The 272,887-nt window shown below is 51.5% G+C and overlaps 18 protein-coding genes and 2 non-coding genes across 51 annotated transcripts; 7 read left to right on the top strand and 13 right to left on the bottom strand.

The window, feature by feature from the left end:
• Positions 1–11,143: 11,143 nt before the first annotated feature.
• On the bottom strand, positions 11,144–12,175 carry LOC131498877 (ferritin light chain-like). Its single transcript, XM_058706344.1, has one exon. The coding sequence runs from the start codon at positions 12,052–12,054 to the stop codon at positions 11,308–11,310; it is 747 nt and encodes a 248-aa protein (XP_058562327.1). The 5' UTR covers positions 12,055–12,175; the 3' UTR covers positions 11,144–11,307.
• A 149-nt stretch (positions 12,176–12,324) lies between these two features.
• LOC131498878 (EP300-interacting inhibitor of differentiation 2-like) lies at positions 12,325–13,574 on the top strand. Its single transcript, XM_058706345.1, has one exon. It carries the CDS (start codon positions 12,448–12,450, stop codon positions 13,009–13,011), a length of 564 nt encoding a protein of 187 aa, XP_058562328.1. The 5' UTR covers positions 12,325–12,447; the 3' UTR covers positions 13,012–13,574.
• A 10,301-nt stretch (positions 13,575–23,875) lies between these two features.
• On the bottom strand, positions 23,876–31,257 carry SELENOV (selenoprotein V). 3 transcript variants are annotated; one of them, XM_058706343.1, is made up of 8 exons: positions 31,038–31,257; positions 30,237–30,929; positions 28,312–28,336; positions 28,129–28,182; positions 27,938–28,012; positions 27,729–27,823; positions 27,345–27,392; positions 23,876–23,999 (listed from the first exon to the last, which is right to left on the bottom strand). In XM_058706343.1, the coding sequence occupies exons 1-6, from the start codon at positions 31,217–31,219 to the stop codon at positions 27,746–27,748; spliced, it is 1,107 nt and encodes a 368-aa protein (XP_058562326.1). In that variant the 5' UTR covers positions 31,220–31,257; the 3' UTR covers positions 23,876–23,999; positions 27,345–27,392; positions 27,729–27,745. The 3 variants fall into 3 exon arrangements, with proteins under 3 accessions (XP_058562326.1, XP_058562324.1, XP_058562325.1); XM_058706341.1 differs by having other exon boundaries at positions 30,237–31,257; XM_058706342.1 differs by having other exon boundaries at positions 27,724–27,823; positions 30,237–31,257.
• On the bottom strand, positions 31,228–49,546 carry DLL3 (delta like canonical Notch ligand 3). 3 transcript variants are annotated; one of them, XR_009255622.1, is made up of 10 exons: positions 45,186–49,546; positions 44,775–45,056; positions 43,865–43,919; positions 42,498–42,740; positions 41,225–41,439; positions 40,083–40,305; positions 38,064–38,655; positions 37,738–37,822; positions 31,840–31,929; positions 31,228–31,320 (listed from the first exon to the last, which is right to left on the bottom strand). XR_009255622.1 is itself a non-coding variant. In XM_058706339.1 (9 exons), exons 1-9 carry the CDS (start codon positions 45,252–45,254, stop codon positions 31,891–31,893), a joined length of 1,803 nt encoding a protein of 600 aa, XP_058562322.1. In that variant the 5' UTR covers positions 45,255–49,546; the 3' UTR covers positions 31,837–31,890. The 3 variants fall into 3 exon arrangements, 2 of the variants coding, with proteins under 2 accessions (XP_058562322.1, XP_058562323.1); XM_058706339.1 differs by lacking the exon at positions 31,228–31,320 and having other exon boundaries at positions 31,837–31,929; XM_058706340.1 differs by lacking the exons at positions 31,228–31,320; positions 31,840–31,929 and adding an exon at positions 37,176–37,393.
• Positions 49,547–50,487: 941 nt separating this feature from the next.
• TIMM50 (translocase of inner mitochondrial membrane 50) lies at positions 50,488–58,057 on the bottom strand. 3 transcript variants are annotated; one of them, XM_058707067.1, is made up of 11 exons: positions 57,877–58,057; positions 56,865–57,021; positions 56,294–56,325; positions 56,058–56,079; positions 53,430–53,488; positions 53,219–53,338; positions 52,724–52,828; positions 52,526–52,624; positions 52,015–52,171; positions 51,597–51,703; positions 50,488–50,698 (listed from the first exon to the last, which is right to left on the bottom strand). In XM_058707067.1, the coding sequence occupies exons 1-11, from the start codon at positions 57,997–57,999 to the stop codon at positions 50,597–50,599; spliced, it is 1,083 nt and encodes a 360-aa protein (XP_058563050.1). In that variant the 5' UTR covers positions 58,000–58,057; the 3' UTR covers positions 50,488–50,596. The 3 variants fall into 3 exon arrangements, with proteins under 3 accessions (XP_058563050.1, XP_058563053.1, XP_058563051.1); XM_058707070.1 differs by having other exon boundaries at positions 57,892–58,051; XM_058707068.1 differs by lacking the exon at positions 57,877–58,057 and adding an exon at positions 57,612–57,631.
• A 1,438-nt stretch (positions 58,058–59,495) lies between these two features.
• Positions 59,496–85,510, bottom strand: SUPT5H (SPT5 homolog, DSIF elongation factor subunit). 3 transcript variants are annotated; one of them, XM_058706228.1, is made up of 30 exons: positions 85,395–85,510; positions 85,053–85,130; positions 80,460–80,625; positions 76,667–76,732; positions 76,112–76,123; positions 75,551–75,620; positions 75,354–75,422; positions 75,190–75,255; positions 74,913–74,943; positions 74,495–74,563; positions 71,114–71,365; positions 69,893–69,982; positions 69,707–69,777; positions 68,092–68,197; positions 67,783–67,876; positions 67,555–67,691; positions 66,989–67,144; positions 66,746–66,892; positions 65,769–65,915; positions 65,562–65,687; positions 64,638–64,722; positions 64,178–64,297; positions 63,993–64,095; positions 63,783–63,910; positions 63,559–63,664; positions 62,465–62,623; positions 62,179–62,347; positions 61,863–62,066; positions 60,001–60,096; positions 59,496–59,927 (listed from the first exon to the last, which is right to left on the bottom strand). In XM_058706228.1, exons 2-30 carry the CDS (start codon positions 85,125–85,127, stop codon positions 59,784–59,786), a joined length of 3,264 nt encoding a protein of 1,087 aa, XP_058562211.1. In that variant the 5' UTR covers positions 85,128–85,130; positions 85,395–85,510; the 3' UTR covers positions 59,496–59,783. The 3 variants fall into 3 exon arrangements, with proteins under 3 accessions (XP_058562211.1, XP_058562210.1, XP_058562212.1); XM_058706227.1 differs by having other exon boundaries at positions 85,388–85,502; XM_058706229.1 differs by lacking the exon at positions 76,112–76,123 and having other exon boundaries at positions 85,388–85,502.
• Positions 85,511–86,553: 1,043 nt separating this feature from the next.
• Positions 86,554–91,770, bottom strand: LOC131499239 (uncharacterized). Of its 2 annotated transcripts, XM_058707079.1 has the most exons (5): positions 90,423–91,770; positions 89,325–89,483; positions 89,157–89,201; positions 88,101–88,232; positions 86,554–87,705 (listed from the first exon to the last, which is right to left on the bottom strand). In XM_058707079.1, exons 1-5 carry the CDS (start codon positions 90,564–90,566, stop codon positions 87,586–87,588), a joined length of 600 nt encoding a protein of 199 aa, XP_058563062.1. In that variant the 5' UTR covers positions 90,567–91,770; the 3' UTR covers positions 86,554–87,585. The 2 variants fall into 2 exon arrangements, with proteins under 2 accessions (XP_058563062.1, XP_058563061.1); XM_058707078.1 differs by having other exon boundaries at positions 86,554–88,232; positions 90,423–91,767.
• A 129-nt stretch (positions 91,771–91,899) lies between these two features.
• RPS16 (ribosomal protein S16) lies at positions 91,900–94,821 on the top strand. The gene is made up of 5 exons (XM_058707080.1): positions 91,900–92,049; positions 92,186–92,287; positions 94,232–94,328; positions 94,435–94,482; positions 94,612–94,821. The coding sequence occupies exons 1-5, from the start codon at positions 92,002–92,004 to the stop codon at positions 94,755–94,757; spliced, it is 441 nt and encodes a 146-aa protein (XP_058563063.1). The 5' UTR covers positions 91,900–92,001; the 3' UTR covers positions 94,758–94,821.
• Positions 94,822–98,660: 3,839 nt separating this feature from the next.
• Positions 98,661–109,289, bottom strand: PLEKHG2 (pleckstrin homology and RhoGEF domain containing G2). Of its 6 annotated transcripts, none has more exons than XM_058706539.1 (19): positions 108,403–109,286; positions 107,665–107,752; positions 106,532–106,800; positions 106,350–106,450; positions 105,497–105,563; positions 105,346–105,392; positions 104,955–105,105; positions 104,518–104,655; positions 104,150–104,350; positions 103,597–103,689; positions 103,423–103,509; positions 102,557–102,590; positions 102,363–102,464; positions 102,196–102,243; positions 102,078–102,116; positions 101,897–101,913; positions 101,613–101,789; positions 100,582–101,506; positions 98,661–100,502 (listed from the first exon to the last, which is right to left on the bottom strand). In XM_058706539.1, exons 2-19 carry the CDS (start codon positions 107,729–107,731, stop codon positions 98,878–98,880), a joined length of 4,188 nt encoding a protein of 1,395 aa, XP_058562522.1. In that variant the 5' UTR covers positions 107,732–107,752; positions 108,403–109,286; the 3' UTR covers positions 98,661–98,877. The 6 variants fall into 6 exon arrangements, with proteins under 6 accessions (XP_058562522.1, XP_058562523.1, XP_058562517.1 ...); XM_058706540.1 differs by lacking the exon at positions 108,403–109,286 and adding an exon at positions 108,235–108,249; XM_058706534.1 differs by having other exon boundaries at positions 103,423–103,689; positions 107,623–107,752; positions 108,403–109,289.
• Positions 109,290–109,570: 281 nt separating this feature from the next.
• On the top strand, positions 109,571–109,663 carry TRNAI-UAU (transfer RNA isoleucine (anticodon UAU)). Its single transcript is given in 2 exon segments — positions 109,571–109,608; positions 109,628–109,663. It is a non-coding gene; the product is annotated as a tRNA-Ile (tRNA).
• A 2,946-nt stretch (positions 109,664–112,609) lies between these two features.
• Positions 112,610–115,256, bottom strand: ZFP36 (ZFP36 ring finger protein). Its single transcript, XM_058707746.1, has 2 exons — positions 115,114–115,256; positions 112,610–114,283 (listed from the first exon to the last, which is right to left on the bottom strand). Exons 1-2 carry the CDS (start codon positions 115,135–115,137, stop codon positions 113,330–113,332), a joined length of 978 nt encoding a protein of 325 aa, XP_058563729.1. The 5' UTR covers positions 115,138–115,256; the 3' UTR covers positions 112,610–113,329.
• Positions 115,257–120,842: 5,586 nt separating this feature from the next.
• On the bottom strand, positions 120,843–124,151 carry MED29 (mediator complex subunit 29). Its single transcript, XM_058707766.1, has 4 exons — positions 123,742–124,151; positions 123,154–123,212; positions 122,805–122,889; positions 120,843–121,158 (listed from the first exon to the last, which is right to left on the bottom strand). The coding sequence occupies exons 1-4, from the start codon at positions 123,955–123,957 to the stop codon at positions 120,916–120,918; spliced, it is 603 nt and encodes a 200-aa protein (XP_058563749.1). The 5' UTR covers positions 123,958–124,151; the 3' UTR covers positions 120,843–120,915.
• Positions 124,152–124,279: 128 nt separating this feature from the next.
• Positions 124,280–129,066, top strand: PAF1 (PAF1 homolog, Paf1/RNA polymerase II complex component). Its single transcript, XM_058707765.1, has 14 exons — positions 124,280–124,561; positions 125,158–125,187; positions 125,285–125,377; positions 125,712–125,833; positions 125,922–125,988; positions 126,081–126,182; positions 126,264–126,369; positions 126,470–126,538; positions 126,623–126,726; positions 126,811–126,927; positions 127,018–127,146; positions 128,113–128,218; positions 128,327–128,417; positions 128,504–129,066. Exons 1-14 carry the CDS (start codon positions 124,515–124,517, stop codon positions 128,905–128,907), a joined length of 1,587 nt encoding a protein of 528 aa, XP_058563748.1. The 5' UTR covers positions 124,280–124,514; the 3' UTR covers positions 128,908–129,066.
• A 152-nt stretch (positions 129,067–129,218) lies between these two features.
• SAMD4B (sterile alpha motif domain containing 4B) lies at positions 129,219–167,239 on the bottom strand. The gene is made up of 13 exons (XM_058707763.1): positions 167,095–167,239; positions 152,545–152,947; positions 142,829–143,299; positions 138,275–138,514; positions 137,603–137,712; positions 137,377–137,463; positions 136,329–136,671; positions 135,590–135,675; positions 134,983–135,101; positions 134,222–134,420; positions 133,907–134,030; positions 131,634–131,717; positions 129,219–131,424 (listed from the first exon to the last, which is right to left on the bottom strand). The coding sequence occupies exons 2-13, from the start codon at positions 152,738–152,740 to the stop codon at positions 131,396–131,398; spliced, it is 2,088 nt and encodes a 695-aa protein (XP_058563746.1). The 5' UTR covers positions 152,741–152,947; positions 167,095–167,239; the 3' UTR covers positions 129,219–131,395.
• Positions 167,240–167,733: 494 nt separating this feature from the next.
• On the top strand, positions 167,734–176,784 carry GMFG (glia maturation factor gamma). 4 transcript variants are annotated; one of them, XM_058707770.1, is made up of 7 exons: positions 167,734–167,998; positions 172,622–172,718; positions 172,842–172,891; positions 173,740–173,789; positions 175,706–175,788; positions 176,293–176,366; positions 176,549–176,784. In XM_058707770.1, coding segments are annotated over exons 2-7 (330 nt in total). In that variant the 5' UTR covers positions 167,734–167,998; positions 172,622–172,717; the 3' UTR covers positions 176,621–176,784. The 4 variants fall into 4 exon arrangements, with proteins under 4 accessions (XP_058563753.1, XP_058563751.1, XP_058563750.1 ...); XM_058707768.1 differs by lacking the exon at positions 167,734–167,998 and adding an exon at positions 168,071–168,179; XM_058707767.1 differs by lacking the exon at positions 167,734–167,998 and adding an exon at positions 172,078–172,195.
• LRFN1 (leucine rich repeat and fibronectin type III domain containing 1) lies at positions 168,078–193,759 on the top strand. 15 transcript variants are annotated; one of them, XM_058707752.1, is made up of 6 exons: positions 176,975–177,846; positions 179,831–180,021; positions 184,490–184,607; positions 186,957–187,011; positions 187,431–188,873; positions 192,033–193,759. In XM_058707752.1, the coding sequence occupies exons 5-6, from the start codon at positions 187,468–187,470 to the stop codon at positions 192,937–192,939; spliced, it is 2,313 nt and encodes a 770-aa protein (XP_058563735.1). In that variant the 5' UTR covers positions 176,975–177,846; positions 179,831–180,021; positions 184,490–184,607; positions 186,957–187,011; positions 187,431–187,467; the 3' UTR covers positions 192,940–193,759. The 15 variants fall into 15 exon arrangements, with proteins under 15 accessions (XP_058563736.1, XP_058563741.1, XP_058563735.1 ...); XM_058707760.1 differs by lacking the exons at positions 176,975–177,846; positions 179,831–180,021 and adding exons at positions 181,715–181,966; positions 185,182–185,308; XM_058707753.1 differs by lacking the exons at positions 176,975–177,846; positions 179,831–180,021 and adding an exon at positions 168,078–168,179.
• Positions 193,760–201,150: 7,391 nt separating this feature from the next.
• On the bottom strand, positions 201,151–202,941 carry LOC131499400 (interferon lambda-1-like). Its single transcript, XM_058707374.1, has 5 exons — positions 202,695–202,941; positions 202,426–202,497; positions 201,713–201,856; positions 201,524–201,607; positions 201,151–201,429 (listed from the first exon to the last, which is right to left on the bottom strand). The coding sequence occupies exons 1-5, from the start codon at positions 202,863–202,865 to the stop codon at positions 201,331–201,333; spliced, it is 570 nt and encodes a 189-aa protein (XP_058563357.1). The 5' UTR covers positions 202,866–202,941; the 3' UTR covers positions 201,151–201,330.
• Positions 202,942–230,572: 27,631 nt separating this feature from the next.
• Positions 230,573–231,822, bottom strand: LOC131500195 (interferon lambda-4-like). Its single transcript, XM_058709011.1, has 4 exons — positions 231,592–231,822; positions 231,091–231,265; positions 230,766–230,864; positions 230,573–230,700 (listed from the first exon to the last, which is right to left on the bottom strand). Exons 1-4 carry the CDS (start codon positions 231,820–231,822, stop codon positions 230,573–230,575), a joined length of 633 nt encoding a protein of 210 aa, XP_058564994.1.
• A 7,689-nt stretch (positions 231,823–239,511) lies between these two features.
• On the top strand, positions 239,512–241,109 carry LOC131499157 (interferon lambda-4-like). Its single transcript, XM_058706970.1, has 5 exons — positions 239,512–239,791; positions 240,181–240,252; positions 240,328–240,471; positions 240,698–240,796; positions 240,893–241,109. Exons 1-5 carry the CDS (start codon positions 239,624–239,626, stop codon positions 240,989–240,991), a joined length of 582 nt encoding a protein of 193 aa, XP_058562953.1. The 5' UTR covers positions 239,512–239,623; the 3' UTR covers positions 240,992–241,109.
• A 17,940-nt stretch (positions 241,110–259,049) lies between these two features.
• TRNAG-UCC (transfer RNA glycine (anticodon UCC)) lies at positions 259,050–259,134 on the bottom strand. Its single transcript has one exon. It is a non-coding gene; the product is annotated as a tRNA-Gly (tRNA).
• Between the last annotated feature and the right edge of the window lie 13,753 nt (positions 259,135–272,887).

A 272,887-nucleotide genomic window follows, 5' to 3' on the forward strand; every position in this document is an offset into this window, starting at 1 on the left:
TGCTTTGCTATATGCTATAAAGCATATATATGATATATGCTATATGCTATAAAGCATATATCAACAAATTTCAAAGTAACAAAATGATTTAGAGTCTAAATTTTTATTTTTTTAATGTTTATTTATTTATTTATTTATTTATTTATTTATGAGAGAGAGAGAGAAAGAGAGAGAACACAAGTGGTGCAGGGGCAAAGAGAGAGGGAGACACAGGATCTGAAGCAGGCTCCAGGCTCTGTGCTGTCAGCAGAAAGCCCGACGCGGGGCTCAAACTCACCATCTCAAGAACTAGGAGATCGTGATCTGAGCCAAAGTCGGACGCTTAACCAACTGAGCCACCCAGGCCCCCCTAGAGTCTAAAGTTTTAGAGCATACTCTCTCCCCCCAAATGTATAAATAATGCATGAGTTAGGGAAGAAACATACATTGAAATTAGAAAATAGTTTTAATCAAACTACAAAAATTCTACATATCAAAACTTGTGGGGTGCCAAAAAAGGATTCGTGTGTAGGATATTTTTTTATAACTCCTACAAATCAATAATAAATTCAGACAACCCCATAAAAATTGAGAAAAGACTGAAGCAAACATTTCACAAAAAAAGTATATCAAAAAACACTGTTCAATCTTAGTAATCCTTGAAATAGAAGTTAAAATGCAACGACATAATATTACACCCCACAACTAGAAAAAAATTAAACTCAGGAAACAAATTGTTGGCACCTGAAGGAATGAAACACTCTAGAAGGGGCGTAGGTGGATACAACTACTTTAGAAAACTTTGACATTAGCTAGTAAAGTTGAAGGTATGTATTCCTTTTGACCCCCAAATTCCATCCTTAGATAGATGTCCCTAGGGAATTTTTTAACATGTTCATACAAATATCATTCATAATGGCCCAAAACTAGAAATAACCCAAATATCAAAAAGAAGGGTCACTCCCCATTGCCTCCCACTTACTGACCTTCCCAAGCAAACTACACCCTGAATTTATCAGGATATTTTTATTTAGAGTGTTCCCACCTATGTCTGCAAAACAATGATAAAGAAAATTATAAAACTCATGTAATAGAAGACCTGAATAAGTGGACACACATAGCACATTAGGGGAGGAGAAGAATCCGTTTTAAAGATGCCAGTTCTCCCGCTAAATTCATCCAAGAATATGCATTTCTAAGCAAAATCCCAAAAGGATTTTTATGGAAATTCTCAAACTGACTCAAAAATTCACACACAGTATGAAAGGCCAGGAACAGTTAAGACCATCTGGAAAAAGAACGAGGGAAAAGGACTCAGCCTTCTCAGATGTCAACAAAGCATATGTGTATAAGTGCCTGATATAATTATAGTAAGATCATTTGCATTGGGGTAGATAAGCAAATACATTAATACAAGAGAACACAGGGTCCGAACAGACCAAGCAGAGGGGTGAAATTACAAATGGGCCTGGAAGACAGATCCCCTAGAAGCAGCCTGGGCTGGAACTTTGGAGCGGGGGGGGGGGGGGGGGGGGGCGGGGGGGGGGGCGGGGAGCATTACAACAGGAGGATAGGCAGAGAAGTCTGCTAGAGATTTAGAGTTAAGAGGGAGGGCAAGGGAAGGAGGAGATAGATAAAAGAAAGGAGGGAGGCTGGGAGAAGAAGAGAGGATGAACAGAGGGGCAGAGAGGGAGAGGAGGAGGTGGAGGAGGTTGGAGGAGGGGATACTAGGGGAGGAGAGGAAGGATCAGGGAAAGAGGGTGGAAGGGAAGGAGGGAAGGGAAAGAGAAAAGCAGGAGGAGAACGGGAAGAGGGGGAGAGCATGTCACACAACAGTAGCCATGGAGGGACACTTTTAGGTTTCCAGCATGGAAAGTTACAGAGCTTTCTAAACCAAGCTAGGGACTGAGATCCGATCGTGTAGGTATGTCTTACAAAGAATTAACTCGGCTAGGTTTTTTTTTTTTTTTTTTTTTAATTTTTTTTTCAACATTTTTTATTTATTTTTGGGACAGAGAGAGACATAGCATGAACGGGGGAGGGGCAGAGAGAGAGGGAGACACAGAATCGGAAACAGGCTCCAGGCTCTGAGCCATCAGCCCAGAGCCTGACACGGGGCTCGAACTCACGGACAGCGAGATCGTGACCTGGCTGAAGTCGGACGCTTAACCGACTGCGCCACCCAGGCGCCCCTTAACTTGGCTAGGTTTTAAAATACGAAGCGACTTTTGTCCTTCCTTGGGGGCTGGGGACAACTAGAGCCTGGCCGGAATGTCGCCCACGTGCGGATTCGTCTCCCAGGCATGGTCTCCAGGAGGTCGCAAGGCTTAAACACGCGCGCGCGCGCAGGCGCACAGGCACGCGCTAACGTGTTCCCACGCACCATGGCCCTGTGGCGTTTTTCTGGTCTTCCTGGGAGCTGCCCAGCGGACCCAGCGGCCTGAGGTGCCCCAGCTGCCCGCGGACAACAGTGTCCCGCGGACAAATGCAGCAAAGGATGATTGCGACGTCCTGCAGGCAGAGGTCCCGGTCTTGCTCTGCTGCCCTCTCGGGAGACCCCCAGGCAAGCGCAGCTTCTGTTTGGGGAAAAGACGCCCAACACCCGCGGCAACCAGTTAAGAGGGTTTGACCAACCCCGCTGAGTGTTCCTGGGTGTGTGCAGAGAAAGGAAGCAGCCCAGGATGCCAGCTGGCGAACGCGTTTTCCCAGCATCTATCTGGATTATTTTACATTTATCGAAGGTCTCTTTGCATCTGTGGCTTAGTTTCTGGCTGCAGAACTCGGCTGTGATAGGCTCAAAGATAGGGAATAGTCACATGCGAGGCCCTTTACATCATCAGGGAAGGAAGCTACCTTCCGGGAACCTTGCCATTTTCTTTTAGATTCAAGACCATCTCTCTCTCTTTTTTTAAATGTTTGTTTATTTTTGAGAGAAAGACAGAGCGTGAGTGGGGGAGGGGCAGAGAGAGAGGGAGACAGAATCCGAAGCAGGCTCCAGGCTCCAAGCTGTCAGCACAGAGCCCCACGCGGGGCTTGACCCCACAGACTGCAGATCATGACCCCAGCCGAAGTGGGTCGCCCAACCCAATGAGCCACCCAGGTGCCCCCAGCTTTTGCCAGGGGCTCCTGGCCGGCTCAGTCAGTTGAGCACCCAACTCTTGATCTTGGGGTCATGAGTTCAAGCCCCATGTTGGAGATAGAACTTATTTGAAAAAGAAAAAGAAAAAGATAGTTGCTTGCCAGTCCTACAACTAGAACGTTTTTCTTGGGCGGGTGGGGGTGGGGGGGATATTTTCGATTAAGGGAGAACAATTTTTACACAACTGAAGAAGAGTAGCATCAGAAACGACAGAAAACAGTGGAATGCTCGTGGGTCTTTTGAAGCCTGTTTTCAGAAAAATCCTGAGTGATGCAGATTCTTTGCATTGCAGAAAGTATCTTTCCTGTTTGCCTCCCTGCAAAGCAGCTTGGCTTTGTGAGACTAAAACTTGACTCAACAACTTGCCATGTGATATTAACCAAGATGAGGAAAGAAGTGACTACAAGCCCCAACTTTCTAAACTTTTATCTGGAAAATGAGGACTGGAAGACTTTTGAGAAACCTCCGAAATTTCAGAATTTGTAATCTCTTCGTGTCATAGTCAACAAAGATAATTGCTTCGTGGAAGATTAATTTGATGTTTTCAAGGTATTTAAGACGACAGGTAAAATAAAAATACAACAAAGCATGTATCACATATATTATGTGTTAGTGTTTTCAGGAACATGAAATATGGGAAGGACGTGTTTTTATTTAACTTTTTTTTTTTTAAGATTTTATTTTTGGCGGGTGCCTGGGTGGCTCAGTGGGTTGAGTGTCTGACTTCAGTTCAGGTCATGATGTCACTGTTCGTGAGTTCGAGCCCCGCATCGGGCTCTGTGCTGACGGCTCAGAGCCTGGAGCCTGCTTCGGATTCTGTGTCTCCCTCTCTCTCTGCCCTTCCCCCACTCATGCTCTGTCTCTCTCTCTCTGTCTCTCTCAAAAATCAATAAACATTAAAAAAAAATTTAAGAAAAAAATTCTTGTCCTCCCTTCATACAAAGAATTTAGATGTTCCATTAATTTTTTAATGCTCTGAAACAGCTTAAAATGCATTGGGGAGGCAAGTTATATTATGGGTCCCAAGAGAGGAATAGACTTGCCATCCACTGACCTCAGGCTTGGCCAGTTTGACTTAATTTGACCAGTGAAGTGTGAGCACTAATAATGAATGTCACTTCTTTTTTTTTTAAATTTTTTTTTTCAACGTTTTTTATTTATTTTTGGGACAGAGAGAGACAGAGCATGAACGGGGGAGGGGCAGAGAGAGAGGGAAACACAGAATCGGAAACAGGCTCCAGGCTCCGAGCCATTAGCCCAGAGCCTGACGCGGGGCTCGAACTCACGGACCGCGAGATCGTGACCTGGCTGAAGTCGGACGCTTAACCGACTGTGCCACCCAGGCGCCCCGTGAATGTCACTTCTGAACAGAAGTTTGGGGGCACCCGGGTGGCTCAGTCGGTTGAGGGACCGACTTCGGCTCAGGTCATGACCTCGAGGTTCGTGGGTTTGAGCCCCGCGTCGAGCTCTGTGCTGACAGCTCAGAGCCACAGCGGGCCCAGGGCAACTGGGCCCTAAACTTCGTAAACCGGCCTAAACAATTGAGCTTGTGGTGATGTACATTACCAGCAAAAGCTGATGGACAGAGAGAGACAAAGTCCTTTTGGGAGGACTTAGTAGGATTTCCCTTTGGAACCATTTGGAATGGTTCTTTTGGAAGGTGAGCTCTTTGCTTCAGGAAAAATATTTACACGCTGATTGAGAACATCGCACTGTCTGAATTGTTTATGTGGAACTTACTCGTTCCATGCCTGTCTCACAGCCTTAGGGTAGCAGCAGGCTTTGCTAACCTAGCTGAATCATCAGGTAATGTGTAGATCTTTCTTTTTTTTTTTTTTTTTTTTAACATTTTTTTATTTATTTTGGGACAGAGAGAGACAGAGCATGAACGGGGGAGGGGCAGAGAGAGAGGGAGACACAGAATCGGAAACAGGCTCCAGGCTCCGAGCCATCAGCCCAGAGCCTGACGCGGGGCTCGAACTCACGGACCGCGAGATCGTGACCTGGCTGAAGTCGGACGCTTAACCGACTGCGCCACCCAGGCGCCCCAATCTTTCTTTTTTTTTAATGTTTATTTATTTTTGAGACAGAGAGAGACAGAGTGCAAGTGGGGGACGGGCAGAGAGAGAGGGAGACACAGAATCGGAAACAGGCTCCAGGCTCCGAGCTGTCAGTACAGAGCCCAACGCGGGGCTCGAACCCACCCACTGTGAGATCATGACCCGAGCCGAAGTCGGACGCTCAACCGACTGAGCCACCCAGGCGCCCCTTAATTTTTTTTTTTTTTTAATGTGTAATGTGTAGATCTTAACGTTACATGCATTTTAAAAATGTATTTATTTTGAGAGTGAGAGAGAGAGAACGAGTTGCGGAGGGGCAGAGAGAGAGGGAGAGAGAGAATCCTAAGCAAGCTCCAAGCTGTCAGCGCAGAGCCCGACTCGGGGCTCAAACTCATGAACCTTTAGATCATGACCTGAGCTGAAATCAAGGGTTGGACGCTCAACCGGCCGAACCACCCGGGTGCCCCTGCATTAAAAGCATTTGAACAGTCGCTCCCGTAAATTCAATTTGCACATCACAGTTTCCTGCTCCGACAGTGCAGGTGGACATCTAAAGGTTCGTGGCGTTTCCTTGAATTTCCTCAGATTTCAGAAACCTGCCAGGAATCTTCCTTCACCAGGGCTGCCGAGGGACCCCAGGGGCCACGTGTACTGGAGAGGCGTATCTGCCCCCTAGTGAGGGGGCCAAGCTGGAGAAGGAGGTCCTGGCTGCCCAACAACAAGGATGGTGAGAATTTGATGCCCCCGGCTCGTCCACAGCTTAGTCACTCCCTGGGTCACGTGAATTGCTTGCTCAGGAGGGACTAGAAGTGAATGTGAAGTCGTCCCGGGTCTGTCTGACTGCTCTCTGCACTGCCCTCCGTAGCATGCCGTCCTCCGGTGGCGTCAGCCCTCGAGAGGACAAAGCAGTCAAGTCAGGGGCACAGAGTAGAGCAGAGGGGTCAAGGGCACGGCCTCTAGAGTCCGATTGCGTGGGCTCACACCCTGATGCTGACATTGGCAAAAGCATGAGCCTGGCCATATTTCTGGCCCCTCGGGTGCCTCACAGGTGTATCCTAAACCCTCTCTCCATTTTTTTTTTTTTTTCTCTCCTCTGCTTTATCACCGATGCAGGATTAGATGGGTGCTGGCAGGGCGTGGGGGTGGCAGGTACAGGCCTTTGAGATCCGCGAGAGAAGGAACGAAAGAACCCGGGGCTCCTAGACTCACACACGGGTTCAGGGAATTCATGCCAACGGGAAGGTTCTCAGCTCCCCTGGTGGTGATGGTGACCGTCCACTCACATCTGAGCTCCGGGCTCAGCGGATTTTGGAGAGATGCCCAGCCCTGCCCCGCACAGAGGCCCGTGCAGGAGAAGCACTTCCGTGGAGAAGGCAGCCGACAGCCAGCTCCAGACGCGACCGACAAGAACACACTAGGGAAAGGGAAGAGTAGACAGAAAAGAGAGAAAAGGATGTTCTTTCATCCCCTTGGCTAATAAAAAAATTAGCTAAAAGGTTCTCATTTCCTCCCACATCTCCGGCAAGAAAAACAACACAGGCCTCCACCTCTCCTGGAATGGGTGGGTCTCAGGGCATTGACTACCTCGAAAAGGGGAAACATCCCCAGGGGAAAACGCTGTTGTTGTTCTTGCTGTTGTCTTTAAATGGTCTTATTCTTTTTCTTAATGGTTATTTATCTGTTGGGGGGAGGGGGGAGCAGAGAAAGAGGGAGAGAGAGAATCCCCAGCAGGCTCCACACTGTGAGTGCATAGGCAGAGGCGGGACTCAATCTCCTGAGCTGTGGGATCCCGACCTGAGCCAAAATCAAGAGTCAGACGCTTAACCGACTGAGTCACCCAGGCGCCCCCAACCCAGTTTTGAAACAAGAGAATGTCCTGATTTTTAAAAAGACGGTAGCCCCCCAACTTATCTGCGAGGAAATAAGTTCCAAGACCCGCTCCCCCCCCCCCCCCCCGCCCACCGTGAATGCCTGAAACAGTGAATACCAAACCCAACACTTACGCTGTATTTTTTTCTATGTATGCATACCTCCGAGAAAAATCTGTAAATTAGGCACAGAGACAACAGCATATAATAAAAAAGGACAGGGGTGCCTGGGTGGCTCAGTTAAGCATCCGACTTCGGCTCGGGTCACGATCTCGTGGTCTGTGAGTTCGAGCCCTGCGTCGGGCTCTGTGTTGACAGCTCAGAGCCTGGAGCCTGCTTCGGATTCTGTGTCTCCCTCTCTCTCTCCTCCCCTCCCCACCTCGCGCGCTGTCTCCTTCTGTCTCAAAAATCAACATTTAAAAAAATTACAGTAAGAAAAAAACTTGTTTTAATATTTGAAAACTAATTAATTAAAAACGAATTACCCTCCTGCAATTTTAATGCGACATAAAATTTCACAGCCCGGTATCGTGCCCTTCAGTATTTTCTACATGATTTGTAATCGCTGCAAACAAGCACCTGTCATTTAGATGAACTATGACCAATTTATCCAAGCCCCTGTGTGAGGCATTTTTGTTGAACGGCCCCCAAAAGGGGATGATACAGACCCAGGCCATGCCCAGGAGAAGCTGGAGATTAAGACGACCTTCATGTTTCTGGCTAACAGGACAAGCGTCCTGTATAGACAGCTGTCTTAGGCCATCCAGCTGCATTCCAGAAAGCTGTAGCTTCGGGTCATTTGGAGCCGTGCGGGTATTCTTAGACTAAGGATGAAGAAAATGAAGCGTTTGTGTCACAACCTGGCACTGGAAGGAGGCTCCCAAGAAAGTCTTCGGTTACAGAGGGGAAAGGCTCCGAAAACAGAGCAAGTGTCTGGGGCAGTCGCATGAAAACCCCCCACCAGATACGCCCTTGAAAAAGTGTCTCCTCATGGGGTGCCTGCGGGGCTCAGTCGGTTAGGCATCTGACTCTTGGTTTGGGCTCAGGTCGTGACCTCATGGTTTGTGAAATCGAGCCCTGTATCGGGCTCTGTGCCGACAGCACGGAGCCTGCTTGGGATTTGCTGTCTCCCTCCCTCTTTGCCCCTCCCCTGCCCCTGTTCCCTCTCTCTCAACATAAATAAACATTTTTACATTTGTTTCTGTAGGGGCGCCTGGGTGGCTCAGTCAGTTAAGCACCTGACTTCTGGTTTCGGCTCAGGTCATGACCTCACCGTTTGTGAGTTCGAGCCCCACATTGGGCTCCACACCACTGACAGTACAAAGCTCTCTCTCTGCCCCTTCCCTGCTCGTGCGTGTCCTCTCTCTCTCTCTCTCTCTCTCTCTCTGTATAAATAAACTTAGAAATCTGTTTTTAATTTTTAAATCTCCTTTAAAAAACATTCTCTTTATTTTTGTCCTGTAAAAAAACAAAAAAACAAAAAACAAAACTGTGAATCCCCTAATATGAGCTCCTTTAATTGTTTAGTCTGTGGCATGATTGACACTGTCCTCAAATGATCCGGAAATAGTGGCAGCAAGTCAGAGACAAAGATGCTTCAGCCACTGGAAGTACAGTCTTGGGAGCACGAGCCAACCCGGAATCTACCTCAAAGTTTTGCTTTTATCTCCCCACGTGAGCACTTCTATTCAAGACACTGTAATTTTGTTTATAGCCATTCCTGTGCCCAGATAATAGGAAGGATTTTCAACTTCTGCTGTAAGGTCATTTGGGGCCTCAGAGGGCAGGATTATACGTGCCTCCATAGGATTATAGCAAAATTACTACAATTTCTAGTTCCTCCCCTAATAATATATGTTGTTACCTACGTCTGGGAACTCTTTTGTTAAGTATTTGTGATTTTCTGGGCAGCCTGAGAGTGGGAGCACGGACCTGTGGGTCTCCAGCCCAGCCTGGGAGCTGCCTTGAAGGAGCCCCACGTGGGGTGTCTGTCTGGCTAGGTCACTGGAGCACACAACTCTTGATCTCGAGGTTGTGGGTTCAAGCCCCACACTGGCTGTAGAGATGAGCCACACCTAGAGTGATGGCAGAGATTCTGGTGAAGAGCTGTGTTTGAAGCAGCAAGGAGGCCGAATGTTGTGTTTTATAAATGCGATGCTCAGACCAGGAAAATTAAATGAGAACATATAGCTACTCCTTTAAAAAAAAATTTTTTTTAAGTTTCATTTGTTTAAGAAATCTCTACACCCAACGTGGGGCTCAAACTCATGACCCAGAGATCAAGAGTCACATACTCTCCTGACTGAGCCAGTCAAGCGCCCCCAGAATAGCTACTCCTGATAAGGCCGAGAGCAGTGAGTCATTAACGTTACTTGCTGATGCCCAGGAATCACAGCCATCATGATGGGAGTCACCACCAGCAAAATCAAAGAGAGAATTTCCTGGGGCGCCTGAGTGGCCCAGTAGGTTAAGTGTCCGACTTTGGCTCAGGTCATGATCTCAAGGTTCATGAGTTCAAGTCCTGCACTGGGCTCTGTGCTGACAGCTCAGAGCCTGGAGCCTGCTTCAGATTCTGTGTCTCCCTCTCTCCTCTGACCCTGTTACCCTCTGTCTCTCTCTCTCAAAAATAAACATTAAAAAAATAAATTGAGGGGCGCCTGGGTGGCTCAGTCGGTTAAGCAGCCGACTTTGGCCCAGGTCACGATCTCGCAGTCCGTGAGTTCGAGCCCCGCGTCGGGCTCTGTGCTGACAGCTTGGAGCCTGGAGCCTGTTTCAGATTTTGTGTCTCCCTCTCTCTCTGTCCCTCCCCTGTTCATGCTCTGTCTCTCTCTGTCTCAAAAATAAATAAACGTTAAAAAAAAAATTAAAAAAAAATAAATAAATTGAAAAAAAGAATTTCCCTCTCTGAAGTCTTTCCATTAATTAGAATAAAGAGAATGTAATTGGAGAACCAATATTTAAGATGTTGTAATATTATGAGACACATAACAAAAATAGCAATGACTATGTACCTATCAAGAAAATGACCTACTGGGGTGCCTCACTGGCTCTGTCCTCGGAGCATGTGTCTCTTGATCTCCACTTGGTGAGTTCGAGCCCCACATTGGGCTTAGAGTTTACTTAAAATTTTAAAAAATGTTTAAAGAAAATTAGCTATTTATAACCACAATGGAAAACATGGGTGAATCTCATAAAAATAGTGCGTGAAAGAAACCAGACACAAGGGTATACAATTTCAAAAAGTAAGCGAAACTGGCAGGTCTGGGTGGCTCAGTCAGTTAATTCACGGGATTTCTGCTCAGGTCGTGAGTTCTAATTCCTCATCGGGGCTCTGCACTGAGGGGGCGAGCCTGGTTGGGATTCTCTATCTCAAAAATAAACTTAAAAAATTTTTTTAATGAGCAAAACTAAAACACAGGAATGCACCCCCAGGAATAGAACAAAAAGCAAAGCAAGTAAACAATGACCATAAATACCAGGCTAGTAGTTACCTCCCGGTAGAGAGGAGATTCTTGTGAAGGGGGAAGGGTTCGGGAATATGGGGAGTCAATTTCCAGCGGTGGTTACATGGCTGTTCACTTTCTGATAAATCATTCCGCTGTATACTTTTGTATACTTTTCTGCATATAGGTTATGTCACACAAATAAGATTTAGAAGAACATAACCGTCCAAGAGTAGCTAAAGAAGTTTTAAAGATAACAAGGGGGTATTATTATAAAGCTTTAATTGTTAAGAGGATTGTTATGGGTGGGGGGCACCTGGGTGGCTCAGTCCCTTAAGTCTCCGACTTCACAGTTCCTGGGCCCCATGTCCAGCTCTGTGCTGACAGCTCAGAGCCTGGAGCCTGCTTGGGATTTTGTGTCTCCCTGTCTCTCTGCCCCTCCCCCACTCGTGTGTGTGTGTGTGTGTGTGTGTGTGTGTGTGTGCGCGCGCGCGCGCGCTCTCCAAAAATAAACATTAAAAATGTAAAAAAAAAAAAGGATTGCTATGGATAAATGGAAAATAATAAAGTACATCCTCCCCACCCACCCACCCCCAAAACAAACAAACAAAAAACCAAGAATCTAGAATATCTTGGTGTATAATACAGGCAGCGTTTCTGTTTTTCATTGCAAAAAGCTTTATTGTTTCCATTGGGTCGACAGTTTGGGAGAGGGCTCCGTCGTGGTTAAAAAGCTGCTCAGACAAGCCCAGGCAGAAGCCCTGGCACTAAGGGGATGCCAGAGGGGCCCCTCCAAGGTTGCTGGGCTCCAGAGGCTGCTAGTCGAGCTTGAAGGTGAGCCTTTCGAAGAGATACTCGCCCAGCGCGGCCTGAGGGCCGGCCAGCCTGCGGAGGTTAGTCAGGTGGCTGCCCATCTGCTTGATGAGTTTCACCTCCTCGCCCAGGAAGTGGTTCTCCAGGAAGTCACAGAGATAAGCGTCGGCACGGGCAGAACCCAGGGCATGCAGATCCAAAATTGCCTCGTTCAGGTTCTTCTCCAGGACTAGAGCCGTTTCCATGGCGTCCAGGGCTTTACCCCACTCGTCGTGCGACGGCTTCTGCACGTCCTGGAAGAACGCGCTGCCGCTCCGCTGGTTTTGAAACTTCAAGAGCCGCTGGGCACCCTCGCGCTTCTTCAGGGCTAACTCGCGGAAGAAGTGGCCCAAGCCCTGCAGAGCCACATCGCTGCTGTCGAAATAGAAGCCCAGAGAGAGGTAGGTGTTGGAGGCCCGCAGATGCATGTTGACCAGGCAGTTGACGGAGGCCTCCACCTCGGGGGAATAATTCTGACGCGCCTGAGAGCTCATCATTGGTCGGCAACAAGGCGCTAAACTCAAAAAACGGTGTTGGTTGGCCCCAGGGGCAGAGGGTGGCTGAGAAGGTGGTTCCAGGGGTTGAGACTGTAAAGGCGGCTGGAGGGTGGTCTGAGGCTGGAATAAGGGGTGCTCCTGGGTCTGGTCAGTCCAAGCTCTGTTGAAGCACGAGGCAGATCCAGCGGACCGCCGGGCGCACTGCAGATGTGGCATTATAATCACCGGAGAACAAGAAGCGTAGAGAGGAGCATGCTGGGTGGAACCTGGGGAAAGCCAACAAGAAGCAACCTTGTAAGACTCTCCTGGGGTAAACGTTAAACTGACTCAAACGGAAAATAGGGACGCGCCCTTCGATGTTCCGTTGCCCTCTCGGGGCCGTTTCGGCTGTGATGACGCTTCTGGCCGCGAGGTGGCGCCTGGCGGGGCACGGGCGCCGGGAATGACGCGTGCGCAGCGCTCCTAGGTGTATCCGTAGGATAAACGCACGCGCCGCGTTCACCGGTGCGCACAGCGCTCGCGCACACGCACTTACGCGCCCGCCCGTAGTCGCGACGTCCCGTTTTTCCAATTTTTCTGGGAGCGGCCGAGCTGACCCCGGGGTCCGAGATGTCCGAGCTGCCCCCCGACAGCGGTGTCCGGCAGACGGACGCGGCGAATGGCCACCGCGACGCCCCGCGGGCGGAGGTAGGCGGCGGGAGGCGGGAGCCGGCCCCGGCGGGGCCTGCGGAGCCCGGGGAAGGTCCGGTGGCGGCGCCCGGGGAGGCCCGCGACGCACAGGTAGCCCGAGTGTTGGCGGAGCCAGCGGAGGAAGAGGGTGCGCAGGCCAGACCCCGATCCCGGCCCGGGAACGGCCCGGGGCTGGCTGCGTTGCCGTACCTCCGCCTCCGTCACCCACTTAGCGTTTTAGGAATCAATTACCAGCAGTTCCTGCGCCACTACCTAGAACACTACCCGATCGCTCCGGGCAGAATTCAGGAGCTGGGAGAACGCCGCAGGAGGTTTGTGGAGGCCTGCAGAGCCCGGGAAGCAGCGTTTGATGCCGAGTACCAGCGGAATCCCCAGAGGATGGATTTTGACATTTTGACATTTACGGTAGCCCTCACTGCGTCCGAGGTCATCAATCCTCTGATAGAGGAACTTGGTTGTGACAAGTACATAAGTAGAGAATAGTCTGGTGGCGAAACTACTGCAGAGGGGAGCCTCTGTTTTCAAGTCTCACGCCAGTCCTGTCCCTCGATTTTAGAAGGTCAAAGTGTATGAGATAAAGCGAGGCATAGTTGCGGGGGGAAGGGTGTTTATCGCGACAAAGCCTCAGAAAAGAAATTCAAAGCCTTGTGACTCCTGTAACTGTTGAGTTTGGGGTTGATACAGAGCCTTCTCCCTGTGTTGTGGAAATGACTTTCAAAATTGCTTCACTGAAAAGTGAAGGATAGTTTTCAGGACATTGAGACCCGATGAAGTACTGTGGCCAGTATCGGAGTCCGTGATGACGAAAGAAACTCTCAAATCGTGATGGGGAGGAATAAGGAGCCACGGCGGAGTTATCCCGTGGAGAGACTGGAAGCCTATGGCGAGAACTTGACATTGTCCGAATATGTGCTCTGTTCACGTCAGGTTCAACAGAAGGTTTTAGCACAAGATCGACTTTGTGTTTTGTGAAGCATTTCAAACGGCAAGCAGTGTAACTTGTTGTATATATTACCTGATAAACCTTGTATTCGAGAATATCTGAAGATTCTGGAATTTTTTTTCTTTCATTTTTAATGTGTTTAAGCTTTTTTTTTTTTTTTTGTAAACCTATTCAGAAAACCCCCAAAATGTGAAATATACACCGAAAGTTCTTCCATCCCTGTCCTCTCCATCCAGTCCCCGCCACAACCCACATCTGCAAGGTGCCTCTCCTGTCGTTGCCTTGTGTACACACAAGCAAATGCAAATTTGGGGTTTTTTTTTTCATTTCTTCACAAAAGTGGGCATACTTACTGATGTACACGTTGCTTATTCAGTAAGAACGTACCTTGAAGATCCTTCCAAACCACTGCATTGCCTCGTTCTTTGTTCTTTTTCAGAGCTGCGTTCTGTTTCATTCTGTGGTTGATCATGTTGTAATTTACTTACCCAGGAACATATCGATGGGCATTCACGTTCTCCATCTTTGTCTTTAGATTTTTTTATGTCAGAAATTCATCATTTATTTTAGAAGATAATTCTTAGTAAAATCTAATTTTTGATCCGACAAATTTTCCTTTTTTTTTTTTTAACCTTTTATCGCTTCACCCATTTTCTGTTGGGGAAAAAAAAAAAATGGCTGTGAAAGGTAACCTTGTATGCATATCACAGGGCCTGTGCGCAAAAGCTTTGATGGAAATGCCCTGGTTGTGTTTTGCCATCTGTGCAATGGGGCATAGCGTAACCTTTGATGGTGTAATACGGCATTTTTCCTTGGGGCATCTTCTAATCAGCAGCTTCTTAGATTCTTTGTTATGTGTAACATCCATAGTGTGAATTTCCAGAAGTGAGAATTCTGGGCCAAGGTACTCATTGGAAATTGTATATTCCCTTTTCTGTGAACCCTGTGTTCGTATCTTTTATCCATTTCCTTCCTGAAGAATTGTTGTTCTTTGTTGATTCCAGTAGCTGGCGATGTAATATGTGAGATAGGATAATAGCTTGTAATGTGAGTTATGGATGTCTTTCCCTAGTTAGTCATTTGTGTCTGGTTTTCCTGAAAGCCTTTGGGCAGGCAGGTTTTTGCTTTTGTTTTTGTTTGCTGTTTTAAACCAGTAAGGTATCGAATCTCAAGATTTTCTTGGGGGCTGTGTGTGCATGTGTGTCATTTCTTTGTGCATATTTGAGTCTCTGAACACTTGGAATTTATCCTGATGTACAGTAAGAATTCAAAATTTATTTTTCAGGGGCTACTGGTTGCCCCAGCACCAGTTACCAACTAGTCCTTCTTTTCCCTGCTCACTTTGTTTAAAGATGCCTCTTCGTCATATACTAAGCTGTGTTTTCGATTTTCTGACTACGTAGTTTTAAATCTGGTAGTTTTTGATGTTTGTTTTTGAGAGAGCGTGCGAGCAGAGGAGGGGCAGAAAGAGGGAGACCCAAAATCTGAAACAGGCTCCAGGCTCTGACCTGTCAGCACAGAGCCCCATGCGAGGCTCGAGCTCACAAACTGTGAAATCACGACCTGAGCCAAAGTTAGAAGTCAGATGCTTAACCGACGGAGCCCCCCAGGCACTTCTCAAGCAAAGCTTTTTTTTTTTTTTTTTAGAATCACATGACAGTTAATTTATCATTAAGATACTGAGTCTTCCTATCCCAATGGTCTATTTTCCCTTTAAAAAAAATTTTTTTTAAGTAATCTCTACACCCAACATGGGGCTCAAACTCACAACCCTGAGATCAAGAGTCACGTGCTCTGCAGACTGAGCCAGCCAGGCACCCCTATTTTCCCATTTTTTAAAAGACTTCCCCCCCCCCCCAAAAAAAAAAATGCAGCACCCAGGTGGCTCAGTTGAGCAACTGACTCTTGATTTAGGCTCAGGTGGTGATCCCAGGGTCCTGGGATGAAGCCTCATGAGCCTGCTTGAGATATATTCTCTCTCTCTCTCTCTCTCTCTCTCTCTCTCTCTCTCTCTCTCAATTAAAAGAACAAACAAACTTCCTTTGTGTCCTTCAGAAGAGTGATAGGAGCACCTGGGTGGTTCAGTCGGTTCAGCGTCCCAACTTCAGCTCAGGTTATAATCTCCCGGTTCGTGAGTTCAAGCCCACATCAGGCTGGTGGCTGTCAGCACGGAGCCTGCTTCAGATCTGTCCCTTTCTCTCTCTCTGCTTCCCTGCTGGTTCTCTCTCTCTCTCTCTCTCTCTCTCAAAACAAATAAGTAAACTTTAAAAACATAACCCTAGGATCACTGAAGATTCCGCAAAGGCCTTTGACAAAATTCAGTAATCATTCTTGATCAAACACCCACCGAGCAACAGACACATATGTGAAGAACTTCCACAAAATCAGGAACAAGGCAAGGGTGCTTGACTATCATTCACATTGTTTTACAGGAGACAGAAGGCACCGGCTCAGGAATTAATAAGGAGAAAGAAATTCAAGGTAGAAAAGTTGTAAAGAGGCATTACTTTCACTGTTTGGTATGACCTGTTCTTCAACCTAAGAACCACAGGAAAAACTATAAACAAGAGAATTCAGTGTGTTAACAGGCTATCAAATAAATATGGACACATTACATTTTTTTTGAAATCAATTATCCTCTTTCTATTTGAGAGAGAGAGAGAGTGCTAGCAGGGGAGAGGGGCAGCGGGAGAAAGAGAATCCCAAGCAGGCTCCACGCTCGGCGCTGAGCCCGATCCCGCAACCCTGGGATCACCACCTGAGCCGATGTCAAGAGTTGGGCGCTCTGGGGCGCCTGGGTGGCGCAGTCGGTTAAGCGTCCGACTTCAGCCAGGTCACGATCTCGCGGTCCGTGAGTTCGAGCCCCGCGTCAGGCTCTGGGCTGATGGCTCGGAGCCTGGAGCCTGTTTCCGATTCTGTGTCTCCCTCTCTCTCTGCCCCTCCCCCGTTCATGCTCTGTCTCTCTCTGTCCCAAAAATAGATAAAAAACGTTGAAAAAAAAAAAAAAGAGTTGGGCGCTCAACCGACTGAGCTACCCGGGTGCCTGGAAATGCATTATTTTCAAACACACAGGCAAACTTTTAGAAAAAATGTAACAGAAAGAATCCTCATTTATGTAGAAAAAACAGGAAAGATAAAGTAGCTAGGAATAAATAGATCTGCCAGAGATCTACTTTGGGAACATTCATTTAGGGGCAAACAATATTCTTTTGGTTTAAATATTTATTTTTTTGAGGGCGAGCACGCGCGAGCCAGCGTGAAGAGGGGAGGGGCCGAAGAGGGGGGTGGAGGTTTTGAAGTGGGCTCTGTGCTGACGCGAGACCAGGACCTGAGCGGAAGTTGGACCTTAACCCACTGAGCCACCCGGACGCCCTCCTACGGTTATTTTTATAATCCCCACCATGATGAAGTAGTTACTGGTAATGCACGATCTTCGTGTGCCTCGAGTGATCCTTATTTACAAATGAGGTATAAGCCTTTTGATGTGCTTCTGGATGTCTGTCTTTTTTGTTTTTTCTTTCAGTGGGCTTCCCACCCAGCACAGAGCCCACCTGAGCTGAGGAGTGGCCGGGTGGCTCCATCAGGGTCCCAACTCCTGATTTCAGATCAGGTCATGATCCCAGGGTTGTGGGATCGAGCCCCACATCGGGCTCTGAGCTGAGCAAGGAATCTGCTTGGGATTTTCTCTCTCTCTTCCCGCCTCCACCCCCTCCTCAGCCTCTCACCCTCTTCAAAACAAATAAACAAACTTAAAAAAAAAAAAAAAAAGCCTGAGCTGAGACCGAGAGTCTGACACTTAACTGACTGAACCACTCAGGCGCTGCCCCACCCCCGGCTTTTATTTAAGGTTGTTCGTATAAGTGTTCCCTAAGTGTCATTTTCTTGTGCACTATTTGTTAGTTTTAGAGTTTAAATTTTTTTTCTTTATGTTTATTTTTGAGAGAGAGAGACAGAGCGTGAGCAGGGGAGGGGCAGAGAGAGGGAGACAGAATCCGAAGCAGCCTCCAGGCTCTGAGCTGTCAGAGCCCAACTCGGGACTTGAACTCACGAACTGGGAGATCATGACCTGAGCCAAAGTCGGACGCTTAACCGACTGAGCCACCCAGGCGGCCCTGTTACTTTTAAATTTTAATGTTATTATAACATCATTTAAATAATTTGGAAGTTTTTCCTTTCCTAAGTTCTGGAACACCTTAAAATCCACTGGAATTGTCCTGGTAAGGTTTGATAGCATTTCCTTTGGGACTGTCCAGGCTGGCGATTGGGGACAGTGAGGGTGAGAGTCCTGATGTCCCTTTCCTTACTTTACCCGGTGGTAAGAGCGGTAGATTTTGAGGTACTTAGAATTACAAAATTGTCCACACTGAGTCAGAATGTAGCATTTTTCCTGACTTTATTTTAATGTAAGTTTTTTTTTTTTTTAACGTTTATTTATTTTTGAGACAGAGAGAGACAGAGCATGAACAGGGGAGGGGCAGAGAGAGAGGGAGACACAGAATCTGAAACAGGCTCCAGGCTCTGAGCTGTCAGCACAGAGCCCGACGCGGGGCTCGAACTCACGGACTGTGAGATCGTGACCTGAGCCGAAGTCGGACGCTTAACCGACTGAGCCACCCAGGCGCCCTTTTTTTCTTTTTTTTAATGTTCATTTATTTATTTTGAGACAGGGCACGTGCCAGGGGAGGGGCAGAGAGAATCCCAAGCAGGCTCCACACCATCAGCACAGAGCCCAACAAGGGGCTCGATCCCACGAATGGTGAGATCATGACCTGAGCCGAAACCAAGAGTCGAATGCTTAACCGACTAAGCCACCCAGGGGCCCCTTTCCTGACCTTGATTAAATGCCTTGATTAAATACACTCAGTGGTAGCAGAGGGGAGTTGCTGAACTTGGAGAGTGTTGTGCAATAAATAGAAGCATGTGACCTGTGAAACTGCAAAATAGTCTTCGAGAAGCATGGTTTTCACTTTTTCTGATGTGGTGGGATCGCAAGGTCGGAACCGTTGCTCTGGGTTCAGGAAGTCAGCCTGGAGTTTTCTGCTTATCAGGTTACCCACAGAGGCTGCTTATTCTCCCGAGTTCTTCCAGGGTCTGGCCTGAGACAGAAATTGCAGGTTTCTGCCCCGCAGGGAAGCTGGACTGGGGTTTAGAGAAAAACGAGGTTTGTTGCCCAAACAGTAAGCATTGTGATAACGCAGGTTTCCACAGTTCTAAGCTGCTTCGTCAAACGTTGTGTCCCTTAGTTTGCCCAGAAAAGGACACTGAGGCTTAGAAGGTCAAATTGTTTTCCCAGATCCATCTGACTCCAAATCGCACCAAGGGGCAGTGACCTAACCGGGCGTTAGCCTCTCAGGAGGGCAGGGAGTGGGACCAGGGGCAGGAGGGTGAACATGAAGAGCATCACTCGTGGTGCCAGGTGTCTTGGGGTCAAATTCCGATTTTGACCTCCATCTGTGAGGCCCCAGGCTTATTACTCAATGTCCGGTTTCCCGTAAGTTTATGCCACCCTGTTCCTTCTACATCTTTCTGACTGATGGAATCTTATAATAGAGGTGAAATATATAAGCTTTTGGAATTTCTGAGGAGGGGAACACAAGAATCTAGAGTCCTAGACCAACGCACATCCTTAGAATATGTAAATATTGTCATGGAAACCAAATTAAGATTTTTTAAATGAAAATCTGAATACATGGGGTGCCTGTCTGGGTCAGTCAGAACAGCATGGGACTCTTGATCTCAGGGTCATGAGTTCAAGCCCCATGTTGGGTGTAGAGATCACTAAAAAGAAATAAACCTAAAGAGGCGCCTGGGTGGCTCAGTCGGTTGAGCAACTGACTTCGGCTCAGGTCATGATCTCGCGGTCTGTGAGTTCAAGCCCCGTGTCGGGCTCTGTGCTGACAGCTCGGAGCCTGGAACCTGCTTCAGATTCTGTGTCCCCCTCTCTCTCTGCCCCTCCCCAGCACTCTCACACACTCTCACTCTCTCTCTCTCTCTCTCTCTCTCTCTCTCAAAGGTAAATAAACATTAAAAAAATTTGAATTAAAAAAAAAAAAAGCTTAGAACTTTCAGCCCCACCCCCAACCTCTGGGGAAGAGGGACGGGCTGGAGGGTGAGTTAATCACCCATGGCAGGCGATTTGATCAGTCATGTCTACATAATGAAACCTCCATAAAACCCCTAAACAACAGTTTGGGGAGAGTCCAAGTTGGTGAGCACATTGAGTTACTGGGAGCGGTGCACCCAGCGAGAGCGGGGACGTGGCGCCCCCCTTCCCGCAGGCTGGGCCCTATGTCTCTCTCCCATGTGGCTGTTCTTGTGTCTTTAATAATAAACCAGTAATGGTAAAGTGCTTTCCTGGGTTCTGAGAGTCATTCTAATGAATTTGCAAACTCGAAGAGGGGGCTGCGAGAACCCCTGAGTTGATAGCTCCTTGGTCAGAAGTGCGGCGACAACCGGGATTTTGAGTGGCATCTGAGGTGGAGGCAGGTCTCGTGGGGCTGAGCCCTTACTTGTGGGAGCTGACGCTAACTCCAGGGCCAAGTGTCAACACTGAATTGTAGGACAGCCAACCCAGTGTCCAGGGAGTTGGTTACTGGTGTAGATAAAACCCTCACATTTGTTGTCAGGCTCATTCAGGATTATCTTCAGTTTGATTCATTCAAAGCCCGTGCAAAATCCTTTTTTGTCATTTAATGTGACGTAGCCATGGGAGTGCTACCCCATCATATTCACATGTCCCACCCACACTCAAGGGAAGGGGGATCATATGAACGTGTGGGTCATTGGGGGTCACCTTAGGATTCTACCTAGCATAAAAAGTAAATAATTTTAAGTAGTTACTACCTTATTATGATTTATCATATTATGACATAGTTAAAAAAAACAAAACCATAGTTAAAGCCTCTGGCTCACTCACTGCTCTCACCCACTCACTCATCACATCCTCCCAATCCTGGGGTATTTGTTATGATTTGGGTTTGACGGCACATGACGGAGACCCAAGATAACAGCATCTTAAACAGGGAAGCTTGCTTTTCCCTCCTGTCCATTTCTGGCAGTTCTACCGAAGGACCCCAGGCCCCTTCCCTATCGTTGCCCCATCCTCCCTACTCAACCCCCATGGAATCATTCTGTCTCGTACCAAGATGGCACACCATCAAATCCCACTTCCAGACACCAGGATGGACGGCACAACCCCCCAAACTGCAGGCGTCACTTTTGCTCACGTCCTATCGGCCATATCTAGCGGCCAAGGAGCCTGGGAAATGTAGTCTTCAGCTGGGGACTGTCATGAAGTAGTGCCTCTGCCCCAGCGGCCAAGCCTGTGTCTTCATTTTGCAGATGGAGACACCAAGCTCAGAGTGCCGACGTCACCAGAAGGCGATGGATAAATCAAGGGCGGAAAGAGGCGAGGAGAACCTCCTTGTATCGTAGCCCAAGACCAGGGCTTTTACCAGCTCCCAAGAGCTGATATCTCATCACTGATGCGGTAAGAGGCATTTAATGAAGGTGGGGAGATGCATACATTTGACGGACAAGTGCTGGGGGGGATCTGGCGTCCGGGTGTGAGATTGTGGACGGCGTGAGAAAATACCGAAGCACCAATCCTGAACCCTGCCTTCCTCCCGTGCCCCTGCCGGGGCCACACGGTGTGGTGGGGAAACTCGGGCTCTGCAGACAGACCGCGCCTGGATTCTCTGGTTCAAAGTAGAAATAGCCTCGGCGACGTAATGAGATGTTGGGTCCTTGCACGGCTTCCATTCCAGCGAGCAGATGTGCCCTAAGAGGTTTAACGTTCACGCAGCTCCTGGGCTATGAAAGCCCTCTCCCGAGACTCTCACATCTAACTTGTTTACTCTTTTCAGCAGCCCCGAGTGAAGTGCTATTACGTTCCGCATGTTACAGAGGGAGCAACTGAGGCACAGAGCGGTAGAGTCACTTGCCAGAGCTGGGAAGTGGCAAAACCGGGAGTGGAATCCCGGCAGGGATTTGGCTCCAGGCTCTGCGCTCTCAGTCGGTAGGTTCTAGGGTCTCCCCCGTTATCTGCACCTGCTCCTCGTCGTCAGGAACAGAAAGAGAGTCCAGGCTCTTGGCAAATGTGCAGAGCTTGGCTTTGGAAGCCCGGGCAGCGTGTCTGATCTCGCTCTCCAACGATCACGTAGCACCCACTGTGCCACCTGCACGATACCCATCACCTCTTCTTCCGCTGAGCCCAACACGAGCCCTCGTCCTCCCCACCTCGACCCCCGACATCCCCTCCCCGGAAGACAGATGCACCCAGGCTGCAGGGGAGTTTGAAGCGTTTGTGAATGGACAGCTGGTCCGTTTGAAGAAGGTGCTGGGACCCTGGGGGTGGGGTGGGGAGACCGACAGACAGACTGTGCCCAGAAAGGTGACGGCTTTGTGGGTGAGGCCAGGCTGCAGAAAACTGTGAGCATCATCGGCGAGGAGAGCAGGTACATGTTGGCAGGGGGCCGGCGAGCTGGAGGCGAGGTGAAGGGGGTGGGGGGCGGGGGCAGGGCGCGGGCTTGGCATCACAGCGGAAGACAGGGTAGAGGGTGCCAGGAAAATCTTGCCTCCCTAGCAAAAAGAGAGTGACCCAGCAGGCAGGTCCTTCCTCACGGAACCCTCTTCCGCCTGCAATAAGGACTCCAGGGGTGGAGGTGCAACAATGAAACGGCGTGTGTTAACCATGGCAGGAAAGCAATACGGAAAAACTCGGGTCGCTGACGGCATCGTCGGACCGCCAGCCGACTCCAGCCCCGTCCCACCGGCACACGAGAAAAACGGTGTATTTGTTGGATGGTGGAAGCCACCGGTGGCCCGGTTCGCCGTCACTTGCAGAGAGGAGCACCCCTGACAGAAACCCACTTATTCTGTGCCCCGCCCTGGGGATTCCACATTTAAGTAGTGTTACCGCGCCCATTTGACAGAGGAGGAAATTGAGGCTCCGAGAGGGGGTGTCCCTTACTGGAGGTCACGGCCACTACATGGCAAAGGTCTGACTCCCACACCTTGCGGTGACCTCCCGGCTCGTGCCCAGGGACCCCACGGCACCAGGTGCAGTGTAGGCGGCCCATCAAGGTCCGATGAATCCCCACATGGCCCTCCCCCAGGTTACTGACACCCGCCTCCCGACACTGCGAGTCTAAATTTTGTTTTTAATGTTTCTTTTTGAGAGAGGGAGAGAGACAGCGAGTGAGCAGGGGAGGGGCAGAGAGAGAGAGACACACAATTCGAAGCAGGCTCCAGGCGCCGAGCTGTCAGCAAGGAGCCCGTCGTGAGGCTGGAACCCACAAACCGTGAGATCATGACCCGAGCTGAGGTCGGACGCTCAACCGACTGAGCCACCCAGGCGCCCCCCAACACTGGGATTCTAGGACCTGTGAGTTTAGAAAGTGGGCTCCAGGGTGTAATGAAATTTGGGTTGTCAAGGGTTGGAGACTTGCCACAGTCCATATTTCCGTCCCACCCCCTAAAACTGCCAATAAAACGAGAAACTGTCAAAACGTATCCTGGGGCACCCGGGTGGCTCAGTTGGTTGAGCAACCAACTCTTGATTTCGGCTCAGGTCATGATCTCACTGTTATGAGATCAGGCCCTGCATTGGGTTCCATGCTGAGCCTGCTTGGGATTCTCTCTCTCTCTCACTCGCTCGCTCTGCCCCCCTCCCTCACACTCTCTCTAAAAATTAAATTTTTAAATTGAAAAAAAAAAAAAAGTATCCCAAACCAGGGCATAGGAAATGAAGATGCCACAAAAGAAAGAAAGAAAGTGGGGCACCTGAGTGGCTCAGTCTGTGAAGCGTCCAACGTCAGCTCAGGTCATGACCTTGCAGTTTGTGGGTTCGAGCCCTGCCTGGGGTTCTGTGCCGACAGCTCAGAGTCTGGAGCCTGCTTCGGATTCTGTGTCTCCCTCTCTCTCTCTGCCCCTCCCCCACTCCTGCTCTGTCTCTCTCAGTCTCTCAAAAATAAACCAACATTAAAAAGAAAGTGACTCAACAGCACCAGGAATTGAGGCTAGCCAACCAGGAGCAAACCTGGGGAGCAACAGGAAAACAGGACTAGGCTCCTCTTCAAGAGTGTTCTTCTTCTTTTTTTAATGTTTATTTTTGAGAGAGGGAGCGAGACAGTGGGTGAGCAGGGGAGGGACAGAGAGAGAGGGAGACACAGAATTCGAAGCAGGCTCCAGGCTCCGAGCTGTCAGCCCAGAGCCCCATGCGGGGCTCGAACCCACGGACCGCGAGATCAGGACCTGAGCCGAAGCTGGACACTTGAACTGACTGAGCCACCCTGGTGCCCAGGATTAGCCTTCTCTTCAAACCTGCCCTTCCTTCCCCTCCCCACCGCCTCCCCTCTCACCTCAGGAGACAGTGTGGCAACATTAGACGAGGTCAGGCCAGAACAGAGAGGCAGATTGTATTTATTTCCGTTTTCACCCCTCCCCGACTCGCCCCAGCCCCAGCTACCATCAGAAAAGGACCTGACTTGGCAACATTTCAGCCCTTCTCGGCATCCTGCTGAGGCTCCTGAAATGGAGAGGAGAGAGAAAATACTTTAAAACATCAAGAACGATGACAACAACACTATAAAAATAATAGCATCTATACAGTGTTTACGAGGTGTCAGGCACCATCCCAACGCTCCCCACTCTAGTCTCCTTGCCATTTCTCAAACACGCCAGACACATTCCTACCCCAGGGCCTTTGCACTTGCTGCTCCCTCTGCCGGCTATATTTTCCATAGATAACCCCAGATATCCGCACGACTCAACCCCTTCCTTCTTTCAACTGTTTACTTAGCATCTTCCCAATAAGGTCTTCTCCGACCACTCAAGTTAGGATTGCAAAAAACTCCCAGCACTACCCACCCCCACTCCTTTCCTGCTTTATTTTCTTCTCAGCACTTATTTCCACCTTCTACTTGCCTATGTGTCTTGTTCTTGTCCGTCCCCACCACTAGAATGTCAGCGTCACCAGGGCAGGAGTTCGCATCTGTTTTGTTCATGGCCGTATCATCCCCAGGACCCAGAGCAGTATCCAACACAGAGTAAGTACTCAGCAAATATTTGTTGGATAAAGTGAAATCCAAGGAGGTAACGGCTATCATGGTTTCTGCTTGACAGAAGAGAAGACCAAGGCAGAGAGAGGTGAAGGCATTTGCCTGAAGTCACACAGCCAGTAAAATAGGGATTTGAAGCCAGACAATACTGATGTAACTATTGTCTATCCTTCCGTTTTTTAATACAGTTGACTGTCGTTCTTGTCCACCCAAAGCTCTCTCCCCATCATCCCTCCCCATGGGCTTAGGGAGAACAACTCCATTCCGAGTTGGAATGGCCACATGACTCAAGACTGGCCAATGAGAGCTCTGTGTTCCCTTGGGCCTCAGTGATTGGTTCAGGGATGAACATGTGACCTAATCCAGGCCAATAGGAATTTATGCCACCAAGATAGGGAGCCTCTCTGAGAATAAAGTTAGCCCAGGGAAAAAGCAGAACACAGAGTAAGGGAGGGTCAGATTCTCAATGACAACATTTTGCTGCCTGGATCAAGCCATTCCTGAAGCTAATTAGCCCCTAGACTTTTATTCTCATGAGCCAACTTTTTTGTTGTTGTTAAGCCAATTTGAACTGGGTTCTCTGCTGCAATAAGAACATTCATGACTTATTCCAATAACAACTGCTGTTCACTTGCTGAAGAAGGGTTTTGACAAGCTCTTAATTCACATCTAACATCACCAGCTTCAGCCTTGTGTGGCTGGCTGGTGGATCCAGGATTTGAACCGAAGTTCCTGTGACCCTGGAAGCTGCATGCATAACTACTCTGGTATTCTGCGTATTGGCAGGTGTGAGAAACAGACGTCTCCTCTGCCTCCCCTGCCCCATTCCCCAGCATGGCTGCTTGAAAACAGACCTACTAAGTGCCTGGCACATAGCAGGCATTCCAAAAATACTGTCTGTAATTTTTTAAAAACAACTAATATAACGTGGACATTGTCTGGATCCTAATTCCAAACCTACCTCTAAAAAGATATTTTTGAGACACTTGAGTAGATCTTAGATGCCATTAAGACATTTTAAAATGTTTGTCGGGGGTGGGGGCGCCTGATGGCTCAGGTGATGCAGCATGCAACTCTTGGTCTCAGGATTGTGAATTCAAGCCCCACATTGGGTGTGAGCCTACTTAAAAAAAAAAAAATCAATAAAATAAAATTTTTGTTGGGGGTGAAAATGCTCTTGTACTTCTTTTAAAAACTTAATTTGTTGGGGCACCTGGGTGGCTCAGTCAGTTAAGCATCCAACTCTTGATTTCAGCTCAGGTCATGATCCCACTGTTTGTGAGTGGGCCCCATGTCAGGCTCTAGGCTGGCAGTGTGGAGCCTGCTTGGGATTCTCTCTCTCCCCCTCTCTCTCTGCCCCTCCCATGCTGTCTCTCTCAAAATAAACTTTAAAAATAAAATAAGAGATGCCTGTGTGGCTCAGGTCATGATCTCACAGTTTGTGAGTTTGAGCCCTGCATCGGGCTCTGTGCTGACACTCGGAGCCTAGAGCCTGTTTCAGATTCTGTGTCTCCCTCTCTCTGCCCCTCCCCCGCTTACACTTTCTCCCTCTTTCTCTCAAAACTAAACATTAAAATTTTTTTTTAAATAAAATAAAAACTTATTTATTAGAGATGCATACTGAAGTATTTACAGGTGCAATAACGTGAGGTCTGGAATGTACCTTCAAACGCTAACATGCCAAAAAAAAAAAAAAAGTGGAAAGGAAAATAGATGGACTAGGAGAAAGTCGGTAATATTAGTTGACCTGGTTGACGAGCACATGGGGCTCACTGTACGGGGCTCGCAACTAGTGTGCGTGTCTAAAGTTTTCCACCAAACGAGCGTGAAAAAAATCATAGCTTCCATTTATGTAAACGTCTAGAAAGTGCAAACTAATCTAGGAGGACAGAAAGCAGACCGGGGTGGCCGGGGACAGGGCAGAGGGCAGGAGAAATTGCTGAAGGCGCCCTCTCAGTGGTCTTAAAAATCCAGTATCTGGGGCACCTGGCGGGCTCAATCAGAAGAGCACGTGACTCTTGAGCTCGGGGTTGTAAGTTCGAGCCCCACGCTGGGTGTGGGGATGACATAAATACATTAACGAAATGAAAATGCAAACTAAGGGGCGCCTGGGGGGCTCAGTCTGTTAAACGGCCGATTCTTGGTTTCGGCTCAGGTTGTGATCTCGAGGTTCTCATGGGATCGGTCCCCGAGTCACGCTCTGTGCTCCAAGCACGGTCCTCCCTGATCTTAAGGAGGACTCACTGAGCTAGGCAGGACTGGGAGTAGGATGTTTCTGACTCCAAGCACAGAGCCTGCTTGGGATTCTCTTTCTCTCTCCTCTCTCGGCCCTTCTCTCTCTCTCTCTCTCTCTCTCTCTCTCTCTCTCTCAAATTAAGTAAATATTTAAAAAATTAAAAATCCAGGGGCTCCTGGGCAGCTCAGTTAGTTGAGTGGCTGACTCTTGACTTCAGCTCAGGTCATGATCCCGTGGGACTGAGCACCCAGGCGGGCTCCGTGCTGAGCACGGAGTCTGCTTGAGATTCATTCTCTCTCTCTCTCTCTGCCCCTCTTCCCCACTCACCCTCTCTCTTCTCTCTAAAAAAATAAATAAAAAGAAAAGAAATAAAAAATAAGAATCCAGTATCGGTGGCCAATAAATGGTTGTGCATATGCTTTAATACCTTAAGACAACGTTAGCAATGGAACTTTCTGCAGTAACGGGTTCTGTGTCCTACATCTGCACTGCTCAACATGTGGCTATAGAGCTCTTGAAATGTGGCCAGTGTAGCTAACAAGTGAATTTTTATTGTATTTAATTTTAATGAACTTACCGTAAGTTGAAAAGCCGTAGGCTGTTATTGGGTGGCACAGCTTTACAACTGAAAGTGAAAGGAAGGGAGGGAGGGAGGGAGGAAGAAATTTAAAGCTCTTTTGAAAAAAATTTCATTGACATACACTGAGCCCTTCTTTGAGCCATGTACATTTACTGCCTTAGATGAGGCATCTCCTGGAATCATCTCAACAACCCCATTTTACAGATGAGAAAACTGAGGTTCAGAAAAGGGTGTGGGTGACCTGTCCCGATCTTAGCAGGGAGGACTGGCTGAGCTAGGTTGTGAGTAGGTTGTTTCTGACTCCTAGACAGCGCCCTTCGTGCTGCCCACCCTCAGCCCCGCCTCCGCCCCGCCCACCTCGCCTCCCTCACCTCACCTCACCTTCGGCCGGTTGCCTGCTACCTTTTCCTAATTTCCTCATCGATAACGCTCACAATCTTCTGCAGCCTGGCCTCATCCACAAAGCCATCGCCTTTCTGGGCACAGAGGGGAAAGAGCAGGGACATGTATGTCTCCCACGCCCCTCCACCGCGGCCCCCCCAACCCAGCACCGCCCTCCCTCCCGGTCCCGGACACACAATCACAATCACCTTCTTTGAATGGACCAGTTTTCCATCCACAAACACTTCAAACTCCCCTGTAGCCTGGGCAGATCTTTCCTCCTCCTGGGGAGGGAATGTTGGGGGTGGAGGGGAAGGTGAGAGCTCCTCTCCAAGCCCCTGGGGTCTCGGGACCCTAACTACCCACCCCCCTCACTCCCCCAGGCCACCGGCACACTCACAAAGCGTAGACAATTTGGAAATTGTAGCTCCAGACTCTTTCTCAGTAGAATGTACTGCAGGGAGGAGATGGGATCATGGGTTCACAGGATCAGAGGGTCATGGGGTCAGGGGAGGGGAAACAGGACCTCCTTCCAGACTTCCTGTCCAGCACTCCCCCCACCTCCAAAGTCAAAACTACTCACCCGAAGGCTGTAGCTTCAGAGGCCGCTGGACGCCGAGGGAAAGAGAAGGGACACAAGAGAGAGATGGAGAGAAGATACTGAATCAGTATCTCCCCAGGCCCAGAGGGAGCCTGTGAACACCGGACTCCGATTCCATCCCATACTGCTAGCTCACCCAAGGCAAAAAAAACCACAACAGTCCTCTGTATGGTCCACAAGCCCCCACGGTATCTGCCCTGTTGCCTCCATTCACTCCCTGGCCCACTGCTCCAGCAAAGGAGGGAGGGAGGAAGTTCTTTTGAAAAAAATTTCATTGACATACACTGAGCCCTTCTTTGAGCCATGTACATTTATTACCTTAGATGAGGCATCTCATGGAATCATCCCAACAACCCCATTTTACAGATGAGAAAACTGAGGTTGAGAAAAGGGTGTGGATGACCTGTCCCGACCTTAACAGGGAGGACTGACTGAGCTAGGACTGGGACTACCCTCAGCCCCGCCTCCACCCCTCCTACCTCGGAACTCCTCCTCCAACACTGCATGCCTCACCACAGGGCCTTTGCACTGGCTGTTCCCTCTGCAGAATGCTCTTATCTACATGGTTCCCTCTCTCCCCTCCTTCAGGTCTTTACTCATATATCACCTTCTCAAGGAGCCCTTTCTGACTACCCCATAAAATTGTGAACCCCCCCCCCCATTCCTTCTGCCGTTGGCACTGATCACCTTTTTTTTCTTTAGTTTACTTATTTGAGAGAGAGAGAGAGAGAGAGAACACAAGCGGGGGAGGGTCAGAGAGAAGGAGAGACAGAATCCCAAGCAGGCTCTGCACCATTAGTGCAGAGCCCAATGTGGGGCTGGAACCCACAAATGGCAAGATCATGACCCGAGCCAAGATCAAGAGTCGGAAGCCTAACCGACTGCACCACCCAGGTGCTCCAGCACTGATCACCTTCTACGATGCAAGATAATGTACTGTGTGCCATATTTATTGTTCATTCCAGCCCCCTCCACACCAGAACGTGAGTGCCACAGGGACAGAGATCTCTGTCTTATGCACTCCTGTGTCCCTGGTGCCAAGGACAGGGCCTGGCACAAGGTAGGTACTTAATAAATAGTGGTTGAATGAATGAATTAATGAATCCATGGAGTCAAAGAAAGCTAGAAAAGAGGAGAAGGGCAGAGAAAGAGGGGAAGATGAGGAAGTGGGGAGAAGGGGAGAGAGGCATTTACATCGGGAAAGGAAAAGAGACAGTGAGTTGGGGAGAGAGACAGAGCAGGAGAGACCACCTGGGCAGAAAAAATGGGGGGTGGGGGGATTGAGACTGGGAGAGATAAGAGGGAGAGAATGTTCTAAAGCAGGAGAGAGACATGGGGATTGGGGGAGGTCCCTGCTGTTACTGTTGTCGTGGACCCAGAAGACCCAGCTCTGGGACCACCCAAGAGAACGGAAGCCAGCCTCCTTCCGCCTCTGCCCTTGCGGTTCCTCCTCCCCTTGCCACCTCGATTGCCCTCCCAACACCCAGCTCTTCACGTGGAGGCCCCCTTCTCAACACCGCCTGAGAAAGGCCATCCCTGACCACCCAGTCTGGCATTCCCCCACCCCTCCCGGGCCTGGCTTTGGGTCTGCATGGCCCAGCCTGGCCTGGCGAGAAAAGCAGGTGGCGCTGTTCAGCACTCCATCCATCCTCAGAGCAGGCCTGGCCCTCGGGGGGCAGCACACTCCAAAATGAGTAAATGAGACTGAATGAATGAAGCTCAGAGCAGAGATCTGAAGCCAACAGTTCCCCAGCCCCAGAGAAAATGATAGGTGGAGCCAAGTTTCCAACTGGGAGTGGGGACTCCCTCCCCTCACCCTATCCTCAAATCCCGGAAGCCCCAGCGCCCACCCCCTCTGGGCTTTCCCCAAGGGGAGGAAGGCAGGTGTGGGCGGGGACGCCCCTCACCAGTAGATCACTCGAATCAGGATCTTGCTGTCCTCCGGTAAGTTCTCCAAGGTGGAGGTGAAAGCGGTGGCGAAGGAGTCGGTCTCCAGGATGGGCGCCGGAATAGAATCGGGAGTGGAATCCATCAACTTGGTGGCTGATGAGTCTGCCCTCGAGGTTGACCCAAGGGTGGGCCCCAGGAAATCAGCGGCCGTTGGAGTGAGCGCAGGAAGGGACTCTTGGGTGATGGAGCCGAATCCATTGGCGACTGATGGGAAGTGCTTCACACTGGGTGTCGGTGAAAGATCCCTGTCCGGCCACACAGGGGGCTCCGGAGCAGATTCTGAGGGTGGATCCAAAGGTGGGGCTGAGTTCCCTAAGGATTCCGACGCAGGGGCAACGGCCGTGATCGGGACCCCGACTGGGAATGAGGCTGGGGCTGGGATCCGGGCCAGAGTCGGGGTCCTGATCGGAGTGGGCGTCCGGACCCGGGTCGGGATCTGTACTGGAGTCAGGGTCTGGACCCGGGTCGGAGTCCCGACAGCAGTCGGGGTCTGGACAGGAGTCTCAGTCCAGACTGGGGTTGGGGTTTGGACCGGAGTCGGGGTCTGAACGAGAGTGGGGGTCCAGGCTGAGGCCGGGGTCTGGACAGGAGTCGGGGTCTGAGCGGGACTCTGGGCCCGGGCCGGGGCCGAGATCTGGACGGGATTCGGGGCCCGGCCCGGGGTCGAGGTCTGGGGGGGATCTGGGGTCCGGGCCGGGATCTGGACGGGACGCGGGGCCCGGACAAGGGTCTGGGCGGGATTCGGGGCCCGGGCCGAGATCTGGACGGGATTCGGGGCCCGGACCGGGGTCTGGGTGGGATTCCGGGTGCGGGCTGGGGTCGAGGCCCGGGCAGGAGTTGGGATGCGGACCGGGATCGAGGACCTGACCGGGGTCGAAGCCCGGACCAAGGCCAAGACCCGGGCCGGGGAGGGGTTTGGGGCCCGCGCCTGGTTGTTCATGGGCAGCAGGGGGCCGGGGGTGGGGTGGGGGGGCGGCGGGGTTGGGATCCCGCCCGGTCCTCCTTCCTTGGGGCGGGGAGAGCTTCACGCACACCAGGGTTCTAAAATGGGAGAAACCACAAGGGGGCACTGTTACATGGTGTTCCACGCTGTACACAGGTTCCACTGCGCTGGGCCTCCAGCGCCCTGATCAGCAAACCCCTGTTCCAGTGATCAGGTTCCCTGTCCAGTGGGGGAAACAGCCATCACCAACCAACAACAGCCCAGTGTGGCCGGGGCTGGAGTAGGGGAGGCACAGGCAGAGGGGTCAGAGACAAGGCGAGAGAGGCACAGGAGCCTGCAGAATCCCAAAAGGTGCTAGAACCAGCCTGGGGCAGAGGGGGCTCCCTGAAAAAATAACTGGGTGGTCAGGAGAAAACTAAAAATAACAACTAGCAAAAATAACAAGAGTTGCAGTTACACAGTGCTAAGTGCTACACATATAAATAACCACAGCTAGTAAGTGGCACAGCCAGGATTCAAATGGAAACTGTCAGGCTCCAGAATGCTGGTACTTAACCACTCTGCAAATGGCGCCATCGCACTGTGAGATCCTGGGGGGGGGTGGGGGGGGGACTTACTTGCCTCCTTCACTGCTGAGTCCCCTGCTCCCAGAATAAGAGCTGGCATGTTCATGGGAGGTCCACAGTAGGTGTTTCATAAATATTTACCTTTTTAAAAACAAGTTTTAACACTCACATGAAATTGGAAAAACAGTGTATAGAATCCTGTAGGGGTCTCTGGGTGGCTCAGTCGGTTAAGCATCTGACTCTTCGTTTCGGCTCAGGTCACAATCTCGCGGTTCGTGAGAGCCTGCATTGGGCTCTCGAGTGGAACCTACTTTGGACTCTCTCTCTGCCCCTGCCCTGCTCTCTCTCGCTCTCTCAAAAAATAAGTAAGCTATAAAAAAAAAAAAAATTTAAGAATCCTGTATTAACTTCCATCCAGCTTTCCCCAATAATAGCATCACATGTAACTACAGTCCCTTGTCAAAACCAGGACTCTGACATTGGTCCAATACTATTAGGTCAGGTACAGACCTTATGTTGAATCATGGAAGAGTTTTAAAAGGAGAGTCATGGGGCACCTGGGTGGCTCAGTCGGTTGTGCGTCCAACTCTTGATTTTGGCTCCGTTCATAACACCAGGGTCCTGGGATAAAGCCCCATGCTCAGCGGAGCCCCTTGGAATTCTCTCTCCCTCTCCCCCTGCCCTTTTCCCCTGCTCACGCTCTCTCTCCCTCTCTCAAAATTAAAAAAATTTTAAATAGGAAAGTCTTGAGAGACATCGAATTTTTTGTGATTCTATCTAAGCAAGTTTCTACCCCTCTCTGGGCTTCAGTTTGCCTCCCTGTGAAAAGGGCTTTCCTCTTATCACATAATATTGAGAACTAACACTGAGCACCTATTATCTGACAGCCTCTGATACAAAATGCTTTGTACATATTTAAAACGTGTCTCCAAGTCGCCATTCATTTTTCATTTCTTTCCCTCTCTAGTTCAAGACTCTTGAGGCTTGTGAATTCTTTCTTCTGACAATTCAAATCTACTATTGAGCTCTTCTGGAGGATTTTTCATTTTAGATATCCTCCTTTTCGGCCCCAGAATTTCCATTTCTTTTTTATTTTTAACATTTATTTATTTTTGAGACAGAGAGAGAGCATGAACAGGGGAGGGTCAGAGAAAGAGGGAGACACAGAATCTGAAACAGGCTCCAGGCTCTGTGCTAACGGCTCAGAGCTCAGCTCTGTTAGCACAGAGCCCGACACGGGGCTCAAACCCACAGACCGCGAGATCATGACCTGAGCCGAAGTCGGACACTTAAGCAACTGAGCCACCCAGGCGCCCCTCCATTTCTTTTTAAAATAACTTCTCTCTCTGTTGATAGTCTCTATTTGGTGCCACATGGTTTATTGCTTTTAGTGTTTTGTTTTGTTTTTTAAGCTTTATTTATTTTTGAGAGAGAGAGAGTGCAAGCAGGGAAGGGGCAGAGAGATGGGGACAGAACATCCCAAGCGGGCTCTGTGCTGACAGCAGGGAGCCCGATGCAAGGCTGGAACTCAGAAGTCTTGAGATCATGACCTGAGCCAAAGTCGGATGGATGCTCAACTGACTGAACCACCCAGGCGCCCCTGCTTTTACTTCTTTAATCACAGTTGCCTTTTGCTCTCCAAACATATTTTTAATGGCTGCTTTGAAGGCTTTGTTCATTCCAACATGTGGTCACTCTCCCCAGGGTGGGCAGTTTCTCTTGCCTCCCTCCCCCTCCAGTATGCCGTTCTTACTTCCACACCTATCTCCTCGTATTTTTTTGTTGGGAACCGGACATTTCAGATAGCACATTATGGCAACTCTGGGCACTGGCCCCGACTCCCTGGGGTTTGTTTCCCTGGTTAGTGACTGTCTAGGTGATTTAAGTCTATTCTCCTTTCTCCAGCAAGTGTAGAGCAGGGGGGAGGGTGGATGGGGACACAAACTCAGATATGCCCAGCCATCTGGGGCTGGTGGGTTTGGGCAGGTTCTCTGGGTCTTTCTGACTGTGCCAGGCAGGTAAGCTCCACCAACTGTCAGCTGTTTGCTCTACAGTCCTCATTGTTTTCAACACCACAGGGGCATCAACTTTTTCAGAGACAGATCCAATCAAATTAGGGATCCTTTGAATGGTTAGTTCCCGGAGTCAGTTTGAGATTAGTTCTGACCCTAGGAAGGCTCCTCCCAGCTGTCTCTTTCCTTGGCTCTCCAGCAAACTAGCCAGAACCTACCCATCTCCTTCCATCGCTTTCCAGCACAACTTCCACTGTTTTTGAGGCACCTTTAGGCTTGAACTCCACACTGTTGTGAACAGTCTGTTCCTTTGAGAAAAGACTTGGGAGCTCTCTGTTCTGCAGCCTGCCTTCCCAACAGACAAAATCTCTGAGCCACAGCTCTGATACTGGGGAGGGGGACAATGGTAGGCTTGGCTCAGAGTAACCCCACTTTAGGAGCGGAGTCCTCAGCGGGGTGAGGCGGCAGCCCCAGGTCTCTTAGCTTGCCCTCTGGATGTGAACCCCCTGCCCCAGGAGCCAGGGAGGGACAGTCAGGGCTCCGGCATTCTTGGCCACAACACATCGAACACAGAGTCCCCCAAGTACGGGCTGGGCTGGAGAAGGGAGCCCCCACCTCTCGATGGTGCTCCCCCAGAACTCAGCCTCAGCAACAAGTAGCTGGTGGCAGGACGAGAGAGACTGATGCTCTGCCCCTCCCCTGAGGACAGCCTCCAGCTTGGAGCTGGGGGCTGGGAGGGAGCCCAGGCAGGAATGGAGGAGGGGGGTGTTACTCGAGCAGGGGGGAGGGGGTGGGGGGGGGAGGGTATTGGTTTACTTGTTACTGATTCTCCCTGTTCTCACCAAACGTTTAGTAGATTTTCTCGAATGAACGGTTATTAATTTGCTATGTGCCTTCAGGATCATTCCCAGAGGCTTTAAACAGTTGATCTGTCATTTTGTTTTTATAATTTGCACCCGTTTGCCGGCAAGCCGGTCTGCCGAGCTCCTCCTGAGGTGAATGCCAGGTGAACTCCATACAGTCCATTTTTAAAACACAAATGGTAGCACCCTATACATTCCTTTGCACCTTGTCCCTTCCCCCCCAGTCTTGCACAAAATGCATAGATGGTAATTTCATATTAGCACATCGATATCTGCCTCGTCCTGTTAACAATTGTGTAATATCCTGTTTATAAATGGCCCCTAATTAATGTAACCAGTCCCCTCTCATCAGACACTTAGGGTGTTCACAGCCTTTCCCTATTATAAACAACCACTGCAGGGGCGCCTGGGTGGTTCAGTCGGTTAAGCATCCAACTTCGGCCCAGGTCATGATCTCACAGTTTATGGGTTTGATCCCCACATCAGGCTGTGAGCTGTCAGCACAGAGCCTGGAGCCTGCTTCAGATTCTGTGTCTCCCTCTCTCTGTGCCCCTTCCCCGCTTGTGCTCTCTCTCTCTAAAATAAATAAAAACACTACAAACAACCACCGCAATACAGACACCTTTGTGCACAAGTGAAAGTTTACGTGTAATTTGTATCCTAGACATGAAACCACCAAATTGAAGGGAATGTGAATTTTTCATTTCATTCTTTTAATGTCACATATTTATTTTAAGGGAGAAAGAGAGAGGAAACAAGCAGGGGAGGGGCAGGGGTAGAGGGAGAGAAAGAATCCCAAGCAGGCTCCACACTGTCCGCACAGAGCCTGACACCGGGCTCGAACTCATGAACCGAACCATGAGAGCACAACCTGAGCCGAAATCCTGAGTTGGAAGCTTCAGTGACTGAGCCACACAGGCGCCCGTGTATTTTTCATTTTAGAAATTATATTAAATTACCCTTCAGATGTTTTGTGTGATGCCTCATAAACATCAGGGTGTTGAGGCAGCCGACACAGCTGCATTTTTGGTGTTTAGAAACAAAGCAGCAAACCACGTCCACACAAACCCTATAGCTCTTCAGCACCGAGGCGTCAGGAAGGACAGCTGCATCCCAAACCCCGCACTCGCCGGCTCTGTCTCCGCAGTAGTTACTTCCCTCTTTGAGCCTCAACTTTCTCTTCTATAAAATGGATCCCTTCTCCTCTCACTGACTGGTTCTGTTGTGTTAAAAAAGAAAGCGCGGGGGGGGGGGGGGGAGGGGGCGCTGGGTGGCTCAGTCGGTTAAGTGTCCGACTTCGGCTCAGGCCATGATCTCATGGTTTGTGAGTTTGAGTCCTGCGTGGGGCTCTGTGCTGACAGCTCAGAGCCTGGAACCTGCTTTGGATTCTGTGCGTCCCCCCTCTCTCTCTCTGCCCTCCCCTGCTTGCACTCTCTTTCTCAAAAATGTAAAAAATTAAAATTAAAAAAAGAAAAAGAAAAGAAAGCACAGGCTGGAGGGGGCAGGTGCTGGCTGGCTCAGTAGATGGAGTGTATGACTTATGATCTCAGGGCTGTGAGTTAGAGCCCCACGTTGGGTGTAGAGATTACTTAAAAATAAAATCTTAAAAAAAAAAAAAGTACAGGCTCAAAATGACATCACTTGGGCCAAGTCACCAAACTGGGGCTTAATACCCAACCAATTTGCAGTTTCAACTCCGCCGAAAAAAATGTAAGTCTTAACAGGTCAGTCAGTAATTTTCTGGTCAGCACCCATAAGGTGATCAGTCACATGGACCCCCTCCATCCCCCAAAGCAAGCTGAGGTTAAGTCCCCAATAAGACCCCCTGCCTTTCCCCTAGAGGAAGGTGACAGTGCCTGGAACAATCCTTTCTTTGATAACTTCCTTGCCCCCCTCTCCTTCCTATAAAAACCTTCCATTTTGTGCAACTCCTCGGAGCGTCCCTCTACTCACCAGACAGGAGGCTGCCCAACTCACGAATCCCTTCATAAAGCCAATTAGCTCTTCAAACTTACTCAGCTGTTTTGCTGCCTGATACAATACTCTCAGGTCTAGTAACAAACCCCGATTTGAGGCAGAGGGAGGGACACTGGTCTAGCCACATTTTCCACCTGATTTGGACAGCCTGACTCACTTCACTTCCCACCGCACGCTAGACAAATAACCAAGACTGACGAATCACAATAAAACATACTGGGGGGGGGGGGGGGCAAGGCCACGTGACACGCCAGAGCCAATGAAAGCCCCGTTTGCAAATGAAGTCGTTCCCAGACACAACTGGAGGAAGGGGGTGGGGGGGGGGGACTCCCGGTCCTGAATCCAGCTCTGCTGAAACTACACCCACTACAAGATTCATTTTTATGAACTAATACATTCTCCTCCTTATTTAAGCCACTTTGAGTTGTTTCTGATCTCTCCAGCAGAGTCTTAACTGGTATGCTTCCCAGGAGACACGATCTCTCCCCTCAGTCCCAACACGAAGTACAAAGCGCTTAGCCCAGTGAGTCAAAGCTGATCAAAGTAAGAGCCTTTATAGAGGTCTCTGGAGAGATGGAGAGAGGAGAAAATAGGATATAAATAACCATTATGTACAACTCCCAACAGTAAAATTCTCCCAGCCACCCCCTCCAGCTCCAAAGTGTCTAAGGCAGAACATTGGGCACCACCAAGTAAATACAAAAATATCCGGGTTCTGTCTCCAGGCGCTGATGGAGAAGGGGCAGGTCAGGCCTAGAAATGAAATGAGTAGGTGGCATTAGAAAGGGCTGGCCCTCTGCCTCCTCTCCCTCTCCCCAGGGAGGGGAAAACAGTGAAGCTCTGGCTGAGGCTCCCACTGCGACCTCACGAAGGCCACAGGTCTGCCAAAGAGAAGATGGCAAATAGCTCCAAACGACAGCAAAAGGGCTGCAAACTAGAATTAAATTAAGCCGTAACTGAGGGGTGGCTTAAGGACCTTCCAGAGAGTCTACCCTCCTCAGCTTACAGATAGGGTAAAGGAGGGCTACGGGAAATGCAGGGGCTGCCTCCGCCCAGCGTGCCCAAAGTGCGCGGAGCGGGGAGAGGTGGGTAGCTACCTCCCGGGCATAGATGGAAGGCGCAGATATGACGTAAATCGCACGAGAGTCTCCATCTTCGGGGTGACTCCAGTCCGCGGGCTGGCTGCGGGAGGAAAAGAATAAGATCTCGACCCTTCAAATTCTCAGTTCTTGCTTCCCCCACCCACCGTGGAGAGAACCCAAGGCCGACTAAGGGGGCTAAGGAACCTCCCAATCAAAGAGGCCTCGGGCAGGTAAGAGGAAGGAACCAATCAAGAAGGTGTATCGAGGAATCAAGCCAATTGCACTATGGAGGCTGAGGTAAGCAGCCAGGAGAGACAAGGCGAACGTCTGCGGTCCCTCACCTCGGGCCATCCTCGGAACCCTCCTGAGTTCTCCGGTTGTTGAGTGCGTCTGGTAGCGCATGCACCGATGGCTCCGGGGTCCCCGCCAGCAAGCGAGACCCAGTATCCCGGACGGGACCACGGCGTCGCACGTGGACCAGCAAGAGCGCAGTGCCGGCCAAGCCCGCGGCCACCAGCAGTCCCAAAGCCGGGGGCAAAAGGAAGCGCTGGGGATCCCCCTGCCTCAGGCCTGGTAGGGCCGCGGGTAACGCGCCTGTGCCGTCGTCCACGCCGACGGGGTGAACCGGAAACTCGCAGCGCGCGCCCATGTAGCCGGGCGCGCAGGCGCAGACGAGGCCGGAGAAGTGGGCGTAGCAGCGGCCGCCGTGGGCGCAGGGGCGCGCGGCACACGGGTCGGCGCGCTCGCGGCAGTCACGGCCGCCGAAGCCCAGTGCGCAGGAGCAGCGTCGCGCGCCACCACCCTCCAGGCACGTGCCGCCGTTGGCGCAGGCGCGGCCGGTGCAGTCGTCCAGGTCGTGCTCGCAGCGCGGCCCCGCGAAGCCGGCGCGGCAGCGGCAGCGCAGGGCGTGGCCCAGGTCCAGGCAGAGCCCGCCTGTAGGGAAGGGGCGTCAGCAGCAAGGCCCGGACGTCTGCTCCTCGGCTCTGTAACCCCTGCCCGCCCTTTCCTCTGGGTCCCCACTCCCTCCATCTAACTCTAGGGCCAGCCTCTGGGAAAGCAAGCCCGCTTTTCTCCCGGTGAAGTCTTGGATTAAGTCGGCCTCGCCTCTTCGGCGCCCTGTGTCCCTGTATCTTTCTCTCGGCTTCAACAATACTCAAATGGCAGTTGCAGAACATGTTTTAGCCAGCTGGCCTTTGCCGGTGCATTCTGCCTGGGATGCCCCTTCCCTTTTCACTTCCTCCTTTCCTCCCATTCTTTTCACCTCTTCTCTTCCTGAGCTCACCCTTCAGGTCTCTGCTGTCTCCTCCAGGAAGCCTTCCCTGACTCCATCCCAGCCCTGCGCTCCCCCATCACAACCCTGACAACTCTGGGCTCCGAGGACAAGTGTGCCCTCCCCCACTGGACTGGTACCCCCATGAGGGCGGGGCCCAGAGCTGTTCTGGTCACTGCCACGTCCCTAGTACCACTCAGCCCAGAGTGAACACTCAGGGTTTTGGAGAGTTTTTACACTAATGATCTTCTAACACCTATATCAGATCAGGTCTCTCCACTGCTCAGAAGACTCCTGTGGCTCCATCTCCCTCGGGGAAAACCAAAACTCCTCATCATAGCCCATGAAGTCCCACTGGGTCTGTCACCTCCCTGACCTCATCTCTCACCACTCTCCCTGCTCCTTCTGCACCAGCTTCCCTGGGACCCTTAACCAGCCAGGTACATTCCGACCTCAGGGCCTCTGCACTTGCTGTTCCCTCTACCTGGAACATACTCTTCCCCCAGATCCCCGCATGGCTCCCTCCACTACCTTCAGCAAGCTTTTCCCTAACCACTTTGGCTCAAGTGTCAACCTTCCAGCTCATACACACCCCCCTCTGACTTTATTTTTCTTCTTAGTTTTTATCACCATCTAACGTCCCATATAATTTATTTATTTTGTTTATCAGCTCTATGAGGGTAGGGATTTTTGTCTATCTCATTCCCTGCTGTTTCCCTAGTGCCTAGAACAGGACCTGGAACACTGTAGATACTCATTTTTTTTTTTTTTAAGTACTCTCTACACCCAAAATGGGGCTTGAACTTACAACCCCGAGATCGAAAGTTACATGCTCCACCGACTGAGCCAGCCAGGTGCCCCCTACTCCAATATTTTTGAGACAGGAATACCACCTTGTGCATTTTACAGAACAAACAGGCTGGGCAGAGGGGGAGGGTCACTTCCCCAGGCCACAGGCTAGAGAGAGCAGAGCTAGGATTCCCACCCAGGACTGTCTGAGCCAAGCCCTGCTTTTGCCCACTGACCATGCAGGGGACCCCCCCAGATCCCCCCCACACACCATCCCTCACCATCTGTCCTCCCACCTCACCGTTCCGGCACGGTTTCAGGCTGCACCGGTCCACTCTCTTCTCACAGTTGGAGCCTTGGAAACCGGGTGGACAGTGGCAGACGTAGGCAGAGTCAGGGTCTGCGCCTCCCACACACAAGCCGCCATTGAAGCAAGGTCCATCCGCACACGTCACCCCGCTCACCTCACACCGCAATCCGTAGAACCCGCGGGGACAGGCGCATTCGAAGGATCCTGATGTCTCCTGGGTAGCAGCAAGAGGGCTTCAGAACGGGGTCTCCTGGGAGCAAAATCCCATCCCCCCTCCCACCTCGAACATGGGGGGCTGCTCATTGTCCCGTCCTGCCTCACCCATGGGAAGTCCCCCATGAAACAATCCCTCGCTGCACTCCATGTTTCTGGATCCGCCCATCCAAGCCCACAGAGGGTAGGCTCTGGAGGCCCGGAGAGCCCCCATTCCCACTTCTACACCTTCACCTACAAATGCTGCCAGCCTGGTCTGCCCTCCCGATTTTGTCCGCAGAGCCAAATCCTACTTCCAGGTCCTAGCCCTAAGACCACCTCCCCCATGAAGCCTTCTCTGATCTCCCCTTCTCAGGCCCTCCCCCTACCTTGAACCCTGACTGTTCTCACCGTCCGTTGGTGGCACTGTTCAGGTGGTCCACGCTGGGCTCCACTTTATCCCAGTACACCCCAGCTTCATGCCCACTGCCACATGTTTGCTTTCCCCAGGCCACTCAGCTGGTCTACCCACTCCACTGCCCCTCAGCCAAATTGGACTTCAGAAGCCCCCAGCCCTGGGCCCATCTCTAGGAAGCCTTCTCTAATGCTCCCTCATCCTAAATTCCCAACTCACCTGGCCCCACTGCTGCCCACTTTGAGCCCTCAGGTTGTTCTCTATTCTGGGGGTGGGGGGAAAGTTGGTAGCCCCATAGGACTCATCATCCACGTGCCTGCACCTTTAGGTGCCACCCACTGGGCCTGTTCTTCCCAATCCTATTCCCATCACCTAATTCCACCTCGTGGCCCCAGATGCAGGTTGGACAGCCCCAGGAAGCCCTCCCCTGACAGCTACCCCCAGCCCTTCCTGGGGTGTGATCTCAAACAGCCCCAGATGGGGGTAAAGTACGGATCAGGATGACGTAGGAGGGGCTGATACTGACACTGCAGCTGCCCCCGTTGGCACATGGGTTCCCATCACAGGGCCCAGGCCTGGGTACAAGGCATCCAGTGGCAGCAGAGGATGGGCCTCTGGGAGTGAGGCAGCTGCTGGAGACCGGGATGGTGCAGAGGGGCCCAGTCCAGCCCTCCAGGCATCGACATTCATTGGGCTGCTCACAGAAGCCGTGGTCTGGACTGCAGCCGGCCCGACATGCCGCTACGGGGGAAGAAGAGGCAGAGGGAAGAGTAACATTGATGAGAGCAGGGTCAGGAAGATAGGAATCGGACAAGTGTCTGGGCGCTCTGTGTGCACCACCTCGTTTCATCCTTGTGACAGACAACCCTCTGGGCTATATGGTATTGTAACTTCCCCCTCGGTTCCCAAACAGGGAAACTGAGGCCCAGAAAGGAAGACAGGAAGTACCAGACAGAGAATGTGAACCCAGGCCACTGAGCTCCAGAGTCTGTGTTCTCAGAAGGAGAATGGAGTGGGGGCTCCAGGGTCTGAGCCTGGAGAGAGGAGAGTGAGAGAAGGGGCTTGGGGCTTGGGGAAGGGCCCCTGGCCTTTCAGGGAGAATTGGGAAGGTCTTGAATTTGGGCAGGTCTGGGAGAATCTGGATAAGCCTGGGAGTCCTACGGGCTTCCGTGGGGCTCAGACGTTTGGGGAGGGGGTCTGAGGGTACCCATAATGGAAGTCAGGGATCCAAGCTTTAGAAAGCAATGGTATCTGGCCCGCAATTGCAAGGAGAGAGGATAAAGAATCCTTTAATGAGGGTGTTGTGGGAAACTGCGAGGAGTTTCCAAAGCTCCTGGGTGGGGGTAAGAAGGGCCCCAAGCGTTAGAAGAGTTTAGAGGGTCCTAGCATCCGGAAAGGGGTGTGGCATGGGTTAGAGGTGGAACCGGGCGTGGGTACCGGCATGGGAAATGGGTGTGGGTTCCTATTAGGGAAGACAAAAGCGTTAGGAAGAGAGAAGCGGGTGGAGTGCCCAGGCGGGGCTAGAGAGAAGTCTAGGGTCCTCAGTTTCCCCGAAGGTGGTAGCTGGATCGTGGGGAGGGGGCTGAACCGCGAGTGGGGCTGGAGCGGGCTGTGGGGTACTTGGCCAGCGGTCAGCAGCATTCCCTAGTTTCCTGGAGAGGGATGTCTGCGGTCCCCGGGCTGAGCCCTTGGGTCCCCAGTTCCCTGAAGACGGTAACGAGGTTGTGCAAGGGGCCTGGGGGCCGCGAGTGCAGCTAAGGAAGGGCCGGGGATGGGGTGGGGTGGAACGCAGGACTCACGTGCTGCCTCGCACTCGTCCTCGACCTGCGCGCAGGGGCGCAATTCTGGGCCGCACCGCGAGGGGGCGCTGTGCGAGCGGCAGAGGCGCGCGCATGCGGCCCCGACGGCGGGCGGCTCGCAGCGCGCGCGGTAGGAGAAACGTAGTTCCCAGGCGCCTGCGCGCTGCACATCCCGCGCCCACGGGCCCCCGGCCGCTAGGCGGCGCCGGCCGGCCACGCGCGCCAGAAGGCTCCAAGCGGGCCCTGCGGGAAGAAGGGAGCGACGCTGGGGTGGGGGGCCGGGCCGGAGCCGACCCGACTCAGTCTCGCAGTACAGATGGAGCTTGCACTCTCCCGGCTTGTACTCTCCCTGCCCCTCTTAGCGAGGCCCAAACACCGCCTTGAGAGCCCTGAGAATGGCGGTTCAACCCTTAGCAAGGCTGTAAACTCCTATAATGTGCCCTGGGACCTTTGATGTCGCGATCCCGTTAGTACCCTATGACCATCATGATGAGAACAGTTCTCCCACAGAAGCCGAAATAACCCTATATTTTGCACCAGAATCTGTGTATATTAAGGCAGTAATGAGACCTCTTAACACCCTGTGACATCTGCTATCTCTATATGGCCAAGGGGCAACGGCAGGTCTTTTGAAGTCGTAACACCCCCAAATTGTGTCTCAGGATCTTCCTAGAACAAAATGGTGACAGAGATCCCAATTACTAGACCATAAATGACCCTCATTGCCTGAAGCCTTGGGATACCGAGACAGTGGCATTTTCTCCCCAGCAAAACTGTCACCCCCCCCCCAACATTGTGCCACAGCTTTCTATATCTACACGGTGACAGCACACCCCCACTGTGGGCCTTACATGGTACCCAAATCCCCCTCAAATTAGGGATAAAATACCATATCCCTCCCTGAAACCTTTGCTCAATATTCTCTCTGGTGAAACTGTGACATCCCATTAGAGCTCCGGGGACCTCTATAGGGACACCATGACAGAACAGGAAGTAACCCATATTGAACCCCGGGGTTATCATATTCAGATGGCGATAGAGCAGAACCGTGAGATGCTATATCCTGCTCCGGTGGCTTCGATTCTAAGATAGTACGAGAGCTTCCCTCTGGCATACTTCACCTGGGATCCGGCCAGAGACTCCTACATCCAGAACCAGGACATTTCTACACTGACATGCCACGAGCCCCGGGGCTATTAACACCCAGCACCACACTCTGGGAGCTGTGGGGACCTCCTGGGTCCGGCGATCCCGTGAACGCTCCACTCTACAGATAGCCCCGTGTCACTATCTTGGAACTTACATCGGGCCCAATTCCCTGGAGCCCCCACACTCTACACTTCAGTCTGATGACTAAAGACACTCACCGCCAATCTGTTCTAACTCTTCTCTCCAGGTTTCGATGATGAGAGAGAAGGTGCCCTGGTTGGGTGGAGGAAGGAGGAAAGGATGGAAGACAGTGGTCAGGGTGGGGGGGAGGTACTTGATGAAGGCCAGATTTTAGGGGTGATGGTCATTCCAGGGACCAAGCAGACAAGGGACAGTTCTGAGAGGGACTGGCCCAGGGAAGGAATGACAGTTTGGGCTTCCTTTATTGAGCCCTTACTGCAGATAAAAACTATACTGGAGATACCTGGTTGAATCCCTCAAAAGGGACCCCTGTGAGGTATCATGATGATCCCATTTTATAGATGAGGAAACTGAGGCTGGAAAAGGGAAAGTCACCTTGCCCAAAAGGCCAAGGGGTCTAGAATACACAGGTCTGTTCACCTCTCCACTTTTGGGGCTGTGGGATGGGAGATAGGATTTTGAAGGTAAAATTCATGCATATGGGCCCCAACCGGAATATCTGAGAAGGGATAAAGTGAGAGGAGATTGGGGTCCCAAAGACAGGGTATGGGAAGGTCCCAAGTGCAGGGAGATTTGGAGATAAAGGTAAGGAGTCAAGTGTTTAGGGATCCCCAAGGAAGAGAGGTAGTATTCTGTGACTTGAAGATTTACAGAGGTAAGTTTGGGGTTCTGGGAATTTGGGGTCTCAAGCATGCAGGGCGGGGGTCAGAACATTTGGGATCTCCATAGGGGAAGTTGGAGTCAGAAGTTTCTGGTACCTTGTGAGTAGGATTTACGGGTCTAAGAATGTGGGATTCCAGATGATAGTTACTGGTCTGGAAATCTGGGGTCCCTAGGTGGCAAGGTTGGGGTCTTGGAAGTTGGCGGGCAGAAGGCCTCCAAGCACGGGGCGGGGGGGGGGGGGGGTGCCCTGGGGCGGGTTCTCACCGGCCAGGCTTCCCTGAAGGGCACGCGCATGAAGCCGTCGGGCAGCGGCAGGTCAGGTGCCGGAGCTCCAGGCTGCTGGGTATAGACCGGTCCGCGCGCACTCAGCGCCGCGCCTAGGGCGCAAGGAGATTCGCCGGCCTCTTCTGAGACCCCTGGCTTCAGGCAGACCCTAAAGAAGAGGCGGCACGGGCCCTGGGCGCTGCAGGGGGACCGCGGGGCCCCCGGGCCTGGTCCTGGCCCAAAAGAGTGGATCTGCAGCTCGAAGACGCCTGCCGGCCCTGCCTGGGGCCGGAAAGGAGTACCGGGTGAGGGGGCGTGGGGCCCCAGGCGTCCCGTCTGTCCCGCGCCCCCGCCGCACGACTCCTGCGTCCCACCCCTTCCCATCCCACCTCTTTCTATTCCTGCTCTGACCTGGGGAAGGAAAAGCAGCGCCAGGATCACCGTCCGGGACAGGAGCTGGGCCATCTGCGGGCTGACCATGGCCTTTCGGGGGTGCCGGGAGCCGCAGCTGCTGGCTCCCGAGCCTTATATCTGAGGGGACAGCTCCGCCCCTTCAGGCAGCAGCCCGGCTCCAGGAGACCCTAGGGGAGGAGATCGCAGGGGAAGGGGAGCTTGCTGGAGCAACCGTGAGACTGTAATATGGGCAGAAGCAATGTAGTGAGCGTGTGATCTTGTGTGTGGTTGTGGGCACGACTTTGTGTGTGGCTGAAGACGAGGTGGGGTTAGGTGCAGCCAGTGTGTAAAGTTATATACGATTTTAAATTCTGTGCGTGTGTGGTGTGATCAAGAGTTACCGGATGGAGGCTGCACGTGACTGTGTGCCTAAAATTGTATATGGTGAAGACAGGTTGTGAGGTTGTAATTCTAAGATTCTGTGGTGTGTGTGTGTGTGTGTGTGTGTGTGTACGCGTGTGCACCAGCGTGGGAAAACAGGGGTGTACCTGATTATCCTGTGTGACTTCTTGAGATTGGCTGTTGTGGATGTGCGTATCATTGCGTAAATGTGAGATCCTGAACACTGTGTGTAGCCATATGAACCTTTAAATCTCTGCTCTGTGCGGGCACCTCTGGGTGGCCGCGTGGGGGGGAGGGTCTGCGTAAGCCGTGAATAACCGAGCGTCCCTGTGTGAAAGAGGTTAGGTGTGGGAAGTCCGTGGCTGTAGCCCTGCGTGGACGCGACGAAGATCCAGGGTTCTTTGTGGACCCCCACGTGCGTGTACACGCGCGGTGTGTGCTCCCCTCCCGAAGACAAAGCCACCCTTCCAACCCCCGCTTCGCGGACGCACCAGACGCCGGGGTGAGGCGCCCCCGCCTGAGAGGGGGCTCCAGCTGTATGTAAATGCCGCCATCTGCCGGACGGCCGCGCCCCTCCCCCTTTGGGCCGCAGCTGGGCCGCCCGTTTGGCCTCCGGAAGGTGTGAGGAGCAAATGGGCAGGAAATTCCGTCTTCACAAATCAGGGGCCCGCTCCCTCACAGTGGGGGGGAGGGGGCACCCCCGGGCCCTCCAGAAGCCCCTTAGTATTCCCGGACCACGGCAAGGGAAGCCCAGTTAGGAGCAGATGCTCCGGCTTCTCTGGCCGTAATCGTTCTGTGCCAGGTGCCGAGTGAAGTGCTTAGATGACGTGAACTCCCCGCAAATAAAACGTTTTAATAGTTGGAGGCTAATAATTATGGGGGGGGGGGGGCGGGCAGAATACAGGTTCCATTTACAAATTTTTCTTTTGGAGAAGACAGAATGATCAACAAAGCATAGTCCAGCAGAACGGGGCACACACAAGCGCGCAGCAATTTTTAATGAAGGAGAGTTCAACGGAGTAGTTTGTTCTTAGGGGCGCCTGGCTGGCTCAGTCGGTGGAGCGATTGGCTCCTGAGCTCAGGGTGGTGAGCTCGAGCCCCACGTTGGGTGGAGATAGAGATTAAAAATAAAATCTGAATTTTTTTTTTTTTTTTTTCCCTGAGGCCTGGGGTCTCGGAAGGATTGTGAGCAAGGGGAGCCGTGGTCACTGTGCACACTACCCAGATTCCTTTGTACAGGTCTTCCCTCTAGTTGTGTCTTTTCCACTCCCTCCTCTATTTCATTGTCCTCACCAGATTTCCCCTCCTGCAGGCCTTCCCCCACATCCACCAAGGTGGCCAGGCACCTCCTCTGAGCCCCAGAGCCCCCTGATTACTCTCTCCCAGCTGTGACCACTCTGGCTCGGGGGGCCTAAGCACAAATCTGACCCGTTTCCCTCTCCTGCAGGCTCTGACATGGCTCTCCTGTGCCTTCAAAATACAGAGACTCTAAGGTTGACACGTGAGGCCCTCCTTCCACATACCCTCCCCCTACTCAGACTGGCTCTGTAGCCCTAAACACAGAGGCAGACCTCATGGGACTGATTACCAGGAGGCAAATTAGACCCTTTACTGGGGCAGGTGGAGGAGTGAGCTTCCCATCAAAGGAGACATTCAAATGGAATTTGGACAGTCCTTAAAAACTGCTGTGGGAAAAGTCAGATTCCTATCCTGGATAATAACTTGGGAAGTAACAGATTCCAGGTCTGAGATATCTCATTTTGAAGATCATAAAAAAAACCAGACTTTATTGAAGGCTTGTGCCAGACAGGATAGTGTTTCAGGTGAATTCTGTCATGTCTGTGTGTAAAGTATACTTTAAGAGATTTCCATGAGTCTCTTTGGCTATTCAGAACTTTTCCTTATTTGCCAACCTTAGGGCCCACAGGTCATGCTGAGGTGACATCCAAGCAAAGACATAAGGTGGGGGGGGGGGGATAAGTAGGGGGAAGAGAGGGAAGTGATAAGGATCCTGGGGAAATATTCCTGGCAGAGGATACAGCAAGTGCAAAGGTCCTGAGGTGACTGCACCTGACACACCCAGATGTCCCCATGGCTTTTCTCATTTCATTATGGTCTGTCAAATATACCTTCCCAGGAGGCCTTCCTTGACTGTTCCATTCAATCCCAAACAGCACCTCAGGGGCACCTGGGTTGCTAGATTGGTTAAGTACCCAACTTCAGCTCAGGTCATCATCTCACAGTTCATAAGTTCGAGCCCTGCATCAGACTCTGCGCTGACAGCTTGGAGCCTTGAGCATGCTTTGGATTCTGTCTCCCTCTCTCTCTCTGCCCCTCCCCCATTTGTGCTCATTCTCTCAAAAATAAGCATTAAAAAACAAAAATAGAGGCACCTGGGTGGTTCAGTGGGTTAAGCATCTGACTTTGGCTCAGGTCCTGATCTCACGGTTTGTGGGTTTGAGCGCCACCCTGGGCTCTGCGCTGACAGTGTGGAGCCTGCTTGGGATTCTCTCTCTCCTCTGCTCATGCACTCGCACACGCTCTCTCAAAAACAGATAAACATTAAAAAATAAATAAATAAAACAGCACCTCAAGTCTCCAAACCGCTCTGTCTCCTTAGTATACCCACTCCCCTTATTTTTCTTTATGCATTTATTGAGAAATATCTGACCATTATCTCCTCCGTAAGAACATGTCTGAGAACATGAGAGCTCTAGGTCTAATTTGCTCACTGATGCACCCTAGTGTCTAGAACAAGGCTGGGCAGTCAGCACTTAGGAAACACTTGCTGAGTAAGTGAATGAATGAGGGAAGTACTACTATTAACCTCCTATGAATGAGTAAACCAAGACCCCTGAGACTTTGCTGGGGTTACAGATACTACACCTTGGGGCTGGGGGGGGGGGGGGTCATGCAAATTTTAATACTTCTTCGTAGACATCTGTGAGCCTTTAAAAAAAACCTATAGTTCAGGGGTTCAATCTGGCCCACACAGTTACATTTAAATTACTGTAACACCAGCAGACGTCTTTTGAAAAGATTGAACTGGTACTAGCACTAAATGCTGGCTGGAGGAAAGGCTGGGACAGCCGGGGCTGGGCGCCACCAAATCGGCCCAGGACACTTTCATCTGTGAAGAGTCAGTATGGGCACCTGGTAAGAAGCACCACAGGAATACAGATGCAGCCTGAGCACGGCCTGTCCTGTTTACGCCTCCCAGCTGCTCTAAGACAGCTCCTACCATCACCCCCATCCGAGAGATGAGAAAGTGGAGGCACAAAGATGCCTTGCCCAAGGGACACAGCTACCATCTGGGTGCCTCCGGGGAGCGTCTCGCTCAGCCCTCAAGCCCCGCCGACAACGAGGTAGGTACCGTGATCTTTACAGATGGAGAAACGGAGGCATGCGAGGTGAAGTAACTTGCCTGAGACCACACAAGGCAGGAAGTGGTAAAGCTGGGATGTGAACTTGGGACAGACAGTCTGGGACTTACACCGTGGAATGATACACAACTGCACTGTCTGCTGCAGGAGCCAGGAGCCACATGTGGCTGCTTGAATTCAAATTAAAATGAAACAAGGAGAAACTCCATTCCTCAGTTACTGTCATCACAATTCAGGGTATCCATAGCTCCATATGGCCACTGGCTGCTGTGCTGGCCAGTGCAGATCCGGAACACAGAATAAACATCACAGAAAGCCCCACTGCAGAGAAGCACTACATAGTCTGCCTGTCCTAGTTAGGGGCCCACATTTAAGAACTGGGAGATTTGGGGGCGCCTGGGTGGTTCAGTCCATTAAGCATTGGACTCCCGATTTCGGCTCAGGTCATGATCTCACGGTTCATGAGTTTGAGCCCCATGTGGGGCTCCACACAGACAGTGTGGGAGCCTGCTTGGGCTTCTCTCTCTCCCCCTCTCTCTCTCTACCCCTCCCCTGCTCGTGTGCGCTCACACTGTGTGCTCGCTCTCTCAAACAAACATTTTATTTATTTATTTATTTTTTTTTTTAATTTTTTTTTTTTTTCAACGTTTTTTATTTATTTTGGGACAGAGAGAGACAGAGCATGAACAGGGGAGGTGCAGAGAGAGGGAGACACAGAATCGGAAACAGGCTCCAGGCTCCGAGCCATCAGCCCAGAGCCTGACGCGGGGCTCAAACTCACGGACCGCGAGATCGTGACCTGGCTGAAGTCGGACGCTTAACCGACTGCGCCACCCAGGCGCCCCTCAAACAAACATTTTAAAAAGAAAAAAATCCCAATTTCTGGCTAATTCTTTTTTTTTTTTTTTTTTTTTTGGAGAGAGAGTGCAAGTGTGCAAGCAGAAGAGAGGCAGAGGGAGAGAATCTTAAGCAGGTTTCAAGCCCAACATAGGGCTTGATTTCATCACCCTAAGATCATGACTTGAGCTGACGTCATGACAAGAGTCAGATCCTTAACTGACTGAACCACCCAGGCACCCAACTTCTGGCTTCTATTGAGAAAGCAGTTCAAGCAACTCCAGGCCCACCTTCCCCGAGGGCCACAGCTGGCAGAGGGAACACCAGCTGCCCTCCTGAGACAGGAGGGTCTCCGGGCTCCCAGAGCCCCACTGAGCCCACACTCGGCACATACACACAGCAGCCTGGCATCGACCTGTCTCTAAAAGCCCCAGTGCCACCCTCTCTTCCCTTTTCCACAGATGAGGAATCTGAGGTCAAAGAGGCAGATGCTCTTTTTGTGGGTCACACAGCACATAGGAAGACATGGCCAGAGGGACCCAAGTTTTCAGATTCCCAGGCCAGGATTCAAAACCAGTCCTGATCCACCAGAGAACCTACTCCGTGCTCTGCAGCCGATCAGCCCCCATGGGACGATGACCCAAGAGTCCCGGACCTCACCCTGATGCCCCCATCTGAAGACTCTCCGGACACAGGACTGTGGCATCTGGGATGGACTTTATTGGATGTGGCTGCCCGAGCCATGGTCTGGGAGCACTGGGGCCTAGGGCCCAGGACCTAGGCAGTGAGTCTGCAGAGGCTCAGAAGTCAGGGCTGTTTGGAACGAGGCCATAAGCGGTTGGTCAGAGAGCCAAAGAAAAGGTTCTGCTTGCTGGACTTGGAGAGCTCGGCCAGGCGCTGCTGTTCCTCCTGGGGTGAGGGACAGAGAGCAAGGTCAGCCTGGGGCCGGCAGTCTCGTCCCAGGCTCTGCCAGCCGAGAGGCCACCTTCCTTAAATCTCTACCCAGCCCAAACCCCTTCCCCAACCCCCTAGAACACCCAGCCTAGACTCAAATCGCAGGGATTGTCATGATCCCCTTCCCCAGGTCCCAGGAAGCCCCTCCCTTGAACCCTGCGAACCTATCCCAGATCCTATTTATCCTAACCTGGATGCTGCCGAGACCCTAGGCCCTTCACCAGACTGCACCGTCCTGCTCCCCAGGCCCCCAGTGCCCAGCCCTCAGCTGTACGAGCCCTGCCTGGATGCTGAAGGATCCCAGGCCTGAATCTCCAGGGCCTTGTCCTTTGGACACTCAGGAGCTCCAGCCCTACTCCCAGGCACTCAACCCGAAATCTGGTCAACTTCCATCTAGACCCCTGAGAATCTCTTTCCCAAACTCCATCCGTATTCTTAGCCTCACTTCCAAACTACCAGGATCACATCAAGACCACCAGAACGCCTTGCCCCATTCTTTCCACCAAGTGTCCGGGGATCCCTCTCCCCAGGCTTGACTCAAACCCTCTGTCCACACCAAACCTGGGCCCTCAGATCTGCTCAAAGCTATCACAAACTACCCTTCTCCAAGACCCACGCTTGGCATTTCCTGCCTCCTGTTCTCAAGCAGGCTGTGGAATCTACCAGCCCCTCCCCCATGACAAGAGCCCTCCCAGACAGGTTGTGTGGAAGACAAGGTCCACACTCAAGGTCTTACAGCCAGACAGAGACAGGCTGCTCCACGGCTCCTCCCCTGGGGCTCCTCCCCTGGGAGCTTCGGGAACTGACATGATGCCCCCCTCCCCCACCCGCAACTGCAGATCTGAGCACCCACCTGCTCTAGCCGGCTCTGCCGCTGTTTGAAAGCCTCCAGTGGGTCATCCTCCAGGGCGTAATGCTCTAGCACAGTCCGGACATCTTCTACGCGGTTCAGTGCAATGGCTGTGGGCACAGAAGGCAGGGGTCAGCCAGGCAGAAAGGCCACAGGGAAGGATAAAGATCAGAGCTACCTGGAACATCTCTCAACACTCTAAAAGGGCTCCCTTGAACATCCCCTAAATACCCCAGAGCACCTCTAAACCTTCTCAGAAGCTTCTAAAGACTGCAAGATGCTTGCGAACCTCCACACCTCAAATATATCCAATTTTACATGGAAAAGTAAATAAATAAAAGCCAGAATTAAGCATCTATCAGTTCTCTTGAGAGTCATGGGCTCCAGGGTCAGAGGCCAGGAGGTCAGGGGTCAGCCTCACTCTTGAGGAAGGCAGACAGGTCCAATAAGACCCGGTCATCAGAGTTGCCATCCCAGGGCCGCAGAGCAACGCCATTGTAGGGCTGCAGGCGGAAGGCTTCCTTCTTGCAGTCCACGACTACTACGCGGGCAGGGTCCCGATTCAAACACGAAATGTCCTGGAAATGCAAACGAGGCTGAGTCTCATATAATATAATGGTTACAATCACACAGTCCCCAAAACACTCACTTCTGAATACAGAGACAAGAGACGGCTTCCAAACCTTATATCCATGCACTACCCCCAACTGTCTTCTTTGGAGAGGTCCTATCTACCCCCACTCCCATTCCCAGATTCAGGGGGAAGGGAGAAGAGCCTAGAGGCCCAGCCTGTGCTGGGGGAAAGCTGAAGTCCTGTCAGAACCAGACCTGGGGCCGAAGCAGGATTGAGGCTGGGGTCAGAGCTCTCTCCCTCAGGAAGTGCCAGCCCCCTACCAAGTCCCAGAAGACTGCCCACAGCCCCCACATGGCACCTTGACATGGTGCCCATCCATGTATCTTGTGGCATCCCGGAACAGGCGGTAGGAGATGAAGCCATGAGGGTCCACGCTGTCGATGAGTGGGAATGCAGTCTAGGGGTGGGGATGGGAGGGAGAACAAGGTCAGGCTGAGCCCTGACCCTCCCCATCTCCCACCTCACTGACCATCCCTCCCCTGTCCTGAGGCCTTACCATGCCAGTCTCTGACGTAAAGATGACGATTTCATACAAAGGGGCGAGCTGCTGGAATAAGGTCTCGATGCCCGGACGCTTCTTAAACCTCCAGCCAGTGGCCAGCTGGGGAGGCAGTGAGGACAGTGAAACCCCAAGACCCAGAAGCCCCCAACAGGATAAAGCTCCAGCCTGGGGGGGATTCCCAGAACTGGAGGGCTCTTCCCCATCTCTGTAGTTCTTGGGGGCTCAGGAGTACATGGCTGTGACCGAGGGTCTGGGTCCCAGAGTAACAGCACACTCCTCCGTAGCACACACTGGGTGCCGAGGCACACTTACAACAACCTACAGGGTGGGGAGTCTCGCAGTTGAGAAAAGCGAGGCAATGAGAGTGACACCTTCTTCCCTGGTGACAGTGGAGCTGGTTGCGGAGTCTCTGCTCCTGACCACGTCATCACAACGCAGCCACCCATGTCTATCTAGTGTCCCCAGCCCGCTGCCTTCCCCAGGACACACCGACCACTCAGGGTGCAGGAGGACGCCAGTTAGCTCCAAGACCAGTGTGTAGGGTGGCTGGTAATATGGCTCCTTCAGAGGGTCAGGGAGGAGACAGGGACTGGTGGGCTCAATGATCATCTGTGGAAGAAGGACAGAATGGGAACACTCAGACAAGGAGGCAGGAGCCAGTGCCGGAGGGATGGGGACCGGGCTCAGGACTCCTGCTCACCTGTCTATAGTCTTTGAAATATTTGTAAGTCCGGCGCAACTGCTGTATCAGAATTGGATCTAGGAGGACACCGGGGCACAAAGGGATTCCAAGATGAGCCACTGCTCAACCTCCTGGACACACCAGAGCTTTATTTCCCTACCAGACACAAACAGGTCTACATACCCACCTGGTATGAATGAGTTCATTTCTAAGTCCGAAGGTAGAAGGCAATGACGTGACCGCCAGGCAGGAACAAATACATTTATTCACCTGCCCAGTTTCAACGTGAATATTTATCCCCACACACCACCCCAAATATAAAACAGAATGTTTATACATCTGCCCGCTTAAAACTCACAAATGGGGCACCTGGGTGGCTCAGTCTGTAAAGCATCCAACTCTTGGTTTCAAGTCAGGTCACAATCTCACGGTTCATGAGTCTGAGCCCTGCATCGGGCTCCATGCCGACAGTGCTTGGGATTCTCTCTTGCTCTCTCTCTGTCCCTCCCCTGCTCACTGTCTCTCTCTCTCAAAATAAATAAACTTAAAAAAAAAAATTACTCCTTTTAGGAAAAAAAAAAAAACCCCACATACAACTGTGCTGACGTTACGCCGTCATGTGTTTAGCTCATTTTGAACCACTAGGTTTCCAGGTATGCCTGCTTTTAGTGAGTATGCTGAGCCTATCTAAACTACACTAAGTATATACATACAGCTATACATATTAACTAATGGTTTTCAACTTGGAGCCATCTCGTCTGCCACTTTCCAGGAAACTCTGGCAATGTCTGAAGACCTGTGTGCTTGTCAACATACTGACATCCAGTGGACAGAGGCCCAGGATGATGCTAAACATCCTTCAATGCACAGGGGACTCCCCCACAACAAAGAACTACCTGCTCCAAAGTACCAATAAAAAAAATCCTGGTTTGTTTTTTTATTATTATTTTTTCAAACTTTTGTTTAAATTTTTTTTTTTTTTTTCAACGTTTTTCATTTATTTTTGGGACAGAGAGAGACAGAGCATGAACGGGGGAGGGGCAGAGAGAGAGGGAGACGCAGAATCGGAAACAGGCTCCAGGCTCCGAGCCGTCGGCCCAGAGCCTGACGCGGGGCTCGAACTCACGGACCGCGAGATCGTGACCTGGCTGAAGTCGGACGCTTAACCGACGGCGCCACCCAGGCGCCCCAAACTTTTGTTTATTTAAGTAATCTCTGCACCCAACACGGGGCTTGAACTCACGACACCGGGATCAAGAGCTGCATGCTCTTCTGACTGAGTCAGCCAGGTGCCCCGAAAAACCCTGGTTCAAATGAATATACTGAATCCGGTTTAAAGGAATTTACTGAACCCTGGTTCAAATGAATATACTGAATCCGGTTTAAAGGAAACTTACATGACTGCCTGCTTTATTACAGCATTTTTACTCTAATTAAACCACTATCTATGGACCTGCCTTTTCAAAACCAAAATACCGGGGTGCCTGGGTGTCTTAGTCAGTTGAGCATCCAATTTCAGCTCAGGTCATCATCTCAGGGATTCTGGGTATGAGCCCTGCATCAGGCTCACTGTTGTCAGCCCAGAGCCTGCTTCGGATCCTCTGTCCCCCTACTCTCTCTGCCCCTCCCCGCTTGTGCGCACACACGTGCACGCTCTCTCTCTCTCAAACATTAAAAAAAACACAAAAAACATGGGGCGCCTGGGTGGCTCAGTCGGTTGGGCGTCCGACTTTGGCTCGGGTCATGATCTCGCGGTTCGTGAGTTCGAGCCCCGCGTCAGGCTCTGTGCTGATGGCTCGGAGCCTGGAGCCTGTTTTGGATTCTGTGTCTCCCTCTCTCTCTGACCCTCCCCCGTTCATGCTCTGTCTCTCTCTGTCTCAAAAATAAACAAACAAACAAAAAAAAAAATTAAAAAAAAAAAAACACAAAAAACCAAAAATACTGAAACCAGTTATGTTAATAAACACACACAATGCATGTTCACCTGCTCAATTTAAATCAGTACGCTAATCTGTTTAATCCAGGAAGACTACCCACTTAAAATTTCATACTTACCCACCTGCCCAGCTTAAATAATCAATGTGTTAACATGTGGGTTTGCAAACTTCCCCAGCACAAACAGGTGGCTTTCTGGACCTACCAATTCTATTTTTCTCCGGGGAAGGGCCAAGTGTGACAGAACTGACAACTACTCTCTACTATCCAATTTGTTAGAAACTCTCCACCGAAAGCTGGTTAACTAAAAGAGGGAGGGAGGAAAGAGACATTGTTTTGGAAATGAGGAGCCTGATGGGGTGGGGGACTGGGAGGAACAAGAGGCTGTCATAAAGAGGAAGGGATTAAGGGTGCAGACACTCAGATCTAAGGCACAGGAAGCCATGTGTTTGGTGGCAGACAGGCCCCTCTTCCCAAGCATTCCCACCATGGACTCCCCTCCCCCATCTGTCCCTGACCATCTGCTCCTGGGCCAGCCAAGAGGACTGGGGCTTTGTAATGCCCCTCCCCCCAAAGCCATCCAGCTGCTGACTCCCCTACCCCCCAATGGAAGGAGGTGGAGCAGGAGGGCACCAGATGGGAAGGGCAACATCCCTATAAACGGCAGAGTAGAAAGTTTCAGGGGACCTCAGAATCTGTGCTTTTACTCACCATTGTCGAATTCATCGGGGATCTGGAAGGTAGAGACAAAAATGTAGCATTTGGGATGGCAGGGGCAGAACCCCATCAAACCCAAAAAAGGAATCTCCGGGACCTTGGGAGTAGGCAAAGGTCCCTGGGAGGGAGAGGCTCACCCCTAGACAAGAAATGAGCCCGAACAGACCAAAGGGGAGAGGACACACAGGATGGGACCCCTGGCAAAGCCTCTGGGTCTCTCTCCCTCTCACCTTGGCGCCAGTTTCATCCACAGAGTTGTTTCCTGCAAGGAAGACAGGGAGGAATGAGTGAAATCAGGGCTCAGTCTCCTGGGTCTTGAGGGAGGAAGAGGGCAGGGGGCCTAGACTCCTGGGTCTGAGGAAAGAAGAAAGAGGCATGGTCTCTTAAGATCAAGAGAGAAAGGGGGCTGGTAGTCAGGATTCTGGGTTCCTGAGAGAAGAGGGACTGGGGCAGGGCCTCCTAAGTCTCTGAAGGAAGAAGGGACTAGAGGGAGGGCTGGAGTTTTGGGTGCTAAAGGAACAGGTTGCTTGGAGGCTGGTCCAGTCCTCTCCTTCTCATCTTTCCCTCTTCCGACTGACTCTCTATATCCTAGTGCAGAACTAAGAGTAGAACCTTCAGCAGAGTGGGTAGAAGGAGAAGAAAGGTCACTTCTCCCATTTCCAAGGTAGATGATGTTCTAGTTGGCTGCCTTATGCAGGGAGGAGCCAGGGGATGAAGGTGGGTGAAACCCTCAGGGGAAAGAGGTTCTACAGAAAAGAGGGCCAAGGGAACAAAATTAGGGAACAGGCCTATGCCCCTCACCGAAGATATAGATGACGCTCACAGTCCCACCGGCCCCGAGCAGCCCAGCAAGCCAGAGTGCGACTTTTTTGGCGTAGCTGGGACCCTCTGTGCCTCGCTGCTGCTGTGGACCCTGAGCCTGGGCCTTAGTGCCCGTGCGGCTCCCAATCTCTGTGGCCTGCAATTGAGAAAGAGGTAGGTTAGCTGAAAGAGAAGAAAGGTCAGGATGATTGGGGCACCCTGGTTGGAGAAGAATCAAGGTCGGAAGCCAGGAAGCAGACAACCACACAGCCTCGGGGTGTGGTGTCTCTGGAGGCGCAACCAGGAGCCTGGATCTCTTAGAATAGTCAAAAACTAGACTGCCCCGGACCAGGCCCCAGGGATTCAAGAGTTGATAGGCCGGGTGTCCAGGATCCTGTAGGGCAGGGAAACGAGATCAGGGAGTCTGGCAAGACACTGGGCTTCCAGGAGCAAGGCAACAGAGGGCACAAAAAGGGATAGGACGGGTAGGTATGGCATTTGGATGCCCGGGGCTCACAGCAGTAGGGTACAGAAGGGAAGGGATGAAAGCGAGGGCAGAGGGGCCATCGGAGTTGTAAGGGCACGAAGTGATCAGCCTGGAGGTCAGAATGGCTGGATCTCTGTCAGTGCAGAGGCAGGTTGAATCAAAAGCGCAAACATCACCCCCACCACCAGCAGCGCGGGGAAAATACCCCCAAGGCCGCAGTGGCACCCCAGCATCCCGGGCCCCTCCTCCTCAAGCATTACCTGGGCGGTCACTGAAACAGGGAACAGGTGACCTCCCCTCCCCTGGCGCCCACGTGGGGTCCAGAGGAGGTGGTGTTCTGAGGACGCACTTGAGCCCACAGCATCTAGCTCGGGGGCGCAAGCGTTGCCCACCCCGGGAGGCAGGAAACTCCCCAAAACGCGGGCGGCGTTCCATTCAGCACCCTGAGGTGCTGCGTCCCGGAACCCCCGTGCGGCGGCGGTCCGCCCGGAACTCCACCAAAGGGCTCCCGGACTCGGGGCCCACCTCCGTCCGGCTCACCTGGTCCGGGGTCCGAGGGGGCGGCGTCGCTAGCCTCGCGCACAGCCCCCGCGCGCCGAGCCGCAGCTCGCTCCACAGGCGCAGGAACAGCGCCGCCGAGGCCGCCATCTTGCGCTGACGCCACGCGGCCCCGCCCACTCGCTCCCTCCTCTCCCGTCCCCGGCTGGGGCCGCGGCCAATGGGGGCGCGGGGGACGGACGGGCGGACGGGAGCCCGAGAGAGACAAAGGCCTGCGGGCGGGGAGCCGCGGGCGTGCTACCCTGGGGCCCGCAGGGCACGCCAACCGGGAGGCGGTCCGCGGTCCTCCCTGAGTCTCCCTCGGGCCTTGGGGCGCTCCCCCGCCTCTGCAGCAGCACGGAGCGGGGCACCCAGTGCCCGGGGGGTAAAGCTGAGGCCACCGTGAAGGAACCGTGAAGCCGCGAGCTAGACGGTCTCGCCTCGAGAGGGGCCGCCCAGAAAGCGGGCTGCCCGCCAGCCCTCCCAGACTCTCCCTCCCCTCACGTGGAGCCAGGAGGCCGAATCTGCCTTCTCTCCCGTCCTCAGAGTCCTTTCTTGCTCCTCCTCTGGTGACCTTCTAAGGAAGCGCCTGGAACGCCAGCCATTTCACCGAGGGCTCAGCCAAAGGAATGGCGGCCGGCTCTCTGGGGTCAGGCTTATTGGGACAGAAATCAATGAATAAGGGGCTACGGGTGAAGTAAAAGAGTCCATGGGGCGTCTGGGTGGCCCAGTCAGTTGAACGCCCGACTTCAGCTCAGGTCAGAATCTCAGGGTTCAAGCCCTACCTCAGGCTCACTGTGGTCAGCCCAGAGCCTGCTTCGTATCCTCTGTCCCCCTCTCTGTCCTTTCCCTCGCTTTCTTCCTCCCTCCCTAGTGCTTTCTCAAAAATAAAATTTTTAAAAATCTCTTTAAAACGAGGGGAAAAGGTCTATGTAAGCTTATGTAAGCTTTCAAAATGTGGAGAACGACCTTGTAACGTTTAGGGATAAATACTAAGGTAGTAAAAGTACAAAAGACTCGGAATCCAGGATTATGGTCACCTTCGGAGGGGAATGGTCTGGGGCTGCTGCTTAAAGTGGGTCCTATCTGGTACATACTGTTCCCGAAGCTGGGTGCTGGGGACATGGGCGTTCAGGGTGTCCTAAGACCTTTTTGAACATGGGTAACATTTTAGAATACATTTCATAACACATTTATTACAAAAAAGACGTATCAAATGATACAAGCCCCCTTCTCTCTCCCCCTCTCCACCCCCAAGCCACCAGACAAGCCACAGCAATTCTGGGGTCGTTGCTCTGTGGGCTCAAGAGAAAGGACCATCAACAGCTATATCCCGCACCACAGGAGGAATTTAGGTTTTCCAGGCGGTTTACAGATTTTCACTTCACTTAACTCGAGCAACAGTACAACGTGACTAATCACGTGGCAGGCTCTGTTCTAATAATCTTGTGTCTTCTCATACATTCATCCCGAGAACCCTCCGTCTGGAATAGACAGCATCATTTTCCAGATGGGGGATTGGAGGCTTAGGTATCATCCAGTTATTTGCCCAGGAAGTAGGTGGGGTCTGCAAATGACCCCAGCTTAGAAGACACAGACACACACACTTTTGACCAAACAGCTTTTTATTGAAAGACCGTAACACAAAAGCAAGCTGGGGAAGAGAGGGTACAAGAAGGTGGGGACCCTCCCCCAGACTCTACTCTGATTCCCATGAACATCAGGGAGGGAAATAGGAACCCAGAAAGGAAAATAAAGGAAATCCTGAACAATCAGATTAGCCCTGCTCCAGGCCCCAAACCTGGCCCAGACCTGTCAGAGCCAAGGGCCAGAGAAGGAAAGAGGACACTCTCCATCTGCCAGATATCTGCCGAAGTCCACCCGCCCTGCGTTCCTTAGGCCTCCAGGAGCTTCCCCAGGAAGCGGAGGTTGAGGATCTTGAGCTGCTCGTCAAGGTCCATGCGGACGATGCCATCCTCACCATCGATGCTCAACAGGACGCCTGTGGCTTCCCGATCCTCACCCAGGATCACCTTCACCTGGGAGGGGGGGCACCGGGTCAGGGTCTGTGTCAGCAGCCCAAGGCTCCCACGTCCCCTTGGCCCCCCTTACCTTGTTGTTCTTGGTGGGGGTGATGGGCTCCAGGTGCTCACTGGAGATGCTGACAACCTTCTCACTGTCCTTCAGGTACACAGAGCACATGCCGCCCTGTGGGTAGGGACAGCCTGGTCAGCCTGGCCTGTTTCCGATATAGGACTGATGCCCGCACTCAAGGACCATAGGCTCAGGGTTCATTCTAAAAAATCACCTTCCCAAGGTGACACAGGGGCAGGAAAGGCCAAAAGCTGGGCCTAGTTCCTGGGCCTGTGGTGTGTGGGGGCAGGGTGATCAGATCAGCATGGGAAACGTTAGAACGAAGCCAACTTAGGCCAAAAGAGAGAGGCCAAAAGCTGCTCAGACACTTGACCCTTCATGTCCCAAGTGGGCTTCATCATCTTTCTCACGCTTGCTCCTCCTCCTAGGCCCGCCCAGATCTGAGGGATGGCCCCACAGCCCCCAGGCCCCGGCCAGAGCTCTGACCTCAGGTTGGCCAGCTCTTTCACTGAAAATCTCCAGCTCTGAGGTGCGTTCACTGGCCTCCCGAGAGTCTCTGCCACCTCCCCCTCTCTCCTCTCTTCCCTACAGCCTTATAGTGAAGCCTGACCTCCCCTAGGCTCCAAGCCCCCAGTCTCCCCACCTTAATCCATCCCTGCTAGAGCAACATAGTGAATTAATCCCAAACCACAGACCTGATGCCACCACCGCCCTGCCTGCTCAGATTCCTTAGGACATAGTCCAAGTTCCCTAGGCGGCCATGTGACCTGGCCCAGCCACTTCTCTTGCCTTGTCACTCACCCTCCCCCCTGGCTCTTTGTGTTCCAGCCACAATGAACATACTTCATCTCCCCAGATGTGCCAGCCTTTTCCTCACCCCCAGGCCTTTGCAAGTCCCCTCTTTCTGGAACACACTTAACCCTTTCCCCAACCATTTCTCTTGGCTTACTCCTATTCATTCTTCAGAACTTGGTGCAGATACCTCCTTCTCCAGGAAGCACCCCCCTGAACCCTCCTCCAAAGTTGAGTAAGATGCCTCCTCTAGGTTCCCAGAGCTCCTCTTGCCCTTGGGACTTCCTGTACCCCAGCTCTGGCCACTCAGGCTGTTCCTGTCTGGGGACATGTCTGCCTCCCTCAACTAGAATGCGAGATCTGTGAAGGCAGGGCCGGGAGCTGTTTTGGTCTCTGGTATTTTCAAGTAATGTTTACTAGAAGGCCAACAAGGTGCTGGTCCCTCATCTAGGGACTAGGGCTACTTAGGAAGGAAATACAGGCTTAGTAATCAAAGGATCACACCAGAATAAACTTTAAGCTTTTAGACACCAGGTAGGTAACATGAAAAAAAGTTATGTGGGCTTAGAAGAGACAGATCTGAGACAGCTTAGGTGTTTCCCTGTAGGATGAATAGCAGTTTACTAGACAAAGGATGGAAGGAAGAGAATCCTCGAAAAAGGAAAGCGATGAGCAAAGGTCCAGAGGCTGGAGGGAACTTGGTGACCGTGAAGAACAGAGAGGCTGGTAATGCTGGAGCAGGGGGAGCACTAAGGGTAGTGGTGCCCGGCACTAAGCTGAAGCTTGGCACAGAGGAGCGCTCAGTCCATGTCACTGAACTGATCTCAGAGGAGTATATTAAAATGTAACCAGCTCCTGGGTACCAGTCACTGCTCCAGGCCAGGGGCCCCAGCCATGCACAGGACAGGCAGAAACCCCCGCCTTGTGGAGCCTACAGGCCACACCTTCTGTACCTGCTTTTCCGGGTACAAACAGGCACTGGAAAATGTGGTTAGACGGTTAAAAAGAAAAAAACCAGTAACAACAGAGAGACTGGGGACCCCAAAGGAGAGGATGCCTGCCCACCCACCAGCCTGGGCTCCACTTACCGTGACGCTGCGGATGACTCCCGTCTGCCCCACCACCTGTGTATCCAGGTAGGTGTCCCGCACCTTCACCTGGATGTCAGTGGTTACCCAGTCGCTAGAGTTCTGCTCAATTCCTGAGCCTGGTGTGTGCGGGTTATAGCCACCAGGGGAGGGGGCTCCAGGTGTCATCGGACTGTAGCCAACAGGACTCGGGCTAGGGCTGGCCTGTAAGTGAAAGAGAGTGTTGTTGGAAACATGTCATCAAGCTTCGCTGTCCCTATAGACCCAAGGCCCATTCTAGCCCACCGCCCTTAAGGGCATGCAAGCTCACCAATACCTGATAGGCCATGGGGGAGGGTGTGGGGTGGTAGCTGGCTGGAGAGTGGGTGTTCTGGTAGCCCGCTGGGCTTGGCGCCACCTGGTGGTAGCTTTGGGGGCTGGGGCTGGGCTGGTAGGAGCCTTGCGGGGAGGGGGCGGCATAGGGGGAGAACTGGTCTGTGTTGTACCTGCAGAGTCAAAGACAGAAAGGAGCACTTGCTGGGGATGATGGAGAAGAGGAGAAGGTAGTGGCAGTGGAGAAAGTCTGGGCAAGGGTTGATCAGGGCTGGCCACAGTGGACTCACATGGCTGGCGTCCCTGGCGTCTGTGGGTTGTACTGCGGGTTGACCTGTGGGGATGAGGGATCGGGATAGCCAGGTGTCTGGGGATTGGGGGTGCCCCCATAGGCCTGTGGGGACGGGGTGGGCTCGTCGTCGAAAGCATACTCGTATTCTTCCTCAGCCCTGTTGGACAGAGAAGTCTGTTAAGAACAACTCTGTGGTAATCACAACAACGTAACAAATGCTTCCCGAGCTACACTGAACACCTCACAACAGCCCCATCAGAGACCTCCATTTCACAGTTGAGACTGGGAGGCAGAGATGAGGCTGCCTGCCCAAGGTCACACACTTGTCATATGACCTAGACCACAAAAATCTGTCTCTGAGCCCAGGTCTTTTCTTTCTCTTTTTTTTTTTAAAGTTTAGGGGCGCCTGGGTGGCGCAGTCGGTTAAGCGTCCGACTTCAGCCAGGTCACGATCTCGCGGTCCGTGAGTTCGAGCCCCGCATCAGGCTCTGGGCTGATGGCTCGGAGCCTGGAGCCTGTTTCCGATTCTATGTCTCCCTCTCTCTCTGCCCCTCCCCCGTTCATGCTCTGTCTCTCTCTGTCCCAAAAATAAATAAAAAAACGTTGAAAAAAAAAAAAAATTTAAAAATAAAGTTTATCTTGAGAGAGCGTGCATGCGTGCACCACTCCCCCCCACCCCGCCACACACACACACACACACACACACACACACACACACACACACACACGGGAGTAGGGAGGAAAAGAGAGAGAATCCCAAGCAGGTTCCCCACTGAGCCTGACTCAGGGCTCAATTTCACAACTGTGAGATCATGACCTGAACTGAAATCAACTATCAGATGCCGAACTGACTTGAGTCACCCAAGCGCCTCCCCAAGCCCAAGTCTTAACCACAGCCTACTACTATGGTGGGGACTGGAGAGACCATTTTATCGCCAGCCCAGCCCCACCTGCCCTTGGCACGTGACCAGCCTGGGGCTAGGAGCAGAGAATTCAGGGAGGGCCATACAGACCCCTCTATCCCGCAGACACCCAGCATAACCACCCATACATGCAGACTCAGGGAACCCTGCCCTCCACCCCAGTTCTCACCGTGATGGCGTGTTAGGGTTGTTGGGGTCCCAAGCACCACTCTGAGCAGGAGTGCGGCTGCCGTCATGCAAAGGTGTCTGGGAACCGTAATGCGGGGTACGGCTGCCTGAAATGGGAGAGTAGGAGAGGTGTATCTGTCTGTCAGCTCTGTCCTGTCTGTCAGCTCTGTCCTATCTGCAGCTCCCCCACATCGCCCCTCATCCCTGTCCCCTGGGCACACTCACCATCCTGGAGAGGTGTCTGAGAGCCATACATGGGTGTGCGGGAGCCAGAGCCATACATGGGCGTCTGGGAGCCATACATGGGTGTCCGCCCATAGGTTGAGGTCATGCCACCTGGGCGCCGTGAGCCCCTGTGGACGCAGAGAACTAGATGGGTGAGAAGGACCCTCTCACCACCCAACAACCCCCCTCCTGCCCCGGCCCAGCCCGTACACCGTAGTGAGCCGCTGACGGTCCACAGAGATGGTCTGGCAGGTGGAGTGCAGCTCCACGCGGGCCGTGGACTCCGTGGCATCCTTCACCACACCGATGTAGCCTGGTGAGGAGGCAGGAGGTCAGGCTGGGTAGGGTTCTCTACCATGCCCCTCCCCAGGCCTCCAAATGGCCTCAAAGCTCACCTTTGTAGGGCCCTTGGGAGATGCGCACAGTCTGGCCTATGAGTTCGTTGTCTCTCCGCCCTCGGCCCCTGCTCATGCCGCCGCTGCCGCCACCAGGGCTGCCAAAGCCACCACGCTGACCTGGGGAGAAAGGAGAAGATCACCAGTCCCCAGGGCCATGCCCTCCCCTCCCATGCTGCGTCCACAGACAGAGCAACCTCAAGCCCCTTCTTCACCTGCTTGACTCCCCCACACACCCACACTGGTTTAGAAGCTTCCTCTGGGTGGCCTGCACCAGAGCTCGGGCACAGCTGTGACCACTGCTGGCTGCCACCAGGAGCAGTGACGGGGGAGGGTCCTGGTCTTCATGGGCTCGGAGCCCCATCAGGGCCAGGCCAGCTGAGCAGGCACTCAGGAAGTATGGGCTGAATAACCTCCCTCCTCCATCCCCCAGACACATCCCCACCCAACCTCCCCTCACCTCCAGCGCTGGGGTGCATGGGGCTGCTGATCCGGGGACTCATAGGGGCAAAGCCACCCACTGTGAAGTTGGTCACATCTCGGGGCTAGGAAAGGGACAGGATGTCAATCAGCAGGCAGGGCCTGGAGGATCGGCTCCTGGCCCCCATGCCACTGCCTGCCTCCATCTGGGAACAGTTCCTGCCTGAACTGGCCTAGCAGCTATCCCTCTCTCCTTCTGGTGACAATGCCTCCATTTCCCTTTGAGAAAACTGTCACCCCAACACCACTGTGGGCCTGTCAAACAAGAGGCCTGGTCCTCTCCTGGCCAGGATTTTATAACCCTGCATAGCTGGGAGAATTCATCACCCCCACCTTCAGGACCATAAGGAAATCACCTCCTGGTCCCAGCTACCCAGATCCTGGGCCCGATTTCCCTTCTGATACATGGTTCTACACAGCTTTCCTACAAGTCCTAGGACCTCTGCGTCTGCTGTTCCCTTGAGCTAGTCACATAGCTCTGCGTTCCTTCATTCAGGTCTCTGCTCAAGTGTCACCTCAAGGAAACCTTTCCTTAACCTTCTCCATCTAAATCAGCAGCTCCCATTATTCTCTATTTCCCAGTCCTGTTTTACTTTTTTTCGTAGTGCCTTTTTTCATAGTGTCACTTCACACTGTGCTGTGTTTATCTGTCTGTCTTCTAGCAGCTCTAGGACAGAAATCTGCATCTTGCTCGCTGTCGTACCTCCAGTGTCAGAGACCCAACAGGTGCACAATAAAACCAAGTGGGTGAATGATTTGGTGAAAAGCTCTGAATCCCAATAAACTCTGCCAAGGACCCGACACTGACATCCGCCATCCTAATCCTCCACGAGCCCACTGTTGGCGCTCCCAGGGCCAGGGAAGGCTGGGGAGCTGAGCCAGGGCGCCACCACACCCACCTCACCTTCGAGCCCCCCGCCAGGACGAGGTGGCGGGTCTTGCAGACAAACATGCCCCCATTCTCCACCAGTTTCTTGCAATGCAGGAAGGCGAAGCTGCGGAAGAGATGGCGAATTTCGCCCTCCCGGCCCTGGATGAGGAAAGGATGATCACTCTTGTGGCCAGGCCGCACCCCGGCAATTTCAGGCGTGGTCGATGGGCTTATACTCACTGAGTGGGGGCCGTCAATGACCTTCACGATGTCTTTCACGTGGATGTTATTCTGTTCTGAGTCCAGGGCCACGGCAAAGCGGTTGTCCTTCTTCCGGGTCACAGCCTGGTGCCTGACAGTCACCACCTTCCCATACATGTTCAGTACCTATGGAGGGAGGGGAGGGATGCTGAGGGGTGAGAGTAGAAAGGGGTGACGTGGAGCAGGACTTTCCTAAAGTGGGACGATCCTTCCTTGTGGGAGGTTGTCCCAAGCTCTGCAGGAAGTCTAGACTCCCCGCCCCCGGGGCACGCAGTCTCAGGGCACCACCCTTAGGCACTGGATCAAACAAAAATGTTCCCAATCATTCCAAAACACCCTTCAGGAGGAGACTCCATCCTGACCGAGGAACCTGAGGAATGGGTAGAGTAGATATTAACATAATAGCTGATGTCTACCCATCACTCTGTGCCAGGCTCCATGCTAAATTCTTCACACAAGATTTCACTGAAGCCTCAAAACTTCCCTCTGAGATGAATGCTGTCATGATTCCCATTTTACACAAAGGGAATCTCAGGCCCAGAGAGGGCAAGTCACTAGCCCAGGGTCACACAGCATGGAATAACAGGGCCAAGATATAATTCCAGAGTCCAGGGTCCTAAGCATTAGGGTCTGACTCTCCCATCACCAGGTAGGGGTGAAGGCAAGGAGGGCACCCGCAGCACCCAGCCCCTGAGCAAGCACCCGGGTCTACATATTTGATCTCAGGGCTTCAATCACAGTTATTAAAGCAGATGCTACCATTATCTCCATCTTAGAGGATACAAAATAGGCACAGAGAGGGTAAACAATAGGTCACTTGTCCAACACCACACAGCCAACCATGGCTCACAGAGCCAGATCCGCCACCCAGAGCAGTCTGGGTTCTTAGCCACCTCCCAGGATGAGGAGCTCGAGGGAGAGAAAGACCCCTACACGGAAGCCCCGCCCACACACACCTGGAAGGTCTCCCGCTCCAGCCGCACGATGACACCCACGGTCTGGGGGTCTAGCTGCACCAGCTCCCCCCATTCATGCTGGCCCCCCACATCCACACCCGATGCCGTCTCTGAGCAGAGCTGCAGGTCCCGGGGGAGCACCTTCAGCTGTGGGAAATGGAAAGCAGGTGAAGCAGGGTCCTGGTGGCTCATCGGCCTGGGTCTCTGTTCTGGCATGCTCCCCCCCCCCCCCCCCCCACCTACCTCATGCATGGTGAGGTCAGAGAACAGAATAACAAAGTTCTCCTCCACTCGCACAATGAGGCCTGTGTCACCCTCAAATCGGCCAGCAATCACCTTCACGTGGTCCCCCATCTTAAAGTACTTCCGAAGTTCCTGGGCCGGGAACTCCAACATGTCCTGGGGATTGGGTGTGGGGACAATGAGCACGGGAAGGGAAGCCACCACAACCCACCTGCTTCCCCATCTCCAGAAGCCACTCATGTCCTCAGAAAAGACTCCTGCCAAAACCCACCCAGGCTCACACCACCCAACCACAGATCCTTTAGGCCACCTGCCCTGGAGACAGCTGACCTCAGACTCAAGGTATTAGTCAGGATACCCCTTTACTCCACACACACAAAGCCTGTCCCCAAGACGTAGAATGCCAGACTAGACACTCTTCCTCAGACCTAGCTGGAGACAGCCTCACCCCAGACACATCATGGTAGCCTGGACAAACCCTCAGACAGACGTACACGCCCTTACAGCAAACGAAAACCAGGCAGCCGTCTTAGATTATCCACAGGTATGGGCAGTACGGTACCCACCTTGAGGTCCTCGTGCTTGGGCATGATGGTGATCTTGTTGCCATCCACGCTAAGGATCTTGCCCTGCAGGTTGATGAGCTCGCCCTCACACACCTCCACATTGTCCCCAGGCTGGAAGTTGTGTTCCCGCTCCTTCCCTACAGGGACAGATGCAGGGCTGACTTGGGAGCTGCCTGCCAAGAGCCACCCCCTCTTCTTTGGGCTGAGTTACTGACAGGGACCAAATACCTGTGCTCTCAGTCACCACCTCAAGGTCAATGCCCTCCGGCTGGTCCTCAAACTTCTCCAGCTCAGAGAGTGTGGGCTTCACACCCTCCGTGATCTGAGACAAGGAGAGAGGAGAAAGGTCAGTGTCACAGCCCAGCTGAACGGGCTGGAGAGGTAGAGTGACTGCCCTGGGGATACTCCTGACTTGGAAGGCAATCCAGCACAGATCCAGATAACCCACTACTCTGGGGCCTGGACTGAAGGAGGGAGAGAAAGCTTGCCCTCCCTGCTCCCCACCGTCATAAGCAAGAGGCCCTCCAGGACCCTCACCACAGCAGACATGGCAAAGCTCTTGAACAGAAAGCCCTTCCGGCTGTAACGGTTCCCCTCGAAGATGAGGAAGTCACCATCCGAGGCAACATCGCCGCCCAGGGACCTGGGATTTTGGGGGAAAGAGAAGATTAGAAGGGGGATGAAGAAGAGAGTCTCAGTGAATCTCAGGCTCCTCTGCTGGCGAGGGGGGAAGAGGATCACAAGACGACTGACCCGTCCCGTTCCGCCGCGCCCTGCTGGTCGAGCAACCCATCCGAAGCTGAAAGGCTCCTCCCTGCACTCTGCTGCTCTCTCCCCTGCTTTATTGTTCGCCACAGCCCACATCACCCTCTGAAAATGAGCCACCGTTTGATCCGTCTCCCTGACCAATGGCAACTCCCAAAGAGCAGTTTTTCACTCACTGCTATGTCCCCTAGAGCAGCGAGCATCTCGCACGCCGGAGGCACGCGGTGAACATTAGCTGGACAAAATATTGAACCACGCCAAACCTTCACATGCACGGAGGCCCGGTCTGCACCTGCCCTGGCCACACACTTCCACAACTCCTCCCCAAAGCCTAGGACATCACTAATGTGACCTATGTTTCCTAGCGAAGTGAGGGAGTGAGGCTCGCATGAGCACATCTCCCAGGTAGAGTGGTCTGAATCAGGACTCAAAGGGGGGGGGTGGTGGGACTCCCAAACCTGTGCCTTAACTCTACTGGCCCTGCCTGTGGGGCAGGAGAACACTCTGTCCCTGCCCACGCTTCTAGAGAGAGGAGGGAAAGCCCACCCCACTCTCAAAAAAGGGAGCATAGGGGAGCAGGCTGAGCTCCCCCTGCCACTCACTCAATCCTCTTCTCACTCAAGTGCTGAGTTTGGTGGAGGCCCAAACAAGCTCTACAGGCCGGGTCAGGGCACTCAGTAAAAGGAGGTCCAGTCAAGTGGACAGCAGTGGGATAAGTGGGTCCAATCTAGGCATGTGAAGTATTAGCCAAGTCCTGGGATGCAGTTCAAAAGGAGTTCTGTAATCCCCCTTTAACAGAACTGAAAACAGGCTGGCGGCTCACAGTGGGTTCTAGAACAGGACCAGTGGCAAAGGGTCACTGCACCTCTTGTTTCTCCCCCTCCTCTCCTGCCTTTCCCATCAGGAGCCCTCTGGCTAGCCCTGAAATGCTGGGGTTACTGGGCAGAGCTCCAGAGCTCCCTCCAGCTGGGGAGGGTGAGGGACACATCCTAATGGGAAGGGCTCTGTACTCCCACCTCAGATGCCCAGGCACCAGAAGATCAGTGAAAGAGACCTTGTAAGGCCTGACATGTCGAGAACTCCCATTTCAGCGTGTGATACCACTAATCACACTTACTAGGAGTCAAGTGCCATTCTAGGTCCACAGGCTTATTAAGTCATTTGATTCTCCCTACAGTCCCAGCAGGCAGGTGTTGTTCTTTACAGCACAGGAAACAGAGGTCCAGGGATGTTAAGTAACTTGGCTGAGGCACTGCTGGCAGGCTAACCACTCATAAAGTAGACCATGGATGGGTCGGGGGACCCACTCCTATGGGGGGAACCTGCAGAAGGCACTCTACATCACAGCTGTGGGGACCCAGCCCAGCCAGTCCCCAAGGACATGCACCTGATCTTCTCAGCATCAAACAGCCTCTGTGGAGGTCGCTTAAACTTCTTCCTTTTGGCAAACCAGTCTTTCTGTGGAGGAAAGGTGGCACGGGTGGGAAGGGTGAAGGAGGAGGGCCCAGCTACCCGCAAGGATCAAAGGATCAGGCATCCGCCCACACGTGAGTAGCGGCGTGCCCCCTCGTACCAAGCTCATACGGGCCTTGATGCGGTCATAGTCGATGCGTGGGATCATCTTCAAGGAGATGGTGTTTTGGCTGGGCTCCACATAATCCACCTGAGGAGATGGGGGTGGTCAGGAGGGCCCTGGCCCTCCCTCTCTAACCCCAGACACAGGAAGGGCATGGAGATGGCAGGGACAGGGGGTGATGGGAATGAAATCACACTGATGACAATCCCCCAAGTTCTCTCTGTCCTGTTTCCCCTCAACCCCGAAGCAGACTGTCCATCTCTCCTCGGATGTCTAAAAGGCCCCTCAAACCTAGTGCAACCACAACTAACCTTAGTCACCCCCCCACACCTGCTCCCTGCCAGCCTTCTCCTACTCCATCATTCCTTCTGGTCTGGCACACGAACTGGCAATTGTTCTGGACTCCCTCCCTACTCTTCCGCCCATCTCCGGTGTGTTAGCAACTCCCACGGGCTCTGCCTTCTAAACCCCTCGTCCCCCCTCTGACCTCGTCCCCCTCCTCTCTCCTACAACCCTGGGCAACCCAGGACTATGGTGGCACAGTCCCCTCGCTGGTCTCTGTAGCCCCATCTGGTCCAGTCTGGGGTTTGGCAGCCAGGTCCTTCTTTGTTGTGGGGGGCCGTCCCCTACACTGTAGGGTGCTAGCAGCATCCCCGGCCTCTATCCACTAGATGCTAGAGCAACTCCCCGCTCAGTTGACAGAACCAAGAAAAGGGACCACACTGTCCCTGCTTGAGAACGAGGAGTCTATCCTCGATGAAGCTCCCAGAGTACTCCTATTAAAATCCACATCACACCGTGTCCCTCCACCTCACTCCGGAAGAAGCCAAAGCCTTACGACAGGCCACAGGTGCAGTCCCCTCCCTGAGCCCACTCCCGGCCACTCTCACCCTCACACACTCTGCTTCAGCCGGGGCAGCCCTGTTCACATGCTGTTCCTTCCGCTGCAACACTCTTCCCCAAGATTTCCACAAAGCCCCCTCGCTCACCGCCTTCAGATCTTTACTGTGTTTTGAACTCTCACAGGAGATGCTCATCCATTCCCCTGGATGTGGGCTCCCAACAAAATCTAGGCTCTGCATCACCTAATCTGCCCTCTGCACTAGGAAAGGGCTGGGAATGACAAAAGGAAAAGGGAGGAGGACAGAACAGGGGAGCAGGGGCGTGAACACAGGCCCTGGCCCCTCAGCCACCCTGCCATATCCCCACCCCCGGCACCTGGGCAATGTCGTCCTTATAGATGCCCCTCTTGAGGCGGACCCAGGACTTCGGCTTCAGGTTGGCCACCTCCTTTACGACTTTGAGCACATCTGTCATTTCCTTGATGGGCACCATCTGCTGGTTCCAGTAGCCAAGCCGCAGGTTGCCCACGCCCTCGATGGCCTGCTTCACGTGCGTCTGCTTATAGGCCTCCACGTAGATGTAGCCCTTCACGTGCTCTGGTGCCACCACTGACTTAATCTGCAGGGGCTGTGGGGCCACGCCAGCAGAGGGAAACAGTGAGACGCGACTGCTACTAATGGCAATGGCCGCCACTACAGTGCTCTCTCTTCTAGGAATTCATCCCACAGTGTGTGCAACGACCCCAGGGATAAGGATGTCCACTGCAGGGTTATTGGTTACAACAAAAAACAAGACTGCAAATTTGTAAATGCCCCCAAAAGGGATTTGTTGTGTCACAAATGTTCTGTGAAATATAGTGTACCGCTTAAAAAGGAATGAATCTCTATGTAGTGACACAGACAGGTAGCCAACACGCACTATGTGTAAAAAGCAACAAGAGTGAAGAGAAATGGAACAATGACACTAAAAGCAAACAGAACGCGCTTTAAGACAAAACCTGTCACTGGAGACAAACAAGGGCACCCTAGAATGCTAAAAGGGTCAATCATTCAAGATGTCAGAATTACAGACATACATGAATGTAACAACAGAACCTCAACGTACACGAGGCAAAACCCAACAGAAGAAACTAGAAAAGGAAAGAAAACTACACACAAAACAAGCAGAAGGAAAGAAATAATAAAGCAGAATGGAAACAAGTAAAAGAGGGAGAATAGAGAAGTCCATCAAAACAAAAGCTCGTTCTTTGAAAAGATTAACAAATTTGACAAACCTATAGCCAGACTGACCCAGAAAAAGACAAAAGACTCAAGTTGCTAAAGACTCAAAAAGAAAGGACATTGCTACCAGTCTTACAGGGTTACAAAACAATACTACAAATAAGTGCACACTGACAGATAAGATCACCTCAAAGAAATGAACGTTTCCCGTAGAAAAACAGAAACTACCAAAACTGACTCAAAAAGAAATACAACACCTGAATGGACCTACAAGAAGATATTGAATTAGTAATGGAAAAATACCCGCCCCCCCCCCCCCCACACACACACACAGTGTCAGGACTAGACAGTCTCACTGGTGAATTCTACCCAACATCTTACACCCAGCACGGAGCCCAACATGGGGCTTGAACTCACAACCCTGAAATCAAGACCTGAGTTGATGCTTAACCGACTGAACCACCCAGGCACCTCACTATCCAACATTTTAACAACACTGATCCTTCACAAACTCTTTTTAGAAGAGGAGGTAACATTTTCCATCTCATTCTGTAGATCCAGTATTAACCTGACACTAAAAACAGACATCTTTAAGAAACTACAGTTCAATATTGCTTATGAACACAGATGTAAGTACAGTATCTCCAATTAAATAGAACTGGATCCAGCAACATATCAGAAGGATCATACACCATGACCTTGAATTTTATGTTATGTGAGTTATACCTCAGTTAAAAAAAAAAAAACTACTCATTTGTTTCAGCATTGCCTGTGATACCAAAAAATGGAAACAATCTTGTATTTACTGGGCATGGAAAGATAATCAAGGTCTTGGCAAAAAGCTCACTGCAGAATAACACATGTACGGCATAACACCACTTTGTTTTAAAACCAGAGCAAAGTTTTCAACGTGCAGACGATGATCTGGAAAGACATAAACCAACAAGAATTCCTTCTGAAAAATGGGACTTAGGAGAAGTCCCATTTGGGAGATTTGGGCTTCTACAATACACATGTACTATTCTGGTCATTAAAAATAATAATCAATCATAACTCAAGTGATCACCAGAATTTTGCCCAGGACACATGACTGAGGTCTGAGTACACTTGAAATGATTTGCAAATCCAACTGCCCGCTTGGGCCCACTGACATACACCCACTGCTTCAGCAGGTACAAGCAATGTACTCAGCCTGACACGGACTACATTAAGTAAGAACATTACCGGCTAACACAGAGTCAGCCGTAGCCCCATGTTTCATGAATTTTGAGCGTACCTTTCATTGGGTTTGCCCTTGTTCCAAAACTGACAATTATGCCTCTGACAATAACTATATTTACTGAACACAAGCTGCAGGCCAAGTCCCAGATGAAAGCTGGACATGTCCAAAGCTACTTAATGCTAGCAATGCTGAGGAGCAAGCAAGGCACCCAGAAAGGGGAAGCAGCCTGAACAAGGTCAGAGGTAGGAAGCAGCAGGGACAGGATTCAAACTCCAGCTGTCTAAAGAAATATCTGTGAACTTAATGTTTATTTTTAAGAGAGACAAACGGGGAGGAGGATCAGAGAGAGGAGACACAGAATCGGAAGCAGGCTCCAGGCTCTGAGCTGTCAGCACAGAGCCTGACATGGGGCTCAATCTCACGAAATGTGAGATCATGACCTGAGCAGAAGTCAGCCACTTAACCCACTGAGCCTACCCAGGTGCCCCAAGAAAGATCTGTGAACTTAAAGCAGCACCTTCATGCTTTGTCTGTTGTGAGTGAGCCCTGAAGGGACAGGACCAGCCCTGGCATAGTCACTGCTGTATCCTCAGCATCTCCCAGTGCAGAGACCTGACCACGGGAAGGGTTCAGCAGATGTGTGAAAACTGCACGGAAGAAGGAAGGAAGGAATTCTCCCCCTGACAGGCCTGTCCCCTGACACACTCAGCCACACTGTCCTATCCCAGGACTCCTCCCAAACAGTAAAAGGGGGACAGCTGCCCAACAGGGCTGGTGAACAGGCAAAACTCACTCAGGCAGAAAAGGTTCAGGAAGCTAAAGGCTGGGGTGCCTGGGTGGCTCAGTCGGTTAAGCGTCCAACTTCCACTCAGGTCATGATCACATGGTCTGTGAGTTCAAGCCCTGCTTCAGGCTCTGTGCTGACAGCTCAGAGCCTGGAGCCTGCTTCAGATTCTATGTCTCTTTCTCTCTCTGGGCCCCTCCCCCACTTCCCCCCCCCCCCCCAATAAACATTATCAAAAAAAAAAAAGATGTTTAAAACAAACAAAAAAGGAAGCTAAAGGCTGACTTCTGGAGGGCTACAGGGGGCTGCTGAACCCTGTTAGGAATGCAGAAAGAACGAAGACGATACCTCTGTCAGGCACAGAAGAATGCTTCAATCCAGGGAGTGGTTGTTTTCTAGCTAAAGCAGCTCACGTAACGGACAATGCTGTTGACCGTAAGGAGCACCTGGTACCCTTGAACCTATACTGTCCCTCCCTCTGGGCTTTTGCTCTGTATCTCATTTCCCAGGTACCTGCCTATCTGACTTACCGTGTCTGTGAACTGGTAAGCAATGAACTTGCGCATCAAGGAAATGGCCGTGGCCCGTTCCTCCCCAATCTGGAAGAGAGACAGACTTCAGATGGAGATGACAAGGTGAAGGATGGACAGATAAGGGGACAGAAGACAACAGCAATGCAGAGTAATCAGGCAAGAAAGATAAAATGGAAGAGAGAGAGGAACAAAAAAGACGGACAGATACAGAGAAAGAGGAATGGACGGTAAGAAAGACAAAGGCAGGAGACAGTGAATTAAGTGACGGAGGAGTGAGGAGGGGCCAGGGGCCGGGGGATGAAGAAGCAGAGACAGGACTAAGAGACTGATATGCCAAGGAGACCCAGGACAGAAAGCTGGGAGCTCTCCCTGACAAGGTCATTTCCCCCATTCCCCTGCATCCTGGAGCACACACCTTACATTTGACAGTCCACAGATTTGGATCCCTAGATAGGAGAAGAAAAGGAAACCCTTCAGGGAAATGGCCTCATCACAAAAGACCCGAAGCCCCACACCCATCTTTCTTGCTCTCCCTCCACACCCTCTCCTCCTCCATCCCTCCTTCCAGAAGCAGAAGAGGGCAAGCGCCAACATGCCACCTGTTCCCACTATCCACCACTCTGTGTCTGCATAGGCACATCACCCCAATACAAGATTCCCCCATCTCAGCCCGTCCATCCCAACCCCCTTACTTGACTCCCGGAAGCAGCTGCTGCTGAGTGATGTCATCAGAGAGCTCATCAGATCCTCCATACACCCTGGAGAGAGGACAGCAATTGGGAAGGAGGGGTGATGCTCTGTCAGAAGCCTGACCCTTCCCGAGAAGGGACCACCTGCCCCCACCCCATGCCCTTACGTCTCTCCCACAGACGACTTGGCATATTTCTTCATGTAGTACTCGCCCAGTTCTTCCTCTCGCTGGTCCCTGGGGTGTGAAGGGGAAAGTAAACATGAATGAAAGGCTGTGGAGAGCAGGGTGGGCTGACTTGCTCCCAAGTCCCCCCCTGGAAGCCAGTCTCACCCTTTCACCCACCCCCACCCCCCGCCGCTTACCTCCAGAGGTTTTGTAGGCGGCGAGCCCCAGAACGGTCTTCATCCAGGACGACATTATCGATGTTGGAGGCTGCGAAAAAATGAGCAGATGGGGTAAGTAAGGGGAGGTGAAGGGCAAGGGCGTGGAGGAAGTGATGGGGGCTGAGAGGGCCGGAGCTGGGCCCTGGGGCAGGAGATACCTCACTGAGGAACCCCCAACCCTCACCCTCTACTCTGTCCTGCTCAGCATCTTGCTTCTCATGAAGAAGACTTGGGGACAGGGTCCAACAGGTGGGGACATCCAGCCGTTCCCCATCTCACAGCCGTTAAGTATGCCCTGAACTCCACCCCCCACCACTTATCCCTGCTGCCACAACACTCACACGCATACATAAACACACACGCTTCCCCAGGCCGACGGCTGGATACCTGGCCTCAGAACCCCCTGAACTCTGGACCCTATATGAGTCAGAGCCCCCAGGGCCAGACAGGGGTCAGGGGTGGAAGGAGGGTACTATGGGCAGGAAGGAGATGTCAGGATATGGGAGGAAGGTCGGGAAATCACAGTTTTCAGATTCTTACCTTCAATCTCTTCTACTTGGAGGAAGAGGAGGTGGTGGTGGTGGTGGTGGTGGTGGTGGTGGTGGTGGGCGAGGGCAGACAAAGTATGAGCCAAATTATAGCAGCGAAATCAACCAATGGGTTGGGGGAAGGGGAAGGGAGGGACACAGGAAGGTTGAAAATCAAAAGTAAAGGCCAGGCACCAGGTGGTTGGGGGAGAAGCCGAAATGTATGAGGCGCACAAAACGGAAAATAACAGGGAAGTGGGGGCACTGGCCCAGGAAGTGGGGGGTTATCTTGGGACAGAGCCCACCCACCCTACAACCCCCATAAGGGATTCACGGGGGCCCTGGGACCCCAGAGTCCTCTTCCCACAACACCCACCACCCACAACCCCCACCCCCCAACTCATGGGCCTAAAAGGAAAAGGGTACAGAGCTGGTCTCTCTGGCAACGACAGAAAGAAGCGAGGTGAGGAGGGTGGGAGTTGGGGTGGTGCAGGGCATGGGGGTTGGGGATGGGCTCTCAAGACCCAAGACCCCAAAGTGGGCTTGCAGAGGTGGGGCCCACACACACCTTTCTCTAAAATGTCCTCTGCTCCGTCCTCCCACTGGTCCTCATCCTCATACTCATCGTCCACATCTGCAACAAGAAAGCCACGTGGTCAGGGAGGCAGCTGCAGCAAAGGTGACTTCACGACAGTGGTTCCCAGGAAACATCTCTGGGGGGACAGGCACTACGAATCTCCACCCTGCAGATCAGGACTCAGGGCTAGATAGGTGAGGCTCTCACCTGCTGCCCTGGAGCTGTTCCAAGCCACAGGATCGAGTCTCCTCGCTGCCACCTGGCTCTAAAAGCCATCCCTCCCCTAACCCCATCCAGGAGCCCATTTCAAAAATCAGATCAGGGGAGCCTGGCTGGCTCAGTGAGTAGAACACGTAACTCCTGATCTTGGAGTCATGAGTTCAATCCCCATGCTGGGCGTAAAAATAAAAAATAAACTTAAAAAAAAAAAATCAGATGGGGTGCTGGGTAGCTCAGTCGGTTAAGCATCCAACTCTTGATTTTGGCTTAGGTCATGATCTCACAGTTCGTGGGTTCAAGCCCCGTGTCAGGCTCTATGCTGGGATTTTCTCTCCCTCTCTTTGTCCTTCCCTCGTACTCACTCACACACGTTCACACTCTCTCTCTCAAAAGAAAAAAAATCAGATCAAATTAAGCAAGCAGAAAAGTTCCCTCCAAACTATCAAAACCAATATGTAGTTTAAAAAAAATTTTTTTAACATTTATTTTTGAGAGAGACACACACAGCATGAGCAGGGGAGGGGCAGACAGAGAGGGAAACACAGAATCCAAAGCAGGCTCCAGGCTCTGAGCTGTCAGCACAGAGCCAGATGTGGGGCCCCAACTCGTGAACAGCGAGATCACCAACTAAGCTGAAGTCAGACGCTCAACCAACCGAGACAGCCAGAGCCCCATTAAAGACACGATTCGTGATCTGTTGGTTTTGTTTATTGTTCCCTTCGGTTTATAACACTATTGCTTACCGAGTGTACCGTATGCCCTGCTCTGTTGTGAGTTCTTGCCACAGATTCCTCATTAATCCTCCTGGTGACCCTGAAGGAGGTAACACCACCGTTCTGATTTTACAGTGAGGGCTCTGAGGCCCAGAGAGGTGACTTCACTGGCCCAGACTCTCAGCTAGTACCTGACAAACAATCTGGCTTCGGGGTCCATGCACCTAATCTCTTCACTACATTACATACCCTCTTTTGTATGTAGCCAACGTTACACTAAAAACTGAAAAGTGGTATCTGTACGTGATGAAAAATGCAAAGTGTTCAGAGGATGTACGGGTACAGGTAAGTCTCCCTCCCATTTCTAACCCTAGCTCAGTCCCCTTTACCAATGGCAACTCTATGACCAGTTTCTTGTCTAGAAATAATCTGTACTTAAAGAAGAAATGCATATAACCTCCCCACTACCTGCCCCATTTTTTTTTTTTTTCCAATGCAACTTTTTAGCACACTGTTCTGTACCTTCTGCTTTTTCTAAGCAATGATACTACCTTGGAACTCTTTCATAGCAGCACATGCTTCATTTACTATTATCCGACTATCTGCCTCATAACTCATTTTACCAGGCTATTACCATCAACGGACATTTAGATCACCGAACACTTACAACTGCAAACGGGACTGCAGCAACTATCTTTGGCCTCATATCTTTATGCACCTATTCGAGTTTAACTGTCAGATGAACTCCTAAAAAAGAACTGCTGGATCAAAGGGTCCCTGCATGTTAAATATCAATGGGCCCTGCCACATAGCCTTCCCACAGGCAGTGCCCAATGACACCCCAGAAAACACATGGCTGTCCGCAGCAGTCCACGTCCATGTCACACGGCATGTTATCCATTCTCTTGATCTGGGCACTTCTGCTACCTAAGATCTTTTCTCTAAGAAAGGACTCGCTTCCCTCAGCTGTTAGGAAAAGGGCCAAAGCTCTCCAAGAACAGGAGTGTTCTGAGCATTTCCTGCCCCTCTGCTCCCTGGTTTTCCCTCAGGTAAGAGGGTCCTAAGAAAGGGAGGATGGCATTCCAAGTAGCTCTCCCTTACATGCATGTGGGGAACAGGCACTGTTGAGTATGGCTGGAGGGAGTATCTGGTACGATCTTTTCAGGGGCCAGTATTCGGCCACAGACATCAAAAGGCTTTCAAATCATATACATTCCCTTTGCCCAGTAATATGACCTATACGGATTTGCCACATAAAAAATCTTCAGGGTCCACGTCAGATAAAATACCACATCTTCGGGGCACGTGGGTGGCTCAGTTGGTTAAGCGTCCAACTTTGGCTCAGGTCATGATCTCACGGTTCGTGAGTTTGAGCCCCACGTCAGGCTCTGTGCTGATAGCTCAGAGCCCACTTTGGATCCTCTGTCCCCCTCTCTCTGCCCCTCCCCCACTCATCCTTCTTTCTCTCTCTCCCTCAAAATAAAAAAACTTAAAAATATTACATCTTCATTTTCACTAATCTCTAACTGAAATTTAGTATTTACATCAATTACGAACGATGGAAGCAAATCACGGCAATGTTAGCAGTGAACTCTGATATTTTCATGGCACGTTATACAGCTGAAGACATCTCAAAATGTCATTTGCGCTCATTGCTACTTCAAAATTAGATTCTTATCAGACCCTCCACTAAATCTTGTTATTTCAGCGCATTCCTAACGAAACACACATGTTCTTTGAGTATTTAGGTACCGTGTTTCAGTATAATTGTTCCCTCTGGAATCCTATGTCCTTTTTCCTTAAGCACTTCAGAACACGGTTCTAAGAAGGGGCCCACAGACTTCACCAGACACCAAAGAAGCCACAGCACAAAAAAGGTTAAGAACCCCTGGTCCAGGCAATACCTTGTGTCTACGAGCCCAAACACGTATGGGAGTGTTCCCGGCAGTGCTGCTTGTAATAATGAAAAACGCGAACTCCAATGTCCGACAAGAGATCGGTTACATAAAACAGATTATGGAAAAAATACTATGTGGCCATTGGGAAACAAACGGGTATTTCAAGGATGAGGATGATGACAGCATGAGCACTTAAGTGCCATACGTTGCTCAGGAAACTTTCTCTGAGAAACCAAACAGCAACTCACCCAGGGCCGCATGGAGAAGAGAGCAGAGCCAGGCCACGAGGGACCCAGGCCAACGGGCCTCCACCACCCTGTCCTGCCTACATCGAGGTCGTCTCAGCTTCCCACGAGGAGCACAGACTTCAGTTTTTTGAAGGATGATAATACTACTGTAACTGTTTTAAAAGGATTGATGTCTGGGGAATATACAAAGAAATATTTGGGGGTAAAGTCATGTATTTGGGATTTGCCACATCACCCAATAGTGGGCAGGAATGAAGAGGAAGAAGCAAAACGATCGGTACTAAGGGGTTAAGTGTTGACACGAGGTGACGGGATGTGGAGGTTCCATACACTATCCTCCTACCGTGTGTGTTCGACATTTACCAAAAAAAAAAAAAAAAAAAAAAAAACTTGGGGCGCCTGGGTGGCGCAGTCGGTTAAGCGTCCGACTTCAGCCAGGTCACGATCTCGCGGTCCGTGAGTTCAAGCCCCGCGTCGGGCTCTGGGCTGATGGCTCGGAGCCTGGAGCCTGTTTCCGATTCTGTGTCTCCCTCTCTCTCTGCCCCTCCCCCGTTCATGCTCTGTCTCTCTCTGTCTCAAAAATAAATAAAAAACGTTGAAAAAAAAAATAAAAAAAAAAAAACCTTTTTGGAAAAACCCATTCAAGAAATAGAACCGAAGGTACAAGTCCGGCCAACGCTCAGCACCTGCCAGCCCTGTGACATACCAGCCTCGTCCAGAATGAAGCCGCCATGGCGGGGTTTCTTGGGAGGCCTGTCATCATCTTCCTCTTCCTCTTCTTCATCGTATTCTTCCTCCTCTTCCTCCTCCTCTTCTTCCTCAGGCTCTTCCTCCTTCTCGCTGCCTGCTACACTCCGCCGCTCTTCTTCTACCTGCAGGGTTACAAAAGGTTGGGGCACCAGGGTTCTGTACCCCAAAATCCAGATACCAAGCTCCCCAACCCCAGGTCTGACCTTAATTCTGGCTGGCTAGTCATAAGCCCCTCTGCTCTGCATGCCCTCCCTTCCACCCCAGCCTCTCTGGGAGCCATCCTACCTCAGTGATAGCACTGCCACCCAGTCAACCAATACCTGGGAGCTGACCCACACTCCCTGCTCCACTAGACCTCCTTGCTAGCCTCCACCTGGCCCGTAAATGTTTTAGCTCCGTGAGGGCGGTCCTTGGCCCTCATCTCTTTCCACTCTCCGACTCCCCAGGCTGCCTCATCCACTCCCTCAGCTGGTGGGCCTCTCTGTGACTATGATTCCTAGATCTCCGGTTCCAGTCTACACTGCTCCCCGGGGTCATCGCCTGCCTCTTGTTGCTAATTCCGAGGACAATCTTCAGTTGTTACGTACGAGACACTTCACACCACTGCCCACTCCCTCCCTAAAGAAATGCTCTTCCCTTGATATCTGTCACATCACATTCTCCCGGCTTTTCTCCAACTTCTCTGGCTGCCCCTCTGCAGTCCCCTCTTCCTCCCTCACCCCTCAAGTGCTGGCTTCAGTTCCCAGGGTTCAGCCAGGGGCCCGCTCTGCTTCTCCCTGCATACACTCTCCCACTGGGCCACTTTACCTTCCAGTCCCAGTTCCTGTCTCTGCAGGTGATACCTCATCTGTCTCCAGCTCCCCACTTTCTTCCAGAACTAGAGGCCCCCCATATGTCAGCAGCCTCCACAGATGCCTCCCTTAGATGTCTTCTGAACCCTTCACGCCCACCGTGTCCCACACTGACCTCAACGTCTTCCCCTAGACCTGTGCTGGCTCCCTCTAGCTCTCATCGGGCACCAAACTCTTGACATTTCTGCTTTTGGAACATTGTCCCTCCAAGCTGTCCCTTCTCCCCCATCCCTACAGCCCTAGCCTAGGCCAGATCACTGCCCTCTAAAACCTAGCCCCTTGCCCAGCCTCCTTTCTGGTCTCTTGGCCTCCAAACCAGTCACAAAAGGAAATGACCCAGACAAAACAGTATTCCCCAAACTTCAATCTTTTCCGCACTAACTGCACGTCTTCTTGCCAAGTTCACATCAGTTCAACCTGTTTATTTGGTATTTTAAATTCACTCATGTTTTTATTTAACTTAACAAAGAAACTTTTCCAAACTTTGGAATATTTCAGAAACAAAAACATTTTTAAAGTTAGCTTGCTACAAGTAAAAAGTAACCATAAAGATAAAAGCAAAACAGGGGCGCCTGGGTGGCTCAGTTGGTTAAGCGTCTGACTTCGGCTCAGGTCATGATCGCACGGTTCACAAGTTTGAGCCCCGTGTCGGGCTCTGTGCTGACAGCTCAGAGCCTGGAGCCTGCTTCGGATTCTGTGTCTCCCTCTCTCTCTGCCCCTCCCCACCTCTCAAAAATAAATAAAAACATCCAAAAATTATGATCTAAAATATGAAACTGATCATTTGGTCCCCTGCTTAAAACAGGGCCAGGGCTCCCCACTCCCCCAGGTAAAGAACCAGCTGCTTAACAGCTTAGACAAGAAGCACACACTCTGCTACTGCCTCTCCTTCTTATCCTGCCTCTTCGGGCTCCCCCTCCCAAGTGCTAGGTCCCAGCCACACTGAACCACTCGTTCCATGCTCTCTCAGTGCTAGTATCATCCGTGCTGGTCCTCTGCAAAAAAAACCAAAAACATTCTTTTGCCTCTCACTCATACTTCAATCAAAATACTCCCCCTTCTAGGAAGTCATGCCTACCCCCTGCCCCAGCAAAGTCAGGCACATCCTCTGAGCTTCCTCTATCACAGCCCCGACCACTGTGAGCTTTCTCAGGCTATCTCAGGCATTGCTGGGTCCCCAACATTACCCAGTTCAGGGATGGGAACAGAAGACAACTTAAACATTTGTTTAGTACATACTCCTGACTCATCCACAATGTCCCGCCTTTTAACAACTCAAACTACTCTGAGTAGCCTGATTTCAAGGAACCCTGTCTTCATTCCCCTGGCTCAGTCCCAGCAAAGCCTTCTTTCCAAACCTGGCTCCCTGATCCCTGAGGAAAAGAGCTCCCATTACTATTTGTGTTATCTTGGGGCTGGAACGTGCTCTTACACTGTCTGTCCTCAGCATCCCCTGAAGTAACCGCTGGTTTATAAAACTATCTCCCCTCCAGGACAGAGAGCTCCATGAAGGAGCCTGTGATCCCAGCCTGATAGGAACACTTGCTGAATGAATGAATGAATGAATGTGCAGGTTACTGTGGCTGAGAGTGGGGAAACCGCTGACTCCCCCAACAGTGGCTCATCATCTGCCATCCCAACCTTCTATCCACAGGACCTGGTTCTTCAAGGACCATGCTAACCTTTGGCTATCCAAAAAGCCTATCCAGTCCTATCTCTAGCTGGCCTCTCACTGTCCTCCTGCCTCATCTAGTGACGGGAGACAAGTGAGCAGGCGAGTCAGGAGCCTGGTGTGGTGTTGGGGAAGTGAGATTTGCACAGAGCAAACCAGATGTCCCAGCCAGGAAAAGGACCCAGGGATCCTGGCCTCATTACCACCAGGCTTTAACCACAAGCAAAGTGCCTTGAAGCCATGAGTCAGGGAGACCAAGAACCCAGTACTGCTGCTCGAAGCAAAAACCCTTCCTAGCATCCTCCCATTTGCCTCACCCCCACCATGGCTTCCTGACTCTTCCAACTCTTCACTGGAAGCTGAGGACTCCCCACAGGGCACAAGGATTGACAATCAAATGCCTACCGAGGGCAAGCAGAGAACAAAGATAAATGGGGCAGCTCAAAGGAAACCCATGGCACTCTCCATCTACCTGATGTTTCCTAGGACACAAGTAAAGGAAAACTTCCTTTTACCTAAATCTTCTGCCACAAGGCAGGCATCATGATAAATGGCAACTGATATATCCCAGGAATTGGAGAAAATTCCCCATTTTAAAGCAGGCTGCCACTTCTTGAGCAAAGAGCTGCTTGCTGGCTCCTCTAATTTTCCCAGAAAAGCAGAAAAATCATGATTTTTACATGAAATCGCCCTTGCAAGTGTTGGCAACTACCTTTAAAAAAACTGATTTATGTTTCTGTAGGTTAAAGGAGACATCTATAATCATCCAGTCATCTCTGTTAGTTTGTAACTGTTGCCTACTAAGTAAGTGTAAACTCCCTGAAAGCAAAAATTTGCCTTGTTCTATTCTCTCCAACACCTAGGAAGAACCTGGAACAAAGTTATAGATGCTCAAACATTCATTTGCTCAATAAATAAGTTAGAAATAAATAGACAAGGAAAATAGCTAAAAGGAGACTATTTAAAGTCAGTTATGTCCCAGGAAATGTTTATTTGATTCCTGAAACAGTGATCCTTTTAAAGCATTAGATCACATCCCTTCTTTGCTCAAAACCTCAAGGCTCTGTCGCACTCAATCAGGACAAATTCCTCACCAGAGGCTTCAAGATCCTATATGATCTGGCTCCCGTCACTTTCTTGTGGCGCTCACTCTGATCCAGCCAAACTTGACTCCTTGTTACTTTTTGAACACGCAGACATGCTCCCAACTTGGCACTTGCTGTTCCCCCCTTACTGGAACACTTTTCTTCCACACATGACTCACTTTCTCACCTCCAACACATCTTTTTTCAAATATCACTCTCTCAGACTCACCCTATTTAAAACTGACCCAAGGCTCCCTATTCCCCTTCCCTGCTCTTCTCCAAAGTACTTTCTGCTTTACTAAATGATACACACATCAGTCACGTTTGTTTATGTTCACAGGGGCAAAGACTTTCAAAATGTTTTACTAGTGCAGCCCAAGGGCAAAAAAGTGTGCCTAGTACACAGTAGGCACTAAAAATATTTCTGAAATGACCGTGCATACTCCAAAATAAAAGCTAACAGTGGGTGCTTCCTACATGCCAGGTCCTTTAAACACATCACCTGTGGGGCTCCTGGTTTGCTCAGTCGGTTAAGCCTCTGATTTCTGCGCATGTCATGATCCGATGGTTCATGAGTTTGAGCCCCGCGTCAGGCTCTGTGCTGACAGCCCGGAGCCGGAGCCTGCTTCAGATTGTGTGTCTCCCTCTTTCTGCCCCTCCCTAGCTCATGCTCGCGCTCTCTCTCTCTCTCTTAAAAATGAATAAACATTTAAAAAATTAAACACATCACGTGTTATTTCACTGTATTTGGAGCATCCCTGGCCTCTCGCACCTGTCCTTCTGCTTGACTTAGGCTTGCCTACTTCTCTGTCACTACCAACAATCTGGAGGCTCCCAGAGGCCAGAGCTCGTTCTGATACCCTCCGAGCTCCCACAGGAGCCTTTCTGTCCCAGTCCTGTCCCCAGGCTCAATGCCTCCCCACAACGTCCCAGCCACACACCTCGGCCTCCTCGCCGTCACTGCTGCGCTCGCTGTCCTCCTCCTCGGAGAAGTTGCTGTCCTCACTGTCCGACATCTTCTGCTCTTGCAGGAAAAGACGGCCTCAGTGCGTCCCCCAAACAGCAGCCCCACCCCTGCCTCGGTTTCCCCGCCGGTTCCCGGAGAGAAAAAAAAAAATCTCTCAGCGCACTTCCGGCAGCCTGGTTCTGGCAAGGGTGAACCCGAAAGGCTACCCCTTAAGCTATCTGCTACACCTTCCGTGTCCCGGAATCCGGTCTCTAAAGGCTCCCTATGCCCCGGCGACCCCCGGTCCTGCCACCACGGCGTCCTACCCACCCCTCACCGCTCCGGTTCCACCTCAACCTTCGGTACCAGCAGCTGTTCACACGACGCCTGGCAGGGACTGAGGTGCCCTCTCGCGAGAACCTACGCGTCGACCTCGCATAACGCGAGATTTCCGGGGCTTGTCCCCGGCGACGCACTTCCAGGACGCCATCTTGAAAGTGGCAGATCCGGCTCAATGTAGAGCATGGAGTCGACATCTTGGGAGGGTCAAAGAGGAAGGCTGGTTACTCCCCTTCTAGACGGCACTTCCAACCGGGAATTCGTGTTTGAATTTAATAGTGTGGTGTGCCAAGCCGTGAAGAGGCAGGGAATGACCAAATAACAATGAGTTAGCAAATAAATCAGACTTTATCTCCTACCTCCAAAACATTCCTCGGAGGTAAGTACCCCCATTTTGCTGACAAGGAAACTGAAGCTCAGAAAATAAACTGGACAGGGGCAGACCTAAGACTCCTTCCCCCAAGTTTGAGTGACTCTTAAAACTCTTGTTTTCCTTTACAAATCCCGAAGTTTAAATCAATGTGAATTTACATATTAGTAATTATTTGTCAGACAGATGGCAAAGAGGACCAGGCATGATGAGACAAGGATAAGAAAAATTCACTTGATGAAAAGGGAAAAAATGAGAAACTTTTTTTAAAAAGTCTGTTTATTTTATTTTTTTTCAACGTTTTTTATTTATTTTTGGGACAGAGAGAGACAGAGCATGAACAGGGGAGGGGCAGAGAGAGAGGGAGACACAGAATTGGAAACAGGCTCCAGGCTCCGAGCCATCAGCCCAGAGCCCGTCGCGGGGCTCGAACTCACAGACCGCGAGATCGTGACCTGGCTGAAGTCGGACGCTTAACCGACTGAGCCACCCAGGCGCCCCAAAAAGTGTGTTTATTTTTGAGAGAGAGAGAGCGCGCGCGCGAGCCAGCACGAGTGGGGGAGGGGCAGGGAGAGGGAGACACAAAATGTGAGGCAGGCTCCAGGCCCTGAGCTGTCAGCACAGAGCCGGATGCAGGGCTCGAACTCACCGACCAGGAGATCATGACCTGAGCCAAAGTTGGACGCTCAATCGACTGAGCCACCCAGGCACCGCCCCCTCCCCCCCAAATCAGAAACTTTTAAAACACATTGCTAAAATTTCTTGCATAAGCATTGAGACACCTGGATTCAGTTTACAGAAATTTAATATGCACCTGGTTACAGAGTAAGATGGTGTGGTCAGGCCAACAGTGGGCTCACAAGACGCTATCAGGGAACGAATACACCACAGGTGTGTCTGTGTGAGCACACACTCCTTGATCCAACAATCTCAGCCTGAACCCAAGACAGACGGGAGGGGCTGGTCATTCTATAAAAATGTTTTCCCTTCTGTGAGCTTGGTCCCCACATGTTTATACATACTTAATAATTAGGCTTCATGCGTCTAGTGGAGCCCAATGCAGGGCTTGAACTCGTGACCCTGAGATCAACAGTTGGACATGCAACTGACTGAGCCACCCAGGTGCCCCCAAGTTTGATTCTTTTACACACCAGCTCTTTAAAATAGGATCCCACATGTAAAATGCCTATTGACACTGCTGCAGAAAGCTATTTACTCCAGGAAAGTGAGGGAGCAGTAATTTTCTCCTCATAGAAGGTTCTTCCTTGGTGTCTCAGGGGTTCTCAACCCTACCACTATGTAAGAATATGTAAGAAGATAGAAGAGAGATGTGCAATAGCCCCAAAGTGGAAACAACCCAATGTCCACCATGAGGAGAATGGATAAACCAATTCGGGTGCGTTCATACCATGGAATAGTAACAAACTGCTGATACGCACGTGAGTGAATCTCAAAAACATCATGCTGAGTGAAAGAAGCCAGACACTAGAATATGTATAGTATGATTCCGTTCATATGAATCTCTAGAGGCGGCAAAGCTAATTCTATACGGACGGGAAGCAGATTAATGGATGTCTACGACTGGACGTGAAGACTGGGAAGGCGCATAAGGGATGATGCTTTGGGGTGATGGAAATGTGGCTGTGTGTATATATTTGTCAGAACTCATTGAAATGCACGTTTAAAACGTATGCTTTTTACTGTATACAAATTACATACACATCAATAAAGTTGTATTTTCAATAAAGTTGATTTTCAAACTATAGCTGTTCAGGATGCACCAGAGACCAATTATCAACATCTAGCCTAACCATCAGTGTCACCCGAAAGCTCTCCAGATGGTAATTATTTGCAGCCAGGGACATGAGGCACAAGACTCTCCCTGTCCTGTAGGGGTGGGGTGAGGTTGGAAGACACCTGTGCAATGCTTTGTCCCTTCCTGGAAGAGGAGAGAGGAGGGAGTACCTCAGATGGAGAAGAGGGGCAGGTGGGGGCCAATTTACCTAACCCCCTACCCCTGTAGGTCAGAGACTTCAGGCTTCAGATTTTCCTCCTTCTCTCTTCCCTTTGGTTCCATGGGCTCCAGATGGGGGCCTCTGGCCCAGAAGGAGAAGGCTTTGGATTGGCAGCTGGGGCTGGAGACCCAAGTGCCCTCTGTCTCACACCTCCCAGGCCCTCCAGCAGTACTAGGGCGTCTGTGTCCTCCCAGGCTCATGCTGAGGGCAGGTGCCTAGCACAAGCCTCCTGTAATAACTCCAAGAGCTTGGCCAGAAAGAGGGGGACGGGTCTCTGGGGATGTCCTTCACAGGGTGGACAAGGACCCTGGCCAGTCACCCACAGCCGGGACCCCAATGCATCCAGCAGACGCTGTAGCCGGAACACAGCAATCCCCATGGATCGGCCCTCTTCGAACTGGATCACAGAAAGCTCCAGCCGGAAGCATCCCAGAGTCTCAGCAGGACAAACCTGTGGGGACAGAGTGACTTGGTGTCTCTGGGCAAGGGTCTGATCCCAAATCCCCAAACCCAGGGTTTCTGAATTACGTCCTGGCATAAGCCCCTTCACCTCTTTGGGCCTCAGTTTCCTCATCTGTAAAACAGAACTCTGAATAATCCCTATCTTCAGGGATGATGCTAGCCTATACTGTCTGTGCCTGTGTAAGTTAGAAAATGACACTTCTTGGGGCACATGGGTGGCTCAGTCGGTTAAGCATTCAACTTCGGCTCAGGTCCATGACCTTGTGGTCCGTGAGTTCGAGCCCTGCCTTAGGCTCTATGCTGACTGCTCAGAGCCTGGAGCCTGCTTCAGATTCTGTGTCTCTTTCTCTGCCCCTCCCCCACTCGTGCTCTGTCTCTCAAGAAAGAATAAACGTTAAAAAAAATTAAAAACAATAAATTAAAAAAAAATAAAACAGTACTCCTTAAAACACTTCCAAGTGCTGATTTTGTCGGAATAAGATATTTCATTGCCATCTACCAGAAATTGACAAAAGTATCCAGGATGTGGATGCTGACCTTGTTGTGGGATTCTTGTGCAGCGTACATCCTTCACATCCATACATGGTGGCCGTATCTACCTCATAGGGTCAGGTCAGTGTGAAGACTAAGTAAGCTCATATAGTTAAAGCGTTTAGACCAGTACCTGGCAGAGTGAGCACTATTAAAAATGTCGCTATCATCATCAGTATCTGTTGTTAGGTGCCAGCTGCTGTTCTCGGGGTGGGAGACAGCAGTGAACAAAATGTATTTGTGATGGCCGGGAGCTGGGTCAGCAGCCGGACAGGCAGAACACCAGCCTGCTGCCTCCTGCCCCAAACATTACAAGTGTTCTCAGCCTAGTGGAATTTCCCTAAATTTCCAACTCCAAGTAAAAAGCTAATGAAATACTCACCGAGAGATCATCAGGGGTGTAGAGAGTGCCATCATTTTTGTTTCCCTACGATTGGGGGCAGGGAACAGAATCAGATCTTGGAAGGGAGAGCCTGACCTTTCCTCAAACGTGCCCCACACCCTACCGCCTCCCTGCCTGTCTGCTGGCTCTCCCCTCCGTCTTCCTCACCAGCATCTTCATGATGGCAACAAGGAAGTAGAAAGGCTCCCGAGGGCAGAGGGGTGATCCTAGGCCTCCCAAGGGCCGTACCAGCAGAAGGATGGTCCAGAGAGGCCACATGGGCACCCTGCCCACCCCCCAGGCCTTTTCTGGTCCCAGCCCAGGGTCCTGGAAGCAAGAAGTACAGGAACACTTGAGTGGCTCTGTCGGTTAAGTGTCTGCCTCTTGGTTTTGGCTCAGGTCATGACCTCACAGTTCACGGAACAGAGCCAGTGTTGGGTTGTATGCTGACAAGCTCGGAACCTGTTTGGGATTCTCTCCCTCTCCCTCTCCCTCTGCCCCTCCCCCACCACGCACGTGCGCACAGGCAGTCTCTCTCAAAATAAATAAACTTAAAAAAAAAAAGAAGTACAGAGAGATAAAGCAAGCCAGAAGACTAAAGTGTCCTGTCCCCTTCCTGTCCATCTCCACTCAACCCACAGATACTCAGGGAATGTTCTTCAAGAGGCCAGGGAAGATGGTGACCCTAGAGTAGGCCCCAGGTCACAGGCCTCCCTGACACCTCTCCCCCACCCCCCACAGGAAGATATAAGACTGAGTAAGGGTGTGAGGATCAGCCTAGAGAAATTGGAGGGTTGGGAAGTCCCGTCCCCACCCTCCCCACCGCCCCAAGAGATCTATCAGGCAGTACGGCGTGTGAGTGCATGTGAATCCTGTGGCCTGTCTTCTCAGTGGGAAACACCTATGCTAGGCTTTAGACATATTTGCAGGTGTATATTGGGGGGGGGGGGTCCTTGCTCTCTTTTCTACTTCTAGTTCTTTTTTCTTTTTTAAATAAATGTTTATTCATTTTTGGGAGAGAGGGGAGAGAATGAGAGGGGGAGGGGCAGAGAGAAAGAGGGGGGGACAGAGAATCTGAAGCGGGTTCTGTGCTGACAGCCACAAGCCTGATGGAGGACTCAAACGCAGGAACCGTGAGATCATGACCTGAGCTGAAGTCAGACACTCAACCAACTGAGCCACCCAGTGCCCCTCTACTTCTATTTCTGTATCAAGTACTGTATTTCTGTATTTCAAATATCTTGAAATCTCCATGCTTGTCTGTACCTGTCTGTCTTCTTTCTCTGAGGACTGGTCTCTCTGCCTCCGAATCGCCGTCACTTGTGTTTTCTGGATCCATCTGTAATTGATCTTCTGTCTGTCCTCTTTCTCCTCTTCTCCATCGGCCCCTTCTTTGTCTTTCTCCTTCATGTGTGCCCGTCTCTCTCTTGTGCCGTGTATCTGTGTGTGTGTCCTCCCAGGTCAGCCTCTGGATGCTCCCTTCCTTCACCTCTCCCCTCTCCCACCCTTTTGGAGCTGGACTCTGGGCTGGAGGATCCTCCCTCCTGCCACAGACCCACCTACCAATCTCCACCCTGTCTCCATTTTCCAGGCACCAGGTAAGCGACCACACCCCTTTGAACCTTGAACCTCGGATTCTGCTGCCAGGGACACTGAAGAAACTGTGGGCTCTCTGCAGCCCTGATAAAGAACCCATTTGACTGGGAAAGGAGTATCCTGTGTGTGGGGGAGCCAAGGGGAACCCAATCCTGAGATTCCTCAGATGGGATTGGGGGCACTGGGGATGGAGAATACTATGGGGAAGGAGCCTGGAGAGTTGGGTGATTTGGGGGAGTGAAGAGATGATTTGAAGGACCCCAGAGAAAGAGGGATTTTAGGGCAGAGACCTTGAAGAGGGGGAATCTGGAGGGAGGGTCTCTAAGAAGTGGAGAATTCTGGGAGAGGGAAATTCCAGGGGAGGCAGTTGCTGGTTAGAGGACGCTCTGAAGGAAACGGAATTCTTAGGAAAGGTAGATCCTGAAGGAGGGAGCTCTGAAAGGGAGAGAAAACTTGTGAAAGGAGATTCTGGCGGGGACGTTCTGGGAAAAGTGGACTGCGGGCAGTGGGAGATTCTGGGGCCCTTGAGTGAAGGAAGATTCAGAGAAAGAGGGGCGGGTCTCGTTGAGGGCTCTGAAGAGGAGAGTTCTGGGGGGCGGAAACTGAAAACGGAAGGAAATTCTGGTGAAAGGTAGATTCTGGGGGAAGGGCTCTAAAAGGATTAAAAACATTCTGGGAGAGAATTCTCGAAGGAGGTGGGTTCTGAATCCTGAATCTGGGAATCCTGGCTGATTTCCTGCTGTGGGTTCCGTAGGTGAGATTCCGATGGAGGAGGATTTGGGGAGAAGAGTGTCTAGAGGGCAGGATGGAGTGTACAGGGGAGGATGATTGCTAGAGATGAGGGGCTAAGAAGGGCCCTTTCCAGAGGGTGAAAAGCGACATTTTGGGTGGAGGAAGGGGAGGGAGAGTATTAAAGAGCCGAAACGCAAATGAACCGGCCGCTACCAATGAGGACCGAGAATAGGAAGAACAGCCTCTCCTCGCTCTACTTCCGCGACTGCACGCGGCACATTTCAGGCCCCGCCCCTTCCACTCACGGGTCCCTCCTCCTCCGCTTGGAGGCCCACCTTCCCGCCGCGAATCCGAAGTCCCGCCCCTGGCTACAATAGGAGCCGTAAAGCTCTCTCCCGTCGCGACGCAGCACCCAGAGCGCCTGCGCAGACCCTGAAAAGCGGCCCGGGTGGCCCCGCACTTTCCTTTTCCGGTTGCGGCGCCGCGCGGTGAGGATCTCTTGTCTACGTTTGCAGCCATGCCGTCCAAGGGTCCTTTGCAGTCTGTGCAGGTCTTCGGCCGCAAGGTGGGCCGGGCGCCCGATGGGAGGGGCGGAGGGAGGCCGGGGTCTGCAGAGGTCTGTGGGCAGGGTTCTGGGGTCCACATGGGAGCCGGGGGCCGAAGCTCACGTGGTTCCGCCGTTTCGCCCTCGCTTTCCACAGAAGACGGCTACAGCCGTGGCGCATTGCAAACGGGGCAACGGCCTCATCAAGGTGAATGGACGGCCCTTGGAGATGATCGAGCCGCGCACGCTGCAATACAAGGTGCTGGGATTGAGGGTGGGCGTTTGGGTTGAGTAGGGGGGCTCTGGAGAGAGATATTTAAGTGGATTCCTGGAAGTGATCTTGGGAGGCTGAGGGATCTGGTATCAACAACGGGTTGTATAGAAGGGAGAGTTGGGGGCAGAGAAAATGGGGCATTTGGAGATGGAGCTGTTTTCGGAGGTTTCAGATATTGTGTTAAAAGCTTGAGTTGAGAGTGAAAACGTGGATGTTGCAGATTAAGAGGATGGTTTCAAAAGTGGGATATAGCTCAGTGACACTTGGGGACCCAATGGCAAGAGGAGTTTGTGTGGCAAGTTGATGGGGTCGTGTATCCTGTATACAGTGTAACGTTTGTTTTAACTGGTAGAGTGTGTATACATTTTTGAGAACAGTAATTAGTTTGTTAAGAGATACGGCCTAAAGGTAGGGTTTAGACATTGTAGGTGCTTAAAAAGCATTGGGAGAACAGGACCAGAATTTGTTTGTTGTGCTTTGCTGTGAAAGGGGTTCCTTGCCTGCTTGTTTCTGTTTTGGCCTCGGTTTTTTCAGCCCAGAATGGAACGAGTGGAGTCTGTTTTTTGCCTCTCTTACTTGTGTTGTTAATTTGAGGCATGTAACCTCGTTTTGTTTTTTTTTTTCCCTTGGGTCATCCATAAAACGGGGATCATTTCTTCCTTGAAGGGTTGTTGTGAGGGTAAGTTAGATTGTCCGGGTAAACTTCTTGGCATGTATGAGAATGCATTTGTTTCTTCTTTAAATTTTGTTGCTTTGTATTTCATTTTTATTTTAATTTTTTTTGATGTTTTATTTATTTTTGAGAGTGCAGGAGGGGGAGGGGCAGAGAGGGAGACAGAAGATCTGAAGCAGGCTCTGCCCTGACAGGAGAGAGCACGATGTGGGACTCAAACTCAGCAACTGTGAGATCATGACCCGAGCCAAAGTCTGACACAACCGACTGAGCCACTCGGGCACCCTCTAATTTAATCTGTTAAATTTTAGTGTAGTTGACACGCAATGATATGTTTCTGGTGTACAACGTAGTGATAAGAGTGTCACTTTTAAACGTGAAGAATAATATGTGCTCCAGGCTTAGTTAGAATGTCATATGATATACTGTCTGAGATCTTTCTGTGTAGCAGATACCAAGTGCTGTGGTTTACTCTTCTCGATTGTCAGTTTTATGAAGGTTTTGTCGTGCAACCGGTGTTAGGTGTTGGGGACCCAGCAGTGACCCAGGTGACCCCAGGCCCTGCCCTTACAAAGCTCCGAGTCTAGTGGAGGAGGCAGACTGGTCCCTGTATCAGACCCTGCTCCGGGGTAGTCAGGGCTAGGATGGGGGAGCCCAGAGAAGGCATCTGGCTCGAACCTGGGTGGGAGGATAAGTACAGGCTTCGTGGGGGGGTGGGGGGTGGGGTCGGAGGGACGGGCAGGGGGAGGTGGGGATGGGAAGCTGAGAGCTGAGAGCTAAGACCTAAAGTATAGGTAAAGTAAAAGCTTCCGGGCACGTGCAAAAGGTGTGGAGCTGGCGAGGGGAGAGCAGAGCACACACGTAGTGTAGTCGTAATTTGGAAACGTGCAGCTCAAAGGGCTGGGTGGAGAGCCCAAGGGAGGGAAACCCAGAGAAAGCACCTGACATGGCCCAGGAGTGGTTTTTCACTGTTCCAGGCAGGTATGGTGGCTGTAGGGGTTTTCCGTGTTGAGCTAAAGTGCCAGAACTGGTCCTGGAGGTGGGGACTCTGAGGCCCCGAGGGACACAGATGGGAGGGCCCAGCTCGGGTTCCCTTCAGCAGCCTGTCATCTGTCTTCAAATCGTCCCTGCTCTCCTAGCCGTGCAGAGAGGTCAGCGATGGCAGAAGCTACTTGGAGAGAAGTAGGGTGCTCAGTGCGGTGGCTCAGCTGCCCAGCCTGTGATCTAAAATCCTGTCACGTCCCTTGTTCCTCCAGCTACTGGAACCTGTTCTGCTTCTGGGCAAGGAGCGGTTTGCTGGGGTGGACATCCGAGTCCGAGTGAAGGGTGGCGGTCACGTAGCCCAGATTTATGGTGAGTCGCCGGAACGGGGCATACGGTGGGAGGTGGCTCTGAGAGCAAAGCCCTACTCTCGGGGCTTCCCAAAGCTGATACGTCCTTTTGTGTGTCTTCTTCACAGCAATTCGCCAGTCCATCTCCAAAGCCCTGGTGGCCTATTACCAGAAATGTGAGTAAGAATGGCTCCTTCCCATCGGGTGGGTGGCAGGCAAGTGGAGGACCAGCCCCGCATTTAGCCCCAGAGACCAGGAGGGTGCTTCCAGGGTTGTCTCAATCTTCACTCTCCTCTCATCCCCAGATGTGGATGAGGCTTCCAAGAAGGAGATCAAAGACATCCTCATCCAGTACGACCGGACCCTGCTGGTAGCTGATCCCCGGCGCTGCGAATCTAAAAAGTTCGGTGGTCCTGGTGCCCGTGCTCGTTACCAGAAATCCTACCGATAAGCCGATTGTGAGGATTAGGGTTCACCTTTATAATAAACAATTGTCATGGGACTTGAGGTTTCAAGGACTGTGCTGTGGTCGTTTTGTGGTGGGTCTTTGACTAAAAGAAATGCGAGAAACAGCCCGGCTCACTGCCGGTCTGGATTGTAAGGCTTTCCAGCGTTTTCAGAAGACACCACGCCTGGGTTAGTGTGGGTGGGTGGGGAGGCAGGGGGGCAAGCTTGAGACCCAGTCTCCCGCGCTTCTAGTAGAGTCCAGCGTGCGGGCACCGTGGAGGCGGGGTGGTTCTAGGCCATTGGTTGTGTGGGGTGTCCTCATGAGTTGTTTTTTTTAGTCCTTTTGCTGCTACTGTGATGGCGTGTCAGGGAATAGCGGGGGAAATGTGTAAGATCAGTAAACATTAATAGAAACTTGGGTGCAGCCTGAAGTCAACTAGTAGGGCCGTGATTGGATTGGGAAGGGATCTTTCCTAATGCCAGTCTGTAGGTAGATAGACTGGAGATGTGGGAGGGGTGGGGTGGGATCCTTCTGACTGGCTTCATCCTTCAGGATGTCAGTACTACCTCCCGGGGAAGGGCCCCCTGTGGCCTCTTGAAAGCAGGTCCCGATTACACTCATTGCAGCAACTGTCTTTACTGGGCTCAGAATGTGGGTCTGAGGACTTGTTCGTCTGTTGTGCCTGCCACGTAGTAAGAGCCAACATATTGTAGGCTCTCCATTGCTACCACTGGGCTACACGGTATTTCCGTCGTCAAAAGTTCTGTGGACAGCACTGGTGTATGTTTAAGGAAGCAAAATGTTGCTTGTGGATTCAGTTACTTTTGGTTTTCCCTCCCCATTTTTACAGTGAAGCTAATGAGCTTCATTGGGTGGGAAGGGCATCTCTGCCCCATCAGCCCTTGGAGCCAGCCTGGACACCTCCGCCATCTGTCCCCAGGCAGGGTCCCACAGGCTCCCCCTGCTGGGGGTACTGGCGAGAACAGCGTATGGCATCTGGACATTGATGGAGAGGGGAAATTTTTAACAGAATTTTTTCATGAAAGAAGGAACTTGAAATTTATTGACCGGTTGTCTTTTCGGTATGTGCCCCACTCCATCTAGTAGTCACGTGCAGCTGGCAAACTGGGCAGCGCAGATGAGAGAACGTTGCCGTCGTTGAGGAAAATTGGACTGGACAGGGCACTGATGTGTGGGGAGCGTATGCAAATAGCGTCTCTTACAGATGGACGGTGGGGTTGATTGGTACCAACCAAGCGCCAGGCTAAGCATTGTTAGGTATACTTGACGTTCCTTGTGAGGTGGCTGACAGGCTGGTGTCTAAATGTTAGGTAAGAAGATTAGCCTAGTGGCCATGTAACTGCAGCTCAAGTTTAAATTGCAGCTGTAGTTAACGGGTTTGGATGGCATTAACCTAAATGTCCCGGAGAGGGCAGGAGGCCACTACCCTTGCACTTTGAGCCTGATCGGTAGCTCTAAAGACGGCTGGGCTTGCAGTGGACGAGCAAGGAAGGTGTTCCTGAGAAGGTGTCGGAGCTGGGGCTGTGAAGCAGGTAGGAGTCGGGCAGGTGGGAGTAATGGAGTGGGGAGTGGGGGGGTCAGGGATCAGGGGTCAGGAGGGGCTTAAGCCAGCCTGGTGTCCCTGGTTTCCTACAGGGTTCAGAGACCCCCTTACAAGACTCCTGGCTCCCTGCCAGAGGCACAGCTGGGATGCATCTTGCATCTGAAAATGCTAAGGGGGCTCGCCTCTCTTTCCCCTCTTCAGGCTTTGGAGGAGACGGCCCCTTTCTCCCTCCCTGCCGCCTCCTCAAATACCGGGAATTCCGGCGCCACTGGGAGCCCAGGCCAGGCTGAGAACTTTCCTTCAGCTGGGAATGTGCAGCTGGGGGTGGAGGAGGGGAGGGCCGCAGTCCTGACCCTGGCGAGGCTGCGGTGCAGTAGGCCCAGGCCACTCAGCCCAGGCCCTAGTGTATGGCCCAGTAACCATCTAATAAATACCAGAAGCCAGCAGCTAATACTGAGCCAGGCTTTGTTGGGGATACTTTACTCTGCCAAGAATCACCTAGAGCCCCTGGTGCACTAGGCTGCAAGCCCTGTTCTGGTAGGGAAGGGTTTTCTTGAACCAGGCCTGGCACAGGATAGACACTCAACAGCTCAGAGCATGGACTCGGGCTACGTGGTGTGGATTTGAGTTCCAACTCTGTCCCTTAGCAATGTGACTGAGCAAATCCCTTATTCTCTCTATGCCTCTGTTTCCTCATCTCCACAATGAGTGAGGATCAGAAACCATCCTTGTGGCACACGGGCAGCTCACTTGGTTAAGCATGTGACTCGATCTCAGCTCAGGTCATGATCTGGTTCGTCGGTTCGAGACCCGCGTCGGGGTCTGCATTGACAGTGCGGAACCGGCTTGGGACTCTCTGACGCTCCTCCGCTCTCTCTCAAAATAAAAAAATATATATAAAAACTTCAAGAAACCATCCTCATGTGCCTTTTAGAGATGAGGATTCAGAGTGAATGAGTTCACATAAAGTGACTAATGCCTGAGCTATGCAGTTAGCACTCCATAAGTTTCCACTTCTTTTGTTAGCTGATTGTTAAAACTTCCGATTCCTAGGCTCCTGCCCTGGAGGTTCTGATTCCATAGGTTGGGACTATTGGGGGATCTGTTAATTTGAACAATGCCCCGATGAGTCAGGCTCAGATACATTTGGGAAATGAGGATATGCTCACTGTATCTTTCCAATGATCTTACAAGGCAGGTACTGTTGTCCTCGTACAATTGAGAAAACCCAGACTCCCAAGGGAGGTTATACACCAACTAGGAAAGTCAGGACTTGGAACTCAGCTAGGACACTGAAGCCGTAGGGAATTCCAGGAAAAAATAAATAAGACAATGTGCTAAAAGCACAAGAGGTTTAGCATTCAGTGAACAAAGCTAGTATTCCAAAGAAACTGCTTAACTTAGGCAGCTCGCTGGGCATGCCATTGCTGGGAGGGGGCCGAAGGATTCTAACATAAAAGTCTTTTGTCTCTGACCTGAATTTCTTTTTTGGGGGGTGTGGGGGCACGCCGGGGCACTCTAGAGGCCCCAAACTAGAGCGAGGGGGTGAAGAGATCCAGTGTGTGTAGGTGGGCACAAGAATTGGAACATTCATGACGTCGGGGAGTGGTTGTCCAGAGAACTCAGATGTGGAACAGACTTCCAGAATCCCAAACACATTCATTCTGGTGTCCGCATGGACTGGTCTCTGAAATTCTGTAGTCCCAAGACCCAGTATGATCTAAGGAGGGATGGGCTGGCGATAGAGAACGTTGGATGGCTGCCCTGCTGGATTAGATGGTTGGGTGAATGAGACGTAGGAGCGGCTGGAGGTGACATTGGGAAGGGACAGATGGATGGAGAGGGCTGGTTGGAGAAAACAGGTGGGATAATGGAGGAATGGATTGGTGTTAGAAAGGATACTAGATGGGGTAAGGGTAGGGTGATGATGGATGCATGGGATAGAGATGGCTAAATAAAGCATGCTGTATGGATTGGGAGATGGACAGGCAGACGGGAGGAGAGGGCTGGGGAGACAACCGGATGGATAGGCCCAGGGATAGCTGAGCAGAAGAGATGACAGAACACATGAACTGGATAAATCGCGGAGGGAACGGACTTCCACGTCTGCCTGGGACAGAGCTGCTTAACTTGGCTTTCCTGGATGGCATCAAGCCGTTCATAAACTCTGAAACAGCACACACCAAACTCTAATGGGTGGTTGTCAGCAACGCTCAAAGAAGTTGGAGATTCCCCCCCACCCCATACTGAGCCACGGATTCGTGCTGTGTCAGCCCTTCCCCATTCGTTGTCTGGTCCTCCCCCACTGCCTCCGGAATGGGAAAAGATACAGAACTTCAAAATATGAATGAACAAAATATTAATGACAGCCCCTTCCCCCATCCCTGTTGAGTTAATCAAGGTAAGTAAGGAGAGCCATTTGCCAAAGCAGATCCCAGTTGCTGGAAAGCTGCGGCAATTTTTACACCTTTGTTCAGTGTCTGGACATCTGGGTGAAGTTCTGAGGGTCTGTGGCGTCTGGTTGAAGTCCTTGCTTTTCAAGAAGTCTGATATCCTGGCTCACATGTGGAAAGGGGCATCAGGAGTTCCCTGGGCCCTACGAAGGCCCACAGATTCCTGGGTGGGGGCCAAGAGAGCAGGATGGTTTAACCTGACCTGGGCCTTGGCTGGCCGTAGCCGCCCACCGCCCCCGACATGGATGTTGACCGTGGTGGCATAGCTGAGCCTCCTGGCTGGGGGTGGTGGGGGCTGAGGCTGGGGTGGTGGTGAAGGTGCCCGCGATGCCGGGGCAGAGGAGGACCAGGGGCCCCGGGAGGCTGGGGGAACTTCTCCCCCAGGCCCTTGTCTCCGAGCGAGGCTTTGGCTGATGTAGGACGCTGCCAGGTATCTTGAGAGGGCAGCTGCACTGGGACCCAGGAGCTGACGGGTTGGAGGAGGGGGACTGTGGGGTGGGGTCAACTCTGAAGACTCTGACCGGGCGACATGAGACACCGGGTGGCCTCCTGGTTTGGAGAAAACCACGGTGGTTGGAACCGGGATGGGTAACAGGCCCTGACTGTCCCGAGAGCCTTCCTGCTCAGGCAAAGCGGTCGTAGCTGGAACATGAGTGTCCGTGAGGCTCTTCTGCTCCAACAAAGGTGTAACTTTTTGGACGTGGAGGTCTGTGAAGCTTTGTTCCTGAAGCAGAGGTGCAGCAGATAGCCCCTGGATGTCTGGGAGGCCTCCCTGCTTGGGCAAAGGCGGGAGGGCTTGGAGGGCTTGGGCCTGGGTGTCCGTGAGGCCTTGTTGCCGGGGCAAAGGTGCGGCAGCTGGGACGTTCGGGTTCTGGGGCAAGGACAGTGGGGCGTCGGCTGGGATCTGACGGTCTAGGCAGCTTCCATGTGCAGGCACAGGTGAGGTACCCGGAACCTGAATGTCTGAGAGGTCTTGGGGCAGAGGCAGCGGGGCGTTGGCTGGGGTCTGGTGGCTTAGGCGGCCTCCGTACGCAGGCCCAGGTGAAGTACCTGGGACCTGAACGTCTGGGAGGTCACGCTGCAAGGGCAGTGGAGTGTTGCCTGGGATCTGATGGTCCGGGCTGCTTCCGGGCGTAAGCAAAGTGTTGACAGCTTGCTCACAAACAGCAGCTGGGAACTGAACATCCCCGGAACCGCCTTGCTTCGTTGACAGGGTGGTGGTTGGGCTCTGGCTCTGTAGGTGGCCTTCTTTCTTGAGCACAGGAGTGGTGGCTAAACCCACGGCATCAGAACCACGTCCCTGCTTGGGTACAGCTGGGCTGGTTGGAACCTCGATGTCCACGTGGCCTCTGTGCTCAGGCAAAGGCGTGGTAGCTAAAACTTGGGTTTCCAGGTGGCCTTCTTGATCAGGTAAAGTTGTAGCTGGAACCTGATCGTGTGGGGGGTCTTCTTGCTCGGGCAAGGGTGTGGGGGCTCCAGCCACACTCTGTATATTCCAGAGGCCTCCTTGCCCAGGCAAAGGGGTAGCAGCTGGAACCTGGATGCTCAGACGGTCTTGCTCAGGCAAACTTGAAACATTTAGACCCTGGCCACCCAGGCAGCCTCCCTGCTTAGACAAGGGTGTGGCAGCTTGAACCCGGGTGGCAGGACCCAGAGGGACAGATTCCTGGGCACACGTCAGCGGGAAGGCCAGCTCACACACCAGCACGTGTCCAAAGGCAGGCAGGGGCCCTGTGTGCACAGCAAGAACGGAGTCAGGACCGCGATCTCAGTGTGGGCCGCCTCTGCTGACCACACACCCGGACCTCACCTGGCTCGGCCTGCTCACGGGGCAGGGAGGGGGACAGCTGCGGCTGGGCCAGAGCACGGGGCCGGCGGCGGGGCGCGTTGGCCGACGCCCGGGTCTCCGCCCGCTGCATCTGCTGGATCCGCTCGCTGTAAAGCCGGGCCAGCTCTCGCACTCGGGAAGCTGTCCTCTCCGAACTCGGGGCTCCTGCCTGCCCACTCCCGCCGCCTCCACCCAGATCCGAGTCTTCCAGGATGAGCAGTGGCTCTGGGAAACCGGGCCGGGTCAGCTGCCCCTGCTCCAGTGCCTGCCAGGCGCTCCGGATTTCTGAACAAGAGCGGAATCCCAGCTCATCTGAGAATCCCTGGTCTCGGGTGACATCCTGGGACTGGAAATCTGGGAAGGATTCCCCTTCCTCAGGATCCTGCTGCCCCACCCTGCCCCCAGAGGACCGCTCTCCTTTGGTGGAACTGCTTCCAGGAAACAGTTCTCTCCTCGTGGCTAGAGCCTCATCGGGCTCCCGCAGAGCTCCCTGAAGCCAGGAATCACAGGGAAGGGCGGGAGTGCTGGGAAGGCTAGGAATGTCAGGGACACTAGGTATGGATGGAAGGCAGGGCATTTCAAAAACATTGGAAATGTCAGGGAGGCTGGGAAGGTGGGGAATCTTGGGAATTTCAGACAGGCTGGGAATTTCAGGGAGGTTGGGTACGTCTGGACTTTTGGTACGGCTGGGAACGTCGGGAATTTCAGCCGCACTGGAACTTTCGAGCCCTTCTAGCACATGGAGTGGGGAAGGCTCCCGTTCATCCAACTCCAGCTCTTCCTCCTCCTCCTCTTCTGAAGAGTCCCGGCTGGGAAGGGCTTGGAATGTGAGGGCTTCACTGTCGCCTGGCACCTGCGAGTCTCCAGGGAACGTGGTGATGTCGTGGGGGGGCGGCTGTAGTGGGCACTGGGGAAGAGGCCAAAGATACCATGGTGGGCTGGCCCTCCGGCCCCCCGGACTGTGCCTGACCGAGCTAAATCCCAAGGACGCCCTGATGTGACACCCAGCTCACCCCTGGATCCCGGAGGCCTCTTTGGTTCAGCAGTTCCAGGATCTCCTCCGTGATCGAGGTCCCGGAGGGTTCCAGCGTGGGGGGGCCAGTGTCCTCTAGGTCCTCAGGGGGTCCGGAAGCTGGAACTGGTGGCTGAGGCTCCAAGGGGGGGAAGAGCTCCCCCTCACTGCCAGCATGCTGTGAGCAAGGAAAGAGGACGGAGGGCAAGAGTCGAGGGCCGCCCATCTCTTCCTCCCAGACTCAGGAGTCCGGGTCCCCAGACCCTGTGCTAGGGTATTTCTTACCTTGAGTCTAGGCTTAGCTGGGATGGAGAGATGAGAAAGAGAAGAGTGAGATGCAGAATCTGGAGGATTCCTTACAGCCGATCCGCTGCCCCTATCAGCCCTCCCCCACGCACACGGGGCATCTCTTGGGAAGAGATCGACCGAGAGGCATGGACCCGGCCGGGCTAGGGTGGCCACTTACCATTCTGTGCAAACATAACATACGGGTCCTTTACTGGCTCTGGGGAGAGGACACAGGGACGTCAGGGGCCCAGCTCCCCCCGTGTTCTCTCGTCAACTTTTAGGTGGAGGGCACTCACCAGACTGTCTGCGGCCACGGCGGGTAGCAGAGGGTCCTGGAGACGGAGCTGTGGGAGAGGCAGAGGAGAACCCCACGATGAGCCCAGCCCCAGGCTGGAGGGGACAGGCCGGGGGTACAATTCCTGGGGGAGAAAGCAGGGGAACCTCAGGGTTTCATCTTCTTTACCTGTGTTCCTTCGTCCAGGGGTGAAATTTCTAGCATCCCGAGGTCGGGGAGACCCAAGAGGGGGTGTCGGGGGCTCTGGGATGGGCTTACTTTTAGGAGCACCTGCGGGGAGACATTGGGAACCCCGTGATCTACTTTTCCTTGGAAGTCATCCTCCTACTTCCACATCCTCCCAACCCAAGGCCCCAACTCACAGTGCAGGCTGTTTTCAAGGAGAACTTGTTTTGCCTGAAAGAGACCAGGGTGAGGGGCTGCGTCGCCGGGGGCTGCCTCCGAGCGCCCCAGTCACAGTCCTATTAACGGGTGCTACTCTGTATGAGACACGTCACACGACTGGTGATTATTAGTAGTCACCACAGGTGTGCGAACTCGGTGCTCTGACTCCTCCAGGTGAGGAAACCCAGGGCCAGAAAGGTAGCGTCACTTGCCCAAAGTCACACAGCAGCGATGTGGTGGAGCTGGGATTCAAACCCAGGCAGAAATTTATTTTTATCTACTTGTTTTTTTAAAGAGTTGGCATCGTCTTACTTATTTTTTTAATGTTTTATTTATTTTTGAGAGAGGGGCGCCTGGGTGGCTCAGTCGGTTGAGCAACCGACTTCCGGCTCAGGTCATGATCTCATGGTTTGTGAGTTCGAGCCCCGCGTCGGGCTCTGTGCTGACAGCTCGGAGCCTGGAGCCCGCTTCGGATGCTGTGTCTCCCTCGCTCTCTGCCCCTCCCCCACTCGTGCCCTGTCTCGGAAATAAGTGAACGTTAAAAAAAAATACTTTTGAGAGAGTGCAAGTCGGGGAGGGGCAGAGAGACGGGGACAGAGGATCCCGTGAAGGCTCTGTCTTGACTGCAGCGAGCTCAATGTGGGGCTCACACTCATGAACCGGGAGATCTGAAGTCAGATGCTTAACCGACTGAGCCACCCAGGTGCCCCCCTCCTTTTCTTTTTAAAATGCAACTTATTGATCACGGTCTAAGCGAGCCCCCTACTCTCAGGGTCTCGTAGCACTACAGGAGGGGGGTGGTCCTCCAGCATTCCGAAGCCCCTGGATATGGCAGGAGCCGTACCTTGGCGGGGATGGAGGCGGGGTGGTTCTCAAAGAAAAGGCGCTGGAGACAGTGAATCCACAGCCTCTTCTCTTCTTGGTTCTTGGCCTGGGGGTGGGATAGGGAGTCGGGAGCCAGGTGGAAGGTCTGGGGGCTGAGGGGAACCCTGACCGCCCAGCCCCACCTTGCACTCACCTGGAGCAGGTGCCTGTGTTTGGGAATGGTCAGGTCGGACACCTTGAACCCTAGAGGATCTCGAGGACTCTCGCTCACACTCAGGTTGCAGCACTGGGTAAGGGGGACAGAACGGGGCAGGGAGCTCAGAGCCCCGAGACTCAGTGTGTATCTGGGTTCCTACCTCCTAGAAAGATGTGCCCCATGAGGTTGTGTGGCAGGTCCCCTTACCCCCTGTAGAGCCCCCCCCCCCCCCACCAGGCTGGGCTCTGCTCTCCCTCACCAGTCCCTTGCCCTCATCTGGGTCCAGATGTGCTCCCCTCATGAAGATGCTTGCCTGGTGGGCGAATCCAGCCCCTCCACCGGCCCTCACCTGTATCCTGATGCCCTCACCCTTCATTAAACTTCACCCCCATCCTTGGACTCAAGAAAATACGGCCCTCAAATTGAGGCTGGGTTGTTCCTCCTTTGCAGACCCCGCCTGCCCCCAGCTATCCCGTAGGTCCACAGGTGTAGGTATCCAGAATACACCTTGCAGGTGACATCCTGGTCCTGCCCCCAACCCTGAACTCACGAAGATATGGCCCTTGTAGGTGTACTCCGGACCCCGGCGTTTGGCCACGAGCAGCATCCGTGAGAAGAGAAAGAGCAGCCTCTCGCCCCCTCGAAGTCGGGGGCCGCCCCCTCCGCCACCTCGGAACGCGCCCTCTAGCACCAGCTCCCCGAAAGCACTGAGCTCTGGGCCAGTCCAGCCGCCAAGCCGCCGCTGCACTTCCTGCCGGGCCCGCCAGGTGCGCAGGGCACAGGGGCGCGCACACACACCAAGACCAGGAGGTTAGCAACAAGGCTGCACTACCCCAGCCCGTCCTCCGAGGCCACCCCCGCCAAAGGCCCTCGTGCCCACTGCCCCCATCCAGCAGCCCCAGCCCACCCTGGGGTCACCTGGAGGCGCGCAGCATGCTCCTGCTTGCGTTTCATGTCATTGATGTACCAGGCGACCGCTGTCATGGACACAATGGCCTCCTCCACCATCTCACGGCCCCCGGCGCCCGGGCCCTCTGCCCAGTGCTTGCCTAGCTCCTGCCAGGCAGGCACCCAGGGAGGGAACAGAAACAAGAGAAAAGCATGGTAATGATAGGAGACAGACAGATACCAAGGCAGCGACAGAGGTGGCGACCCAGAGGAGAACAGAGACAAACAGGCAGAGACAGAAAGAGGAATCAGCTGGAGCCAGTCCCCACTGGTGGCAAGAACTTGCCCCCGACTGCTGGCCCAGTTTCCAGGGACTTGTCCTGGGTCCACCCTGCAGCTGTACCACCAGGCGGCCAACGGCCAGGACCTTGCCCTCCCCGAGCAGCACCCCCAGGGCCACGGCTGACCTGCAACAGCAGATGGTACTTGAGGATGCGCTGAACAGGCTTCAGCAGGAAGCTCTGCAGGGGCAGCGAGTGGCGGAGCTGGGCCTGGCGCTCCTGCAGCCACAGGGCTGCGGGCGGGGACAGCGACAGCTCCCGGAGCAGGGCTAGGGAGCTGGGGGCGGGGCACAGGTCAGGGGGCTGGCAGCCCCCAGCGGGGAGGGCGCGGCGGGGCGTGGCCAGGGTTTCAGGGGCTGGCAGGGGTCAGGGGCAGCTTAGGGAGAGCTCGGTTAAGGTCATAGGCTGGCAGGGGCTGGAGCTGGATGGGTCGAGGTGGAGGGAGGTTGGCTGGCACATCAACTCAGCGGGCAAAGGCCTGGGGCCCAGCGGGGGCTCCTCACTCCTCACCCCTCACCTCGGGTAGTTCATGCAGTACAATGTGTAGATGTCAAAATCCTCACTCTGTGGGTGACACAGCAGTTAGGGAGACCTGAGGTCCCAACTCCCCGGGACCCCCCGCCTTACCCCAGCCCCATCCCGGACTGAGAGCCCCCACCCTGACTCACCCTTTGCACGAAGCACTCGGCAATGCCCCCTGCGCTGCTGCTGCCCTCCAGGTCCTCCAGGAGCTCACTGTGGGGGAGAGGGCGAGGTCAGGGACTGCCCTGTCCCCACAGCCCCCCGTGGGACGACTCCAGGAGGCTGGGGACTTGGTGGCTGCCAGGATCTCTCAAGGGGCTATCGTATCCGAAGGGAGTCTTCTGATTGCTACGTGGGGAGATCACAACCCCGCTCAGACTTTGTCCATGGACAGCGTCCCGTTCCTCAGCCCCACATCTTGTCACAGCTGCCATGAGCCTAGGGGTCTCGTGATATGACCCAGGGAGAGGGGTGTCATGGCCCTCAAGGCTGGGATCGTCTTAAGAGGCTGCTGTGATCCCGACATCTTGTCATGTCATCTCAGAGCTCCTGCAATAACGTTGAGATCGATCTCATCAAGACGCTCAGAGGGCTCAGGATCCTCGGACGCCAGCATCTTCCTCACTGGGTCCAGGCCAACCATCTGGTTTGTCTGGGACTGAGGGGTCTCTCGGGACGACGTGGTCACGCGAATGCTCACGCTATCGTGATCTTTAGGCCCCCCACACGAGCCGTGGGTTCACCGTGATCTCAGACCTGATCGAGTGCTGAGACCCATCCCCGTACTTAGATCTCATCTGGGTCCTCGGGCTCCTATCCAACTCCACCTCCACCACTCTGGTTCCTTCACTCCCCATCATGATCCCTGCCCAATGTCACTACCTCCCCATGGACCAGCCGGGAGAGGGGGTCATGGGACTCCAAGGTTTAGGTTAGGATACAGCCCGCCTCCCCTAGCCCTACCAGCTGGTGCCCCTGCCCGTCCCTCCCGCCTCTGACCTGCTGAACTCGTAGATGTCCTCGATGTTGGCAAATAGTATGCCCACCTGCTCCGTGCTCAGCCCTAAGACCCCGCCATCCAGCAGAGGACCCAGGTAGTCCTGTGGGGATGACTGGGGTTATGGGGGGCGGTGGAGGGCTGGCCTGGGTCCCCACTGTGCTCGGGTACCCGCCTGCCTCACCTCCACAATGCTGCGAAGGTCCCGGACATAGGCCCGCTCTGTCTCCACGATCTCGCGAGCCACTCGCTCTAGCCTCGAGGGTTTGGCGGAACCCGGAGTCCCCACAGGTGACAGATGCAGGCGGATGGGGGGTCCTGGAAGGGGCTCTGGCCTAGAGGCTGAGCAGGCTGGGGCGGGCCCTGGAGCCGGGTCCCCCTCGGAGCCCACCGTGCTCAGGGATGTGGAGCTCCCAGAACCTCGGGGGGAGGCCATGGCAGGGGTTGCAGGGGCTGCCAGGGGTGAGAAGCAGGAGGTCAGGCCGTCTCCCTAGCTGAATGAGTGCAGCCCTACACTCACCCACCCCAGGTCAGCATCTGCCCCTCCCCTCCTCCCGGGGCTCCCTTCTCCTCTTGCCACTGCACTGCCTTGGTCCTGTCCTGTTCTCTCCCATCAGGATCTTCTCTGGGCTTCGACCTCCACTTTTCTAATCCACCTCCATGTGTCAGGCTGGGAGATCTTTATTAATTTCCCCGTTTGACCCTGTCACTTTAAGTATAACCCCTTCATGCCCTCAGGAGAAAGTCCAAACTCCTCAGATCCACACTGCCCTACGCAACGTGGCCACCAGAGACTTTTCCAGTCTGTTCTCTTCCCACAGACACACCACTTCTCACACTCCAGACTCCAGTCGTATTCGGCTGCCTTCAGTTACTTAAAAACACAGCCTTCTCTCACCTCTACACATACTTTTCCCTCTGTGTGGAATACTCTTCGTTGTTTTTCCCAACTCATTGCTCCTTATCTTTTAATTCTATTATGTCTCCTCCTCCAGGAAGCCTCCATTGAGTTCCCATACTGGGCTCCCACAGTGAGAGGAAAGGGCAATCACCCCCACCCCCACCCCCGCCCAGGCTTGACCGCTGGACTCTGGGTGTCCGCCTCCGGACTGTCACCATCTAGGGATGGTTCCATCTGCCCCACCAGACTTGGGAACTCTGTGTAGGCAGAGCTGGGACTGTCTTGGTCACCCTATGTGGCCAGCACTGGGCCAGCCAGTGTCTTGAATGAAGGAACAAATGCCCAGCAAGCTCCACCCTCCCTTGGACTCTCACCTGTCTGGGTCTCACACACAGCTGCGCAGTCACACACTTCACCTGTGGGGCCACCGCCAAGGCTAGGGCTGGGTTTGGACAGGTTCGGTCCGCGGGCTCCCTCGGGCATGGCTGAGTGGCTCAGCGGCTTCTGCGGAAAGACCCCCTTCTCGGATATCAGGACCCCATCGGCTTCCCCGCCGCCCACACTCACAGATTAGGCCAGAGAATTAGGAGTGTGATCTAAGTCCAGGAGGCACCGGAGAGTAAATAATGGGGCAGACAGAGGCATAGTGATAGAAAGAGGGGCACCAGGAGAGATAACACAGAGAAAAAGATGGGAAGGTTGAGACAAAGAAGAGTGAAGCTAGGAGTCTGGTCTGTCTGGGGCCGGAGGCTCAGGGATCCTGGGAACGTTTGGGCTCTGGCTGGAGCCGAGGGCGAGGGGCAGGGCTGGGAAAAGCCGTGGGCGGGAGGCCGGGAGGTCCCTGGGGAGGGCGGAGGAGGCTGGGGGACCGGATGCCAGGGTCCTGCAGACGGCTCCCTCCCCCGCCCAGGGCTGCGAGTTGGGGCGCTGGCCCTGAGCCCTCGACCCACTCCCCTCTCCAGCCAGTCCCTCCGCGGTCCGCTTACTGTCCCCACCGCCTCAGCGAGGGTCCCCAGCGCCTTCCCACACCCTTTCAGACCCAAACTCCCGCCGGCGCCTCCGCTCGCCCCCCGCCGGCACGCCCCCTCATTGTTCAGCGGCAGCGGCGCCGCCCCCTCCCCCAGCCCGTCGGGGCCCCTCGCCTCCCCCCTCACCTCCCAGGGAGTCTCCAGCCCCGCGCCGAGGCTGCCGGATTCCTATTCAACCCTAGCACGGTCCCCGGGGAGACGCAAAGCCGGACTCCTGGGTCTCTGCAAGTCAGGGGTGTGAACTTCGGGCTCTCAGCCTCCGGGAACCAGAATCCGAGGTCTCTCGGAGAGTGGGATGCAGCGGTCCGAATTTCCTGGTCCTCTCAACGGGGGATGCTGGGAGTCTCGACTCTTGGGTCTCAGATGGGGTGCTGGGGACCCAAGTTCCTGAGTCTTCTAGATAGGGCCGTGGGGCGACCGGATTCCTGAACTCCCCTAACTCTAGGAGCAGGGATTAAACCATCTCCAGGAGGGAGCGCAGGGGAGTCCCCAGTTCCTGGGTCCCCTGGAAGGAGTGGGCGTTTCAGCACCAAACAGACTGGCCGGTGTGCTGGGAGTCCGTTTGCCAAGTTCGGATGCTGGGCTCGGATATCTGGGAACCGTTGGAGGTAATCACCGATCTGGGATCCTAAGTTCTTTAAAACGGGGTGCAGGAAGCTCGGCCTCCAGGAACGCGCGGGGCTGACGTCCCGGACTCCCGCCTCCTCCAGGAGGGGGCGCTGGGCACCTGGATATCTGGGGTCCTTTAGCCTGGACGCGGGGTCCCGGGCTTCGGGGTCTCTCAGGGAGCGGTGCACAGACTCGCGACGCCAGAGTCCACGACTTTGGACCCTTCGGGTTCTGGGATGAGTACCACGGGGCTCCGGCGGCGGCAGCGCCACATCTGTAGCGGGAGAGTCCGGTCCCAGCTGTGAGGCGGGGGGCGGTCGCCTAGGGCTTCCCCTCCCCCCCGAGCCGCCCCGGCGCACATCCTGTTCCCGCCCGCGGGGGGGAGGGGCTGCCTTCCGGCCAGCCAGCCGGTAAAGGGTTAAGACCCCTCCCCCCTGATTCTGAATATTCATGAGAAGGCGAGTCCCAGAAAGGCTACACCCCCACATTCCAAAAGCTTCTGACTTTTCCCTTTTACAGCAAGGGCCTTCAGGGCGTGAGAATCCGGAACTGGTAACGCACTTTCTCCCATTGGTCAACCGAACAATTCTTATTTGCATATGCAGTAAAGGCGGAGCTGTCCAGCGGGGAGGGTCACGTGTCCAAAAGCGACTGAAGGACCTCGCGGCGCGAGGGTGCGGCCGGAGCTCCAGTGGCGCAATCGGTTAGCGCGCGGTACTTATACGACAGTGCGAGCGGAGCGATGCCGAGGTTGTGAGTTCGATCCTCACCTGGAGCACCTCTTTTTCTGTCACCAGCATTTTACAAATGTACGCGTCTTGTAAGTGAACTGAAACATCTACATCACCACTGAGGGGAGGCGAGCATTCGATCTTCGGAGTTTTGGGGTTAGAAAGACTCCTGGAACTAAGGCAGCTGCCCGGGAGTGTTCTGTACTGTGGGGAGGTGCCCTTTCCATCCTGGCCGCCAGAGGGTGGTATCGTCTCTTATATGCCTGCGAATTCACTTGGGTCTGCAAATCTCAGTTTAAGACTTCTGTAGATGTGTCGGGTTCTCCTCCGCAAACTGTCCAAGGCATTGCTTTTTTTTTCCCCTCCATCTTCTCCCTCTCTTTTTTTCCCAGTTTCATTGAGATGTAATTGCCATATAACATGGTATTAGTCCAAAGTGTACATGATTCGATATATGTATAAATCGAGAAAAAGAGTTTAGCGGACATCAGTCACGTCACATATATTTTTTTCTCCTGTGTCTTGGATGTTTCACCTTCCCTTTTCCTCCCTTTTTCTGCGTTGGTTTGTTCCTTTCAACAAATACTAAACGTGCGCTATGTGACCGACTCCTGTTTAGGGTTTAGGTGTGAGTGGTAGCGCAGTGAACAAGACAAAGTCCCTGCCGTTGAGGATTTGACATTCTTAGCTGGAGAGACAAGTTTCTATAAACACGAAAACTAAGTATATTTTATATGTTAGGTGGTGGTGAATGTCATGGAGAAAGCAGAGCATATGAGAAAGAGGATGGGGTGTTGGAGGTTCGGTGTGGGCTGCAGTAATAGTCAAACACCATCTCACTGAGAAGCCATTTGAGCAGGAACCTAATGGAGGGGAGTAAGCCATAGGGAGAACTGGGGAGTATTTCAGGTAGCCATAGCAGCCCGTGCAAAGGCCCTGTGGCTGAAGCAGGTCAGGTATAACGGTGGAGCAGCCAGGAGGCCAGTGTGACTAGAGCAAGAGTAGCCAAAGGTAAGAGTCAGGCCACGTAGGCTGGTGAGGTCTTAGGACTTTGCCTTTTATGTGATGGGACTCTGACTCAGGTGTCAGGACAAGTTCCCTGTGGTTGTTTTGCTGGGGAGTGGGGAGAGACTGAGGGCAGGTCCTGGGCCAGGAAGGTGGGAAGGGACCGCTATGAAGGTTCAGGTGGGAGATGATGCTGGATAGGACCACGGTGGGGGCCACAGGAGGAGGCAGGTAGATCTATTCAGAAGGGGAATCAGAGAGAATTGCTATTGGACTGGGGTGGGAGTTTGACAACGAAGAGTCAAGGGGACTCCCAGGTGTTTGGTACCGGTAGCCGCTGGTTAGGGACCATTTTCTCAAATGAGGTTCGCTTTTGTTTTTACCAGCAGAGACTTTTTGCTAAGGCAGGGGCCAGAGATGTCAGTTTCTTGTACCTCAAGTGTCTGTAAATGTCTCCTCATGGCTTGTTCTTGCTCTCTGCCTCCCCACTGTCTTTGGGTCTCCGCATTTCTATATATTTTTTTCCAACCCTCTTCTAAGTTTGGGGATCTGAGCCCTTTCCCAAAACTGAGGCGGGGGGGGGGGCAGCTTCCTGGAAGAGGAGATCAATGGTCAGGGCCTGCCAGTGTGCAAGGAGAGCGAGCCAAAGAGGAGGGGAGGGGAGAAGGCAGAGGAGGGGAAGCGTCTGGAGAGGGAGAACCCCGACAGGAGACAGCAGAGGGGTGGGGAGGATAGGTGGAACCGAGGCGACGAGGAGTGAGAGGCAGGGGGGGAAAGGGTGGAGAGGGCAGGAAGAGGGGAGAAGGGAGAGGAAGAGAACTGAAGGAAAGAGAAAAGGGGGTAAGGGACAGGGGGTGGGGGCTGGAAGGGGAACACAATAAAAAGGGGAGAGGAAGAGTTGGAGAGGGTGAGGGGGGAAGGGTGGCGCAGGAGGGTAAGGGAGGAGGAACTGACGGGGGGGAGGGCGGGAGAGGAGAGGGAAGTGGGGATGGGGAGAGGAAAGCGGCGGGGGGGGGCGGGGGGAAGGGGTGGGGGGGCGGAGGCGGCGGCGGAAGGGGGGCGGGGCGCCGGCGCTGACGCGGGGCGGCTTCCGGGCTCGGGGCGGCCGGCTCCCCCGCCCCAGGGTGGTTCCCGCCGCCTGTTGCCTTGTATGGTCCGAGGACGCCGCTGTCCTCGGGGCCCCGCCCGACGCGGCCGCGACCCACACTCTTGGCCCGGCGAGCCCGACCCCCGGCTCGGCCCCGCCTGGAGCGCGGAACCTCGAGCTTCCGAGGACCCCCAAATGCCGAGATCCCGCAATGCCGAACTTTTCGGGCCCCGCCGGGCCAAGACTCTGCAATTCGGAGGACCTGGGGGCCCGGAAAGCCAAAATGCTGCATTCTGGGATCCCGGAAAGTTTTCTGAGACACCCAAGGGCCTCGAATTCCAAGTCGCCCAGACTACCTCTGAGATTCTGGAATCCTGAGGCTTTCAAGCTGCCTCCCCCAGGGGGTTCCGAAAGGCTGAGTCCCCCAGGCTCTCACGTCCTGGAACGCCGGGGAGTGGGATCCCAGGACGCCCCGACTTTCGGGACGCCCCCTCCCCCACTCGCCGCGCCCGGCCGCCCCCGTCCGCCCTGGGCTCGCGCCCCGGCACATTCCGTCCTCTCCGCCCCGCCCCGCCCTCCTCCCTCGGCCCCGTGGGGACGGAAACATGCCCTCCCCGCCCGCGCCCGGCCGAGAGCTGGGTCGAGGAGCCCGGCTAGACGGGAACGCCTGCACCCCCGCGCCCCGGGAACTGGCTCTCCGAGTTCTAGAGGTGACCTCACCTGGCCCCGCCCTCTCAGGTGGACGGCCGGGCCAGGTGACGTCACTTCCTGCCAGGTAAGCGCCGCTGGCTGCTCAGTCGGCCGGGGTTTCGGTTGAGCCTGTCTATCCCTAAAAAAGGTGCCCCGCCACCCTCCCCGCCCCTCTTACTGCTTCGAGACCGCACAAAATCCAGGATTCAAGTTTACACACAGATTCCTTTTATTTAAAAATTCCAAAAAACACAAAAATAAACTTTTAACAATATATATTAATATATTATTATAGTATACTTATAACAATAATTATTCCATCTTTTCCAATATTACAAAAATGAAGAAGAAAAACACAAGGGAAGCAGACGACCCAATATATATAAATACTATAAAATCTATTAGAATAAATAAAGTCGTCATAAATAAAGGGCCCAATGGCTGGGGGGATGGGGCAGGGTGGGTGTTTGGCAATGGCTTTGGCAACTTGCTTTTGGAGGGAAATTTTGAGCACCAGGATTCCCCCTCAGGGGGAGGCTCCAGTCACCACCAGACACTGGAACCTCAGGGTCTAGGAGAAATGGGGAGGGGGGGGGCAGTAGGAGCCTATTATTCACAGCATTGGGAAAGAGGGGCGGGTAGAGGGCTCACTGCCTTCCTCAAATCTGCTACATTTTTTTTTTTTTACAGGACCCCAGAAAACACTCCTGCCCCCAACACCATGAACACCGAGCTTGCACACTGGGGACCTGCCCCAGCGTGGGGTCAGGGGAGTGGGTTAATGCACTTTGGACGTTGGGGGGGGGGGGGGGGGAGAGGCTACTTGACTGAGTCCCCCAGTTCCCCACAGCCCCAGGGCCCCTGTGGAGCCCACAGCAAAACAGAAATGGCCCCCTTGAGATCCAGCTGATCTGTACCGGGCAGGCACTTATCACTCAGAAACAGAGATTCGATTGAAGATGGGGAGGCGCCGGGGGGCTGCAGGTGGCTGAGGTGGCCCAAAAACCCCAGCCTCGAAGACGGGCGAGTCGGATCCCCCCAGGCTGCTGCCACTGCTGGCATATTCATCAGGATCAGATCCCAGGGAGTGTGCAGAGGGGCTCCGAGCCAGGCCACCCAAGGGCCCCCAGACGCTACCCGGCGTAGCCCTTCGGCAGGAGGGGCAACAGGCTGGGGTGGGGTCCCTTCGGGCCACAGGGGTCCCAGGGGCAGCAGAGAAAGCAGAGGGTGAAAGCGGAAGGTCCCCAGGTGGTGGTGGTGGGGAGCTGGAGGGAGAGAAGGAGCATGAGGACAGGGAAGGGCCTGCCAGGCCCGCTGGTGGTGGTGATGGTCTGCGGCCGGAGGGCAGGCCTGAGAAGCTGATGCTCTGGCGAAGCACATGGGGGTGGCCTGGGACAGCCAGATCCTCGCTGGGGTTGTGGATGAAGTGGCAGCGTGAGCCGTAGGGGCAGCGGCCCTGGAGGTAGAACTTGTGGCAGAGTTCTGTCTTGTACTTGGGGTGGCGACTGGCCTGGCGCAGCTCGCCCAGACCGTGGGCAAACTGGCACTTAGCCCCATAGCGGCAGCGCCCGCTCTCTGAGAAGGTCCGACATAGCTCAGTCTTGTAGCGGGATGAGGTGGTGGGGGTCGCAGTAGGTGAGGTGGGTGAGGGTGACAGTTCAGGGCCTGGGCGGGGAGCCAGGGGTGCGAAGCCTGGGGGTGGCGGGACCCAGCCACAGCTTCGACCCTCCACCAGGCTGGTGGAGCGGCCAGGCAGACGGGCACCGACCCCAGCCGGGCTGTTGTCGGGCGAGCTGAGGCTCCAGAGCCCGGAGGAGGCCCAGCCTGGGCTGGACTCAGTCTCTCCGTGGTCAGATGGCAGGTCAGGGCTCAGCGACAGGAGGCTCTGTGGGAACAGGGGCCGGTTAAGACACCGAAAATGCTGGGTGACGCCCCACCACAGCTGCAGGGCACCTAAGAGCTTGCCAGTCCGGTTTGTGGGCTCCCGGCCCGAGCCCCACCTGCCCACGTTAAAACATGGGCTCCGGATTTGGAGGTTCTGAGTTTACTCGCGACGGAAGCCCCTCCCGAGGCACCCAGGCACTCCGGCTCCCCCGGCTGGATCGAGAGGAGACCCCAGCCTTCCCGAAGAGGACAGGCACGCCACTGTCCTCTCAGTTTTGGGCCTCTGGGCCTCTCGGGATCTGACCCCCGCGCCTCGGGTTCTCCAGTTTCACAACTGGAGGAGCAGGCAAACTTCACCCAGGCAGGGGCCGGGATCTCGTCGCTTTTCGAGTTCCCAGAGTTCCCCGCTGGGTCAAGGGGTGGAGAGACAGAAGTCGGCTTCCCCTCACCCCGAGACTCCAGCCCCAGAAACGCCTCCGCGCAAAACCGCGCCCTCAGCAACTACTAAGGGGGTGAAACCAGGTGTGGGGCCATTTCCGCCTCCAGACAGCCCTAGTCTGAGAAAAGTCTTCCACTTTTCCACCTCCAAGGGCCACCCCACCAATGTCTGGGCCGAGACCCGAAAGTCGCAGGCTCCATTTCACCTCTAGAGGATCGCACAGGTCGGAGAAGGGAGGCAGGGCCCCCGGGCTGGAGTGTGAGGCTCCATGGAGCTCCAGTTTGAGAAAGGAGCCGGAGGTCCCGGGCCAGAGTTTTCGGCGCGGGAGAGCCCTAGCTTAAGAAGGGGGTCAGGCATGCGGACACCGGGGGTGCCGGTCGGCGGGGGCTCACCTCGTAGATGGCGGCGAGATCCATGGCGGCGCGAACGGCCGATGGGCTGAGAAGTCGGCCAAAAGTGGGAGCGCTGAAGTCAGGCTGCGGTTGGCTGCTGGAGCCGGTGTTTTTATAGAGACGAAGTGAGGAGGCGGGGCCAGCGGGGCCCGCCCGGGTGGGTGGGGCCAGGAGGGGCGCTTCCCGGACGCGCGCCCCCAGCAAGGCCCGCCCGGCACCCCGCCGGGACGCGCGGGGAGGCGGGCCCGCGACCGGGCGGGGAGTGCCCAGGGTGGGGGGCGGGGGGAGGGGTGTCGGCCCAGTTTTCAAGGCTGGAGACTGAGGCGCGGAGAATCGAACCGAGCCGTGGTGGGGGCAGGGCTCCTGGGGGAATTGACCTGGGCAGGGGCCAAGAGGGCGTGCGCGGGAGAGAAGGCCGGCGGGGCGGGGGGGGCGGGGGGGGGGGGGGGGGAGAGGCGGAGAGAGACGCCGAGCGAGAAAGAGACAGAAATGGAGAGCCCCGAAGAGAAAAACATAGAGACAGGGAGGGAGAGACACACACTGGGAGACGGACACTGACAGGGTGAAACAGGGCAGGGAGAGGAGGATAAGTTGGGAGACAGAAAAGACATGGTAGAGCGTCCCAAAGAGACAAACTCAAGGAGACAAGCGAGCGGGAGGGTCACAAAAAGAAATCGAAAACGAGGCAGAAAAACAAGCAGAAACAAGCACCTACATACAGAAATCCGTAGGGAACGGAGAGGGGACCAACAGGCCAGGTGGGGGGTTCTGAGACCTGCCCGCCTGGTTCGGTCTCCCTCCCAAACAGCCCAGATTCAGAGAGCTTGATCGCCGTCCCCTCCACCCCGACTCGCGGGGGCGAGGGTCCCGGATACCCGGCGAGGCAGGAAAGGAGCCTCTCCTGCTCCCGCAGAGCATGGCACTTCCGATCGTTTCCTCTGGGCTAAGCACCGTTCTATGAAAGTGCTTTACAGACGGCAACTCAAGGAGGTTATATACCCGTTTTGCACACGAGGAAACCCAGGCACAGAGAGGCCAAGTTACTGTCCCAAGTGCGTGTTAGTAAGTGGCAACAGTCTCACATCAGGGGCTGGAATTATGTAAAGAGTGTGCCGCCTGAGAAGACTCCAGATTGGAAAGGAGGAGGTCTTTTATTGTGGTGGAGGGTTGCCTCGACGGAAAGGAAAGCTGTTTTGAGGTGGAAGAAACGGGTCATCCCCCAACTGATGGTCGGATGGGTCTCTTTTGAATGGGTGTGCCTTGAGAGAATTCTTAATTTGCGAGGATTCCTCCCCACATTGGCAAGTGTTTGATGGTCAGGAGGGTGCCCTGAGTGACAATCAGTTAAGACCTGGGAAGAAAACTTATTCTTAAAGGGGGTCTTGGTGAGCTGGCCGCCCTGAGTGAAAACAAGGGGGTAGAAATCATAGCCATAGCGTGCAGTCATGAGGGTGGCAAGCTCATTGTTGCAGGCTGTGGCCGCGGGCTTGTGTCGAGGTGGGAAGAGTCTGCCAGGCACACCGACTTGCCTCGTCGGACCCAGCTCGGGGGAATCCCTGGTGCGGCGCTTTCTGGGGCTGAGGGGCCTTCCCGGCCAGTCCCGTGAGCCGGGCGGCTGCGGGCGGCTTTGGCACGGTTGCAGCCTCCCGCTTGCCCGTGACTCACTCGCAAGGGGCGGGGGAGGGGGGCTTCCTGGAAGCCGTGACGAGGAGGCTCGACCCGGACGCCCGGGTTCCTCTCTCGTAACCAGGGCTTCTGTCGCCTGTAAACACAGCCTGGAGGACAACGGGGAAAAGGGAAAGGGGAGGTGCCTGGCACCCACCTCCCCGCTGGGCTCCAAATCCCAGTGCCGCTAGTAGGACGGAGGCGGCGGGAAAACGGGAGGTGGGGGATACCCTGGGGTCCCCGGAGTCTGGCTCGGCTCTGGCCGCGATCCTGGAGGAGTTTCGATTCCCTGGAGACAGGGAGCATTTCCCATCCCTGAGTCAGACGGACCCCCCCCTCCGCTCCCCTATCTGCTGAGTCATCGGCCCCGAGAGCCAGGACGCTAGGGATTGGAAGACGCTCAAAGAGGCCGGAGAGGGGGCTTTGCGCGGGGAAGGGCCGACCATCCACCGAAACACGGACGGGTGGGAGCCAAGGGCTCGGGCCTCGGCCCCTCCTTTTTCAGATTTAGGGGTCCGGGTCTCCGAACCACCTCTTCGCTCAGATCCAGACCAGGCCCCCCAGGCCCTCCTACAACAGACCCACAAGTTCGGGCGCCTAGCTCTCCGTTCTCTCAAGCCTGAGTCTGAGCCCCCAGCCCCTCCTTCCTCCGATTTGGGAGTCTGGCTCCCATCCCCCTTTCCACCCCGTCCAGGCCCCAGTCGCCCCAGATGCCCCAGCCCGGGAGGAAGTTCAGGGCAGGCCTCCTCCCAGCTCCCCACGTAGCCAACGGGAAAATCCGTGGCCCCAGCGGCGGCCGGGAATCCCCTCTGGAATGACGGTGGGGAAGGGGATGGCCGGGGTCCCCCGCGGGGTGCAGGGGGGCAGGTCCTGGGCGGGCAGAGGGAGGAGGGAAGGGGCGGAAACCAGCGAGGCTAAAAATACGGCGAGCACTTCCGGCCTAGGGGGAGGGGAACGGAGAGCAGAGTTTCCAGAAAAACAAGCGGGGACGGGAAACGCGGGGGTGTGAGAGCCGGTGCGAGTGCGCGGGCGAGCAGGGGGTGCGTGTACCCGCGGCACGTGTGCGCGCCTGGTGTGACTGGGCGTGAGCGGGGCGGCCGTGCGTGCAAGTGCGCGGGCCAGCCGGTGGGCGGACCGTGGCCGTCGCAGCGTGACGGTGTGTGCACTGCGGGCGCGAACGTGCGTGCCCTGATGTGCCCGGGGACGCAATTAGAAGTAGGTGTGGGACACGAGAGTGTGCGCCCCGTTTCCTGTGTGAGGGCTGTGTACTTACGGCCCCGCCTGCCACGGCTGTGTGTATAAAGGTGCGAAACCACCCGTGCCTTTGTGGTCGACGACGCTGTTGACTTTAACGGCCTCTGGCTCTAGGGAGTGTGTACTCCGCTGCGGCCGTCCTCGAGGTGCATTCGCAAGAACCTGTGACCCACACACCCACCTGCACATCTGTATGTCGTCGCTCTGAACCACAGCGGGGTCTGGAGTCACCAAGGGTGTGTAACTCCTTGAGGAGTGCACCTGAAAGCCGTGTGTGTGTGTGTGTGTGTGTGTGTGTGTGTGTGTAAGCCACCTGTGTGTCACCGTAGGTGGCCGTGGCTGTGTGCCGGCTCCCTGTAGCTCTTTTGTGTAGTGGATGGTGTTCCCAGGTGTCTGTGTCCTTTTTTGGGGGTGAGGCTGAGAACAGGGGAGGCCAGAATCTGGATGAGGTTCCTCTGAGGCCCAGTCACAAGGCAGTGGCGCTGGTGAACTTTGGTTCCTGACGTCTGTATCGCACATCATGGGGAGGGTGGCTGGTCACTGTTTGCCACATCCGGGGGCACAGCAGACACACACACACACACACACACACACACACACACACACACACACACACACACACACACCCCTTCTCTACCTGAGAAGCATGATCTATCCCCAGCTAAGGCTGCTTTTGATAATATTGAGCTAAGTGTAGGGCTGACTCAGCCTGTGATGGGCAAAGTCTGCGATGGGGTGAAAGATAGTGGGTTAAGTGGTGATTAGAGAGTTGTTTATATATTCATGTGGTTGGATTGTTCCTTTAGAGTGTGTTTGTGGGAGTGTCACTGGGTCGGAGAGCCTGGGGACACTATGATTGTAGGATGGTGGGTTATGCTGTTCTCTGCTCTGGAGGAGGGGTGTCATGTGCACCCGTGTCCCCACGGTCTGTTTTGCTCTGTGTGGCTGTGCATCTCACGTACACTCTTCCCTGGAGTGTGTGGTTGTGCACCAGCCTCTATAATCTCCCTTTGGGTCTAATAATCTGGTAAAAATCTCCATGAAGGTCCTTCGTGACCTGCCTCAACTTCTGTCCGTGCCCTGTGGTCAAGGCCTCCACATTGTTCCATAAACACATCAGCACATTCCTGCCTCATGGCCTTTGCACTTGCCGTTCTTCTCCTGGTGCTGCTCTCTCTCCACATGCCCACATGCCTATTCCCTCTCCTTCAAGTCCGCTCCAATACCACCTTCTCAGCGAGGCCTTCGTGAGCTCTGTCAAGGACTTTTTAAGTAAGTCTTATCATCTATTTAACAAATAATACATATAACACCTATTTATAGGCTATAATAATGATGAGTACCCATGACCCACCACCCAATCTAAGCTCTAATGTCTTACTAATGTCTTTTAGTTAAGTAACATAATTCTCCATATGCAAATCTTGCATTTGTGTTAGATTTATTCCTGTAGATAGCATCATCAACTAGTGCCCAAGACCTCCACTGCCCTTCCTGAGGGTCAGCCCGACATGCCAGGCACTTCAAGAAAGGAACTTTCTAGGATGTGTTCACACACACACACACACACACACACACACACACACACACACACAGGGCTGGCCATTTCCCAGGACTCTAGTGTGGGGACTTGGGCTCTGGGTGAATCACAGGTCTTCACAGTCCCAGGGTTTCCTTGCAGATGTGGGGTCTAGGACACATCTGGGCAGTGACACAAGAACCAGGGCACAGAAGGTGTTGGGTGGGGCAGTCCCACAACCCGGCTGACTCACTTGAGCCTTTCACACCCCAACAGCTGAGCTTGGGCTTGCCCAGGCCTGAAAGCCATGGCTGAGCTCTTGAAGCTCTCGTTCTTGGGGAAGTGGAGAGCCTGGTGGGTTTCTCCCTCCCTGAAGCCCCCTCCCCAAGGCCTGCTTCCCGGAGCTGGGGCCCAGGCGCCTGGGTTCTTCCCCAGGACTGATGATTCACCCCTACTGGGCCCTTTTCACTTCTCCTTTGGGGCTAAAAATACAAGGACCCAGGCATCCAGCTGGACCAGGCTTCACCACGGATTGCACAACGCCCCTAGTTTGAGTGCTGCTGACGCAGGCTCCAGGTTCGGGTGGGGGAGTGAGTTGCTCCCAGACCAGGCATGCTGAGGTCAGGGCCTAGAACCCTTTCACTTCCCCTTTCCTTGGCTGAGGACCCTGGGGGCTGGGTTGACACTGGAAGTGTTGGGGATCCCTGGACTTGGTTGTGGCCCCTGGAAATGAAACTGCTTCCCCTAGCCCCAGTTAACCTAGGGCTCCCAGAATCTGGCCTCCTTCATAATAGACAGAGTCCCAGTTAGGAATTGGGAGCAGAAGACAGCAAAAGGGGGCTAGGACAGAGAAGGTCAGAGACAGGGAGACAGGAACACAGAAGCGCAGAGAGAGAGAGAGAGAGAGAGAGAGAGAGAGAGAGAGAGAGACCAAAAGAGAGAAAGTGAAAAAATAAGACAGAGAGAGAGAGAGAGAGAACAGACACATGCCTTAGAAACATACAGGACAGCTAGAAAAGGGAACAAAATCAGAGAGACCACCCCCAAACTGGGACAGAAGCAGGAAGGATTGAAGGAGAAGGACAGGTCAGGGATCCTCACCCAGGCCAAGCTGGGGGAGAGCCCCTGGAAGAGGTCATCAACAAGCAGTCCAAAGTGCATCCTGGGCTAGGGAGGACAGCAGGCCCCGGGCTGAGCAAGGCCCCGCCCTGCAAACTCCCTGCTAGCCTCTGCTGCCCCCTGCTGGCTGTGGCCACAGTGCTCCGGCGGGAAGAAAAGTCAAAGACAAGGCGGCTTTGAGGTCACTCTTCATTCCCTCCCGGTCCCCTTCCCCTACTGCCTGCCCCACTCCCAGCCCTGCCAGCTCACAGGGTGCCCCCAGGGCCTGTAGGTGGTGCAGGTGTCTTGCCCGTGACCTTGTTGGCACAGTCCAGCAGAGCGGTGTGAATGTCCTTGGCACAGGCAATCTGGGCTTTGATGACTGCCAGGTACTGCGGGTAGGGCAGGCTGTCAGGCTGCACAGCGTCCGGTTTGGTGGCTGTGGGCACCAGCGTTGGAGAGTGCTTGGCGCTGTCGCAACTCTGGGACAGGCACTCATGTGCCAGGCGCTGTGGGCAGGTGGGGAAGGTACGGCATCAGTGTCGCTCACCCCGCCTACTCCCAACCCCACCCCACGGGCCAGCCTGGGGTAGCTTGCTCAGCCTCTGGACTCCCAGGGTCTTGGGGTCAGAGCCTGGCCCCCCTGCCAATCACTTGCTGGGTGACTTCCGGTGTGCAGCTGCTCCTCTCGGAGCCTGTTTCCTTCGCTACCTCATCAGGCAAGGACGAGAACGCGTGTGTGAACAGAGAACATGAGAACAGTGTGAGAGCCACGGGCACTAGCGCGTCACCTTAAGTGCTAACTGATGAATGTCGGCCAGCTATTACTGTGACCGTCCTAACTGCGGCCTTTGGCACTGGCAGTGACTTCTCCGATGACACCTGCTCCTGGGTTTCCTCCTTCTTCTCTGGCTGCTCTCTCTAGACACTTCTTAGTCTACACAAGCCTTAAATGGGGGTAATTCCCAGGTCCCGTCTCCTCTCCCACCCTCAGGCACCACTCAGTTCTCACCTCTGTGCTGACACCACACCTGTGTCCCCGGCCTCCCCTGGAATTCCAGAGCTCTCATACCCTCCCCACCAAAATGTTCCTCTTCCTGGGTCCCTGTCTCGGGAGCCTGTCTTGGTGCGGCCTAGCCTCCTTGAATCCTGCCATGGTTGCCTCCTGGGGCTCCCAGCCTCCACTCTTGGCTCCTCGAACCCATCCTTTGTTGGGCAGCCAGAGGCATATTCCTAAAGAAGCCAGCAAGCAGGTCGACGGTCTTCTCTGCTTAAAACCCTCCATGGTTCCCCAGCGCCCACAGGGCTATATTCAAAACCCAACAAGCCCTAATGCCTCCTACACCCCAGCAAAACTGAGTTTCATGACATTCCTAAAGGAGAGTTAAAGCAACAGCCTGTTCCTTCTGGCTGGAACACCTTTCTACCACCACCAGGCTTCTCAAATTCTGGTTTTTCTTTCAAAACCTAGTTCAAAATGATGATGACACTACGGGAAACATTTGCCACGTGCTTAGTACCACGTTCAGCTTTTTACATACGTGATCTTGCTGTCTTTCCCCAAAGTTAATTTCTCAAAGGAGAAACCCAAGGCTCACAGGTGGGAATTGGTGGTCCATCTGATTCCAGAGGCTGTGCTCTTAGCCACCCACTTTCCCCAAAACTCCTATGCCTCTTCCATTTATGTCTCAGCCTCAGCTCAGATGTGCTTTCCACCAGTAGCCCTCCCTGAGCCCCCTCTCCCTACCCTACCTTAGGCAGAGTCAGGTTCCTTCTGTGGCCTTCTACACTCCCCTGAGCTTCCATCACTTTACTTTTTTGTTTTTTCTCTCATTTTAATCCTGACACCTCCCCTATCATGTCAGGCTATGTGCCTCCCCCATCACAGCCCTGACTTGTGTGGGCTGGGCTTTTCCTATCACAGTCCTGACCACCCTGAGCTGTCATTGTTTGAGGACACATGTCACCCCAGTGAACTGGAAGCTTTGTGAAGGCAAGGATCAGGACAACACTGTGTCCCCAGCATCAGCTGATGCACACATCTGGCCCACAGGAGGTGCTCAGTGTGTGTGTGACGACTGACTGAATGAGGGTTCCTGACGACCTGGGGACTGAGGCAGGATTGTGGTGCCCCAGTGTCTAGAAGGCCCCTTACCAGGCAGAGCTCCAGCTGGTCACAGAGTGCGTAGAACTCCTCCAGACACTTGTCAAAGCGCTGTATAGGTCCGTCACTGCTCTTTCTGTAGTCCAGGAGAAGAAGGTGACTGGAGAATGGATTTCCAATCTCTGGGATGTCAGTGTCTACCCAACCAAGTATCCATCAGGAAACCAAGTTTAGGCCCAGAAGCCCCAAGGCAGGGCCTCAGGGACTGTTTTAGAAGAAGCAAAAAGAGCAAGGCCAGACGCTAAGGAGTGGGGCTTGAAAATAGAAGGAAGGTGGGGGGGGAGGTGGATGGGAATCCGGGTATGAGTTTCTAAGACTAGGAAAAGGGGACTATACTCACTGCCCGTTGTCAATGTTCGTGTTCTGAATCAAGTTCTGGGCTGCGACTTTCATCAAGGTCTAGTTTATAAAAAAATAAAAATGTACGAAATGGAAAGACAGAGAGGGATGCTTTTGGTAGATCTACAGTCTTCCTTAAGATCTATTCAATTTCAAGCCTTCTCTTCACTTGGCACGTCTCCTGTCAATCCAGGGTAGCACCTGTATTTTCCCGCTCTCATCCAGGGTTCTCGCCAGTAATCTCCCCGACAGATCTTAGATCCTCCCTCACCCACCAATCACGGGCAGAATCTCTGTACAGGCTGGTCCCTTCCTCAGGCTTTAACAACCAGAGCCTTTTTGCCCCTTCAAACTCACTCCCACTCGAGTTCCGGCCATTCCCAGGCCTAACATTCGCGCTTATCCCGCTCACACTGTAAATCAGCAGAGCTTCGCTTTGGCCTCATCAAAAGGGCCAACTCATATTCCCGTTCCCTGCCTAACGCTCCTTTGCTCTCTCCCACACTACAGAGTCCCTCTGCCCTCCCCGGTACCCCTTGGAGTCAGAGAACCAAACCCCGCAATCTTCTCGCCGTTCCTAGCCAATCACCTGCAGGCTCTCCTTCAACTGCGGGATGAGCATCTTATAACGCTGCACTGGATCGAAGTCCTGTTGCTGTTGCTGCAAAAGCCCGCTCTGGGCAGGCCCCACTAGCTGTGCTGGTGGTTGCGGCTGCTGCTGGGGACCCGGGCCACCAGACGAACCCGGACCCGACACACCTGCAGCGGACGAAGCCGCAGCAGCCTGCTGCTGGGACGCAGCCATCTTCCTCGCTTAGCGCGCCGGAAATACGCCACAGGCGTGTCTCTCCCGGTTTCTTTCTAGCTTCTGTGTTTCCAGGCCCTGTTTGCTAGTTAGCTGCTCCTCCCAAGCAAGTCAGCCAATGGGGGGAAACAATGACTACCCGCACTTGACGCTCAAATAAAACGTCATACGGAGATACCGATTCACCAATCACAAGAGGTTTTTCCTCCTTCGCTCCGCCCCTTACCCAGCTATTTACCAATCCGGGTGTGGGTCTAATACGGACTCTATTTCCCAGAAGGCCTCGCAGCTTGAGGCTACTTGTCGGGTCCTCAGCGTCTTGGCGGCAGTTGGTGGAGACGGAGCTGCGAGTCCGTCTTTGGCGCTGCCTGCGCGTTTACCTGAGTCTCTACAGGAACTCTTCTCACCAGCCCACATCATTCCGACCCTGCTTCCTCAGAGAGCGGCGCCAACCCGAGCCTTCCCTCGGATTAGGCGTCCGCCGACGTCGGTACACCCTTCCGCCTCTCCCCGCGGCTCAGCAAGGACCCCGTCCGGGCTTCCTTCGCCTTGTCGCCATGGCGCCCACCATCCAGACCCAGGCCCAGCGGGAGGATGGCCACAGGTAGGCGCCACGCCACCTGGCTGCACCGCTTTCCTCTGGGTCTATTCAGGTTTCGGCGAGGCGGGGGGGTCGGGCTCGGGTATCCTACAACGTCAACAGCCCCCTAGGTCTGTCCGTGATGTCATACCCCTCCCGCGAACGCCGTGACGTCACCGAGCGCTCACCTTTGACATAGGGGGGGTAGGTTCCTTCAGGGATGGGGTGCTGCTCCCTTCTCCCTGCCATGGAGTTCAGGGATTAGACTCTTGGGAGGCTAAGTAGAAGGGATTGTGCTTTTAAGATTCCAGTCAAGCGTTTGGAGACCCCCTTTTCCAAAATCAATTGAGTACGTAGTTGTATTAAAGCACTTGAAGACATCCCCTCCAAAAGGGATTGAGCAGTTGGCTTCATTCATGGAAGCATCTGCAGACACTTGTTTTTAAAAGGAGTTAAAATACTAGACTCCCTCCATTAAAGTACTTGGAGCACCCCTCCCAAAAGGGATTAGCATTTGTCACCCCCTTTTCCCCTCTTTTAAAAGCTTGGAGCCCCCCCCCCCCCCCCTTCTGTAAATCCTGTTCATCTTTCTGTCAATGTCTTTCTCTCTTACCTACCAGACCCAATTCTCACCGGACTCTGCCCGAGAGGTGAGCCCCATTGTGTTTTCTCAGAGGGATGGGCCCGTGGGGGCTGGGAGCAGAGGTGGGGCAGCAGGGGCTAGGTTTTAAGCTACTGTATTCCCAGGTCTGGAGTGGTCTGCCGAGTCAAGTACTGCAATAGCCTCCCTGACATCCCCTTCGACCCCAAGTTCATCACCTACCCCTTTGACCAGAACAGGTGAGACTGACATGGAGGATGGTGAAATAACCCACTTTGAACAGGAGTTCCTTGAGAGAGAGAATTGCTTCTCTTGTTGGCCGCTTTTTTCAGAGCCTAGAACAGTATCTGGCATATGGTAGTAGGTGCTCTATAAATATTTAATGACTAAAACCATCGGTGTCTAAGTCTTTACCCATTGAAGAGCCAGCCTTCTCACTCTAACATGGGGGGGGGGGGGGGGGAGACACTGCGTTTTGAGTTCTTCCCTGGAGAAGCTTGGGCTCTGGGAAACAGGGATATGAAGGGTAAAGCTGGAATCAGGAAACCATAATGGGTATGTTTCCCCACCCAGGTTCGTCCAGTACAAAGCAACTTCCTTGGAAAAACAGCACAAACACGACCTCTTGACTGAGCCAGACCTGGGGGTCACCATTGACCTTATCAACCCTGACACCTACCGCATTGACCCAAATGGTGTGTGAGAAGGCAGGGAGGGCTTGCACTAGGCCAGCAAAGGCTAGGACCTCCCTCATAGTCTTCCTGGCCCCTTGTTCTCCTCTAGTACTCCTAGATCCAGCTGATGAGAAGCTTTTGGAAGAGGAGATTCAAGCTCCCACAAGCTCCAAGAGGTGAGTGTGTGTGTGGAGGGGGGACTGGAGATACGGGGGATCTATGATGGGAGGAGGGTGATGGGTCCTTGGTGCCTAATACTCCACCCCAGATCCCAGCAGCATGCGAAGGTGGTGCCGTGGATGCGGAAGACAGAGTACATCTCCACTGAGTTCAATCGTTATGGCATCTCCAATGAGAAGCCTGAGGTCAAGTAAGTTGTGGTGGGTAGGAAGGGAAAAGTGGAGATTTCAGGTGTGTTCAGTGACTCCTAAAAGCCTCTCTTTACTCCTAGGATTGGGGTTTCTGTGAAGCAACAGTTCACTGAAGAAGAAATATACAAAGACAGAGATAGCCAGATCACAGCCATTGAGAAGACTTTTGAGGACGCCCAGAAATCAGTTAACTGAGGGACCGGGATGGGATGGGGGTGGGAGGCAGACCAAGGTGCAGCTCCAGAGCTCTGCATCCTCCTCCTCACCCTGTTTTTGACCCCACCAGATCTCCCAGCATTACAGCAAGCCCCGAGTGACACCGGTGGAGGTCATGCCTGTCTTCCCAGATTTTAAGGTCAGATCCAGGGCAGGAGGCAGAGAGAGGTAGCCTGCCATCTCTGCTCGTCCCAGTCTGATCCCAGTGCTCTCCGTCCCCCAGATGTGGATCAACCCATGTGCTCAGGTGATTTTTGACTCAGACCCAGCCCCCAAGGACACAAGTGGTGCAGCTGCGTTGGAGATGATGTCTCAGGCCATGATCAGGTAAGTAAGTGGCCCCACTGCCCACCTTGACCTGCTTCTCATTGCCCCTTTGTCCTCACTCTTCACTGCTCTTCTCCCAACCAGAGGCATGATGGATGAGGAAGGGAACCAGTTTGTGGCCTATTTCCTGCCTGTGGAAGAGACACTGAAGAAGCGAAAGCGGGACCAGGAGGAGGAGATGGACTATGCACCAGATGATGTGTGCGTGGGGTGTGGGGTTTTGGGGACTGAGAATTGGGTCTTTTCCCCTCCATAAGGAAGAAATGGAGCTGACCTTGTTCCCCTCACCAGGTATGACTACAAGATTGCTCGGGAGTACAACTGGAATGTGAAGAACAAAGCTAGCAAGGGCTACGAAGAAAACTACTTCTTCATCTTCCGGGAGGGTGATGGGGTTTACTACAATGAGTTGGAGACCAGGTACTTGGCACACTCCTCCCTCGGATTAGCCTGGGCCTGTGCTTTAGAATCAAGGTCCTGGGGTATGTGGGAACTACCTTGGAGGTCATTTGTACGTAAGGATTGGTCGTGTGCATTTTCAGTAAGAGCAGCAGAAGCCTGCTCAAGCATGTGACCCGGGCCTGGTTTTAACATGAGCCCAGAAAGAAATCTCAAGATTGAGCTTTTTCGTAGGGTAGATAGCCAAGTTTCTTCTGATGTCAATAAGAGACTTCACGTGAAAGTAAACGTAGGCAAAATACAGAGTAATATGTAAAATTAGCATAAATAGTTTAAATGAAATCCTAGATACCCAAATTAAAAATGTGACCTCCTGCCCAGCTCCCCTGAGAGCTAAGTTTATCCCTGTGCTAGAGCCCTTGGTATAATTTGAGGGTTGGGAAAGAAAGTGTGATCCTGGGTTTATTGAAAGCAGAGGTCACAAATTCTGATCCTATGTAAAAGGTGGCACAGTGGGCTGGGTGGGCTCTGGGTGACCTGGAGCTCTTGGCAACCTCCAAGAGGCACCATGACCTAGCCCGGCAAAGGGCTTCAACCTGTTGTTACTATGCTATGGGGGTTGGGGGAGGGGAAGTCCCAGTGGGGCCATAGATTAACATTTTCCAGAAGCCAGCAATCTAGATTCTGTGCTTTAAGTGTTGGTAACTAATTCGCCTTAAAAATCTCTTATGGATACTCCTATATGTGTATGCGTGTGTGCGTGCACGCGTAGACGCTTTATAAGTACAGGAGATTATGGAACTATTATCCTTCCTTTCCCTTGTATCCAACCCCTAAGTTTAGTCCCCTTATCGAACTCGCATTTATTCTGGTCTGTTCTGGAGTAAGCAGCGGTAAGGAAGTAAAAACCAAGTCAGACTAGATACCAGAGTGGGGTCTTCAGATGCATTTTCTACACACACCTCTCCACCACCGTGCCCGCTGCAGGGTCCGCCTGAGTAAACGCCGGGCAAAGGCTGGGGTTCAGTCGGGTACCAATGCCCTGCTTGTGGTCAAGCACCGGGACATGAACGAGAAGGAATTAGAAGCCCAGGTAACAAACATCACTGGCCCAGGGCACCCGTAGAGAGTGGTGGTGGGTAGGGAGAGACGCAGAGGCCTGACAGAACACCCTCCTTCCCCTCAACCATGCTGCTTCCAGGAAGCACGGAAGGCCCAACTGGAGAACCATGAACCTGAGGAGGAAGAGGAAGAAGAGATGGAGACAGAAGAGAAAGAAGCTGGGGGCTCAGGTAAAGCTGGACAGGCCGAGCCCCAGGAGCCCTGGGAAGGGTGGGAAACTGGGAACTGGGTTTCACGTCTCTCTGCTCCTTTACAGATGAGGAGAGAGAGAAGGGCAGCAGCAGTGAGAAGGAAGGCAGCGAGGATGAGCGCTCAGGCAGTGAGAGCGAACGGGAAGAGGGTGACAGGGACGAGGCAAGTGACAAGAGTGGTAGCGGCGAGGACGAGAGCAGTGAGGATGAGGCCCGGGCCGCTCGGGACAAAGAGGAGATCTTTGGCAGCGATGCGGATTCAGAAGACGATGCGGATTCTGATGATGAGGACAGAGGCCAGGCCCGTGGCAGTGATAATGATTCGGACAGCGGCAGCGATGGGGGTGGCCAGCGGAGCCGGAGCCGCAGCGCCAGTCCCTTCCCCAGTGGCAGCGAGCACTCAGCCCAGGAGGATGGCAGTGAAGCAGCAGCTTCTGATTCCAGTGAAGCCGACAGTGACAGTGACTGAGTCCCAGGTCCTTCAGGGTTGGTGCAGACACGATTACAATGCGATTATTATGCGCAGGAAGGCACTTTTCTTCGGGTGGTCTATTTGCGAGCCCTTCGCTTTGTTCATTTCCCTCCTCTGCAAGCCTTGCTGTTAATAAAGCCAATGTCTTTCCCTTTACTCCCCCATCCAGCCCTATGGTCTCATTCGGCTTACACCTCTCCTTCCCCCCACCCCAGGAGCTCCAAGGCCTCAGGTCAAGGCCACTAGGTTTTCCATGAAATGTAGCATAACAAAGGTCAGAATCCTTTTTTTTGTTTTGTTTTTGTTTCTTGTTTTTTTGTTTTTTTTTTTTTCCAAAATAAGCCCAGACCATTAAACAAGTGAAACTCCAACAAGTAAGTCTTCTCCAACAGCGAGAAAAACTGTACAGTTACTCAAAGCTGATTCTGCCAGTGGGGCTGGGGATAGGAGGGAGGGTGAAATCATGGTGGTGGGGTGGGGGGGGGGGGGGCATAGGGGCCTGGGGAGGGGCTGGAGCAGAAGAGGGTCAGGGTCCTGCCCATCAGAGTGGGGCCGCCTGCGTCCTGCACACTCTGCTGTCAGGTGGGGGGGGGGGGCAGCTCTTGCCTCCCGCTGGGTGTGGGGGGGGGGTGTCCCTCACCACCTCCCAGTGCCAGGCAGAACCTGCTCACCCTGATGGGTAGCAAAGAAGACAGGACTTGGCTGGGAGGCGGTGAGGGTCCTGTAAGAGGGACACCCTGCTGATTCCAAACGAGGTGGCCCCTGTCCATCCCACTTCCCGGGGCTATTGGGAGGGGGACTGGAGAAGCCCTGGGAGCTTGAGGGGAATGAGCAAAGGCACAGAAACATGGCGGGGCCGGGGTGGGGACTTGCATAGGTTGATGAGTGTGCAAGAGGTACATAAATAAACCTGACACCCCACCCAGCCCGGCACTGGGAGAGGAGGTGGGGACCTTAGCAGATCCCCAGGGCCACCCTCCCCCCTGGCTTCCTCCCCCTCCCTGGGCTCAGAGCTGAGGGAGGGCCAGACCAGGAGGGCAGAGGCAAGAAGGTCTGGGGAATGGGGTGAGAGTGCAGGGAGGGCGGTGGTTTTAAAATTTTTTTTTTTTTTTGGTTTTTTGTTTTTTCCCAACATTTTGTATCTTTAATAACATACACAATGGTTACCAGCCATATTCATAACAAAAGTTATTCATAAAATGTATCTAAAAATAACATTTTTTTTTTCCTTTTCGGTGTGAAAAGCTTGAGAATGTCCCAGTGAGGGGGGTGGGGTGGGTTGAGTAGGAAGAGGGGGTTGGAATAGGGGACCCTGGCTTCCCCACAGCCTGAACCCCCAAATCCCCTCCCTCCACCTGGGCCCCAGCACAACCCCTCAGCAGGAACAGAGACCAGAGGGTTTGTATGATTCCACGGCTGGGACAAATCTCTGGGTTATGATATAGTGTTCCACTTAAGTGAGGTCATGACAGAATGGGGGGTAGGGGAAGGATGAAAGAAAAAGCGGGGTGGGGAAAGAAACCAAAAACCAAACAATCCCCTTTCCCTTATTCCTTACCCCCAAGTCTTTAGCAACCAGACCCGGGAGTGGACAAGGGTGTGTTGGTTGCGGGAAGGGGATGTTAAGGCAACAGACTTCCTGACCTCACTCGCTGCCCTGGCTCCCGGCCTTCAACCACTGCATCTGGGGAGCCCGGGCTGGGGGGAAGTGGGGAAGGGCTAGGGGGTCTGGAGGAGAGGGCTCTGCCCTCTCCCCTTGTAAAATTCAGGCTCCCCCTGCCACTTTCTTGGCTCAGAGGCCTGGGGATTCTAAAAATGAGAGGGAATGATCAGAGAGAAAAACCGTTAAGAACTATATAAATATGCATCTTAAATAGGCCTAAGAAATTAATTGTAGAGAACCTCTGATAAACAGGGCAAAAGGAAGTGAGGGAAAGGAGGGTGGCTCCTGTCCTTGCGAATGATGAGAATGGGGAAGAAGGTGGAGAGGAGAGGAAAAGAGGCTCCTCCACTCGTCCACCACCTTCACCTCAGCCCCTCCCAAATAACATCCAGGAGAGCAGGTTATGTACCCCACTGCTCTCTCCACAAATGTCAGATGGTTCTGAGCAGGCCCCACAAGATAGGGGGGAGCTGCTCCCCTGGGAGGGGCAGGGGGCCGGCAGTCTGGAGGAGGCAGGGGTGGGACGGGGCCGGGTGGGGGAACGAGGGAGGGAAGGAGGGGCAGTCGGGCTGGCCAGTCCCTGCCCCTTTATCCTGGCTGCCCCCTACCTCCCTGAGCCTCAGCAGAGACCCCTTGACGGGCCTGGGAGTGAGCAAGGCGTGTGCCAATGTTAAACAAAAGTTAAAAGGGTGAGAGAGTAGAAAAATACTAGAATGTATAGCTGAGCCAGCCCACCCTCTCGCTGTCGCGGAGAAGCCCGTTGGGGGTTGGCCCCCGCCCGCCGCCCAGGGAGCCTATGGGTGCGCTGGGCTGTGGGTCCCGTCAGATGGTGGAGGTTTTGTCTGTCCCATCTGTGATAAGAAAGGGAGGAAGGGAGGAAGATCAGGAACTGGCGGGAGGCCCAAGAAAAGGCGCTCGGGTAGCCTGTCATCCCAGTCAGGCCCTCCCTGGAGGCTGGCCTCCCCTAGGGACCCCTCAGGTTGCTCTGAGTTGCTCAGTTCAGAGGTGGAGACGCTGCTGGGTAGGTGGGAGCTGGGTCAGGGAAAGAGGAAATGCTCACCACCCAAGGCGTGTTCTGTCATGCTCAGACATAGAGACTCCAGAGTGGGATTGATCTCCAGGTCAGGCCCAGGGACCGGGCAGTCTGAGGGCGAGAGAGAAGGGAGGCGTGAGGACTGAACTGAGGTGGGAAGCAGAACCCAGGAGACAAAGGACTGGATGGGCTGGCATGGGGGAGGGGCTGACACCGATAAGAGGGAAAGGAGGGAGGGAGAGAGTGGCAAGAGACCGAAAAATTGTGCGTGAGACATGGCACACACCAGACGGAAAGTATGACCGAGCAGAGATGAAGGACCCAGACGGGCCTGGGTGCGTCATGGCGCAGGCAGAGGCTTAGCAATGCCGACAAAGCCTGATCAGCCGACCGAGGAAGTGATGTGAAGCTGAGGGAGTTTCCTGGAGGCCACACGCTACATGTTGCCTTAGGCACAGTCTGGGCATCTGCCCCAGGCAATGGGCAGCCCCGGGCTCCTGGACTCTGTATTTGGTGCAGAAGCTTCATTAGAACCCTTCCCATCCCCACTTGGACTTGCTTCTCTGGGCTGGATGTCATCTGGGCAGGCCCAGCAGGCGGGGCAAATCAGGACAGCAGCCATGGGGCTTGTCCTCAAACCACCTCTCAAAAGGGTCTCCTGCTCTGGTGAAACAACCCACCTCCCTGAGCTGCCCTGACCCCACCCCGCAGTGCTTAAAACCCTTCCCTTGGCTCCTCACTGCTACAGGGAGGAAGCCTGAGCTTTCTGCCTGAGTTCAGAGGACCTGCTCCCCTCTCCAGCCTCACCTGTCGTCACATTCCCAATGAACCCTGAGCTCAGACCATGTCAAGACACCTAACTGTCTCTTCTTAACAAAAAAATGTTTTGACCTTGGGCAAGTCACCTGAGTGTCAGATTCACGACTGATCTGATGGGAATGACACCAGTGCCCTCATGTGTGCAGCCGGGAGACTCTGATTTGCCAGCGCAGGAGAGCTGCTGGACACACAGCGCAGCACACAGCACGCCCGTAAAAAGAACGGTTTCAATGTTTTGCTCGTGCACTTCACCCAGCCAGCCATTTAGCACCAGTTACAGAGGCCCACCACGTGCCAAGTCCTAGGCTAAGATGAACACAATGGCAGGGCCTCTGCCTGTGACAGATGGCACTTCATGTAATCTCCTAAATTAAAAATCTCCACCGATTTGGCAGTTTATGACACAAAGAGCTTAGGGTCACCTGCAAATCTAATTAAAAAAATTTGCGGGGGGGCGCCTGGGTGGCTCAGTTGGTTAAGTGTCCGACTTCGGCTCAGGTCATGATCTCACAAACTCTAAGTTTGTGAGTTTGAGCCCCTAATCAGGCTCTGTGCCGACAGCTCAGAGCCTGGAGCCTGCTTCGGATTCTGTGTCTCCCTCTCTCTCTGCCCCTCCCCTGCTCATGCTGTCTCTCTCTCTGTCTCAAAAATAAATAAAACATTTAAAAAACATTTTTTTTTTTGAGCAAACTCTACCTCCAATGTGGAGGGTCGAACTCACAACCACAACGTCAAGTGTCGCATGCTCTACTGATGAGCCAGCCAGGCGCCACCCTCAGCCGCAAATGTAAGATCTCTCCAGAGGCAGCCCTTTCCAGACCAGCCGCATCTGCCTCTGCGGCCTCGATGGCCGGCAGCAGGCCCAGCACGGCCCAGGGCGGGGTCACCCCCCCTTGACGAGCAAGGCGAGGCTAGCGTTCCTCTAACCTCCCTTTGCCCACTTCACCTCATTCTGCTCTCTCACCTCTCGGCTGGCCTGTGAACAGAGGGAAAACCGCTCCCTTACATCATCCTTTAGTGTAGACCTGATCCAAGAACTGACTCTTGCCTGGTTCTTGCCTGAAAGAATTCGCACTGGTTCCCAGTGCACTGACAGGCAGGACTCCTCTCCACAGATGCCTTGACGCTCTGTCTCATCCCCTCCACCCCTTCCAGACTGAGTATTTAATGAACTTCTAAAGAGAGGGTGATAGAGACCAAGAAGGACCTTAAGATTGCAACACAGGGAGGGAGAGGTGAGGAGACGCAGGGCTGGGAGTAGGGGAGAGAAAGACTGAGAGAAAGCAGACAGGATCTGAGAAAGAAAATTGAAGTGGGATGGGGGAGGGTACAGGAAAACCCATGACGTGGGAAGATGGGTGCAGAGTGGCGGGAGGTATAAGGAGAGGGGAGCAGATGAGAAAGGGTAGTGGGAATCGGACTGAGAGAAAGGCCACCTAGGGTGTCACGGAGGCAGAGCCCCATGGGTAGGGGCAGTTTACCTGGAGGGAACATGAGAATGGCCTGGGGCGACGAATGGACCGGAAGGGAGTGGGTGCGCTGCACAGAGCTGCGGCTCTGGCTGGGCATGCTGTTGCTGCCTCCGGGGTTGGCAAACCACAGGTTCTGCACGGGGCACGGGAAAAGAGAAAGCGGTGAGCTGAGAGGGAAGAGTCCCAGGCCCAGGCGCCATGGAGCTGGCAAAGGAGCCTCTCCCTTCCAAGCCGGGCCCAGATGCAGAGATATGGACACACACAGCCCAGGCACCACCACCCCAAACCCAGAAGTGCCACGTCCTCTGCTTCCAACCGGCTCACCTGTCGGCCCTGGCCCCCAAGACTGGGGCTAGTGAGGGCATGTCGCGGGGAGATGCCCCCAATGCCCGAAGGGCTCAGAAGGCCCATCCTGCCGGGCGGGAGGGCCCGGGGAGGCATGGGGAACTGCCGCTGGGTCCGCCGGGCTACCCCCATCCCCACAGAGCCAGCTATGGGAAGCGAGTTGGAGCCGAACGCCCAGCTGTGAGAGAGAAGGCAGGGTGTCAGTTTAGGTGGATGGGGATGGGGCGCCTCTGTCCGTCCCTTCCTCACCTCCCCCCACAATCCCCATGGGAAGGACAGAACACAGACCTGCTTCGAGCAAGGACTCCCCGTCCAAGCCCTTGCATCACACACGCTCTCTTCTCCTGCCCCAAGGTACCCCCAGGATGGAGACAGGAGCAAACAAAGGTCTCCTCACATCCACTCACAGCACTTCTCCTAACTTCAACTCTCAAATGCGATATTTACTATTTGGGGTGCGAAGGGACCTCAGAGCCCCCTCATGCAGGTGAGAACAAGGGACAGGCAAAGGGACGGGTGCTTTTTGCCAGCTCGGCACCCTGTTCTGGTGGTCAGAACACACCCTGATTTTCTTCTGGGAGAGTCTTCACTGGGTGACTCGTATAAGGCCGCTCAGCGGACTGAATGAGGACAACCAATTCCCGGCCCGCCACGCCAGTGACCCTCTCCGCGCTCTCCATCCACCAACGAGGGCCCAGGGAAGGAAGGTCCCTGTGCCCCCGCCCCCACCCCCCGCTCACCCTTTCTGCTGCCGGTAGCTCTGCATCTCTAGTGCGGCTTTGCGCGGGAAGGTCCGCAGGAGCTTCAGCACTTGCTGTTTCCAGGACAGCAGCCGTTTCTTCTGCGTCTCCGTGAACGCCTAGGATTGGGAGGGCGAGGCAGGGAGGGTACGCTTTCAGATCTGCCTTCCACTCACCCACTCATTTACTGACTGCCTGCTCGGTGCCAGGCAATGCTGGGACGCAGGGGTGACCTGTGCACACAGAGCTCACAGTTTAGTTGAGAAGATAATACACACGTGATCTAAACTGTGTCGAGCCCTGTGAGGGAGAAGCCCAGGAGCAGAAGACTGATCTGCCGCGAAGGCCCAGTGAAGGCGTTCCTGAGGTGAATACGCTGGAAATGAGAGCCGAGGGACCAGCAGCAGGGAGGGGAAACTGGCTCCCAAAGAAGGAATAGGTATTAAGGCTCTGAGAAGGAGAGCACAGGGTACCCACTGAAGCCAACACTGGTGAGAGACGAGGGTGGGTGCCAGCCGGGCAGGGCCCTGAGGACCACATGAGGGATGTGGACCCTGAGAGGGACAGGGCAGCCCTTCCCTTCTTGGGACTCTAGAGAAGGCCTCACCTCATGAGTCAGGCACTTTTCAATGAGCTGGAGGTAACTGGTGATGTTCTCCTCGTCTGGTCGGGACACCAGCAGCTGGGTGCACACTGTGGGACAGGGGAGAGGAAGGTCGGCCCCAGCACGTCCCCTGCCATAGTCTAGCTCCCCTGGTCCCTGCCGGCCAGCATCGGAGGAAGAGGAAACTCAGGCTGGATGAGCTCTAGCTATGTGCCAAGCACGGCACCTGGCTATTGTTAGGATATAAAAGCCCACCAAAGTGGTACAGAGAAGTTGAATCATTTGCCCCAGGTCACACAGCTAAAATGATATGGACCCAAGTGTAAAATCTGCTATGCCATGCTGCCTTAGGAAAGGCTGAGCCCATTATGAGTTTCAACATATCCATCTGTGGACTTTAGTTCCTTGTGAGAGAAGCCGTGGGTTTGCCTCGCACCGACTGTACACCACTTCCACCAACACACTGTCCGGTCTTCTGCTCGGGCTGGAGACACTCTGAAGGTAAGTAAAAGTTGTCTCGTACCATCAACCTGGACACACCTGAGGGCAGACGTTCTGCTCTGGACACACTTGCTACTTTCAGTCTCAGCTACTCTCTGAAGTGATCTAGTTCCCAGGGTACTCTAAAAAAGCTGTTCCCACCATTTAACTTGGATTGGATCCCTGACGACTGGTTCACTTCGCTCCCTGTCCCCCTGTCCCCGAACTTCTTGAGGGGCCTCGGGGGGGGGGGGGGTCTCACCTTTGCCCATCACCCGTGTAAACTGGCTGGGGATGTCTCCGTCGGCGACGGGAGCCGGGGCTGGCTCACTGCCATCAGTGGGAGCTGGAGCTGGTGGAGGGGGGTAGCTCTCTGCAGCTGGAGGGTCCTTGGCCTCAGTGCCCTTGTCTGTGCCGGGGTGAGCCAGGGGAGGCTCAGCACCTGGCAGTGGTGGCTCCCCCCGGCTCCCATCCTTGGCAGTAGGAGTGGTGGCAGCGGCAGCAGCCACGGTGGCTTGGAGGACGCTGTAGGCCTTGATGGGGGTGATAATTATCTGCTGCAGCTCCTGCAGAGCGTTTCGCAGATTCCCTCCTTCCAGCACATCCTGAGTAGGGAGGACACAGACAGGGTCACATGCTGACCCCCACAGCTACGTAGAATGACTATACAAGCGAGGTCAGACAGAGATCGGAGAGGGCTGGTGGAACCCTGGGTCCTAGCACTTGGAGAAAGGAAGTAAGGGCACTACACGCTCACACGTACGTACACATCTGTATATGCATACCCTTCTTCCCCCCTCGAGGTGACGTTCCATGGGGCTCAAGGAGGTCTGATGCTGGGGTCTCAGGGTCCCGCCAAGAATGGGACCAGATTCAGACCCAGAGATTCAGATCAAGACACTGGGGGTGGGGGTGGGAAGCAGAAGTCAAGTGTCAGGAGAAGGGGACAAGGAATGCAAACTGAGGCAGATACGGAAGGGGAGCGAGTGGATGAGAACCAAACGGAAAGAGAGATCATGCACACAGGGAGACATTCAGACATCAGACACCAGAAATACCACTAAGAAATGGAAAAGAGAGGGAACAGAAGGGACTGAGTTAACAAAGTCTGGAGACAAAGACCAGGACAAAAAGGGGAGCCTCTCAGCCACAAGCAAGTGACCCCTGTGATCTGACTTGCTCCTGGCCTCCCTCCCTAGGGCTGGGGCCACTGGACATCAGACCTGAGGGCTGTGAAGGCCCCAAGGGGAGGCTACCCAGAGCCAGTGGGCAGCCGGCTGGCCTTGAAGATGGGGATACCAGGTCCTCACCTTCTCCAGGGACTTGAGGACGCTCTGCCTCTCACGCAGCTTCTGGATGCTGAGGGCTATCTTGTGGCGGGCACCTTTGGTGACATTCTGTGGTAGGGGCAGAAGGGGATAGATACTTTGGGGTGCCCCAACAAGGCCTGAGGAGATGCAAGAGGCTTGGGCTTCAAGAGTACTGTCAAAATGGTGTCACCCCCAACACCTTCCCTGATGGTCCCCTTGGCTTCACCTGAGACTCCAGGTGCTGCTCAGTCAGTGTCATCATCTCCTCGTAGCTCATCTGTGAGAAGAGGGCTGCGTACTTGTGCAAGCGGAGGCTCTTGAGCCATGAGGGTACATCTGTGGAAAAGGAGAGCAAGAGGTCAGGAGTCCGGCCCTTGTGACCAGGGCAGAGGGAGGGCTGTGGGGAGGAACCAGGAATAAACCAGAGGCAACATTAAAGATGCAGAAAACTGGGAGGAGTAAGGGGAAGCCAAGGGTCCAAAAGCCACTTCTTCTGCCCAGCCACACCCTTGTAGGTGGCCTTCCCTGACAGCAGGACATCTGACCCTCCTGAGCTGTTCGACTGGATATGTACTAGGATGGCCTCATCGATGTCCCTAAAAGTCTTCCTAGAAGCTCTGTTCCATCGGCTACCACTGCGTCCTGGCTTCCTTGTCAGGCTAGGGTGTCCGAGGGCACGGATTTCTCCCACATCAGACTAGGGCCTGTGGGGATCTCTCTGCTCAGTCTTGAGCCTTAAGGGCAGGGACTCTCTCCTCCCCTCAGACCTGTCCCTGCCTAGGGCAGGGTAGAGGGTGACAGGAAGGTGAAAGCTGGAAGCTTCCAGCTCCCTTCTGTCCTCTAAGCCATGCAGAGGCCTCTCTTCAGAGGGTCCTAGTGCTGCCCTCCCCTGTCATACCTTTCATGCCACTGCCGTCCTCCTGGAAGGTGTTCCGGCTGGAGCCCTGCTCCTCCGTCTGCTCACTGCCAGAGGAGGCCACGCTGCTCTGGGGTGAGAGGGGTGCGTGGTCGGGCGCGGTGAAAGCAGCCCGGGCCCCGAGCTCCTCCGGACTCGGCCACTCACCAGGGGCCTGGGGGCTCGTGGGGATGAGAGACATGGAGCGCTTCAGCGGGCTGGGGTGAATTTGGCAGGGGAGACCTGGCCAGAGGGGGAGAGGCAAGAGGTCAGGCTTGGAGATCTGACCACAGGAGATTGTGCCCCCTGGTTGGTGCCATGCATGGCCGCTCAGCCCCAGAATCCAACAAGGGGAAGGGACCCTGGGGTGTGAGGGGAACCACCTCCCAGATAGTGCTCGTTCCCTCACTCCCCACACTCAACCCATCGGCAAGCTCTCCGCCACATCTCTGAATCTCTCTACTTCCTCTTCCAGCACCCTGGTCCTAGTCACTGGTGTCCCTTGTTGGAATTACTGCCACAGCCTCCTTATTGGTTTCTTGCCTTCCTTCTTGCCTCCTACAGCCCCATTCACCTCACAGAAGCCATGTTGATCCTTCTAAAAATGCAAATCTGACCAAGTCAATCCCTTCCCTTCACACTGAGCATAAAATTCAAACTCTTCCACATGCCTACAAGGCCTGGCAGGACCTGGACCCTTTGACCTCTCACCTCCCACAGCTCACCTTTCAGTTCAAGCCTTTTTAGCTTTTACTCCCCCACCCCCACCCCCCATTTGTTCTTGGAACACTCAAGCTGTCCAACCTCAGACTTGTGCACTTGCTTTCTTCTTGTCTTCCTGATCTTGGCAGTTGGCTTCCTCAAATCTCATCTCAAGCAAGCATGACATCTCTTCCAAGGCCTTCCTTGACTAGCTGCCCACCACCAATCTTGGTTACTCCATCATAGGACACTTACTTATCTTCTTTACAGCACCCATGACAAACTGAAGTGATCTTACCTAGTTATTTGTTTACCTGCTTATTAACTGTATACCCCCCTGCTACGATACAAGATCTGTGACAGCATCATTGTATCGTCAGTAATTACAGTGGAGCCTGGCCCAGAGGAGCTGCTTCATTAGTATTTGTACAGTAAGTGAATGAATGAAATAAATAAACTGCTTCCTCAACATCCCTGTCATTGGGTCTTACCACCTGCCCAAGTTTTTTTCTGGTACTGAGCTAAAATCAGCCACCCATGAGGCCCAGTGACTCAGGGTGAATCGAGGCCTTCTTCCACAGGATGTTTCACACCCTCCATCCATCCCATTCCTGAGGTAGGAAAAGGGATTCAACTTGATTTGAACCATTCTCAGGACAGGGCAGGTTTCCATGAGCATCCAGACCTTCACATGGAGCTATTCCCTCTGCCTAGCTCACTGCTCTTCCACCCTGCCCTGACAGCCACTTCAGCCTTCGCTCCTCACTCAAGTGTTACCTCTTCTACGACTCCTTCCTCTGCATTCCCTGGGGCCCTGTATTACTGCCTCAAGCCTAGTATTTACTGCCTCCATCACTAGCCTGCGTCTTGCACTGGACTCTGGGCTCATGTAGAACAGCAACCCCACCCACGCATTTCTGTATTGCCATGACCAGGTGCAGGGTTATGATACGCAAGAGCCCTCAGTTTCATAAAAGCCAAAAAGAGGGCACCTATGGACCTGAGGGTGCCTCTAAGCTTGGCATAGGGAATCCAAAAGTACCCAAAGTCAAAAAAAAAAAAAAAAGACAAGGAAACGAAACCAAAAAACCTCACCCTGGGTAGGTGAGAACATCAAGGCTCAGGGAACAGAAGCCCTTTGCCCCAGTTCCCAGAGCAAGTTTGGGAGGCACAGACCTAAGAACCCTAGCCTTGTTTCTGATGGAAAGGCTGGAGTTCCTGCCAGTCCTCCACTGAAACTCAGCCCAGGAAGGACAACCAGCCTGGTACAGGCTCCAAAGCACCTTCCCTCATCTATAACAATATCTATGTTCCTAGCCAGGAAATCACCTGAGGGAAAGGGCAGTGCACTGATAGCCCCCTAAGGCTAGCCTCCACCTCTGCTGTGACCTCTGGGGTCCTCTGCTCAGGGCTCCTTCCAAGGCTCTGGCCTTCCAGAAAATGGCACCTTCTAGGCCCTAGGGGACTTGGTATAGGTTTTTCTTTTTTTCTGTGGCCTGTCTTGGTGCCTATGGCTTCCTCCTCCTTCCCTCTCAGCCAAGAAGAAGGCAGGCAAGGCTGAGAGGGCAGGAAATTATCTTGATTGGAATGATCGTGCAGTTCCCGAAGAGTGCTGCTTGGCCAGGCACTGGGGTGGAGGCTGGCCACGGCATGAGGGCTATAAAAACAGGAATGCCGGCCGGAGATCCAGGGCCTCACGCTGTCCGAGAAACCCTGGTCTGTCCTTGGCAGCACCCCAAACCCACCCTGCCTGCCCTTACAGGCCAGTCCTTGCTGCTCCCCACTCAAAAATATTTTAATGGTTTCCTGTTTCCTGCAACTGCTTGAAATTGAAAAGCTTCACCCTATCCTTCAAGGCCCCCCAGAATGTGGCCCTAATATACTGAGATCTGGGAGTCAAGACAGATCTGCATTGAAATTCTGGCTCTGCCACCTATTAACTTTATGATCCTGGGCAAGTCACTTTATTTGCCCCCTCTGCCTCCGTTTCCAAGTAATGTCCTTGGCACAGGGGCAGGCACATAGTAAACATGGATATTGGCTACGGCAATTACTCATTTAAATCCCTGCACCTCTCCATCCCAGCCAGACATGTCTGCATACTCCAATTTGCCACCCCGTGCCTTCCTTTCATGCTATGTCCTCTACCTGGAATGCCCAATTCCTTTCTCTCTTCTGGTTCACACCCCCTTTCTGACAATGTTCTTGCTTAGTCCTTTCATAGCTGCTATTCCTACTGGGGGGAGGAAGAAATGCATGGGCCCCCTGCATGGTAACCCCTCCCATTGATGAGGTCTGAGCATCTATGGGAGGGTCACTTTTAGGTGGAGGCAATGTAGCAGAGTAGTTACAAGTATGAGCTGTGGAGCCACACTGCATGGATTTCAATGCTGGCTATACCACCTGGGGCAAGTGACTCTTCTGTGACTCAGCCAAAGAATCTGTATGTATAAAGTTTTCAGAACGGCTTTTGGAGAAGACCGAATGCTCAATAATCTTAGCTGGAATTATCATTATTAGTATATTTTCTCCATTTGGACCCAGAAACTATGATGCTCTGAGACTATAAAACAAGGTCTAACACCCTCTGGGTTGCCAGAGTTGCCAGAAATGCCCTCCATCCCTGTTTTCCCTGATTCTTACCAACACCCGTATTAAACTGGGGAAAGAAAGATACTCAGGGGACAGAAGGTGTGTACCAGGTGCCACAGAGCTGGGTACCAGAGACCTAGGGTTCACCCCGCCCACTGGCATGGATGACATTTCACTGCCACTCTCTTGACTTGCTTTAGCCAGTACCAGCCAGCCAAAGGGCACCAGCCATCTTGAGGTGAAACCTTGGAAACCTCTCACCTGGAGTCAGGTAATATTATCTCACCAAGTCTTGGAAATCCCGCTTTCCCTTACCTTGTTCATTTCCACTAGTATTTCAAAAACTCACTAGAATACCAGCTCTGGGGTGCTTACCAAGATAGCCCTTTCTAGACCACTTGGTTGGAGAACAGCATTGTGGCCAGAGGCAGGCTCTGGTGTCAGACTTCCCAAGTCTGAACCGTGGCCAGTTCTACTACTTGTTATGTGTGTAACTTTGAATACATGACTTCTCCTCTTTGAATCTCAGTGTTCTCATCTATAGAATGAGGCCGATGATAAGGTTGTGACCAGGATTAAACGAGATCATGTCAGAAAAGTGCTCACAGCACAGTCAATGCTCAACACTACCTACCGTTACTACTACCATATAGAGTGAATTACATCTTATATATAAACAGGCTTACAAACACAGATTTCTCAGAAACAATGCTATTAGCTGAAACCACATCCACAAATCCACCATGTCTAAGCTGGAATGGACCTTAGATTTTGGCCATTAACTCAATACTTTCAGAGGCCAAGCAGGTGTCAGACATGCCCAAAGGGAGGTGGTGGGGCCAGAGGCCAACTGGGGTACATGTGCAGGGTCTGAAGGGGGTGGACAATATTTAGTCCTTCAACCCCATCTTACTGCTGCTATAGGAATACAAGCCTTGAGTTTTCAGATTTTTTTTTTTTTTCCTTTTTAAGAGAAGCTGAAATCTGGAGTTTTAGGGGAAAATTCTCAATTTCTTATGTCACCAAATTTATTTTAAAGCATAAGACAAAACCAAAGTTTCAATGTGTTTGGGCTCAACAAAACAAGTCTGTAGGTCAGATATGGCTTCTGGAATGTCAGTTCACAACCTCTGCACTGCCTCATAAAGCTGAGGCCCAGATAAGTTATGAGACTTGCCCAGGACCAAAGAGCAAGTAAAGAGAGAGAGCCCAGTTTGACCTTTTTCAAGTAGGTATGGCCTCCTGGGACCCCCACTCCCTCACCTGTGTTTGCATTGCTCCCAATACTGTTGATGGCTGGCGGCACTGAGCTGGATGGGTGGAAGGGCACGTGTCCATTTTCCCGGGGTGGCTTGTCCTGCCAGCCTGGCCCTGCCTCCCCAGGGCCCAGCTCTGCAGGGCCCCCCCATTCATCTGAGCCTTGGCGTGAGTGGTAGGTAGGCTCAGGCCGGGTGCGGAAGCCGCTGGCCAGCCGCTCTTCCAGGTGGCTCAGCCAGAGGGCCAGTGCATTGCGGTCCTCCAGTGTGGTGGCCGGGTGGATGAGGGCGTAAGAGAGCAGCTGGCGGCTCTCCTCGATGAAGGCATTGCTCTCGATCGAGTAGGCCAGCACCTTCTGCAGCAGTCTCATGTACTCCGACTTGGCCTCCGTGTTGCCTGGCTGAAGCAGGGGCAGGTGGGACAGCAGGAGGGATACCACCTTCTCTTTGGACTCCTGCTGCCACTGGCTGACGATGGCTACAGAGGGAACAAAAGGGAATGTCAGAGAAGCCAGGGTAGGGGACTCCCTCAGCCTGCTCCCTCGGCTCCAATCTCCTTTCCCTTCTCCCTTCATGACCCCTTGACCTCTGAGCTTGTCCTTCATACAGGTGAGACCAAATGCACTCACCCTACTTCCAGAGTAATTTTTCCTGGTTCCAACACTCCTACTCTCCAATACCTGCTGTGGCCCCCCAATCAGCCAAACTTGCTACTCGGGAATCTGAGCTCCTCCTGCTGTCCCCAGGCCTGCCCTTCTCGTTGTATCCCTGTTCTTTATCTCCATGGCCTCTATCTCCTTTCCCCTATCAGAAGAGCCTCCTCCCTGACAGTGGATGACAATGGAATACGATGGTTAAAAGTCTGGGCTCTGGAATCAGACAGTTTGGACTCCAACTTACTAGCTAGATCTTGGGCAAGTCATCTTGAACCTCACTGCACACGGATTTCCTAACCTGAACAGTTTTGGGGATAATTACAGTACCCAATTCACAGTGTTCCTCTGAGATCCAATAAGCTAATAAAGAATGGAAAGTGGCCAGGCATATAAAAGAATATATTTACTAAATGCTTGCTGTTTAAGTGGTAGAGACCAGCCTCTAGATGTTCCTCTTCCAATTGGTCCCAATCACCCAGACCGATTTGTCTTCTCAAAAGCACACCAAATGTCATGTTCCTGACCAGGAGCTTCCAATGGCAACCAACAGACTCACGTTCAGGAACTCCTAGCCAACAGCACCTTCATTTTTAGGGCACTCGCCACCTCCTATTCCTCCAGATAAAGATGTGGGATACCCCCACATTCCCTGGGGCTCTCTCCACATCACATTCATCCAAGTTTCCACACTTACACTGAGATCCAAGGCTTGAACCTACAATAATATCTTTCCTCCCATTTGAATTCTGTCTTTTAACGGACTGCCTAAACCTGCCCTCCTCCAGGAAGCCTCACTGGCCAGTCCATGCCACAGTGATCATCTGGTGACATCTCCTTCCCATCCCACAGTGTGAGGGCCTAGATCTGTCTCATGGAGATGAGCCAGGTTTCCCCTTTTGACCCAGAAGGTCACTCCCTAAGTAATAAGGCCCCAGACCAGCCACATAAAGGCGGCCTTGGGAAAGAGCTATTACAGGTCTTCCTTGAAAACCTTGTTACCACTTCTGTGACTAGCTCAATGGACTGCAGGATGGGAGAAAATGCTACAGGGCAAAGGAAACACTTAACATCTGTAGCCCTAAGAAAATGAATCATACACAACTCCCAACTCACCATATAACTGCACATTCTCTTGGCCTGGGACTCTCTGCTCTAAGCTGCCTAAAGAACCTCTGTTTAAGTGCCCAGGGATTCATCTATTCATTCAGAGTCATCAATTCCTGCTATGCCCATAGTACTGGCCAAAATAGAACAGTAATACTACACAATAATAATGATAATGAATAGCATTTATTGAGCACTTACTATATTCCAGACACTATGCTAAGAACCTCACCTCAACTCTTTTTAACATTGCCATCTTATGTCTGCCCCTCCCCCGCTCATGCTCTTTCTCTCTCTCTCAAATATAAACAAACATTAAAAAAAATTAAAAAACAAAAAAAGGGGCACCTGGGTGGCTCAGTCAGTTAAGCGTCTGACTTCGGCTCAGGTCATGATCTCGCAGTTTGTGAGTTCGAGGCCCACATCAAGCTCTGTGCTGACAGCTCAGAGCCTAGAGCCTGCTTCAGATTCTAGTCTCCCTCTCTCTCTGCCCCTCCCCTGCTCATGCTGTCTTTCTCTCTCTTTCTCTCAAATATAAATAAACATTAAACAAACAAACAAAAAACATTGCCATCTTATGGATGAGGGACTAAATTCCAGGAGGTGGAATCACTTTCTCAAACAGACAGAGCCAAGATCTGAGCCCAGGTCTGTCAGCTTCCAGAACTGGGAGAAACGTTTACCAACAACACTATACTAGTTCTTCAATGCCAAATCTCTTGTTCTCCACCCCCTTCCCCCTCCGCCATCCTTGGCTTTCCTGATCTCATGCAGGACCTACCACTCAAGGCTAGGAAACCTTGTTGAACCAGCTTCCCATGACTACAAGGCTGTCTCTTAGGTCATCTCCATATCTAAGGATGTTTCCAAGGTGGGACAGGCCTTCCTGACTTGAGGAAGCCTTCACTTTTCCCACCCTCCCACCTCCACATGGCACTAGATCATATAGGAATGAATACCCTGGTACCCCATTCCCCTGGCTTAATCCCTGAGTTTTTGGCTCTTGATGAGAAGAAATAGCGTGATGAAGATTAGGGACAGAAAGTCAAAGACTTATATCCCAGCTGTGTTATGCAGTTGCCTGGGCAATACATTTCCTCCTCTGGAAAGGAGGGATTACAGGTCTGCTGAGAGGATTTAGGGAGACAGTGCATGTAAAGCACCTGACAGAGTCTGCCCACAGTAAGCACTCAGTATGACTCAGTGATTGGTGTTTTTCTCCCTTCTCCTCCAACAGTCAGCCTACTCCTTCCAGCCCTACCCTGACGTTCTCAATCGCTGTTGTTTAGGCCTTACAGAGTAGCCAGAGGCATCTGGGACAGAGAGAAGCCTTGTCTAGTCCCTCCCCCACCCCAGGATACTGCCAGGACCCCAGGGCTAAGGGACACAGCTTCTCCTCTGGTACTGCCAGGGGACGTGACAGAACAGCCCCAAGGGTTGGGCTCAATGAAGGACCTTGTTCTACCATGGAGAAAGGAGAGAGTGGTTTTGGACGACTGGAGGCTGACCCTGGGGAAATGTGTGCTCATGTGTCTGTGTAGCGGTGTGGTGGGGAGGGCGGGCCTCCCATGACTGGGAAGCATCAGTGAGCACTGGATCTGGTCCAAGGAATTTGCGCAGTCTCAGGCCCCTTGGGGTGAGCCCAGCTGGGGCTGCAGATGACGGGTGGGGATGAAACTTCGTTTCCTGCTCAGATCAGAAAAGTCTGGCCCAGAGTTGGGGCACAGTGGGGGCCCAATGAATACCTGCAGAATTGAACCCAGATGGTCTCCTAGAAGGTAGTGGTGTCTATGTGTGTATAGCGTGCCCTCTCGAGGATCCCCTGACCTCAGGTGACCCTGTTTCATATCCTAGCAGAGTATACTGAGTAAGGGCACAAGTTCAACAGGCAAACTTGCCTGGATTCAAAATCTACCTCTGCTTCTATGAGCTAGGTCAACATATTTGTGGGCCAGTCCTTTAACCTCTCGGAGCCTGGTCTCCTTTTCTGTACAGTGGGGGTAGTAAAAGCCACTATGTCACAGGGTTGTTGTAAAGGTTCAATGAGACAATCATGCAAAGCACCTGACACGTGTTAAGTACTCCTGTCATTTTAAATGTTATTGTCATTGCTTTTGGTTGAAGATCTAGAGCCCACGCTGTTTCAGGGCTGTGGGGAGCAAGTAATATGGGAGGGCACATCTGGGACTCCCCCTTAAGATTCCCAACAGGGGTGGGGGATTTTGTGCAGTTATTTACCAAAAACAGACATATCTCTGGTTCCTCTGAGCTAGACGTACAACAAGCAATGATGAAATTCTGGAGGTGGGCGGATGGGGGAGGGGGCTGGGAATGCCATGATGCCAATGGCTGCTTCTCACCAAGCTGCAAACCTGGATTCTGCAGGCACGGAGAGGACCAGAGACACTGTGCATGAGTACCCTCCTTGGCCAGGTGACCAGAACTAAATAGGTCATGACCCTGGGTCCTGGCAAATCATAGGAGCCAAATATATCTTGGAGACTGCCACAGAGCAAATCCATTTTTACGTGCTGGGCTGTTGCAATAATCGTGGCAGCCTCAGGCACTAGTCACAGGGGCTGGGGTTTGGCTGCAAACATGCCCTTCTCTATCTCACCCCAGCTCACACAAACATGGGGGAGGGCCAGGGGGCTCACATTTTTGTTTGATGAACTGTGTCAGTAGAGCTTTAAAGGGAGGGTGGAGGCATGAGAGTTGAGCTCTGGTGACTCATTCAGCCGCGGCCCCCTCCTGACCTCAGTTTCCCCACCCAGATTCAGTAAGCCAGATAGGGAGGAGCTTAAACCTGCTGGATACAGGGACTCTGACTCAGAGGACAGGAGGAGGAAAGAAATGCAGGAAATGTGGCCTAGGAAGCTGAAGGACCTGGGAGGGAAGGGGATTTCAGCTTCTCTGGCTCTATTCTTTTGGTCCAAGTCAGCATCAGGAGGAAAGAGAGGACTAGCATTACTGTTACAGCTCCAAACAGGCAGGGAAGACAGCACTGGGAGAAGCAACAGGGATGACAACAAGGGGTAACCTGGGGCCTCTCTTTCCTGTTCCACAGACCCTTAGGGTATTGCTTTTCTGTTCCTGGGTATTGTTTCAGATTCTGCTTCTATGAAACCAATGCTGGCTGCCTGGGTTTGGGGGACTTCCTTAAACCCTCCCAACTGCTTGAGAGGAAGAGCCCAGACCAGATTCCCCTTCTACAGCCCCAACTCCCCACTCCCAGCAGGTCACCACCTTCCTGGTCAGTATCAGCGTCAGTATCAAGACAAGTGGTTCTCCACTGGATGCACGCAAGAGCCAACTAGGGAGCTTAAAAAATATTAGACTCGCTGGGGATAGGACCCAGGCCTCAGATTATTTTTATAGAGTCCCTGAGTGATTCTGACATGAAGCCAGGGTTGGGACTCACTTGCCTAGATCAAGCCGTCTGTACTCCCTGCCTTTTTTTTTTTTTTTTAAAGTTTATTTTATTTGAGAGGGAGGGAGAGAAAGAGTGTGCAACATGCAATGAGCAGGAGAGGGGCAGAGAGAGAGAGAGAATCCCAAGTAGGCTCCGTGCTGTGCTGTCAGCGCAGAGCCTGATGCAAGCCTCAATCACACAAACTGTGAGATCATAACCTGAGCCGAAATCCAGAGTCAGATGCTTATTGAACTAGCCACCAGGTGTTCTATCTGCCCATTTCTTTCTTTCCTTCCTTCCTCCCTCCGCCCCTCCCCCACTTTTTTTTTTTTTTTTCAAAAGAGAGTGAGCGCAGGGGAGAGGGGCAGAGAGAGAGAAAGAGAGAATCTTAATCAGGCTGTACACTAAGTGTGGAGCCTGACACAGGGCTCGATCCCACAACCCTGGGATCATGACCTGAGCCAAAATCAAGAGTTGGAACACTCAACTGACTGAGTCACCCAGGCACCCCCATCTCATAAAATATTAAGAGCTATTCCTTTAGAAAAATGTGCTGAGCCCCCAAAGTTATATGCTTGGCTGTGGCTCTACCTTCTTTGGTACATTATTTCAGAGCCCAAGAGGCACTTGGAGAGTATCTAGAACAACCCTCTCACTGTCCAGATATGGATCCTCAGGCTCAAGAGGGGTGGAACTGGTCCAATGCACAAGAGGTTTTAGTGGCAGAGTTGGATCTAGAACTCCTGGATGTTCTGATTCCCATTCTCATGTCCTGTAACAAATGAATCATCCAGCAGAGCATCATCTCTCAAACTGTCTAGTCAGCAGAAGAACTTGGATATGTGTTCCCAGGCCCATCCCCTCAGGATTCTGATTTCAGGGGTGGGGTCAGGGTTGGGGGGGTGGGGAGGCTGGATTTTAAGAGTCACTTCCCTCCCACCAGGTGATGTGGACAATGACGCAAGTTTGGGAAACACAAGGGAATGGGAAGCCCATAACAAACAAGGGAAGAGATAAAGTCAGAGGGTGCACAGTTCCTCCCACAAGGTAGGCCTCTAGGCCCAGGAAGAAGCTACTTCCTTCACAAATAAGGCAAGGGGGCTGTTCTACTTGAGGGAGGGACTGAGACAGGACATACAGGCCTCCTTAGTCTTGGAGCCCCCATGTATATTATTATTATTATTATTATTATTATTATTACAGGACATACAGGCCTCCTTAGTCTTGGAGCCCCCATGTATATTATTATTATTATTATTATTATTATTATTATTATTTTAATGTTTATTTATTTTTGAGAGAGAGCAAGCAAGTGTGCACGCAAACAGTGCAGGGGCAAAGAGAGGCGGGCAGAGGATCCAAAGCAGGCTCTGTGCTGACACCAGTGAGCCCAAAGTGGGGCCTGAACTCAGAAACTCCAAGATCATGACCTGAGCTGAAGTCGGATGCTCAACCGACTGAGCCACCAGGTGCCCCGGAGTCCCCATGTCCATTAAGAGTCATTTAATGGTCTGTAGAATTTGCCTCTGTGACCACTTCTCTCTCTAGTCATGCTCTGCTCTAGTCCTGGCAGGTTTCCTGCTGACTCTGATATACACCATAGCCCTCCTTCTCTCATTCTAAGTTTTCCCTACCTCTCCATCTAAGTACCAGCTTGTTATATATTCTCGCCATCTGACCTGGGGCTGCGGCTGAAGACCTTGATTCCTATTTTCATTCATCAGTGAATTCGTTTCACATCAATTCTCAACCCTGGCTAGGCATTACCCCCAAATCCCATTGCAAACCATCTGGGATGAGCATCAGGTTCTTGGTATAAAGGGTGCCGTGTCTTTTTAAGGCGATGTGGTAACAAGGAATCTTTCACATCCACATCACTTCAAACTAGCAGTTCCACAGAATTCTAGGAATTTATCTTAGAGATGCTTAAAGGGTACTCATCGCAGCACTGTTTGCACGAGCGAGACCAAACAGACCATGAAGTAGAGCCTACTGGTCAGGAGCAAGAGCTCTAAAATCAAATTCCAGTTCCACCTGTGACCGGTGGTATGACCCAGGGCAAGTCACTAAACCTCTCCACACCTCAGTCTCCTTGTCACTAAACCTCTCCAGACCTCCGTCTACTCATCTATAAAATGAGGGAACAGTAAGACTACCTTACAGAGCTGTTGTGAAGACTAAATGAGTAATAAACGTAAAGAATTGTTTGATTCCCAGGTAGGCCTCTATAAATACCTATTCTTCCTATTATGCAGCCATTAACAATGAGGCATATACATGTGTGCTGAATATGAAATGATCTTCAAATTACACTGTTAAATGAAATTGGTTAATATGCACAGTGTTCTACTCTATATATTCAAATGATCTGGGCACCTGGGTGGCTCAGCTGGTTAAGCAGCCAACTCTTGGTTTCAGGGCTTTGCGCTGACAGTGTGGAGCCTGCTTAGGATTCTCCCTCTCCCTCTCCCTCTCCCTCTCTCTGCCCCTTCCCTTACACATGCTCTTTCTCTCTCAAAATAAATAACTAAATAAACTTAAAAAAAAAAAAAAAAGATCAAAACAGGGGTGCCTGGGTGGCTCAGTCAGTTAAGCATCCAACTTCAGCTCAGGTCATGATCTCCAGGCTCGTGGGTTCGAGCCCCATGTCAGGCTCTGTGCTGACAGCTCAGAGCCTGGAGCCTGCTTTGGATTCTGTGTGTCCCTCTCTTTCTGCCCCTCCCAAACTCGTACTCTCTCTCTCTCAAAAACAAATAAAACATTAAAACATTTTAAAGAAACGATCAAAATAATGAAAAAGCTGAAGGGAGACTATGTGCATACTCATACATCACAGAATCTCTCACAAAATATACACCAATTGGGAAGATGGAAGTATGGAAGGGAGGAGATCTCACTTTTTACTTTTCATAGGGTTTGATTTTACAAGTTTTGAAAACAAATGCAAAAATTAAACACGCTCTAATAAATAGAATAAACACCACTGGTGATTCTGAGATACAGACAAGATTGGTACTTAGTGCTCATCCAACTGCCTTCACAGGATGGGGTGGCAGGGAAGTGTGACAAAGCTACATAAGAAAACGGCCTGTCCCACAGGAGCCCTACTTGGGGGCACAGCCATACCACAACCAAGAACTCCTGCCACCGATGTCAGAGCAGAGATGAGCCCTCCCTGGTGTGGAGGAGTGTGAGGCTGCTGAGCTCTGAGCCTGCTGGAGTCTTGCTAGATTCTTGCTCTCACTGTCTGCCAGACTGGGACTTAAAGCCGGTGTGAGTCCTGGCCCGAGGAGCCACCTCACCCTATAACCATGGTGCTTCTCTGACTTATACGTAAATATTCGGAAAAATAAAGGGGATTGTTACGAAGGCAATGGGCCTAGGGAGATGAGGGAAGCCAGGCAACTCTGTGGCTCCTAGCAGCCCATGTGGATTTCCTTACCTATGAAATGGGGAAAATAACAGTACCAATTTCATGGGGTTGTGAGGACTAAATGAGTTATTCACAATAAAAACAATTGACATTTACTGAGTGTTTACTACATGCCAGGCACTGTTCTCAAAGCTCACAATGACCCTAAAATGTAAGCATAGTTACTATCTTGGTTTTAGAGAGGAAGAAACCAAGGCTCAGAAAGTTACTTTGTTATATTGCAAATGACAGACCTGGGATCTAACCCTAGACAGTCTGACCCTAGAGACACTAAAAAACACTGCTTTCCAAGTTAGTATATAAGGACAGCCAGTACCTGGTGTGTTGTAAGGGCTTAATGTGAGCTATTATTATGGGGGAGAAGGTGGGAAGGGTTTGGATGCACGGACACGGAGCCCCTGCGTCCCCTTTCCAGTTAGCTTCAAGTACGCACGAAATGTCCTCTTCTCTGGCCTCCATCTCTCTCACCCATCACTGAGGTCAACAGCTCTCCATCCCGCCCTGTGGAAGCCTACAAGCCAGAATGGCTTCAGCAGTGTGCCCTGAGAGCGTTCTCTGGCCTGACTCCTGTCTATGACTGGAGCCCCTGAGAGAGTTCTAGAGAAGCCTGGCTCACCAGGCTCCTGGTACACACTCTACTGAGTGCTTAGGGAACTGATACGGACTATACCTAAATTCAAAATTCTCTTGAAGCTATTTATGCCTTAAGTCCAACCTACCTTTGTGCCTACAGAACAGTTTAAGATTACTTGTGAATTTCTAAAATTCTCTCCTAGCTCTGGTGTCCCAGAGCTTGAGAAATGACTTATTTGTTCAGCTTCCAATCCACTTGCCTAAGTAATGACCTTAGTCCCTTCCTCTGTCGCCCAGACAAGCCACCCTACATAGCTCTTCCTCTGCTATAGGTTGTTTCCAGTTTGCACTGCCATCCGCCAGTAGCCCCTCATTTCATGCCTGAGGATATCTGGCAACGAAGCCCCCGGAGACTAACGATGATGACTTGGGAGGTCAGGGACTCCCCCTCCACCACCAAGCTGAGAACCCACATTTCTCAGCACATTGTGGGGTGGGCCTCCTCAGCCCTCCGATATCTGCTCCTGTTCCGGGTGGAGACTCACCAGCACTGTTGGCCTCCGACTCTAGCAGGTGGATGTCATTGCAGTCCGCCAGCGAGTGCTCCAGGCAGAGCTGCAGGAACCGGGCCTGGGTGCGAGTGACCCGCTTCAGAAGTGACAGCAGGGCCACCGTCTGCTCACACTCATTCCAGCCCTTGAACCAGCCAGCGAGGATGCCCACCTGGTCGCGGAACATCATGGTGCCGGGCCTGGGGCCAGGGTGGGGGGGACGGCGGTGGCGAGGGCCAGCGCCGTCACATGGTCTCGGCTCAGAGCTCCTGTCACCTCTCCCCTGAGGGCCAGGGCTTGAGGACGTTCCCTGGCGTGGTGGCAACGGGTGGTAGGGGGAGGAGGAAACCTGCTCACATCGGGGGAGGTCTTGGTCCAGCCACACCTCTCCAGGCTCCTAGAAAAGGAAGGAAGGTGGTCAGACAGAATGAAAGGGCTGGAACTGGCCTGGTGAATGCAGGTTGAGAGGGTAAGGAGGCTTTATGCCTTCCTCTCCTAGGGTGTCTGCTCTGCTGAGCTCCTGGGAGAAAGAGGAAGCCAACACCAGACACTAAACCAACTTTCCCACCAATCTCCAGATGTAGAAAAAACACCTGATTGGGACTCAGCAAGACTAAGGAGAAGAGGTTGCCCCTCAGTCCTAGCTATCAAAGGGCCAAAGGAAGCAGAATTAAGTTGGTAGGATTTTCCAGCAATGGGAAATAGGAGAGGCTGCACACTACAGGGAAAGATCTGAATTAATGGAAACCTTTATGAACTCTGAATTAATGGAAATCTGAATTAATGGAAACCTTATGTGACATGTGACCCCCAGCACATGCCCTGACCTACCTCTTCTGAGAGTGGGAAAGAGTGATTGCTCACCTGCTAAGAGGACTCCATGGAGTTTATGTATGTCAATCTAAGACTCATAAAGCTAGGATGTGAGTGGGTGGTGACCTCAGTGGAGATCTCGAGTATGCAGATAGCTAAGTGATCACTAACTGCCTGGGTGCCCAAGGGTAGGGGCATGGACAAAGGCTTTTTCAAAGATTTGGGGGAATCTTACCTCCTTCAACCCAGCTCTGCCACTCTGGAAAAGGTGCAGCTCTGATCTCTAAGATCCCACTCATCTCTGCTCTGAGGTGAGTCTCCCCCAGACCTCTTCTTCATTCCTCTGAAGGCTACTCCTGACCCAAGTCCCCTGGCTTCCAAAGATGCCTGTCATCCAGACTCCTAAGAGCACGGAGGATGCCAACTTGAGAAGGGTCACATCCAAAGTAAAAAACTCCCAAGCTAGAAAGTGTTCAAATTCCTCTCTTGGATGGGAACGACACAGGAGCTGTGTTAACTGGGCAGACAACAGGACTATTCTTCAGTTGACTGATTTCTGGACACTACTCTGAAGCCTTTTTTTAAGTGTCTCGAGCTCCAGGTCTCTACTCGCATTTCCTGGTCTGTCCCACAACCAGTGCCTTGGCTCTATCCCCAAACCACATTTGGCTCCACGGACTGAGAACTCCATACAAAGACCCACTGAACTTGCTGGGCTCATGTCTTGCCACCTCCCTGAACTTCCATCCTCTTGCTGAAGAGCGCTGTGAGGTGCATCTGACAATGGCTATGACTCACCTGGCAGATCCTCTCTGGGACACCTGAACAAAGCAAACTGACCCAGATGTCAATCCCTTTGCATATAAGGGCAAGTGTAGGGGAAAATGAAATCTTTTTAAGTTTATTTACTTTTTTGATTAATCTCTACACCCAATGCGGGGCTTGAACTCAAGACTGTGAGATCGAGTCGCATGCTCTTCCAACTGAGCCAGCCAGGTGCCCCAGAAATCTTTTTATTATTATTATTTTTTTTTAATTTATTTTGAGAGAGAGAGATGGAAAGAGAGAGTGAGCATGCATGTGCAGAGTAGGGGCTGAGAGAAAGGGAGAGAGAATCCCAGGCAGGCTAGGCTCCCTCAGCACAGAGTCCAATGCGGGGCTCGATCTCACAAACTGCGAGATCGTGACCTGAGCTGAAATCAAGAGTTGGACGCTTAACAGACTGAGACACCCAGGCATGCCAAGACATCTTTAAAAAGGAATCAAATGTTGCTCCTGGCTTAAAATCCTCCAATGATTTCCTAAACTAAACCTAAACTAAAACTGAATGGATCTTGGTCTACAGGTCCCTGGAAGACTCCTGTGGCCTCTCCAATTTCATCTGGTACAAGTTTTCTATTCACTAGAACTCTTTCTTCAGACCTATTTATGGTTGGCCCCTACTTGTCACTCAGGTCTCAGCTCAATGTTACTTCCTCAGAGAGAGCTTCCCTGACTATCGGATTTAAGGGGTCTGTCACACTATTTAGGCTATTTCTTCTATATAATTTGACACCCTCAGATATTATTTATGTTTGTTATTTCTCTTTCCACCAAAAAGCAAGCTATATGGTTACCCAGTGCCCAGAATGGTGACTGGCATACAGACGGTTTTCAGTATGTATTTGCTGAAAGAATGAATAAATAAGGTGAGCATGGAAGCCACAATTGGGATTTCTACAGCCCCGGAGAAGATGACAGAAGGAATGGCCCATAGGATGGGAAACCGACTTGGAAACTCTGTCCTAAGAGAAGTTTGAAGGCACTGAGGAAATTTCCCCGGTGGGAGAGAAGACTTAGAAGGAATGATATAGCTGACTTTGAATATCTGAAGGGGTAGCACACAGGAGAGGAATTAGATTTGTTCTTTTACTCCAGAGGAGAACCAGGGTGGATGGCTCTAAGTGAGAAGGGACACGGGAAATGTTGAGAGTCAAGAAAATTCAGCTCTAGTCTTGCCCTAGACACTGATTCACTTTGACCTGGAGCTAGCCCGCTTCCCTTCTCTACAATGTGTAAGATAAGGAGTCAGACTGGATCAGACACGACAAATGGGTTTTACCTCACAGGCTAACTCCCAACGACTGGTAGTGGCTGGTTGGGGCACTATGGTGTGAAGGATCCAGAAGAAATGAAGCAACAGGAGTATCCATCAAAGGGCAAGGATTAATCAATTGGGGCACACCTCATACAAAGAGATATTACGTAGCTATTAAAAACATGCTTGAGGGGCGCCTGGGTGGCGCAGTCGGTTAAGTGTCCGACTTCAGCCAGGTCACGATCTCGCGGTCCGTGAGTTCGAGCCCCGCGTCGGGCTCTGGGCTGATGGCTCGGAGCCTGGAGCCTGTTTCTGATTCTGTGTCTCCCTCTCTCTCTGCCCCTCCCCCGTTCATGCTCTGTCTCTCTCTGTCCCAAAAATAAAATAAAAAACGTTAAAAAAAAAAAAATTTAAAAACATGCTTGATTCTGATAGCATACAAAAACATAGCACGTTTACATCTATATATAGTGTTTGATCTTTCACCACCAACCTGCAGGGCTGATCATAAGCTCCATGGTAATACATACAATACAATGCCATTTTCATAAAAAGAAGATAAAAAGCCATACAAAAATCCTTACACACCTCATCATATCTACATGTGTATGTGCATAGAGAAATGTGTATAAAGACACACCCTAGGCCGTTCGCATTGGTTTACCTCGGAGAGGAGGAATTATTAACAGTCTCTTTATGTAACTTTGTAGCACTTCACTAGTTGCAAGTAAACACGTATTACTTCTATAATTTCTAAAGAATTAAAAAAAAATTTTTTTTAAGGCTGCATTCTACTATCTGGCTCAGTGAGAAAGAATACTGTGACTGATTATCAATGTCTGCCCTGGATGCAGGATGGATGAGTGGTAGTTCACATGCCTGAAAAATCAGTTTCTCTTCCTACCTCCAACATTTTGTGGATTTCAGCCCTAAGGAGACAGCATCTGCCTTAACATAAGGAAGAATTTTAAAATAATATATCTATCCAAGAATGGAACTGGCTGCCACGTGAGGAGGTAATAGCTCCCTGGCTGCTGGAAGTGGTCAAGTGGAGGCTACATGAACATCCCTTGGGAGTGGGAGGGATTCCTTCACTGGGTGGCAACTCATAGGATAGAAGGACATGTTACTATTTCAGACAGAACATTTGTGACGAGAGGTTTGATATGCCAACAACATGTACGGCAAAAAGATGACCAAATCCACAAAGAGACCAAAGTTGTGCACACTCTTTCCCATAAACTTTTTCCGGGTTGTTAGTTTTCCAAAGCAACAGCACTGTGCTTCCCAAATAAGCTGACGACCAGAATCTTCTCCCAAGCCAAATGCTATAAGCAAAGGTTTGGGACAGAGCGGGGTCTCAAATATGACACTTATTAAGTCCAGGTTTTGAATGAAGCAGGCTGGTGAGGACTATGGTGAGTTAGAAAGCACATACCCTATCTAAAGGGAGAAGTCATGATTTTAGCTCTAATCAACTGCTGCCATGTGGGAATGTGGGTCCAGTGTTGTTAGGTTTTAGATTTTTTTTTTTTTAAGGGGAACTGGAAATCTGGATTTTTAAATAAAATTTCCCCTATTTTTAAATATTGGAAACTAATTCACATTAAAATAGCAACAGTGAACCACCATGAGGAACAAACAAAGCATGTGGCCTGCAGTCCTTGGACCAGATGGACACACACTGGGAAAAGACCAGAAGTCTGTGAACTGTCCTTCCCTCAGGCCTCTCTGGTTTATACCTTCAAGCTGCCCAGTTGTTCAGGGAACATGATTGGCAGAGAGGATCTAGTGCCCAACAATGGCTGTGACAGTCCTCAGTATGGGGGCTTCAGAGAAACAAACAGTTGCTTTTAGGACAGGAGAAGGATGCTGGGTATTTGTTCTGGATGGTGACTAGAGAGGAGAGTGATATGGCTTCTTCCGTCAAAGGGCCAGAGGTCCCCGGCTACCTCTTTTCCTGGGTGGTTGGCAGCAATGAGAAGGGGAGACCTCGGTTAGTGACATGGGCCAGGAAAGAGGCATCACGCTGACTATTCCAAGGCACCTTACACTGTGAGGGATTTTGGTGGATCTGCTGCCAACCATCCATGCCCATCTTCTGATACCAGCCCCTGAGTTCCCTTTGGAAAATTAACTGTCTTCCTTGGCTCCAGAAGTAGACATGGCAAGTCCACTGGTCAAGGAAAGTCTTCACTGGACTTCTGCTGGAACCACTGAGGAAAAGAAGTTCTCCATTGGGGTTGCTGAGATTATACATCTCCTGATGTTACTGGCTGCCCCTTCGGCTACCTCAGTGAGAGTCTGCCTCAGAATGAAGCCAACACAGATGAAAGCAGAGTCAAGAGATGAGGGGACAAAGAGGGAGACCTGTTCACATCTGAAGATCTGGATCCAACCTAGTCAGACTGAAGCCACCTCACTCCAGACTTTTCAGTTATATGGACCAATAAATTCCTTTTGGGCTGATGCCAATTTGTGTTTCTATCACTTGAAGTTGGAAGAGCCTTGACTGCTCCCATACAAAAACAGAATTCACCACTGCTCTGATCTCTTTGTCTTTGTGCGACAAAAAAATGACTCCCTGCCTTTGAGGAAAGACACTAGAGGGGAATTCCAACGGAAAAGTTCTCAAACAGCCCAACTTACTGCTGCCATATTTGCTCTCTAAGGGACCAAGTAAGCTTGTGTGGAAGCATCTACCAATCCTGGAGGGTGGAAAATAAAGCCAACATTGGCTAAGAGGTTTTAGGAAAAATTACTCACTAGGCTCCCTTCATTGGCTTCAAACAAGAAACAGCCCACAGATAGGAGGTGCCTCTGGAGCCAGCTCTCCTCACTTGGAACCAGCACCGTGGAGTCAGATGTAGCTGAAAACGGGGCTCTCCTGCCGACACTTACTTGCTGTGTTGACCTTTGGCAGGTAACTCAGTTTCTTCCTCAGTGAGGCTGGTTATAAGAATGAAGTGAAACAACGTACGTAAAAATACCTACCATGATGCTTGGCATGTCTTCACATACCATATACCGTGTCATGTGCCAGGCCCTATGCGAACAGCTTTCTGTGGGTGAGTTCATTTAATTCTGAAGATGATACATATGCTATACCTTACACATATACGTGACATACGCGTATATTACACGCACACATGCACATATACATGTATAACACTATTCTCATTTTATAAATGAAGAAACTGACAAACAGAAAAGGTTAAGTCACTTGTCCAAGGCTACACACAACTAAGCTGAGATTTTCAAGGCCAAACAGTCCGGTTTTAGAACCCTTGGTTATTCCTAAGAATATTATAGCCTCCTGTAAATTCCCTTCCATTGCCTAGAAAAGTTGGGTAACAGGTACACCCATTAATGCCAACATCTCTGGATGAATAAGGGGGTTCTATTAGCCTTCCTACCCATTCCTAGCCCTTCTACAGCACACGCCTAGGCCTTTGAGAAACTCATACTTCATGAACAAGGTAATAGGTTAGTTACCTAAGGTTACCTCACCATCCTGACCTGAGCAAGAACAAGAGAATGTCAGATGCCAAGGGAGCTCAACTTCTCTTTTGTAAAAACTAACCATTATTTTCAGAAACTCCTGAAATATGTACACAAAATATGCATACTATTGCCTCAGCTAAGAATGAGGCTTTTGTATGAACAGTGCTGGGGAAGGGAGGGAGAGGAGTGGAGAAGTCAGGGGGGCCTCCCGGAAGATAAGCATAGCCTAGGAAGCTGTGGGAAACCCTGGAGTAGAGAAGCTGGTTCCCTCTCCCCTTGTCCCCATGTATTGCTCCCTTTCACTCATCCCATGCTTATAGGTGTTGACCCTTCCCCACCAAAACTCTATCTTTAGCTCTTCCCTTTCTCTATACTTGTATCCTCTCACTTGGATGTTATCAACTCCTATAGATTCAACTATCATCTCTCTGTGGACAACAAAGAATTTCTTAAGTCATCTTTGACTCCTTTTTCTTCCATACGATCTAGTCATCTGGTCTCGATAATTCTTTTTTCTTAACGTTGGCTAAACATGCTATCCTTTTTCTTTCCCAAAACTCAAGTGGCTCTGGGACCAGACTGTCTGGGTTGGAAACAGAATCCTTCCACTTACTACCTGTGTAACTTTGGGCAAATGATTTCACCATGCTGTGTCTGTTTTCACTTGTAAAATGGTTTTAATAACACTACCGACTTTCATAGAGTTGTTAACTATTATCATCATCTTGTCACCAATCCCATCAAGTCCTGTTTTCTCTATACACCAAACATATCTATTTCTCTTATTTTTTACTACCATCACCATATTCAAGTCACTATCCTTTCCCATCTGGACCAATGTAATGCCTCCTAATCCACCTCCTGCTTCCATTCTTACCCTTGTTCTCCTTGCAGAAACCAGTGAACATTCTTAAACAAACAAAAAAACCCAAAAAACAAAAAAAATCCAATCATGTCACTGTCTTGCTTTAAAAACCCTTTAACAGGGGCGCCTGGGTGGCTCAGTTGGTTGAGCATCTGACTTAGGCTCAGGTCATGATCTCGCAGTCTGTGAGTTCGAGCCCCACGTCGGGCTCTGTGCTGACAGCTCGGAGCCTGGAGCCTGCTTTGGATTTTGTGTCTCCCTCTCTCTCTGCCCCTCCCCCGCTCATGCTCTGTCTCTCTCTCTGTCAAAAATAAACAAACATTTGGGGCGCCTGGGTGGCGCAGTCGGTTAAGCGTCCGACTTCAGCCAGGTCACGATCTCGCGGTCTGTGAGTTCGAGCCCCGCGTCGGGCTCTGGGCCGATGGCTCGGAGCCTGGAGCCTGTTTCCGATTCTGTGTCTCCCTCTCTCTCTGCCCCTCCCCCGTTCATGCTCTGTCTCTCTCTGTCCCAAAAATAAATAAAAAACGTTGGAAAAAAAAAAAATTAAAAAAAATAAAAAATAAAAAAAATAAACAAACATTAAAAAAAAATTAAAAACCCTTTAACAGCTTCCCAAGTCTCTTAAGTGAAAATATAAATTCCTTACCATGGCCTACAAGGCCCTACATGATCTAGCCTCTGTCCCCTCTCCCTCACACTTGTCTCCTTGTTGTTCCTTGAACACATCTCAGGGCTTCTGCCCTTGTTAACCCCCCTACCTGAAGTTCTTCCCCAGATCATCACATGGCTGGTTCCCTGTCTTCAATTAAATCTGGATTCCCGTGTGCCCCAATCTTCCTCATCTCCTCAGTAAAGAGTCTTTGGTCTGAAACACTGAAATCAAAGGCTGCAGCTCTTCCAGAAACGCTTAGATTTTAAGATCCATGGGGGGAAGGAAAGACTGTGACTGTATTATTCACTGCCATATATTTAAAAAAATGTTTTTAATTTTATTTTAGAGAAAGAAAGAGAGAGCACATGAGTAGGGGTGAGAGGGAGAGAATCCCAAGCAGGTTCCATGCTCAGCGTGGGGCCTGGAGCTCAATCCCATGATCTTGGGATCATGACCTGAGCTGAAATCAAGAGTCAGATGCTCAACCGACTGAACCACCCAGGCGCCCCATTACATTTTCAATTCCTAACCTAGCACCTGGCACATAGCACATCCTGAATAAAATATCTGTGAAAAAATTTTCCACCTTGCAGCAGTCCTTTCTCCACCTAAAACAATGTTTAGATTAAAATGCCTTACTCCAAGATTGTCCCACAACTTGGTGCCTTCTCATCTTTCAGGTCATCAGTCTCGATTGTCACCTCCTCAAGGCCAATTCTGACCTTGAGTATAGTGGCCACAGGCACCCTCTCTTCCATACTATTGTTTTAATTCCTTCATAGCATGTATCACTGATTTCTTTTGTGTATCCTCTCCACCCACCCCCATCAGAAGGTAAGGGCCATGAGTTCCAAGACCTTGACTGTTTCAGTCACTGCTCTATGTCCAGAACTTAAAAAAGTGCCTCCATAAATTGTTTAACTGCTGGAGTTGAGACTCGCATACTCTATATACTGTTGTTCTGTAACTTGCTCTCAATCAGACTGTATTCAACAAATTTACACTAAAATAAAACAAAACAAAACTCTACCCAAAGTAATTTCCTTAAGTCTCTCAAAGTTCAGAGTCCTGAAAACCCAAAGCTGAGGTACAGGATTGAATACCACTACTCCTGGATTCCATTACCCTACCCTGAGGCTACCACCAAACCTGGCCAGTCACCTCTTCCCTGTCTCTCTCTCTCTCAGTGAGATCCCAAAGGAAAGTCTGGTTGGATGGGATTAGCCATAAACTCTCTCTGGATCCAAACGACCACAGACTGGAGAATGATTGAGGCTAGAGAACAAGCAAGGAGGGGAACGGCCACCAATATCAGAAAGCTCATGGGATGGAATCACAGCAACCTGAGTTAGCAAGAGAATTAATTCCAGGGTACAGAACTCCAAACATGTCCCTGAGGATCTTCTGTTAGTATTTCACACTTAATCAGGGAAGAAATTGTTTTCAAACTGGGGCTTTCGGGAAAGAGTTCTCTTTCCGCTAAGGGTGTTGAGGTAGGATTAAAGCGTAGGGTTGCTGAAGGCCACCTCTGTCACCACAAAGTAGAAACTTGTTGAGGATGAAGACACTCCTTGTAAAAATGGGCAGAGATTACTGAGAAGATTGTTTTAACTCCTGGATGAAGCTAAGACTGAAGTCATCCTAGCTCTGGACTTTTTAATAACACAAGTCAATTACTTCATTTTTTGATTAAACTAGCTTGAACTAAGGTTCTGTCATTTATGTCTTTAGAGTCCTGGCTGACGTGAACCATTTATTTTTTTTATTAAAAAAAAATTTTTTTAACGTTTATTTATTATTGAGAGACAGAGAGACACAGAGCGTGAGCAGGGGAGGGGTAGAGAGAAGGGGAGACATAGAATCTGAAGTAGGCTCCAGGCTCTGAGCTGTCGGCACAGAGCCCGACACGGGGCTCGAACTCACAGACTGCGAGATCATGACCTGAGCCCAAGTCGGTCGCTTAACCAACTGAGCCACCTAGGTGCCCCGAACCATTTATTTTTGATAACACTGAGCACTTATATGCAGGACATTGTTTTAGCTACTTCATGTGTTAACTTATGTAATTCTTATAATAACTCTAGAACATAAGTTACCATTATTACTTTCATTTTTTAGCTGTGAAAACTAAGAGCCAGGGAAGTTAAGTAGTTGTCTAGGTCACAAAACTGGTAAGTGACAATGCGGGACACAAATCCTGTCTGGCCCCAGAGTCTGCATACTTAACTTATACTATGCTATAATGCCTCCTCATTGCACCCAACCCTACCTGAACAGAAAATCCAACTCTGTGACTCATGGCACTATCATCTTGGGATGGACAGGGTCCAGAAACCTTCTATTTGTGCCACCTGTCCTCAACATTTATGAGATTAGTTGTAGTTTACCTAGCTCGTAGGATTCCCTATGAGGAGCATGAGATGAGAATACGTGTGAAGCATTTAAACAGTAACGGGCAAATAATTACTCAATAAACAGTAATCATCGATATTATCACTCTACGGGTCACAAGAGTATAGCTGGCAAATATAATAAAGATGGAAGTGATCTGTTTTCTTTCAACTCTGTCCTTTAAGTGAAGAGAAGAGATGCCACGAGTGGGAGATGAGAAGCCCTTCTTATCTTTGACCTATTGCAAAGCTGTTACCTCTGCCTGGAAGACCACTCATCATTGTCCCAACTCCTGTGGAACACCACCGAGCCCAAATACCACCTTTTCCATGACGTGTCTTTCCAGATAAAGGGCTCCTTCTTTCACTGCCAAATTTCCACAGCATATAATTTGTACCTCATGTTCTGCCCTGTGTACCTGCCCAACCCCTCTAATGTACTGTGAGCTCACTGAAGGCAGGCCCCAGTGTGTATCCTGTGATCTCCATTTCCCCTTCTTGACCCCAGAGAGAAACAGAATCCCTTGGAGAAAGCTGAGAGCTCCAGACTTATAAAGACTTATAAAGGCTGAGGGAGGCTGACAGGCCACTGAGGATGGGGTGAGGCAGGTCACCAAGCACAGGACCTCAGGTAGCTCAGAATCAGGAGGGAGCACAAAGAAAAGTCCCTCAGATAGCAGTGGGTGGGGCACAGAGCTTCTTCTAGGAGGAGAGGCAATGTGCGCTGGGTACAGGAAGAAGACAGGAGAGGGTGGGGAAGGTGTATACAGCCTGAATGGGGAGTGAGATCTGAAAAACTTAGAGATTTCTGGCCAAATGCAGAAGAAAGAGCTACCCTTTTCTAACGATTCCCAATAACTTACAGAAGGCAGATCCCACTTTGTGGGATTCAGAGAGAAACAAGACACATCCCAGTACTTTCTAAACTTGCAGCCCAATGAAGGGTGAGTGGACGAGTACATGAACAACTAAAGGGAGAAGGTGAGTGGTGCTCTAGAAGGGAGGGCTCCGGACAGTAAGACACAGAATGCAAAGACCCGAAAGTGCCTTTAAGGGAAGGTGCCTATGCGGTGAGGAACAGATGGAGATTGGAGATGGACACATGTGTTGAAGGAGACAGCAATTTGAAGCGAGAACACCAAAGGCTGGGGTATGGTGTGCAGGGGAAGCCAGAAGGTGAAAGTGCCGAGGAAGACCTGAAAGGAAACTATTCAAAGGTAGAATATGCAGTAATTGCTCAGAGGATGGGGTAACCTTTCAGGGTAGCCAGAATCCTTCCAAGGAGGGGAAGAAGACTTCCTGGACGGCGGATATTTCCCATAGGCGACTCTTGGGAAAATGAGGATGGGCAGCGGTTCGGAGGCACACCCGGAAGCCTCTTTCAGGGGGCTTTCTGTGGGGGAAAGGGAAATCCTCTCACAGGACAATCATTCTCAAACTTGAGCATGCAGCAGAATCACCAGGAGGGTTCCTGAAAACATTGCTGGGTCCTACGTTCAAGTTTTCTGATTCTGTAGGTCTGGGCTGGACCCGAGAATGTGCGTTTCTAACCAGTTCCCAAGTGATATCGGTGCTGCTGGTCCAAGAACCACACTTTTAGAACCACTGCTATAGGGAAAGGGTTTTTTTTTTTAATGTTTATTTTGGGAGAGAGAGAGAGAGAGAGACAGAGAAAGTACAAGTAGGGGAGGGGCAGAGAGAGAAGGAAAGAGAGACTTCCAAGCAAGCTCTGTGCTGTCAGCGTGGAGCCCGATGTGGGGCTTATCTCACAGAGGATCATGACCTGAGCCGATATCAAGAGTCGGAGGCTTAACTGACTAAGCCACCCGGGCGCCCCTAGGGGAAGGGATTCTTTAGCGAGGAGGCCCTCAAAGGGGGAAAGGAAGGAGAAGGCTGCTGAAAGGAAAATGGGACGAGTCCTCAGGAAGTCTCTAAGGAGGGTGTTAAGGGTCGCTCAGTCTCCAAAAGGAGGAGTCTGTGAGGAGGAAACCTAAGAAAAAAGGTCTCTGCAGGTTGGGATTTCAAGACCTGAGGCTGTCTTTGAGGATCTTTTTATTAAAAGGAGACATGGAGGCTCCTGGAGGGGACAGGACTGGAGGATGTTGGCGGCCTCTGAGGAGACAAGGAGGCTCAGATCTGAGAGGGACCTCTAAGTTGATTTCAGAGGAAAGAGAACGGAGGAGACGAGAGGGTGCAAACAGGGATTCTAAAAATGGTAAATCGGATAGGGTCCTGAATGGCGATGCCACAGAAGGAAAATGAAGGGATGTTCCAAAGAAGTGTGAAGAAAGTGCTGGGGATAAGGTTGCTAATACAGGGCAATTTCGAGGAAAATTCTCTAAAGGGCGTCTGCGGGAGGTGTGGCCTTCTCAGAGAGATCTTGGATGTACTGGAGCACGATGACAGGGGTCTTTTCAGGAACTCCTCAGAGAACTCAGATGAGGAGAAACCTCTGAGTAAAGTCTTCGAAAGGGTATAATATGGGAAAGGTGGGCCTTCTGAGTGGAATGGGCGACTGTCCGGGCAGAGAGCTTTTCAGAAAGAATTCTGGGACTTTCTAAGAGCAGGAGCTCAGTTATTTTGAGGGAAGACTGAACGGGGAGGGGGGTTCTAAAGGACCTGAGAGAACCTGTGAGGAAGAGTTCAGGGAGGGAAATCTCTAGGAAAAGTGTCTTAGTAGAAGGCAGGGGGTCTTGGAGCAGTGATTCAAGGGCTTCTGAGGGGGGTGCTAGAAGGGTCTCTGGGAGGGATTCCAAGGGCTTAACTCAATAGGAGGGCTTGAGGGGCTGCTGAGGTCTCTGAGAAGATGTGAGGAGGTCTTGAAAAACTGCATCTCACAGAGGTCATGAAGAGGGTCTTAAGGTTTAAGGGGCTCAAGGAGGTCGCGGGGGGGGATTTTTAAGGGTTCTCTAAGGAGGATTCTAGAGAATATCAGAAACTACAAGGGACTTTTTGAGAATCCTGAAGAAATCTCTGCAACATGTGGTATAGTTTACTGGGAAAGATTTGGGATACATAAAAGGGGTTGGTGGAAAAGGCTTTTGGAACATGGGATCGAAATTCTCCACAGAGATTGCAGTGAACCTCTGGAGGAGATATTTGGGATAAGCGAGGGAGGTCTGCGGGGAAGATTCGTAGGGTATGTGAGGGTGATCTCTAGGGCATTTCCGGGTGGTGAGACTTGGGGGAACAGAGGTCTTTGGGAGAAACCCTTGGGATCTGTGGAAGGATCCTAAGGGACGACTCCATAAAGGGGGAGTGTGTCTGAGAGATGGCTGGTGTGTGTGTGTGTGTGTGTGTGTGTGTGCGCGCGCGTGCGTGCATGTGTCGGGGGAGTCGTCTGGGTGACTTTTGGGGACCTGAGGACATCTCAGGGAGTCTCTGAGGAAGTCTTTCAGGGTACACTGGGGACATTCCAAAGGACATGGTGGCGGGGAAGGGGGCTCAGAGATTTGGGGGGCCACGAGAGGCACGTCTCCCAGGCGATTTCTGGTACGGGGGTAGGTAGGAGGGAAAATTCTCGGGGACGTGTGACAGGGAAGTCCGGGCAGATTGTGGGGATATGCGAAGTAGGTGTCTGGGGGAGATTTCTGGAATGTGCGGGGTCTGGAGGGGCTCTCCGGGAGACTGCAGGAGATTTTTAGGGCTTACGAGGGAGGCTCGGGGAGGAGATATGACACACATTGTTGGAATAGACGAGGAGTGGCCTCCGGGGAATATTTCTGGACGGAGGAGGAGGATGGGGGATCTGGGGCCGGAGGAGGGGTTCGCTGAGGAAGATTTCCAAGACCTGCGCCGGTGTGTGGACAGGACTGTGGGGAGGTAAGGGGGGGGGGATCTCTCGGAAAGATTCCGGGCCGGAGGAGGGGTGCGGGTTTCCAGGGGGCTCGGGGGCAGGTTTCGGGGCGCCGTGGGAACGCCCTCCTGGGAGGTGTCCGAGGCAGACCTGCGGGGGGTGGGGGTCGCGGGGAAGGTCCCCTGGCCCGGCCCCTCGCGGTCCCCAGGGTGTGAGGAGGGTTTCGGAGGGAAGCGTCCCAAGCGGCCCCGGCGGGCGACTCGAGGGTCGGGGCTGGGGGATTCTCTCGAGGGCCGGGACCCCCGAGGCCCGCGCTCGCCGCCGCCCCGCGGCTCGGGGTCCCTGAGGGGGCGGGGCCGCCCGCGCGGCCTGGGGCGCCCTGAGGTGAGCCCGGCGCGCCCCGACCCGCCGCCGCCCCGCCGCCGCCCGGCCCTGCCCGCGACTCACCGCCTCGGCCTCAGCCGCCGCTGCCGCCGTTCGGGCCTCGTCGGGCCCCCGCCGCCGCCGTCGCCCCCTCTCCGGCCCGCGAGCTCCCCTCCCTCCTCCCGCACCGACCGCCGCCGCCGCCGCCGCCGCCGCCGCCGCCGCCGCCGCCGCCGCCGCCGCCGCCGTCGCGCTGCGTCACCGCGCCGTGCGTCACCGCCCCTGGCCCCGCCCCGCCGGGGCCGCCGCGCGCCGGCATTAGCTCACGCCGCGGTGACGAGCGGCGCGCCCGCCAACGGGCGGCGAGGGCAGCCCGAAGGGCGGGAGGTGTGCGCGGAGAAAGGCGGGGTCCCGGCGGAGAGGGGAGCGCCGGGGGTTGAGCGAGGCCCAAGAGGCCCGCCCCCTGCGCGGTGGGATTGGCTGGCCGCGGGGCTGACGGGCAGGCGGCCCCGCCGGGGCCTCGGGGCCGGCGGGCGGGGAGGGGGCGGGGCGCGCGCGGCGTTGCCACGGGCAACGGGCGCGGCGGAGCCGGGGATTGGGCCTCCCGGCCCGCAGGGGGCAGTCTCGCGCGCGTCTCCCTCGGCATCCGCTAGCTAAGTCACAATTCCTGAACCTGGTGATCGGGCGGGCCTCCCCGCCGCTCTTGCACGCCCGGCCTGAGGCCTGGGCCCAGCTGGGCCGAGCCGCCAGGTTACGAGTTGGCGCTCAGGCTTCTGGAGTCTCAGCTTTTACCACCGCAGCCCTCTCTGAGCCTGTTGCTTCGTCTTTCAATTGGGACTAGGATTGAAAGAGACGATGCGTAGAAAGCGCTTGGCACAATGGAGGCCGTCAACAAATGGGAGTTGTTGCTTTGACTATTGTAATCTGTTCATTCCACAAACTTTCCTGGATCTGGTGACTAAGCGGAGCGGGGGCCCTCACCCAGAAGGTGACAGAGAAATGGCTTGTTAGAGGAACTCAAAGAAAATGCGGTCGGGGTGGATGGAGTGTAGAGCTCCAGGCAAGGAGCGGTGGGAAATGAGCTGTGGCCAGGTGTTTGGCCGCTTGAGGGAGTTTGTCTTGAGGACACTAGGGAGCCATGGAAGGGCTTCAAGCCAGGGAGAGTCATGGTGAGTTGCGGGTTTGGAAAGATGGCTCTGGCTTTCATATGGAGCATGGATTGGAGGAAGTATAAAACTGGGGGCCTTCAGTCTCGGGAGGGAGGCCTTTGGGGTGGGACTGGAGCGTTTGCACCAGGGGGGACTTTAGGAAAGGGAGGGGGTGTGGACGTGGGCGGGGGTGGGGGGGGGATGCCCAGGAGGCTGAGTGAACCTGCCCTGGGACTGGCTGGCTGCAGATGGGGAGAGAGGGTGAAATCCAAGAAAAGGTCCCTGGCTGGAGCATTGGGGGTTGGTGGTGCCTCCCAAAACAGGTCTGGAAGATTCTGAGCCCAGTGCGGGCCACCCAGCAGCAGGGGCCAGGAGGCTGCATAGCCCTGGGTCTGGAGCTTAAGAGAGAAATTGGGGCTGGGAACCAAGATTTGAGGATCACCAGAGGTGGTGACTGAAGTTGTGGGTGTTAGCGATCTAGCCTGGAGAGGGCATGAGGGTGAATGGAGACAAGGACCCAACAGAACCCTGACAGAAGGGGACACCTAAAGTTTAAGCAAAGGAATCGAGAGTCTCGAAGATTGGAAAGGAACAGCCAGACAGAAGGGAAGGGGTGAGAAAAGGTCATTTCATGCCGGGGTGGGGGATATCACAAACCCCATCCACTACCCTTACATTTAAGCAAAAACTTTCACACCCTATAGAGTAGTTGTGCTTGAAAGACACACAAAGACTCATTTATTCATCCAACAATACTTAGGTACCTAATATGTACGTGTCAGGTGCTGTTCAAGGTTCTAGAAATTCAACAGTGGAACAAAGCACACAAATATCTCCGCCCCACACTTACGTTCTGGTTGAGGGGACACAAACAATAAATAAATAAATACAATGTGACTCAGTGATAGTACTATGGAGTAAAATAAAGCAAGCTGAGGGGATGGAGTGATGAGGTCAGCACTATTTTAGATGGGGAAAGACCTCTTGGATCAGGTGAGATTGGAACAGGTATCTGAAGAAATGAAGGGGTTCGGGCACCCAGGTGGCTCAGTTGGTTAAGCGTCTGACTTTTTTTTTTTTTTTTTAAATTTTTGTTTATTTTTGAGAGAGAGAGACATGGCGGAGCAGGGGAGGAGCAGAGAGAGAGGGAGACACAGAATCTGAAGCAGGCTCCAGGCTCTGAGCTGTCAGCACAGAGATCCGTGAGATCTCTGACCTGAGATGAACCGTGAGATCCATGACCTGAGCCAAAGTCGGATGCTTAACCGACTGAGCCACCCATGCACCCCAGCATCTGACTCTTGATTCTGGCATGGGTCATGATCCCACGGTTCATGGGTTTGAGCCCCGCATTGGGCTCTGCACTGACAGTGTAGAGCCTTCTTGGGATTCTCTCTCTGCCCCTCCCCTAATCTCTCTCTCTCTCAAAAATAAGTAAACATTTAAAAAAAAAAAAAAAAAAAGGAAACGAAAGGATAAACCATAAGGGGAAGAGGGTTCCAGGGAGAAGGAACAGCAAATGCAAAGGTACAGCGGCAGGATTATTTGCAGAACCACAAAGAGGCTAACGTGGCTGGAGTGGGGTGAGCAAAGAGGACGGTAATAGAAGACAAGGTCCAAGTGGTAATTGAAGAGGGGTGGTGGCAGATAAAGGCCACCGTAAGGACTTTAGCTTTTACCCAAATAATATGGAACCATAGGGGGATTTTGACAGAGGAAGTATGTCGTATGCCTTGGGTTTTATTAGGATCCCTCTAGCAGTCCTAGAGAGTACTCTAGAAGAGTAGACTGTGTGAGGGGAAGCAGGGGGACAGTGAGGAGGCTGCTAGGAGAGTGAGGACAGGGAGGAGGCTGCTGGGCAGGACCAGAGTACAGGCCATGGTGGTGGTGGGGAGGGTGGGAAGTGGGCAGGTTCTGGTTACTTTTTGAATTTCAGAACCAGGAAGTTCTGATGTATGATGAGCTGGGTTAAAGATGACTGAGATCCATGGGGCGCCTGGGTGGCTCAGTCAGGTGGGCGGCCGACTACAGCTCAGGTCATGATCTCGTGGTCTGTGACTTCGAGCCCCGCATCGGGCTCTGTGCTGACAGCTCAGAGCCTGGAGCCTACTTCCGATTCTGTGTCTCCCTCTCTCTCTGCCCCTTCCCTGCTTGCTCTCTCTCTCTCTCTCTCTCTCTCTCTCAAATAATAAACATTTTTAAAAAATTTAAAGATGACTGAGATCCAGGTGGACACATCCGCTGGGCAGCTGCATGTAGGAGTCTAGAGTTCAGGGAGAGGGCCAGGCTGGAGAAATACTTAGGGTGTCCCCTTTGAAAGCTGGGAAACTGGATGAGATCAGGAGGCGAGGAAGGTAAATGGAAAAGAGAAAGGGACAAAGGACTGAGCCCCTAGAACACCCCACTGTCAAAAGGAAGAATCAGCAAGAGAAGCCACGAAGGAGCAGCTAGAGGACTCGGAGGAAAACCAGGCCAGGGTGTTGTTCTGAAAGCCAAGGGAAGAAAGTGTATCAGGGCACAGGGAGTGATGGACGGTGTCACATGCAGCCGACAGCACATGACAGATGAAGACTGAGAATTGACCATTAGGTCATTGGTGGCCCTGACAAGGGTATGTCAGGGAATGGGGACAGGAGTGACCATCTGCTGGGAGAGAGTTGAAGAGAAAATTGGGAGGAGGAACTGCAGGCAGTGAGCGTAGACGATTCCTTCTAGAAGTTTTGCTAAAAGGGAAGGAAATGAATGGGCAGTGGCTGGATGGAAGATAGGATTCTTAGTGTTTAAAAAGGAAGACATAACCCCACACGGAGGCCGAGAGGAAAGATCCAGTGGGGGTGGGAACATTGGTGATGCAGAGAGAGGGAGGACAGCCACAGTGAGACCCGTAAGCAGATGGGACAGGGTGGGAACCAGTGCCCACGGAAGGGCTTGAGGAAAGCTTGTTCACTACACTTGTCCATGGGGCCAGCACAGCGGGCCAGCCATTGTGGAGCTGGGACCTGTGAAGATTCTTTTTTTTAATGATTATTTATTTTTGAGAGAGGCAGCAAGTGGAGGGAGAGGACAGAGAGAGAGAGAATCTCAGGCAGGCTAAGCGCTGTCAACACAGAGCCTGATGCGGGGCTCGAACCCATGAACTGAGAAATCATGACCTGAGATGAAACCAAGAGTCTGGCACTTAACCGACTGACCCCCCCCCCCCCCCCCACCAGGTACCCCTATGAAGAGTCTCTTTGGTTTGCTTATATTTTCTCACTGAAATACATGGAATTTTCCCATACATTACATTCCCTTTTATTTCTCCTTTGTATGACAGGACATTATATTGATTTGGGGGGAGGAATTTATGTACCTAAGTAGGTTACATTACCCAGGAATTTCATTTCAGAGTGGGAAAGGGGCAACACAAAATGCACTTAATAAAAAAGGGGGGTACCAGTCTGACAGAATTGAACACCACTGTTGTAGGGCCGATTATTAGGCCCCCGAGGTTGAATGGCAGGCAAAAAATTCACCATCACCTGGGCTCTGTGGAGCCTCCATTTCCCCATCAGCACAACAAATGACAGTTTGATTAGCAAACATCCCTAAGTTCCCCCTTTTCTGCTCCAGAATTAAAATATTCCAGATGGGAGAGATCCAGGAAAGCTTCCTGGAGGAGGGGAGGAGTTAAAGAGCTCATTGTTATCTACTCTGTATTGAGTGTGCCCACCATACCAGGAGGTATGCGAAGCTATCTTATCCTCACAAGAATCCTGAACCAGAGGGGCGAAGTTATTTAGCTAGGACCACACAGCAAGGCAGCATTCGAACCCAGGTCTAGGTGATTGCAAAGCCTGGGAGGTCCTGGCAGATGAGGGGAAGGAAGGAAGGGGAGGGGTCTTCTGAGACAGTTGTCCCAGAATGGGCATAAACAGGATGTGGTGGTGGATGAAACCTTTCCCCTGCCCCACACCCCGCCCCCTGAAGCCTTGGTCCCCACCCCTAGAAGACAGCGGAACTGAGAAAAGAAGAGGCCTGTGGACAGAAAAGTCATGGTCAGGGGGCCGGGGGTTGTATGGGAAGGGCTGGGGGCTGGGAGAGAGTGCCTGGGTGAAGGTCAGGCTGGGGGATAGGGGTCAGGGGCTAGGAGGGTGACCCCTGTGGCGAAGGGCCTGGCTGGGGGGAAGAGAGATGCCGTTTCCGGGTTTAGCCCCAGGCAGGCAGATCCTTGGGTCCCCTTGACCGTTCCCCGAGTGTGCCTGCTGAGAGGGCTGGAGTCCAGCCTCTACTCTGCACCCCAAGGGTGTGCATGGTAAGGGACAGTGTCTGCCCTAAGGAAAGGGCACTTTTTCCTAATGTTCACAGAAGCGTCCTATGAGCCGTCAGGGCCCTCCTCTTTACTAGTGGAGAAACTGAGGTTTGGGGAAGGGGACGGGGGCTGGGTCCAGGTCGGCTCAGCTATTCTTGGGCTTCTCTGGCAGTCTGATTCCCTCGTGGTGTGCGAGGTGGACCCAGAGCTAAAGGAAAAGCTGAGGCAATTTCGCTTCCGAAAAGAGACGGACAACGCAGCCATAATAAGTGAGTGTCATCTTCTCCCCTGGAAGGATGGGTGAAGGGGTGGGGACAAACGAAGTCTGCGCCAGTGTCACGGGGCGGGCGGATGGAAGGGGCGTCTAACCCCTGTGTGCCATCCCTCCCCAGTGAAGGTGGACAAGGGCCGGCAGATGGTGGTGCTGGAGGAAGAATTTCAGGTGAGGGGCCGGGAGGGATGGGACCCCCCCCCCCCCAGAAGTGCAGGGTGGGACTGGGAGAGCCAGGGGGCTGGAGCTGATGCTCAGAGCTTGACACTGGGGGCCAGAAAGGCCTGGGGGTCAAGTTCCCGCTCAGTTGTGACTCGAGGCAAGAGATTTCACCTGCATGGGTCTGTTTCCTCACCTGTGAAATGGGGATACCGGTCCCTCTCACTCAGGGTTGTCTATGGATTCAACGATTTAATCCTTGTAGTGGGTTTAGAAGAAGGCCTGGCTCAGTGAAATGATGATGATGACGGTGACGATATTTTATTGGCACTTAAATGAAAGTTTCCAGAGAAGTAAAACAAAAAAAAAAACAAAACAAAACAAAAAACGAGTGGAAATCCTGTAAAAGGGTAGAGCCCACCCTTTCTTTCCTCGCTGTCTTTATCAGTAACACGGGGATGATAATAAAGCTTACTTCAGAGTATCGCGGTAAGAATTTGGGGGAGGGTGGCCCTTGGAGGCTGACGCTGGGGCTGAACGACGGGAGGGGGATTGGCCAGGAGCTGGGCTCTCTCAGGTCCTCTGAAAGGCAGTGCAGCAAATGGTTACGATTTGAACCCAGGTTCAAATCTGAATCCTGCTGCTCGCTGTCTGCAACCTTGAACAGGTGTCGTAACAACTCTGGGCCTCAGTTTGCTTACCTGTAAAGTGGGGGTAATGACAGAACCTACCCCCACAGCATTGTGGGAAAGGTCAATGAGTTGATCTATGTGTGTTTCTTAGACCAGTGTCTTGGCAAGTGCTTGGAAGTGCTTATTTAATGTCAGTCTTTTCTCCCCGCCCCCCCCCCGCCCCGCCAGAACATTTCTCCAGAGGAACTAAAAACAGAGCTGCCAGAGAGACAGCCGAGGTATTGTGGGGGAAGGAAGGGGAGGGTCAGGCCAGGGGGAGAGGGGTGATGATTAAGGAACAGACAGAGGGGCCCCTTGGATTCCTGTCTCAATCACGGGTTCTGATCCGTGTTTGAGGCCACGAATTCACACCCCAGGACCTTTTGTTTATTGCAGAGTTTTAGACTGACAGTCACGTGACATTAGAGCTGGATTATTTTTTTCTTTGGGTACAGACTTTGTTAGATTTTGGCCTCCTTATTGCATTTCATTAAACAAAATGAAAAAATTTTCCTTTTTCAACGTATGAGAATATTTGGGGCGGCAGAGGAGTTATTTGACCCTTAACGATTGGAGGGAATCCTGTGCGAAGCCACACGAGGCTGGTGCTTTTTGTATGGAGGAGCTCTTTGACCCTTCTATGAAATCTAGTCCGTTTAGAGTTTTCATCTCCACTGGGGTGAATTTTGGGTGCCCCGGGATTGCAACCCTCAATCTCAGGCTCTAGATCTCAGCCAGGATCAGCTCCCTAGGTATCTGACAAGTATAGTCACATTGGGCCTCATCCACAGAAGGGAAGCCTCAAACACAGGGTTGGTTTTTTTTTGTTTTTTTTTTTTAAAGTTTATTTACTTTGAGAGAGAGTGAGAGAGAGCAAGAGTAGACAAGGGACAGAGAGAAAGGGGGAGAGAGAGAATCCCAAGCAGGCTCCACACTGTCAATGCAGAGCTCGATGTGGGGCTCGAACTCACAAACTGTGAGATTATGACTTGAGCCAAGATCAAGAGTTGGATGCTTAGCTGACTGAGCCACCTAGGTGCCCCTCGAACACAGGGCTTAATGCTCTGCGGCTGCCTGCCATCTGGAAATTTTTTATGGTTTTATCTTTGAATTTGTGTTTTGTGTAAGGGTCTGATAGGACAATGGAGCATGTGCTGGAGACTCGGAGCCTCCTCCGGCTCACACATGGTCCCTCCTCCAGCCCTGGACAGCTTCTCCCCTGGTCACTGCCACCCAGTGAGTGCTGCTGCCCTCTGCCCCAGTCAGGGGCCTGAGTGCACATGTCGGGGGAGGGTCAGAGTCAGGGTCAAGGTTGGCACACACCCCCTGCATGACAAGTTCCAGGATTTGTCTGCAAGCATCTGTACTTCCCTTGCGTGTGTGCTCATGCCCAAGAGAGCCTGACTTTATGTAGCAAACGTGAAAAGACTGTAATCACGGGCGCCCAGGTCGCTCAGTCTGTTAAGCATCCAACTCCAGATCAGGTCATGATCTCCCAGTTTGTGGGTTCGAGTCCCGCATCGGGCTCTGTGCTGACAGCTCAGAGCCTGGAGCCTGCTTTGGATCCTGTGTCTCCTTGTCTCTCTGCCCCTCTCCCATTCACACATGCTTTCTCTCTCTCTCAAAAAAAAGTAAACTTAAAAAAAACAGAAAGACCACAGTCAGTCTGGAGACAGACTGCAGAAGAAGAACAGCCTTTCTCCTGCCTTTGGAACAACAGGCCCCATGTGTTCAGTTTGCACTGGGCTTGGCAAGTTATGTGGCTGGCCCTAGTCTCAGGCCAGAGATCTAGAGCTCTGGACAGTACTGCATAGTGCTTGAGCCCTTACACTCCGGCACTGAATTTCCTGGGCTCAAATCTTTCCTCTGTCCACAGAACCTCGGGTAAGTGACCTTCCCTCTCTGGGCCTCAGTTTTCCCATCTGTAGTATGGGGATAATAATAGCACTTGTGTCATCGGTTATTGTGAATCGAACAAGCACCTCCTATTTGATTTTCATTTTGCATTTGAGGCCAGTGTCCTGGGTCTCATCTGTTAACCCTAGGCTCTCAGACTCAGGCAAGATTTCAAGATTGTGGGCTCCGGCAGGCAATGGGCCCTGGACCTGGGCGCCAGGCCGAAGTATTGAATTTGAATCCCCTTTCACTGGTGTAGGTTCGTGGTTTACAGCTACAAGTATGTGCACGAGGACGGCCGAGTGTCCTACCCCTTGTGTTTCATCTTCTCCAGCCCCGTGGGTGAGACACAGCTGACACCTGTCCTGATAAAGGGGGGGTCTTAGATGCTGTGTGTGCGGCATGTGAGAGTGTGTATGTGGGTGCAGGTACGTGTGAGCGGGCACTGTGTGAATGTGTGTATACGTGACTTGGTGAGTACGGGAGCGTGTGGCGCATGTGGTGTGTGCGTGTGTGTGGTGTGTGGGTGTTGGGAGGGCAGCGGGGTGGGGGTGGGGGCTCAGATTCTTTAAGAATCCACCCATACTCCTCAGTCCCAAGGTGTATAAGCAAGTTAGCCTCTTCCTTTTCCTTAGAAGCCCTGTCTGGCCTCTAAACCATCTCCAGGAACCCTCGGAATAGCAAGCCCCCAAACAAGTCCCAAAACTCTGAGTAGAGCTTCAAGAGACCACCTTGGAACAGCTCCCAAGACCCCTAGAAAAACTTCAGGGCCTGTATGACGTTGCTAGGGCCTTAGTGATAACCGGGGTCCCCCAGTTATGCTCCCTTCTCCTTTTTCCCATGCAGGCTGCAAGCCTGAGCAACAAATGATGTATGCGGGGAGTAAAAACAGATTGGTGCAGACGGCGGAGCTCACGAAGGTCTGGGCCTGGGGCTGGGGCTCCCCAGTGTTAGGGAGGAGGAGGGGGAGGGTCTGGGCTTCCAGGTCTGAGGGAGGATGGGCTGGGGGTCCGGGACTCCAATTCTGAGGGAGGAAGGGGCCAGCGTGCTCGCCCTCTGAGTTCCTGATTGGATCCCAACGCTGAGACCTCTCCCCGCCCAGGTGTTTGAAATCCGCACCACTGAAGACCTCACCGAGGCCTGGCTCCAAGAGAAGTTGTCTTTCTTTCGTTGACCTCTGGGTTGGGGAACTGAAATCCTCATGTCTGAATTCCTGAAGAGACGGGGGACTCGGACCCCTAAGGACCTGAACATCCGAAACCCTAAAGAAATTAAAATGCAAGAACTCCTCAGCAGGAGGAGTTTAATTTAAAGAAATTAAAATGCAAGAGATCCTCAGCCCTCAGTTTGTTTCTCATTGTGGGCCCTAGCCGACAGTCCCTGCAGTACCGGCCTTGGGCCAGCAGAGGGCAGGCAGACCAAGTGGATGGCCGTGAGTCCCAGGAGGAAAAGAGGATACCGATTTCTCAGAAAGGGAGGGGCCTGTAGGTTTTTCTAGGGTGTGTGGGTGTGTGGGTGTGTGGGTGGGTGGGTGGGAGGATGGAAGGGGGGCTAGGTTTCCTGGAGGAATGGGAAAATATCTGAATCCAGGAGGGGCCACTCCCAAGGGGAATAAGGACACCTGGATTCCTGAGAGGAAAAACGAGGCCGAGTGCCCATTTCCCCTCCCACTTTCCCACCCCTGGCTCTAGGGGCATCAGACATTAGCCTGCACTGAATGCTACTTTCCTCAGTGAGCCCCCAGGCAGGAAGAATTTAAAGGCAGAAAAGTTGTTAAAGGATCAAATGTAATTGCTTCAAGGGAGTTGCTGGGGTGAGTGGTTTGTGTGCGTAGGTAGGCCTGGGGGCCCCAGACTGGGGTAGGGGAGAGGATCCTGGACTCTCAGGGGACCCCTGAGGGGTATGAGGTTGAAGGGCAGGAAAGGGACACCCTACCCGCCCCAGTCTGGAGAGTTTTCTTTCTTCTGGCATCTCTGAGCCTTTGACTCTCTCAGGCTCTCTTTGTCCCTGAGGGACATTTATTGAGCACCCACGGTGTACCAGGCTCCGAGAGTTCTGAGATGGGCAGGTCTTCACAGAGATAAATCACCCTTTCTCTTTGCTTCTCCTCCTGGTCTCTGTTCCTCCCTCTGTCCCCAAATCCAGGGACCTGGGAGCTCCCTCCCCCCCCCCCCTTCCAGGTTCCCTGTTGAGAGGTGTTCGTTGCCATGGAAACAATGACACAATGACCTTGGGTTTGGGCAGCCCCTCCCCCAGCCTGTCATTCCTGGGGGAGGGTCCACAAGCCCAGCTCCAAGCCCTCCCCAGCCCTCCCTGCCAGAGCACACCATCCCCCTCACCACTCCGCTCAACTCAACACTTGCCCCCCTTGTTTCCAGACTGGACCAGCCCTTTGCAAAGGTAAGTCGCTCCCCTTTCTCCGCCCCCTGCCAGCATTTGGGGGAGGGGCGGATTTGAGCTCCTCTCTGACACCACCCCATCCCCCTCCCCACCCCATCTCTGTCCAGGCACGTCTCTACTTCTCCCTCTGATCATAGCCTCTGTCTCTGATGGCTAGAGATGGAAGAAGAGGGCTGGGGATAGGAGGGGCCCTTCAATTAAGAGGCCAAGCAACTGCCCTCCTGCAGAGGTCTGAGAGGCAAAAGAACGTGTCCAAGGTCATGCACTTACGTGATCAAATTAATAACAGTTAACGCTCTGATTGAGGGCTTCCTATGTGCCAGGTACTTCCATAAGCACTTTATAGGTATTAACTCATTTAATCCTTACAATACCCTATGAAGATGGCATCCTTATTATCCCCAATTTGCAGATGAGTAAACTGAGGCAAAAATTTTGGCAAAGCCAAAAGTAATTGCCTGAAGTCCCACTGGTAGTGGTTTGTACAGTTAAAACTTCCAACTCAAGGCTATCTGGTGGTCAATGGCCACTCCCTTTCTCAGGCAGGGGGTTTAGGGAATCAGCTCTTCCTCCTTCCCACGTAGTTGAACTTCTGTCGGCATCCAGGCTCATGATTGCAAACAATCCAATCAGAAAGAAGCATGTACGAGGAGTTGCCCAATCAGGAGCAGGGAGTTTGGAAAGCAAGGACCAATCAGAGAGGGTGGCTCTAGGGACTGCCCAATGCAGAGTAGGTTTGGCTAGAGGGATTGTGGGGGAACCAATCAGAGAGGCCACAACAGAATACACTATCCAATGGAGAGTCAGCACAATGGGGCGTGGCCCTAGCTTTGGGGCCACTCCTTCAAGGGGCCCCCAAACAAACTAGGGACCGCTTTCTCTCCACCAACCTTCTCCTGGGCTTCCGCAGATCCAGGCTCCGTAATTTTTAAATCCAGGCTGTAGGTTTTCCCTGGGGGCACTTCTCCTTGCTAACCTTCAAGGAAAGTAGGGCTTATGTTGGAGAGGAAGAAACGGGATTTAGGGCAGAACTGAGAATGGCAAAAGGACTAGGCAAAAGGGACCAGTGCCTGGCCTGAAAGCTAGATGCTTTTGGGGTGGAGTTTAAGGTGCAGGGGGGAGTGCAGGGGCTAAGTGTGGGGGGATTGGTGGGCGGACCTAGGCCTGAGGGGCAAACTTAGGTCAGAAAGGGCTGGCGAGTTTTGCTTTGGGCGGAGTCTTGGAGACAGGGTGGACCTAGGCTTGGGGGCGGGGCCGAACTGTGGAAGTGTGAGAATGGTTTTGGGTCTCTATTAGAAAATCTGGGTCAGGAATCAACGCAGAGGGAAACTTCTACCTGTTGCCCTCTTTTCAGGCCAATTCGCATTCCCTGACCTTAGGGGACATTCTCTACCCGCCCCCCCCCCCCCCGGGGTATCCCCCTTCCCATCCAGTGACCGAGGCTGGGGCATTATGTTTATTGCTGAGTGTGGCCCCTGCAGTGAGTCTGGAGTGGGCCCAGCTCCCAGGCCTTCTCCTAAGAGGCATTCAAGAACACGTCTTTACTGAGCACCTCCTGGGTGCCGTTCATTGTTGTGGACACCGGAGAAAAGTGGTGCCCATGCCACTCCCCTCAGGAGGCTTATAGATCAATGACTAGACAATAGGCAATAAACAGATAAGTAACACAGTAAAGAGGCGAAGAAGCAAACACGATGATTAACAAGCCATGTAGGAAATAAAATGAGGTGATGTGATAGATAGAAATAGTGGGACCTGTTGGGACTATGCTTTTGCTGCCTCCTTAGTCTCTAGGAGAGTCCTCTGGCTCACGTCCCAACATTTATTATGAAAGATTTCAAACAGGCAGCAAAGTTGAAAATAATTTTACAGTGAACACCCATATACCCACCACCTAAATTCTACCATTAATGTTTTACTTGCTTTATCATAAACCCATCCATCAACCCTTCCGTCAATCCATCTTATTTTTTATGTATTTCAGAGTAACCTGCAGACATGAGGACAATTGGTAGGGGTGCAGGTGTGAACTGGGGCTGGGAAAGGAAGGCCTCTCTGAAGCGATTGCATTTGAGTTCAGACTTGGATGAAAAGGAGGAATCACTACAGTGGGGAAAGAGTGCAAGGACCCCAGGAGCTGTGATGAACTGATACTGGAGAAGTAGAAAGATCATGGTTGGTTGGGACAGGGAAACCAGAGCTCTGGGAAGAGGTCAAGAGGTGGGCGGGGCCAGAGTTTCAGTCTGTGGGGTGGGGGTGGGGCTCTCTGCTTGGGCTCAGGCTCTTTGTTTCCCTATCTCTGAGGATCTCTGTCTCTCTCATTTTCATCTATCTTCTCATCCTGTCTTTTTCCCTCCTGTCCATCCCAGGTCCGCCCTCCCCTTCCTTTCCCTTATCCGTGTGACTTGAGGCAAGTTACCTAACCTCTCTGTGGCTTTATTTTCCTCATCTGTAAAATCAGGATGTGATGGGGCCTCCTCGTCTGGCTCCTGGAAGGATTAACTGAAGTCATGTATGTGAAGCCCATAGAACCATTCCTGGCGCACAACAGTGCTGGACATGTGTCCACTTTTGCTGTTGTTACTATTCTCTCTCCGTGCTCCCAGCCCTGGACCTCCGTATCCCATCAGGGAGCACCAGGAACCAGGGTGGGAGGTGGCGGTGGTGGTAGTGGTGGTGATGTTGGCATCTGAAGACTGAGGGGGGGATTGTGAGTGTCCTTCGGGGGGGCATCTAATGGTTGCGAGTGGGGTCAAGGTTTACTAGAGCGGAGGCTCTGCAGAGGTGCCCTTGATCTGGGGGTGGGGGGCAGGCAGGCTTTGTGCCATGACGTGACTAGGAAGAACTTAGGGAAGGGGTTTGGCAGAGGACCTTGATACAGTAGGATCCAAAATTGGAAGGGGTTGAGCTGCCAGGGAGCCAGGGACTGCAATAAGGTGGATTTGGAGGGGAGGCCTTGCTGGGTTTGGGGGTCTGGTGAGTATCTCAGAAAGAGGTGGAGAGTGGCCAGAGACAGCGGGATTTGGGGGAGGGGCTAGGGGTCAGCTATTGAATAGGAGTTGGGCTAGAAAGGAGTCTAACCAAGGAGGGAGTAAGGAATCCTGGTATCCATGGAAGTCACAGGGAAGGGGAAGGGTCTCCCGGGTCCAAAAGAGAGAATAGGAACAGGAAGGATGTAGGGAAAGAATCTGGGGCAAATCAGGGGTTCTGGAAACTAAGGGGTGCCTTAGAGGGGAGCATGGTCTGGGGTCTAACTGGGGGTAATGAGGAAAGTTAGGGGGAATAAGAGACATTTTGGGGTCCTCCTAGAAACTAGACATGGTCTGGAGTCCCTATTGGGGGTCAAGGAATGGTGTGTGGAAGGACACTGCTGGGGTCTCCAAGAAGCGGTAGGATATGGTTTGGGTCCCCAGAGGGAGTAAGACATGATCTGGTGTCTCCCTAGATATTGATATATGGTTTGGGTCCTCTCTGGGGTGTGGTAACATTCATACCTGAATGTTATGGTATGATTTAGGGTCCCTGATGGGGGTGCTCCGGATCCCCTTAGGTGCTGGGATATGGTCTGGGGTCCCCGATGGAGTATGGGGCAGAGTCTGAGGTCACCAAGGTGAGTAGGACATGGTTTGTGGTCCTGGGTGGCTGTAGGACATGGTCTGGGTCCTCCAAGGAGGTAAGGCATGGCCTGAGGTTCCCCTGGGTATTGGGACACGCTCCCGAGATCTCCGCCGAGTCCCCACGCCAGCTGGGGCGTGGTCTGGGGGTCTCTGGGGAAGCCGGCAGGGCTGGGGGGTGGGACTGGGGAGGGGTCGGGGGCGGGTCGGCGGCTCCGCAGTGGAGAGGGGTCTGCGGCGGGCCCCGGAGCGGGGGTCTGGGCTGCGCGGCCGCCCCGCCCGCCCCCTCCGGTCGGCGCCCCCTCCCCCCTTGCGGCGGTGGTGGCGGCTGGGCTCCGGCGGCGGGCGGCGCGGAGGGCGGAGCTCGGCGGCGGCTCGGGAGGGAGGGCGGGAGGCGGGAGGGAGGCGGCCCCGCGGCACCGCGCCCCCTCCCCCGGCCCTCCCCCCACCATGGCGCGGAGCGAGGCGGCGGCGGCGGGGCCGGGCCCGGGGCCCCCCCGGGCTGGGTGAGCGCGGCCCGTAGCGGCCGGGGAGGCGGCGGGCGGGGGCGCCGGTGGGAGCGCGGGTGTGAGCGTGCGAGCGTGTGAGTGTGTGTCCGCGGCGCTGCGGCGGGCCCGGCGTGCGCTCGCGCGGCCCTGTGTGTGCCCGGCGCCGGCGTGTGCGGCGCCCTGCTTGTGTGGCCATCCGGGTGTGTGCTGGGTGTCGAGCCGAGGTGCTGTGTCCGGCCGCGCGCGTGTGTCCCCCGAGCGGCTGCTCCTCTGGCTGTGTGTCTGGGGGGCTGTCGCGCGCCCATCGGAGGGGCTGTGTGCAGGTGTGTGTGCGTGGGTTGTGTGCCCAGGTGTGGGTCCCCCCCCCCCCCACGAGTGTGTGCGCGGGGCTGGCTGCGCTGGGTGTTTGTGTCCAGGTTGGATGTCCATCCGAGGGTTTGTGTAGCCGGGTGTGCCCGTCCTGGTGTCCATTTGTGTGTGTGTATGTGTGTGTCTGCGGGTTGTGTGTCTCCGAGGGTGTGTGTCTGTGCGTCCATGTCAGGTTCCCGGCCGGGGGCTGGGGCTCGTTCCTTGTGGGACCAGGCCTCTGTGTGGCTTTGGGGGAGGGGAGTTTGCCGCTCCCTCGGTCTATGTCAATTGGGGGGTCCTCAGCGGTCCTTGGGGGAGACGGCCATGTCTTCCCCTTCCCGGTGGCTGGGGGTGGGGGGGATGGGCGGCCGGTAGGTGGACAGATGGAGGGATGAGAGGCCGAGGGATGGACAGATGGGCCCGAGGGGAGGGGCACAGACCCAGCCCTTCCCCACCCACCCCACCCCAATCCCCCCCGCCCGCCAGATCTCCGCAGATGGGGCCGGACTTGCCGGCATACAGATGGCCAGGCCGGGGGACCTCTGGGCTGCCTTGTGGCGGGGCTCTGGGACTCAGTCCCCCAACCCTTTGAGACTCCACCTGCCGAACTCTGACCTCAGGCCCTGGCTTGTGCCTTGGTTGGGGGTTGGGGGGGATGTGCTGGGAGGGAAGGATGCTAGGATTTCTTTGGCCTGGGAAGTAGGTGGGGTTGGGGCACCTCAGGGCCAGGAGGGATGTGTGTTCATGACTGTATGTGAGTGTGAATCTATGCCTATCTGTTGACTATGCTACCGTGGTTCAATATTTTGTATGCATTTTGGAAGTGTGTAAATCCCTCACAGGGCTGTTGTGTGAGCATGTGTCTTATGAGTGAACATCTCAGAATGTCTGTGCAAGGTGAATCTTTTTGTGCCTGTGTGCTTGTGTATCAGTTTTGTGTGTCTGTGTGTGCTTGTAGTTCTGTGTCATGTGTATGAGGTGTGTATCAGCTAGGGTGTGCATTTGGGCATCTGTTGGTGTGGGAATATATCAGTTTTGTGACCATGCTCATGAGGATATGTGAAGTTGTATGAGTGTATATGAGTGTGTTTGGACGTTTAAAAGCATGCACCTGTGTATCTTTGATTGTGCAAGTGAGTATATGTTATATGTGCGTGCCCCTGTGTGTTGGCTAGTGTGCACGTGTTTCTCTCTTATAGGTGCATGTATCCGATTGTCTGCAAGAAGGCACATGGGTTTCTCTGTTGTGTGTGTGCATATGTATATATGAATGTGCAAGGGAAAGTCAATGTTGTACATGTGTGGTTGTGTGCAGGTTGTGTGCAGGTTGTGTCAGCCTTGAGGGTGTGGGTCTATGTTGTGAGTCCATTTATGTGTCAGTGTTGGTCTCTGGGGATTGGTCTATGTGCAGGGCGTATGCACACATGTGCCTGTCTTCCTGGCATAAGGCTGACCCCACTTCTTGGCCCAGTGAGATTTGGGCCCATGTGGTGTGACCCGTGGTATGCTGGGTTCCATCCAGGGGGTCCAAGGACACAAGTGCGTCCACATGTTGGGCTAAGAGGCCATGGAGGGTGGGGGGCACACATCATGCTGGTGGGTCCATGGAAATCCAGACGTAGAGACTTGGGCCCATGTGGGTTTTGGCATGTCCACACATGTTGGTGTGACAATGGTGTAACGGCAAGGATGGGGACCGCTGGTTCTTTTCCTACCCCCAGTACCACTCAGCTCTTTGAAGTTGGAGGACTAGGATGTGAACTCTGGAAGGAGGAGACTGGAATCCTGGAATCCTGGATCTGAGAAGGCTGCTGGGAGGCCAGATTCCTGGGTCTTGAGAAAGGAAGAAACTGAGACCTTGACTCTGGAGTTTGAAGGAGGAGGAAGCTGGGGTTGTAGACACCAGGGTGGAAGGACGGGGAAGGGGCTGGGGTTCCTGGCCTCTTGAGCCCACAGAGGACAAAGAGTTAAAGTCCTGGACTCCTGGGTTTTGGAGGGTGAACAGTCCTGAGACCCAGACTCCCTGGATTCCAGAAACAACTCACTGGGTCTGTCTGAGCCTACGCAGAGCCTGCAGCAGGAGGGCTGAGAGAATGATCACACCAGGGACTTCCTTGGCTGAGATGGTCTCTGAGGCAGGTCTTCAAAGAGGAGCCAGAAGGATGCTAATAAGGTCATTTTGTTCCTTTGCAGGTACCGGCCCAGGCCCTAACTCCCTGCAGAGAGGTGAGTGGGGTCCCTCAGGCTGGGGAGAGAGATGTGGAGTGATTGGGCCTGTTCTGAGCCAGCTGGAGGCCTGGAGCCCTGCCTGGTATGGATTTCAGGGCAGGGTATGGCAGTGTCGAAAAGGCCCCGGGGCGGGGGGCGGGGGGGGGGAGGGGGCGGCCATGACAACAAGATCAGGAGCATCATGTTTGGATCAGGGCTCGTGGTGGAGCCAGGGCATGGGTGGTAGGTGGGGGTTTCGGGCCTGGAAGCATCTCCTCTCTGGGTGGGTCAGGTAGTTGGGACAAGGAAGTCTCCTGATGATATCAGTAGGGGGTACAGAGAGTTTCGTGACATGAAGTGAACCTTGCATTTGGAGAGCGACATGGTTTACCATTTTGTGTGTGTGTGTGTGCGTGCGTGCGTGCATGCATGTGGGAAGATCTCCTGGTAGACTGATTGGCTAGTGGCTGGGAGAGAGGCAGAGAAAATGATACAGTAATAATGATGATGATGATGATGATGATGATGGTGATGATGATGATGGTGATGATGTTAATAATAGGTGCTAACACTTATGTAGTGTTTAGTCTGTCAGAAACTATTCTGAACATGTTACAGTGTATTATACTTCGTCACAACCCCGTGAGGTAGGTGCTATCATTATCCCCATTTTACAGAGGAGCACACTGAGGCACAAAGAGGGGAAGTCACTGGATTCAAGTCGCGCAATGGGGAACTGGGGTGTGAACCTGAGCGGCCAGGCCCAGATTCTTTCTTGCAATGCTGCACTACCTCTCAAGAAATGTTAGCTATTTTCATTGCTGTTATTATCCCTTCGACTCGAATCCCACCCCAGCTGTGGGAGGCCAAACCGGGCACTTCTGCTTCATAGATCGGGGTTCTGAGCCTTAGAGACCCCACAGGCAGGCAGGTGCAGAGCTGGGCCTCCCAACTCAGGAGTTCCGCCTTTCAGGTTTTCCATTCGATACAGAGCTTTATCCCAGGAGGATCGCAAGACAAATTAATAGGGGGTGCTCAGAGATGGTGGGATGCCCTGCCTCTGCCTCTTTTTCTCTCTCCAGCCCGGGCGCTGTCCCTCTGTCTCTATCTCTTCCTCCATCTTGGTCTCTCTGTAATCTCTTAGGATCACTTCCCGCCTCTCCCTCACTCTTCCTCTCCCCATCTCTTGGGCTGCCTGTTTCCTCCTTTCTTAGTGCTCCAGTCTGTCTTGGTTTCAGGCTGGCTCTTTGCCTCTGCACCTTTCTTTCAGAGTCTTTCTCTTTTCCTTATTTATTTATTTATTTATTTATTTATTTATTTATTTAAGCTCTTTGCCCAATGTGGGCTCAAACTCGCCACGCTGCGATCAAGGGTCACATGCTCTACTGACTGAGCCAGCCAGGCGCCCCTCAGATTCTTTTTCTTTTTGTCCCTTTGTCTCTCTCTCTGACTCTGTGTCTCTGTGTCTGCCAGTGCATCTCCCCCCTTGCCCACTTGTCTGTCCCTGTCTCTTTGCCCCTCTCTCTCTGACTCTCTTGGTCCCCCTCCCCACAGGCTGAAGGATCAGGGCCACAGCAGGCCACAACCCCAAACTGCAGATCCCTAGGAGGTGGGCCAGCAAGGGACTGGGTGCGGGGTAGGGTGAAAACAGTTTCAGGGACGCCCCCTTCCCATCCTTCCCTCTTCACCCCCCCACCCACCCGGTGTTGTGATGGGAACTGACATGTCGTGGGCTGCAGCCGCCGCAGGGGAATCCCTGCCGGAAGGTTTTGCCTGGAGCAGAGGCATAGCGTGAGTGTGTGAGGGTGTGTGTGAGTGTGGGCATGTATGGGGCCTTGTATGTGCCCGCTGATGTGAGCATGGAAGTCTGCCCGCTGTTTGGGAGCTCACTAGAGCCCAGGATGAAGCCAGGTTCAGAGAAGGACTTCCCAAGACTGGGAAGGAGACTGCTGTGTTTTTCTCAGCGCCTCCTAACTTCAGATTCCCTTTGCCACTCCCAAGGGTGTGTGTGTGTGGGGTGGGGGGGTGGTAGTGGTTCCCCTTAACATTTACTGGATACTTACTGTGTGTCAGGCCCTGTGCTCAGTGGCCCCAGTGAATGAGCTCACTGAACCCTTGCAACAACCCAACAAAGCTGGTATGATTGTCATCCCGTTGTACAAATTAGGAAATTATGGCCTAGTTAGGGGAAATCATTGGTTTGCGGTCACAGAACCAGCTAGTGGGGAGCCAGGACTGAACCTGAGTCTGTTTGATTTCCGAGCACTTACTCTTAATAATAGTGCACACTTCTGTACCTGGCATATATTGGGCCCTCAGTGGTCATGATGAGAATAATTACCAACACGTATTGGACACATTTTATGTTCCAGGCACGGTTCTAAGTACACTATGTTCATTGATCCCGTTAATCCTCACAGAGGTAAGGCCTGTTTTTATCTCCATTTTACAGATGAAGAAACCGAGATTCAGAGAGGTTCAGACACTTGCCCGAGGTCACACAGCTAGTAAGTGTCAGAGCTGGAATTTGAACCCAGGGACTATGGCTTTGAAATCCACAACCTTAAACCCTAGTCAACCCTGATTTTTAAAAATATTTAGTGGGTACTGGAAGGCCCAGACTGGGCCAGGTGTCACCGCACCCCTCTGGTTGGAAAATCATGAGAGGTCTGGGCCTCCTAGAGGAAGGTCAGAGTTGGGATTAGGACCCTGGGGGTGGGGGGTGGAGGGCCGTGTAATTTACTAACCAGCATGGAAATATTGTCTGTTAACAACAAATGCATGCCAGGTGATGATCAGTCCTGCCTCTGTTCAGACTGGATGTCAGGAAGGCAGGGACCTGAGGCAGACTTCTAGCAGGACATCGTGGGTGGCCAGGGTGGTGGTCAAGCCCTGTGCCTGGGTAACCCGTCTCGTTCCCTTGCAGGTCTCCCGCCCCACTCCTCCCGCCTTCCCTCTGCACCATGGCTCCGGGCCCCTTCTCCTCGGCGCTCCCCTCGCCGCCACCTGCCGCCCTGCCCTTTCTGCTGCTGCTCTGGGCCGGGGCATCCCGTGGGCAGCCCTGCCCCGGCCGCTGCATCTGCCAGAACGTGGCGCCCACGCTGACCATGCTCTGCGCCAAGACCGGCTTGCTCTTCGTGCCGCCGGCCATCGACCGGCGCGTGGTGGAGCTGCGGCTCACTGACAACTTCATCGCGGCCGTCCGCCGCAGAGACTTCGCCAACATGACCAGCCTGGTGCACCTCACCCTGTCCCGTAACACCATCGGCCAGGTGGCCGCCGGCGCCTTCGCTGACCTCCGCGCCCTCCGCGCCCTGCACCTCGACAGCAACCGCCTGGCCGAGGTGCGTGGCGACCAGCTCCGCGGCTTGGGCAACCTTCGCCACCTGATCCTCGGCAACAACCAGATCCGCCGGGTCGAGTCAGCTGCCTTCGACGCCTTCCTGTCCACCGTGGAGGACCTGGATCTGTCCTACAACAATCTCGAGGCCCTGCCGTGGGAGGCTGTGGGCCAGATGGTGAACCTGAACACCCTCACGCTGGACCACAATCTCATCGACCATATCGCTGAAGGTACCTTTGTGCAGCTGCACAAACTGGTTCGCCTGGACATGACCTCCAACCGCCTCCATAAACTGCCCCCCGATGGGCTCTTTCTGAGGTCCCAAGGTTCGGGGCCGAAGCCGCCCACACCGCTCACGGTCAGCTTCGGCGGCAACCCTCTGCACTGCAACTGCGAGCTGCTGTGGCTGCGGCGGCTGACCCGAGAGGACGACCTGGAGACGTGCGCCACCCCGGAGCACCTCACCGACCGCTACTTCTGGTCCATTCCCGAGGAGGAGTTCCTGTGTGAACCCCCGCTGATTACACGGCAGGCGGGGGGCCGGGCCCTGGTGGTGGAGGGCCAGGCGGTCAGCCTGCGGTGCCGCGCTGTGGGTGACCCTGAGCCCGTGGTGCATTGGGTCGCACCCGATGGGCGGTTGCTGGGGAACTCGAGCCGGACCCGGGTTCGGGGGGATGGGACACTGGATGTAACCATCACCACCTTAAGGGACAGTGGCACCTTCACGTGCATCGCCTCCAACGCCGCTGGGGAAGCGACGGCCCCCGTGGAGGTGTGCGTGGTACCCCTGCCTCTGATGGCGCCCCCGCCGGCCGCCCCGCCGCCCCTCACCGAGCCCGGCTCCTCAGACATCGCCACGCCCGGCCGACCCGGTGCCAACGAATCGGCCGCCGAGCGCCGGCTCGTGGCGGCCGAGCTCACCTCGAACTCGGTGCTCATCCGCTGGCCGGCCCAGAGGCCCGTGCCCGGCATCCGCATGTACCAGGTCCAGTACAACAGCTCCGCAGATGACTCCCTTGTCTACAGGTGGGTGCTGCAGTCCCAGGACCTCTACCTCCTCCAGGGGCCCACCCTCCCATCTGCCTACTCCGTTGGCCTTCTTGCTCAGCTGTGGTTCTCTGGATGGACATGCGGAGTTGTCTTGGGCCCTCACCCGCCCTGTCTCCTCCTCTCTAGTTCTGTCTCCCTATCTCTTTCTGGTTTTCCTGCGTTTACTAAGTCTTCGTCGAGGACCCACACGAGCCAGACTAGGGCCGGGCACTGGAGTTATAATAGTGAACGTGCCCAGCAGCATCCCTGCTCTCTGGGGTTCATGGTCTAGGTCACTGCTGGCCGAGGGTGCTTGATTCTGCACCTTGTCAGTTAAACATTTTGGAACATGAAATTTTCTCACACACTTATGATTAACCCATACCAGTGTCACTGTTAGCGACACATCAGGTACATTATAGAACAGGGAACGAAAAGTATGAGAAAAATACATAAATGACCATTTGATCCTCCCTACTTTGTTGTGAAGCAATGATGATACCCCCTCCCATTTTATAGACACACCTAAGTTATTTCCACCATCCACTGGGTTAGCAGCCCTTGCCCTGGTGTGGACAGATCTGTACAGCATAGACAGGCATTAAAGGGCTACTTTCTCCCATCAATTCTCTTGCTTTTGCCTCTGTCTGTCCCGTCTCTCCCTCCTGTCCTCATGAGGCACCAAGCCCCTGCTCCGTGCTAGGCCCTGTGCTATCTCATTTGAGCTTCCCAACTCTGCCGTGAAGCAGTCATGATCCCCCTTCCCTTTTTATAGACAGGGAAACTGAGACTCAGTGGGGGGAATCACGTGCTCAAGGTCACAGAGGAAGTGACCAGGATTCCACCCTAACCCTTCTGACTCCTAATCTTGCCCTTTATACATTGAACACACATTTATCGAGCCCCTACTTTTTGCCAGGCAGGGATTAGGGGAGAAGGATAATACATTTCTGTCAATAGCTTTTAGTTTCTGTGTCTCTCCACCTCTCTGTTTCTCTTCTTCTCTAACTCTTAGCCTCTGTGTGGTGCGGTGAGGGGAGGTTCACAGACCCTCAGACCGTGCATGTATGCAGATGTTGGTGGCCCTGTGTCCCCAGCAGGGCAACAAACCCCTGTTCTCTTCCTTTCCCCTCAAGGCCACAGTTCAGTCCTCTGTCCCCCATTGCAGATGCCTGTGCTACAGTGCTGCAGGGGTTAACCTCCTCACTGCTGCCACGGGCGGAGGTGACATCCAACCAGAAGCCTGCTCTGCTGCTTGCTTGCGTCTTGCAGCCAATTAGAGACACATGGGCTGAAGCTTTCTTAAGGAGCCAGCCTCTGTCCTTGAAAAGTGGGGAGCCCCTAGCAACTGGTTACTTTGGGGGAAAGGAGCAAGACGAATCCAATGCTCTTTGGGAGAGGAGATGAGAAGAGGAGGAAGACTTGCAGCCAGGGGCCCAGGGCTGGAAGGGGTGGGGGGGCAGTGTGTGAAATGGCAGGCAGGGGGTGAGTTGGAAAAGCGGGTAGGCCTTTATGGGTGGGGGGGGGGATAGGGACCATACTTGAAATCTTTTGGTTTGAAGGGTGGCTCTGGCTATAAGGGAGCTGAGGTGGGCTTCAGGACCAGAGATGGCAGAGGTGGCTTGTTAGAGAGAATGTGAAGTTGCTGAGGGGCTAGAGGCCTGTGGAGGGGGGGGGGGGGGGGGGGCGTGGTCTTTCAGAGGAGATGGAGCTCCTGCCACATGGTCTTGGGCAACAGTCCTTGTCTCTGGTGATCCACTATGAGATTTTTAGGTGAGGGGAGCTTGTGAGGTTGAGTGCTGGGCATACAAATCCATGTGGATGTGGCAGTCCTGGCTTAGCCAAGGCTGGATGTGGCCAACAGCACAGAAGAGATGTGCCCAACAGGAGAGGGTCAAGGCCTAGTGGGAATGCTCTTCCAGCTGGGGAAGAGTGCCATTGGCAGTAAAGTGTGAGCCACGGTGAGGGTGACTGGCCAGCACTGGGTGGGATCCAAGCTAATCATGGTGAAATTATCCAGTGCCAGGCTTTAGGTAGGTGAACTCATTCATACTTCACACTTTCTCTATGAAGAAGACAGAAGAATTCTTACTGTCTCCATTTTGGGGAAATGAGGCACAGAGATGTTAAGAAACTTGCCTAAGGTCACAGAGCTAGCAAGGGGCAGCAGAGAGACTCAAACACAGGCCCCCAGGCTTTGTCGGCATAACCACTTCTTTGCACTGCCCTCATTAGAAGGCAGGGGCCTATAGCAAGAGAGTGGCATGCTTGCTTGGTTACCTTTGACCCGATTGTGGATGAAATTTACCCTGGGGGCATGATTGCACGACCTCTGGTGGTATGGGGCACAGCATGAACACAAGGTGATCGATATTGCAGGACACGCAAAGAGCGGACATGGTCCCAGGCACAGTAGGGAAACCATCTGTAGTAGGCCCTGTGGAGTGTGGCTTGGAAGTGATTGGTCAACCAGAAGTGGAGTGGCCTATAGCCAGGTCCCCTTGGTGGGTGGGAATATGTAGTTGAGGGGCTTGGAAATAGACAGAGGAGGCTAGATGTATGTACCCAAGGTGGGACGTGCAGATGAGGGGCGTGGCCTGTATCATGGTTTCCCGGAAAGGATGGGAATACGTGGAAAAAAGAAACTAGAAGAGCATCCGTTGTCCCAGTAGGAGTAAGACAGGGGGTGTGAGTTGACTTCGGTGTCCACTTGAGGGAGGATGGGACATGCAGGAAATAGTATTGGGGCCCCTTCAAGGATGGAAATCTATAGATCAGAGACTCTGAATGGCAGTTGACCCACATTGAAGGCATGTCCCTTAAGGGCAGGATTTAAAAGCTATAGTACTCCTCCCAGGCAGGGTCCAGGATATGTAGACGAGGGAACACGAATGGCAGATATTATCGTAGCAGGTGATGAAACACCACAGGGAGTGGTTCTGAGGTCTGGGCTTGCAGATGAGGGGCGTGGCCTGTAGCAGTGGTCCTGAGAGGATGTACGTTTGCTGCTTGAATGGCTGCTGTTGTCCCATAGAGTGAAATATCGGTAGGAATGCATGGTTTGTTCCCTGTTGGTCACCACGGATGGGACACGCAAATGAAGCGGTACCGTTCATAGTGGAGCTAACCCAGTGCTGATGCCGTCCCCTCCTGCAGGATGATCCCATCCACCAGCCAGACCTTCCTGGTGAATGATCTGGCAGCAGGCCGCGCCTACGACCTGTGCGTGCTGGCAGTCTACGACGACGGGGCCACTGCACTGCCGGCCACGCGAGTGGTAGGCTGTGTGCAGTTTACCACTGCCGGGGATCCCGCACCCTGCCGCCCACTGAGGGCCCATTTCTTGGGTGGCACCATGATCATCGCCATTGGGGGCGTCATCGTCGCCTCGGTCCTCGTCTTCATCGTTCTGCTCATGATCCGCTATAAGGTCTACGGCGACGGAGATGGCCGCCGCGTCAAGGGTACCTCCAGGTCGCCTCCGCGGGTCAGCCATGTGTGCTCGCAGACCAACGGCGCAGGCGCATCGCAGGCCCCGCCCCCGCCGGCGCAAGACCGTTACGAGGCGCTGCGCGAGGTGACGTCCCCAGCTGCTGCCGCTTTGGCGGTCGAGGCGAAGGCCGCCGCCGCCGAGATGGATTCCACCGAGCCAGAGGCCGTCCTTGGACGCTCCCTGGGCGGCTCAGCCACCTCGCTGTGCCTGCTGCCGTCTGAGGAAATCTCTGGGGAGGAGTCTCGGGCCACGGCGGGCCCTCGGAGGAGCCGTTCCGGGGCCCTGGGGCCGCCGGCTTCGGCGCCCCCCACTCTAGCTCTGGTTCCTGGGGGGGCCCCGGCCCGGCCGAGGCCGCAGCAGCGCTATTCGTTCGACGGGGACTACGGGGCACTCTTCCAGAGCCACAGTTACCCGCGCCGCGCCCGGCGGACAAAGCGCCACCGGTCCACGCCGCACCTGGACGGGGCCGGAGGGGGCGCGGCCGGGGAGGACGGAGACCTGGGGCTGGGCTCCGCCAGGGCACGCCTGGCCTTTACCAGCACCGAGTGGATGCTGGAGAGTACCGTCTGAGCGGCGGGCGGGCGCCGGGACGCCTGGGTGCCGCGGACAAACACCCAGCCACCCGGACGCTGGGGCAGGACTCGGGGGAGAAAGCACGGCGCCTAGTGGTCAGACTGGAGGGGGAGACGCGCCCTTCTCCTCCCTGAAGGGGGCGAGGCTGCCTCGTCTGCAGCTCTTGGCCACGCCCCCGGGCCCGGGGGAGTTAGGGGGCGGGCAGCCGGGCCCCCCTCCTCCAAGGACTCCTCGTCCCCCTCCTGCCCCTCCCCCCGCGCGCTCGCGGACCTCGCTGGAGCCGGTGCCTTACACAGCGAAGCGCGGGGAGGGGCAGGGCCCCCCTGACACTGCAGCACTGAGACACGAGCCCCCTCCCCCCGCCCGGGACCGGGGCAGGGGCGAGGGGCCCATTTCTTGTATCTGGCTGGACTAGATCCTATTCTGTCCCGCGGCGGCCTCCAAAGCCCCCACCCCCACCCCATTCACCTCCCTGGTCCCGTCGGGTCTGGCTCGGGGTCCCCCTTTGTTCCCTTCCTCTCTGTCCCGCCCTATGTCGTCTTTGTCTTATGTCTCTGTCCTTCCCTATTTGTGTCTCTCTGTCCCGCCGTCTCTTCTCCCTCCCATATCTTGTCCAGTCTCCCTCTCTCTCCTGATTACCTGTTCCCACTACACACTCTCCCGGGCAGGTCCCACTGGAAGGACCAGAGTCTCCCCTATCCCTCCTTCTTTCCCCAAATAAACCCCCACATGAACAAGATCCAAAACCAAATCCTCCCCTCCCTGCCGGAGCCGGGACCCTCCGCCGCAGCAGAATTAAACTTTTTTCTGTGTCTGAGGCCGCTCTGCTGACCTCTGTGTGTCCGTGTGTTTGGGGGGATATGTGTGTGTGATCTGAATTACAGCGTGCCGACTCAAGTGAGACTGGAGGAAGGATGGCTAGTTGGGACCAGGGATACCTGCAGATAGTTTCCCGTCCTCTGACTTAGAGGTGGGGAATAATAAAAATGATAACAGCTAACATTTAGTGAGTGCTTACTATGTGCCAAGCACTTAAGACATTTTAATCCTCTGAACAACCCTAGTACACCTGCACTGTTATCCTGTTTTGCAGATGAGGAAATTGAGCCCAGAAAAGTTAAGTAACTTACCCAAGGTCACATAGCCAGAACAGAAAGTAGCAAAATTGGGATTGAAAAAGGCAGGCAGCCTGACTTCTGAGTCTGTATTCTTAACCATAGAACTCGACTGCTGAGCAGCTTGGTGGATGTTCATTCTGCACATGGGCTAAGCACAGCTCAGCTCTCTGAGGTCAGACCGCTAGCTGTTTGAAGTGGATATGTTTAATCCCATTTTACAGTCAGGAATCTGAACCAGGGAGAAATGAAAGGCACTATCCCAAGGCCCCCAGATGAGGAAATAGGGTAGCTGGCAGTTTGACCTCAGTATCGACTCCTCTCTACTACACTATATTGCCTCTGGCATCCATCTGGAGGCCAGGGAATGGCCCCAAAGACCTTGGTTAGCTGAGGGTATCCAAAGTCAACCTGGGGGAGGGGATGAGGGAAAATGCTCATTGGTCACTGTCTGGAATTTGAGGGATTCTAGGTGCTAGAGTTTGCTGGGAACACAGAGAACGGTGTGTGGGGAAGAGTTTCTCAGGGGAGGCTGAGGGCTATGGCCGGGGAAGGGAAGTTGGTCCGATGGGGGTGCCCCAGCCCTTGGGGAGAAAGGCTTGGCCTGCAGTGAAAACTACTCCTTGATCCTGGAGAAGGAGGAAAAAGGCTTCTTGCCAGCCAGGGGCCCCCTGAGGCCTGGAGAGGAGGAGAGAAAGACGGAAATAGAAACGAAGCAGGAGGGAGGGGGATGGAGCTGGGCAGACAGGGTGGGAAGCAGCAAGGACAGAAGCACCAGCGACTCACATGCCATGAGGCTCCCTCACCCAGTGGCCCAGCCACACTTCTCTCAGTCATCACGACTCCTGGCTACTGAGGGCTTCCCACATGCCAGGCGCTGTGCTCACAGACCCTCCCTGATGCAAGCAGAGAGCATGCAAGCCAGTGCCCAGCAAAATGGGAGTTACTCAGCACGATTGCATTTATGCTCTGCAACAGATGTGTGTAGTGTGTGCATCCGATTCTCTAGAGGAGGAAACTGAAGTTGAGAGAGGTTAAGGGAGCTGGCCCAAGACCATACAACCACCTAAGGGCAGAGCCACGATCGGAAAGCTTACTGCCTCCAAATCCTGCACACCTAACCAGCTGACTATATTGTCTCTGATTCACCCAATAAAGCTTTCTCGAGCATGTACTGTGTACCTGGCTCTGTGCAGGGGATACAACAGTGAACAAAATAGTTAAATAAGACAAAACAAGAAACCCCTGCCCCATGGAGCTTATATGCCCCAGGGGAGGGAGGGTGTGGCAGTAAACGCCTTGTCCGGTGGTAAATAAATGTCGCATAAAGAATGAAAATGGAAGAGGACAAGGACTGATGGGGGTGGGGGGGGTGGGGAGGCCTACTTCAGATCAGAGGGTCAAGGAGTGTGGTGCGGGAGCTGAAGAAATCCATTGTAGGAAGAGCCAGGGAAAAGCATTTTAGGCAAAGTGAATGGCACATGCAAAGCCCTTAAGGGAAGCAGGTGCTCAGTGTGCTGGAGGTACTATGTCTGGGCTGGAGTGAGTGGGAGAGTGGGAGGGGAGGAGGCGGGAGAGGTGAGCAGGAGGAGATTCTGAAGAGCCTTGTGGACTGGGGTCAAGAGTCAAGATTTTATTCTCAGAGCTACGGGAAGCCAATGGAGGGATTTCTGTAGAGGCAGTATATGGTCTGATTTTTGTGGAGACCCCAGCTTTGGGGTGGGGTGTGCGTGCCTTAGAAACCGAATCAGCAACTGCCATCTCAGAGTTTGGCATCTACCCGTTGACACATTTGGGGCCAACATGATCCCCGGTTCGGCCCTTTGGATGACACTCCATCCACCTTCCTTCACATGTAACCTCTTCATTTTAGTAGAGATGTATTTATCAATGTCAATGCCATGCTTGGTTTTCAAAATTGAGAGCTTTAAGGGGCACCTGGGTGTCTCAGTCAGTTATGTGTCTGACTCTTGGTTTCGGCTCAAGTCGTGATCTCACAGTTCGTGAGTTTGAGCCCTACCTTGGGCTCTGTGCTGACAGCTCGAAGCCTGCTTGGGATTTCTCTCTCCTTCTATTGCTGCCCCCTCCCTGGATCCCTCTCTCTTTCTCTCAAAAAATAGATAAATAAACATAAAAAGGTTGAGAGCTTTAAACCCAAGGAACAGGTACACTAGGTGAGAGAGGGCATAGTATCATCCAAGGGAAATGATTATCTCTTCTGTGCCTGGCCCTGTGCTGGGCACTGGAGACCCAGCAGCAACTAAGACAGACCCAGTCCCTGCCCTCCTAGGGCTCAGGGCAAATGCAGCCATATTGCTGTAAGAAGCACAGGAGACTGTGGGAGCCCAGCGGAGCTGACCCTCACCAGAGGTTCAGGGACATGTGTATTAGTCTGAGTCTTTGGGTAGCAAGTGATAGGAGCTCAGCTTCCCTGGACTAGACATAAAAAGTGGGCATTGTTGGCTTATATATGTGGGAAGCAGACGATGAAGGGTAGAGCTATAAGGAACTTGGCCTTAGAGACTGGAACCCAGGTTCAATTCCACCCAGACGCTTTTCTCACTCATTTCTCCTCTCTGCTTCTCCCAGCTCAGATTCATCCTCTTCAACCACATGTGGTGGGGGCAATGGCCATTTATTTACAGACACAGACTGGATGCTTAAAATGGCAAAAATCTCCTCCAATCCTAAATGAAAAAAAAAAAAAACAATCAGGGAAGGGCTCTGATTGGTCTGACCAGAGTCACGTACCACCCCAGCACTGACTGTAGCATCCAAGGGACTATAATTTTTAAAGTTTATTTATTTATTTTGAGAGAGGGAGAGAGAGAGAGAGAGAGAGAGAGAGAGAGAGAGAGAGAGAACAAGCAGGGGAGGACCAGAGAGAGAGAAAGACAGACAGAATCCCAAGCAAGTGCTGCATTAACAGCATGGAGCCCAATGTGGGGCTTGAACTCACCAACAGTGAGATCATGGCCTGAGCTGAAACCAGGATTCAGATGCTTAACCGGCTGAGCCACCCAGACACCCCAGAAATGTAATGTTTTGGCTGGCCAGGTGGGGGTTGTGGGTCTGGGTTGTGTGACCTGGGGGTTACCAAAATAATAATTAGGTTGAACCATATGGAATCGCCAGTTTTGTAGGTTAGAAATGGCAGAGCATTGGCAATTTCACATGGTTGAACCTAAATAGTCACCAGAAAAATAGGATGGGGACGTTTTTACACAGATAAAAGCAATAGGATGCCCAGTGCACCATGCAGAAGGGTGTTTGAAGGAGAAGGTGATATTAGGTGAAACGTAAGGGATGAATGGGAACTGGCCAGGTGAAGACTTTGTGATGGCAGGAAAGTAATAGCATGTCCCAGGCGCAGGGAACAGCTGATTCAGAGGCTCTCATGATGGTGGGGAGGGGATTAAGGGAGGGCTTGCCACTGTGCTTTGGAGATGATTGAGCAAACCTGAGTCCTGTGTCCAGGCAAATGAAGGAATCGGAAGACGGGGCCATTCCCCAAAGGAAAACCGAGGAGTTTTACCAGGAGCAATGGATGCTGAACAGGGCAAAACCAAAATACGTCCAGGTCAAAAATTTTTGTTAGGCCTTGGCATTTCCGAGAAGGGATTTGCAACCTTATTTCCATTGCAGCACTGAGGAGGGTCATATGTCAGAATTTAGGTATCTCCTATACGATCCAAATGTCTATGTAAGCTTTAGGGCCAACATGGGGCTTGAACTCATGACCTCGAGATTAAGAGTCGCGTGCTCTACCAACTGAGCCAGCCAGTCACCCCATGGTATTAAATATTAATTGATTACCTTCTCTAGGTTCTATGGTGGGCATACAGAGATGGATTTGTGAGGGTATATTTGGCTGCGGAAGACAGAAAACCCAATTAATACGACTGAAGACATTTGGTGATCTCATTTAATAAGAAGTCTCGAGTTAGGAGGTTTGGGGATTTGACGCAATGGCTCCTTGATATCACCAAGGACCCAATTTCCTACTCTTCCATTCTACCTTCTTTAGAAGAATAGCTTCATATGCTAGGTTTGTTGCCTCTTGGTCACAAAATAGCTACCACAGCTCCAGACATCACGTCCTCATACTAGTGAATTAAGCAGGAAGGAAGGGAACAAATGGAAGAGTTTTCTTTGTTTCAGGGAAGAAAAAAAAATCTAAAATAACAAAAGTAAAAGCAATAAACACTTATATGGGGCTTAACCTGTGCCAAGAACTGTTTTAAATTCTTCACATAAATTAAATAATTTAAGAACCCCTTCATTCGGAGGGCCATTCCAAACTGCAAGGGAGTCCTGGGAAGTAGGTGTCAGGCAAGGGGAAAGAAATTCATGCCATGGGCTGGGCAACTTGCTGCCCCCTCCCAAACTGGAGCACTGTCACTCATACACTGTATAATGCAGAAGTGGCTAAGGGGTTGTGTATAATTTCTGGTAGATGGCTGTACTCAAGCCCTTTGTCTCCTGAGAAAACCCTTGAGCACAGAAAGAAGTAAGAGTTAGAAATTATGGGGATAATTCTGAAACCCCTGTAATGTGATAAAAACTCAACCAGTCGGAAACCTCAGTGAGTTACGCTTGGTAAGAAATTTCTTGTAACACACCTCACAATGATTGTGATGGGCCGGTGGCTGTCACACTGTTCCAACGATCTGTTGCTTCACAAAAAACCAAACTTAGTGGCACAAAACAAAAACTATTTTGTTATGCTCCCAGATTGGGTGGGTCAGGGGCTTGATCGTGGGACAGTGGGGATCAGGGATGGCTTGTCTCTGCCCCAGCTGGGAGCTGAAATCATCTGGATGCTTCTCCACTCGCACGTCTGGTTCCTGAGCTGGGATGACTTCAAAGCTGAGCTGAGCTGGGACTGTCAGCCAGAGTATGTACATGTGGCCTCTTCATGTGGTTGGGGCTTCTTGCGTCGTGGCAGTTGGGTTCCAATGGGTTCCAAAGGGGGAGAGTCTGAGAACTCATGATCCAAGAGTGCTAAGTGGACTCGGTGTTGGAAGTCACCCGTCTTGACTTCCACTGTACTTTATTGGTTGAAGAAGTCACAAGTCCAAGTTCAACGAGGGGGGAGCATTGACTCCACCTCTTGAAGGGAGGAACGTCAAAGAATTTGTGGCCACTTTTTAAAAGTCACAGCACATACCATGCACAAATTGGAGATGCCAGGGAACTAGTTAATATCTGGCATTATTGGAATCAAAATGCATGTTGGCCACACATTGGAGCAGATCCTGGAACCGCCCCCTCATCCCTTCTGCAGCAGGTACTAATTCTTTTTTTTTTTTTTTAAGTTTTTAAATTTATTTTGAGAGAGAGAGAGAGAGCACATGCATGAATGCCCAAGTGGGGGAGGGGAAGAGAGACAGAGAGAGGGAGAGAGAGAAAAATCTCTCAAGCAGGCTCTGTACTATCAGCTCGAAGCCTGATGGGGGGCTTGAACTCACGAACCTTGAGATCATGACCCGAGCCAAAGTCGGACGCTTAACCGACTGAGCCACCCAGGTGCCCCTAATTCTTTTGGTTCTGAATTGTGGAGAGGTCTAGGGATTCCAGGGGCCAGCCTGGGATGGAATGGATGGGGCTGGTTTGTTTAGGGGGATCTCGGGGAAATAGCTACTTGCCAACTAGTTTGAAAGTGTTTTCAATATTTTCCACAACAGAAGCAGTGCTACCACTGGGGACCCACTGAGTATTAGTCCTGCAAGAGATTCACGACTTGGAACCTCCATGTGCCATTATAGGCTGCTACCTGGTTCCATCTCCTACCTTCTTCCTGCTGGTCGAGCTCTAAGTTTGTTCTGGTATCCCCTCTCCATGGGGCATGTTTTCAGGGAAAGGCCTTCTTTCTAGTATCAGGGGTGAATCTTGATTAGTCTAACACCATCTTTTTTTTTTTTTTAAGTTTATTTATTTATTTTGTTTTAGTAATCTCTACACCCAATGTGGGGCTCGAATTCATGACCCTGAGATCAAGAGTCACATGCTCTTCTGACTGAGTCAGCCAGACCCCCACCCCCCAACCCAACGCTATCTTTGTAATTGTATCTTTCTTGCCACCGATTGCTGTAGGCTTGGGCATGTGACTGAATTCTAGCCAAGGAGACAAGCATGCACATCCAACAGGGAGTTTCTCTGGAAGGCTTTCCTTGCTGTTAAAAACTGTGGGAGAAGAGTGAAGGCCCCAGACATTGTGGAGCAGAGGCAAGCTGTCCACACTGGGCCGTGTCCAAATTCGTGACCCACAGAATCTGTGAGCAGGATAAAATGGTTGTTGTTTTACTCCATTAAGCTTGAGGCGGTTGGTTAGGAGCTGGAGGATATTGTTTGTGTGTGACAGCTGGGGCTGTGGCTGCCGTCTTGAGACCATGAGGTAGCCAGAGTAAGAATCGGCCAACAGAGGCACCTGGGTGGCTCAGTCGGTTAAGCGTCCGACTTTGGCTCATGTCATGCTCTCACGGTTCATGAGTTTGAGCCCCACATCGGGTTCTGTGCTGATAGTGCAGAGCCTGCTTGGGATTCTCTCTCTCCCTCTCTCTGCCCCGCGCACATGCGCACATTCTCTCTCTCAAAATAAATAAATAAACTTTAAAAAAAGAAACGGAAAGAATTTGGTTCCCCAATAACATTATTGAATATTAAGTAATCAACCAGTCCTAGAACTGCCCTGCCAGCTGACTTTTTGTTATGTATGATAATAAACTCATTTTTGCTTTCCCTATTTGAGTTAGCTTTCTGATACTTATTATAGGATAAAGCATCTTGATTGAGCTGGACCTCCAACTGTCCTCAGTACCCATGGATGAGAGGGATGCCCAGTTCACACAGACAGGGATAGACAGAGAGACATATAAACATGCGCTTAAATGCACACACCCCTGCACGCGTGGGCACGAACCGTTGTACATCTTCAGTCAGACTCAGGTTCAGGCAGATACTCGCTTAGATCCACACACACACACAGTCGCAGAAGTCACGCATTTCACCTGCACCACACAGACGTCCATATGCAGCCACAGACTCAGTCACACGCGCGCTCAAGGATCCACTCTCACAGAACGGTCCCGCTGTTTGCTTTATTTGTGCATATTGTATAAAAGTAGAAAACCAAGCATTGCTTTTGGATCTAGGTCAACTCCACGGCTCCATAAATAAGGGGTGAGAGGAAATAACTTAAGGCAGGGTTGGGGCTTCTTCGTGCATAAATAAGGTCTGGGGTCCCACATGAGCTGGGGGTGGGTCTGCGTCCTCAGACACACAGGTCTCCACTGGCGACACATTCCAGGTCCTTTTTGAGGAGGCGGAAGAGGTTGAACAGGACAGAGGCCTCGAGGCAGCCTTGAGACTCCTGCCAGCGGAAGAACATGGTTGCCCTTGCTGGGGTGTCCAACCTCCTCCCTTACACAGGGCCCGGGCATCCGTCCCCGTCTCGGGTCACTCACCTTCCTCGAGGCCTCTTGGAGCCGGTGCAGCCAGTGGTGGAGGCGGCCTTGGGGCTGGGGGCCTGCTGTGGGCTGAGCCGAGACCTGGGGGCAGAGGAGGGTGACACGTGAGGCAGGGCCCGCAGCAGAGAGGGGAGGTCCCATAAGCGGAGAACCCACATACACGGCTTCGGTACCCCGAGCACTCACACAGGCCTGGAGCTCGGAGTGCATGTGGCGCAGTGTGTGAAGGGGCTGGTCCAGGATGTCCCCCTGGGACGCGTCAGCCATGGTGCCCAGGACCTTCAACGTCAGGGCCAGCTCAGCCTCCAAGGCCACGGGGCGCTCCCACACCTGCGGAGAGGTGAGAAAGAATATGCGAGGAAGCGTAGGCAAGAGGGCCTAGTTAAGTGGGGACAGGTCCGGGAGTGCAGAGAGGGAAGGCAGGTGGTTTGTGACACAGGTTGGGGATCAGGGACGGGCCAGGTGAGAGGGAGGCAGGAGAAGGATGCAGATGAAGAGAGGACACAGGTGAAGGCAGAAACATAAGGGAAGATACTGGTGAAAAAGTGAAATGGGACAAGTGAAAGGTGACCTCATGGGGGTCACAGAAGCTTGAGGAGATGGGAGTGAAAAGCAGAGAGAAATGAGAAGAAATTGGGTAAGAGTGAAAGTGATGGGGACGGGTGAAGGAGATAGGGACGTGGGGACAGGCAGAGAGGTGATAGAAAGAGACCCAAGGGAGGGACGGGGTCAAGGGAGCAGTTGAAGCAGAAGGGGGGGGGTGGCTGGGGGGAGCACAGGACAGGTGAGGAGAGACCAGAGACAGGGAAGGACAGGTGAGATAAAGGAGGTGAGGGGCCCCTTGAGGAGTCAGGGAGAGGGGCCAGGTGCCCGTAAGGGTGGCCTCACTTCCAACTCACCTGTAGCTGTCTCAGGTCCCGGTTTCTAGGGAAGGGGCGGGTGGTGCAACTCCAGCTTTTCAGCGAATTTTCCTAGAGAATAAGAGCAGAGATTAGCCTCCAGTAGGAGGGCTGGCGGCTAGCCCGAAGCAGCAAGGATGAAGGTTGGCCCCGCAGGAAGGCTGCAGTTTAATCCATAGCAGAAAGGACAGTGGTTAACCATGGCTGGAAAGTGAGAGGCTAGCCCATAGCGGGAGGCTGGAGGTTAGCCCACAACAATGAGGACTCACCAAGGCATCCCTGGCCTTCTTGAAGGCCTCCAGCTCCCTTGGTGACAGAGATTTGAACCTGCCAAAGTCACAGTCCGTCCAGGCTGTGGTGGGCTTGGAAGTGGGGACGGGGCCCGCGCTGGCCAAGCTCAGCCCTGCAGCCACCAGCACCAGGACCCATGCCGCGGCCATGGCCAAATTGTGACTGCTTCCCTGACTGCATGGCTCTGCTTTTGAGCCAGGCTAAGTGAGCAATCATGCTGATGTGTGTAAAGTGAAAAGGCAAATGGAAATTGCGATTCGCAATGGCTTAAAAGGGATGAGTGGGTGGGGCCGGCTGTGGGGCCAGGTGAGCTCACAGGTGTGGGTGGGGCCAGGTGAGCGCCCAGGGTTAAGCTAAGATGGAAACAGAAACTGAAATTCAATATCAAGAGGAACCTAAGGAGTTCCCGAGCCTAGTAGAGGAATTCCTGGAGCTTTGAGAATGCCCCGATTGAGGCCCAGGCAGGTAGAGGGACAGGAAGCCGGCACAGCAGGGCAGGGGCTTGGGCAGGGTGTGTGCAGGGAGGCTGCTGGAGCGGTAGAGAGGGAGCTTTGCCCATTCAAGCTTGTTCTGGGAACTCACTGTATGCTCTGAACATTCCTAGGAGTTGTTACACTTATGATCATCCCCATTTTACTGGTGAGGAAACTGAGGCACAGCTGGGGTTTGAACAGCGCCTCATGAGCTCACCCTCTATTCTACATACAACCAAAGAAGATGGGAATCTTTGGGACTCACAGCCAGCCAGCTCTCCTTTCTCTCCCTCTAGGTAGCATGAAAGGGTAGGGAGCTCCTCTTTTACTAAGGGCAAGAGAACTTGCTGGGGACTGGAGGGGCTGCCTGGGGAGAAGGCTGCCTGGGGAGAAGGCAGCGAGGAGGGCTTCCAGAAGGCAGGCAGAGAGAGTCTGGTTGCTTTGTTATCCTCATCCCCCTGCGGTAATAATAATTGTGTAGCAGGTAGGGAATTGCTTTGATGTGCAGATACTTCATATTTTTCATTCCTTTGTTTTTTTTTTTTTCTCTTGGCCCTTAGGTGCAGAAAGTTATTAATCATACTCCTCAGATCATAACATAGAATCACAATTGGCCCATGAAAGACTCTCTAAGGTTTTACCCCCCTTCCCCTACTCCATCCCCACTCCCACCTCACCCGCTCCCAGGTACCCACTTTAATGCACTTGATATATGGCTGCAAAGATGTATCTTTATAATTTGTGATTTTGTGTATCTGTATTTCCAATTTGCATAAATGGGATGGTGCTATAAATTTCATTCTATTTCTCTCCCCCCCACTTTTTTTTTTTAAAACATAACTGTTTCTGAAATCTCTCCATATAGAGGTATACACCAAGTTCTCCGTTTCTAACTGCCACGTTGTATTCCGTGACGTGCCCACGACACTTTTACTTATCTGCTCCCCTAGGGGTGGACACTTAGGTTGTCTCTAGCTCCCTATCACTATAAGGCTCATACAGATCCTCTCTGTGGGAGGTTTTCTAGGATATCCCATAACATCCCAGCTGGTGTGCCCCACCATATCCCTTCAGTTAATTTTTTCACTCACTCGGAGACCTGGTGGGCAGTTCTCGAACACCTTGACAGCTTCCCACCTCATATGACTGTGCCTTTCTTCCCCATCTGAGGACTTTCTCCTGTCTGCATGCAGAATACACCTGGAAGGGCCAGGATTAATTTCCAGGGCAATCTTCTGCCAGCGAGGGTTGGGAGGCAGTGAGTAAATACTTTTGCTTCCGTTTTCCTCAGTGGGTCGATTCTGAGGTGCGTTCTGCGTGACTCTTCATGTCCTTGGAGGGTCCCCGGTGAGGAAGGAGCTTGAGTTGCCCACAGCAGTCACCTTTTCAGAGCTGGCACTAGGGTGGGGAAGCAAGGCAGCTGGGGTACAAACTTAGGGAGGGACTCACTCTCAGATTCAGGCAAGTGCCCTGGGTGCCTTACTTGCCTCACTGTAGTCCAGATTCTTCATCACTTTGGCTTTTTTTCTCCCCCAGCCCCAATTTCCCCACTCACTTGTGTTTTCTGGGGATACCTCCCAATTAAGTCACCTGTCTCTTTGGCTCAAGCCATGCTTTTGGGAGACTCCAGATTAAGACATATATTCAGGAGTAGGATTTCTGGGGCATAGGGTATACCTGAACTTATAATGTCTAGTCAACACTGTTTGATAGAACTTTCTTCAAGGGAGGAAGTGTTCCATGTCTGTGCTGTCCAATGCAGTATCCGCTAGCCACATGCAGCTATTGAGTGCTTAAAATCTGGCCAGGGCAGGGGCTCCTGGATGGCTCAGTTGGTTGAATTTCCAACTCTTGATTTTGGCTTGGGTCGTGATCCCAGTGTTGAGTTCTAGCCCTGTGTTGGGCTTCATGCTGAGCATGGAGCCTGCTTGAGATTCTCTCTCTCTCTTCCTATGCCCCTCTTGCGCTGCTTGTGCTCTCTCTCTCTCTCTCTCTCTCTCTGTCAAAAAAAAATGGCTAGTGCAATGGAGGAACTGAATTTTCCAGGCCTTTTCATTTTTCTTGAAATTAAATTTAATTGATGTATGTGACTGGTGGCTACCATAACAGGCAACGCGGTCCTAAATACTTGTCTATTTCTTTCCCAAATAGTTGCACCAGCTTCCCTCCCTCAAGAAGTACCCCAGACTTCCAGAATCCTGGCAGTAGTGTGACCTTCGCAACACCTGGATCTGATCTAGAGAATGTGATTGTGGACCTTGACTATGAGCCTGATGCAAAATAGATGAGTGATTTGAGGTTGTAGAAAGAGTGGATTTTGCCTGTGGAAGGAATGTAAATACCTTGCGGCCAGAAGGAAGACCGTAGTAGTTTTTTATTTTATTTTATTAAAAAAATGTTTTTAATGTTTTACTTATTTGCTTTAGAGAGAGACAAACAGAGTGCAAGTTGGGAGTGGGCAGAGAGAGAGAGGGACACACAGAATCTGAAGCAGGCTCCAGGCTCTGAGCTGTCAGCACAGAGCCTCCCGTGGGGCTCGAACCCATGAACTGTGAGATCATGACCTGGCTGAAGTTGGACGCTTAACCGACTGAGCCACCAGGTGCCCCAAGACTGTAGTAGTTTTAAAACACATATTTAAAGCCTTGGAAGGGATTCAGTTTCTTTCCCTTCAATCTGGGTTGGCCTTAGTAGCTTGTGTATAACCATAGGTGCTGCATGGCTTCTGAGGCTAAGTCAGAAAAGGACAGGAGGCTTCTACTTGGTTCTCCTGAGACTCTCACTCAGGAGGAAGGCTAGCTGCCATGTGAGAAGGGTGACCACCTTGTGACCACACTCATTAGACACCAGCTGCCGGTCATGCAAATGGGCCATCTCAGACATCTAGCCCAGTTCTCAGTTCTCTAAAACTATGGTTAGAAAGTCATATGCTTAACTGACTGAGCCAGCCAGGTGCCCCTGGAAGTAACACTTTTTAAAAAGGAATTATAGGGGCACCTGGCTGGCTCAGTCAGAGCATGAGACTCTTGATCTTGGGGTCATGAGTTCAAGCCTCATGTTGGGTATAGAGATTACTTAAAAATAAAATCTTAAAAAAAAAAAGGAATTGTAGTTTCATAATACCCTAAACGTCCAGGGTACAAGAGAAAATAACTCATTATACTCAATATTTCAAGAATCAAGAAAATCTTTTTTTTTAACGTTTATTTATTTTTCAGACAGAGAGAGACACAGCATGAACGGGGGAGGGGCAGAGAGAGAGGGAAACACAGAATCGGAAGCAGGCTCCAGGCTCTGAGCCATCAGCCCAGAGCCCGACGCGGGGCTCAAACCCGCGGACCGCGAGATCGCGACCTGAGCTGAAGTCGGACGCTCAACCGACTGAGCCACCCAGGCACCCCAAGAATCAAGAAAATCTTAAAGAGAATGGGAAAAGCAAATAAATAGATACCAACACCAAGATGACACAGATATTGGAATTATCTAACAAGAATTTTAAAAATAACTTGTAAAAATATTTTAAGGAGCACTCATGAACCCTCTTGAAACAAATTAAAATATAGAATCTTGGGGAATCTGGGTGGCTTAGTTGGTTGAGCATCTGACTCTTGATTTTGGCTCAGGTCATGATCTCATGGTTAGTGAGATTGAGCCCCATGTTAGGCTCTGTGCTGATAGCAAGGAGCCTGCTTGGGATTCTCTTTCTCTCTCTTTCTCTCTCTCTCTCTCTCCCTCTCTTTCTCTCTCCCTCTCTTTCTGCCCCTCCCCCACTCACACTTGCTCACTTGCTCTCTCTCTCAAAATAAATAAATATTTAAAAAAAATATAGAGTCTCAGCAAAGAAATAGAGGACATAAAGAACCAGACAGAAAATTAAGAACTGAAAATACAGTAACTAAAATAAAACTCAGTGGAAGAAACTCATTCTTCTCCATGGAACATGGAGATGAGAGAGGAAAGAGTCAGTGATCTTGATAATAGACCAATAGAAATTATCCTCTCTGAACAACAGAGAGTAAATAGATTGAATTCTACACAAAATAAAAGTAGATTTTTTTTTTCTTAATTAAAAGGTACCTGTTGAGACAAAAGGAGCTTCAGGGACTTTTGGGACAATAACAAAACATCTAACATTCATATCATTGATGTTCCAGAAGAAAAGCAGAAAGAAACTTGGGTCTGAAAAAAATTTTTGAAGAAATAATGGCTGAAATATCACATATTTGGTAAACGACATAAACCTATAGATTCAAGAAGCTGAGTAAACCCCAAATGTGATAAATGCAAAGAAAGCCATATCCAGGCACATGATAATCAAACTTTGGAAAACTAAGGACAAAGAATCTTGAAAGTAAACAGCCTTCCGCCTCAGGAGCCACTGAGGAGCAGCTGCCACGGCTCTGTGATACGTTATGACTGGAGGCCTCAACAAGGGACATAAGCTGATTAAGACCGTAAGCAAGCTGAGGCACAGCCACCGCTGCAGGCATCCCACCAAGCACACCAAGTTTGTGACATGATCCGACATGATCCAACATAACCTGACATGATCCGACAGTTGTGTGGCTTCACGCCATAGGAACCACAAGCCATGGAGTTACTCATGGTCTCTAAAGACAAGCACGTCCTCAAGTTCATCAAGAAAAGGATGGAGGCACACATCCATGGGGACAGAGAGAGAGAGGAGTTGAGCAATATTTTGGTAGTCATGAGGAAAGAGGCAGTCAAAAAGGACTGAACCCCTCCCCTCTGTATACAATAAAGCCTTTTTGGAACCTGGGGAAGAAAGAAGAAAGAAAGAAAGAAAGAAAGAAAGAAAGAAAGAAAGAAAGAAAGAAAGGAAGGAAGGAAGGAAGGAAGGAAGGAAGGAAGGAAGGAAGAAAGAAAGAAAGAAAGAAAGAAAGAAACAGGAAGGAAGGGAAAGAAGGAAAGAAAGAAAGAAAGAAAGAAAGAAGGAAAGAAAGAAGAAAAAAAGAAAGGAAAAGAAAAACCAAAGAGAAATGACGCATTACATTTTATGGGGCAACAATAATTTGACTGACAGCATATTTCTCTTCAGAATCCACGGAGGTCAGGAGAAAGTGGTACATTTTTCAAATGCTGTAGGAAAAGAACAACCATCCCAGACTTCTTTATCCAGTGAAAATCTTTTTTTTAGTTTATTTATTTATTTTGAGAGAGAGACAAAGATAGCACAAGTGGGGGAGGGGCAGAGAGAGAGAATCTTAAGCAGAGCCCTACGTGGGGCTCAGACTCACAAAACTATGAGATCATGACCTGAGCTGAAACGAAGAGTTGGATGCTTAACCAACTGAGCCACCTAGGTGCCTCGAAAATATTCTTTTGGGAAGAAGCTGAAATAAAGGCATTTTTAAGTGAAGAAAATTAAGAAAACTTGTTACCAGCAGACCTGTGTTAAAAGAATTACTGAAATTCTTTAAACAAAAAGCAAAGGAAAACCAAAGTAACTTAGAACATGAGGAATTAAGAAATGAGTATAGAATGAGTAAATATGTAGGTAAATATGATAGACTATCCTCTTCAGAAGTTTAAAAATAATGTTAGGTGTTTGAAAGCAAAGTACACTTTACTTTGTCTGACATTATTCTCAATGTATTTTATTTTTTTATTTAAAAAAAATTTTTTTTAACGTTTATTTATTTTTGAGACAGAGAGAGACAGAGCATGAATGGGGGAGGGTCAGAGAGAGAGGAAGACACAGAATCCGAAACGGGCTCCAGGCTCTGAGCAGTCAGCACAGAGCCTGACGCGGGGCTTGAACTCATGGACCGTGAGATCATGACCTGAGCCGAAGTCGGACGCTTAACCGACTGAGCCACCCAGGTGCCCCTCTCAATGTATTTTAAAAGATTTTTAAGGTATGGATGTAATTATAAAGCAGAGAGGGTAAAGGGACCTAAACAGCAATGAGGTTTCTGTATTTCATTTGAAGTGGTAAAATGTCAGTGGTATTACACTGTGATAAGTTACATTTATATGTATATTGAAATCTGAGAGCAACCACAAAAAAAAAAAAAAGCCGACACAAAGAGATATATGCAAAATCACCATTGATAAAACAAATGAAACACTGAAAAATATTCAGATAAGTCACAGGAAAGAAGGAGAAAGGAAAGCAAGTATTGAAAAATAAAAAGAACAGAAAAAAAGATGGCAGACTTAAGTGTTACCATATTAATAATTACACTAAATGTAAATGGTCTATATGTAGGTTAGGCAGAATTCTTAGACTTGACACCAAAAGCATAATCCTTAAAAAAACCCCAAAAAGGATAGGGGTGCCTTGGTGGCTCAGTGCATGAAGCATCTGACTTTGGCTCAGGTCATGATCCCACATTCATGAGTTCAAACCCTGTATCAGGCTCTTCACTCTGAGTGGAGAGGAGAGCTTCCTTCAAATCCTCTGTCCCCCCTCTCTCTGCCCCTTCCCTGCTCTGGCACACGTGCTCGTCTCTCTCTCACAAAAAAAAGGATCAATTGGACTTTATCAAAATTAAAAACTTACTCTGTGAAAGACTCTGTTAAGAGGAAAAGAAAATAAGTAACCAACTAGAAGAAGATATTTGCAAATCATATATCTGACAAGGACTAGTCTCTAGAATATTTTTTAAAACTCTCAAAACTCATCAATTAAAAATAAGATGAAAATCCAGTTAGAAAATTGGCAGAAGACATTGACATTTCACTAAAGAGAATATTCAGATGGCACATGAACACAAGAAAAGACGTCAGTATTGCTTACCATTAGGGAAAAACAAATTAAACGATGAAATACCACAACACACCTATTAGGATGGCTAATTATAATAATACTGATTAGAGCGAATGCTGGCGAGGATTCAAAGAAACTGGAACTCTCATACATTGCTGGTAGGAATGCAAAATGGTATAGCCACTCTAGAAAACAGTTGGCAGTTTCTTAAAAAGTTAAACATACACTTACATCATATGATGCTATAATCATACTCAGGGGCATTTTATCATGGAGGAATAAAAATGCATGTTGACACAAAAATTTGATATGAATATTCATGGAACTCTTTTTAAGTAGGCTCCACACCTAATATGGAGCTTGAATTCATGACCCTGAGATCAAGAGTTGAAGACTCTTCCAGCTGAGCCAACCAGGTGCCCCTTATGGCATTTTTAATAGCCCATTAAACTATTAGTACTAGCTAAACTATTTAATGTTAATAGTTTGTAGTAATCCCAAACTAGAAACATCCACATGTCCTTCAACAGGTGAACGGTTAAATATTCCATTATTGGTGGAGCCATTCCATTGTATACAATGGAATAGTACTCAGCAATAAAAACGAAGGAACTAGTGAGGCACACAATTGGATGGCTTTTACGGACATTGTGCTAATGAAGAAAACCAATCTCAAAATGTTACGTACTATATGATTCCATTTATATAGCATTCTTGCAATGACAAAATTATAGAGATGGAGAACAGATTGGTAGTTGTCTAAGGTAACAGCAGAGGGATGGTGTGACGGTAAAGGGGTGGCCCTTGGGTCTTTCTCTGGGATAAGGGGACAATTTTGTATCTTTGATTATGGTGTTTATTTATACATGTGATAAAATGTCACTGAATCATGCACAAAGACATACAAAAAAAAAATGAATGCATTTGAAAGTCGGTGAAATCCCAGTAAGGTCTGTAGTCTAGTCATTCGTATTGCGATGGTGTCAATTTCCTAGTTTTGAGAAGGTGCTATAGTTTTGTAATGATGGGTATGGGAAACTTCTCTGAAGTATTTTTGCAACTTCTTGTAAGTTTCTAGTATTTTAAAACAAAAAAAAAATGGAAGTTAAAGTTGATTAAAATGTACTAAAAGGAAAAAATGATCCCATGCTTATTTTTTTCATTCAGCTTATATTATTCCCCTTTCATTCTTAACTCCCTCTCTACCTCTCCCTTTCCCACTCGAACCCCCTAAGAGAATCATTGTTAACTCAGCTTTCTTTATACTTATATCAAATGCAGGTTCGTGGCACATATTCTTGTCATTAGTTTTACAAAAGTAGAGTCAATCATATGGAATACATTTTTCTGAAATTTGCTTTTCTTGCTTTGCAATGGTCCTGAAAATGGCCAAACTTGTGCTGGGTGGTCTGGGTAGGTCTGGGTGAAGGTTCTAGTTACCAGGCACAGGTTCCAGGCGGAGTGGGCAGAACTGCACCAGGGAACCCTCGGTGGGATCTCAGTTCCACTTCCACTGCCCATCCCTCACACAGTGCCCCCTTGGATTCTCTGGTATGTCTCTCAGGGACCCCACTGCAGCGTCAGGGGAACCTTCCTTGGGGGCAGAGGGTGGGAAATATGCAGAAAAGGGCGCTTTGGGTCACCTATGGGTAGAGGAGGTGGGCTGGCTCCCTGGCTTTCAGCTTTTGCTGCAGAACCTCAGATTCCACCCCCAGATCCCAATCCCAGAGGACCTCCATCTTTTACACAGCCTTTTCTATACCCTCCTCCCCACCTCTTGCCCATTCCTCCCATGCAAGTCTGAGACATCCTGCTGCCTCCCAAGTCCCCTCCCTGCTCTGAGGTCCACAGCCCCAACCCCTACTTAGCTTACTGGGTGATCTCTGTCTCCTGTTTGGACCGGGACTGACACAGCAAGCTATCCATGTTGGGCAGACACAAATGACACGCCCTCTGGCCACCTCAGGGCCTTTGCACTTGCAATTCCTGCTGCCTGAAGTGTTCTCTCCCCAGATGTTTGCATGACTTGCTTCCTCACTTCGTCCTGTTTAAATGAGCATTTCCACCATTCTGTCCCTTTTCCCTCGACATAAACCAAGAGTTTGTACTATTCACTTCCTGACATTATATATTTATTTGTATGTCTGTTTATTTTCTTTTCCCTCCTCCTCCACTAGAGTGCAAGTTCTTGGTTTATGTTGGATCCCCAGCACTTAAAACCATGCCTAGCATTTTTAATCATAATTTCAAATTTTATTTCAACAGAGACTAGTAGCTATTTTTTCATTTATATATATTTCTTAGATTTTTTTTTTTTTTACATTTATCAAGTGTTCTTGATAAATGTACATTCAGGGTTCTACCAGAGAAACAGAATCAATAGGATATATATCTTTATATCTCTATATCTATCTATCTATCTGTCTATTTATCTATCATCTATCATCTAGAGATTGATGCATTACAAGTAACTGGCTCATACAGGAGGTGATGCTGCGGTCCACAGGCAGAATTCCTATTTCCTCATGGGAGAATTTTTCTCCCCACTTAGTTTTGCTCTTAAGGCCTTTCATCTATCGGATGAGGCCCACTGAGACTATTGAGGATTATCTCCTAGATCAACTGCTTGCAGACTTTAACCACATCTACAAAATGCCTTCACAGAGACACCTAGATTAGTGCTTAATCAAATAACTGGAAACTATAGTCTAGCCAAGTTGACACATAGAAGTAACCATCACGTCCAGGAATAATTTGCATACGGTGAACTGCACACATTTAAAATGTTTTGATGCGTCCTGACATCTGTATACACCTGTACACTCCCTTCCCCAGGCATCGAGAGACCTGCTTTCTGTCATTATAGGTTAGCTTGCGTTTTCCAGGGTTTAATAATGGGTATTTGTGGATGAATGGATAATGCCCAGTGAGGTGAAATAACTTGCAAAGCTCATATAACTGGGAAGTGGTGACGCCAAGATCCAAACCCACACTGACAGGCTCCTGAGCCCCGTAACCAATGTATACTGTCTCTCGTGTGAAGGAGCCTTCTGGGACCAGAGAATGTCAGCTCCTTGAGGGCAGGGACTGTCTGATCCTCTGATTTCGTTTTTCCCTCTCCCTGGCTTCCCCTGGGACCTAGGGGACATGGGGCTTTAATAAATGGCTGATGAATCAAATTGCCTCTTCTCTGTGCGTTTCCTCAGGTCACTTCCTATGTCTGTCTGCCTGTTTCGGTTATCTACTGATACATGACAAATGATCCCCAAACTTGGTGGGTAAAAACAACAATGACTTAGGGGTGCCTGGGGGGCTCAGTTGCTTCGGCGGCCGACTTTGGCTCAGGTCACGATCTCATGGTTCATGAGTTCGAGCCCCGAATCGGGCTCTCTGCTGTCAGGGCAGAGCCCGCTTCGGATCCTCTGTCTCCCCCCCCCTCCCCCCGCCCCTCTGTCCCTCCTATGTTCACGGTCTCTCTCTCTCTCTCAAATAAATAAATATTAAACGAAAACAACAGCGACTTATTATTTCTCAAGATTCTAAGAGTCAGCTGAGCAGTTTTCTCTTGTACTCACTCACGAGACTGTAGTCAGCTTGTGGGCTGGCTCGGGGCTGGGGTCAGCTGAGACGCTCCTCTGCGTGGGTCTTTCTTCCATGGGGGTGGGGCAGGTCTTTCATGTTCCAGGAGTCCAGACTGGGCTTCCTGGCAAGGTGGCAAGACCGTTTCCAATAGACAAGCGCGTAGCCAGCCTCTGCGTTAATGCCCCAGTGGCCAAAGCCAGTCACGTGACCAAGCCACGGTCAGCGCGGGAGGGGACCGCACAGGGGCCCCGGGGTGGTGGGTTGCCGCTCAGGTCAGTCCAGTGCCCTGCCTTGGGAGTCCCCCTCGCTTACAGGGCAGCAAAATTTGCTGTAAGAGAATGGGCTCAGGCTCCAGATGGCCTGGTTCGTAGCCTGGCTCCATTTGTTAAACAGTGTGACCTTGGGCCAGTGACTCAACTGCTCTGTGCCCCACTGTCCTCACCTGTAAAACGGGCCAATGTTCATCCATTTCACAGGGTTGTTGTGAGGACTAGGTAAGTGAATGCCTGCAAAATACTTAGTCAACGCCTGGGCACTGAGTGCTGAAGGACAGCACTCAGTGCCATCACCGCGCTTTCCCCTGTCCCCTGTGGCTGGTGTGTTGATGTTCCTGTGTGCTCTCGCGGCAGTTGTGAGTTATGTTTGACTACTAGAACGGAGACCACCTGCAGAACAGAGGGTTGTTTCTCTCCCACGTGAGACAAAGAGGGTTCCTGCTCCACGGGGTCGTCGGGGATGCGACGCCTTCCAGCCTCCTGCTCTGCCCGTCTCAGCACGTGGGTTCCGTCCTACACGTCACCACTTGGCTCCCTGCAGCTACTGGAGCCCAGGCCATATTCAAAGCAAAAATGACATGGGAGGAGTAAAGGGGATGAAGGTCACCTGCCAGCTGCCTGTCCCCTTCAGGAAACTTTCCGGGAAGTCCCACCCACTGACTGGAGGGTTTTTGGTCTCGGCCATCCCAACTTCAAGGAAGGCTGGCAAATACCTTCCAGCTGGGTGCGTCGCCACCGGCAATGAAATCAGTGTTCTGTTATTAAATAAGCGAAGAATGGAGGCAGCCTGGGCCACTAGGCAGTCTTTGCCACACACCTATGGCCGGATGGGGAGGGCGCCAGTGTGGAGAATAGCAGAAATGGCACGTTGAGACGCACTTTCTGCTAAAATATTAGTTCTATGAAAGCAAAGATTAAAAAAAAAAATTCAATGTTTTATTTATTTTTGAGAGAGACAGACCACGAGCGGGGGAGGGGCAGAGAGAGATGGAGACGCAGAATCTGAAGCAGGATCCGGGCTCAGAGCTGTCAGCACAGAGCCCGATGCGGGGCTTGAACCTGTGAATCGTGAGATCATGACCTGAGCTGAAGTCGGATGCTTAACTGACTGAGCCACCCAGCCCCTGAGAGCAAGGACTTTTGTGTTTGGTTCAGCACTGCTTACCCAGTGCCTAAGACGATGCCTGGCGTATAGTAGGTACTCAATAACTTTTGGATGAATGTACCTCTAGCGACTTCAAGGGGCAGAGAAAAAGTTATAATTGTTTGAAACTATGGCAGAAATTTTTATTTGTTTTGAGAGAGACCGTAAGTGGGGGAGGGGCAGAGAGAAAGAGAGGTGGGGGGGGGGAGAGAGAGAGAGAGAGAGAATCCCAAGCAGGCTCTGTGCATGGTCAGCATGCAGAGCCTGATGTGGGGCTCAAACCCACGAAATTGCAAGATCATGACCTGAGCCGAAATCAAGAGTTGGTCGCTCAACCAACTGAGCCATGCAGGTGCCCTGAAACATGGTAGACATTTTAAAAAGAAATACTTATTGATTTGCCTCCAATATTTTATTTTGAAAATTTTCACTCTTACAGAAAAGTAGTGATAGTAACACAATGACATTCCTATGCCCTTCACCTAGATTTGCCAGTGTTAACATTTTGTCTCCCTTTCTCTCTGTCTCCCACTTGAAAGTAGATATCACGATACCTTATACCTAAATACTGTACTTCCTATGAATCTCCTCAAAAGAAGGACATTCTCTGACATGAATCACAATCCTCCAAAATGTTAACATTATGGGAACAGGATCAACACTATATCATTCAGTATGCATTCCATATTCAAATTTATCCAGTTATATCAATAATATCTTTGTTCTTTAAAAAAAATACATAGTTTCAAATCCAGGACCAATATAACCAAGGACCATGCATTGCATTTAGATGTCAATGACATATCTCTTTCTGTCTCTTGATCTGGAGCATCTCCCCAGCCTTTTTGTTTTGTTTTATTCTCTTATGATATTGATGTTTTTGAAGAGTCCAGAGCTAGTTGTTGTATAGAATATTTTGGCTTGGATTTGTCTGATTGTTTTTTCATGATTTAAATTCAGGTTCAACGTTTCTGCCAAGATTGACTCAGAGATGACATTGTATACTCAGTATGCCACATCATGAGGAACATGATTTCAGTTTGTCTCCTTTTTGATGATTGGGTTAAGGTGGAGTCTGTCAGATTTCGCCCTTGTAAAGATTTCTTTCCTTCCTTCTAGTTTAAGAAGTCATCTGTGGGATGATACTGAAGACTGTGTGAATATCTTCCTCAACAACTTTTCACCCAAAGGTTGCAAATTGATTGATGATCCTCATTTGAATCAATTATTCCATTGGTATTCCCAAATGTCTTGAAGATTTTGAAATATCAATTACAGTTCTAGTATAAACAAAGGATTTTCACTGATAGAAAAATTTTCTGCTCTCTGGTGTTCTTTGACAGCGAAGTAGAAATATATTTCTCTTGCTTTTTTTTTCTTGAAATAGTTTTGTAGCTAGATCCCCCCACAGCCTGAATCTATTTGTCTGTTTGTCTCTGTTTCCTTCCTTATTCCTATTTTCCCTCCCCTGACTCAGAAGTCTTTGGAAACACTGGCCAAGAGTCCCTGTATCCTAGTGTTTGGGGAAATCATTAAGCTTAAGTGGGTGATGAAGCTTCAGGGCTGCAGAAAAGTGAGGAGCAGGAGTGGGAGGAGGAGGAGGATGGGGAGGAGGAGGGGGAGGAGGAACAGGATAGCTAATATTTATTGAGCACTGATGATGTGGCAAGAATTATTCTAAGTGGTTTATATATATTAAATACCTATATTTTCAATAACCTTATGAGCTAGGACTATTTTCTACCTATCCTTATTTCAAAGGAAAGTGAGGTACAGAGAAGTGAGATGATTTGATCAAAGTCACATATACCTAGTAAGTGGCAGATCTGGGACCTGGATCCAAGTGATCTCACACCAGGTTATCTTTCTGACTCTCTTCAGCTTCAACAAAGAGACTGTGCAATGGGAAAGACTTTGAAGTGGCTAACAGATATCTTGTGAAAAGACCAATATTTTTATCAGTCAGGGTTCATTTGTAGGAGGAATAAACCACTCTAGCTATTATAAACAAAAGGGGTTTAATAGTAAGACTTAGGCACTTACTGTGACAGTTAATTTTACATGTCAGCTTGGCTGGGCCATGGTGCCCAGACATTTGGCCAAATGTGATTCTTGATGTTTCTGTGAGGGCGTTTTTGGATGAGATTAACATTTAAATCTGCGGACTTTGAGTAAAGCAGATTGTTCTTCATAACGTGGGTGGGCTTCATTCACTCAAAGGCCTGAATAGAACAAAAGACTGACCTCCCCTGAGCAAAAGAAAATTCTTCCAGCAGATAGTTTTTGGGCTTGAACTGCAACCTGGTCTCTTCCCAGGGTATCCAGTTTTCCAGTCCACCCTGCAGATTTTGGATTGGCCAGCTTCCATAATTATGTGAGCCAATTCCTTAAAATAAATCTCTCTCCATATATGATAGTTTATATTATATATTATACATATTAAATACCTCTATATCTATATCTATATCTATATCTATATCTATATCTATATATCTCCTATTGGTTCTGTTTCTCTGGAGAACCCTGACTAGTTCACTTATAAAATCAGTCAAAGGCTTGGAGGAGAAAGCTGTAGGCTTGGTCTCCAGGAATGACCCTCAAACAATGCCGCAGAACTTGCCCACCAGGGAGCTGCTATTTCTCCCACAACCAGGGAATTCAGGAGACTACTGTGGGGCTGTTGAATTCAGTAGCAAATCGGGAGGACTAATCATTCATCTATAGTCTCAGCCCCAAGCTCATTTGTCTCTACCCTGCCCCATGATTATAGGACTGAAAGCCTACATTTTCCTGGACTCCTTTGCCATCTTCTGATTAAGGTCCGCCAATGAGAGAAGAAGGGAGCTTTCTTTCTGCTTTTAGATCAGATCACCTTCTTTCCAGTAGCAGTGTGTCATAGCTGAGGTTCCCAGAAAGAAGACCAGGGGAGGCTCTCAGGATTGATACCTGTAGAAGGGAGGGGAATGTCGCAGGATTCGGTAGGGGGAAGCAGAGCTTTAACGTATTCCCATCAAAGACCTCCCTGTACCCTGTGGGAGCTCTGGATGGCCCTTCAGAATTGTCTTGAGTTGGGGTGAGCGATCTGGGTCTTTAGACCCCCACATTTATCAATCGTTGGGTGCAGGCTGCCCCTGGAGGGAGGTGTGAATTTAGACAAAGCAGTTTTCTTCAACTCAGGCAATTCCCAAAGACAGCTGACAGCTAAGCCCTTCCAGCACCTAGAGAACTAACTTCTTCATTCTTGAATGAGGATCTGGGCCATTTATCATAGCATCCACTACACAATGGACAGGTCGAGCTCCGGCTGGAAAACGGCAGTATTCCCAGTACTAATTGCTCTGTAGCCCCTAAAGTATACCAGTAGGCCAATGTGCCATGCACCCTGGATGGTCAAAGAACCAGCGCCACGGAATGTAGCTTTGGTGATCAGAGAATCAGCTTCACAGTTCTCTATTCAGAGCCTGGACACCTGCTGCAGGGAACTCCCTTCAGAAGCTGAGCATGGGGCACCTGGGTGGCTCAGTCAGTTGAGCGTCCTACTCTTGATTTTGGCTCAGGTCATGATCTCACGGTTCGTGAGTTTGAGCCCCACGGCAGGCTCGGTGCTGACAGCATGGAGCCTGTTGGGATTCTCAATCTCCCTCTCTTTGCCCCTCCTCTGTGCATGCACTCTCTCTCTCTCTCTCTCTCTCTCTCTCTCTCTCTCTCAAAATAAAAAAATAAACTTAAAAAAAAGAAGAAGAAGAAGAAGAAGAAGAAGTTGAGCATGAGCTGCCATGGTGCCTTCTTGGAGGTTTGGAGTTTCCAGCACCAGCTCTTGATAGTCTGAGAGCCCCATCAAGTGGGGCTTTATCTCGAAGATCCTAGATTCTGGGAACACCATCTGTCTTCTTTGTTTCTTCAGTCCCAGAGGTGGTAGCTGATTTATTCCATTACTGATATTTGGGTTACTCTGATATTCCTTTTTTTGCTTATTTAGTCTTCCAAACACCTATGAAACCAAATCTCTGAATTTAAATGCTGTTACTTGAAATACCTAGAGTGGTTCTCTCTTCCTGACTGTACTCTGATGAGTAACATTGCCACAAGTAAAAGAAGAGGCAGAGTCATGAGTTTATCACCGGAACTGTTGACTTCAGGAACGTACCCTGTGATTGGCGCTCAGCGATTATAAAGTTGTCCCCCCGTTTCTGGACATCTGTGAATCTTGAAACCTGAGATGCTGCTGTAGAAGAAAATCAAAGCAGTGGATAGAAGGTTTACACTTCACTTCTCCCTTTCAAAGCTCTGTGAATGCACCTAGTTGGCAGAACCTCATCTGCATCCAGAACTAACAGAAAGGGAGTTAGGGAAATGTTTTTGGCACTCCAGCTTCTATAATATAGCATGAAGCAGTACAAAGAGGTTGGAAAGGATACTGCTTCACCAATTATCTCTCCTCATCCCATCAAATAAAAGGCTCCCCAAACTTTACCACTGGCAGTCGTGGTGGGCTGGGGAGGCTGGGCGCCAGATTGCAGGGGTTGAGCAAAGGACTGGGGCAAATGTAGGAGACTGAGAGGCTGAGGTAAGTTTCAGCAAATCCAGGTTGCCCGGAAGGGGTAGAAGGTTGTTGGGTAGATGAGAAGACAGAGGTGGGACGCCCTGCCTTTTCTGATACTAGGAGGACGGGTGGGTGTGGCAGTCCACCCTAGAGTTTCCTCAGAGAAAACAATCCACGTGTAGCCAGAATAAGTTAATGTTCGCATCTCTCTCTCTCTTTTTAAATGTTATTTATTTATTTATTTTGAGAGAAAGAGAGAGGGATAGAGAGCAAGTGGGGGCGGGGGCGCAGAGAGAGAGAATCCCAAGCAGACTCTGCACTGTCAGCACAGAGCCTGACTTGGGGCTCAAACCCACGAACTGTGAGATCATGACCTGAGCTGAAACCAAGAGTTGGATGCTCAACCTACTGAGCCATCCAGGTGCCCCAAGTTGGTTACTTTTAATTTTTCCCTCCAATAATATTAAGAGCCTAATGGTGTTGGAAACTTTGAGGATTTGGAATAGTCACTAGATTCTGGACATCTGGTCAACCACAAATTACCTGACACTGAGTTAATGTCCTACACCTATCCTGGGCAATACTGACTGTATCACCTTGGGAATACCTTTGGCTGCAAGAAGCAGAATATCCCCAAACAGGGATTTCTTTTCCTCACATTAAAACCAATTTGGAAGAGATGACTGCTTTAGTTTAGTGGCTCAACGATGTCAAAACAGATTTTCTTGGCTTTTCTCTCATTAGTGGCAAAATGGCTGTCATAACTCCAGGCATAATTTTCACGTCTGAGGAAGGGAAAAGAGATAAGGGAAAATTAGTATCATACTTAATCGTGGAAGGCTATTTTTGCATAAGATTGGGAATAAAGCAGGGATGTCCAGTTTCACCATCTTATTTAGTATTTTGCTGAAGGTTCTAGTCAGTGCAGAAAGGCAGGAAGAAGAAAGATAAGGCATACATATTGGAAGGGAAGAAATAAAATTGTCTTTACTCACAGACAGCATGATTGTCTACATTGAAAATCCCGTGAGGTCTACAAAATAAAAACCACAAGCTATTAGAATTGAGAAGCTTAATAATGTCACAGGAAACAAGGTCATTATTCAAAAATCACCTGTAATTCTATATGCTACCAATGAACAATTAGATGCCGAAAACTTGCCAGTGCTACATATAATAGCATCAAAAATATGAAGTACTTGGGAATAAATGTAACAAGATTTGTGTCCCGAAAACTAATTAATGAGATAAATAAAAGAAGATGAAAGAAATCAAAGAAAATAGAGGGCTGTATCATTTTTATGGGTTGGAAGACTCAAAACTGTTAAGCTGTCCATGCGTACTCCACTGACCTATATTTTATTTATTTATTTATTTATTTTAAGTAGGCTTCACACCCAGCGTGGAGCCCAAAGCAGGGCTTGAGCCCATGATCTTGAGATCAAGACCTGAGCTGAGATCAAGAGTCGGACACTTAACTGACTGAGCCACCCAGGCACCTAGTGACCTATAGATTCCATGAAATCCCAATCAAAATCACAGGAGACTTTTTTTTTTTTTAATTTCAGAAAGTGACAGGTTGGGGCACCTGGGTGGCTCAGTTGGTTGAGTGTCCAACTCTCGATTTCGGGTTAGGTCGTGACCTCACAGTTTGTGGAATTGAGCCCCAAGTTGGGCTCTACACTGAGTGTGGAGCCTGCTAAGGATTCTTTCTCCCTCCCTCTCTCTCTGCCCCTCCCCTGTGTTCTCTCTCTCTCTCAAAAGAAATAAGTAAACATAAAAAAGAGAAATGGACAGGCAAATACCTAAATTTATATGGAAAAGAAAATAATTTTGAAAAGAAAAAAATTGGAAGACCCACATCATCTGATTTCTAGACTTACGATAAAGCTAGTGATGTCAAGACAATTGTGTAGTATTGGCGAAAGGTAGATACGGAGATCAAGGGACTAGAACAGAGTCCAGAAACTCACACACATATGGTCAATTGGTTTTTGCAAAAGGTGCTGAAATAACTGAGCATCTACATGCAAACAAACAAATACCACCCCCCATGTCATACTTCACTCCATATGCAAAAATTAACTTAAAAGCAATCAGGGTTCAATGTAAATTTTAAGACTATGAAGCTTCTAAGAAGAAAAAATGTTTGTGATTTTGGGTTAAGCAGGAATTTCTTAGATGGGACGCAAAAAGCACAAACCATACAAAAAAATATTGAGAACTTGAACTTGATCAAAATTTAAAACTTCTAATTAAATTAAATTAAATTAAATTAAATTAAATTAAATTAAATTTTAAGTAGGCTCCACACCCAATGTGGGGCTTGAACTTATGACCCCGAGGTCAAGAGTCACATGCTCTACTGAGTCCACCAGGCAACTCCCCAAATCGAAAACTTCTCTTGAAAGACACTGTTAAGAAAATAAAAAGACAAGCCACAGATTAGGAGAAAATATTTAAAAAACACATATCTTTATAAAATTCTCAAATCCAGAATACATGAAAAGCTCTAGCAACTCCATAATGTTTGGTAGGCGGAATATTTCTCCTCAACTGTCCAGGTCCTGATTCCTGGAGAGGCCAAAGTCAGTTTGAGCCAACCCAGGTTGTCTGGAAGATGAAGTAGGTCCTGAGAAGTTGCTGGGTGGATGAGAAAAACGAGTGACAGAAGTATGTTACATGGCCAAAGGGACTTTGTAGATGCCACTGAGGTTTCAGGCAACAAGACAGGAAAATGATCCTGAGTCATCTGAGTGAGCCCATTCTACTCACATGAACCCCCCTTCCCTTTTTTAAAGGTATTTGATTTATTTTTATTTCAAATGCTTCATTTATTTGTGAGAGAGCACAAGCTGGGGAGGGGCAGAGAGGGAAGGATAGAAGATCTGAAGCGGGTTCTGCACTGACAGCAGTAAGTCCAATGTGGGGCTTGAACTCAAGAACCTCGAGACTGTGATCTGAGCTGAAGTTGGACACTCAACCAACTGAGACACCCAGGCGCCCCTTCTCACATGAGCCCTTAAACACAGAGGACTTTCTGTGTCTGGAGTCAGAAAGATGTGCTGGAAGGAGAAGTCAGAGATTCAACTTGTGGGGGGGGGGGGCATCCAGGGTTACTGGAAGGGAAGGGACCACCTGGAAAGCAGGAGAAGGAATGCAGGCAGCCCCTGGAGCAAATACTTGTTGCTGCCCCTGGATACCCAGTGAGAGGCAGAGACCCCAATCCTACAACTGTAAGTGGAATTCAGCCAACAACCTGGAGATTCTTTCCCAGAGCCTGCAGCGAGGAAGGTGGTCCTAACATCACCTGGAGTTTGGCCTTGTGAGACCCTAAGCCGAGGACCCAGATGAGATTTCTGATCCAAGATATGTGTTGTTTAAACTGCTAAGTTTGTGGTCATTTATTAGGGCAGCAATAGAAAACAAATAAAATAATAGAAAAAGACTCCTAGATGAGGATTAACCTTGCAGGATGATCTGTGTGTGTCATCATCGGCCTGCAGAAGAAGGAACAGCCGAGCATGAGAGGTTTCTGGGGCCAGGGCGGGCCAACCTGGGACATGCCCTGGAAGTCTCATCTGACTTCTATCCCTGTGGTTCTGTCCTTTCCTTTTGTTTTAAATTTTTTGAACATTTATTTATTATTTTTCAGAGACGGAAAGAGACAGAGCATGAGCAGGGAAGGGGCAGAGAGAGAGGGAGACAGAATCCGAAGCAGGATCCAGGCTCTGAGCTGTCAGCACAGAGCCCAACTCGGGGTTCGAACTCATGAACTGTGAGATCATGACCTGAGCCGAAGTCAGACGCTTAACCGACTGAGCCACCCAGGTGTCCCTGGTTCTGCCCTTTCCAGACTGTTCTATAAATGGAGTCATAGAGTATACATGACCCTTTTCCGACTTATTTCGGGAGGGGTTTTTAAACAAGGAAGGGCAGGAGGGAACAGTTACAACAGTGGCATGAGGAAACTTTAGGGGCTGATGGGTATGTTTACTATCTTGATTGTGGTGATGGCTTCACAGACGTATTCATATGTCAAAATTGATCAAACTGCAAACTTGTTACAAACATATGCAGTTTATGGTGTATCAATTATACCCCAGTAAAGCTATACATTAAAAAGAGACAAGGTTAAGACATGAAAAGATAAGCCACAGATGGGGAGAAAATATTTGCCAATGATCTGATAAAATGGCCTTTCATCCAGAACATATTTTTTAAAACTTGCAACTCGGGGCACCTGGGTGGCTCAGTCGGTTAAGCGGCCGACTTCGGCTCAGGTCATGATCTCACGGTCTGTGAGTTCGAGCCCCGCGTCGGGCTCTGTGCTGACGGCTCAGAGCCTGGAGCCTGTTTCAGATTCTGTGTCTCCCTCTCTCTGACCCTCCCCTGTTCATGCTCTGTCTCTCCCTGTCTCAAAAATAAATAAAGATGTTAAATTTAAAAAAAAATAATAATAAAAAAAAAAATAAATAAAACTTGCAACTCAATAATAAGACAACTCAGTAAAAATGGGCAAAAGTTTTGAACAGACACTTCCCCAAAGAAAATATGTGAGGTGCAAATAAGAATATGAAACCCTGCTCATCAGCATTAGTCATGAAACACAAATTAAAATCATAATGAGGGGAACCTGGGTGGCTCAGTCTATTAAGCCTCTGACTCTTGATTTCAGCTCAGGTCATGATCTCAATGTTCGTGGGATCAAGCCCCATTTGATCTGTCTCCCTCTCTCTCTGCCCCTCCCTCCCCTCATGCATGTGCATGCACTCTCTCTCTCTCTCTCTCTAAATAAGTAAGTAAACATTCAAAAAACCCACAATGAGTTACCATTACTCTCCCACTTGACTGACTAAAACCAGAAAGACTGAAAATATCAAGTGCTGGAGAGTTTCAGATCAACTGAACTTGGTGAAGTCTGGACCTGGGTTCTCTTGGTCATTACAGTGTCCCATTTTCCCCCAGTTCAGGGCCTAGCACAGAGTAGGTACTCAGTAGATGTTTATTGACTAAATGGAGAAAGTACTTTAAAAGGACATATTTGTTTTTTTAATTTTTTTAACATTTATTTATTCTTGAGAGAGCTAGAAACAGAGTGTGAGTGGGGGAGGGACAGAAAGAGAGAGGAAGACACAGAATCCGAAGCAGGCTCCAGGCTCTGAGCTGTCAGCACAGAGCCCGACGCAGGGCTCAAACTCATGGACTGTGAGATCATGACCTGAGCCGAAGTCAGACGCTTAACCAACAGAGCCACCCAGGTGCCCCTAAGAGGACATAATTTTTAAGTAAGTTCTATGCCCAATGTGGGGCTAGAACCCACAACCCTGAGATCAAGAGTCACATTTTTTTTTAAAGAGTTGCATGTTCTACTGACTAAGCTTGCCAGGTACCCCAAGAGGACATTTCTTGATGATGACTAAGAGTCCCAATGCAATTGGATGCCCTCTTCTAGGGGATCCCCCAAGGTAATGTCCCAGCTCAGGGGTGATGACTTCATAATAGTTGTTGGTTCATTCCTTCATTCATTAATCATATGTTCCAGATAGCTATAGAGTCAAGGCCTTGGCCCTTGATACTAGAATCCAAAGTGGCCCACTGTCCCAGCCTTCTGAGGGCTCAGAGGCCACATTACCAAAGAGCTCACATAAACTTGGTAAGTGTCATGTGCAAAGTGTGTAAGAAGAAAAGCAAAGAATGACTTACTAGTGGGTCCAGTGAAGGCTTCTCAGAGGAAGAGGTGATCTAGTTGGATCTTTTTTTTTTAATGTTTGTTTGTTTGTTTGTTTGTTTACTTATTTATTTATTTTTAGAAAGAGCAAGAATGAGTGGGGGAGGGAGACCTGGAGGGAAAGGGAGAGAGAGAGAATCCCAAGCAGGCTCTGAGCCACCATCACAGAGCCCAATTCGGGGCTTGAACCCATGGGCGGTGAGATCATGACCTGAGCCGAAATCAAGAGTCAGATGCTGAACCGACAGAGCCACCCAGGCACCCTGATCTAGTTAGACCTTAATGGATGAAAAGGGGAATACAAAGCTCCACAAGGACAAGGTCTTATCAACACTGTCTCCAGTGACCAGCACATGCAAACTGCTAAATATTTACATAAAAGAACTGTGCTCTTCTAGGAGGCCCTTCTCTTTCCAAACAGAAAGTTTGCCTGTATCAGGTCACCAGGCTGCAAATAACTGAAAACCCTGTTTCATGGGCTTAAGCATTAAGGACAATGTATTTTGTCACAATTAAGGAGTCTAAATGTAGGTGGCTGGGGGTGGGGGTGGGGGGTGGATTGTGCATTTTAGAAGGTCAAGGAAGTATGGAGGGAGGAGGTGGGGGGGATGGGTGACATAGATAAAGGGGATTAAGAGTACACTTATCTTGATGAACACTGAGAAATGTATAGCATTGTTGAATCACTACGTTGTACACTTGAAACTAATATAATGCTGTATGTTAATTATGCTTGAATTTAAAAATAATAAAAAATTTTAAAGTTTACTTATTTATTCGGGAGGGAAGGGGCAGAGAGAGAGGGAGAGAGAGAATGCAAAGCAGGCTCTGTGCTCTCATTGCAGAGCCTGATGCGGGGCTTGATCTCATGAACGATGAGATCATGACCTGAGACGAAACCAAGGGTTAGACACTCAACCAAATGAGACACCCAGATGCTCCCAAAATAATAATAAATTAAAAAAAAATTTTTAATGTTTATCTATTTTTGAGAGAGATGGAGACAGAGCATGAGCGGGGGAGGGACAGAGAGAGGTAGACAGAATCCGAAGCAGCTCCAGGCTCTGAGCTTCAGCACAGAGCCCAAAGTGGGGCTCAAACCCATGAACTGTGAGATCTTGACCTGAGCCGAAGTCGGATGCTCAACTGACTGAGCCACCTACGCGCCCCTAAATTTTTAAAAAAGAAGTATGTAGGGGCTCCTGGGTGGCTCAGTTGGGTAAGTGACTGACTCTTGGTTTTGGCTCAGGTCATGATCTCACAGTTTCATGAGTTCAAGCCCTGTGTTGGGCTCTGCGCTGGCAGTGCAAAGCCTGCTTGGGATTCTCTCTCTCCCTCTCTCTCTCCTTCTCTCTCTGCCCCTCCCCAGCTTGCGCTATCTTTGTTTCTCTCAAAATAAATAAACAACTTTAAAAAAACGAAGTATGGAGGACTTAGATTCCTTCCATCTTTCTGATCTGCTTTTTTTTTTAAAGGGAATTAGCTTGTTCTCAGACCCTCATGGTCTCAAGATGGCTGCTGAAGTTCCAGGCATCTTATAGAGACACAGAGACATTCAGGGGAAGAAGGGGAAGAAGGGATCTCCTTGTGTTTCCTGGTAATTGCTGGGAAACCCGTCTTGGATGTGGTGGGTTGGTGCTGAACATCCATTTCAACTTCCCTCTTTTATGCCTTGATGCTTGCAGAGGCTAGAAGGTTTAAAAACTACATTTCCCAGACACCCCTGCAGCCAGGGTCTGCCTTCTTCCATTTGAGCTTGTCTAGTCAGATGCCCTCATACAAGATCTGAATGGTGGACATGAGCTAGAAACCACTCACCCGATGGCTCCGCCATCATGAAAGGCTATGCCGTTCTGTGGTGGTCTTTCTAATCACAGGCATTTCCTGATGGCAGCTGTCCCACTGGGACAGATTTCTGGTTGTGCTGTCTTCGTGAACACGCCAGTGGAAGCCAATTCCCAATGAAGCAGTCCAGGTCTTGATCATAGAAAAGAAGCGGGCCCTTGAGAAGCCCAATCTATGGTTTGGCTCTTGAAGTGGTACCAGAATGGTCCATACAGAATCTATGTGTTCAACCTTCCTGACATTTCTGTCAGCCGTTTAACATCCTGTAATAAAACCCTTTTTGCAAAAATTAACGAGACTAGGTTCTAGTCTCTATAATGAATGCTGTGAATTTGCTATGGCTACCGTAACAAATTACCACAAACTTTGTGGTGTCAGACAGAAATTCAATCTCTCACAGTTCTGGAAACCAGAAGCTCGAAATCAGTATCACTGGGCCAAAATCAAGGTTATCAGTAGGGCCATGCTCCCTCTGGAGGCTCTAGGGGAAAATCCTCCTTGCCTCTTCCAGCTTCTGCTGGCTGCCAGTCTCCTTGGCTTGTGGCCACATCCCTTTATTCCAATCTCTGCCTCTGTGGTCACATTGCCTCTTCCTCTTTTTTTTTTTTTTTTTTAAGATTTTTAAAAAACTAATCTCTACACCCAATATGGGGCTCAAGCTCACAACCCTGAGACCAAGAGTCGCACGCCCCACCTACTGAGCCAGCCAGGCACCCTGCCTCCTCCCCTTTCATGTGTGTAATCTCCCACTGTCTTGCTCTTCTAAGACACTTGCCATGGCATTTAGCGCCCCCCCCCCATCACCTGGGATAGTCTCACCTCACGTCTTCCTTAATTCAATCACATTTGCAGAGACCATTTTTCTCCCCAGATAAGGTCACATTTACAGGTTCCTGGGATTAGTTTTAGGATGTGGATATCTTTTGGAGAACCATTTATCAGCCTCCCACATGAAACAATACAAGCACCTGTCTCCCCTCAAGCCACATGGCCCTCATCATCTGCCAGAACGGGATCACCACGCAACATGTCCTCTCTCATCTAGATTCACTGTCTGCTCTGTTCTAGGTCTCGGAATCTGGATTACCTCAACTGTAACCTAGTCGTTTGCCTCCTGTCTTCCAGCCGGGTTTAGCCCATGGGAGGTGTCAGTAGAGAGTTGTGGGGGCTAGGGAGAGCAGTTGGGTGTTTACTCCCCTGTCTACATCCCTGCTGGGCTGTGTGCTGGCAGAAGCAGGTTTCCAGATTCTCTGTCAAGGGACTGATAATCACTCCCTCCCATGTCCTTTCTGATTTAGGAATGGTAATAGCTTCTGGCCATTGGCTGGGCCTGGGATATTTCTCTTTGTTGGTTTCCTTTAACCATGAACATCGCTGCTTAAATAAATGTCTCATTCAACCATGACACTGGTGTGCTGCAGAGAACCTGGTTGATATACACAGGAACATAGTCATGCCTATGCTAATCCCTAGAGGAATGGGAATCCCATGATTGGTTTTAGGTCAGTCAAGATTCACGCAAGAATAACATGGGGGAAGAAATCTGCCAAAAAGACATGAGAAATTTGTGGGGGGCTGGGAACAGCTATGTCTCCTTTATCCATTTTACAGATAAGACCCTAGGATAATGCTTCCTCTCTTGTGTGACAGTTTACATGTTAAAGCTTTTTAAAAAGTAACGCTAAATTGACTTAATGTTGAGTCCTTACTTTGTGCCAGGGACTATGCCTTAGCAGTTGATATGACTGGACGCTTTTAATTCCCACAACCACCTGTTGAGGAAAGATATCATAACTCTTTTAGCAATTGGAAATGAAGAGTTGAAGTAATCTGCCCAAGATCACGTGGTAACTAAGTAGGCGGAGTTGAGATTCTAGGATCTCTCTGACTTCGGAGTTCACGTTTTTAACCACTACAACCATTCTGTCTCCTTTATCATGCTGGAGATATTTCCACCTCTCGGGTCAGGTGCTAATTGCTTTGTATATATTATTTCTAATCCACAAAAGTTATGAATACATATCACCATCTTCCCTGCCCTGCTGAGGTCTAACTCACCATCATATCCCCCCTAGACTCCCTCAACCACTCTTAGGCAAGCCAGTCCCCTCTCCTTTGATGAGGCCAGAACTTTTAGAGACATACATTGGAGCAGTGGCTTCCTGGCTTAAAACGCTGCAAGGCCTCCCTCTGTAAACTCCCGGAAATCCAAGCGCTTCAAAGACTCACAGACACCATAAGACCTGGCCCTTGTCCAACCTGTCTAATCTCACTCCCAGCCGCCCTTCTGTGGAGCTCTGGACTCCAGCACATTGGCCTCCTCTCTGCTACTCAAACTTTTAGGATCAGCTCCTTCGGCAGTCTGAAGCTCCCTGAGAACATGGCTGTGGCTCTATATCCCCAATACCTAGTAAATAACTGGCAACCAACAAATACCATCCATGTAGAACGAGTGGATGATGGAATGGATGGATGGATGACAAATGAACCTTTCAAAGAGAAATATCAGCAGGTCATTTTCAGATGAGGATATCTAAAACCCCAGGGGCGCCTGGGTGGCTCAGTGGGTTAAGCGACGGACTTCGGCTCAGATCACGATCTCACGGTTGGTGGGTTCCAGCCCCGCATCCGGCTCTCTGCTGTCAGCACAGAGCCTGTTTTGGATCCTCTGTTCCCCCCACCCCCTCCTTCCACCCCACCTATCTCTGCCCCCCCCCCCACTCTCTCTCTCTCTCCCTCAAAAATAAACATTAAAAAAAAAAAACACCTAAAAGCCAGAAAAGGCTAGTATATTACTAAAAGTCATTGGGCAAATACACGTCCCGTCTGGGTATCAAATTCAGGTCTGAGTCCAAAGTCTGGTTTCTTCTGCCTCACACTATCTCCAAATGATTGCTTGCACTAGTAAGTGTAACACCATTTAATAAGTGAAAGTGAACAGCAGGAGAATCTGAATAACCACCACAGGCACACAGCGCATACAAGCAGAAGGACACATGAATAGAAGGATCCAAAAATATCACAATACCTGGGAGCTCTGACATCTGCGATCCCCAAATCCCTCAAGAAATGAGACCAGCTCAGGCGGGGAGATATAAGACGCAGATTCATAGAATCTCAGAGGAGATGTTGAAGGTTCAAATCAGAGGCCCGGCCCTACTCGGGTCATAGTAACCCAGGCAATGACATAAGTAAGTCTGCCTCTAGGTGCTTGGGGAGTGGGGGTGGGGGGACAGTGCCCAAAGTCGCCCAAGGTTTGAAGTTTCTTCTTCAACAAACTTGGAAGATTATAGAGCAATGCGTCCCACGGAAGTATCGCTGCATCCCGGGGAACTCGTTCTGGCCTTGGGCAAAACACCCGCACCTCTGGCACCCAGTGCCGGTGGGTCGAGGTCCCGCCAACCGAGGCTGAGGATCTCCCGAGCTGGCTGAGAGACCCGCCTGCTGCAAAGGACCCCTCCAGAGGGCGGGGCCCGAAGCCTCCCGCCCACAGAGCTTCGGGTCCCAGGCCCGGCCGAGCCCAGGCCGGATCACAGACAAGGCCCCGAGTCTGCCACCAGTCTCAGGTCCCACGTGAGCAGGCGCAGGAGGTTGAAGATGACGCTGGCTTCGTGGCACCCAGGCGAGTCCTGGAACCCGGGAAGGAGGCGGAGGCGGGCTGAGCCAGGAGTCCGAGCTCCCATCCCGTCTCAGCCTCGCACGGCTCCCCCCCTGCAGACTCACCGCCTCCCCGCCCGCTGCGCTCGCAGCTCTGCGTGTTTGGGGACGCGTCCTCGGTGGCCTGAGGGACTTCCTCCAGGAGCCTGGCCGGACCAGCTCGAGCTGCAAGGGGAACAGGAGGGACGTGAAGACGGCGAAGAACCCAGGGTCCCTGGGACTCTGCCCGTGAGTGACTCTCCCACCGCAGACCAAAGCCCGGATAGGGGGACACCGAGACGACGCGAATCGTGTCTGGGCCGGCTTTTCGGTTCGGGGGACAGATTGGCCTCGCGGGGAGGCCGGGGGCGCAGAACGAGCCAGAGGGGCCGGGGGCGCGGGCGGTACTCACGCAGGTCCCCACGTCCCGCCGCGCGGCCGCCAGCAGCTCCAGGGTCGCGCAGGTGCCCGGGAAATTCGGGGATCGGGCGCCCCCGACGGCTCGCCAACCTCACCCAGGGCCGCCGAGGATCCTTCCCTGCGCGAAAGGAGCAGTTGCGCGGCCTCCAGCTCAGGGTCTCCTCCTCCTGTGGGACAAGGGTCGGGGTGAGGCTGAGCCTCCTCGCTGCGCTCCCCAAGCGCTGGGAAGGCGGGGAGTCCTACACGTGGGACGCTCCCGGCCGGGGACGGTTGTGCGGATGGTGCACTGAACCCCGTAGCTCTCGGAAGGCCTGCACGGTGGGCCGAAGGCACCCCGCGGTCGCCTTGCGAAGCCCGGCGCCCCGACGTGGAACCGAGTCGGCCTGGAGGGGGCGCCCTTTGGGGCCTGGCACAGAGGCAGAGCGTGTGCTGACCGCAGGGGCGCCCCGCAAGATGCCGCGGTCTGAATTCTGCCCTGAGATCCGAGGCGCGCCTGCTGGGCGCTGGGACGCAGGGGGCCCTCGGGGACGGGTGGAGAGGTCTGGGCGTCACTCACGTAGCGGTCCCTCAGCGCCTTGACCGCCGCCACCGCCCTGGGGTCCAGCGAGCGGTAGTGTGACAGCAGGCAGCGCCGGGGTGTCGTCACGCCAGGGTCCGCCGCCTCGCCCGCCGTCACCAAGACCCACAGCCCCACGGCCACCGCGGCTGCGCCTCTCGGCCCCATCTCTGCTCCTGCGCAAGGCGAGGCGCCAAGAGTCCAAGCCCCTGCCTCTGCTTGGCGTCGCGCCGGGACCGATGCTCAGAGCGCGGGCCCGAGACACGCCGCGAGCCCGCAGCCCCCTGGTGCCCTCGGCCCGTCTCCGCTCGCCGCTCACCTGCACGCTGTCCTCGGTGCCCCCTCGTGCTGCTGCAGCGCCCGCCTTCCGCTGTCCCCAGGCTGGAGCCCACCTTCGACAGCGGCGCCTGCAGGGTCCATGCGGCTTTTATGGGCGGGGCTGGGAGACGGTGAGCAGCCGGACTTCCCCGTCCGGAGCCGGCTAAGCTTTCCGAACGTCAGCGCTGGGGCGCCTGCCCGGGGCTGAGGACTTTACCCGCCTGCGGGCGGGTGCCAGCCGTGGCTCGGCCCCACGATCTGCCACCAGTTCTGGTCTCTGTCCCGCCTGAATCCTCTCCTCTTGTCATCAGCCTGGGTGTCCTTATCTCCATTCTAGTATACTAAGCGGCCTTTATAATGCACTTCCTGGGTACTAGACCCTGTTCTAAGTCATCGACATGCAGGTGTCACATTTAATGCTCCAATGGGTCTGCAAGGGCTGTCCTACTATTGCCTCCATTTTGTAGATGGGAAAACTGAGGCACAGTAAAGTGAAGGAACTTTCCCAAGATACACAGTAAGTGGACAGAGGCTGGATTTGAACCTACCCAGAGTCCAGCCCCAGGGCTTACTCTCTAAGCCATAATTGCCGCCCCCCCCCCCCCCCCCCCCCCCGTCTGGAGAGGCCTCCTTTGTCTCTCCTTCCTGTCTGTGTCTCTGACTTCGTCTAACTCCATATGCCTCTGATTCCTTTTGCTGACAAACATCCAGCCTAGGATTTCGCTGTCTGTCTCAATCTCCTTATTTTAGTTTAAAATCTACTACTTTGTTTTCTGATAAAATTAGCAATGCAGATTCATGGGAGAAAGCTTGGAAAATACGGAAGTGCACAAAGGAGCAAAAAATTCCCGCCTCTAACTTCACTACCTACCTCTCCCCCTCATCCGGGCTCTGGAACCGTGTTTCCAGTGTGTGGAAAGTGTATCCCTGTTTGTTTGCACATATGTTTTCGGATTCCCAAAGTAACACATTCAAAGATTCCATCACTACAAACACATAGGACTTGGAGAGTTAAAGGAAGTCTTTAATCCCACTTCTTGGAGGTAATTCTTTTTGTCAATTAGTAGCAATTCTGTGAAGGGCTCTCTCTCCTTCCTTTCCCCCCCCCTCCTTTTTTTTTTTTTTCTTCTTTCTTTCTAGGAGTAATTTCTCCTAAATTGAAACCAGGCTGTGTACAGTTTGGTAGCCTGCTTTTTATGTCTTACGAGTATCTGTCATTTGCATTTCTCTGCATCTTTAATTATACTGTATCAGGGCCCCAGCAGGAAACAGATGGCCCAATCAATTTAGGATAATTTGAGGTGGGCTTAATACCAGGAGTATCTACAAAGGGTTTGGGGAGTGAAAGTAAAGGGCTAAGGGTAGTGAATGGCCTTGGGGCCCTGGATGGGGGAGAGATCTGTCATCCTTAACCCTGAAAGGACAGGGGAGAGGAGGGAGTGGCTGCCTGGCCTGGGAAGGAGAATCTTGTTCACAGGATGGACAGATAGACAAATCATAGTGGCCCTGCAGGGAGGAAGCCTGGGGATAAAATATACTCTCACCTCTCATGAATACTCTCCTTTCCTCGCCCTGGCCTTACTGCGAGGCTTCCAATTGGCTGAACCCAACTGAGGCCAAAGGTCAGCCTCCTGGGGTCTGGCACAGGTTGGAAAGGTGGGAAGAGTGAGGCTGGAGTGGCAATGGAAAACATCCCACACAGACCACTATTCAGGCTTCCAGTCTAAAGGGATCATTTAATAACCAATCCCCTCTTGGTGGGCACTGATATTATTTCCAGGTTTTGTCAAAGCCGTGGTTCTCAAGGCTGGTGGAGAAGGGAGGGAGCAATTTTTTCATTCTCTTCCCAGCTGAAGTTTTCAAGTTGACTAAAGATGAACTCATCAATTTTTTTCTCTCATGGGTTGTGCTTGCCGAGTACCTAGAAAGTCATCACCAAATCCAAGGTCCCCTAGATTTTCTCCTGTGCGGTGTCCTGGGAGTTTCATAGTTTTACATTTTATTATTTAGCTCTATGACACGTATTGAATTAACTTTGTGAAACTCATAAGGTCTGTGTGTAGATCCGTGTGTTTTTTTTGCACGTGACGTCCACTTGTTTCAATACCCTGTGTTGAAAAGACTCTATTGTCTCCATTGATTTGCCTTTGAGTATTTCTCAAAGATCATCGCCTGTATTTGTGTGGGTCCATTCCTGGGCTCTCCACTCTGTTCCACTGATTTGCCCAGCCCTTCACCAACACCACACTGTCTTCATTACTGCAGCTCTATAGGGAGCCTTGAGGTCAGGGAGTGTCAGTCTTCCCACTCTGTTCTTTTCCTTTAATGTTGCGTTAGCTGTTCTGGGTCTTTTGAATCTCTGTATGGATTTTCAGTTTGTCAATATCCACAAATGACTTGCTGTGATTTTTGTTTGGATTGTGTTGAAACTAGAGATTAATTTGGGAAGAGCTGACATCTTGGCAATATCGAGTCTTCTTATCCATGTACATGGAGTATCTCTGTAGATCTCCTCCGATTTCTTTCATTAGAGTTCTGTGGTTTTCCTCACCTAGATTTTGTTCATATTTCACTAAGATTTGTAGCTAAGGGGTGCCTGGGTGACTCAGTCAGTTAAGTGTCTGACTGTTGATCGTGGCTCAGGTCATGATCTCATGGTTTGTGAGATCAAGCCCCATGTCAGGCTCTGTGCTGCTTGGTATTCTCTCTCTCTCCTTCTCTCTCTCTCTCTCTGCCCCTCCTTCAAGCCCTCTCGCTCTTTGTCTCTTTCTCAAAAAATAAATAAACCTTGGGGCACCTGGGTGGCTCAGTTAAGCGTCCGACTTCGGCTCAGGTCATGATCTCACGGTCCGTGAGTTCGAGCCCTGCGTCGGGCTCTGTGCTGACCGCTCAGAGCCCGGAGCCTGTTTCGGATTCTGTGTCTCCCTCTCTCTCTGACCCTCCCCCGTTCATGCTCTGTCTCTCTCTGTATCAAAAATAAATAAACGTTAAAAAATAAATAAATAAATAAACCTAAAAAAATATTTAAAAAATAATATGAAAGGGCTGCATGCTTTATTCAAAAAGATTTGTAGCTAAGTATTTCATTTTGAGGAGGTGTTAACATAAATGGTGTTTTAAATTTCAAATTCAAATTGTTCATTACTTTTATACAAGAAAACCAGAGACTTTCGTATATTAATCTTGTGTCCTGCAACCTTGCTATAATCACGCCTTGATTCACAAATGTGTTTTTAATGCATAACATTAAATACACAGGACTAAAATAAATAAGTAAATAAATAAGTACACAGGACTATGAAGAACACTATTATATTGAAACACAGTTACCCAAACTTAAGAACAAGTTTGCAATAATACACATGCCTCTTTATTCATGCATTAAGTAATAAGATATTGCAATAGGCTTCACGACTACTATACTTGGGAGGTAGTAATGAGAGGATGTGATATGTTAAGATATGTGCCCCGTCTGTAATGTGCCATGAAAATATCTGCGGTTTCTTTTAGCAACAAAGTCACAGGTTCTGCTAATCCGATTGTATTTTGTTGCTTACATTCCTTCCCCGCCCCCCCGCACCCCCTGTTGCTTACCTTCCTAATGGAAAGAAATACTAACTCTCAGAGGTTAGTGAAAATGAAAATGCATCTTTTTCTCATGCAAGTTCACTCTCCCTTGAGTCTTACTGTGGTGATGGGGTGGGGAGGGGTCCATGAACTCCAGGGTAAGTGAGGCCTGCAGCAGTTAAATAGAATAAAGTGATCTATGTGTGTTGACGTGGAAGAATCTTCACCATATATTATAGAGTGAAAAAAAGTACACTGCTGGGGTGCCTGGGTGGCTCAGTTGGCTGAGCGTCGAACTCTATACTGGCTCAGGTCATGATCTCAGGGTTCATGAGATCAAGCCCTACGTGGGGCTCTGCGCTGACAGTGAGGAACCTGCTTGGGATTCTCTCTCTGCCCCTGCCCCACTCACATGCGCACATGCTCACGCTCTCTCTCTCAAAATAAATAAAAACTCGAAAGAGAGAGAGCGAGACAGAGGGAAGAGCTTTCCTAAGATCACACCGCCAGGTGGAAGCAAGTTGAGATAAAAAAAAAAAAAAAAAGTACACTGCTGAACAATACACTACTGTGTTCAGAAGTACTTGCGGGTGCAAAAGCGGTTCAGTGGAGAAAAGTAGGCTTTCCCACCAACAGTGCTGGAGCAGTTGGACATCCATAAGCCAAAACGTGAACCTTGCTCTAAACTTCAGACCTAAAATAAAAAATTAACTCAAAATGAATCATGGACTTAAATGTAAACTATGAAGCTATAAGACTTTTAGTGAAAAAAAAAAAAATTTACAAAGAACATCTTTGGGATCCAGAGGTAGGCAAAGAGTTTTTAGACTTGACACAGGCTCAGTCTGTAAGAGGAGAATTCATCAACTGGAGGTGATCGAAAACTTTTCCTCTGGGAAAGACCATGCTAAGAGCATGGAAAGACGAGCTAAAGACTGGAAGAAAATATTTGCAAACCATGTATTTGGTCAAGGACTGGTATCTAGGATATACAAAGAACTCTCAAAACTCAGCAGTAAGAAATTAAACAGTCCAGGGGCGCCTGGCTGGCTCAGTCAGTGGAGCAGGCAGCTCTTGATTTCTGGGTCGTGTGTTCGAGCCCCATGTTGGATGTAGAGATTACTTAAATAAAGCTTAACAAAACGTAAACAGTCTACATGGGCAAAAGACATGAAGAGACATTTCACCAAAGAGGATACACAGATGGGAAATCAGCACATGAAAAGACACACTATTAGCCATTAGAGAGATACGAATGAAAACCACAATGAGCACTCATTACACAGCTATCAGAATGGCTAAACCAGAAAATAACGACAACATCAAATGCTGGTGAGGATGTAGGAGAGATTGATCACCCGTTGTTGGCGGGAATGGAGAAATGGTACAGCCACTCTGGAAGAAAGGGTTGGCAGTTTCCTAAAAAACCAGACATGCACCCACCACATGACCTAGCAATTGTATTCCTGGGCATTTATCCCAGAGAAATGAAGACTTATGTTCCTACAACATCTTGCATGTGAACGTTTATAGCAGTTTTATTTGTAACAGCCCCAAACTGGAAACAATCCAGATGTCCTTGAACAGTTAAACAGTTAAACAAACTATAGTGCATGCGTACCATAGAATAACATTCAGGAATAAAAAGGAACAAACTCTTGATATGCAACTATCTGTGGAAAGCTCCAGAGAACTATGCCGAGTGCAAAAAGCCCATCCCCCCGAATTATGACTCAATTTATATAACATTCTTAAAATGACAGAAATGTTGAAACGGGGAGCAGATAGGGGCATCTGGGTGGCAGAGTCAGTTGAGCATCTGACTCTTGATATCCCATCCCAGGGATGGGGGAGGGGGAAAAGTCACCTTCTGGAACTATCCAAATCTCCAACTGAAATGGGGGATGTGGGGATGGGTGGGGGAGAGGTAATGGAAGCTTGGAAAACAGGCTGCATGGACACTTTGGGGGATCCTTTCTAACATTTCCATAGAATTTCTCTCATGATTTTTCTGAGTTCTTATCTTTCTTGTTTTTTTTTTTTTTTAGTATTTATTTTAAGAGAAAGTGTGTGTGTGTGTGTGTGTGCGCGTGCTCGTGCGCGTGCACATGCATGTGTGGGTGGGGAGAGCCAGAGAGAGAGAGAGAGAGAGAGAGAACCCCAAGAATCCCAAGCAGCAAGCTCCTAGCTAATGGGTGGGGGGAGGTTTGATTCCATGAACTTGAGATCATGACCTTTGCTGAAATCAAGAGTCAGACGCCTAACCACCCAGAGTTCTTACATATCAACCATGTAGACGTTTCTTAAAACCTTTACACCTTTGAATAAGAAAATAAACACTGAAAAGACAAAACAATTTTCTCATTGATGGTGAGGAAGACCTACATCTGAAAGAGTCACAACTTGCCTGTAATTATCAATATTTATTAATGAACGTAATTATAATAAATTAGAGGTGGTCTCATGAAGGAAGCTTGGTTGAACTTGGCCAAAACATACCTAAGCTATTCTGCACACAGACCAGTCTATATAGGTTGTAGAGCATCACCGATAATAACACCGGCAGTCCCAAAGTCACATCTCCAAGCTATGCGAGCTCGGGCAGGACTCGGTTTCTCTGTCCCTCAGCTTCCTCCCTGATAAAATGTCAGCTAATAAAAGGACGTTTGTGGCAACGCTGCTGGGGAGAATAAAGCATTAAATACAAGAGAAGAGCTTCAAGTAGGGCCCAGCACAGGGAGAGTGTTTAGTACAAATTAGCTCCGATTATTATGAACAATGACTGAGAAAAATGTAATCTCACTTTTCTTTTTTTTTAAGTCCTTTAAAAAAATTTTAACGTTTATTTTATTTTTGAAAGAGACAGAGCACGAGCCAGGGAGAGGCAGAGAGACAGAGAGGGAGACCCAGAATCCGAAGCAGGCTCCAGGCTCTGAACTGTCAGCACAGGGCCCGGCGTGGGGCTTGAACTCACCAACTGTGAAATCATGACCTGAGTCGAGGGTCTGAGCCACCCAGGTGCCCCGTGATTCCACTTTTCAACAGCAAACGCACATTTATAATTGGCAAAGGAATACATATCATTTAAGAACAGGCCAAGGAAGCCAGAGAGAGTTTGTCAAAGACCCGGATGAGGAACACCCAAGAGAACCCAGGGGGAATATTCAGGGCGAGACAAGAAAGATAAACAGAGAAAGACAAGGGGCTCCTGGGTGGCTCAACAGTCAAGTGCGGACTCTTGATTTCGGCTCAGGTCATGATCTCAGCTTTGTCTACTGCAGCGCCACGTGGGGCTCTGCGCTGACAGCTCAGAGCCTGCTTGGGATTCTCTCTCTCTCTCTCTCTCTCTCTCCTTCTCTCCCTACCCGCCCCTCCGCTCTTCTGCTCTTTCTCCTCCCTCAAAATAAATAAATAAAATTTTTCTTGGAAAAAAAGAAACAGAGGAAGACAAGACTGCGAAGCCAGGAAGCCGCTGCCCACAGGGCACTACAAACCTGCCCCAGGAGCTCCCTGAGGGCAGGCACTGGTGTGGGGACACCTGCCACTCTTGTCCCTCGAACGGGAAGGAAAAGCTATGTTTTCGGTTCCTTCCTAGAGTGCAGAAGAAAGGCAAGCGCGGGCGCGCAAGTCAAACAGCTGTCCAGAAAACAGACCCAAGCGGTTGGCTCAGGACAGAGGGTTGGGGCCGAGCCACGGCTGGCACCCGCCCGCAGGCGGGTAAAGTCCTCAGCCCCGGGCAGGCGCCCCAGCGCTGACGTTCGGAAAGCTTAGCCGGCTCCGGACGGGGAAGTCCGGCTGCTCACCGTCTCCCAGCCCCGCACATAAAAGCCGCATGGACCCTGCAGGCGCCGCTGTCGAAGGTGGGCTCCAGCCTGGGGACAGCGGAAGGCGGGCGCTGCAGCAGCACGAGGGGGCACCGAGGACAGCGTGCAGGTGAGCGGCGAGCGGAGACGGGCCGAGGGCACCAGGGGGCTGCGGGCTCGCGGCGTGTCTCGGGCCCGCGCTCTGAGCATCGGTCCCGGCGCGACGCCAAGCAGAGGCAGGGGCTTGGACTCTTGGCGCCTCGCCTTGCGCAGGAGCAGAGATGGGGCCGAGAGGCGCAGCCGCGGTGGCCGTGGGGCTGTGGGTCTTGGTGACGGCGGGCGAGGCGGCGGACCCTGGCGTGACGACACCCCGGCGCTGCCTGCTGTCACACTACCGCTCGCTGGACCCCAGGGCGGTGGCGGCGGTCAAGGCGCTGAGGGACCGCTACGTGAGTGACGCCCAGACCTCTCCACCCGTCCCCGAGGGCCCCCTGCGTCCCAGCGCCCAGCAGGCGCGCCTCGGATCTCAGGGCAGAATTCAGACCGCGGCATCTTGCGAGGCGCCCCTGCGGTCAGCACACGCTCTGCCTCTGTGCCAGGCCCCAAAGGGCGCCCCCTCCAGGCCGACTCGGTTCCACGTCGGGGCGCCGGGCTTCGCAAGGCGACCGCGGGGTGCCTTCCGCCCACCGTGCAGGCCTTCCGAGAGCTACGGGGTTCAGTGCACCATCCGCACAACCGTCCCCGGCCGGGAGCGTCCCACGTGTAGGACTCCCCGCCTTCCCAGCGCTTGGGGAGCGCAGCGAGGAGGCTCAGCCTCACCCCGACCCTTGTCCCACAGGAGGAGGAGACCCTGAGCTGGAGGCCGCGCAACTGCTCCTTTCGCCCAAGGAGGGACCCTCCGCGTCCCTGGGTGAGGCGGGCGAGCCGTCGGGGGGCGGTGCGGACGGTGGGCGCGGCCTTTCTAACTCCCGCCTGCTCCCCACAGTCGTGCGCGCGGCTTCGCCTGGTGGCCCGGGGCCTCGAGGACGCCCAGGCCGTGCTGAGCCGCTTGCGGAGCCCGGAGCGGTTCCCCGGCACCGGCCCGATCCTGGAGCTGCTGGCGGCCGCACGGCGGGACGTGGGGGCCTGCGTGAGTACCGCCCGCGCCCCCGGCCCCTCCGGCTCGCTCTGCGCCCCCGGCCTCCCCGCGAGGCCAATCTGTCCCCCGAACCGAAAAGCCGGCCCAGACACGATTCGCGTCGTCTCGGTGTCCCCCTATCCGGGCTTTGGTCTGCGGTGGGAGAGTCACTCACGGGCAGAGTCCCAGGGACCCTGGGTTCTTCGCCGTCTTCACGTCCCTCCTGTTCCCCTTGCAGCTCGAGCTGGTCCGGCCAGGCTCCTGGAGGAAGTCCCTCAGGCCACCGAGGACGCGTCCCCAAACACGCAGAGCTGCGAGCGCAGCGGGCGGGGAGGCGGTGAGTCTGCAGGGGGGGGGAGCCGTGCGAGGCTGAGACGGGATGGGAGCTCGGACTCCTGGCTCAGCCCGCCTCCGCCTCCTTCCCGGGTTCCAGGACTCGCCTGGGTGCCACGAAGCCAGCGTCATCTTCAACCTCCTGCGCCTGCTCACGTGGGACCTGAGACTGGTGGCAGACTCGGGGCCTTGTCTGTGATCCGGCCTGGGCTCGGCCGGGCCTGGGACCCGAAGCTCTGCGGGCGGGAGGCTTCGGGCCCCGCCCTCTGGAGGGGTCCTTTGCAGCAGGCGGGTCTCTCAGCCAGCTCGGGAGATCCTCAGCCTCGGTTGGCGGGACCTCGACCCACCGGCACTGGGTGCCAGAGGTGCGGGTGCTTTGCCCAAGGCCAGAACGAGTTCCCCGGGATGCAGCGATACTTCCGTGGGACGCATGATCTTCCAGGCGCCTGGTGTGGCAGGAAGAGACTTGAGTCTGGAGTCTGCCTTGACTCCCACGTGCCATGTACCAGTTTCTACTTCTGTGGTTCCCAGAATCCCAGCGCCCCTCTCCCAGGGCAGGTCCCAGGCCCTGATTTGAACCTTCAACGCCCACTTTGGGATTGTCTGAATCTGTGATTCTTGAATCTCCCCAGTGGGGAGGCGGCATACGTTCCCTGAGGGATCTGGTAGTGGAAAGGCCTAAAGTCCTTAAATTATTGTAGTTTTTTTCATTTCTGTTACTTACACATGTTTTGTATTTGCAAAATTCCTGTGTGTATCTGCAATTCTGTCTGCGGGTGTTAATTTATGGCCAATTATTAAATATTATTGCATTTGCATTGGTTGTTTCCTTGTGACCATTTTGGGGTGCACTGTCCAGTAAAAAAAATGCTGAACCAGGGAGATCAGGTGACTTGAATTTCAGTTCTGACCCTGCCATTTAATTATGGAGTAACTCTGGGCAAATTCCTTTCTCTGAGCCTCGGTTTTCTCATCTATGCAATGACATTATGATACTGTCCTTGCAAATGAGTAATGTATTTTGAAATAGTGTTTATAAAGCTTCCAGGTGAGGTCATAGTGTGGTCTTAATAAATGGTCTCCATTAAATAACCACACACAGAGAAGTACACACTTGTGCTTTTTAAACTTGTCCAGATTTGTGGGCTGGCGATCTTTGTTGCTAACTGTGATCCTCATTCTCAAGGTCACACAGCTAGTGAAAGTCAGAGCCAGGTCTGAACCCCAGACCCTTTAGTTTCAGAACCTATGCTCTTAATCACCCCCACTGAACTTCCTTTCTAAGAAAAACAAGCCTGAAGTTTAGGAATTTTGAGATACTCTATCCACTTTCAGAATTCGCTGTTGATCCAATGTCTTCTCCCCTGAATTAAGGCCCTTGCAATTGACAGAAATTGACAATGCCCTGGTAGGTGACTGGGGTACATCCCTGCTTTTGGCTTTGAAACATTTTTCTGTATCAGAGCTCAAAGATTTTCCCAACTGAGGACTTCTGTTTACCCTTTCTCTGGAATTATCAATGAGGGAAAGGACTGCAGGCGGGGATCATGTGTCAGAAAGGACCCAACACCTTCCCTCCAAAAAATTCATCCCTTCTGGGTCCAGAAGTTCCAGCTACACAAAGGCCAGAGACTGCAGTGGTTACTGTCCAGGTGTCAGACCAAGTTCACTAAATCCCTGCCCTCACCACTTATTTGCTGTGTGACCTTGGGCAGGTCTCTTAACCTCTCTGAGTCCCTGCAGGTTACTACCTATTTACAAGGCAGGCGAAGCACAATATGTGGTTGGTGTTCTCACGGGCATTCAATACCGCCTTGTGGCAAAGCTTCCGTGACCTGGTGAGACACAGAAGTGTTCGACAAAAGGCGGGGGTGTCTCTGTTTTCCGTTTGCACAGGCTGCTGCCTTTCCCCAGAAGGGTCGACCCTCAGATGTTCACATAGCTCCCTCCTTCCCTTCCTTTAGGCTTTTGCTCACATGTCACTTTCTCAGGCCGCCTCATTAATCCTGCACTCTGCTCTCATCTCGGCATTATTTTCCCCCCATTTTCTGTTACCTGACGTAATACATACGCCACGCTCCCCACCCCCACCCCCAACCCCGACCGACACTGTCTCTTACTCCTTCCTCTCTAGTAACAAGCTCTGTGAAGGGTCGTTTTGTGTTTGTTTGTTTTCGGTGCTCAATTCCTGGCACCTTGAGCAGTGCCTGACAAAACGGGGACCAAATAAGCACCCGGTGAATCAATGAAGGCGTTTGTCACCACTGGTGACCAGCTGGTTCCTTTGAAGTCCTTGGGCACACCCCACCCCCCATTCCTTAGCAGAGCGTCAGATCCCTGGGTCTTTCTGTGCCTGGATGATGGAAGGTGTGCGTGCGGGCTGTCAATCAATGGCAGGTGAGGACAGGTGGGGAAGGGTTGGTGTCCTCTCTGTTCTTGGATGTTTAGCTTTTCGACTCTCTCTGCCGGCGTCCAGACAGCCTTCTCCCTGGGATTTCTCCCCGCCCCTAAACCGCCTCCCTCTTGGAAGTCTCAAGTTCCCTGTGGCACCACCCACCAAGGGTGCCTTACCCCTCCCCTCCCTATATTAGGGAGTCCCGTAGAAAGGCAAGTCCCTCTGTCCCCTCCCACCCCAGTCCTGAAGCTAGTCCCTTCAGGGCACCGTGACCCCTCCCGGTGGGGCCGGCGCTGCCCCAGCCCTGAGGATTCACCTTCCGGTTTCTCTTTCGCTCCAGATGCTCGGCTGGCTCTGGGCTTCCCCGGCCTGGGGGCCTCCCCTGGCAGTGAAAGTTTTCACTTTTCCTACATCAGCCGGAATTGCCCATCTGTCCAGGTTAAAAGCTGCACCATGGGGCTCGGGCGGGAATGACACGTCTCAGAGCTGCAAGTTCTTGGGGGACGCAGACAGAGCAGTCAGCTGGGATCCGGAAGAGGACGCCCGACAAGACTGAGGACCCCGGGGGACAGCCTCTTTGACATTTGGAGTCCCCCGTCTGCTGAGGAAGACCAGAGTCCAGGAATGAAGTCGAGCGAGCCCCACAGCACCATCCACGACCCGACCCTCCCCAGAGCCCTCCCCCTCGGCCCTTGATGCTGCCCTAGCCCTCGCCTTTCTGTCCTTCCGTATCACAGATCCGGCTGTGGGACGCACGCTGGTGCTCATTGCTATGGTCCAGACCGGGACGGGAGCAGTGCCCGGCCCCCAGCCCCTCGGGACCCTCCTGGATGCCGGGGGCTGCCACTTGGCCCAGTTCAAGTCTCTGTTCCCACAAGAGCTGCGGGCTAACCTCCTCCCCTCCCTCTGTGGGTTACCTTTCCTCACTCCCCCAGCGGGGGACCTGCACCCTTCCCTCCCTGGGCTAACCCCCCCATCAGCCCTGCAGTGGGCAGACTCTGAGGGACTCTGCCAGTCCTTTTGCAACTTAACCTCCTGTTGTTAGCACCATCCAGTCCTACTGGGGTGGTCTCCTCGCCGTGCCTCAGGCTGACAGGCCGACCTCTGCCTCTGCTCTCCAGGAAGAGTCACTCGCCCTGCAGGCCCTGCAGGCCCGGACCTGACGCCCCGCCCCCGCCTCTTCCCCAGGACCTGGGACCTGCGGCAGCGGCAGGTAAGGGGACAGTCAGGCCCACCCCCACCCCCACCTTCACCCGGCCCCCTCCCCTTCTCCTTCTCACCGTCCCTCTCTCCTCGCCCTCCCAACCTGTCCTCTCTCACCTGCCTCTGTCTCCCATCCCCAGGTGTGGGAGCGCCTTGGAGGCCGAGCTGACCCTGACGCTGAAGGTCCTGGGGACTGTGGCCGATGGGTCCCAGGGGGACATCCTGGACCAGCCCCTTCACACGCTGCGCCACATGCACTCTGAGCTCCAGGCCGTGTCTGCTCTCTGACCACCCACCCTAATGTCCCCCTCTGTCCCGGGCCCTGCCTCACACGCCACCCTCCTCTGCCCCCAGGTCTCGGCTCAGTCTGAAGCAGGTCCCCGGCCCCAAGGCCGCCTCTATCACAGGGTGCAGTGTCTCCACGAGGCCCCGAAGAAGGTGAGTGACCGGTGCCTGAGCACAACCAGAAGTCCAGATGACAGGCAGTCACTGACCCATCGCTTCCTCCCCACCGGAGTCCCTCGGCTGCCTGGAGGCCCCTGTCCTATTCAACCTCTTCCGCCTCCTCACCCGGGACCTGAAATGTGTCGCCAGCGGAGACCTGTGTGTGTGACCCCTGACAGCCACCTGCACCCTGTCCCAACACCTTAGCTATTACTTATGCATCCCCCACTTTTCTTAATTCATTGCCACCAAATCATGATTTATGAATTGATGTGCGTGAATTCTCAAACTCGGACCTGATAAAATGTTTACTTTTCTACTTTTTATAAACATTGTGCAAATAAAAAATGAGGAAAAAAACGCTCCTCGTGGTGTGGGACTGTGTGTGTGTTTGTATGGATTAAGTTTGTGAGGGTATTTTTACATTTATTTTTGGGAGAGTGCACGGTGGGTGGTGCACACGAGCAGGGGAGGGGCAGAGAGAGGGGGACAGAGGTTCCAAAGCGGGCTCCATGTTGACAGCAGAGAGCCCCATGTGGGGCTTGAACTCACGACCGATGAGATCATGACCTGAGCAGAAGTCAGATGCTTACCAGACTAAGCCACCCAGGCGCCCCTTTTTAATTTTTATTAAAAAAAAATTTTTTTTTTTTTTGCAACTACGTGGATGGAACTGGAGGGTATTATGGTAAGTGAAATTAGTCAGTCAGAGAAAGACAAATATCATATGACTTCACTCATAAGAGGAGTTTAAGATACAAAACAGATGAACATAAGGGAAGGGAAGCAAAAATAATATAAAAACAGGGAGGGGGACAAACACAAGCAACTCTTTTTTTTTAAGTTGTTTTTTTTTTGTTTTCTTTTGGTTTCTTTTTTAGTGTTTATTTATTATTGAGAGACAGAGAGAGACAGAGCATGAGCATGGGAGGGATAGAGAGAGGAGGAGACACAGAATCCGAAGCAGGCTCCAGGCTCTGAACAAGGGGTCAGCACAGAGCCTGATGTGGGGCTCGAACTCACGACCCGTGAGATCATGACCTGAGCCGGAGTCGGACGCTTAACCAACTGAGCCACCCGGGCTCCCCAAAACATAAGCGACTCTTAAATGCAGAGGACAGACTGAGGGCTGCTGGAGGGGTTGTGGGTGGGTGGGGGGGGGGGCTAAATGGGGAAGGGGCATTAGGGAGGACACTTGTTGGGATGAGCACTGGGTGTCATACATAGGGGATGAATCACTGGCCTCTACTCCTGAAACCATTATTGCACTATATGCTAGCTAACTGGGATGTCAATTTTAAAATTAATAATTACACAAAAAATTTTCAGGAAAAAAAAATTTTTTTAAATTTTTTAAGAGAAATATTTTCTCTTCTGCCATAACAAATTATCACACATTTAGCCTCTCAAAACAAGACGGATTTGCTAGCTCACGGTTCTGCGGGTCAGAAATCCAGGTGGGCTCGGTAGTTTCTCCGCCGTGGGTCTCACGAGGCCGAACAAAGTGCGGCTGGCTGGGTTCTTATCCGGGGCCCTGGGAAGAATCTGTCTCCGAGCTCATTCAAGTTATTGGCAGGGTCGGCTCCTGGCAGTTGTAAGACTGAGATCCCTGCTCCCTCGTGGGGCTGTGGACACCCATCCACCCTTAGCTCTTGGTGGCCTCTTTGTGGTCTTTGCTCACGGGTCCCTACATGTCAGAGCCAGCAGCAGCGTGTGGCAAGTCCTTCTCATGCTTCGAATCCCTCTGACTTCCCCTTCGGCCACATTTCGTCCGACTCCTGATTTCGGCTCAGGTCATAATCCCAGGGTCGTGGGATTGAGCCCTGCTGAGTTTAAGAGGCTCTTAAGATTTTCTCTTTGGAGATTAAGATTCTGTCTCTTCAGATCAGGATTCTTTTTTTTTTTTTATTATTAATATTTATTTTTAAGAGAGAGAGAGAGAGAAAGAGAGCACGAGCGGGGGAGGGGCAGAGAGAGAGGAAGACCCAGAATCCAAAACAGGCTCCAAGCTGTTGGCACAGAGCCCGACGCGGAGCTCGGACTCACAAACCGTGAGATCATGACCTGAGCCGAAGCCGGATGCTCAACCGACTGAGCCACGCAGGCGCCCCTCTTTCATCGTATTTAACGAGAAGTCTGGAACAGCAGGGTTCGTGTGAAGCTGTGTTGACCCGGGTGGTCCACAGGCTACCTACACCTAGCTAGTCAGCACTTGAAATGTAGCTGGTGCAAGCTGAGCTGTGCTCTAAGTATAGAACATTCTGCAGAAATTGAGGAATTTTTATTAAAAAAAAATTTTTTTTTCACATCGGGCCTGCCAAGTTTCCCCACTGTAAAGCTACTCTTTTTCTCTTTGTAACAAGTAAGTGAGGAGACTCTGAGACTAGGTAAATGCGTATTCCTTCCCTACCTCTGACCCGTCCATGTTGGCATCCATTGACGGTGGTCGTTTGACGGCTGCCGTTAGGACAGTTACCGACCAGCGATTCTCTTTTTACACGTATTCGCTGGCATTCTACTCTTGGGAAGAGCTTTGCTCTCCTCCCTCACTTATGTATTTACCGATGGATTTCCATCAGCACAGACTCATGACTCCTTATTTTATTCAGTGGATTGTAATTCTTTGCTATCCTTTATTTTGGTATTTCAGTTGTTCCGGATTAGGTCAGTAGGGTTCAAGAGGGCGCCCGTGTCTTTGTGTGTGTTCCCGTCATTCTTTGAGCACCGCCTTGCTTTCTGGAATACAATTTTTAGTAATCCCCCCGCCCCTTCCAGGTCTGTAAAGAGCCGCTTCTCCGAGGAGATCTGGTTATTTTCAGTGGAGCACAGTGTTTTGGAGACGGAGATCTGGGTGCGAGGTGGGTTGATTGCTTCAGGAACACCACTGCTTCTACTCTTTCTGAGGACAGAGGGACAGAGCCAGGGAATAGATAGATGTACGTACAGAATTTCGGCTCAGCGTAAAAGGCTGAAATCTTAACAACTTTTACACTGGAGGCACCTGGGTGGCTCAGGCGGTTAAGCGACTGACTCTTGCTTTTGGTTCGGGTCGTGATTTCACTGTTCGTGAGATGGAGCCCTGCCATCAGGCGCTGTGCTGACAGCAAGGAACCTGCCTGGGATTCTCTTTCTCCCTCTTTCTCTGCCCCTCCCCCACTCATGTGCATGCTCTCTCTCTCTCAAATAAATAAACTTAAAACAATTGTTTACACAGATTATCTGTTGAAATTATGTATTTTTTAATATTATAAATATTTATATTTGCAGATATGATATATTTAAATATATGATATTTAACGAATATTTCTATTATTTTCTTTTTCTTTCATATATTTATTGGTCACATGTTATCTCATATATTTCTTTTTACTTTTGAAATGTGGCTACTAGGAAATTTAAAATTACATATGTGTCTCACATAATACTTATATTGAACAGTGCTGGTCTAGAGGGCATGACGTCTTACTGGTTCTAGACTCTTTCCATCCGGCTACTCCTCCTTCCTCAGTGTATCAGCACTGTCTCTCATCATGATCATAAAATGGCTGCCACAGATCCAGCCATCACACAATCACATAACGAACCAAAAAAACCAACCAAACAAAAAAACCAGAAGTGGCAAAGATTACAGCTAGCTGTATCTATACTTATTCTCTCTTTCTTCCTTTACTGAGACAAACTAAGTTTTAAGTGGATCCAAGAGCGCTCTACTAAAGACATTTTCCAGCCTTCCCTGCAACGACAGCAGCGGGTATTGCCCAATGCATATGAGTGAAAGTGATCTGAGCACCTCATGAGTCATTCCTTTGAAGGAAATGGCAATGCCCGTCTCTTTCTCCTTTCTCCTTTCTTGCTGAATGACAAGAATGAGAACAGTCATTTTATTTTGCCTTTAGTTTTCCAGGGTATTTTCAGTGGCTATAGAATTCTGTGTTGACAGCCTTTTTTTCTTTCAGCACATTGAAAATTCAGGGTAAGTTATATATAGACCGAGGTCCTTTCTTTCTGGAGCTCCCTCCATATTGAGATTTCTTCTCTCAATTTCTACCTGCTCTGGAAGCTCCAAACTGTGGCATCTGACACCTCAAATGAATGATTACGATTTTCTGCTTGAGTTCTGGCTGCCTCTTACCGCACAGACAGAGATGCGTCTCTAGGGGAAAAGCCAGGTAAACTTAGATCTCATACAGTGCGTTCTTGTCTTTAACGTTTTTATTTTATTTTTGAGACAGAGAGAGACAGAGCATGAATGGGTGAGGGTCACAGAGAGAGGGAGACACAGAATCTGAAACAGGCTCCGGGCTCCGAGCCGTCAGCCCAGAGCCCGACGCGGGGCATGAACCCACGGACCGTGAGATCGTGACCTGAGCCGAAGTCAGACGCTTAACCGACTGAGCCACCCAGGCGCCCCGCGTTCTTGTCTTTAAAAGGTTTCTCTCCAGTGCTTGTAAATAGTTATTTAAAAAAAAAAAATTTTTTTTTTTTTTTGGTCCAGAATTGGACCAGAATTGGTCCAGAATTGCTGTGTGTGGGGAAGGTAGTCAGGGCCTTCTCACCTGTCCTTGTCCTATCCTTCTCCCTCTCTGGTTCCCTCTCAATTGAGTGATTCCACTCAGGGTCTCTCCTGTGGTTGCAGACCACATGTCAGCTGGGATTTGATTGATCTGAAGTTTTGACTGGGCTGGATGCCATTGATGGCTCACTCATATGGCTGGCCGTGAGCTCGGCAGGGAGAGTTACCAGAGCACCTGTAAGTGGCTTCTCCATGCGTTTCAGACTTCTCCCAGCATTGCACTCCCTGGGCAGTTGAACTTCTTACAATGGGGTTGGCTGACCTCCAAACGGTGTTTAAAGGACAAGATGCGAATACTGGAGTCCAGTTAAGGGCCATGTCCAGAAATGACACTAAATTCTATCGGTCCCAGCAGTCTCAGGCCCTGCCCAGATTTGAGGGACTGGTGAAAAGTAAAACTCAGTCTTGATGGTGGAGTGGAAGTGTCACACTGCAGCAGAGCATATAAGATAGATTGCTGGAAAATACAGTTTGACCACAATAGACACAATTTCCCTCCACGCAATACTCTAAGTGTGTACGATGCTGTGTGAATGAATGTGAATGTCTGCCCAGGGTCCATGGCTGCCCAGTGCCTAGTATTAGGGGATAGAAGACCAATTAGTACCACTCTCCGTGGTCCTGAATCTGTGTGATTTCTCCCTGCCCAAAGCCATGCAGGAGAATGGTCCAACTTTACCAACACACACAGACACAGACACACACACACACACACACACACACACACACACTGCATGTTCTTTCCTTGTCAATATTGGCAAAAATTGACATGAAATATAATAATAGAAAAAAGAGAACCATTCTGTTTTATAACAATAGCAAGAAGTTGGTGACAGGTCACAATGGATCTGGTCATATTCTAAGCACTATCCCAAGGTGAAGTCTTTAAATTCACACAATAATCCTATGTTGTAGGTACTATTATCCACATACATTTTGAGGCCAGGAATAGTGAGGAACAGAGAGGTAAATTGCCCACTCAATGTTACACAGCTAATAAGTTAGGATTTGAAACAAATTATTGTGGGGTTTTTTTTTTTTTTGAGAGAGAGAGACAGAGACAGAGACAGTGTGACTGGGAGAGGGCAGAGAGAAAGGGAGACAGAATCCCAAGCAGGCTCCACACTGTCAGTACAGAGCCCAACACAGGGCTCAAACTCATGAAACTGTGAGATCATTACCTCAGCCGAAACCAAAAGTCGGACACTTAATCGTCTGAACCACCCAGGCGCCCCAAAACAAATTATTGTTGACAGACTCCATGCTCTTAACCACTATAATATATGGGCTCTAAAAGAAAATGGGCAACAAAAGTAAATGTGAAAAGTAAAACTTTTTTTACTGAGACCATCCTTATTTCTGGTTCTTCAACACTATTGCACGACAGAACCCAGTGGTTTTCTTTACACCCCTGTACAGACTCTCCCTGAAATTATGAATGAGGGTAGACAGGAACACAGATGGGGGTCAATGAAGTAGAGGAGGAGAGAGATGCCATATGGAAATAAAAAGACAGAGGTTAGTTTAAAATAGCATTTTCAAAAGTAACAAATGCTCATAGTTTTTTGTTTTCCTTGCTTTCTTGATGAAAAATTGGTAAAATAAATAAAGCTACCACTTTTATATTTCATTTACATCATTCATATACTAATGGTAGTTTTATAGTTACAAACATTTGATTTTTGTGGTTTACTAGGGAAGGTGGCTCTGTTCTTACCCCATCAAGAAGTGTCTCATATTCAACCATTCCCACAAAGGCCACTTCCAGGCTGGTGATAATGTGGAGGACAGAAAGAAGGGAGAGACCAGGAGAAAAGAAATGGAAGGGGAGATTCCAGGGGGCTGAACCAGATTTGCCATAAAGCTAACAAAGTTCACCTTTGGTTGGGTTTCCTGGAAACAGATTATGAGATGAGAGCCTCCTAGCCCAAGCTTTACTGGGGAGGATTCTCAGGAGATAGACATACAAGGGAGTGTGCAGAGCAGGACTGGGTAGAGGGGGAAGCTAAACCACCATACACTTGAAAACGAGGTCCTAGGGGCGCCTGGGTGGCGCAGTCGGTTAAGCGTCCGACTTCAGCCAGGTCACGATCTCGCGGTCTGTGAGTTCGAGCCCCGCGTCAGGCTCTGGGCTGATGGCTTGGAGCCTGGAGCCTGTTTCCGATTCTGTGTCTCCCTCTCTCTCTGCCCCTCCCCCGTTCATGCTCTGTCTCTCTCTGTCCCAAAAATAAATAAAAAATGTTGAAAAAAAAAGAAAAAAAGAAAACGAGGTCCTACAGGGAGTTCTGGAGCTGGGAAGGCCCTTTGGAATTGTTCCAAATTGACGCAAGGAGTTCAGGCCTTTCTGTTTCTATATCAGTCAGTTAGTGGTTGTGGGACACCCCCCCCCCCAAGAACTGGAGCATAAACATAGTCCCAGCTGGTTCCCAGTGGATGATGGAAATTTCCATGGAGGGACCTGGCTGTGCACTCTCGGCAGCTTGGCTCTGACCACCACAGTGTCCACTACAGTCCACCCCTTGTCTTAGTCGAGCCGCTTGCTCCATATACTCAGTTTGTCCCATCTGGGAACAGTTCTTCCAAGATTCTGGCTAGTCCAGTCTTCCGGAGGAACTTGATAAAGAAGGTTTAGTAGGATGATCTACATCCTGCTTCTGCAGCTGGTCACAGGCAAGTTACTGATACTCATTATTCCCTCCTGCACCATACATTGTAGATTCCCTTAATCTTCAACTAGAACTTCTACTGGCTTGGATGGGTAACCCAGACCCTTATCCCAGAGTGGTGTGAGGCCCTTGCTACCATGACCTTCTCAATCTATGGCTGCAGTCTACCTATGCATTTTTTTCCCCATCAAAGCTGGCCAACAGATTAACTGAACTGAAGATCCAGTGGATCACATGAGTGCTAAACATATGCTTCCCCATCTCCACTGTACAACAGGGTCAATTTCCCCTGCCAAAATGTTGCTCATTGGTGTCTTCGCAGAAGAGCAGTGGCTGGGTAACAATCAGAACTTAAGGTTCAATGGGATTCTTGCTGAGTTTCAGGTGGAAGGGACCCTTGACTGGGAACCAGGATCTCTCATTCTGCAGAACCTAAATTTTTCTGGTAGGAAGCATGGCTTTCTAAGGTGGGTCAGTGGAAATGATGGTAAGCAATGCCATTTTTGCATTCACTCTTTGGTTCCCGGACTCATTTTTTCTACTCGCTGGGGGCCCAATACCATATGGTGATGGTTGATTTGTGGTATATGCTGCATACTCAGTAATTTCCATTGCAGAATTTCCATTGCAGGTGGAAGCCTCAGCTACATCTTTAAGAGGCTATTTCACAGCTTTATTAGGCCAAATCTTCTGGGTAGTGAGGTATGAAATGGGACCAGTGGATCCCATGGTTGCATGCCTACTGCTGGGCTTCCTTTGTTATGAAGTCTTTTGATTCAGGTGGTGTGATGCAGGATCCTATGTTGGTGGATCTGAGTTCTGATATCCCTCATATGGTAGTTCTCGCTGAGGCCTTGAGGTCAGGAGAGGCAAACCCTTGGCTGGGTTATCCCGATGAGGATGAATCACTGTCCTATTCAGGGTGGAAGGGATCCAATGTCATCAACTTATCACCCAGTGGCAGGTTGGTCTTCTTAGTTCACGGTGCTTCTGGCTAGCAGGCTTGACATTCAGCAGTGGCATTATCCAGATGAGTTTTGGTGAGCAGCAGCTCAGGCTGTTGGGCCCCATCCATGGCCTTCTTCTTGCCACCATGGCTCCCCCATTCATGTGCTCATGGTAGCAGATCTGGGGAGGCTGATGATGGAGGCGGCTGATGTCAGCTGGCCAAATCATTACTTCCCCTTGGTTGATTAGTGTCACTTCTGTAGTAGATGCTCTCTGGTGGCGTTGACACGCAAAACCAAAATACGCTGTGTGTCCATTCCCCTGTGTCCATCCATATACCTCTATCCCAAATGTCCCTAATTTCAAGCTGCTGACCAAGCGTCAGGGCCATTTGCTCGTGCTTATAAATTCTTGCATAGTCACCTTGGGCTACTTCTCTTTCCACATACTGGATGATCAGCTTTACCACCTGGAGCTCTGCCTATTGACAAGGTTTCCTCTCAAAGCTGTCTTTCGGGGTCACCCTTGAATGGGCTGTCATGAGACATAAGTCTATTTTCATCTTAGACCCAAGTACTGAGCCAATCCATCCATGGGCCAAACTTAGCCTCTTTCATTCTCATGGGCCAGTCACAAAGAACCCCCTGCCGTGTGGCCATACATGTGAACAGAGGAATAGGCAGCCATATAACAGCAATAGATGACATGGAAGCTTGGGCCACTTGTTCATGAAGCAGACTTGTCCTCTGGCCCTGCCTGTGCCTCATCTTAGATCTTAGATCTTACAATGAATGGCTGCTTAGATCACCTGGCCTTATGATTTGGTGGGTCAGACAGCTCATAATTGGTCACTTGATGTCTCGAGACATTGAACTTCCTGTCCACTGTGACCCAGCAGCACGCCAGACACTGCTTTATGAATGGAGTGTACTTTGTTGTAGATGCCCTGACCTTGCTCCAGAACCCTAGTGGGCTCCATTGTGATTTTCCCATTGAGGTTTTGTGTAAATGCCACAAGTGGTCTTTTCTTACCACAGATACCTCAAGTTCCATAGGGTCTGTTGGATCATATGCTTCAAGTGACAGAGGACTCACATCACAGTCTGGACCTGCTGCAGAGTACTTTTCTTCTCTGCACCCCACTCGAAGCTGACACTGTTTCACATTTATGGCTTGGAGCATTATTCCCACATGCTGTCTGCTGAGTCCAAACATGCCTAACTGGCATTGGGCCTTTTTCTTAGCAGGAAGAGGTGTGAGTTGCAATAGTTTATTTTGAAGTGGGCATCCTGACATACCCCGCGCCACTGGACCCCTAAAGACTTGACTCATGGAGCAGGTGCCCGGACCTTTGAAGAATTTCCCTCCCACCCCCGGGAGGATATCTTCCACATACTTGTCACTTCTTCCTCTTACAATCTGATTAGCATGTTGCTGTCAAAGTGTGGGCCAACATGACGTTCCGTGTCCAGATGGTCTAGGTCCTTGCAGTTAATGTTATGGCAGAGGACAGGATGGGCTAACATATCCCTGGGGCCAGATTAAGTATGCATCTTGGCCATCCTGAGTAAATGCAACCGGCTTCAGATTCTCCTTTCCACAAGGGACAGAAAGACTGCATTTGCCAGGGCAATGGCCACATATCACACGGTGAGGCTGTGTTCATTCTCGCTGGCAAAGATACCCTGTCCAGCACAGCAGCTGCAGTTTGGGCTAATGCCTGATTGAATGTGCACATCCACTGTCATCCACGATGATCTAGACAGGCTTCAAAGGGAGCAGGCAAGTGAACTAAATGAGGGTATGATGGGATCACCACTCTTGCCTTCTTCGTGTCTGAGGGCACTGATCTCTGCCATGCCCTCGGGGGTGTGATGATTGTTTCTTAGTTATGATGATCAGGATGGGAAGGGGCCAGCTGCAGATATTTCTATTGTAAGAAGCCCTTCCCCATTGTAACAGCTCTGTGAGGGAGACCTGGGTCAGGATGCCATGTATCACCTGCCTCCATATGCCCCCCACTCGAACGGAAGGGCCAGAATGGCATCGATATTCATTCAGATTCTGTGTTCCACGATTATCAAAAGGTCTGAGTTGTCACCTGTAACCAGTGCCCTCTTAACCAAGGTAACGGCCATGGGTAGTGGCTTCCCATAAATGTTTACCGACTGGTTCTCAGAAAAGAAAAGCTCTAATTTGTAGCATTTTCCAGTTTCGATGGCTGACACCAGGCTGCCAACATGGTATCGCTGAGCACGGAGTTTGGAAGACATGTCCGGCAGGACATCATGATCTAGTATTTCTACGTAGAAATAATAGACATAATATTTTACTTGCCTGGGGCTCTCATAACAGAGCACCACTTAAAAATGGCAGAAGTGTGTGGTCTCACAGTTCTGAAGGTTGGAAGTCCAAAGTCAGGGTATCAGCAGGGCCATTCAGGTTTTCGTCTGCAAACCTGTGCAGGAGAATTTCCTCATCTTTTCCAGCTGCCGGCATTTGCCAACAATCCTTGGCATTCCTGGGGTGCGTCACTGCCATCCCGGCCTCCGTTGTCACATGGCCGCCTTCTTTGTCTGTGTCTCTTCTCCCTCTTTTTATAAGCACACCAGTTGTATTGGATTAGGGCCAAACCTAATGACCTCATCTTAAAAAAAATTTTAATGTATCTTTATGAGAAACAGAGCATGAGCGGGGGAGGGGCAGAGAGAGAGAGACACAGAATCCGAAGCAGGCTCCAGGTTCCAAGCTGTCAGCACAGAGCCCGATGTGGGGCTCAAACCCACGAAGCCTGGGATCAGGACCTGGGCCGAAGTCAGACGCTCAACCGACTGAGCCACCCAGGGACCCCTGGGCAGAAGGCTTTTTGGGGAGGGCTCTTGGGAGGTGCACCTGTAAGAATATGAGGAAGGCAGGATTGTGGGGGGCAAGGCAGTTCCACAAGACATTAGCCCATCCTACAGAGAGCTCTGCAGCTGAAATGGCCCCTCAGACTTGTCCCAAATTGAAGCCAGGGACTCAGGCTTTGGTATCTCTACGTCAGCCAACCATTGGCCACGCCCAGTTCCCTGGGAGGGGGACTAATTTTGAGGCAAGGCAGTTCCCTGGAGCTGACAGCACTCCCCTCTGGGGGGGTGGGGTGCAGCCGGGAGCCATCAGCAGCTACGTTCCCAACCGCTGGGGCCTGAGCCTGCTGGTCTTGAAGAAGGGATGTGGGCGGAGCATCACCAGGCACTCCTATTCACAACACAGCCCAAGCTTCAGGGCCTCACCTTTGCATGGCCCTTCCCAGTCTGGGGCGGGGCCTTCTCCGCAGGTTCACAGGGTCACAAGTTTGTGTAAAATAAGCAAAATAAAACCTTTTCCCCTGGTGGTTCAGTTGATTAAGCATCCGACTCTTGGTTTCAGTTCAGGTCATGGGCTCAGGGTTTGTGAGTTCAAGCCCCACGTTGGGCTCTGCGCTGACAGCACGGAGCCTGCTTGGGATTCTCTGTCTGCCTCTCTCTCTGTCCCTCCCCCTTTCACTCTCTCTCAAAAATAAAGAAACATTAAAAAAATATTTTCCCTTTCTGTTTCCTTTTTTTTATTGAGATAAAATTGATGTATAGCATTATATTAACTTCAGGTGTCCAACTTAATGATTCGATATTTGTATACATTATGAAATGATCACCTCAATTCATCCCCATATATACTTATGAACTTTCTCTCTTGAGATGAGAACTTTTAAGACTTATTCTCTTAGCAATGTTCAAAGATTCAATACAGTATTATTAGCTACGGTCACTGTAAATCACACCCTCAATAGCTGTTTATTTTTTTTTTTTTTAAATTTTTTTTTTCAACGTTTTTTATTTATTTTTGGGACAGAGAGAGACAGAGCATGAACGGGGGAGGGGCAGAGAGAGAGGGAGACACAGAATCGGAAACAGGCTCCAGGCTCCGAGCCATCAGCCCAGAGCCTGACGCGGGGCTCGAACTCACAGACCGCGAGATCGTGACCTGGCTGAAGTCGGACGCTTAACCGACTGCGCCACCCAGGCGCCCCGAATAGCTGTTTATTTTATAACTGGAAGTTTGTGTCTTTAAAAAATTTTTTTTAATGTTTCTTAACTTTGAGAGAGAGACAGACAGAGCACGAGTGGGGATGGGGCAGAGAGAGAGGGAGACACGGAATCTGAAGCAGGATCCAGGCTCCATGCTGACAGCACAGCGCCCCACTCAGGGCTCAAACTCGCAAACCGCGAGATCGTGACCTGAGCCGAAGCCGGACGCTCGACTGACTGAGCCACCCAGGCACCCTGGAAGTTTGTACCTTTTGAACACCTTCACCCATCTTGGCCACCTTCATCCCCCTCACCGCCTCTGGCAACCATCAGTCTGTTCTTTGTGTTTATGAGTTTTTTGTTTTTTGTTTATATATAGAAGCTAGATATAGATACAGATATAGATGATATAGATATAGATATAGATACAGATACATAGATATACATGGCTTCTATATAGAAGTGAGATCATATGGGGTTTGCTTTTCTCCGACTTGTTTCACTAAGCTCAATGCCCTCGAACTCCATCCATGTTATCACAAATGACAAGATTTCCTTCGTTTTTGTAGCTGAATGATACTCCCTTGTTATATATAGTCCACACCTTCTTTATCCATTCATCCATTGATGGACACTTAAGTTGTTTCCATGTCTTGGTTATTGCAAATGATGCTGCAGTAAATACAGAGGTGTGTATATCTTTTGAGTCAGTGTCTTCTTATCCTTGGGGTAAATACCCAAAGCGCAGTTAGTGGGTCATATAGTAGTTCTATTTTTAATTTTTTGAGGACACCCCCCCATACTGTTTTCCCTAGTGGCTGCATCCATTCAGTTTTTCAAAAGGAGCCCCTGAATGGTGTAAGCTTCAAGCCCCACTTAATCCTGGATATGCCCCCATGAGTGAGAACAACTCTAGACAATTCATACTAAAGAGTTTGCATAAAGGGTGAGCTGCTGTAACAAAGAGACTCTCGAAACCAGTGGATGAGAAAACCCAACGGAAGTATAATTCTCTTCCACCCTACAGCCCTGAGGGCCGTGGTCCAGTTGACAGAACATCTCTACCCAGTTTTCCAGAGACCCAGTTTTTCACTCCCTGCCCCTCTCCATAGGCTCCATGCCCAGGGGGCTTGAACTCATGACCCTGAGATCAAGACCTGAGCTGAGATCAAGAATCAGATGCTTGGGACACCTGGGTGGCTCAGCCGGTTAAGCAACCGACTCAGCTCAGGTCATGATCCCACAGCCCTCATCGGGCTCTGTGCTGGCGGTGCAGAGCCTCCTGGGATTCTGTCTCTTTCTTTCCCCGTCCCCTGCTTGCTTTCTCTCTCTCAAGATAAATAAATAAACTCAAAAAAAAAAAAAAAAGAGTCGGATGCTTAACCAACTGAGCCACTCAGGCAGAGGGCAGGCGTTCTTAAACATTTTCACGCATTGGACCTCATGACAGCCTTGCAAAGCTTCTCGAAATAAAGGAAAAGACACAGGACAAAGAAATCCAATTTTTATTGTAACGCGGCTATCAAAATATTTTTTAAACCCGTGATATGGTAATTTATGTGCTTCTTCGCTAATGCATTAAATAGAAAGCTACTCGTGGCAGCTTTAATAGCTACTTTAACTTGAAAGTAGAGATGAGCATAAATAATATTGCAAGATGCCTGTTGGAAAATAACATAATAAGAAAACATCTGTGATTTCTTTTGGTGATAAAGTCACAAGCTCTGCCAACACTTGTAGTCTGTTGTCTCCATTCGCAACAGACGAGCGGTGGACTGAATAGTGGCCCCCACAGGTGTTTCCAGTCCCTGGAACCTATGACTATTTTTAATTTAGCTTATTTTATTTTTAAATTTTTTAACATTTATCTATTTTTGAGAGACAGAGCATGAGCGGGGGAGGGGTAGAGAGAGAGAGAGAGAGAGAGAGAGAGGGAGACACAGAATCCAAAGCAGCCTCCAGGCTCTGAGCTGTCAGCACAGAGCCCGACGTGGGACTCGAACCCATGAACTGTGAGATCATGACCTGAACGGAAGTCAGACGCTCAACCAACTGAGCCACCCAGGCGCCCTCCCCCTTTTTTTATTTTAGAGAGAGAGAGACAGAGAGAGAGCACGAGCAGAGAAGAGGGTCAGAGGGAGAGAGAGAGAGAGAGAGAGTCCTAAGCAGGCTCTGCGTTGAGCCTTGATCCCACACTTAACCCACTGAGCCACCCAGGCACCCCATGAACACATTCTTGATTCAATGATCGGCTGAATGACTGAACAAAGAAATAAAGGAATGAGTGCCTTTATTCCACAATCGGTTGGGTCCTTTGACGTCCTCAGCCGCACCTGAAGTCCTTAGCAGACGCTCATTCCCATCTCGTATTGGTATCACGTGAAGGGGGGCCCAAGAGAAGCTTTCCTCTTCTGTCTCTGCCTTACTGACCCTTCCCCCTGCGTGGCTCCCTGGGTCATCCCTCTGCTGTAAGCAGCCTCCCTCCAGAAGCCTCCAGCCCCTTCGTGGAGATGCTTTCTGGGTATCCCCTCGCTGTCTCCTGTCCACGCTTGGGCAGCCTGCAGAGATGAGCTCCCCACCCCACCCGGACACCTGTAACCCCTGACTGTGGGACTGAGGCCGCCCCAGCCCTGAGGAGTGTCCAGCTCAGGAGGTCACTTTCCCGTGTCCGTTTCCCCTCCCCAGGCTCCCCTGGCCCCGCTCTGCCCCCCAGCTTCCCCAGCCTGGGGCTTCCCCTGGCTCCCCAGACAACCTCGGGCTGTGTTCTACCATGTCAGCCCAGATGGCCCGTCTGTCTGGGCCACATGGTGCGACACAGAGCTGAGGCAAGAATGAGCTCCCAGGAGGACGTGGAAATTTAGGCACTGTCATCGTCACCGGGGACAGAGCTGCAGCTGGCACCTGGAAGGGGAGACTGAGGCCCCAGGGCAACAGATCCCAGGGCAGCAGCCTCCTCCTCTTGGTGAAAGAGGCTCAGGAGCCGGGAATGCAGCCAGGTGCGGGGCCCTAGAGGGAGGACACCATTGTGAGTGTCCCCTTCATTGCTCCTGCCGGGGCCCACCTCTGCCTCTGCTCTCCAGAAAGAGTCACTCGCCCCGCAGGCCTGGACCTGCTGCCCCTGCCTCTTCCCCAGGCCCCGAGAGCTGCGGCAGCTGCAGGTGAGGGGACAGTCAGGCCCACCCCTGCCCTCACCTGTCCCCTTGCCCTTCTCCTTCTCACCACCCTTCTCTCCTCACCCTCTCAACCTGTCCTCTCTCACCTGCCTCTGTCTCCTGTCCCCAGGTGTGGGAGCGCCCCGTGGCCTTGGAGGCTGAGCTGGCCCTGACGTTGAAGGTCCTGGGGACCGTGGCTGACGCGTCCCAGGGGGACATCCTGGACCAGCCCCTTCACATGCTGTGCCACATCCATTCTGAGCTCCGGGCCTGTGTGAGCACTCGGGGCACCCAGGCCGTGTCTGCGCTCTGAGCACCTGAACATCCCCCTCTGTCCTGGGCCCTGCCTCACATGTCACCCTCCTCTGCCCCAGCAGGCCCCCAGACCCAAGGCCGCCTCCACCACTGGCTTTCCCGGCTCCACGAGGCCCCGAAGAAGGTGAGTGACCAGGGAGTGACTGGTATCTGGGGACAGCTGGGAGCCCAGATGATAGTCATTGACCCATCCCTTCCTCCCCACTGAAGTCCCTCAGCTGCCTGGAGGCCTCTGTCATGTTCAACCTCTTCTACCTCCTCATCCGGGACCTGAAAGGTGTCATCAGTGAAGACCCTTGTGTCTGATCACTGAGACCCACCTGTAGCGTGTCCCTTAGATATTATTGCCACACCAACAATCTCCCCTAGATTATTGCTTCCAGATCCCTATTTGTTTATGAAGCCCCCAAAAGATGTTTATCTCATGCTTTTCATAAAATGTGTGAAAATAAACTATTGGTCTGTGACATTGACCCTGTTTGTATGTGACTGTGTAAATGACTGCACGATTGCACAAGTGACTGTGGCCCTCTGAGTGTGTATGGGGGGAGGGGGCAGCAAAGGAAGGGGGGAGGGGATGATAGAGTTTATGAAAGAATGAGTGAGGAGTGACAGGCTCACTAAGGACGCTTTCAGCTGCAAGTAGCGGAAGATTTCATTGCAAGCTACTTAAACAAGCAGTTGTGATGCCAAGTCATAACATGTCTGGATGGAGGCTGTGGCTGTCAGATCAGTGGGACAAGGGCTTTATCATGAACCTAGGGTCTGTATCTGAGTATTTCTAAGGATATGTGTCAATCTTGGGTTTGTGGTTCCTTCCCCTAAACCTACTGTGGTTCCCAATCCAGAGTGACAATTGTCATGGTGGAAATCTCTTGGGAGGAATCTCAGAGTTGTCACCAAGAAGTCATTTATGTTACACTGTGGACATCATTCTATGCAGACAGTCGTGTCCTTTGCAAACAGTTTTATTTATTCTTTCCCACCCTTTACACTTTTATTTCCTTTTCTTGCCTTATTGCACTGGACGGAACTGTAGTACTACATTGAATAAGAATGGCCTGAGAAGGCACATTTTCTCTCTTCTACAGGGTAAGCCTTCAATCTTTCACCATTAAGTGTAATGTTAACTCTTTATCTACTTGTAGATACTCTTTGTAGACGCTCTTTATCAACTTGAGGAAGTTCTTATCTGTTCCTATTTTTATAAGAGGTGTTTAAAAATTATGAGAGTGTTGAAGTTTGGCAAATGTTTTTTCTGCATTGATTGATATGATCACATGAGTTTTCTTCTTTAGCCTGTTTTGGTGGATTATACTGATTAGGTTTTTTTTAATTTTTTTTTAACGTTTATTTATTTTTGAGACAGAGAGAGACAGAGCATGAACGGGGGAGGGTCAGAGAGAGAGAGGGAGACACAGAATCTGAAACAGGCACCAGGCTCTGAGCTGTCAGCCAGAGCCCGACGCGGGGCTTGAACTCACGGAGTGCGAAATCATGACCTGAGCTGAAGTCGGCCGCTTAACCGACTGAGCCACCCAGGTGCTCCTATACTGATTAGTTTTCAAATACTGACCAGTCTTGCATCCTTGGACGAACCCCATTGGATCATGGTGTATAATTCTTTGATCTATTGCTGAATTCTATGTGCTAATATTTTGTTAAAGAGTTTTGTGTTTATATTCATTACTTTTGTGTGTGTGTGAGAGATAACAAATTCACCTCACTTTTTAAGCCAGTTGAGTTAGTACTTTCTGCTATTTGTAGCCAAAACATCCTTAATGATACACGTGGAAATGAAAGGTGAGTTCCCCTCAAAGCTGAAGAATTCTGGCTGCATGGGATTATTTGTCACCATCATTCCCTGGGACTGCAGTTGGTATGAAGTGCCAAAGTATCCTTGCATTCAGTACCCATGGAGGAGAGTCAGGAAGATGGATAATCTGGGGCTGCAGCCTGGGGAACCAGGCTCTTCTGCCCGCTCCCATCTCTGTGACACCACTCTTTCTTTACATCTGTATCTGGAACGTTTCACTCCAGCTCTTTCAAATCTCTTCTTTCTCATATTCACTACTCCATCACTTCCTCTCTCTTTCCATACAGATTACCTTTCCCTCTACCTTCCAGGAGCTGCAAGGTAGAAATTCCTCATCATCTACACCACTCTCCTACCTTGCTCCTCAGTCCCCATGGATGAAGTGTCTTTCTGCCTGACTTGGGCCAGTGCCTTATCCTGGTCCCTCTTAATTCACTCCCCCATAAAATACCTTTCTCTTGTCCTCTATTTTTCAAAACCTTCTTTACAAGTACTTGCCCATCATCAAGCTCACCTTTCTTAGTCCATAGGTTTCTTTCCAACTATTTCTCCATATCTTTTTTCCATTGGCTCCACTTCCTTACCTACCCCAGTCTCCATAGCCCCTACAGTTGGCTTCTGCCCCAAGAGCTCCACTCAACACCAACAATCTCTTCACAGCTAAATCCTGTGATTGCCTCTCTAGTTCTCACCCCAGATGGCCTCTCAGCAGCATAGAACCCATTCTTCATCAATTCCTTCTTGTAACTCTCTCCCATTTTGATATTTGTGATATTATACTTTTCTTATCTTCCTTCAAATTCTGGCTGCTGTTTCTCAGTCACACTTTCTGGTTCTCTTTCTTCTTCCTACCTCTTAAATACTAGAGCTTCTCAGAGTCCTGTCCCTTTTCTCGCTTCCCTCTTTATGGTCTCTCTGGACTTGTAACATACATTTCTATATACATGATATACATTCATACATACATGAATTCACCAACCACCTTCTTGCTGATTACTCTTGTATCAGTCAACGTAGGCCAGGTTATGCTATCGTAACAAATAATTCTCAAATTTCAGTGGCTAGTAACAACAAATGTTTATTGCTCATTCAATATGACTATCATGGGTAGGCTGAGTCCCAGCTCCTCACTGGGATCCAGGATAAAGGTGTAGCCCTAACTGAGATATTGCTGGTCTTAGAGTAGAGAGATTACAGTACATGGCGGTCTATTCTTAGAGCATCTGCTCCAAAATGGTACACATACTTTCATTGGACAAAACAAATGACATAACCAAGACTGAGGTCAATAGGGCAGAGGTTTCTAATTCCCTCCCAATAAATGGATTCCTCACTTTAAAAAGTAAGAACAGGGGCACCTGGGTGGCTCAGTCAGTTGAGTGTCTGACTGTTGATTTCAGCTCAGGTCATGATCCCAGGGTTGTGGGATCAAGCCTCACATTGGGCTCCATGATGAACGTGGAGCCTGCTTGGGATTCTCTCTCCCTCCCTCCCTCTGCCCCTCTTCTCTCCTTGTGTGCTCTCTCTCTCTCTTTCTCAAACAAACAAACAAACAAACAAATAAATGTAAGAACATAATTTGAATAAGGCAGTCTAATATATTCTAAAGTCATATCTCCAACTCTAATTTCTTTTTTTTTTTTTTTTTTTTTTTTTTTATTTTTGGGACAGAGAGAGACAGAGCATGAACGGGGGAGGGGCAGAGAGAGAGGGAGACACAGAATCGGAAGCAGGCTCCAGGCTCTGAGCCATCAGCCCAGAGCCTGACGCGGGGCTCGAACTCACGGACCGCGAGATCGTGACCTGGCTGAAGTCGGACGCTTAACCGACTGCGCCACCCAGGCGCCCCTCCAACTCTAATTTCAAGGACAGGGACAAATTAGCTTTGTTCTTGTGCATAGAAAACAGCTCAAGTTCAGATCCACACTGGACCACCTCATAAGCCAATAGCAACAAAAACTCTAATTCTAAAGGTCCCCTTGCCATCTTCTGAATAATGATCCATAGAAAGGGATTGGCCAGCGGAAACCCCTCTAAGAGCCAGTCCTCTACTGCACCCAGAAGGCAGTGCCACTGGCTGCTCTCCATGGTTCTGAACACCGCTATCTGCCAGAGCAGGGTGGTTTCTTCCATCCCTTGGATCTTGATGAATGCCTGTTAACATCTTCAGCACTTATAGGTAATGGTGGTCGTGGTGGTTTTTATTTTTGAAAGAGAGCGCGGTGAGAGAGTGCATGCCAGTGGGGGAGGGGCGGAGAGACAGAGGGCGGGGCGGGGGGGGCAGGGAGAATCTCAAGCAGGCTTCATGCTCAGAGGGGAGCACAACATGGGGCTCGATTCCACAACCATGAGATCATGACCTGAGCTGAAATCAAGAGCCAGATGCTTAACCGACTGCGCCACCCAGGTGTCCCGGTTGTTTTTTAAATGAAATACTGTAACATCACATATAGTTGTAGAACAAAAAGAACCATACCATTGTGTATTAAATGCAAATATGTTTATCAGGACTTTTTTTTTTTTGCTTAAATAATAGAAAACCCCAACTCAAAACAATCAGGAATTTGTAATCTCATATAACCAGAGGTCTAAGGGTAAAATAGGCCAAGAGTTGGCTAATTCAGGAACTCACAGTAATGTTATCAATAATCCAGATTCTTCCTATCTCTCAGCCTTGCCATTCTCAGCATTTTAGCTTCACCCTTAAGTTAGGCCAACTTATGGTCACACGGGAGCTACTACAGTTCCAGACATTACATCCTCTTGACAATATCCAGAGGAAGAAAAGGGACAGCATCCTACCACTCCACAGATTTAGCTCTTCTCCAGCCCACCAATCATCTCCATATTGCTAAACTCAGTGGTTGATTCTCAGTCCAATCTTTCATGATCTACTCACAATCGTTGACATAGGTGATCATTCTTTGTTCTGTGAAACATACTCTTTGCTAGTTCCCACTTGCCTGATTTTCCTTCTACCTCTCTGGTGGCTCCTGCTCAGTCTTATTTTCTGATTATTCTCCTCCTCTCCCACGTATAGACATTGGAATATACCAGGGCTCATCCTGGTCTTTATCTTTCCTCAATCTGTAATGCATTTGGCTATTCTCATGGCTTTAGAACATAACCAGCCTCTACAGTCATGGCTCCTGGGACAGATTGAATTCTTGCTGCAAATTCTCCCCCGCACCCCCAAATCCACATCATTGGCATGGCCTCACTGAAGACAGAGTTTACTTCCCTGCCTCTCGATTTTGGACCAAGTCATGTGGATTTTTAAAGCCAATGATGTATGTCTAAAAGTGATGATGTGTCGTTCTCAAGCTAAGCTAAGCCTCATGGGTTTCCACTTGCCTGGGCTTTGGCCATGGCAATGAGAAGAGCTCCCCTGGCTTGCTGCTGTCCTTCAGGCTGGCCTCGGATCTGAACCAGCCAGACCCACAGCTTGAAGCAGAGCCACCCATCTGAACCTGGCCGGAATCTGCCAGAGATTATCAGAGCCACCCCCGGCTGATCTGCAGATGCTGGGCTCGGTAAGGGGTTATTGTGGTTTTGAGATATTTGTGATTATTTATTACACAACACAAAGTGACTGATACCACTCCCAAATTTTGATCTTCAGACCTCACCCCTAAACTCAAAGCTTATACATCAAAGTGACTACCGAACAACTTCATTTAGATGTCCAATGGGCTTCTCAAACTTATCATGCCCCAAACGTAACTCCTGCTCTTCTCATGTTAACCCTGTTGTTTCTATAATCTTTCTCAGCCCAGTAAGTGGCAGCTCATCTTTCCAGACCCACAGGCAAAAGACCTTGGAATCATCCCTGGCTCCTCTCTTTTCTGTCATTTCTCACATCTGGTTAGTACACCCATTTGGCTCTAATTGTAAGTATATGCTGAATCTGACGATTTCTCACTCTCTCCACTGCCCCCACCTAGTCTTGTCCACCGTCTTCCCCCTGGACCATGGCAGCAGCCTCCTCCCTGGGCTCCCAGTCTGTTCCCCAAACACAGCCAGAGGGACCCTGTGAACACCCGAGTCAGGCCAGGACCTCCCTTGCTCTCTCCTGGCTCCATTTTGCTCAGAGTAAAAGACAAAGTCCTCATATAAGGCCCCACGTGACCTGCTCCCCTGACCTCCCTGATCTCATCTACTCCTCTCTCTTCTCACCTCTCTCCATTCTGGCCACACGAATTCCTTACCATTTCTTAAATATTCTTTTGCTCTGGCAGTTCCCTCTCCCTGGAATGCTCCCCCACCCTCCCCCAGCATTGCCATAGCTCCCTCCTTCCCCTCCTCAAGTCTTTGCTCGAGTGCTTCTTCCTGAGGCTTCCCTGACCACTCATTCAAAATTGTTCCTACTCTGTTCCATGCCCGCTGCTTGATTAACTTTTCTCCGTAGCATGTACACCATGTGGCATTCAATCATTTCATTTATTTTCTTTTGCTTATTGCCAGTCTCCCCACGTGGAATGCAATCTCCCCAAGGGCACTGTCTTTTTGTCTCATTAGTAAAGCCAATTACCCCCACGATCACTTTTTCAAGACTTGAGGTATAGTAGACGTAGAATATTATATTAGTTCCAGCCATACAACATAAAGATTCGACGTCGGTACGTATGAATAATCACCAACTAGGTCTAGTTAACATCCGTCCCCGTACATTACTACGATGTTCTTTCCTGTGATGAGACTTTTTAAGATCTATCTTAGCAATGTTCAAATATGGGCTGCAGCATTCTTAACTGTGGTCATCATGCTGTGGTTACAATCCCGTGACATTTATCTCATAACGAAGAGTCAGTGCCTTTGCCCCTTTCCACCCATTTTTGTCCACATTCTACCTCTGCCCTGCCTCTGGCAACCACCAATTCTCTATTTCTGTGAGTTCGGTTTTGCGCGCGTGCGCGCGTGTGTGTGTGTGTGCGTGTGTGTGTGTTGTTTTCATGCGCCACACATAAGTGAGATCCTACGCTATTTGTCTTTTTTTCTGTCTGACTTATTTCACTCAGCATGTTGCTCTCAAGGTCCACCTGGGTTGTCGCAAATGGCAAGATTTCCCTTTTTCATGGCCAAATAACATCCCATCGTGTACCTATACCACATTTCCCTTATCCTTTCCTCCACTGGTGGTCACTTAGGGTGCTTCCATGACCTGGCTATCGTAGATAGGGCTGCGATGAACACGGGGGCGTAGATACCTTTTTGAATTCGTGTTTTGTTTTCTTCAGGTAAATACCCAGAAGTGGAGCTGCTGGGCCCATAATCACTGTGGTTCCCTGGAAGACTTTAGCCAACACCCAATTCCTCAGGGGATCTCCTGCCCCAGTTAGCTCTCCTAGGGGACATGAGACATTTTAGGGCAGAGTCACCACATTCATTTCCTATGGCTGGTGTAACAAACTGCCACAAGCTTAGTAGTCCGCAACAACAGCATTCACTCTCCGATAGTTCTAGAAGTCAGAAGGTAAAGGGGCGCCTGGGTGGCGCAGTCGGTTAAGCGTCCGACTTCGGCCAGGTCACGATCTCGCGGTCTGTGAGTTCGAGCCCCGCGTCGGGCTCAGGGCTGATGGCTCGGAGCCTGGAGCCTGTTTCCGATTCTGTGTCTCCCTCTCTCTCTCTGCCCCTCCCCCGTTCATGCTCTGTCTCTCTCTTTCCCAAAAATAAATAAAAAACGTTGAAAAAAAAATTAAAAGAAAAAAAAAGGTAAAGACGAGACCTCAAAGACTAAAATCAAGGTGTCGGCAGGGTTGATTCCTCAGGGGGGATCCAGGGGAGAATTCATTTCCTCGTCTTTTTCAACTTCCACTGGTGGCCTGCATTCCTGGGCTTCGGGCCCCTTCCTCATCCTCGAAGCACAGCGCCCCAATCTCTGCTTCGGCTGTCACACCTTTTCCTCTGTGGTCAAGTCTCCCTCGACTGCCCGCTTACAAAGACATGTGTTTGCGATTGGAGTTCACCCAGGTAATCCCGGACAGTCTCCCCATCTGAAGATCTGTAACGCATTCACATCTGCGAAGTCTCTTTTTACCCAATAAGGTCACATTCACAGCTTCCAGGATTGGTACCAGAATATCTCTGGAGGCCGTTAATCAGCCCACCGCGGTCAGCCTTCTCTCTACCACACCCAGGCTGTGGACAGGCTGAATCCCCTTTTCTCTTCTCCTGGACATCTGTCCCCTATCCGCCTCTCGTGCCATCCCTCGACCTGCCTCTTACCCAAGCTTTGTGACAATCCTTCAATGTTTGTTCTTTCTTTAGGAACAGGAAACTTGGTCTGTCAGCAGGCAAATGGCTAACCCGAGTCAAGACTCATCTTCGTGTGGCATCATGTGCTCCCCTGGAGCTAAGTTCAGTGTCATGTGGCACTTCTGGGAAAGACCTAAAGGGTAAGGCATTCACTCTTCCCTCCTTCCCTCCCATTATCCACCTGTTGTCTGGGATTGTGGGTGTGAAGGATGGAGCGCAAGCAACCATCTTGGACCATGAAGAGGAACCCACATATTGATGATGGAGCCACAGTATAGAAGGAGGTTGGGTCCTGACACTGGAGCCCCAGACAGCTTGGGCGACTGCCTCTCTTCATACAAGAGAGACTACTCCTCGTTTATAGTAAAACTCAATACTGATCTGCGATAGGCAGAGTAACTGTCCCCCCAAGATGTCCATGCTCTAATGCCTAGTCCCCATGCAAGTGTAATGGTGGCGGCGCCTGGGTGGCTCAGTCGGTTAAGCTACCAACACTTGATTTAGGCTCAGGTGATAAACCCAGGGTCGTGGAATCCAGGGCCGTCTGGGGTTCTGTGCTGAGCATGAAGCCTGCTTAAGAGTCTCTCTCTCTGAAAAAAAAAAAAAAAGATTCTCTCTCTGCCCCTCCAATGACGAATATAAGCAATAAAAAGGAAAGGTCCCATGCAAGCCTCAAAGCTAAGAAGCTACAACTAGCTTTCGTGTCTTAGCCCCACTTCACACACGAAGAAGCTGAAGTCTACAGAGGTTGTTCAACGTGCCCAAGTGCACGGAGCTCGTGAAGGGCAGAGTCGGGATTTGAACCTGGACGCCGGCACGCCCGGGCTGCCTGGTGAATCTCCGTGCTCTGGCGCCACCTCGCGAGGGCTCCCTGCCTCCCCTAACCCGTCCCGCAGCCGCCGAAGCCCCGCCCCGCTTCGGGCTCCACCCAGGGTTTCACCCGCACCCGCACCCGCACCCGCATCCGCACCCCCACCCGCACCCGCACCCGCACCCGCACCCCCACCCGCACACGCACCCGCACCCGCGGCTGCAGGGACTCTTGGGCCAACGCTGTTCCAGCCCCGAGGAGTCTCGGACTTCGCTTCCTCCACAGCCTTCCTCCTGAAATTTCATTGGAGTTTCTCTTTCTATCTAACCGCTGCCCGGGCGTCCACTTGGCCTTGCCCACCTCCCAAATCCTGCCACGACCTCCTGGTGACAGGTTCCATATTTGGAGCTGCATTCTCGCTACACCTGTCTCGGCCGGGGAGAGACGCTTCTTCAGTGGCCCCCAGCAGCCTGGCGGCACCCGGGCGCTCGCGGGAAATGCAGAGCCTAGATCCTTCACCCAGACCTGTTGGATCGGTTTCTTAAGACCCTCCCCCCTCCCTCCCCAAGCGATTTGCGGCGCAGTGAAAGTTGAGTAGCCTTGACCTGGACCGCAAGGGGGTCATGGGATCCAGGGGAGGCTTGGAAACAAGGAGCCTCACCTGGGGCCGGTGTAGCTGAGAATACGGTCTTCAGCCACGTCCTGAAGTTGGATGATGACTGACCTTTTGTCTGTGTTGGAGAAGGTTCAAGTTCATGTGAGGCATTTTGTTCCAGGCACGGCCTTATGAGGCTCCCCCCGGGACCCCCAAGACCTGTCCCTTTTTCTATGGCTAACGTGTTTTGTTTTTTTTTAAATCAGGAAAATTCTGTGAAATGCGTCTTATAGAAGCTGAAAAACTTGAGGTGTCAATACAGAAAATTCTAGATGTAATAAAGTCAGTCACCTGCGGAGACTTAGAAGACCAAAACCCTACCCAGCGTTTTTTCAAACTCCAGGAGGCATCAAATTACCAGGAGGGCATTTAACACTCAGATTGTGGGGCTCCACCCCTAGAGTTTCTGATTCATCCAACTTGGGTGAGGCTGAGAATTTGCACTGACTTCTAACAAGTCCCCGGGGGATGCTGATGACATTGATCCGGGGACCACACTTCTGAGAATCCCTATTTCCAAACCATAGGAGTATGGCTGCTTGGGGGGGTGGGGTGGGGGGGGGGTTGGTCATATTAGCCCTTAAGGATTATACAGAAATAATCCCACCAGTGACATATCATTGCAGAAGCGTAGTGAGTTCCCCTGATCCAGTGTGAACTTGAGTACTGATCTGAATCTTTTCCTGTACTTATGCAACAGACAGCATTTTCATTTCAACGGTGTGCCACCTATAATGTTGTCTGTGTTCAGGCACCACCTTGATTGAGACAAATACTTCCTTTTTCTACTGGTGGCAATTTCACATGCACACCAAACTCCTTTTTTACGGTCTTGTGAAAAATGTGGCATTCAGGTTGTGAGCTCTGAAAAGATTTTTTCCTGATGATACAAATCCAAATATACCAGTGGATATTAAGGGGGAAACTGGCTATTCTTTGCACTGTATTCCCAGAGTCCTTTGCAATGCCCCGTTTTAACTCTCTTCACCTTGTGTTCAAATTATTGATCGACTTTCTCAAGGGCTCATGGGTTCCTCAAGGGCAGGGCATTCTTCCATTTTTTTTTTTTTTTTGAAAAAAAAAAGGAAAAAAGGAGGTGTTTACTTTTCTACTATTTGCCCAGTTTGTGTTAATAAACAGTAAGGAAATTGTTTCTGGGTGAAGATGCCTGTGGGTGCTCACTCTGGGACATCAGAAATGTGCATGGACTTTTGTGCTTTGGAGATTTCATGGGGTGTAGAGCGGGAGTGGTTGAGGGCTGGGGGCTTGTTGTTGATGGTGGGTGTGCTTCTGTCCGGGGGCGGGGACAGTGCTTCTCCCCGACTGTGTCCAAGCATGTGTCTGCGCTGAGTGCGTGCTGTTCTCTAGAACTCACCAGTGAGTCTCAGTGACCATCAGTGGTCGACTGTGTCACAGCATGTCCCTCCCCTCCCCTGCCCGTGTATGTGTCCCCGGATTGGGGATGCCGTGCCCTCGCTCTGGGTCTCCGTGGGTTCTCTCTGATGCTGGCTGTGTGCTACGGTCCACAGCCAGGGGTCCTGTCGCTGGGTCTGTCTCCCCATCAGGGTATCCTTGCTGTCCCGTGTCGCTACAGTGTCTGATGTTCGTGGCCCTCTCCAATAGCACTATGCTTTCCTGTCTCCATCCCTGAGTCCAGGGACCCATGCAGAGCTGGGAGGGTGGGGGCTCTGTGTCCCTGAGGTCAAGGAGGCCGGCTGGGAAGTTAGCGGCTGGAGATTAGATTTCATGGGCTCACAGGAGGAAAGGAGGGAGAAGGATCCAGGTTCTGGTTTGGGGCAGGGCCAGGCCAGGATCCAGGGTCTCAAAATCATCATTATAAGACAGTCATAACTGCTCCCGTCTCTGGAGTTTGTTCCCTGTGCTGGGCACTGTATTTTGTGCTTTATATATTTATATTGATAATGTTTTTGTTCAGTATTACAGATTAAGTATTTATATTATATGTATAAATAAAAATTATGTGGATTGTTCCTAATGTTTATGAATAAGATTTAATTATGTCAGTTATAGATTTCTTTATATAGTTCTTTTCTTTTTTTAAATGTTTAGGGGTGCCTGGGTGGCTCAGCCGGTTAAATGTCTGACTTTGCCTGAGGTCATGATCTCACGGTTCGTGGGTTCAAGCCCCACGTCCGCTCTGTGCTGACAGCTCAGAGCCTGGAGTCTGCTTCCCATTCTGTGTCTCCCTTTCTCTGCCCCTCTCCCGCTCATGCTCTGTCTCTGTCTCTCAAAAATAAATAAACATTTTTTTAACGTTTATTTTTGAGAGAGTGAGAGAAAGCAAAAGAGAGAGAGAGGGTGCGAGCACACAAGTGGGGGAGGGGCAGAGAGAGAGGGGGAGACACAGAATCCCAAGCAGGCTCCAGGCTCTGAGCTGTCAGCACCGAGCCCGATGCGGGGCTCGAACCCACGAATCACGAGATCATGACCTGAGCTGAACTCTCAACCCACTGAGCCACCAGGGCGCCCCATAGTAAATTTCTATTGTCCTTTTCTATCATCCCATTGAAGGTAGGAGGAAACCAAAGCTCAGAGAGGTGAGTTCACTTGCCCAAGGTCACTCAACAGAGTGACAAGAGTCAAAACTTTGAACCTACTTCCAAGTGTTTCTAGCCTTTGGCTCCTCACCCCTGCATGACCCTGGCCAAAGCGGGGAGACAGCATCTGGGGGCCCCGGGGGTGGGGGCAGGGCGAGCTGGTCGGGGAGAAGAGCAGACTTGTGCTGCTTTGTGTTTATTGAGCTCTTACTGCGTGCCAGGCACCGTGCTCAGGGCCGACGTAGTAACAGTGATGGC

The sequence above is a fragment of the Neofelis nebulosa genome, chromosome 17 (assembly GCF_028018385.1).
Source record: "Neofelis nebulosa isolate mNeoNeb1 chromosome 17, mNeoNeb1.pri, whole genome shotgun sequence".
Lineage (NCBI taxonomy): Eukaryota > Metazoa > Chordata > Mammalia > Carnivora > Felidae > Neofelis > Neofelis nebulosa.

Coding starts and splice junctions, on each gene's coding strand:
- LOC131498877 (XM_058706344.1), bottom strand. CDS start 12,054: ATGCCACATCTGCAGTGCGCCCGGCGGTCCGCTGGATCTGCCTCGTGC.
- LOC131498878 (XM_058706345.1), top strand. CDS start 12,448: ATGTCCGAGCTGCCCCCCGACAGCGGTGTCCGGCAGACGGACGCGGCG.
- DLL3 (XM_058706339.1), bottom strand. CDS start 45,254: ATGGTCAGCCCGCAGATGGCCCAGCTCCTGTCCCGGACGGTGATCCTG. Junction 42,741..43,864: donor AGAGTTAGAACAGATTGGCG/GTGAGTGTCTTT, acceptor TTCTTCCCGCAG/GGCCCGCTTGGAGCCTTCTG. Junction 31,930..37,737: donor CTTCCATCTATGCCCGGGAG/GTAGCTACCCAC, acceptor GTTTTTAAAAAG/GTAAATATTTATGAAACACC.
- TIMM50 (XM_058707067.1), bottom strand. CDS start 57,999: ATGGCGGCCTCGGCGGCGCTGTTCCTGCGCCTGTGGAGCGAGCTGCGG. Junction 56,326..56,864: donor GAGCGTCATCTATATCTTCG/GTGAGGGGCATA, acceptor TCTTCCTTGCAG/GAAACAACTCTGTGGATGAA. Junction 52,829..53,218: donor TCCTGCACCCTGAGTGGTCG/GTGTGTCCTGGG, acceptor CTGCCTCCCCAG/CTGGCCACTGGCTGGAGGTT.
- SUPT5H (XM_058706228.1), bottom strand. CDS start 85,127: ATGTCGGACAGTGAGGACAGCAACTTCTCCGAGGAGGAGGACAGCGAG. Junction 67,692..67,782: donor GGTGGTGACTGAGAGCACAG/GTATTTGGTCCC, acceptor CTGTCCCTGTAG/GGAAGGAGCGGGAACACAAC. Junction 63,665..63,782: donor TCAGACACCTCTCCAGGATG/GTGAGTGTGCCC, acceptor CTCCCATTTCAG/GCAGCCGTACCCCGCATTAC.
- LOC131499239 (XM_058707078.1), bottom strand. CDS start 90,566: ATGAAGGAGAAAGACAAAGAAGGGGCCGATGGAGAAGAGGAGAAAGAG. Junction 89,484..90,422: donor CAGAGAAAGAAGACAGACAG/GTACAGACAAGC, acceptor TCTTGCTTCCAG/GACCCTGGGCTGGGACCAGA. Junction 89,202..89,324: donor TTGCCATCATGAAGATGCTG/GTGAGGAAGACG, acceptor CCCCAATCGTAG/GGAAACAAAAATGATGGCAC.
- RPS16 (XM_058707080.1), top strand. CDS start 92,002: ATGCCGTCCAAGGGTCCTTTGCAGTCTGTGCAGGTCTTCGGCCGCAAG. Junction 92,288..94,231: donor CGCGCACGCTGCAATACAAG/GTGCTGGGATTG, acceptor TTGTTCCTCCAG/CTACTGGAACCTGTTCTGCT. Junction 94,329..94,434: donor TCACGTAGCCCAGATTTATG/GTGAGTCGCCGG, acceptor TCTTCTTCACAG/CAATTCGCCAGTCCATCTCC.
- PLEKHG2 (XM_058706534.1), bottom strand. CDS start 107,731: ATGCCCGAGGGAGCCCGCGGACCGAACCTGTCCAAACCCAGCCCTAGC. Junction 106,801..107,622: donor TGTGTGTGAGACCCAGACAG/GTGAGAGTCCAA, acceptor CACCCCTGGCAG/CCCCTGCAACCCCTGCCATG. Junction 102,465..102,556: donor CCTTGAAAACAGCCTGCACT/GTGAGTTGGGGC, acceptor GTCTCCCCGCAG/GTGCTCCTAAAAGTAAGCCC.
- ZFP36 (XM_058707746.1), bottom strand. CDS start 115,137: ATGGATCTCGCCGCCATCTACGAG. Junction 114,284..115,113: donor ATCTCGCCGCCATCTACGAG/GTGAGCCCCCGC, acceptor CTGTTCCCACAG/AGCCTCCTGTCGCTGAGCCC.
- MED29 (XM_058707766.1), bottom strand. CDS start 123,957: ATGGCTGCGTCCCAGCAGCAGGCTGCTGCGGCTTCGTCCGCTGCAGGT. Junction 122,890..123,153: donor ACGAACATTGACAACGGGCA/GTGAGTATAGTC, acceptor CCTGGACTACAG/AAAGAGCAGTGACGGACCTA. Junction 121,159..122,804: donor ACCAGCTGGAGCTCTGCCTG/GTAAGGGGCCTT, acceptor ACCTGCCCACAG/CGCCTGGCACATGAGTGCCT.
- PAF1 (XM_058707765.1), top strand. CDS start 124,515: ATGGCGCCCACCATCCAGACCCAGGCCCAGCGGGAGGATGGCCACAG. Junction 124,562..125,157: donor CAGCGGGAGGATGGCCACAG/GTAGGCGCCACG, acceptor CTTACCTACCAG/ACCCAATTCTCACCGGACTC. Junction 128,418..128,503: donor GAAAGAAGCTGGGGGCTCAG/GTAAAGCTGGAC, acceptor GCTCCTTTACAG/ATGAGGAGAGAGAGAAGGGC.
- SAMD4B (XM_058707763.1), bottom strand. CDS start 152,740: ATGATGTTCCGCGACCAGGTGGGCATCCTCGCTGGCTGGTTCAAGGGC. Junction 136,672..137,376: donor TCCTCAAGTCCCTGGAGAAG/GTGAGGACCTGG, acceptor CTCCCTACTCAG/GATGTGCTGGAAGGAGGGAA. Junction 131,718..133,906: donor CATTCTCATGTTCCCTCCAG/GTAAACTGCCCC, acceptor TCTCGCCCTCAG/ACTGCCCGGTCCCTGGGCCT.
- GMFG (XM_058707768.1), top strand. Junction 173,790..175,705: donor CTGCCAGAGAGACAGCCGAG/GTATTGTGGGGG, acceptor TCACTGGTGTAG/GTTCGTGGTTTACAGCTACA. Junction 175,789..176,292: donor CATCTTCTCCAGCCCCGTGG/GTGAGACACAGC, acceptor TTTCCCATGCAG/GCTGCAAGCCTGAGCAACAA.
- LRFN1 (XM_058707753.1), top strand. CDS start 187,468: ATGGCTCCGGGCCCCTTCTCCTCGGCGCTCCCCTCGCCGCCACCTGCC. Junction 188,874..192,032: donor GATGACTCCCTTGTCTACAG/GTGGGTGCTGCA, acceptor CCCCTCCTGCAG/GATGATCCCATCCACCAGCC.
- LOC131499400 (XM_058707374.1), bottom strand. CDS start 202,865: ATGGCCGCGGCATGGGTCCTGGTGCTGGTGGCTGCAGGGCTGAGCTTG. Junction 201,857..202,425: donor GGGACCTGAGACAGCTACAG/GTGAGTTGGAAG, acceptor ACCTCTCCGCAG/GTGTGGGAGCGCCCCGTGGC. Junction 201,430..201,523: donor TCCAAGAGGCCTCGAGGAAG/GTGAGTGACCCG, acceptor TTCCGCTGGCAG/GAGTCTCAAGGCTGCCTCGA.
- LOC131500195 (XM_058709011.1), bottom strand. CDS start 231,822: ATGGGGCCGAGAGGCGCAGCCGCGGTGGCCGTGGGGCTGTGGGTCTTG. Junction 231,266..231,591: donor TGCGTCCCAGCGCCCAGCAG/GCGCGCCTCGGA, acceptor CTTGTCCCACAG/GAGGAGGAGACCCTGAGCTG. Junction 230,701..230,765: donor GCGCAGCGGGCGGGGAGGCG/GTGAGTCTGCAG, acceptor CTCCTGGCTCAG/CCCGCCTCCGCCTCCTTCCC.
- LOC131499157 (XM_058706970.1), top strand. CDS start 239,624: ATGGGGCCGAGAGGCGCAGCCGCGGTGGCCGTGGGGCTGTGGGTCTTG. Junction 240,253..240,327: donor GGGACCCTCCGCGTCCCTGG/GTGAGGCGGGCG, acceptor TGCTCCCCACAG/TCGTGCGCGCGGCTTCGCCT. Junction 240,797..240,892: donor GCGCAGCGGGCGGGGAGGCG/GTGAGTCTGCAG, acceptor CCCGGGTTCCAG/GACTCGCCTGGGTGCCACGA.